At 40.6% G+C, this 288,358-nt stretch overlaps 2 protein-coding genes across 5 annotated transcripts; one reads left to right on the top strand and one right to left on the bottom strand.

The window, feature by feature from the left end:
- Positions 1 to 61,829: 61,829 nt before the first annotated feature.
- Positions 61,830 to 87,429, bottom strand: EMB (embigin). Its single transcript, XM_063320975.1, has 11 exons — positions 86,946 to 87,429; positions 81,848 to 81,934; positions 79,555 to 79,644; positions 78,141 to 78,224; positions 75,742 to 75,916; positions 74,432 to 74,520; positions 70,777 to 70,904; positions 69,345 to 69,627; positions 68,544 to 68,577; positions 66,456 to 66,528; positions 61,830 to 65,220 (listed from the first exon to the last, which is right to left on the bottom strand). Exons 1-10 carry the CDS (start codon positions 87,082 to 87,084, stop codon positions 66,471 to 66,473), a joined length of 1,167 nt encoding a protein of 388 aa, XP_063177045.1. The 5' UTR covers positions 87,085 to 87,429; the 3' UTR covers positions 61,830 to 65,220; positions 66,456 to 66,470.
- A 31,352-nt stretch (positions 87,430 to 118,781) lies between these two features.
- On the top strand, positions 118,782 to 243,493 carry PARP8 (poly(ADP-ribose) polymerase family member 8). Of its 4 annotated transcripts, XR_010069032.1 has the most exons (28): positions 118,782 to 119,233; positions 119,982 to 120,036; positions 172,583 to 172,620; positions 177,358 to 177,447; positions 178,772 to 178,842; positions 181,308 to 181,385; positions 186,643 to 186,737; positions 190,254 to 190,314; positions 191,368 to 191,458; positions 194,953 to 195,019; positions 196,759 to 196,884; positions 199,008 to 199,572; positions 201,883 to 201,936; positions 202,040 to 202,135; positions 217,744 to 217,836; positions 224,568 to 224,693; positions 226,228 to 226,293; positions 227,642 to 227,709; positions 228,069 to 228,117; positions 228,925 to 229,037; positions 229,204 to 229,276; positions 231,220 to 231,289; positions 233,140 to 233,216; positions 234,148 to 234,217; positions 236,161 to 236,245; positions 236,883 to 239,096; positions 239,711 to 239,758; positions 240,638 to 243,493. XR_010069032.1 is itself a non-coding variant. In XM_063319701.1 (26 exons), the coding sequence occupies exons 1-26, from the start codon at positions 119,143 to 119,145 to the stop codon at positions 236,983 to 236,985; spliced, it is 2,571 nt and encodes an 856-aa protein (XP_063175771.1). In that variant the 5' UTR covers positions 118,782 to 119,142; the 3' UTR covers positions 236,986 to 243,493. The 4 variants fall into 4 exon arrangements, 1 of the variants encoding a protein (XP_063175771.1); XR_010069033.1 differs by lacking the exon at positions 239,711 to 239,758; XR_010069031.1 differs by having other exon boundaries at positions 236,883 to 239,758; positions 240,638 to 243,492.
- The last annotated feature ends 44,865 nt before the right edge of the window (positions 243,494 to 288,358 follow it).

Genomic DNA, 288,358 nt, shown 5'->3' with positions numbered 1-288,358 from the left:
TATCAATATTACATTTCATAGGCTATTGCAGAACTGTATTCTCTTTAATATGCAATCCATTTTTTTCCCAGCATAAATATATTTTCAATGCAACAAGCAACAAGCTATTCACTTATCATGAAACTATGGAAGCACTAAGTGTTTGCATACCATTTGTAAAAAAAAAAAAAAAAAAAAGAAAGAATGCAATTGATGCAATTAGAATCAATTTTCTTTTTAATGAGAGAAAAATATAGCACTCATTTCCAGGACATTACATATGGTGAGAGAATTTAGAACTCCATCATCTTCAGCTATGCTGTCTTCTCATGATTTGTGAGATATAGAACAAAATATTCACTCTGTTCTAGCATAAATGTGTCCACCTGTAACAGCGGTGCTATGCAAAGATCTAGTTCATAGAGTAATATTCACACATTGCAATCTCAGTTTTTTCCCAAAAAACATGAGCAACGCAATCCTCCTGGCTATGCAGAAAAGCTTCCATGTGCAAGCCCAGTGTACTTAATTTATATAGCCTGGATACTTTACTTGGGAAAGGGTGAGCATAATCCTCCTTCTCCACCTCCTCAGGAACCAGAGTGGGACAGAGAGCACCAGATCTGTACTGCTCTGCGTGTCACTTCAGCACGCCTTAGGAGAGACCTTTGTGTGTACACAGCTGCTCCCACCTCTAAGCAGACCAAAAATGAATAAATCCCACAACACAGTAATGGGAACTGCCAGCTTTCATAAATGCTTCTTCCAGAGCAGAGTGTTCTTGCTGCTTCTGAGAATGGAGAGGACAAAGAGGACCTGTTCTCTTTAGGGACCTGCAGACCCTACACCCTTGATGGCCTTGAATCGCATATGGAAAATGGGATGACGCCTTCTGCCATAGGGTGGTTTAAGCCTAGAAAGATTTATTCAGTACTATATTATTGAGCTCTCTAGATTGCTGAAAAACAGCAAAGAGTAACTAGTACGCAATGACTACACAGAAAAGTGAGTGAAAGATGCAGTAGGTTACCTGGGATGTTACCTTGCAAGGTAATGACCAACAATCTGCAGGATGTTTGACGTCCCTGTTGCCCAAGCGGTGTTCATATAACATCAAGATGTGAAGCCTTGTTAAAGATGTGAAGTTCTTGCTAGGACTGGGACCCTACCAAGCTTGAGTAGAGCTTCCAGTTATATCAGTTTTGGACTAGCTTCACTAACTGACTTGATGCTGTAATTCACTTGAGCTAAATGGCTAATTTGCAAGGCTTAGAATGTGCTACAATAGCATGATTATGAAGGCTTAAGTTCGTCTTTCACACAAAAAATGCAAACAGGTACAAGCATGTATTAAAAATGTTTTACCATTACGTTTTGTAAATACTTCTGAAAATACTGTGTGAGTATGGGTAGGCTTCCTATAAAACTTGCAGAATGCTGAGTGATGATGAGTCTTTATATCACTAAAAAAGCCTTGTCTTTTCAAGAACTTAGAAATACTCTGCAATGCATATGTGCAAAACTTCAAAAGAAATTTATTTAATCAGCACCTCATGGGATAACAGGTAAGGAATTTTATATGCAGATAAAAGTGCAGTTTCCTTTAGGAATTACGATGTATTGCTGATGAATACCAAGATTCTGAGAGAGCTCATCAAACCTCCTTTCCTGTAGTTCTCAGATTCACTGAATGAGTTTCAATTGGCTGTCTTGCTGCAAAGCCCATGTGTCTAAGGTAAAGCACACATGAAAGACGAGATCATTCCCCAGCCTCCATTTGAGTGTACCCATTCACACCTGAAACATAATAGTCTTGCCTTGTCCAGGTTATCCCATAATGTGTTTTGGTATTCATTAGTTTTGCACTACTGCAGTTAGTACATCAGCTCTTCTAACCAGTTAGCTCCAAATAAATCCAAGTGTTTATCATTCTTCCTATCTTATTTCTGTAGCTGGGGAGCGCAGCGCTGACAGCCTTCCTGAAATCAGAGCATTGTTTTTTTAAATCATAAGAACAAAGCTTTCAGAGAAGCGGGTACAAGACAGTCTCGGTAGGGATTGAATTGTTGGTAGCATCGAGGTACTTGATCTGTTTCTGAAGTTCACGTGTCTCAGCAGAGACCTGGCAGTGCTGTTGCTGTGGGTGTCTTGCAGCACTGCTGCTGAGGGAATACCTGCCAGCACACACGTGATCTTTGGCCCGCTTGGACCAAAACCACTTCTTTAGCCTAAGCAAAGGACTCAATATGTAATATTTACTCCCTGACATATTGTAGGCATGTTTGGGGTCATTTTCTCAGGTTCTTTCTGAAGTAGACCTGTCTAGTTCACCATAGACATGCTGATAACATTTTTAGCATACAGTATTTATAGACAATTACCAAGAACGCACAATGCTACTTTTTAATCTTATGTTCTGCCAAGAGGCCAAGAAAACTGAGTCTTTGGGGTTATCTCATGCTGTTGCCAGGTATGGATCAGAGGCAAAGTGTCAGCACTCCTTTGTCAAGAGTCTCAGAGGTGAACGTAGGAAGAGAAACGTGAAGAATTAGATACTGCTTATGACCAGGAGCTTAAATTTCTTTGATCAGCTCTCTGCAGCTGCTAATATAGAATCATAGAATAATAGAATCGCTGAGGTTGAAAGGGACCTTTAAGATCATCAAGTCCAACCATTAACGTACCCTGACAAAAACCACTTCTAAACCATGTCCCTAAGTGCCCCATCTACCCTTTTTTTAAACACCTCCAGGGATGGTGAATCCACCACCTCCCTGGGCAGCCTATTCCAATGTTTAATAACCCTTTCAGTGAAAAAATGTTTCCTAATATCCAATCTAAACCTCCCCTGACATAACTTGAACCCGTTTTCTCTTGTCCTATCACTTGTCACCAGGGAGAGGAGGTCAGCCCCCATCCCTCTACAATCTCCTTTCAGGTAGTTGTAGAGGGTGATAAGGTCTCCCCTCAGCCTCCTCTTCTCCAGGCTAAACAACCCCAGCTCCCTCAGTCGTTCTTCATAAGGTTTGTCCTCCAGGCCCCTCACCAGCTTTGTAGCCCTTCTCTGGACACACTCCAACACCTCAATGTCCTTCTTGAAGTGAGGGGCCCAACACTGAACGCAGTACTCGAGGTGGGGCCTCACCAGTGCCGAGTACAGGGGAACAATCACTTCCCTAGTCCAGCTCACCACACTGTTCCTGATACAGGCTAGGATGCTGTTGGCCTTCTTGGCCACCTGGGCACACTGCTGGCTCATATTCAGCCAGCTGTCCACCAACACCCCCAGGTCCTTTTCTGCCAGGCTGCTTTCGAGCCACTCTGCCCCAATCCTGTAGCGCTGCGTGGAGTTGTTGTGACCCAAGTGTAGGACCCGGCACTTGGCCTTGTTGAACCTCATGCCATTTGCCTCAGCTCATCGCTTTGCACTTGCAAATTAAATACAGAATTACACTCTGTTATTCCAGCATGTGTGATGTGTAGGTCTCCCAGGTCTTCCTGAAAGTTGGTCTGATCTGTTAAAGATGACCAATAACTTTGTCTAGCCAATGGAAGCATATCAGCCAGGACTACTTCAGTTTTAATATTTGTTAGGATTGTGCTCGTACTAATTGGAATAACATCAACATTGTTACACTCATTCTTAGCTTTATTTATTGACTATTTAAATTTTCATGAAGGAATCACCTATATTCTTTGGCAGCTTCTGGGATACATAACGAAAAGCCTTAGGCTGGATGTAACCTTTTCAAGTTCTGCCTTTCAAATAAATCCATCATGAATTCACTTTCCTTTTCTTTTAAAGAAATCAAGGGGGAGCTGTTAGACCTGAGCCGATTTCCCTACTACAAAATACACGAAGTTCAGAACAAAATGAGCTTGTAGGGTCCTACTGATCTTGTTGGATCAAGCTGCATGTACATAATTTTCTTCAGGGTAGGCTTGGACAGCACTACTAAGTCTCAGATCACAAAATTACTTTCTACTGCAAATGGACATAGAACTCCTCACAATTTTCTGTTGCAATTCCTTCAAGACTACACAAATTCTGCCTGTATTAGAAAGAGCAGCTGGCAAAACAATCTGCACTCTGAAGACTAAAGATTCCCCAAGCATCTACACATACTGCAAAGACCTAACTCTAGGTCCTGAAGCATTTAAGTATGTGATGTGGATTTTGCTGTTCTTCTTGTAAACAAAAAACGTGTCCCAAACAACCCACAGTATTGCTTTTTGGAGGAGGAAGGACTGATGCTGGTGGTGAAAGTTCTACTTGGCTCAGCCTAAATAATGGTCTTTAGTCTTGGACTAAATAAACCTTACCCTATTTTTAGCAATAAAAAGCTTCCAATGCTATTTCTATGTATGCTAAGAGACATATTTGTCCTAAAAGGACTCAGTCTCAGTGTTGTGCAAGGTGCAAAAAGTATGAAAGAAAATCTTATTTCCAAGCCCTTACAGCTACAAAGCCAGATACAAACAGGAAAAATAAAATTCTCTGGTGATCTTGATGAGGAGGTAGCAAGTCCAAGGAAGATCACTTGGTCTGAAATTGTTAACTGGAAGTACAGATGGAAAAGGAGTTTGAAACTTTTGACTGCAGTGCCTCTGAGTAGCCCCTTTGCCTGACACTGCTGGAAACTTTCAACAGCCCAAATGAGTTGAAACTGTCTTCTAATTTTTTATTATTTAATGGATATTCTTAAAATTAAGAAACATGGGGGGGGTTTAACAGTGAAGAGTTCTATGTGAGCAAATATATTTGTTTGCAATGGTGCTCTAGGAGGTCTCTTCCAACCTCAGAATAGCTGAGGTTGGAAGAGACCTCTGGAGGTTAACAAGTCCAGCTCCCTGCTTAAAGCAGGGTCAACTAGAGCAGGCCACTCAGGTTGCGTTGCCATTTGTTTTGTTCACTCCGTTTTGGTCTTTTTTCAAGAAAAGAAAAAGTAAAGACTTTACATAGCAGTACTTCTAATGAAACCAAAGCCTTGTAAAAAGGATGTATCAGTGAGAGGAGAATGAGTGCCTTATTAATGAATTCTGTGTCTCTTGCATTTCAGTATACTTGCTTATGTTCACTAGATGACTTTAAGTAACTTTATTTTGGAGTCATCCTATAATGAATAGCATAAATTCTGTACTGTTGGTGTGAATAACAGTATCAACACTTACTTTGGTAAACAGTTTTTTCACATAACCTTTGCTTTGGAATTGCTAAATATACAGCCTAGAAGTTCAAGTGCCTATTTGAGGTTAACTTGAAACCAAGCTGAGGTTGTTAAGGTTCATATGTAAAGTAAATAAAAGCGATCCTGGCCATCTGATACTACCTGTTGTTTTCCTTGTAGCTTCTGGCATAAACAAGGGCACTTAGACACATGATACCCTTTCTGTTCTCTTTCCTGAGACTTCTCAGGTCACTGATATTGCTGTCTATAACAATGCGATGAAATATTGGTAGGATGGGGATTTTAAATGTCCTTCATTGTACTCTTCCCATCTTAAATGTGAAGACATCTTACGGATCAATTTCCTCTCTTCTTTATGATTATACAGGTTCTATTTCTTTGTGCATGTACTACTGGGGGAAAAAAAAAACAACCATCAATTCCCAATATGAAAAAGCAACGGCTGTATTTATAGCTGCCTTAGTACATCTTAACAGTAAGAAACAAATGCAGTTTAATCATCCAGGTCTCTGGAACTGAGAAACTGTTTTTAATATTTTCCTGTGTTAGATTTTGAATTTTAAGCTTAGGTAATGTACAAAACAATAGAAATTTTCAAATAGCTAATAAGGCTTGAAGATTTTATTGCTCTTTGAAAGGTGAAAGTATTTTATACAATTAATAGAGGATGTGAAACATACTGTACAGGATCTATTTTTTTTTTAAGAAAATCAAATACAGTGGCAGCATGCATAAATTTATTTGCTCAATAACTTTTCTTTCACAATCTTATTTATCTGTATAGGACTGCACTAGGTTAACTGAAGGTAGAGTTTGGTTTCTTTTTTTTTTTTTTTTCTTTTTTCCCAGGTTTTATAACATACTTTTCAACACCTTGGATTATCTGCTCAATTGATTAAAAAAACAGTGGTTATAAACAGCTCTGGTTCATATTTTCTGTTATTTAAAGACTCTCTTTTAACATCTATTGGTTGTTGCTCTCTAAAATTTTAGGCAATCTCTTAACATTTATTATTGCATGATCCTTTGTAGTATTTCAGTATGTTCAGCCCGTAGGGTGTGTATGGATACACAAACAAGCCTCCTTCTGTGAGGGTGTGTATGTAAGTAGTATCTACCTGTATACCTGTACTATATCAATATTTCTATCATATCATAGATGATGGAATCATAAAAACCTAGAAACGTTTAAGATCATCGAGCCCAACCATTAGCCTAGCACTGCCAAGTTACCATTAGACCATGTCGCAAAGCACCACTTCTACACAACTTTAAAATACCTCCAGAGGTGGTGACTCCACCACTTCCCTGGGTGGCCTGGGCCAATGCTTGGCAACCCCTTCCATGAAGAAATGTTTTTAATATCCAATCTAAACCTCCCCTGGTGCAACTTGAAACCATTTCCTCCTGTTATATCACCTGTTACTTGGGAGAAGGGACCAACACCCACCTTGCTACAACCTCCTTTCAGGTAGTTGTAGAAAGTGATAAGGTCTCCTCTCAGCCTCCTCTTCTCCAGGCTGAACAAGCCCAGTTCCCTCAGCCACTCCTCATAAAACTTGTGCTCTAGGCCCTTCACTAGCTTTGTTGCTCTTCTTTGGACACAATCCAGCACCTCAATGTCTTTTTTGCAGTGAGGGGCCCAAAACTCATCACAGTATTCATGGCGTAGCCTCACCGGTGCCAAGTACAGGTGAACAATCACTTCCCTAGTCCTGCTGGCCACGCTGTTTCTGATACAAACCAGGATGCTGTTCGCCTTCTCGGCTGCCTGGGCACACTGCTGGCTCATATTCAGCCGGCTGTCGACCAACACCACCAGCTCCTTTTCTGACAGGCAGTTTTCCAGCCAGTCTTCCTCATGCCTGTAGCGCTGCATGGGGTTGTTGTTTTGATCCAAGTGCAGGACCCAGCAATTTTTTTACCCAGTGAAGCCTGCATCCATCCAAACCATGAGCGGCCAGTTTCTTCAGGAGAATGCTGTGGGAAATGGTGTCAAAGGCTGTATTTAAGTCCAGGTAAACAATATGCACAGCCTTTCTCTCATCCGCTGAGTGGGTCATCTTGTCTCAGAAGGAGATGAGGTTAGTCAAGCAGGACCTGCCTTTCATAAACAGGTGCTGACTGGGCCTGATCACCTGGTTGTCCTGTAAGTGCTGTGATCACTCAAGATGATCTGCTCCATAACTTTCTCCAGCACCAGATCCTCCTTCTGGCCCTTCTTGTATATAGGCATCACGTTTGCTAACCCGTGGTCAACTAGGACCTCCCCAGTTAGCCAGGACTCCTGATAAATCATGAAAGTTGCTTGGTGAGCATTTTCATCAGCTCCCTTAGTACCCTTGGGTGGATCCCACCCAGCCCCATAGACTTGTGTGTGTTTACGTGGTGTATCAGAACACTAACATTTCCCCTTGGATTATGGGGGCTCTTCTGCTCCTCGTCTCTGTGTTCTAGCTCCCTGAAAACGATTGATCTTACTGTTAAAGACCAGAGGCAAAGAAGGCTTTAAGTACATCACCTTTTCCTCATCCTTTTTCACTATGTTTCGGCCTACACCCAATAAAGGATGGAGATTCTTCTTAGCCCTCCTTTTGTTGTTAATGTATTCATGGAAACATTTTTTATTGTCTTTTATGGCAATAACCAGATTAAGTTCTAGTTCAGCTTTAGCTCTTCTAATTTTCTCCCTGCAAAACCTCATGACATCCTTGTAGTCCTCCTGAGTTGCCTACCCCTTCTTCCAAAGGTCATAAACTTTTTTTTTTCCAGAATTCCAGCTAAAGCTCTCTCTTCAGCCAGGCTGGTCTTCTTCCTCACCAGCTCGTCTTTTGGCATATGGGGTGGCCTGCTCCTGCACATTTAAGATTTCCTTCTTGAAGAATGTCCAGCCTTCCTGGATTCCTTTGTCCTTTAAGACTGCCTCCCTCCCTAGGAACTCTGTGAATCAGACCCCTAAACAGGCCAAAGTCTGCCCTCCAGAAGTCCAAGTGGCAGTTCTGCTGAGGCCCCCTCCTGGCCCCCTCCTTATTTCAGTGAGAATCAAAAATTTTATCATTTCATGATCACTGCCCAATATAGCCTCCAACCATCACATCACGAACAAGTCCTTCTCTGTTCGTAAACAACATGTGCAGCAGGCTTCCTCACCAACTGTGGCAGGAAGTTATCTTCCATACACGCCAGGAATCTCCTCAACTGTTTCCTCTCCGCTGTATTGTATTTCCAGCAGACATCTGATAAGTTGAAGTCCCTGTCCTGGTTTCAGCTGAGACAGAGTTAATTTTCTTTCTAGTGGTTGCTGTGCTTTCAGATTTGGTATGAAAGGAATGTCAATAACACATATTGGTTTAGTTGTTGCTAAGTGATGTTGATACTAATCAAGGACTTTTTTCAGCTTCCCATATGTCGTGGTTTAGCCTCAGACGGCAACAAAGAACCACGTGCCGCTCGCTCGGGCCTTCCTAATACAGGAAGAATCAGACGAAAAAGGCAAGACTCTTGGGTTGAGACAAAGGCAGTTTAACAGAACAGCAAAGGGAACAAGCAAACAACAACACTAACACGGACAGAGGAATATACAAACACGATTACGGAACTGCCGCTCCCCGCCCGGACCCGGGACACCCCAGCTCGCTCCAAGCGGTGACTTCCTGCCCCCTCCCCCGGCAGCTCCGGGCGGGCACGGCTCACATGGGATGGAATACCAGGAAAAATTAACCCTATCCCCGCCGGAACCAGGACACCATAGAAGCTGGGGAGGAGCATAGACAGAACAATGGAATGGCCAATGGAATATTCCATAGCATAGACATCATGCTCAGTATATAAATGGGGGTTGGCTGAGGTAGGGGGAACTGCGATCTCTGCTCAGGTCAGGCTGGGCAACCAATGCACCAGGTGGTGTGAGAGACTTGTGTCTTGTATATTCTTTTACCATTATTGTTATTTTCTGTTATTGTTCTATTACACTGTCTTTATCTCAAGCCAGAAGTGGTTTTTTTCCCTTTCCCCTACTTTTCTCACTCTTCTCCCTACCCTTCTGGGGTGGAGAAGGGCGGTGAGTGAGAGGCTGCGTGGCCCTAGTTGCTGACTGGGATTAAACCATGACAGCTCCCAATGAGAAAAAGAGCTAGCAATTGTGAAACTTTTCCCAGCTGCTTACAGAATATTTCATCTGCCATTTCATCCTCGTTGGGCGGTCTATAACAGACTCCCACCATGATAGCTGCCTTGTTGACCTTTTGCCTGATTCTTACCCGTAAACTGTCGACCTTTTCATCACCGTCATCAAGGTCTAGACAGTCAAAACTCTCCCTAAAATACAGGGCTACCCCCCCACCTCTCCTTCCTTGCTTATTCCTTCTGAAGAGTTTATAGCCATCCGTTGCAACACTCCAGCTGCGTGAGTCATCCCACCATGTTTCTGTAATTGTAATTATATCATAGTTTTCTAGATGCTTCCAACTCCTCCTGTTTGTTGTCCATGCTGCATGCATTGGTGTTCATGTACTTCAGTTGAGCTGTTGATGCTGTCACCCTTTTGGTGGGAGAAGTCCTAATTCCCATGTGACTGCTCTCAGGTGCTTCTGTGGTTTCTAATACATCAACAGCCCTTGCATCTTTGCTGCCATGTGGATCTCCATCTGCTGCCTCCACTGAGATGGCTAAGGTGCTGTGTGCATTAGTATAGAGACATTTCAAATGTCCTCCAGTGTTCTCAGTATATCGTGGAGCAGACTGAAGGACGTTGCAAGCACACCGTCCCTCAAACATTGGCATGCTGCCCCGTGGTTTATCATTAGTGTGGCTGGTTTTATCACTTTCCCCCCTGCAAATCTAGTTTAAAGCTCTTTCAATGAGCCCTGCTAACTCTTGTACAAAGATCCTTTTCCCTTTGAGAAAGGTGTACCCCATTTGTCACCTGCAGGTCTGGTGTTGTGTAGACCAACTCATGATTGAAAACCCAAAATCCCGCCAGCGACACCAGTCTCAGAGCCAGGTATTGATCTGCTGGGTCTTCCTGTTTCTTCCATTGTCATTCCCTGCAACTGGAAGGACCACTTACACTTCTGATCCCTTAACCAGTCATCCCGAGGTCCTGAAGTCTCTTTTGATCGACCATGGATTTCTTATTGTAACTTCATTGCTGCCTACATGAAAAATCAATAATGGATAATAAGCTGAGGGCTGTACCAGGGCAGAAAGCTTTCTCATAACATCTTTTACTCAGGCTCTAGGGAGGCAGCAGACTTCTCTAAGAAGTGGGTCCACTTGGCAGATTGGGCCTTATGTTTCCCTCAGAAAAGAGTCTCCTATGACAGTGACCCATCTTTTTTGCTTAATGGAAGTGCTTTTGATGTGGGGCATAGGCCATTTTAACCTTGCCGACACCTCCAACCTATATGGACCATCATCCTTGTTATTGTTTGGTTCCACATACAGAGCCTTGTACCTATTGTACCAAGAAATCTGGGAAGTTGAGGTAGTCACAGAGGAGATGCACCTGCTGCACCAGGCAGGAACTTGTTGCCATTGTCCCCTATCCCTTAAGTCACTACGTTCTGCTGGAGGGAAAGACGATAGGAAATCCTCCATATCATAGAATCAAAGAATTGTCTAGGTTTGAAGCGATGTTTAACATCATCAAGTCCAACCATCAACCTAACACTGCCAAAACCAACACTAAAACATGTCTCTAAGCACCACATCTACACATATCTATCGTGTGTCATACAATCATAGATTCATAGAATAGTTTGGATTGGAAGGGACCTTTAAAGGTCATCTAGTCCAATCCCCTGAAATGAGCTTGTCTGCCTGTTGGGCCTGTTCCAGGGACAGTAGGGTGTGGTTCCAGTAGTCAATCTCTTTCTCAGACGCCCCAATAATTCTCAAACTACTCATCTCCTCCTAGAGTTCTGGGACCAAGTGGAGGAGTTCCTCCACCTGGGCTCACCTCCCACAGGCGTGTTTGCTACGGCCAGCCAGTACTGGCATAAGAGCAGGACACAGCCTGCAGCCTGGCACATCAGTGGCAGCACCTCCCCATTGAAGCTCTGTCTGGGAAGCCGTGCCAGTTGAGAAGTTTAGAGAGGACGTGGCCTTCTGCGGGGTAGGTACCATTGCTCCCTGACAGACCAGGCAGAGCTACAGAGCCCAGCCATGCGAACTGTGGTGCTGCACCCTATCTGCCCATCCTGCTCACTCGCGTTCCTCAAGGCATTGTTTTGCAGTGAGGGAACTTGGCTGCCATTGCTCCTGGCCCTGCCTAGGTCTCCTCAGCCCCTCTTGCCGGAGCTGTGGGTGCCTGGCCGGTCTCTCAGCTCCCTGGAGGTTCCCCTGGTTGAGGAATCCTCCCAGTACACCATGCTAGAGTGCGCCACTGCTCGCTTTGGCGACTGACTCAAAATAATAATGGCACTAGCCTAATTCCTTATACGGTAAGGCCAATTGTTATAGCTGATACCTGCTCCTCAGCTGCGAAGCCTGAGGAATGAGAGGTTAGAAACTGAGTAACGAACTGAGAATTCAGGAACTTCTGGAGGGTAACAGACATTTGGCTGAAGAGTTAGGTAGAACATACCAAGTCTGTAATTACCCCGCTTCCTTTTCTTTTAGAGGGGAAAGATATACTCAAAAAAGATCTGCCCTTTGCTGAAGATAGACTGAAGTGATTTTTGGCCTAATTAATGAGAACTTCTAGTTTCTGTGTAAAGGTTATTTCTGTGTATTCCTTGGACATATTTGCATAGATCACCCTTTCTTAAAAAGAAAGGAGGTAACCAAACTTAACTCTTTGAAGAAAAGCAGCTTTGTAAAACTGATTTTGCAGAACTTGAGGCTGGTATCTCTCCAATTTTTTCAGAGAAGCTTGAAAGTTTAATGTTGATATAATTACTCTGTTATAAAACCATGAAAAAAAAAAGAAAGAAAACAGTGTTGAGGATAATGGTGGGAGGGGAGGGGGGAACAGGCTTTGCAGCATTGAATTTGCTCTCTGTGGAGGATTTGTCAGGTAGAACCAATCTGGTTTTGAACTCTTACATTTTGAAAGCCTCCAAAGTACTGGTGTGTAAGAAAAACTATCTTCTCTGATAAAAAGAGAAAATCCCCACCTTAGAGAGTAAGATTATAGAAGCTATTTTTGAGCATTGTGTAGTTTTATATATCTTACTGAAATTTATCAGTAGTAGTGTGGAATGAGAGATTTCCTGAGAAAATCCTAAAATATTAACTGTGTTAAGTAAAGAACAATATGAAGTTTTGCCTTGTTGCACAGTGTGGTTTTTTTTCCTAGATAGGACAATTTAAGTACAAATATTTGATTTTTCAACTCTTTTGTGATTAAAAGACAAATGAGACACTCTGGGGAAAAAAAGCCCCAAACCACTAAAAGATACAGATATGATAAATCATATTAGGCATGATGAACATTGCAGGTGGATGGATGTGTTGTACAACACTTCCGAGGGCTGATTGGTCTGTTCCTTACATAACAAAACAACATGAAAATTCATGATATTTGAGAAAAATCCTTTGTATCGAGGTACCTAGAGAAGTTATCTTTGGAAATCTTGAAAAGGAATTCCAAGCAATTAATGAAAAAATGCTGAAGATAATGTTGAACCTTTTAACTAAAGTCTCTAATACCTTGACAGATACAGCAAGGTGGGAAAACTGGGTAAATCTACATAAGGAAGTCGACAAATATTATATATTTGAAGCAATGTCATTTATCTGCTGTTCCTTCACCCTGTCTTCCAAATCAGTAAATAAAACTTCCTTCTGGTATCCACAGATGGGAAAAGAAATAAAATAGTTCTGTGAACACTGATCTCAAGTAAGCCCTGCTTCTTATGGATTAAAGGTTAACAAGTGTGAGGTCTGAACAAAGCTTTTTCTACAACTGGGGCAGCACCTAAGCTTTTAATCCTATTTAGGTTATCTGATATTAGATGAGCAATCAACTGATCAGTTTTCCCTCTGTGGGAGTACTGGAAGACTGGTTTTCAGAGAATTTTTTTGAGTTCATTACTTTCTTCATTAGCTGAACTTGTCCAGAGTATTCAAAGGTTATCAAACGATCTTGGGTACACATTTCCACAAAATTCTATTTCTTAGGAAGCCAGAATAGTAACTTCAAAGAGTAATTAGCCCAGTGAACTCGTCACAATACTCTTGGGTGCTGAGAAACACCGCCCAAAAGAGCTCTATTTACACACTAGAGTTATTCTAGCTGAATTTATATTGGTATATATAGTAGTTTACATAAAACAGTTGCTGCATGCTTATTTGGATTGGCAAACTAAACTAATAGTGTTGGTTATAGGACATTGCAATTAATTGACCAAGACTCAACCTACACAAAATTAAAATGTTTTTTAAAAGACGATCTGTTGGATAGTTCACAGTCTAGGCTGTCTTCAGAGCATGTGATCTTTGACAAATAATTTCCATTATGTTGGTGATAAATTCTGAATTCCTCAGATTCAAAACACTTACCTAGAGAAGGAAGAATATCCAAAAATTACATTTTTATTAAATGTACCAATTTTCACAGAAAAGTTCAATAGGAAGCAATTTTTATACTTAGGTTAACAAGTCCTCTGGATCTAAGCTTAAAGGTGGTGAATGAAGTAGCTGCAGATTTTTTTTAATTATGTTTACAGTTTTTCTTCAGTTGTCCTATGGGCTTTGAGGAAATATACTTGATGCTATGGGGAAGTCTTGAGAAATCACCTGATAGAATCTAGAATGATATGTCAAAGGATGGACTTAAACAGTGCTTAGAAAAGTTGACATGGATTTGGGAGTCATGATTGTCAAAATGAAGACTGAAACCCTGAGAATTATGCTAGCAATGAAGTAAGTGTAAGGAGCCTGGATCCTGTGTGTCTGTATGCACTGAGATGAAACAGTTCATATTAAAAAAACGTGGCTATATCTCTCTCTGACAGCCTTTCAACAGTACAAGCGTCAGAACGTAAACCTACAGCCAGGGAGGTGGAGATTTAATATTTTATTTCTTGCCGGTCTTTTGCTTCCTTCCTTCTTCCTAATTCCTTTTAAAGGGTTTCTCTATTTTTTAAAGTAGGGTGTTATAAGTAAAGATCATAAGTTTGGATTGTTCCTGGGGAAACCTGAGTGTTTCTGAATCTGCGAGTGCTGTCGAATGAGAGAAAAGGCCAGGTTTGTCAGCTGCTTGACTGACAGAGTAGTGTGCGTAGCAGGTTTTTTGAGCATCCTCTTTCAACAAGAATTACATGGTGCAAAGGGGTAAATCTGGAACTGACTTGAAGGACATAACATGCCACAAGTCCCTCTATAATGGTAGCTAGAAACCAGCCTTTTTTTCTTTCTACAGCTCTTGAATTACAGTTAAGAACTGCCTTCTTGCCCCAGTTTTCTATACCTGTGGATCGTCTGTGTACCTTGATAATTACCACTATTCCTACTTACCTTATTGCTTTGCTAAAAGGCAGTGGAGCAAGGGAAGGGAAACTGCCTCAAGTCAGCATGGCCATGAAAAAAATTTTAGTTATTCTTCCTTAAATGGATTACTGGTTATATAAAATAGTATATGTGGATAATAAAATTTTGGAGGACTGAAGCCTACCTGTTTGTAGCCACCAATTTTGATGTCTGTCAGTTTTAAGGAGCTGGCAGAGGTACAGTGACATTTAGAGCAGTCAGGCTGTTGGAGCACCTTGGTGTCAGCTGGTGATCTTGCCCTCCTTATCAGGCTGCTTCGGTCACTAAGTCAAAGCCAGGCCTTGATCTGCTTGCTAGAATAATTTTGTTGCTGATCTATGTCAGATTTTCTGACATCTTGAAATACACCACTGAAGTTTTGTAGGTATAAAACCCAGATGTATTAAAAGAAAAAAAAAAAAAACACAACACCAAACAAACATAATTCAGTAAGATATTATTTTCAGCACACTAGAAAATGCTGCTGACAGTAACCCCAAACTAGAAATGTATTTGCAGTTGGCATGATGTATTTTGCAGTGCATTTCAAATGTAAGTGGTGTCCTTGATGATTTTTGCTGCTTTCTTCATAGTTTTTAATATTTTTTGCTATTTCCAAGAATAACTAGAAAGGTAAACTTAAAGATAATGATGAATTGCCTCTTCTTTATTCCATTCTCAGCCTTCGAAATGTTAAGGAGTGAAAAATTTACTAATAAAATTAAAGATGCTCTAGGAGGCCATGTATTGGAACATCTGCAGCATTTTTGCAGAAACCTTTCTATAACAGGGTCTTTCTGTCTCTTTCTGAACACATGCATCTGTGGTTTTTACATTCAGGGTTAGAAATATTTCTATAGAGAAGTTAGCGTGCTGGAAACTGAGACTGTGGCAGATCAGCTTTCAATTTTAAAGAAATTGAGGCTGCAACTAAGAGTACAGTAGAACATGCTTGGGACTTTACTAAGCCCTCTCGCAGATGCTGTAGGAAGTACTATGTGATTTTTCCTTAAATTCTAATGAGCTTATCTATTCTGATTACATGGCAAATGATTGAATTGCTCAAAAGTGCTTAAAAATATTGTCCTGAGCTCAGTTATAGAGAATGCTGATGGGACCAATACTTTGACCCAATGTAAAAAACAAAAATCAAACTGTTGAAATTTAGGTCTAATTTTATTATAAAGTATTTTTCTAGGATTTCTGCAATGAAATAATAACCGTTGCAAATAAAGGTAACTTATTCATTGCAAGGAGGTAGCACGCCCACTGGAAGACTGAACACTAAGAAAACCAAACTTTTTTGAGGAAATAGGTGGAAGTAAATGCCACCTTTAATTGAAAGAACTAAATACTCAGCTACAGAATACTTTGTTGATAAGACATCATATTGGGATTTTGACTTCATAGAAAATCTGTTATATAATTCTTAAAATTTTTTATAAAACTGAGTTTAAAAAAACATTTCACGTTAAAATATCTGATGAAGTTAAATGACTAATTTGTTTTCATATTTACTTTTTGGTATTATATAGAAGAATCTTTTTTTGAAAGGATGCCTGAAATTCAAGTGGAGACAGATTTTCAGCTGTAGACTTTTGATGGCTTTATGGTTCAGATAGTCAAGCAACAGTACTGAACCTTTTGCACTCTTTTCCTCTGCCTTTTTTTCTTAAACTGTGCTAAATGTGGAAAAAAAAAACCAAAACCAAAAAAACCCCACCAAACCTGTATAATACAGATGGCTGGTTCTAATTTCACTTCTCAATCTAATATTCTCATTTACCTGCTGATTTTCAAATACCTGGGATCAGCTGCTGGATTTTATATATTTTTTAAAAGTATAATCTGTTTTCTGGCTTATTAGCACAGGAAGCTAACGTAGTTTGAATTTCATGCCTGCTCAGAAAAAGAGCACTTACAGATTAAAAAAAATAAATGTTATGCTGAAAAGAAAAGAAAAAAAGAGAGAAGAAGAGAGAACTGTGTGTTGGGCTGGACACTGGTCCCTGTCCTGATCGTACTGAACCATTCCAGAGAGCTGACTCAGGTATCTTGTTCCTCTTCGTCAGACAATAAAGTGTTGCTCTAGTAGATCCTGGTGCACATCTCACATCTCCAGACATAAGGTACTTGACGGCGGCTTTATCCAGGATGTTACAGTGCTTTGCACCAACCTGCAAGGCTTTTGTAGCAATGTGAGAAATCACTCATTTTATTGTCAGGTGGCAGATCTTCAGGTTGATTTGATGCTTTGTTACTTAACCTGCAGCTCTGAGAGAGTCATTTCTGGGTCTATAACAGTGCCGTTGTAGAAACAGTCTCACAAAGGTGGTGCAAAGAGGAAATGTTTTGCCAAGTGAAATCACAGAATCATAGAATAATTTAGGTTGGAAAAGACCTTTAAGGTCATCAAGTCTATGACTCTAAAACTCTGAATTCAGAGTGCAACAGATTTCTTTAGAATAGGTTTCCATTTGAATCTAATCTTCACTAGAAGATTGCATTTGAATCTAATCTACTTCTAACGTGTGTGGGAGTGGAAACTACATTAGGAAACCATGGATATGAAGAAAATTTCATTTCTGATTTTAATTTGTTAGATTCTGAAACCTTACCTATCTATTCCTTTCCACACTAACACCTATCATGTTCATCTTGGGTAGAACAGAAGCTTTGATAAGATATCATTAAAAGCTATAATAGCATTTGCTCACGTTTATTCATGTGCATACAACCAGTTCCTCAGCCCCTAAGGTTTTCCGTGTCAGACCTGACATTTATGGATGACAAGTCTCCACTTTTTAATTGTCAGCTTTCTCCAGTACTTTTGTTTTCTCTTAGGAATGCTTGTATTTAGTGACTTCACTTTTGCTGTCTGCCCTGCATTTTTTAATGCAGAAAATACGGAAGGATTTTATCTGTTTACTCGAAAAAGAAAAAAATAATATAAATCATGATACTAGGAACTTCAGTAATGTTTTAAATTATTTAATCTAATATGCTATTGGCAATTTTCATTTAGTGTGGATCTTGCTCTGGCAATTGTCGGTCACTTCAAAAACAGAGGGTTCAATATCTGTTTACTCTTGTGGCTTAATAATGACAAAAGTGGACATCATTCATGTACTCCAGTGCTATCTCTGTGATGATGTGAACAGATAGCCTCACATCTGTGATGATGTGAATAGATAGCACCCTCTGTGTGTTCTGTCTTGCAAGGTAATTGGTTATTCACAGGGGAGTGCTAGGGTACACTACCCAAAGGTCTCACAGAGACAAAAGTTCTCCTGAAGCCGGTGCATTAGACTGGATGTATGCTGCAGCTGCAGTGTTTGGTGCCTTCTAAGACGATGCTGCATGAAAGCTGTGACGCTTCTTTGATGCTTAGTTCAAAATTTCATTTTCATAAGTATTTCTGCTCTGGGACAATAACACTTGGTTAGCCTGTCAGCCAAGACCCAATTTTCATGACATTATCTCTCTGAACATTGCTCCAGACTGTTGCAGAAGATGCCAGAGAGGCTTTGTTTGTAAGCACAGGCTGTGAGAGCCTGGGTAAAAATACATTTATAGACTGGTAAGAGAGTTTTTCAAGCACTTAGGGAAATGCCTGACTCTGGATGTACATATTGCACTAAAGGTACTGTGTGGAAAAAATGTTTTGGCTTTAAACAAATATGTATGAGCTACTTAAATACAACACAGCTGAAAAATGAGGGATTCTGTACACTGATGGTGTTAGAAGATCAGGTTATCCTATACCAGTGCAATAATAAAGGAAGAGCAAATCAAGGTGGGTAGAATAGAGGATGGGAAAAGATTTTGCTAAAAAGTTTTGTGAAGACACAAAAGGAGTCAAAAATATTCCCCTAACAAAACAAACAAACAAACAACAAAAAAACCCTATTAAAAGTGTCGAGTCTGTCCCCAAAAAACTGTGGTGCTACATAAAGACGAAGTATACTAGTGTCAAGTTACTGATGTACCACTCCAGCCAAGGCAGTTTAAGGTCATTAGTCACCAGAGTCTGCCCACTGGGTCGTGTAACTACTGGGGCTCCTCGGAAGAGACTGTGCCGTCACTGGCTAGTGCTTTTGAGAGCACAGGATAAGACAAGCAGAAAAGAAACAGGAGAATGGGAGGGGAGCTGGGGCCAAAATGCAACAAAATGGGGGAAGGGTCCTGCTTACCAAGACAAACACAAAATGTGATTGTTGCTTTTCTGTTCTGTCTCCTTATTAGTGTTTTAAAACATCATGATTACAATTTCAGCTCTAATAAAACCTGGCTATGTAGTTGTCATGGGTACAACTGTTTTGTTTCCTGAAAAAATGTGTCTAGGATGCAGAGCCTTCATCTGGCCAAAAGTATGTGGAAACTGTGAGAAAAAAATGAGAAACTCCACCTTCCTTCAGAGCAATCTTGAAAACTTTGCAGAGGGCAGTATAAAACAAATATAAGAAGGGGAAAAGAAAATACAGGAAGAAGGAAGATTTTAGTATGGCAAAGACTGGGATATTGCTAAGGAGCACCAGAAGCAGGCACAGACCTTCAGGTCTGAGAGAAAGATGGGACAATGTAGAGTTGTCTGTGGCTCAGGAAGCCAAAAAAAAAAACAAACCTGAGAAAAAAGCCTGAAGGAAACAACACACCCTACAAGTCAACAGTGGATTGAAGGGAGAAAAATCTTTGGTCCTTTTTACTTCTCTTGGAATATTCTGTTCATAACATCTGCTAAGATAAAATCTGCCTATTGAGTGTAAACATTGTTGGTTTTGTTTGGGTTTTTTTTGTCCTTTTGAGCTGCTCAGATTATTTTGGAAAGGCCTGTAACATTCATCTTCAACCAAGACCCAGTTTAAGGTTTTAGCAGTCTTCAGTAATCTTCGTGTGCTTTAAAAAAGGATACGGTTAGATCTGCCTCAATGCTCCAGCCTGGACTTCTGTCATCACTCTCATGCCAAGAAAATTTAGTGAAAAACAATAAATGACCCTCAAAGACAGGAGGAGGGGAGAAAACATTCTATTCTTGCTTTCCCAATATCTCTGAACCTTTTCTGTCACTATGAGGAACATTACAAGAACCACCTCAAGACTTTCTAATCCCACTTCTTGAGTCAGAGTATATTGCCTGTTTCATAATAAGCTGCTTCTGACCTGAGATGTGGCTTTGTGTTTGTACAAAATGTCTTTTTCGCTTCAGACTTGGCAAGATTTCAGGCCAACAGTACAGGCACTGAGAATCTAGTCCTATGCGTGACCTTGTTTGAGAAGCTTGATTAACCTCCGTTTCCACAGTTACACTGCCAATAAGGCAAGTGGAGTCCTGAGAATAAAAGCATAACACTCCAATAACTGCACAGGGCACAAATCAGAGTATAAAGCTCTCTTCCCTTCTGCCAAAAGAATGTAATCTTTAGTATGCTGTGATGACTTGCATACATTTGAAGCTTGCTTTATAACTGTCAGAGGAAGACACGTGATGGGCCAAGGTTCACGTTCAGTTTTGTGAAAATATACAATTGTTCCTAAGGTGATCAGTTAGAGAAGTGTAAGAGACTGATCCCAGGCTGCAGTGTTACCAAGATTAGAAATAGTGCATTAATTAAACAGTAAGGCTTTTTATAGGGCTATAACTGAATTGAAGGTTACATAAACTACAGCAACAGCAACACACCTGCGCAAGTACAGAGCAAAAGGGAGCGCATGCAGCCATCCCTAATAGAGCTGACTCTTGTGTTCGGCTCATAAAGGCCATAACATAGATCAGCTATCAGATAGAAAGGCAACAGATAAAAGCTTCTGAAATTTCATTGTTCTTAAGTGACAATAGGAGGATAATGCCAAGAAATCCAGGGTTGGGTTAGCAGAAAGGAAAATGGCTTCTATGGAAATGTAGTGATAAGGTCAGTTTGAAGCCTTTGGTGGGTGCAAAGGAAAATGACCCAGGAGGGCAATAAGGACGGAATTCAGATTCCCTGGAAACATGACGAACCTATGAACTAGATGTATATGCTGTTGCTATGCATGAAATTGCAAGATTTTTAGGTGCTTTCTGTCTCAAAACCCTCTTAGGGTTATTTGTTTATAAAAATTTACCAACATGGAAAAAATAGATCAAAATAAAATTTATTCCACTCATCATTGGAAACAGCGGAAATATAAGACTGTTCTCTATTGAGAATTGGGAAGGCAAGCTATTCCGAAGTCTGTACTTTGAGTTCAAAATGTTAAGTAATACTGGTCCTTTTTCTTGAATTCAAGAAAATATATCATCAGGATACTGAGGCTGAACGAAACTGTGGTCTCACAGATATGGACCTCTTCAGGTTGACCAGCTGTTCTAGATGTCTTTCTGCATTGCATGTAAAAATGTAGTTTTTTTGGCATCAGACACAAAGAACTCATAGTCAGAGCAGAAACATGTATGAATGTATTTAATTTGTGTGGAAATACTCAAAGCAGGGTTTGATTGTGAAGCTGTGTGTATTCACACAGTGTAAGTGTAATTCACGTTGTGCAAATGCAATCACCCAAGCCTACCTTATCAAAAAAACGCCACAGAGTTGAAACAAACAAGATTTTCAAAGGTGGTGTTCTAAATTTGGGATTCTTTTTAAAATAAGAAAACAAAAGGGGGAGGCAAGGGGGGAACCTTTCATACTACACTGGAGTTTTTGAAAATAAGATGTGGAGGTTTTCCCCAGACAATTTCAAAGTAGTAAAACAGGGAGAGACAATGACTTTTTGGAAATAATTTTTCTAAAGTTGTAATATGGATGGGATATTGATGAATCGAATGCATGGCTTGAATATCATGTTCTGCCAGTACGGCATTGCCTTTTAGTGGCATTCATAGGTGGCCCTCATGGTACACATTTACCACAGGCTTATTAAGAACAGAAGTTCTGCAGAAATATCCAGGGAGGGCAGGAAAGCAGGAAAGGGTTGTGTGGGAGTGGTTTTGTGTTCTGTGTGAAATGGGTAGAAGAAATCAGGCTTGTCGCCAGTAGTTATTATGCATATTTTTATAAAATCTCAAATTTGAAGCAGCTGTTGGGCATGAATACACCAGTGTGAGCTTTCTTTTCACTGACCTAGTCTATTGGTAAGTGTCAAAAGGCAGCAGAGTGAAGCTGACTGAATAGTTTTCTTGCCTGATTTTGTTTGTCTGTCCCAGCTAACCAACCATACGAAAGCTAAAAACCAGTCATTTTTCTAAAAGCACTTAGTTTTAGGATTCAGAAATCCGTGCAAAAAATTCTGGAACAGTTGAATTTCTGTGAACAGAAAATAAGTTGAGGTTTATGTTCTGTTATTGTTGCAATTAAACATACTGCCTGGAGTGATTAAACTTGGAATTTAATGCAGAGTATTCAACAGCAGGAAACTGGAGTAACTTTGGTCAGTGTGAACCATTGGTTAATAGTATACACTACATTTTTAGCATTAATTATTGTAACTATTATACTTGCTATGGAAATTTAGAAATGTTTTTCTTGTAGTGACAAGCATCACAGATAGATGTTAAATTTAATAAACAGTCTATTTATCTGGATATGTACCTAAGTAAACTTTTTCTAGAATTTTAATCTCTTGATTTGCAACAGCATATATTCACTGTGAATGTTTTACATGTAACCGTTAGAATGCTGTGAAATATTAAATGCAATATTCACATAATTGATAGAAACAGGGAAACAAAAAATATTTTCGTCTCAGTTTTTCTCTCATCATATGTATATAATCAGGAAAAAATATATTCTATAGAATATGCAAATAATGAGCATTAATAACTTGCTATTTATAGAGGGTTGATACATGAAAAGCTTTAAGTATCGTGGTTATGAAGACTATCATCACCCATTGTAAAAGGCCGATATAATATATTCCCCAAATCTGTATAATAATGTAATATGGCATAAATAGGACCTTCATTCTCTATTTTCTCCCAACAATTTAAAGTGCTTCATCATCATAACGATTTTGCCGAGAAGATGATTTGCTGACAGACAGGAGAAAGTATGGCTGGGTTGGGTCTGTTTTGTGAAGAAATGCATTTGCCACCTGGAAAAGACGGTCTTGCTTTCTCCTTCTGGCTTGAGACACACACCTAGCCTATGATTTCAAAATCTTCCTACTACCTTTAGTCTGTGAACTTCTGTTAGCATTCATCCATGCAGCTGGTGTGCGAGTGTGTTGGAATTCTGGCTGAACCGAGTCAGGTACTTGATGGCATCTTTCCTATCACCTGGCAATATACAGACGTTTCCTCTGAATGTATGGAGGATTTCTGTACTGCTTGTCATTTGATCATCTTTGTGCATAACTCTTCTCCTTTGCCTATGTGCATGTATTGTGAAATATTTTATTGTATTTCTGGCAGCTATTATTCATGAAGCAACCCTATGTCATGGTACTACAAAGAGCAGTCCTACTCTGGACAGCGGGTCTGAGGCAACTCGTCTGTAATGTATTACTGTCTGATGCACAGTGTCAGCGTACTTTGCACCTTCCAAATTGCATTGTAGAAACAACTGCTTTTCTTTGAACGCTTTCTCAGGCATTCTTTGAGTATTATCTGATTACCTTACAAGCGCTGATAGTTTTTTCTTCCTAATCTGCCAGAAACAGGGTCATACACTTGGGTTGGGACAATTCTCATTATCAATACAGGCTGGGGGATGATGTGATAGAGAGCAGACCTGTGGAAAAGGACTTGGGAGTACTGGTGGATGAAAAGCTGGACATGAATCAACAATGTATGCTTGCAGCCCAGAAGGCCAGTCACATCCTGGGCTGCATCAAAAGAATCGTGGCCAGCAGGTCGAGGGAGGTGATTCTGCCCCTCTACTCTGCTCTGCTGAGACCCCACCTGGAGTACTGTGTCCAGCTCTGGAGTCCTTAGCACAGGAAGGACATGGACCTGTTGGAATGGAGAGGCCATGGAGAGCCATGAAGATGATCCGGGGGCTGGAGCACGTCTGCTATGAGGACAGGCTGAGAGAGTTGGGGTTGTTCAGCCTGGAGAAGAGAAGGCTTGGGGGACACCTTACAGCAGCCTTCCAGTACCTGAAGAGGGGCTACAAGAAAGCTGGGGAGGGGCTGTTTGCAAGGGCATGTAGCGATAGGATGAGGGGCAGTGGTTTTAAACTAGAGCAGGGCAGGTTTAGATTAGACATTAAGGAGAAGTTCTTTACAATGAGGGCGGTCAGACACTGGCCCAGGTTGCCCAGAGAGGTGGGGGGGGCCCCATCCCTGGAGACATTCAAGGCCAGGCTGGATGAAGCTCTGAGCAACCTGATCTAGTTGAAGATGTCCCTGCTTACTGCAGGGGAATTGGACTAGATGGCCTTTAAAGGTCCCTTCCAACCCAACACATTCTATGATTCTATGATTCTACGATCCTTTGATTGTGAAGTATCATTTATTTCCATTTTACGGAAGGACAAATAAAGGTTAAAGTGAATTAATTGCCAATAACCATGCCATAGAATATCTCTGGGGTTCTCCTGAGGTGAGGAAATGCCAAGGCGGCAGCGGAGAGACTGGCCAGGAGCCGGCAGCTCTGGCGGAAGACGCTGAAGAGGCCGGGGCCTTGCCAGAGCAATGGCGGGATATTTGTACATGGCGTAACAGGAACCAGCAGACAATGTCTGAGGGGACCTGTTCCAGAGCCAGTCCAGCCCGCAGCAGTGTGGCAGGTCTCGGCGCACAGGGGGGTTTTCCTGAGGCAGGGAAATTCCAGGGCAGTGGAGAGACACAACAGGAGCCGGCAGCTCTGGCAGGAGCTGCAGACGAGGCCTCCACCCCTGTAAAAAGAACCCCAGGCAGCGCGAGCGACCAGAGCCAGTAAAAGGGGTGTGGGGCGGCAGTTTGCCTGGCAGGTCCAGCAGGGAGGGCGTAGTCACCCCACCAGCTCAAGAGGTGAGTTCAATTGATGGCTGACACCCTCTCAGAAGGAGCTTCTCTATGGTATCCGCCTGGCAGAAAGCGGTGTCCTCTGCACTCGCCAGAATGGACGTGGCAACCCAGACAGATCTCCCACAGAAACATGCAGCCATCCTGCTCTTGGGCTGCAGGGAGCGCCAGAGCCTTTCACTGGTAGCAGGTAGTAGTGAGAACCGTTAGAGGTAACGGGCACGAACCTGAGCATAGGCAGTTCCATCTCACCATGAGGAGGAACTTCTTTACTTTGAGGGTGGCAGAGCACTGGAACAGGCTGCCCAGAGAGGTGGTGGAGTCTCCTTCTCTGAAGACATTCAAAACCCACCTGGACGCGTTCCTGTGCAACCTGCTCTAGGTGACCCTACTCTGGCAGGGGGTTGGACTAGATAATCTCCAGAGGTCCCTTCCAACCCTATCATTCTGTGATTCTGTGTAACAGCTGTGTGAGGTCTGATCAAGTGGATGATCTGCTCAGCCTGGTGGCAGAGCTATGAGAGGAAGCTAAGGAGTCTGAGAAAGAGATAGACTGGTGGAACTGTACTCTTCCCTCCCTGAGACAGAAACAGGAACAGCCACCAGAAAAAAGCCAAGATCAAGGGGATCCTGTACCCTCCCCTGCCAGGTAGAAGGCAGTAGCTTAAAGGAAAGGAGTGAATGCGTGAATGGAGGCAAGTCCATGCTCGGGACACCAGGCAAACCCCCTCCTTGCCCCACTCACCTTCCCAGGTCCTTCTGTACAACAGGTACAAGGCTCTGGGTGTGCAAGGCCAGTGAATGGATGATGTGGATGATGGTCCAGAGGTGTTGCCAAGGTCAGAAAGGCCTACCCCCTGTAACAAGACCACCTCCACAAGGAAAAAAGACAGGTTATAGTTGCCTGCAACTCCTTTCTGAGGGTGCAACATGCTAGCCAGACCCTCCTCTTAGGGAAGTCTGCTGCCTCCCTGGGGCCCAGGTTAAGGACATCACTAGGAAACTTCCTAGCCTTGTAAAGCCCTCAGACTACCATCCATTACTGCTCTGCCGAGTGGGTGGCAAAGAAGCACAATGTGCAGTCCGAAGGCATCAAAAAAAACTTCAGGGTCCTGGGATGGTTGGTAAAGGGATGTGGAGCACAGGTTATTTTTCTCTCTCTACTTCCAGTGGTGGGCAGCAACACTGGAAAAAAAAGATGATCCCAGTCTGTTAATACATGGCTCCATGGCTGGTGTCACTGACACAATTTTGAGTTTTTTAATAATGGCCTTATAATTTTAATAAATAACCATTTAATAATGTTTTTTTAATAATGGGCCTTTTAATAAAGCCCATGGCTCTGGGCTTGCTGGTATCAGATGGGATTCATCTTTCTCAAAGGGGAAAGAAGGTCTTTTCTCACAAGTTAGCAGGGCTCATTGGCAGCGCTTTAAACTAGACTTGAAGGGGGAGGGAGATAATGTCAGATTTGCCCATGACAAGCTGTGGGATGACACACCAAGGTTAGAGAGATGGGGTGCTAGCGAGGGCCCTCAGACTGCTGCTCTGAGACATGCTGGGTACACTGCAGCACACTTGAAGCCTTACAGAGATGATCCAGGGGCTCCTGAGGTAATCTAAGCCAATACGGAAACACCAGTGAAATACCTCAAAGGAATTAAGGGGTGTTCCTCTAAGAAGGTGACACAGCCAACAGCCCAGCTGAAGGGCCTCTACGCCAATGCATGCAGCAAGGGCAACGAACAGGAGGAGCTGGAAGACACCATGCTGCTAGAAAGCTACAACCTAGTTGCCATTGCTGGAACTTAGTGGGACAAATCCCATGACTGGCATGTGGCTGTAGATGGCTACAGGCTGTTCAGAAGGGACAGGCGAGGGAGAAGGGGCAGAGGCATTGTCTTCTACATCAATAAACGTATAGAGTGTGAAAAGCTGTTTTGAAAAACAGCCATGAGGAGGTTGAAAGCTTATGGGTGAGAATTAGACGCTGAGGCAACAAAGCAAACCTTGCGGTTGGTATCTACTACAGGCTGCCCGATAAAGGGGAGCCTATTACTCCAGCTGCAGGAGGTATTGCGCTTGCAGGCTCTTGTCCTGCTGGGGGACTTCAACCACCCTGACATCTGCTGGAAAAGTAGCACGGCAAGCTGTGGGCAATCCAGGAGACTCCTGGAATACATCGAAGATAACTTCTTAAGTAAGGTAATAGACACCAGATGGGATGCAATACTGGAACTGCTGGTCATCAACACAACTGAGCTAATTGGTGACGTCAAGATTGGAGGCAGCCTGGACTGCAGTGATCATGAACTGGTGGAGTTTACAGTTCTGAGGGATACTGGTCAGGTGAAGAGTAAAGTCAGGACCTTGAATTTTAGGAAAGCAAAATTCCAGCTGTTGAAGGAGTCAGACAATAGCACCCCCTGGGAAAGTGCCCTCAGGGACAAGGGAACAGAACAGAGCTGGCAGATCTTTAAGAATGCTTTCCATAGAGCGCAAGAGCTCTTGATCCCCACATGTAAGAGATCAGGAAAGGAAGGCAAGAGACTCGTATGGCTGTGTTGAGACCTGCTGGTCAAACTAAAAGGCAAGAAGGAAATGCCCCAGCAGTGGAAGCAGGGACAGGTATCCTGGGAAAGGTATAGAGATGCTGCCTGGTTGTGTAGGGATGTGGTCAGGAAGTCAAAGGCTTAGCTGCAGCTGAACTTGACAAGGGATGCAAAGAATAATAAGAAGAGCTTCTAGAGGTATGTCAGCCAGAAAAGGAAGGTCAAAGAAAGCATACCATCTACTGATGAGCAAGACTGGTAACAATGGACGAAGAGAAGGCTGAGGTACTCAACAACTTTTTTGCCTCAGTCTTCACTGGCAATCTCTCTTCCCACACCACTCGAGTGGATGGACTGCAAGAGAGAGACTGGGGGAGAAAAGTCCCTCTCACTGTAAAAGAAGATCAGGTTCATGACCACCTGAGGAACCTGAACATACAGAATTCTCTGGGACCTGATGAGATGCATCCCAGAATCCTGAAGGAATTGGCTGATGTAGCTGCCAAGCCACTTTCCATGATAGCTAAAAGTCAGGTGAAGTCCCCAGTGACTGGAAAAAGGGAAGCATTGCAGTCATTTTTTTCAAACAGGGTAGAAAGGAGGACTCTGTGAAGTACCAACCTGTCAGCCTCACCTCTGTGCCTGGGAAGATCATGGAACAGATCCTCCTAGAAGCTATGCTAAGGCACATGGAGGACACAGAAGTGATTTGAGACAGCCAACATGGCTTCACCAAGGGCAAGTTCTGCCTGACCAATGTTGTGGCCTTCTATCATGGAGTGCTTACATCAGTGGGTAAGGGAAGAGCTACACATGTTGTCTACTGGACTTCTGGAGGGCCTTTGACATGGTGCCCCACAACATGGGGGATTTGATGGGTGGATTGCTCGGTGGATGAGGAACTGGTTGGATGGTCACATCCAGAGGGTATGTCCAAATGTCTGAAGTCCAGGTCAATGTCCAAATGGAGATTGGTGACAAGTGGTGTCCCTCAGGGGTCTGTATTGGGACCAGTAGTGTTCAATATCTTCATCAATGACATAGGCAGTGGGATCGAATGCACCCTCAGCAGGTGTGCAGACAACACCAAGCTGAGTGGTGCAGTTGACATGCCTGAGGGACATGATGACATCCAGAGGGACCTGGACAAGCTCAATAAGTGGGCCCATGTGAACCTCATGACAACAAGGCCAAGTGCAAGGTCCTGCACCTGGGTCAGCGCAACCCCCAGTATCAATCCAGGCTGGAGGATGAAAAGATTGAGAGTAGCCCTGCTGAGAAGGAGTTGGGGATACTGGTGGATGAAAAGCTGGACATGAGCCAACAATGTGTGCTCACAGCCCAGAAAGCCAACTGTATCCTGGTCTGTTCAGCCTGGAGAAGAGGAGGATCCAGGGATACCTTATTGTGGCCTTTCAATACCCAAAGGGGGCTTATGAGAAAGATGGGGACAAACTTTTTAGCAAGGCCTGCTGCGATAGGATGAGGGGTAATGGTTTTAAACTAAAAGAGGGCAGATTCAGGCTAGAAATAAGGAAGAAATTTTTTACACTGGGGGTGGTGACAGGTTGCCCAGAGAGGTGGTAGATGCCCCATCCCTGGAAACATTCAAGGTCAGGTTGGATGGTGCTCTGAGCAACCCGCTGTAGTAGATGTCCCTGCTGATTGCAGGATGACTAGTTGGACTAAATGACCTTTAAAGGTCCCATCCAACTCAAACTGTTCTACAATTCTATTCTGTAATTCTGCCTCTGAAAATCAGTGGATGATTCTAGATCTGCCAAATCTCAGCCAAGTGCCCTAGTCATCTCCTTTTCCAGGACAACTCTGAGAAATGATTGTAGAGTTTTCAATGTTATGGAAAAGTCACTTTTGTGTTTTGTGGGAAATAAGAAAAAGAGAGCCTTTCACTTTTTAAAAATACTAAGAAAGTTCTCACAAAAACAACTTTAGATCCTAGTGTGAATGGCTTTGGAGATTCCAAGAAACTCAATAGTTTATCTACAAATTGCCAGGTGCCTGTGCTCAAATAGCAACATCTGAGAAATCTGGCCTAAGTCTGGCCTCTCACATTCAACAATGCTATGAGGTTGATGTGCCTCTGTATTCTTCTATTGACCTCCCCAAAGAGAATGAAAAGGCATAGAAACTCAAAGACAGTTTTTATTAGATCATAAATTAAGTTCATTAGCTTTTGTTATAGAGAAATATGAAGAAAATTCAAAGTGCGTAAATGAGAACAGAAATCAAAAGAAGTTATAAATAACTTCCCTACTGCCCGTTGTGTCCTTGCGGGGCAAGTGCTTGCATTCGAGCAAGGTTTCAAACAACTCAGTGGCTTTCTGTCTTTTTCCAAGTTCTGCTCACTTCTTTCTGGTTGTGGGAAGATTCTTCCCATGAGGTCTGGCTGTCTGCACCCTGCTCAGCAGTTCATAGGTTCTGCATGAGTTGCAGGCTCGCAGGACCTTGCTGATGCTCTTGCTCCTCTTCTGCTGTTCTGTCACTCTCTGGGAAAGACCCATTTCCCTCCCTCCTTTAGGGGACTCCCAAAATGGCAAACTGTCTAGTGAATGGCTGATGTTAGTTCTAAGGGCACTGAAGATCATCATTATCACTGTCTTCATTCATAGTGGTAGCTCTAATGGACAGACTTATAAATAACACTTTTCAGAGTCATTTACTTTCTGAATGGGATCAAAATAGAACAGTCCCTTGCAGTGCAAAACACAAACCCATGAGGTCTGTTTCTCAAACCCAATTCCCCCACACATTAGGCCTGTGAAAAAATTATGCTTTGCTTGAATAGCAGCCTGCTCTTGGATTGCTACTGAAATCCAGGATGCTTGAGGTTTAGAGCTTTGCTTCCCTAACAGGGATCAAGCCAAGGTAAAGGGGGTCAAAAAAAGGGACTCCCAGGAGTGATTCCCAGGAGTGATTTTTGGGAACCAGTGACAGGGTTTGAGTTGGAGGAGCTGGGACTGCTGTTGTAGAGAAGAGTCACAGAAAGGCTCAGACTGGTGTGACTGGAGGATGATGGGGGCTGTTTGGGTGTGGAGGCACCAGCAGAAAGGACCCAGCAGGGACAGCACCATCAGCCGGACGGTGGTTACAGCACCTGGATTAGCAGGTCTTCAGGACCTGCAGCCTCATGGCTGCTGCTCAAAGGGCACCAGCCCTGGTGCTTGGAAGGGATGGCTGGGAGAATAGAATTGATGCCTGCTCTCTGGCAGCACTTAGGTTAAATAGCGTGACTGCTCCCTCCAGGGAATTCTCCTACCTTGTTGGGACAACACTGGAAAAGTATTGCCTGCAATGGGATATTCATAGAATCATAGAATAATAGAACGGTTCGGGTTGGAAGGGACCTTAAAGATCATTGAGATCCAACCCCCTACCATGGGATAGGGACACCTCCCACTAGACCAGGCTGCTCAAGGCCTCATCCAGCCTGGCCTGGAACACTTCCAGGGATGGGGCATCCACAGCTTCTCTGGGCAACTTGTTCCAGTGCCTCACCACCCTTACAGTAAAGAATTTCTTCATGATGTCTAATCTATGCTCTTTCAGTTTGAAACCGTTACCTCTCATCCTATCATTACACTCCCTGTTAAAGAGTCCCTCCCCATCTTTCCTCTAGACCCAGTTTAGGTACTGGAAGGCCGCTATAAGGTCTCCTCAGAGCCTTTTCTTCTCCAGACTGAACAACCCAAACTCTCTCAGCCTGTCCTCATAGCAGACGTGCTCCAGCCCTCTGATCATCTTCATGGCTCTCCTCTGGACCCGTTCCAACAGGTCCATGTCCTCCTTCTGCTGAGGACTCCAGAGTTGGACACAGTACTCCATGTGGGGTCTCAACAGAGCAGAGTAGAGGGGCAGAATCACCTCCCTTGACCTGCTGGCCACGCTTCTTTTGCTGCAGTCCAGGACACAATTGGCTTTCTGGGCTGCAAGTGTGCATTGCTGGCTCATGTTGAGCTTCTCATCCACCAGCACCCCCAAGTCCTTCTCCTCAGGGCTGCTCTCAAGCCATTCTCCACCCAACCTGTATTTGTGCCTGGGACTGCCATGACCCAGGTGCAGGACCTTGCATTTGGCCTGGTTGAACTTCATGAGGTTCACACAGGCCCACCTCTCAAGCCTGTCCAGGTCCCTCTGGGTGACATCCCTTCCCTTCAGCGTGTCGACCGTGCCACACAGCTTGGTGTCATTGGCAAACTTGTTGAGAGTGCACTCAATCCCACTGTCCATGTCTCTGACAAAGATGTTGAACAGCACTGGTCCCAGTACTGACCACTGAGGAACACTACTCATCACTGGTCTCCACGTGGACATTGAGCCGTTGACCACAACCCTTTGAGTGTGGCAATCTAGCCAGTTCCTTATCCACCAAGTGGTCCATCCATCAGATCCATGCTTTTCCAATTTAATGACCAGGATGTTGTGCAGGACAGTGTCAAACGCTTTGCATAAGTCCAGGTAGATAACGTCAGTTGCTCTCCCCTTATCTACCAATGCTGTGGCAACATCGTAGAAGGCCATCAAATTTGTTAGGCACAATTTGCCTTTGGTGAAGCCATGTTGGCTGTCACCAATCACCTCCTTATTTTCTATGTGCCTTAGCAGAGATTCCAGGAGGATCTGCTCCATGATCTTGCCAGGCACAGAGGTGGGACTGACCGGTCTGTATTTCCCTGGGTCTTCCTTTTTTCCTTTTGAAAATGGAGTTATGTTTCCCCTTTTCCAGTCAGCGGGAACTTCACCAGACTGCCACGACTTTTCAAATACAATGGAAAGCAGCTTGGCGACTTCATCTGCCAGCTCCCTCAGGACCCATGGACGATTTCATCTGGTCCCATGGACTTAATGCACCTTCAGGTTCCTCAGATGGTCTCGAACCTGATCTTCTCCTACAGTGGGCGGTTCTTCAGTCTGATAGACCCTGCCTTTGCATTCTGCAACTTGGGCGGTGTTGTTGGAGCCCTTGTCGGTGAAGACACAGGCGAAAAAGTCATTCAGTACCTCAGCCTTCTCAATATCCTGGGTGACCAGATCTCCTGTTTTCTTCCAGAGAGGGCCCAGATCTTCCCTAGTCTTACCTTTACCCCTGATGTACTTATAGAAGTGTCTCTTGTTGTCCTTGATGTCCCTAGCCAGATTTAATTCTATCTGGGCTTTAGCTTGCCTAATCTGGTTCCTGGCCACTCACACAGTTTCTCTGTATCCCACCCAGTCAACCGGTGCTTGCTTCCACTCTCTGTAGGCCTCCTTTTTGTTTTTGAGCTTGTCCAGGAGCTCTTTGTTAATCCATGCAGGCCTCCTGGTATTTTTGCCTGACTTCTTCTTTCTTGGAATCACCGCTCCTGTGCTTGGAGGAGGTGATCCTTGAACACTAACCAACTTTCTTGGCCCCCTCTTCCCTTCAGTACTTTTTCCCATGTTACCCTGCCAAGCAGGTCCCTCAAGAGACCAACGTCTGCTCTCTTGAAGTCCAGGGTAGTGAGCTTTCTGCGTGCCCTCCTTGCTGCCCAAAGGATCTTGTATTTTACCATTTCATGATCACTGCAGCTGAGGCTACCTCGAGCTTCACACTCACCACCAGCCCCTCCTTGTTAGTAAGGATAAGGTCCAGCAAAGTTCCTCTCCTTGTCGGCTGTGGGACCTCTCCATGGCCATGTTCCTCTGGAAGCAGGCAGGAGACCCTGTCCTCTTCCTCCTCGTCATCTGCTGGTAGCACCTGCAGAACACGATCGAAAGGCCAGCTGCAGAATGGACACAGAGCTCTCCTTGCAGCCCACGCTGGATGCAGCCAAAGCAGAAGTGATGGAAGCACAAGGTCATGCAGGATGTGTTGTTCACTGCTCCTATGCAGATGGGGCATGGGTCATCTTCTGATGCCTCCAACTGCCTTGCCCGCTGCAGCTGGCTCCCACTTGCCATCACGGCAGAGCTGCTCTCCTCCGGAGCTTCCTCAACATACAATACCATGTCCGGCACAGACAGACATGCAATGTGCCTGATCTTTCCTCTCACAGGTGGTACCTGAAGACAGGGAAGACAGAGAAACTCACTGGGAGTCTTCAGCAGGGACCACATTCCTGGGACAACTACTGAGTGGGACCCCCAGCACCCCAGGGCTGGGCAGTGGGGAGAGGAGCACGGGAATGGGTGACCTCAGCTCAGTGCCCAGAACTGCTGCGCTCCCCAAAGTCAAGACTCAAGCCAAAGCCCACGGTCCTTGTTGAGTCTGCATGCCATGTGTGTGTACCCACAGGACCCCTGAACACAGTGTACTGGGACAGTGACGGGGGCTGCTAAAGAGCAGTGAGGTCACAGACAGTCTCAGGTGCTCTGCAGTGACATCACAGGTGTCTCTGGGGCTGCCCCTCAGCCACTGCCCAGTGAGGATGACAAACGTCTTAAGGGTGAAAACTCTGCTTCACAGGATGTTTGACATCTTCATGTGGCCTTGCCTTGTGGTGGGGCAGGGGTTTTACCTCAAGCTTTTCAAGTCCTGTGATGAGAGGCTGGTGCCCCTGAGAACAAGGGCCCAGCAATGGGCAGCCCAGCAATGCAGGTGGGGAACCCTGGTGACCTCCTTGTGGCAAAGAGAGTGCTCTGACTCTGTTCCTCCAAGGGCTTTCAGGGGAGAAGGACTCACCCTTTGACAGCACTGGGAAAGCTCCAGAGATGACCGAATCATTGACATTGTCAGGGACCTTTGAAGATCATCTGGCTCAAACACCTTGCTCAAGCAGGACCACATAGAACCACTTGCCCACAACCATGTCCAGTTTTGAGGATCTTCAAGGATGGAGACTTCACAGCCTCCCTGGGCATAATGGGTTCCTGTGCCTATTAACCCTCACAGAGAAAAAAGTTTTCCTTATGTTCAGGAGGGACCTCCTGTGTTTCAGTTTTTGCCAATTACCTGTCAGTGGACACTACTGGAAAGAGCTTGCTTCTGTCATCTTTGCACCCTCCCTTCAGCTCAATGAGATCTGCCCAAGATTTCTCCAGGCTGAACAGTTCCAGCTCTCTCAGCCTTTCCTCTTATGGGAGGTGTTCCAGTCCCTTCATCATCTTAGTGTCCTTCTGACTCCATCTCCAATATGTTCATCTCTTACATTGGGGATCCCAGAACTGGACGTGCTGCTCCGGAGGTGGCCTCAGCAACGTTTGAGAGAGGGGAAAGATCCCTTCCCTGAACCTGCTGGCAACAGTCTTCCTAATCTTCCCATCTACAAGAAGGGTTGGAAGGAGGATCTGGGGAACTACAGGCTTGTCAACCTGACCTTGGTACCAGGAAAGATCATGGAGAGGTTCATCTTGAGTGAGCTCTCAGGGCAAGTGCAGGGCAGCCAAAGGATCAGGGCCAGCCAGCATGGGTTTAGGAAAGGAAGGTCCTGTTTAACAAGCCTGATCTCTTTCTATGACCACGCGATCCGCCTTCTGGATGCAGGGCAGGCTGTGGACGTTGTCTATCTGGACTTTGGTAAGGCCTATGACACCGTCCCCCACAGCATTCTCCTGGAGAAGCTGGTGAATCATGGCATAGACAAGTGTACTATTCACTGGGTAAAAAACTTGCTGGATGGCCATGCCCAGAGAGTTGTGATTAATGGAGTGAAATCTTCTTGGCAGCCGTTCACCAGTGGTGTCCCTCAGGGCTCAGTTTTGGGGCCAGTTTTGTTTAATATCTTTATCAATGATCTGGATGAGGGGATTGAGTGCACCCTCAGTAAGTTTGCAGATGACACCAAACTAGGTGGGAGTGTTGATCTGCTTGAGGGTAGGAAGGGAGGGACCTTCCTGTAGGACCTTCCCCCTACAGAGGGACCTGGGCAGGCTGGATCGATGGGCCAAGGACAATTGTATGAGGTTTAATAAGGCCAAGTGCCAGGTCCTGCATTTCGGTCACAACAACCTCAAGCAACACTACAGGCTTGGGGAAGAGTGGCTGGAAAACTGCCTGGCAGAAAAGGACCTGGGAGTGTTAGTGGACGGACAGCTTAACATGAGCCAGCAGTGTGCCCAGCTGGCCAAGAAGGCCAACAGCATTCTGGCTTGTATCAGGAATAGCGTGGCCAGCAGGAGCAGGGAAGTGATGGTGCCTCTGTACTCGGCACTGGTGAGGCCCCACCTCGAGTACTGTGTTCAGTTCTGGGCCCCTCTGTACAAGAGGGACATTGAAGTGCTGGAGCATGTCCAGAGGAGAGCTGCCAGGCTGGTGAGGGGTCTGGAGACCAGGTCATATGAGGAGAGGCTGAGGGAGCTGGGCATGTTTAGTTTGGAGAAGAGGAGGCTGAGGGGAGACCTCATTGCCCTCTACAACTACCTGAAAGGAGGGTGTAGAGAGGTGGGTGTTGGCCTCTTCTCCCAAGTGAATAATGACAGGACCAGAGGAAATGGTGTGAAGTTGTGGCAGGGGAGGTTTAGATTAGATATTAGGAAGAATTACTTTACTGAAAGAGTGGTCAGGCGCTGGAACAGCCTGCCCAGGGAGGTGGTTGGGTCACCAACTCTAGAGGTATTTAAGAAACGTGTAGATTTGGCACTTCAGGGCATGCTCTAGTGACAGAGATTGTAGGGGTTTTTTTTGTGTGTGTATGGTTGGACTCAATGATCTCAAAGGTCCTTTCCAACTATGAAGATTCTATGATTGTAACTTAGGGCAAGCAGTACTTGAGGTCGTTACTTAAGAACTCTAGCCGTTACTTAACAACTCTAAGAGAAAAGAGAAACCAAGGGATAGAGAAAGGAAAAGATGGAGAAAAAGGCAGAGATAAAGAGATCAGTGGTCCTGGTTCCAGCGTCTTTTTTAGGGAATCTTCCCAGGCATAATCTTCTTCTTTCTGGGGAAAAATCTTCCCAGGTACAGTCTTCTTTCTTGGGAAAAGTCTTCCCAGGCATGATCTTCATTTGTTTCTTCTTCTTTGTTCCCTCTCCAGGAGCACTTGTTTTCCCCTTTCATGTTTGCTTAATTAGCACAGTCCACCCCCCTTGCCAAGGACAACCTCATCTCAGGTTTCTCCCTTCTCCCAGGTGATGTGTAGCATGATTTGGGTGGAGAGATGAGTGCCACAGTCATACATGTTTAGCACGATCTCTATAATCTTCATTAGCATATGCAGGGTATGCGCTTTCATATGCATTTCCTGGATAATGAAGGAAAGGTCACTTATTGGACACAATGGCCTCGAGAACAGAGAACTGGCAAGCTCACCACATGAGTGGCAGAACTATTTTTTCTTCACAAGACAGTTCTGCCACACTTTCAGGCACCTTAACTGATAAGGTGTTAGCCTTACCGGTTCTTTGAAAGCCAGGCCTGCATTATTTATTTCCTTGCAAATGCTTGAGGCATTCCATTGAAGGCTTGGAGGACCTTCTGCCTCTTGTCAGGAAATTTACAGTCCATCTCTTATACCATCCCAGGATGTCTCGGGGAAGGCACAAAGGTGGGAGGAATAAGATGGGCCCAGCTGGATGGGAGAGGAAGCAGTACGGGAAGAAGTCTTCTCAACAATGTCTTTTCATAAAGCTTGGATCAGAACAACCTTCAGATATGTTATGGGTTCTGTATTTGCTGTGATAGCATCTTTAGATTATAATGATAGGATAACTGAGATAGGAAGGGATCTTTCACAGTCATTTAGTCCAACCTTTGCTTAAAGCAAGACTTACTTCTGCATCTTACTATGTATGTTACTCAGGGCCTTGTTCATCTGAGTTTTGACTGTCTCCAATGATGGACTGTCCTTAGTCTTTCTTCTCTCTTTTTTACTAAGTTTCCTTTATCTGTCCTGGGCTGCATCAAAAGAAGAGTGGCTAGCAGGTCGAGGGATGTGATTCTAAACCTCCACTCCACTCTGGTGAGACCCCACCTGCTGTATTGCATCCATCTCTGCAGCCCTCAGCACAGGTTGTTCAGCCTGGAGAAGAGGAGGCTCCAGGGAGACCTTATTGTGGCCTTTCAATACTCAAAGGGAGCTTATGAGAAAGATGGGGAAAAACTTTTTAGCAAGGCCTGTTGCGAAAGGATGAGGGGTAAGGTTTTAAACTAAAAGAGGTCAGATTCAGACTAGAAATAAGGAAGAAATTTCTTACATTGAGGGTGGTGAAATACTGGAACAGGTTGCCCAGAGAGGTGGTAGATGCTCCATCCCTGGAAACGTTCAAGGTCAGGATGGATAGGGCTCTGAGCAACTTGCTCTAGTTGAAGAAGTCCCTGCTTATTGCAGGGAGTTTGCACTAGATGACCTTTAAAGGTCCCTGCCAACCCAAACTATTCTGTGATTCTGTGATACTCTTATTTCTCTACCATTGTATGTCATAATTACAAATAAGAATGGCTATAAATCCATATTGGTGAGTGATGTTAATTATCTAATTATTTGTATGTGCTTAGGTCTTAATTAATGATAAGGATCTGAAATTGCATTTTCTCAGGTTATTAATTGCAGTACCTCAAGGCTAACAATAATTTAATCAGAGATTGTAGAGACTTAATGAAAATATCAGAAGTGTGAGAATCAAAGGTATAGACCATTTGGAAGGAATGTAAAGTGCAGACTGAAAAAGCAAATATGTCATTTCAGAGCCTGAGAATTTTCTCACATCATTCTTTAAATTGTCCAAGTCTGGTTATTTTAAACAGAAACCAAAACAAAAAAACAAACCAAACCTAACAAACAAACAAAAAAATCCAAACGTAACAATGCCTAGAAATTCAATGACAATTAGTGCTGATGAATGAGTAACTCCTTAATATCGTACTCAAATGGGACATTCTCTCCTTATAGCACAAATTCTCCAGAAACTTGTCTGTTATCGTTGATTTTTGTGTATGGACTCAGGAGGTGGTAGAAATGATACAGCACAGTAAATGCTTATACTATAGTAACGAATAGTAACACCAAAAACTTATTTTTGCTTCACCTTTTCCATTTCTTCAGAAAACTTTTAAGCTTTTTTTGACTGCACCTAAGTGCCTATACCATAGGGATATCCTCCATTTATAAATCATGTTGTATGGTTACTGGGATTAAATATAGGAAGTAACATATTTAAGATCTATACAGTTGTTTCTAGATCCACTGCCTTCTGAAACTGACAGATCTAAAAGAAGACATTTGTAGAAAAACTACTAACGGTAATTTCTAAAGACACCTCAAACATACTAAAGGATTTCCTCTTATTTATTTTATGTCTGAAATAAATAGTGGTACAAGGCACATGGTTTATAAGGAGATGAAGCTTTGTAGTAGAAAGAACTACAAAATCTTGCAAAGGAAGCAATCCTCTAGTAATGGTAAGTGTCTTCAATATCGGCATATGGGGTACACTGGCACATCACCCCATTTTTACCTGGAACACAGTGCATTGTACTGATGATTAAAGCACAGCAGAGCACATATATCTATCAGGAAGGTTAAAATTGAAAATAGGTCATGTGACATTTAAGGGAACGTGAAGTAATTTCTTGTGGATCTTACGATAGGCCCTAATATATTTGAACCACCTGAAACCATTTCAAAGGCAATAAAAGAATGCATAAACATTTTATATCTACCTTCAGTAGAGTTATTACAAATAATGAGACTGCTGTGCATGATTTAGCAATGATATAAAGCCCGCAGCACTCTATATTCTGCATGCAAAATGACTGAGGATAACGTAGTAGTTTCCTTTTTTAATCTTTTTACTTGTCTCGCTTTGCGAGAGTAAGAAGCATAAATTAGACAGACAGATAGTGAAGACTTACTGCCCCCAGGCGTCTGTATGAGGATTCATTTGATTAGGAGGCAGCAATATCCCTCAAGGAAACATCTTCCTTTTTCTGTCAGAGAAACTGGATTCTAGCCTTCTATCTTAGGTATCCAAAGACTTTCACTTTGTTTTAGGATGTACAGTATCATTGCGAGAGTTAGAAATAGTTGAAATCATGTCTCGGGCACTGACCAAGTTCCTGAGTTGATTTTTATCTCAAGAAATAGTTTGTTTCTGTTCTAATTGGGAATGTCCAAACTTTGAATACATAATCTGCATATATCTATGTGAATATATAATCTGTGCTCTCTGGAAGCCTCATGCAAAGGTAGATTTTAATGCCAGCTGCACTTCACTACCTCAGGACTACTCCCCTGTCATCTGGAGGCACATCTGCTGTATCCAGACCCAGCGTGACAGCAGTCTGTCCCACCTTGTGTGGTATCTTAAAGGTCCATAAATTGAAGTGCCTTTACCTGTGCTCATGCTCATAGGCTCCACTAATTACTCAAATAACACAAGCTTGTGCTGTGCGGTGTCGAGGGTCTCTGCCAGTCCCACCTTGCCATCTTGATAAAAGAGCAGTAAAGCACTTTCTTAAATTAATATACATGTATATTTATTAAAGATTGCAAAAGCATACATGAGTAATGCTATTCCAGATTACTTTAGGACAAGTTCTTTGTGATGCTCACAGGACAGCCCAGCTGGCACAGGACTTGAATGGAAAGGCATAGTTTGCAGGAAGCTGTGATATATCAGGTGGCATTCTTCCCTTGAGATATACAAAACCCAAAATGCTCACCAGCATAAGACAGGGACCCATACGTAATTCACTGTTTTTTGGGTGATAGATTAATCTACGCTCTTTAACACTTGAGGTTACTAAAGATTTAGATATTTTAAGGTTGGGTAACTGTTAAATCATGTTTTCTAACCTATGAGAATGTGTTACTCTGACTATGATCCTGTTCGCAAAATTTATAGTACTTGTCATAATGACCTGACCAAATTACATATGGAGTGTTTACACTCTATTTAGCAATTTATTGGCAGTTTCAAATGGGTACAATAGTCTTAGTTAATTATTTAACTAAACTATTAAGAAGTCTTTCATAAGAGCTGTGCTATATTCATTCTAGAGGTATTTCCACTTAAAGAATCCTTAAATCTATCCTGTATAGGGCTAATTTGAGATTTCCCTGGGATGAAAGGTACTGCCTATACTGAAGATTTTATTCCCTAGTATCTCTAAATCTAAATAAGAAATGATACATACATATTTAATTCTAGATGAGAAAAGCGAAGGCAGTAAGGTTAGTAGAGGATAAATCCCTACTCCTAAATTTTTAAAACGAGAGAAACAAAAAGAAACTCTATATTGACTAAATACAGTATTACAGCTCTGACGCCTTTATTTGCCAGCACTTTTCTGCTTTCATCATCCAATTCAGGACTTCTGTAGCTCTTTTTAAGTGCATGAAATTAAAGCTCTAGCATTAAAAATAGAACCCAACAGATTATACAAGTCCCTTTTATGAAGTTCACAGAATCATGGAATGATTAAGGTTGGAAGAGACCTCTGGAGATCATCTTGACCAACCCCCTGCTCAAGCAGGGCCACCTAGAGCCACTTGCCCAGACCATGTCCAGACAGCTTTGGAGGGTCTTCAAGGATGGAGACTCCACAGTCTCCCTGGGTAACTTCTTCCTGTGCTCATTCACCCTCACACAAAAAAGTGTTTGCTAATGTTCAGGAGGACACTCCTGTGTTTGTGCCCATTACCTCCTGCCATGTCAGTGGACACCACTGGGAAAAGTCTGGCTCAGTTGACTTTGCACTCTCTCTTCAGATATTTGTACAGCTTAATGAGATCTCCCCTGAGCCTTCTTTTCTCTAGACTGAACAGTCCCAGCTCTCTCAGCCTTTCCTTGTACAGGAGATGTTTCAGTCCCATCATCATCTTAGTGGCCCTTCTCTGGATGCTCTCTCCAGTAATTCCATCTCTTGTATTGAGGATCCCAGAACCGGACATGCTGCTCCAGAGGCGGCCTTACCAGTGCTGAGGAGAGGGGAAGGATCACCTCCCTTGATGTGTGGTTAAGACTCCACCTAATGCAGCCCAGGTTACCAGTGGCCACCTTTGCCACAAGGGCACATTGCTGGCTCATACTCAACTTCATGTCCACAGGGCTCCCTGAGTACTTATCTGCAAAGCTGCCTTCCAGCTGTTAGGACCCTAGCACATACTGGTACCTGGGGTTGTTCTTCCTCAGATGTAGGACTTTGCATGATCTTTTGTTGAATTTCTTGGTGTTCCTGTCAGCCCATTTCTCCAGCCTGTCAAGGTCCCTCTGGATAGCACAACAACCCCCTGTTGTATCAGCTACTTCTCCCATTTTTGTATCATCAGCAAACTTGTTGAGGGCACACTTCGCACCATCGTCCAGATTATTAATGAAGATATTGAATAGCATTGGACGCAGGATGTACCCCTACAGTACCCTGCTAGTTACTGTCCCCCAACTAGACTTCATGCCACTGATCAGAATCCCCTGGGACCATCTATTCAGTTTTCAGTTCACCTTGCTGCCTGCTTCCCTAGCCCATACTTCAGCAGCTTCTCTGTGAGGATTTTATAGGGACAGTGTTAAAAGACTTAATGAAGTCTAGGTAGTCAAGTGGGCAATATCCACTGCTCTCCACATATATGTGTTGTTAAGTTGGTCAAGCATGACTTCTTCTTTGTGAATCCGTGCTGACTAGTCCTGATCAGCTTCCAGCTCTTCATGTGCCTGGAAATGGCTTCCAGGATTTGCTATTTCATCACCTTCCAAAGTGTTCCCAGGAGTTGTTTAAGTAAGCATAACCTAAAGATTGGTGTATGTCTGGGTGCAGATATGAAATTTGTGTACAATAGCTAAATTCCACCATAATTTAAATGTGGGGAAATTGTGCTGAAAGTAAAAGCCCCAGTCCCTAGCAGGTAGTCAAAAGTGCTGTCACACTTTTTAGTAAAAAAAAAACAAAACCCAATTGTTTATGTCTAATAATCTTGCCTTACTAGATGAATAACTCCCAAATGGGCTTTCTTCTAAGGATTCCAGCATTGCTTAAATGGGTGTAGACAGACACGTGCTGGGTGTGCACAGGAGCAGCCATTTGGAATGTGGTTTGTTAAAGACAATAGGTGCTGTCTGGAGGCTGGTGGGGAACAGCAGATCAACCATTCTTGGACGGCCTCACAGGAGTCAGTGACAGTTCCTGTGGATGAAAGGCAGTGAAGGGATCTTCTGACAGCAATTCAGCTGGCCTTTGCCCATTCGGCCTTCCCCTGTCAGCTCTTCATTTTGTGGATTTTTTCACGTTTTTGTGAGCTCTGTGGTATAGAGGGAATTTAACTGTAGAGTGATATTAGGGATCAGTGACAGATCTTTCCATGATTCATTACAGACACTGGAAAGAAGACAACATGCTTGCAGAAAGATTTGTGATCTCTCACACATTCCACTGTTATTCTGCCGTATATTGTACAGAAGGAACTGCATCGGAAGACTAAGACAGTCGCTCACTCCTTGTTTTTCCTTCATATATCTGTATATTGTATACCTTCAGGATATTGTACTTAGGAATAGGGATTTAAGTCTTATCACAGTATGTAACAAATTAAATTGAGTCATTCACCCTCCCTATCTTTCCACCAGGAATTTTGGAAAATGCCCAGTCCACAGGGTATCAGGATATGCATTTTTTTTTGTCCTCTGTACAGAGGCAATGAGTTTTTACATTTTGCATGCATCAGACTAGACAGAGAGAGTAAAACAGCACATTTTTGCTGACTGAACTAGAGATTTGCTGGTGATTTGTGTGTGTGTGTGTGCACTCACATGTGAAGTCTCCAATACTTGTACCTGCAAAAGTTAAAATTTCTTCTCTGGGTTTTGGCAATTGGTTTGAGATGTTTAGCAATCTTGCAGTCAGAATTACATAATGTAATGATGGTTTCAAATGATGGTTGAAATGGTTTACATAAGATGGCTATTAAAAAAGTCTTATTCCAATGATACAGAACAGAATATATAGATAGATGTAAACATATATCAGATTGCCCTCTGCGCGTAAATAGACTAGTCAGTTAAAAAAAAAGGGAATTAGGAACGTAACAGATCAATGTGCCTGTAAGAGAGTTTTTGTGCTTACAAAATACATGATTTTGACTTGATTTTTTGTTTAGCACAATTGTGTTCACAATAAATGCTTCTCTTTCTAAGTTTGCCACCAGTACCAATTGCTTGTTACAATATCTAATATTTTAGCATGGCTTTGTGACATTTTTTCACTTACTTTAAAAGAACTTGAAAATATTAGTATCTTTAGTTAAAATGGTTGTGAGCTAAACAGAAATATCGCTGAGAACTATGTGAATTTGTGACCAAGCTTTCTTAGTATTAGATGAATATCTCAGAATACTCTTGAGAATACGTGAGACCATTTTTTAAACACAGTCATACTTCCTTATTTCTCTTGAATACATGTAACCTGGTTTATTCAGAGTTGACCTTTGACTTTTCCAGACCTTTTTTGTCACCTGATCTGAAGTCTTTCCTCCTCTTTCTTACTTTCAAGATCCCAATTTTTTTAGTCCCTATGTGCGCACCCTCATACTTTATCATACAAACTTTATGTTACTTCATTTCTAAAGATCACTCAGTTCTTCTGTATTCCAGAAATATTTGAAGTTATGCTATCTTTCTAGACAAAATCTTCCACCTTTACAGTCTATTTCTGTATGGCTGATTCTAGCAGAAATTTCATCCTATTTACCTTTGAGCATTAACCTATCCAGTGTACATCATGTTCTTTTTATCACAAGCTATTAATGTGATTATTACAAATTAATTTTGTCTTGTCTCCTATCAGAAAAACCTGTTCAATATAATTTGCATTATGTGCCACAATTTTGTCTCTGAATAAATTAAGTCACTGCTTATACCTAGACAATTTACCTATTGCTTATGATAGAGAAACTATGGAAGGGAAACTCTTTACTTACTATGAAACAATTTATTTTCTTGTGATTTATCTAAACTTCTTTCTGAAGTGGCCCTCTCATTTCATTTGTTCATGTAAGATTATAATTCAAGAGTCTTTGCAAGGACTTTTAACCATCAGTAATCTTCCTCTAAGATTTCTTACCGCATCACCTTATAATTCCTAACAAAAGATTATGCAACACGAGAGTCCTATTAAAAAATTTAGTTCTGCAGAACCACCAGACATATTCCTAGTACATTCTAGCTGCTTCTCTGAAAACAGACAAAAAGTATGACTCAGTTTCTACAGCTCATCAGCTTTTAATTAGATCTTTGAGTTGAAGTAGTTGCTTCTGCTTTTGAGCTTGAGTCACACAGTAGTTCTAAAAGAGATACAGAAAAACTAAAAATGTCTAAACAATTTACTGTCCTAGTTGAAGAACTATAAGGAAAGAGAATCTGAAAATTAGCCTTTTGTTTGTTTGTTTCTGCAAGACCATCAAAGTATTGTCTCTCCAATAAAGCATATTATGCTAACCTTCATATCAAAATGAATTTTTTTAAAAAATTGGAAAATAAAATGAAAAAGAAGACTAAAGGACTATGTTTAAATTCCTTATTATATACCTTCTCTACTATCAATCAGTGCAAGAACTATGTGGTGTCCTAATGACTCAGTAGGTGTATATAAAGAGCGAGCTCTGACATAATCCCTTCTAGGAAGGAAAGACCTCCCTCCTGTTGAGATAAACTTGACAAGAAACAAAATACACCATAGACACAACAGTTTTCAGCTTATTTACTATTTTTTGCTCACCACAAATGATCAAGAAAATTATGATGCATTAGGCCCTTTATTGCTCTTAATAAGGTTATTTTTACTTTTACTCCATGCCTGCCTTGGTTTAGCATATTTTGGTTTAGGAAAGCAAGAGAAAAATGGTAAAAGTAAATCACTATTTAGCAAACTCATATGACTCATTCAAAATTAATTGAGGCCCCAAAGAGCCCAAAACCCTGTAACAAAAAGGTATTTCTTTCTCAAAAGAAATAATTTTTTGAGAGAACCAGGCAGGCAAGTAACCAGAGAAGATACAACATGTATAGCTTTTTGTGTTAGTATTTTTTTTTCCTTTGAGAAAGCAGTAAATCCTAGCTCAACAGCAAATCCTGAAGGGACCAAAGAAGAAACAAGATGAAGACTGGGTAGCAATTCCCCAGGATACATTCCCAGTGTTTCGTAACTAAAGGTCTGTTTGATTCACATGTTGTGTCTTCATGGATTTTTATTGACTAAATATTTATTCAGTTGTTACAGATCCTGCATAAGGTTTTAGCATCTACAACATCTTTCATCAAGAAATTTGAAAGCTTGACTACAATTACACAATGACTCTAATTTTGATACTGGAAGAAACTATGAATAGTTCTGCATTTGCCTGCTTTGTGCCACTCACAATTCAAGTTTCACATACAAGGCTCCATCAAATCCTTCTTACAGTCACTTCTGGACTGAAGAACCCTAGTGTAAACACTCTCCTTTGTTAGAAATCCAGGAATGGGTATACCAGGGACAAATAAGTAGACTAAAACTCTCCAGCCTGTGGAGACCATATTGTGGGATGGTGAAATCATGACAGAAAATGAATAAGGAATGACTGTACATTTTATTTTCCAATGTACACGCTGGGAAACATTGAATGAAGCTATTGTGAAAAGGATGAAAACAAACCAAAGGAGGTGGTCTTTTGCATAACGTTACGTTAAACTGTGGGATTTTACTGCCACGAGCTGCCGTGGACAGTGAAATTTTGCATGGATTCAAAAAGCTTATGAATAAAACAATGGGGAGAAAATCCCCTGCAAGCTATGAATACAGACACATTGTGTTCAGTCAGTAAGCCCTAGACCTCCATGTTTTTGAAGGTTACAAAAGCATTTGGAAAAAAATACTGTATGCTCATTCTGTTCTAATTTTCCTCCTTAGGCTTCTACTACGGTCAGCTATTAGAGCATGTATAATGGGTTAGATGGACCCCTGATTTATGCAGGCCTTTGGATCAGCACTCTGATGATTTTAATTTGGCATCATTTTAGCTTCTTCTGGCTTTACTTTCTGTAAGCTCTTGCCAAAATTAAGAAAACGTGAAAACTCAGATTAGCATCATAGTCTTTTATCAGGAACATCTAGAGTGACGATTGCCTTCTAAAGATTGCAGAATTGTTTTGGTCTGTGACCCATAAAGTGGGCATAGTCTTCCAGCTGATGGGGGAGCTGCCAGCACAGTTAATTTGAGGTCTTTTAACTGAAAAAACCCTTTAGCAACATGTGCTCCCCTCTCTGCCAGGTCACTTGCCTGTGAAGCGTGGATGCTGACAGTAATATCTTTGAAACCAAACTGCCCTTCGGAATTACTGCAGCAAACGTTGTTGTTTCTTATAATGAAATTTTCCACACTAGAAAGTCTCATCTGGCAAATACAGCTCAAATGCAACTTGCTGTTAGTGATTATTTCTCCCAAGATTTTAAAATTAATGGTGTGCGTTTTATTTATAGGTTTAGCAAGAACTAGAATGCGTACAAATGCAAATACAGATGCTGGTTTCTCAATATACAGAAAAGTCCCTTTTTCTTTCAAAATGACATTCATAAAATACTATGAAGCCATCACATAGATTTGGACATATTATGTCTTCGTAAAACTGCAATTTGTAAGGTGATTCCTCCAGTGCAGGTATTAAGTATAACTCAGGAAGATAACATTGTTAAGCATTGTTTCATTGTCCATTTTAAATTAGATATCTGATGCTGTAACTATAGTCGGCACTCTGACTGTAGTAGATCCAGACCAGAGAGGAGCGGATGACAATGCCCAAATTGTCACATGCCAATGTCTGAAAGCTTGAAGAAAACAAACATCAATATTTTAATATAAGGGTGCATTTAAAAACTTGTTTACATAAATACCATTAAAATCTTTGAATTACCTGTTACAGTCTTTTATGCTAGCACAGTTTAAGAGTCTGCGATTCCCACGTCTGTCAAGATATTCCCTTAGAGGTTATTGCCTCTGAAAAGTCTGTCATTTAAAAAGTCAAGGCCATGGATGTGACTATTTTTTTTTCATGCTGTTAACCTCATTAATGAGAAAAGGAAGTGGTAGAAAACTATCATGACTGGGGACTGATTTGGTGCAACAAAGCTGACCTTCTAGCCAGCTACTATCAAGAGGGGTTCCAACCCCTTTGTGTGGGCTGCACCCTTATTCCCCTGATTTTAACCAACTGTCTGACTCTCAAATGCACTAGTCTCCAAACTTTTTTGATGGTGGACCCCATCAGTAAAAAATTTTTGAGCACATCCCCTGATACATGTATGTATGTATGTATATATATATACATTTACTACTGTATTAATACACTATGTACACTATAAAGCATGCACAAAAATAGAGATTAGAGAGGATGAGACTAAGAGGAAATAAACACTTATTTTGAAATAAATTTTTAAAAACTTTTTAATTAAGATTATAAAAAATATTTTATTCACAAAACTCAATGGACTTGCCTATGCACGCACCCCACTTTGGAGACCATGCCTTATGAGTCAGTTCACAGAGAGACTTTTAGAAAACTGCCCTTGCAAAACAAGTGATTGATTATTTTTTTTTTTTGCTGGATGAACTCTCTGAACGGGCTGGCTGAGAGCTCAGAAAAGCACCAGTGGGATAGGAAGGGTCATGCCAGAATCCCAGAGGTGTGACCATGCCATTTGTGGTAGCTAGGTCACCGCAGCCAGAGCACCAGCCTGCACCCTACCTAACTGCAGGGACTAAGCCCAGAGTTTTAGGCTCTCTTCCCATTTTCTTCTTATTTGCAAATTCACTCTAGTTAACTCTTCTCAGGAAAAATTTAATTCCCCAAGGACAGCACCCTTTGTCAGCCTTAGTCCTTGAACCTTGGCAGAAGCACGTCTTGCAGATTTGCAGGCACTCAAAAAACTGGGATTCACATTGAGAATGATACGGTATATCTTTATGTCCTGATCTCCCTAAGAAACAAAGCTGTGTATCACAGACAAGGTTTAAAAGCATAACATTAATTTTTTCTATTAAGGTAAAGGTTAAGAACATCATTCCTCATTATAAGGCTAGAGTATACAGAGACTCCTTTCACTGGTTTCTGTCACCTTTCTTTGCACCTTCCTGCATAGAGAAGTGTATCATCATTCAAGCCAGAACTCCTCTTTTCCTTCTACCTATACTTTTATGAGCCTTCCACCTGGCCACAGGGACAGAGTCAGAGCCACAGGACATGGGCTGATGAGCAGGAAAGGGCTTCTCCTCATGGTTGCACTTCTGTTGTGTCTCAGCATGCCCCCACCACCACATACACAGTAGCACTTCCAGGTGTCACTACTTCTGCTGGATTTGTTACAAAGGTGCAGTCAGCAGTCTGAGCCTACCTGGAAGCTTAGACCTACAGGCACTGCATGTTGCAATGTCTCCTTTTTAGCACTGACATTACATCCCTCAAAGAAATTCACAGGAAAATTCATCACGCTGAGTTAGGAACCACTTGCACCACATAGGTCATATTAAGCTTTCTACTAGGAAATACTGAGGACAGTGGTATTTGGAAACCTGCTGTTACCGTATTCAAAATGCGTAACTGCAAGAACTGTCAGTGAGATGAACTCAGACATACATATAAACTAAGCTCATCTGTTTAATTTCGGCAGAAGCAAATTGGAAAAAGGAACCTCTGTCTTTGGAAATTGACACTGTCCACAACCTAATTCTACTTCCTGACCTGTAACAAGACATATCTGTTCTTACGGCCTTATCTACACTGAAACAATATAAACTTTCCCATGGAGACAAAACTCCAGTTTTGAAGGACTAGAAAAGATAATGTCAAAATGGAAGTACAAACATCTTAAAAACAGACAGACAATTTCATCTGTAAACTTAGAAAATTTCTACCTGCACCCTTTTTTATGAAATTAATTTCTGTCTTCTGATCTTGCTACTTCAGTTCTGCAGTCAGAAAATAATGTCCTTGTTCCGATATTTCAACTTCCCGTCTTTGTTCGTTCTTTCCAGATTCATCTGTTTGGATTGAGAAAGCTATCAATCATGCAGCTTAATCCATGTATGCTACTCCTTGCAGCTGTCAGTGCTAACCGAAGTGAGTCTCATGCATATTAATGTTGTAATTTTATTAAAGCTTTTGAACAAATAATATGATACCTGGTGGGACACTGAGGAAGAGAATATAAGACATCAGGACTAATAAGTGAGAGTGGTGTCTACTACAGAATGGTGGTGAAAGTCCTTTAATCATTGTCCAATTTCTATTTCCTCATAGAGAAAAAACAGTACAAAAAAAAACCCCACTCAAGCCTGTGAGTAACTTCAGCTTCTCTTCAATAAATCATTACCAATTTGATATTTCCCTGTTTAATTGCTGATGCACCATATAAAATATTAATTACTGTTCCTGCATATTAGGCTGGACAGCTGTGAGTCCCTTAAAAACACACTGCTGTAAGACTCGGGTCATTTTGAAAAGGTGTCTCTGGGGACATGGAGGAGTTTTCCTAAACTGCTGGTGAATTGGAGAAGACAGTAGGCAGCAGAGTGATTTCATTGGTTAAGTCAGCAGAGAGAGGTGGCTTGCAGGCTGCACTCCAATATCTACGCTGCCTTCAGGTCTGTCAGCTAAAATTAATGATTCGCTGCAAACTAGAAAGGACTGTTTTCTGTGAGCTGCTAGGGGATAAAACAGCTTTGCAAGGTCACATTTTGTGCACGCTGTGTTCCTCATTAACCTCCGCCTGGCCTAATCATCAGTGAAAAACAAAATCCCAGTGTAGACATACGATAAAAGGCAGTAATAACTGATTAGATCTGGGAGACCAACAGGAGGTAAGTGAGCTTACTCTACAAACAACATATTTAGCTAGACAAGACTTTGGCAGGCAAACCTGGGTTTTAGTAGAATAAAAGGAAGCAAAATAAAAATATATTCCACAGCTAACAACAAAATATGGTCCTATAATATTCACTTTATAACATGCATTTCTTTTTTTAAAACACATATTCCGTATGTATTTTAGCTTGTTTTCTTAATTTTCCACTGTCCATCAATATTAGCTATACATAAAAGTTTTCTTTATCTAAAATGATAGTCATATAAATTGTCTAAATTGTTAAGACAACCACTTCTGTTGTGTTAATTTTATGTGGGTTTGACCATTGAGATTGCTGAAAGAGAGTTTGTAATTGGAGGAAAGAGAGGAAAAAGAGCAGAGCCTTTAGATTATTTGCCAGAAGAGAGTATATTTTGACCTTTAGCCAGGACAGTTGTCCCAAACTGAGTCAAAAGCTGTATTCAAAAAAAGCATCACGCTGTGTCTTCATTTCTTTCAGAAACTTAAATTTGGTGCAAAATTTTTTCAAATAAGAAAAGAATTGTGTTTCTCTCAAGGGACTGAGAGAAGCTCATAAAGCAAACTTTAAAAAAATTCCATAAACGTTTTACAACTAAAGATATTGCAGACTAAAAGAAAAAGCTTGAATAAAGCTAAAATAACCAAGATTTATTTCAAATAATAACACATGCTTAGCCAACGAACTAGAACACTTACATAGTTCACACGATAGACATTGGTATAATGTGGTACACTAGTTGTCAGCAAATTATGCCAGGCACTGTACACACAGTAACACAGTCTGTCTTCCAGTGAGCTTAGAGAGCTGCGGAGCGGCCAGGTTTTGGCAGCCCCTTGGAGCTGCTGTCTTTCTCGGAAAGGAAGAAGCTCCCGAGAGTTCCTCAGGAGTGTGTGGCTTTCTCGTTTTACAGTCTCCCTGGCGGAATGCTGTGGGGTCAAAATACATTTTGATTATGCTAATATTTTTCAGACTTCACCTACCATACCTTAGGAAATAGATACACTAAACTAAGCTTGAGGTATTATATGGTTCTCTCCAGAAAAAAATCATAAGAACCTGATATTTAATATACTGCATAAAGACAATGCTTTCCTTGTATATTTTCCACACCTTTTAACATTTCCATAAAGCATTAGACATTAGGGAGAAGTTCTTTACAATGAGGGTGGTGAGACACTGGAACAGGTTGCCCAGAGAGGTGGTGGAGGCCCCATCCCTGGAGACATTCAAGGCCAGGCTGGATGAGGCTCTGAGCAACCTGATCTAGTTGAAGATGTCCCTGCTCACTGCAGGGGGGTTGGACTAGATGGCCTTTAAAGGTCCCTTCCAACCCAACACATTCTATCATTCTATGATTACTTAAGATAAATAGCGAATTACAAGAGCTCTCTGATATTCTTTTAATATAGGTATGAGCCAGAGAAAGAATTTGACACTTTCTTTAACACACTGGACGGGAGCATGCGTACTCAAAATAAGTTTATTGTTGTTCCTAAATTGAAATATAGGGAGCCATTTTGTTGTTAGTTATCATAAAGAGCAAAAGCATATCAAGTAGCAGTTTTTCTGCATATATTGTACAGTATATGCTACACATTTCTGCTTTTATAGAATGAGTATGCTTTGCCTAATGCTTTGTTAGCTCCATTCTGGAAGGTCATGTCTGTTATATTAGCACAGCACATCATGAACTAGCATGGCTAGTGACAGTGTGTTATAATGTTGGAATAACACAGTGCTGGTATTCACAATGATTCTAATCGGATCTGACAGGGACAGTGTGTGAAGGCGGTGCAGAAGGTGACTATCTAAAAACCGCTACTCCCCAGAATATTTGCAAGGGAGTTTGCTCAGATCTGGTACTTGCAGTTTCCTGCTGAGTACCCATGTTCCTTTTGGATAAAATCCGTGTTGCTGGAAAAGTTGTGGAAGCATGTAGAGCCTTGCCAGGGAAAAAGAGGTGTGCACCTTTTATGACTGATGTAAGTTGATGTTTCAAGCCTTGCATCCTTGTCCTTCCTTGTTTAAAAGGGCCAGCGAAGAAAAGATGGTTCTGATTCATCACAGTGCTAACGTCCAGCATCTTACTGTGATGCCAAACGAGAAGTCCTTTAACTCAGGCTGCTTTATAGACAGAGGGCAACTTCAAGGCTATCTTAAATTTGAATTGCCACTGGAAGCATTTCTCTCTGTCTCTCCATAAAATGCAGAGGGAGTAAGGTGAAAAGATGGCTAAGTGGGGAGGCTGAGTTAAGTGCCTGGTCAGGAAAGAAAACTTCTGGTCTGAGCACACTCTGCCGCTGTTGTGCTTCTCTAACATCCCACTCGCTTCTCAGTGGCATTGCTGTCTTTGGTCACACGCTTCCCCGACATCTGTTAGCTGCCAAGAGCAACACTGTCTCTTGTCTTTTACAACAAAATAAAATGATCCAGGAATTTAAGGGACTGAATTCTTTGTACAGAAAGCAAGCACTATATCTCCTGTGATGTGTGTGTGTGCGTGTGCGCGCGCAAAGTCAACAGCAGTCTCTGAACGCTTGCAGAACGAAAACTAAGTACTAAAATGGTATAGAAAATTGGGCTTACTATGTAATTCTCAGGTCAGAAAATGAAAGAGAAAACTATCAGAACCGAAAACGATGGGCACGCTTGCAGTGTGAGTGCCATTTCGCCTTCGCTGTCAGAGGCCCGTCTGTGTGCAGGCGGTGGGTGGCCCTGCGCTGGGGGCATCCCGGTGCTGGGGGCAGCGGTGCTCTGGAGTCGCTGGGGCCAAACACCGCGGGGCACCGCAGGCCGACACCGGCTCGCCCTCAGCCTGAAAGGGCTGCAAACGACGGTGGGAAAGTGACACCTTCCGGCCAAAGAAGAGATTTGCACAAACACTTTCCTAGCTGGGGTGGTGCAGAGGTGGCTACGGAGTAATTATTGCCTCTTCTGCAGTCTCCGTTTGCTTTTAAAATATTAATACGTAATTGCTTTCCACTGATATCATTGAGCTGCCTAATGCTGGCAATCTTAATGGTGTACTGCTGCTCTTTGGACACTGATGTTTTAGAACTGGGCTGAACTAAATGAATGTACTCTTGAGAAGGGAAAAACACCCTTTTCAACCATTTTTACTTTAAAAAAAACCAACAAAACCACAAAACAACAACACAAACAAAAACACAAAAAAAATCCCACAAAACCAAAAAAAACCCTAAACTCCTAACAAATATTCAATACCTAAGGGAATGAAGAGAGTAATATATCTCTAGTGACGCATGGTAACAGTATCTTCATTACCTTCTTCTAATGCTGTGTGGCAACCAAATAAGTGCTCAGTGACACAGAGACTGAACTTCTCACACAATGTGGGTTTTCATAGATTATGACAGCGATGGCAAATTCCAACACCCAATTTCTTTCACTGTCTGAAAATGGATGGAAAAGTTAGGCTGCTGGGTGTCTGAAGTGTGCCAGGATACTCTAGTTCAGACAACCTTTATATTATTCTTTCTACATACTGAATTTACCGTAAGTCTTTAGAAAGTCACCATAAGATTTCCTTGATTGAAGGGTTACCTATCAGTATAGACACCGATGTATAGAATTGGTGGTGAAAGCAGAGGGAATAGAATAACCGTGGTTTTTGTTGGTTGACTCAGCTGATGTGTCAGTTCTGTACCTTTAGATCAACTGAGACTTTATGAACTGCTGAAAAGACTTGCTCTCAAAAATGGCCTGGCACTTAATAACTTGGGCAAATTGTTGATTTTCTTTAGAGTACTTGGCCTTAAGGTGTGACACCAGAAAAAGGGAAAACGAAATTGATCAGCACCTCATTTTTTCACAAGTAGGGTGGTTGGGGATGTCAGTGATTAAAAAAATCACCCCAAAAGGAAAAGAAAACCATTCCATTTTACTAGTATATTGATAAGCAAATAACAAACCTTGTTTATGCTCCTAGTTAGGTATGTTGATGCTTTGCCATTGCCCTTAATTTAGGCAAGGTGTGCTTTATATACCTTTCCCCTTGAGGATCTTAATTTATTCACCAAACCACTGTACAGAAATCTCACTTCTCCTTATAGGATTTTTTTCAAATGCTGTGTTAATATTGACTGCTTCCAGAAATATTTTCTGCTGTAGTCTTCTCAGCAACAATCTCTATCTGCTCTCTTTCACTAAGATCACTGTACCACGTCTCATCCTAGGCTGTGTTTTTGTTTGTTTCTCTGGTTCCTTCCATTCAGTGATAAAGATGATGATGAGCAAGTCTTTAAGTGACATTAGATGGTTTCAGTGAGAAATTGGGTGGCAGTATATGTGCAAGTGAAATTTCATCAGCTTTTTCTTCACCATTATTATTGTTACAGTAATAACAAAGAAGCAGCGTTTTTACTTCAGTTACCAGGTTTTGATAAACAGGATGTAGGTTTTCCTTCATCGGTATTTCTCCTTTAGTTTTCCAACACTTTAAATGATTTCCTGACAAATTCACATCAAGTGCCATATCATATTTCTTGACTGGCTTCACCCTGTCAAAGTAACTTCTCAGCTGGTCCCTGCAGTTTGGGAGTGCACAGTTTGCAGCACTCAGCATTGTGCCACCTCTTCAGAGGTTGGGAGTCACCTGTTACTCAGATTCAGGCTCGCAGGGGCAAGGCGTGAGAAGAGAAAGACCTGCTTCTATTTACAAGTGAATTTTTGTGGGCTTTTTTGGCAATTGCAGAAATAGTTCTTCTCTGATTTATGCAAAACAACAATACTTTTTTTTTCTGGATAAATATATTCAAACATAGGTTACCATGGCCATTGAAATCATTGGATTGACAAACGAATCTCTAGAGTTACACCACCCAGCTCCAAGCCTGAATTTATCTTTTGATGCCCAAGATCGAGTAAGCAACTGATGACCAAACACATATTGCACCACTGCCTCAGGTGCCTTTTCTGTGATCTAATTATCATCAGATAGGAAAATCCACTTACATCTTCAAAGCACTGTGCAACGTGAGGTAATTTACTTTTATGCATAATTTTGTTAAAGGAAATTACAATCTTGTATTCCCATCTGCAGAGCACAGAATTATGAGAATTTTATTTTCCTTGATTCCCTCCCACATATATAGATGATAATCTAGCTCTTTTCCGTGCAACTGACTGGCAGGAAGGTACTTGGGAAATACGGCATTGCAAGATGGACCACAGATCGATCTCCCAGTTGGGCCCTAAACTTAAAGCAGAAGATCATATTTAATCTTCTGCTAAGGTTTGTAGAAGAAAGATGAAAAAGCAAGTAACAGGCTTAAATCCACTATATCTATGCTTCATCTTGGATGAAAAGTGTTTAGTTGTAGAAATCCCCCAAATCTTGAAAACTATCAGTAGCAAATACAGATTATTTGAAAAACTGTAAAATCCCAAACGAAGCACGTTTGTCTTACCTATTGCCAAATATTGAATGACTTATGCCTGAAAGAATGATAAATTTCATGGTCAGTGTTTTCAGGGGGAGGAATATTCATTGTATTTCTTAAATACTTGTTCTCATTACTTAGACCACTGGGGTTTTGACTGCTGCTAGAAATTCAGAATCAATTAACTTGGACAGCAAGAAGCTTTGTTAGTTTATGAGTTATATGGGAAGGAAGAGATTTTGTGGTCTGCTTCAGGGCCAGCGTTGCAAAGGAGGCTCGTCACTGTAAGATGCTGGTGTACTGGGTCTGGCCGGGAGGGAGTTAATGTCCTCCATAGCAGCCCGTATAGTGCTGTGCTTCAGAATTTTGGCTGAAGTGTCAATACACAGCAGTATTTTGGCCACTGCTGAACGGCGCCTGCACAGCGCCAAGGCTTTCTCTTCCCTGCTCTGCTCCCCCAGGGAGTACACTTGGGGTGGACAAGACCTTGGGAGGTCACCTAGGCAGGACAGCTGACCCAAACTGACCAAAGGAATGTTCCATCCATACAGCATCCTTCTCACCCATGAAAGCTCAGGGAAAGGAGGAGGAAGGGGGGGACACTTGTGGTTATGGCATTTGTCTTCCCAAGCAGCTGTTAGACACGCTGGTCCCTGCTTCCCAGGAAGCCTTTGGACATCTGCCTGCCAATGGCAGGTCGCGAATGAATTCCTCTTTCCGCTTTGCTTGCACACACAGCTTTTGCTTCCCCTATTAACAGTATCGCTGACTTGATTTGAGAGTCTTTTTGCCTGCCTTCCATTTCCTCCCGGTCTCACCGGGGAGCGGAGTGAGTGGGCAGCTGTGTGGCTGGGTGTTTGGTTGTTGGCCAGGGTCAAACCACCCCCGCAGCTGGCTACCTACCAACATGAGAAGCATAGACTTCGGGGCCACGTACCCCTAATACAGCCCTTCTAACATAGGAAAGATAATTGAAGAAAAGAAGACCAATAGCATTTTAACCGTCTCTTCTGAAATATTTAGTGTACCACTTACCTTCGCATGAAAAACCCACTGAAATCATAGAGCAAATATGGCTAAAGACTCATACTTACACTAGTAAAAACACTGGTGGCTCAATCAAGTACATAAATGATTGCTAGATGGTGTTTTTCATAGGGAAAAATTAAAAAATGAGCAAAGTGTACCTCAGTTTTGCTTGATCTCAAGTCTTTTTTAGTCCTATGCAGTGATAAAACACAATCTTGAAACAAACAAATCAGTATTATGCAGTTATTCTAGAATTATTGCAGTATTAATGCATAAGTGAGAGAACAACCAAAAATTCAGCATGTTTCTGCTCGCAGCCCTTAGCAGATGGCCAGGAAAGGGTGTGACAGAACAGCAGGCAAACAGTGATATGCTTCAGGGATATCTGCCACGATTTGAACCATCCTTGGATCAGACCGTCCTTGAGACAAAGGCTGTAATCAGTACTTCTTACTGGCAGACTTTTCATTTGTGAATTTACATAATTACTTTTTAATCTTTGATATTCACAATATGCTGCAGCAGTTAGTTCTCAGTTTAATGACATCTCATGGGAAAATTACAACCTAACAACAACTAGCTGTTGTTTTGCTTTTATCCACTTCTGTTATCTGCCACTTAATCTTGTTTAAAATGTTATTCTTCCACAATTATGAGAACTCATTTTCAGATTCATAGTTAGGAACTATCAGCAAACTTCCTCATCTGACTAAGCACCCTATTTGCTTTTATTAACCTGTTGAAAAACATGGATCTTAGCATTGATCCCTCCTTACACTGTGAAAGCTGAACATTATGCATGTTTCTTCGTTTTTTGTTAAAACAGCTATTGGTCTACAATAGGCCTGTTGCTTTTCCCCCTGCTCTTTTCAGACATCACTGGTATAGTACCTTGTCAAAACATTTTTGAAGGCCAGGTACATCATTTCACTCTTTCCACAAGTTTATTGATTCCTTCAAATAACTCCTACAGATTTGTGTGGTGACACTACTCCCATGCTGACTCTTCCTCGTTATATCATTTATACTTGTATCTGCTAATGTATTTACTGCTGATTCTTTACTGATGTATCAACCAATTTACACATGAAGACTTAGACATCTATCAATCACCTGAAAGATTTCCTTCCAGACGTTTTCCAAACTTTAATAATGAACAGAGCAGGCTCTGATCTGGAGGACAGGTTTTCCTGTATCTGCCGCGTATGTCTCTTGGAGAGAGATGCGCTGCTTAGATGCCTTACCTGGTTTATTCCTTTTTGCACTCCTGAGCTTGCCTGGTACCAGGGAGGAGCACTTTTCTAAAGGCAGTGTGCTTGAATTCACCACCTATGTCAGCTTTTGCCACCTATCTCCCTAGGAATTCATCAAACACCTTACGCTTCTTTGGCACACATCTTTGTCCATGCCCGTTCTCTCAGGCTCTTCTTCTTGACATCCTGTCACTTCTGCCCTTCTGCCCACTTAACGATGTCCTAAGGTCCGCCTTCATTTTCCTCTCTTCTCCTGAAGGTTATGCTCTCTTGCTTGCCTTACCTATCTGCTGAGAGGATGGCCAGCAGCATGGTTCAGCTGTAGCATGGTTTATCCGTGCTGTGATGGATCAACATCACAGAGTATACTTTCCATACACGTTTTTTTAGAAGAGGGGTCACTACAAGGACAAGATCAAAGGCACATTATTCAGCTTTCATACAGGGTATCTGTGATCTTGCAGAAGCGTACATAAAGTCTCTAGATTTGAAGGAAAAGTCAAACAATCCACTGCCGTTTTGTTTGGTTTTCTGTCACTCAACGTACATATTGCAGGCATGATCTTAGAAAAGGACATTAGGATGTGCAAAGAGCTTTTCCTAATGAACTGTGTAACTGTCACCTAGTGTATGTTGTAACTGTACATCTAGGATGTGGCAGAAAAATTATTAGCCTCATTGTCTAAGTCTGATATCTATTTCATCCAGCAGTAAACCATCACATGTCTTCTGCGGTAAAATTTTGCACAGAAGTGATGGCTGCACAGTACCTAATAGAGAACTTTTCCTTCTCTATAAAGCCACAATTCTTCCCATTATCCCCCCATTTTCTAGGACCTTTTTCTTTGTATGCAGGCTTTCCTTTGCTCTAAAGTAGACAGATAACTTGACATAATGTCTATGCTCCTGTTGAATGAACAATGAGCATGTCATCCTTTACTAGGTCTGATGTACTCCATTACCAATACAAGCTGAAATAGCAGATGTCATTCCTTCTAAAATGTGAGTTTGGAGAAACCTTGTTCTCCCTTCTCTGCACACACTTTTGTTACTTAATACCAATGCCAGAAAACAGCCAAGCAATGTAAAACTCTTCCAAAGGTGTGTAAGTCTAAAGGGTTACTGGAAGCAACTTGGAATATTCATTAGTCCATATGCCTGCATTGGCAAGAACTGAGGCTTGGTAGAAGTGAAAATCACCTGAACTGCTTCCAGCCATAGTATTTTATTTCTTCATGATGGCAGTTCCTTCTGTCCAGCCTGACATAATAAACATCGATCAGGAAGCTAGTTTCCCCAAGTTAACTGATCTGACAGTAATGCTTTTATTTACTTCTCCAAAAGCAGGCTGTGTCAAATTGCATCATATTTTCTCAGTAATATCTATACATATTTGGATGGAAAAAGGCCAGTAAAAACTTTAACATACACTCTACTTTTCTGAATTGGCGGTTATATCTTCTGGCATTTCTTTCTTCAAAGCATTTTCCCGATTGTTTTTTGTAGTTCTTTTCCTTCTTTTCTGCATCATTAAAGTTAATGGTCGCAGAGATTTGCATGGACACTTGCTGAGCAGGACCACTGCACCTCAACCTAGAACCATGCCAAGTCCCAGCTGTGCAATTGCTCGCAATGGTTGAGCTACGTGGCAAATTGACATTAGCTCATCAAGAGAACTACATCACCATAAAAACAAAGTCTTTCCTGAGCTTCAAAGAATACCTGCATGACCTCATTGCTTCTGATGGTCTTAGTGGGAGCTGAGAATAATGGTGTAGATACCCATCTATCAAGTAGTTTATAAGCTAATGTATTTTAAAATGTTGGACATGATTATCGCCCCTTTATTCACAGGAACAGTAAATTAAAGGGATGAAACAACAGTTGTTAAACAACACGGAAAGGCCACTGCTACTTTATTTGCACTGTGAAGATGATTTTCTTCTAATCCACTGTATCTGTTTGAGCTGTCGACTCTTTTTTTTTTTTAAACAGTGTTGTTCTATTTCTCTTTATGGTTTTCAGAAGTATGCATGCATTTAGAAGATTCTATGACCATCAACAGCAAAGGATATAAATACTCTTACTCCTCTCTTTTGGAAGAACTGCAAACTTTGCCTCACTCTGCTATTACTCTCTCTCTTTTCTATATACTGCCTTTTAAATTTCTACTGCAAATTTTTTTAAAAGACAAGAGAGAAGTATATGGTATTACAAACATGTGGCTTTGCTCTTTTATTCTATTCCAGTAAGCTGTCCTGCAGGTTATCCTGTATGCACATCCTACATCTGCTTAGGATGGGACTGTTTATTGGTAGCAGTTAGCTTTAACCTGTGACATTTTTGCCTAGATTGGTACTTCCGTACAAGAGGGTCCAAGTGGCAAAAATACAGCTAATGGTACCCTGTCCTCTCCCGAAGGTCTGCCTAGCTATCTTACTATCTTGTGCTAGGGGGAAACATATGATCACAAACATTCAAAACTGCCAAAATGTGTACTGAGTATACATTTGCTGCTGTGTAGTTCATTTTAATTATGTAATCTCATTGGAGCTCTTCAGGCACATAGGGCAATAAGCAAGGATGAGATGTGTTTTTTACCACAGTAGAGACAGCATTAGTATGTACTAAGAAAACGTCATATTACATCTGTTTGTGATCACAGTAGAAGGCAGCCTAATGAAAGATTCTTAGGTCTCCTTTAAAATTTGTATATATTTCTATTTCCAAGCCAAGTGTGGAGATTTGTCTTCATGGGAAGACTAATACCATTTTAAATATGTTTTGACACCTTGTGCTTTATGAAAAATTAACACTGTCTCAGAGTCTGGGATTTACCCTGGTAGATTTCAGATCCCACTTAGACTGTTGTCTTCTATTGGAAGAGAAGAACAACAGAGGCAACAGATTCCTAACTTAGATGTCCAAATGAGAAGGGAAGAATCTAGGCCAGATGCCGTATGTGCATTTAGAAAAGAATTACTCGGACATCACTTTGTCTTTGGCAATTTCTACCTAGAATGTTACAGATGGGGGTAAAGACAGTTGGGTACTCAAGCAAATGAGCAGTTTAGGTCTAAAATAATATCTATGGGAATAGAGAAAGAAAAAGAGACACAGTCTGATTTTGTTTCTCTAAGACACCAGGCATAAATTCACTCTCCACTTTATGGATTTTTCACGGTTAAATTTATTGGAATTATTTTAAGTACAATATTATCAATTCACACTACTCACAACTACTCTCCTTGTTATTAGATATATATCAAACATACAGTGGCTACACATCTTACTGCTCAAGCAAAACAATGAAACTGTTGAGTGACCACAGAGTATAAAATCAGAATGTAAAACAAGACAAGCGTGATAAAAGCATTAGGCACAGTAGTCTTTCACTAGAAAAATAGATTTTGCTGTAAAGTTTCCTCTGAAACTTTTAAGAAATATATTGCAAAAGAGAAAAAGTGAACTTCAGTCTGGTAAACAAATTTTTTCCTTCAAGGCACTGTTACATAACCTTTAATGTCAATTTGAAAATAATTCAGGAAGTCAGTTGATAGAAATACTATAATAATAAAAAAGAACAAGAAAATCTTTATTTGTTCAATGAAAGGCTGAATAGAAGAACAAATCAGATGAAATTTCTGTATGGCAGAAAAACAATTCTTGAACAAACAATACAAGTCTGAGGTCTTATAAAAGTCAACTACAACAATGAACTCATTAAACAACAGTAAATTTAGACAATCTATTTTAGTAACAAGTTGTAAAGTGTGTAACAGGTTATTTTTCATAAAGAATTTTTTAATGCATTACACATGCATGTTCTGGCATAAGAAAGTAACAAGACTGCAAAACTATTTAAAACCTGTGCAGAAAGACTGTCAAAGGATGTAACTTCCAATTCTCTTACAAACAATATCACTTAGCTCTGTGTTTTCACCTGTGCAAGTGCCTGGCAATGGCAGATTGATTTCAGTCACTGGACAGAACTTCCTACACAAATGGCACAGCTAAAAAAACCCACTCTCTCTCCTACAGATTCACACTCTATCTTCATGTACGCATCTAATTGCAAGTCATCTTCTGCTGTCTGTCCCTCAGAACCCCTATGGAATATCTGGAGGTTCTTCCTATGTCCCTGCAACCATTCTGAACTGGTTTCTTTCTCACTCCTGCCCCTTCGTATTTTTGGGAGGTCCAAGCTAGAACTGCAACATAATGTGCCTAATTGTGGTCAGCCAGCATATGCTCTGTAGCTCCAGCATATGCTCTGTAGCTCAACCCTTAAGATCACTCAATGGAAACACTCCCCCTACAGAGAAGACACCAATCAGTTTCTTCCTAATTTTAATCACTCAGCAGCATTGAAAAGTTGTGATGGTTAAATTAAAGGCAGAATACAAACCTCATTTTCTTTGGCTGAAAAACAGTTAAGAGGCATACAGATGCTGATGTCGGTATCAATATCAATACTGATGGGTTTTTCCTCTCTTCCTCAGGACTGTGTATGTCAAATGACCTATAGCTAATCACTTATTATCTTCACCCACAATTGGGTAATTCTTAGGTCTCTAATCTAAGGAAATAATCATACAGTTCTATTTGAGCTCATAGTTCGGAAACTCTTCTAGTATTTGTCATGCTTCACTAGAAATCTGGTCTCACAGCTGCTTGTCTACTGCAGACCTATGGAAAGGAGGAATTTGCAGTGACCAGTTTGGAGCATTGGGAAACAGCCTTTCAGGATTCTTTTGCAGACTTTCATCTTTTCCTATGAAACGGATAGGGCTTTTGTTGGTATAGAAACCAATAACATATCACTTCTTGCAAGAAAACAAGGATCTGATCTTTGGAAGACAAGATTGGCCAAACAAATGTAACAGACTTAGCCTGCCCATATGTCCATTATTACAGAATAATGTTTGTTATTAAAACTAATTTTGTGAATCCTTACACTTAGCTCTAATTGCTGTTTGAAGGAAATATCTTCAGAGTTGTTTTGGTTCTCCTTTGGTATCTCTTGGCTTGCATAAAGTAAAAAGTCATTGCCTAGTTTTGTTTTTTTTTTTTTTTTTTAAGTTGCCCAATTTTTTTTCTATTGAGGGCTATGTTTGCATAATAAAACAGATAAACAAAGCAACACATTAGGAATGTTTGAACATATACAACATGTATTTCTCAAAAAACCTACGTTTCTAGATTTCCAGAGCTTCCTATGTGGTATCTGGACTCGAAAAGTAGTGTTTATGCCTTTGAAGTTATGACCATTTATTATGCCAATTATTTAATATTTATTATTTAGTACTATTTATTATTCCCCTCTGCAGAGAAACCCAAGAAGGTTTGAACCTCGGCAGACACATAGTGAATAAAGCCATTTACCAAGAGAAAACAGCTACTTGCCAACCTAAAAATAAACACCAAACACATTGCAGACATGGCATGCAGAACATGTTTGGTCAAGACAAAACTACAGATACAGCAGCCAGTTTGACCAAACTCTAATACAGTCCTGACAGGAGGAACACATCATAGGTCTAAAATCCATGCTCAATCCAGGTTTTCCAGTTCCTGCCTGCCTTCAGCACAGCCCTTGTTTGCTAACACCAAAAAAGTATCTATTCATGTAAGTCTCCTATGTTGGCTAAGACTTCATACCACAATTTTAGATCAGGTAGGAATGCTAAGTGAAGGTAGATACAAGTTGTTACCACTTCTGTTTAAAAGGTGGGCTTTTTTCCAGCTAGTACCTAGCCTTGTTTTGGTTGCAAAATATATTAATTCTACTTTATTCAGAAAATGATTCTTAGATCTATAGGCAAGCTTACTTTTTTACTACCAAATTTCCTACAAAAAAAGTCTATTTTCTAAAAAAATAAAATGATGTTTCAAACAATTAGTATACAGCAGTAAGTCTTTTTAAACTGCAAACATTTACGTGCTAAACCAAATAACATTCATATAAAAACCTGTAAATGAGTTCTACTTTTTCTAGTGCATAGAAACTCCAAGGCAAAATACAATAAACACAGTATATTAGCAAGGGAAATCTTTATCAGTGGTCAGCCCTTACAGTCAATCACTTAATGCTTATATACTTTCCAAATAAAAAAACCCAAACAAAACAGTGGGCTTCAACTTGTAGTTATTAAAGCTGCAAAATAAATAATGAAAACCAGAAAAAGCACAGATCAGATGGATTTTGTTCCTCATCCCCAACAAAACAGCCAATGATAGGCTTCTGATATTTGTAAACCCGTAAGAACAGTAAAATAGAAAAAAATAAAAGGAGGGAATTAAATTGATTTTAACTTCTATTTTTCTGTATGTCCTTATTTAAGTTAAAAGAGAAATGACAAGTTTGAGGAAATTCTGTTTAGATGTTTTTTCCTTTGACTTCCCTAGGTAACTTACAAATGTTGTCTGTTCTTTTGTACATTTTTTGTTGAGATAATAAGTTCTTTGAATACTTTACTTTTCCCTTCCTTAAAAAGGAGGTTTTTCTTATTTTTCTTTTGGACTAGTAAGCAAAGGCTGAATGCATAATGTAACTAAACGGTATATTTAGAATTATGGCAACTACAATATTGCTTTAGAAGAGCTAAGTCATAACAGCAGTGTCACAATTTATGTATAAGAGAATAGTAGTATTCACGTTGCTTTATCCTATTAGCCTGAGAATTTTAGCTGCTCAAGACCTTCTCTGTGCTGAGAGGAGTTTAAGCCACAATACAGTAGGCTGCAAGAAGTAAAGTACCAACTAGACAGAATGTATAAGAACCATACAGATATATTTTTGAAGTTTCTATGTTTTGTATAAATTATAATCACATAAATTGTTTTGCAGCCCTCAGATCCTGCAGTAATTTGTGCAAGCATAAGGAATTATCTCAGTTATATTATGATATGGTACTGTATCCCCTTTGTTTCTTTTATCTACTCTGAAATACTGCTGAAATCTCATCAGTACAGTATTTAAGTGTTTAGTCTGTTTAGAATTACAGTACAGTAGCACAGACATATGGCCGGATATCTTAAGAAAATTCATATCTTAAGTATTCAGAATATACCTGTATTCCTTTTTCATTTAAATGAAGCTAACAAAAGTTTGAATGAAGACATTTTACTGTTCAAAGCAAATTGCAAAACAGTTAATGTTTCATTTAAATCATGATAAAGATTTCCCTTTCACTGTTTCTTTGGTAAAAATGTCTGTATCACATTCATTTAATCTACTCGTAAAAGGCATTTTCTTTGGTGGAAATACTTTCTCTTACAAGTCCAGCTTTATAACATGTAGATAACAGGACCATTCTATACTACCTGCTCATTCAGTGAATGCAAGGTTAGTTTCAGTTTAGGACATAAAAATCAAATAGCTCAGTCCTAAAACAACTGGAAGTCTGATGACATAAAAACCACCTTTTAGCAGCAAAATGACAAACAGCGTTACAGGCAGCAAAGGTCTAAATGCAGTGTATTAGAATGCATTCTGATCTGTGTAAAATGAGCAGTTTCACAGCTATTTTAAAAGCATCTTACTTCTCCTAAGCATAGAGGAGTTTACTTAGAAGCACAGTGGATGTTTAAAATGCATAGCCCCATACATCTTCTATAGCTTTGTGATGATTTCCACTTCAGTCGGCTTAAGTTTCCTGAATTAAAAGAGAATAAACACATTTCCTTATAACATGAATTCTGTTATTTTTCTGCTTAATATTTTCCCCACTTCATACTTTCCCATGTCTGTTTGAAAATAAACTTCATTCCAATTTATATTTTCCAATTTTTTGTCAGTGGTCTAATTTACAAATCTGAATCCTTAGTGATTCACTGAGGGTCATGTGCCAGAAGAACTTTACAAGAATAGAACCTTAGATCCAATATCGGATAAATCCTTGGGAACTTAAGTCACAGTGATCAACAATAAGATGACAGAGCAGAGAATATACTCTTGTAAAATATTTTTTCTTGATTGTTTTCTGGTTTGTTACTCTCTTTATATGAGCTTTACCTGACACTTCTCTTTCTGTTCTTTAAAGCAAAGGGTATGGAAACAATGTTCCTTCAGCTAGATGGCTTTTGATGAAGAAAAACAGTAACAGCAGTGACATGAATGCAAAGTCACTCACACCTCTCATCTTGAGAGGAGAGACCAGGGTGCCAGATGCAGAGGGTGAAGAGCAAGGGGAAATAGCTAGAGTGTGTAGGATTGGTCCTCAGCTGACAGGCCATCCTCTGACAAGCATTTCCAGCTGGCATAAGTAGAAGCAATTAGACTGTAAAGAGGGCAGAGAATCAGGGAAGTTCATTATATAGCTTCCACAGGGCTACATATCCTCTGCTTGCTTCTGCTACCACTAATCCCTTCAGTCACCATCTATTAAGCTGTCTTCTTTCCTAGACTCCTGTAATCCTTTGTTTCATATCTCTGGTACTGTCGCATTTCCACTTGCTATTACACTTGCATTCTTCCTCCATAAACTCACTCAACACCCAAAATACAGCCTGAAAGAGCAGGATTTCAGATACATTATCAATCCTAATGCATCTCAGCACCTACCCTGGTGTTCACAGGAATGTTTCACAACCAGGAGCCAAGCAATTAAGGAGGTTAATCTTGGTCTGATTTTAAGGACTGCATGGGTAAACTGAGCTATTAAATCACAATGATGGTCACGGCATTGAATTAAAAGGTTTTAGGCTCACTCTCTTGCTGATATTACATCATGAATGACCATATATTGTTTTATCTAAACAATGGTTTTATTACTATGTTGTTTCCACAAAAAAAAAAACACAGATGGAGATGGTACAGTGGATTTCTTTGTTCTTGTATTAGGCTGCTCAGGAAAAGAGTAAACAGTGGTCTGTTTCATCTCTTACTTACCTTTTGGGAACAAGATTAAGTTTTCCTTTGCCTAGTGCTACTGTTTTCCAGACCATTGCTTTCTTCCGATTTACTGTAAGAAAGAGAGGTTAAAATCCAAACCTCAACTTTTACATATAGGGTCAGCAGTCATGCTAGTCCCACAATCCAATCACAAAGTACATCCAAAGTGTATTTCGTTTACTCTTCTAGCATGTGAAGTTACAAGAAAAAAGAGAAGATTAAACAAAATTTAAAGAAACAAAGTAACTCCTCAAGTCGTTCAGCCAAGTAGTGAAGGCTCAACTCAAACCCCCTCAAAAATCCCACAAAATTCTGGGCAGAAGTCATAACAGTGATAGTATTCCCAGAAATGATTGCTATACTATCATTTCATTCAATGTATAGGATTTATATATAAAGTGAATGCTCAAATAATATACAAGCAAGACACAGCTCAACATCCTCAGAACATGGGCTGAAACAGTCATATGATTGCTCTTTCTGGAGTACCAACCGCTAGTTGTATGGCGGTGGTCACAATCAGACAAGAATTAATGATTCTCTTGCTAAAAAAGATTATATTTCTAAATACTGGCCTCCCACCTAATGCACTGTTGGATATGGCATTTTAATTATAGCCTCATCAACCAAGTTCAGCTGTATAATTAGTCATCACTTGACATAACAGACCAGAAAATTCCTTTGGAGCCATTCTCTCCGGTACACAAATCTATCTTCTACACAGTCAGTAATTGAAATAACTTTCCATTATTAAAATTAGGCAAGTAGTACATGGTTTAACATATTTTCCTTATATGTGTTTATCTAAGATAGAACTCCAAAGTAAAAAAATCAAGCAACTGATCAAAACCACATCCCACATCTCATCAAGCATGAAAACATTATTTTAGTCCACTATACTGTTACCATCCTATTGTAATAGTTTCAGCATGTTTATGAGAAGCAGGGCTGTGCGACAAAGGCAATTATTCAATTTTCAACCCAAGACAGATCCCCAAACACTCAGTAGCAGAACAACACACTATATTCCCAAGACATATCCCCACTTTATAGTCTAATTGAATTATAGCTTTAAAGCTCTTTAGACAAGGGGAAAAGCACCAAAATATGTTTTCATCTAGCACTGGGAAAAGGAATGCAAAAGTGAATACAACACAGGGAAACAAAGAAGGTCACTGCAGCAAGAAATTCAAAAAGGGAAAGACAGTGCTACTCAGAGGGGAAAAGAGGTGGATAGGCACAGGATGAGAGAAGGGACTGAGGGGAAAGAAAACTGGAATAGATTGGATGCATCTAAAGAGAAGATGCTAGGCTGCATCTTAAAACAAAAGGAAAGCTAATAGGCCAACGCAACTGGGCTTCAAAGGATGAGCAGAGGGAGAGAACTGTGGCTTATTTCCACAAGCAAGCTTTTAGAAATGCATAATCCTAAACAGGGGTAGCCACCATGGGAGCACTGACCCTCCAGCAGCAGAGCAGCGACAGAAGTGCCTACACCTGCTCCTTTGGCTCCAGTAGTGCAGCCGTTCCTGTGCCCAGGAGCCCAAGCCACCAGCACAGTAAAGGGCCCTCACACAGAGGTTGGAGTTACCACCAAAACAGCCAACAATACCAGGTCCCAACACCCCAGCAGCTACAGGCTTACCTAGGACAGTCAGGGCTTTGACCACGTGCAAGTGAGAGAAATGTATGTTTTGGGGGGCAAAAAAAAGAAAAAAATTGAAAGCCTCTTCTGTAAAATTTCCACCTGAAAGGTGTTTTCCTCACAGTTAGAGCCTTTTAGAATGAATTTATAATGAGGACACATGGTGCTCCCACCAAAAAGTGAAATATCTTCCAAACACCAGAATCAGAAAACAGCATTCTGCACACTCTGGAATTAGGAAGTTTTAAGGAAATAATCTGTACTTTCACATTCATCATAATCCCTTACCAACTGGGACAACAACAAGGTATAATTTTATACCTTGTAATACGCACATTTATACCTTGTAATATACACATTGTAATACGCAAAAGAGCAAATATTTAGCTCTATATATAGTTATATATATATATATAAAAGAATAAAAATTCTTTACTTACAGTTGCTCAACTTGGTCAAATTCTTTTTCATCTTCTGCACAACAGAAAAAGAATTATATAAGGTCTCAATTTAACAAACACTAGTTCTGTTTATTATTTCCTCCATGTATAAGCCAAACAAAATTTTATTATTTCATTTTATTAGTTTTCTTAAATTTGTAAATTAAATCATTTTGTTCCTCTATTCAATGGAATTACCCACAAATTTGTCAAAAAGCTTACTTTGATTAAGTTTTATTAATCTGATTTTAATACAGATCATGTTATAGAATATATATAAAAAAATACATATATGTATACATGTATTTTTCTATAATACAGACATAAATATATATTTTATATATAACTTTTGTTCCATCTTGCACATCTAGTTTGGCTCACTTACTTGTGCCTTAGGTTCAGCAACCAACATAAATACATTCTGTTTTAATGCATTTTTCCTTCTTGCTCAATTTCTTGACAAAAGTTTCGCCCACCAAGATGACTAACAGTTGCTTCCACTTCTAAGCATTCCCCAAATAGGTATAGCCTCTAAATTCCTTTGTTTTGTAAGGAAAAAATACGGACTATATCAAACCCCTCATAGAAAAGTATTGCTTACTGAAAGCATTTTGTACCTGAAGTCAAGGCTCATGAAAGAGATTTAAAAATCTAAAATAACGCAGTGTTCTAGAAGAAAGTATTTTATCAGAAAAAATACAGATGTAAAAATCACACTGAACTTCATCTATGAAGTTCATACCTTTCTATCTTTGGCTGCAATTTCAATGGAAAGCTAGAAGAGACTGAAAAAATACTTACCCGCATGTTTCTCTTTCTTTTTTGAATAGATCTCATAAAGGAAAACAACAGTTACTAAAATAACAGCTTCAGCCACAATTGCTAGAAAGGGTTTGAGAGGCACCATGAAGGACAGAACTTTAAGCATCAGCTTTCCTTTACTTTTCCCTAGTTCAAAAGCAGCTTCACACCAATATACACCATCATCTTCCTTGGTGAGCTTCAATATCTTCAGGTGGGTTACGTTGGCAGATATTTTATTAATTGCATACTTGTCTGCCAGCAAAGAGTCATTAAGGGCAATCTGAAAATAAAAAATACACAGAATCACACACAGATGAAAGTCTTATTAATGCAATGAAAATGCATTCAATCAAATTATCTATATTACCAGACAGTTCTGCAGTGAGAGATGTAAACCAAGTTAAGAACAAGTAGCATTCGTGAAGCACGTTTAGTTTTCCTCCAAGGGAAGGATTTATCTTAGCTGGCATCCCTGGTTTCCTTTACATTCAGTGGAGGAAAATATGCACTTTTAGTGAGCAAGCTGTCTGACTTTTTTTAGTTTATTTAAGATCAGATGAAAGATAGCCTTGATTCTCTTGACTCTCCACTGACAAAGGCAGCCTTCGGTGTCAGGATCTAGTGTCCAGGTTTCACCACAGCAGAAAGCATACATTTTCAAGGAAGCTGAGCTAGGAATGCTGCTTCACTGGAAAAATATGTTGATAGTCTTACAAGTAAGTCAGTGCTACCCTCCAGCAGCACAGAGGAGACTGGTCTGTTTATCTCCTCTCCATTGACAGTGCTTCCCCAGAAAAAGGCTAGAACAAAGTGGCTGTGCTTCCCAAGGCTAAGTGGCATCCTGAAAGGTGGGTATGCGAAGGAGGAAAACTGCTGAGTGAGGTTTTTCCTCACAGCTTTTAAGGCAGGAGCTGAAGTGAGAAGAGATTTCAGCTCCGTCAGAATCAAATGACACAGCCGTCTTCGCTACAGGATGACCTCCTTCAGGACTCCATGGAGGTCATACAGGCTGGGAAATACAGAACTACTTGTAGCTGGAGGAGGAGGAGAACAGAGATGCTCCTGTTCTCCCTCAAGCTCCAATACCTTGCATGTCTTTAAAAGTGTCCTGCTAAGATAAGATTTTTTTTGATATCAAGTAGTTAAGATTTGAGCAATATAACCAAAACAAGTACCTCAAGACTTGTCTTGTTTGTTTTACTCTTATCTCAGCTGTAAGAGTATGGCAGGGACTTTTTGGAGAAGAAACATCACACAAACCAGAACAAAAACTACATCCCAGTAATAATGATTACTTTAAATATAAGATTTTTTTTGCATGTACAGAGATTTACATTAACTTTAATAGGAATACAATTTGTACAGCCTAATGTGTCTCTACTTGGTTTTTGCAACATGGTTTTGTTTGGCCAACAGATGGAAACCTTACCTGCTCACTTCCATTGGTCATATACCAGGTCCAAGCAATGGGAGTATAGCCAGAACTTTTACAAATCATTACAGCTGTATCTCCTTCATAACTGACTATGGGTTTTTCTTTTCCTTCAATTGTTGGTACTAAGAAACAAGTAGGAAAAAGTTCACCAAGTGAGATCTACAGGTTTTAATTACAGTATTACAAAAGATAAAACATATTTAGGTACGTGTTTATAGTAGTCCATTCATTTCCTTTTCCTGTAAACACAGATATTCTATCATTCATGACATGACCTAAATGAAGAGTCATTTCAGGATGATATTCCACATGCAGAATTTGTGCAGAAGACTGCAGGAATCCTGTTTCAAGTTGCTATATGATCTTCAGTTGCCGATTAATACTGAAAACCAAGTGATAATCAAACTGATTTCTACACCCTTGCTCATTTCCTCTTTCCCATCCTTGACAGCTGTGAGCTACATGCGTCAGTTCTAGTACACTAGAAAGAAACATAATTTTTCTGCAATTTCACTTAATCTGCAAAAAGTGATAGAAATCTATTCCAGCCATAATGCTACCGCATAGTGCCATCTGACAAGTTGGACATGCAGAGAACTTTTTTTTTGTAATTATGACAAAACTGTAGATTGAGGGAACTTTGAAGTTACAAACATTTTCTAAGCCAAAGAAATGACTTGTGAGTGCATGTCAGTAAAATACACTTTTGGCCCAATCTTGCTAAGGACGAAGCATGGCCACAAAGCACATGACCTCAGATTAGATCTACTTGTCCTAGCCATTTTAACTGCAGATGCCCCACAGCCTTCCAAGAGCAAAAGCCAAAAAAAGGCTGTTGAATATGTTGAGGCATCCCACAGGTATAGTTAGACCTGAGCAAATGATATATCATGATGGAGTACGTATTTCCCCTTCCCCCTTCTTCCCATCTTTGTTAAAATGTTTACCAGCATTTTTCCCCTCAGATCCATTTATTAAAGTTTTACTTCGAGTTTCATTGCTGCATCTTGTAAGTACATACCCAATACATCTTCTAAATTATATCGGTCACACAAGACTAAACAGGACAAGAATTTGCTTTCAGCAGTTATGATGGAACAATTTCTTATAAACTAAGATTGTTCTTGTTCCCTCCCCTTCTTGACCGGCTGAGCAAAAATTAATTGTCCTAAAGAGTTCACTTCTCATGAGTATTCAAACTTAAAAATTTCCATTTCAGAAATATGTATGAAACCAATTTGTTAATAAGAACATTGCTTACAACCTCAAAATTTTCTGCACCATACATTAATCCATCCTCATTACTAGTGAAGTCTTCTCACTCCATACGTATTTGTTTTAATCATTAAACACTATTCTTTTAAAGAGTAGTGGCAGAGTATCTTTACTACTGTCAATAAAAGGGACAACTTTACTAATAACTGCTGCCACCTCCTTTGCAATTTATAGAAGACAAAACCAAAAGCAGACTGGGAAAAAAGAATGGAACACGTGAAAACAAATAAAAAACCTTATACACAACACAACAGGTTTATGTGGCAGTCAAAAAGATTTAGCCATGCTGATCAGCGGCAAAGCACAGCTACAGGCATACCAGCAATACATGTGACCACACTAGCCATGATTAAGGACATGAATATCCACCATGAGTTCTGGGATCTGGCTCTAACAGACTGGTTAATCCTTGAATCTGTGCAAGGAAGTAATATGCTTTGTCCCAGGTATTTTTGCAGGTAGATCACCCAGAATTTGGTGAAAAAAAAAAAACCTGCTGCTGCACAGAAAAAACACACCATTTAGGAAATGAACAGAGAGATAACTACACCAACATTTATACCAGTCAGATTTCCACACTGGTTTAAAGACCGGAGTTGTTTCATAATGCATACACCTGGACAGCTGCTTAAGGATCCCTTAAAGGCCTAACACAAATTAGTCTATTCTACCCTTTAATATAGCTATTACAACACTTCGCACCATTTAAAAATGCCCATGAATGGTCTCCCTGTTTCATGCTTTGAACGTCCTATACATATCTCATTGTTTTCTGCAGACCTGCGTAAAAGCTTAACTTCTCAATCTGCAGGGTTATGCCAAGCCAGGATGGGGGAAGGGAAGGAGAGGCAACACATCCAATAATGCTGAACTGCCTAGTGGAAAAGCTATTGCAGTTAGTTACAGCAGTGATGACTTTAGCCAGAGTCTATACCAACACATTACTCATATTTCAGTTTGAGAATTGTTCTCTCTGCATTATCGACTGGAAGATTCAAGGACTTCTCTTTCCTATTTCCTTCACTCTTGCATTAATCTTGGAAAGTGTCAAGCCAGTACTTTTTATGGCATCAGAAGTGGCAGCATTCAACCATTGTGAAGCAGTTCTCCCATCTTCTTGTGATAAATCAACCAACTGTTCTGGAAAAGATTACTTCCCTGTTGAGTCATTCCTGTCCTTACTAAAATAGTTATTGTATACTTTCAAAACAATAATGTCTCCTTCTACTTTTTAATCTAAACAGACTTGGGTAGCCATTCAACTACACCTTACCCACATGTTGACAAGAAAAATATATAATAATTTTTAGAGATTAAAAGGTCTCAATAAGCTACAATTTTTGTCCTTCTTCAGTATTGCAAGCTAGTCTCCCCTGGCTGAAGGTCTGAAAGCAGATATCAACATTAGTATTCAAGATTTGAACATACACAAGAGAATTTCTTCAAGTGATATGACCAGATACCCCGCTGAACAAAGGCACCTTACAGCACTGAGTTAAAGCCCTGCTGGTTAGTTCAGCTGAGGTTAGCGTAGTTATTTGAAGAGTCACGGTTTTTAGGAGCCTGTGTTCAGGAAGAATCTTCCTTATATATCAGTCTGTGGAGCTTTCACAGATCAAATGCTTGCCTTCCTCCTTGTAAAATTTGGACAGTGCAAACAGAGAAGGGAATAGCTCCCATTAGAGATGAGGGTTCTCAGCAGCTTGTATTTATTTCATTTCCACATGTCTTCTATTCAACTGGACTTCACCTACTATTGTCAGGGGTAACATTATTGGAGAAGAGAATACAAAACAGAAGGGCACTCATACTGCCCAATGATTTTAATATAAGTTCTGTCCTTACATTATATAGATCAAAAGATGCATTAAAGCAATAATTTGGTGTTTCAGAAATACAACTGAATTTGTTCAAAAACCTGCCTCCATTCTGCCAATCATTGCTTTTCTTGTAACACCAAATCTCAGGCCAAACTTTCAAGTCATTAGCTCTGCTTTTTGAAGAATTTATCTGAGATACCATCCTCTCCTCCCACCTCCTAGAAAGTGATGAGTATTCACCACTGCTGTACAAATGGAGAGGGATGGGGAATCAGTTACTCATTTAGAAAAAAAAGATAGGCTTACATGCTCTTTTGGTTGTTAGCAAGTTCTAAAAAGGCTTTTAGTTTTTGCTTCAAAGTTCTTCCCTCCATGCTACAGAAATGCCTTTGATAGTGATTCTCACTTAGCTTGACCATATGAGTCATTGCTTATCAAATTAAGTTGCAATTTCCATACTATGCAGAAACCAGAGTAATACAGGATTTCAATGGTCAAAGGAAGCAAAATTTAAAATAAATTAAAATTAAATAAATCTAAATTAATACAATTACCTTGTAAATGAAACATAGCGCTGATTTCTTCTTCACCTTTCAGAGTACAACTGTAACTTCCCAAATTACTGTTATCCAAGATCCTCAATCTTAAAAAAAAAGATATTTCAGCAATTTGCTTTGTAGCTTGTATTTGCTTTTGTCCTACAACTATCAGTGACTGCTAATTAACATTCTAAAGAAATAAGTAGAGATCAGTAAGAGGAGCAGAAAACATACATTGCTGAAACACTAAGATCCAGGTTTAGTGCAATGTAGAACAGTATGACATCTTTAAGAAAAGTAAAGCACACCTGGGAACGTAAATATCATTTATCATCCTTGCTACTCACAGAAGATCATCTTTAAGCAGTATGATCTACAGGTTACTGAATTAGGCATGGGTTCACCATGTGAACTAAACAGCACATGTTATGTAGGACTTCAGAAGGGATTATTTAAATGGTTTGTTCTTTCTAAAGCCAGTCAATCGACGGCTAGCATAGCTTCAACACAGAACAGTTTTTTAAAGAGCTGCCATCTAATGAAGTCCAGCATCTTCTCTGCTGGCAAACTATACGTTTCACAGGCACTTTGAAAAAGATTTACATGGTTGCGTTTGTGTACATGGAGTAGCAGAAAAATGGCAGTACATTCTCGTCATGTTCTATCATACAAATTTTAAATAAATATTATTGATGTTAAGAAACCAAAGCAATACAGAAATCAAGTGGAGGCTACCTGGTTAAAATTAACCCATTCACAGATTTTTAAAGTCTAACAATATATTGTATCAACTGAAAAAAGTTTTCTACAATATTTCTTGAGTCTCTGTAGAGGTTTGAAAGAGTTAAGCAAACCTTTAAAATAATCCAAAACATCTTTACTGTAAAGCTAATTTCTTTGCTCTCTTGTGCTAATTATGAAGAAAAAACATGGCCGTTGATGCCTTTTAGATTTCTGCAAAGCAGCACTGAGGTGTAAAAGAGAATGTGGAAAAAGGGAATGAAGGTATTTTACCATTCTCAGACTGAGATTACTACTTTACTTACTGAACAGAGTTTTGGACTTAAAAAATTGTGCCCTTATTCTATATCTGTATTGAAGAAAGTTTGTTTTCCCAACACTGGAGGAAGAACAGCAACTCTTCATCCAGGCTCAAGGTAATTGCAACCTTTTTCCTTTCCTGCAGTTTCAATGTTGATTATGGGCAAATATTAATACCTGCATTTGGCTCTTTTCTAATATATGCATGGCTAGTACTGGGCAGTGTATATGCATGTGATAACTCACGACAACCTCCAAGTAAAATTGTAAGTAATGCTACTTACTGGATGCTCCAACTGTTTTCAGTTTTATTGATGTGTCTGATTGTTTCATTTCCTCTCTTCCAAATCACTTGAAGACTTTTCAAATGAGAATATTTATTGTCCAATCTGCATGAAAGTTCAATTCTAGTTGCACTGTCCAAAGTGACATTTTTTTCTATGGAAGTACCAGAAACACCTAAAAGAAGTTAAAAAAAGCTGTTTAAGAAAAACATACTTCGTTCTGTGGGAAGAAGAAATTCAAAGATTGTGTTTTACATATGCTGGATTACAGGTAGATACAGAGGGCTGCTGTTATACTTTCCAGGGTGTAAAACTGCAAACTCAGACCAGTGTTTGACAGTAATTTTTTTAAGCCATAACTGAGTTATGATATACATCCATTACAAAAATGACAGTCATTCCATTCTGTAGGTAAACTTCCTAGGGGGCTCTAATATAGAAACATAGATATTCATTTTACTGAAAGCAAGGTAGACTTATACATAATTTAACCCAAACCAAAATATATTAAGAACTTAGCTCTCACCAGGGGGCACAATGTCTGTTCTCAATCTAAACTTTCTTTCTGACTCCACATTTAGTATTAAAAAAGAAATCAGGATTTATTGGATTAAAAATATTAGAAGTATATACAAAGTTATATCAATATAATAGCAAAAAGTTAGACTTGTAAATATCTATAAGCATCCAAGTTTTAGCCAGCTGATGATTTTCATGATACTATGAGATCATAAGTAGTGTCCTGTTGCTAGTGAAGTTGTTGATAAAATCCACAATCTTAACATTGTTGGAACTGGCCTTTCATGCTACAGCTACTTAATTTGGCACCAAATCATCTTCAAACCCATTTATCACCGCCTTTGCCTTCCTAGTGGCAAGCCAGTAGAATTACAATGTGAAAACATTCCAATACAGTAGAAAAACCTAATACTTTCTTTGCTTTTAACAAGCTCTATGAGCAGAAAATGAGCACATCCAAGAAACAGAGCTTCAACAGCAGACAACTTCTCTGATCCATACAAACAGATAAAAAAACCTGACTTTGTACCCATTAGCACTGAGATTTTATTTCATAATTGTTTTTTCTTTCATGCCTTCCAGACACAACTGTTGTTAGTCCATCTGATTACTCCATGAAAATTTACTCCAGGCCTCACCTCAATCTTAGACCTACCCTGTAGTACTTGATGGTCAAAAAAATACATCTGTATTTCACAGCTCAAATGCTTTCAGAGAGGTACAGCTCACTGACTTAGTAATTCAAGTCATACCTAGGAAGCAGCAAAGTCTGGCTGAAGTGGAAGCACCAGATACCCCCATAGATATTTGAACTTTACTGGGTCTGGCAGAGACATTTACAGCCTGCAGAACAGTGTGCCCAGAACTCCAAGTCCCAGCCAAAATAATATAGATCTGCTGAACTGGAGTTAAACTTAGAGGTGCAACACCTCAGTCTTTCATAGCACAGCAAAGTCAGTTACTGCAACTCATTTATTAGAGCCATTACACTCAATAAATAAGCCAAGCATAACTAACCTTGTTGAGATTGTTTATGATCAAAGTAATTTTGCAAATGGAATTGTTTCACAGTAGCAAGTTTTACAGTCAGATTAATTGCACTGGCTGAAAATAGAATTCATACTTTTTGAGACTATTTTAAAAACAAACACTTTAGATGAGTGGAACATGAAAATCCTACACTGTTGAAGATTAACAACTAGCAAGACTGATATCTGGGGCATCTCTGCAAGAGTACATGTACCAGAACAAGAAATAGATATTACCTTAAGTTTCCTGATAGAAAAAAAAATACAGCATAAATGCTTGGCAATTATGTCCTGAAGATATTGTACCTGTATTTTGCAAAGGAGTTCTAACTGCTCTCCTCCAATTGAGAGCTATTTTGATTAGATCGGTTTTTCCAGTTCTCCAAGAAATTAGTTATAAATGATTATTTGGCAACTGGGAACTTCACATCTACTTTAGGAAGAGGCTTCTCTTGCCTTTTCTCCATGATCTAAACCCTGTAATGCTGCAAAACTGACTAACACCTGCTGGTTAACAAGTACCCTAGCTCACATGGTCTCTCCAAGTAGATTCACTACTGCAAAGAAACTGTCACTTGAATTTATTGGGGGGAAACAGATAGCTATGGGTTGTTTTAATAAAAAAGTAAGAATCACATTGTCCACTGCAAAATAGTTATTAGAACACAATAATTAACAGTGCAATAAACTTATTCATCTTCCCTGTTACTAAGCTCATTACATGCTTGCTGTGAGCATCTTAACTTTATCAGGAAGTTGGCATCCTAGATACTTAAACAACTCATATAAAAGACTGTGTGCAGTCACAGGCATTCAATATAACATAACCGGAAGAGAAAATAACACACTTACCTGGTAGAAGTACCTCATACTCCACAAAAGTAACATTAGACACACTCTCTTTGGTTGCCTGCTTCAACTCTTGTGACTCAAGATCTGGTGGGGGAAGCAAAGTGATATGTTATGATCTTAATAAAGGTAATCATATAACTGAGTGTCAATACAGTATTGCAATAATTTCTTATAGTAATCCTAGGGAGGGGAAAAAGGACCTTGCCAAATGCTGACTACTGTGGCGATCCTTTCATGTACCTTGTGTGTTAACAGCCAAAACCTTGAAGCAGCAGTGTTGTGTAGTCACTGTTATAGTAATTATGTCATTTTAAAAGACTGTTTCTACCTTTAATATAATGTTGTAACTGTAAATGTCAATTATCTAAAGAGCTCATAACTATACATCTCACAGCCTGATTCAAAGTGTCACACACAGCTTAGAGGTAGGTCCTAGAACTGTACAGGACTACATCAATGTTTAAGGAGAGCTTGGAAAAGTAGTAATTTCTAGAAAAAGAAACAGAAGGAAAGAACACTGCCATTCCCAAGGCCACTACAATTTGACAACACAGCCAGAAAGCTGGAGGTAGACTACCTAATCTAAATGCAGCTATAATGAATACAGAGGCAAGAACGCCCTGTGCAACATGACCTGCAACATGGTCAGAGTCCCTCACCACTTCACAAAACTCGTATTATACCGCAGGGAATTTTCTTCCATACATAAAAAATATCAATATTGACCATCACAAAACTCGTATTATACTGCAGGGAATTTTCTTCCATACATAAAAAAATATCAATATTGACCATCACCTGCCTGACTAAAATATACTCCTTTCTTTCTGTGATGGAAAACTGCATTTAAAAGACTTAATATGGCCAGCAAAATCCCTTTTCTGTAGAGGTACAGATAGCCTACTACTCAGGTACTACCTTTATAAAGCTCTACAAAACTTGATACAGCTATCAGGCAGGCCATTAAGCATAAACAGTCTGTTTACACCACTATACTTGTTCTCATGCTCTGTGCATTTCAAGAATAGAGCAAGAAAGCAATTAATGAGCTACAGCTTTAACAACAGAGATAGCCCAGCTAAGGAAGCATCACCCTGCCACATCTACACACATAACTGTTTCATTAGTATTGTACCACCTGCATAAAAGTTCCTACTACACTGAAGCACATCATGGGAAAAGATATTAGAAATTATGCTTAAAGGGAAGGTCAATTCAATACAGTTATAGCAATTCTCATTTTTTTCAGTTTCCACAGTTACTTTCCATACAGCTTTAAATATCAAACTTTTGTCACAGTAATTATCAATTAATATAAATGCTCTATGACCCCTTGATTAAAAGATAAAGGTAGAACCTTAGGGTAACTCAAATTTAGGAATTTGAGTAGAAGACAACATGTGATTGCTTTTACCAAGTGTAGATACATTATGTCCAAGTGTCAAAAGATCTGAAGGGCTCCCCTGAGTTTGCCAGTTGACAGTTTGTGTAGTTATCATGGGCTCTGAAAGGTGAAAAAACAAACCTGTTACAAAAGTTAGTTTTCCTTCAATTTAGCGATGAGACAAAAGAAATAGAGGTTTCCTACCCCCTGCTCCACAGCAGATAAAATACACCACTTGTTTTGGATGCTTGCAAAGTAATTTTATTGTCAGTTACTATTAATGCATCTCAGAAATACATAAATAGTAATTATGGATTGAATCTGCCAAATCATACAGCATTATATAAGAAACTTATTCTAGTTTTTGTAGAAGGAAAGGGGCTTCATTATCTCTCCTGTCCATGGGTTGAGAAGGTTCCCACTCACAATTGGGAAAATAGAAAAAACTGGTCTACAGCTTCAGCCTTCTCACTGAGAGAAGCACTGGGTGGCAGAGTTGATCACTGTGCAGTAGAGATAGTCATCTCTGAAAGCCTAGATCTTCTCAGAATTACTCCTTCTCTTTTCCTGCATAAAATACTGAACTTTACCTCAAAGTACTTAAACACATCCCTCTCGACTACACTTTAGAGAATCTGGCTGTGCTGAAGGAGGTCCCTGCTAGTAGTTTGCCTCAAAAGGTCTCTAAGCAAGCATAAACCAAGGTACCGCATGCCTTCCAAGTTGCTGGCCTGTTCTGTAAAGCAGTGTTTATCAACATGTCAGCTCACAACACAAGGAATGCCACACCACAGGCAATCAGGCTTTTGCCTAACTTGTTCCATCTGCATTTTCATACCTTCCCTCATGCTTCAATCAGTTTAACAATAAACCTGTATATTAAGGTGGACAATGTGGAAAAAATAGAGCTTCAGGCTAGTTTGTTTGGGGGTTATTGACAGTAGACTGTTGTCAATCTCAGCTACTAGTCCAAAATGGCTTTGTAAGCAAAAAAAAAAAAACCAACCCCTGAAGCTGTCTCCTAGACTAGATAGTAAGTCCCATTCCTCTAGACGAGAGCACAAGCAAGCCTTGATCTTTGCTGATGGAGAAACAATCTCCTCCAAGTATTTACCCCTAAATAAGATGAGAAGGCTGAAAGAGTTCTGGGGAATCCACCTCTGTCTGTGTGTGCAAACACCTTGACAGCATGCCAAGGTTGTCACGGATCACCTGAGTTTATGTCAGTCTAGTACACACATCACCTGGTTCATTACTGAAATCCCTCATGATGATAGATTCAGAAGGCACCAGTGCCAGTTCATATGGTAGTTATCCACCCACAAAAAAGGAAAGAGTCAACTCTTAAAATGTCTTGTGCACTAATAGGATCCTCATACTGACTTTCTTCTTCAATTCACAAATCAAATGAAAATAGTTCAGGTGAGGTCACGTTATAAAAAACACTTACACATTTTAGTTCATATGCATTTGTATATTTATATATGAAAAGAGTTACTGAATCTATTACTTATTGCACTTCCTCTAGTTCTCACACACATTGTGCTAAAAAGCTGTAAAGATGAGCACCAGATAAATAGCGCTCTCATCCCCCAAGAACAAAACTGTAGATGGAATAACTTGTCAGAACTTGCTTGAGTTCCTGTATAAATATAACTTAGTCCACATCTGACTTGCATTTATCAACATAAACTTTGGTACGCTGCAGAATTCCTGCTGCTCTGACCTTTATGGAGAAAGGAGAGGTGGGATCAACAATCATCGCTTTCTTCTCTTGCCTGGAACTTATTCTCTGCTCCCCATCAAATCCACAATTGAAGCCCAAAATATGGTGAATAAAGTGTGGGGACAACAGAAGGTTTTGACACATCCATAATTAAAAACAGACAGATTAAGCTAGCAGGCTTCATTGATGCAAGGGCGTTATTTTACCTCTCACTAATACAAGAGCATAAGGAGGAGTCCTCACATAGACAAATTATCAAGTATAAGTGCTATAACAGAACCTCCCATGATGGTTCTAGTTTGGGAGTTGTCCCATGTCCACGGTCGCTGCCTGTTTCTATGGCTTATAGGCATAAGGGCAATAGATCACGCAACTGGCAGTTGGATAGCTTTTTTCACAGTCCTTGAGATGCTTAAAACACTTAAGCTCTTGCAGTGGCTTTGAAAGACCTAGATGATATATTTATTTTTGTTCCTTATGAAAAGTCACAATCTTATTTCAAAAGACTTCAGTATGAAAATGTAAACTCCATGTGATAACTTAGTATCCCTAGGAAAAAGTATTACAGCTTTGTGTGTACTGAAATAAAATAATTACCAGCAGATGATTCATTAAGTCCACCTTGCATCTTAGTCAAAAAGTTTGCCTGAGGCTGACTGGTATCTTCTGTTGTCATAGCTGAATCTAAAAAGAAAAAAGGTTTAAAGAAACTTTATTCTCTCTCAGTTGAGCTGAGTTAGAAGGATCTAGTTCACAAAAAGAAAATCAAACAGAACCTCCTCAGCCTACTACTGCTGGTTTTTTTTTCCCCCCAAATTCTGAGCATATACAGCCAAAATGTGCAAGAAATACTTTTCTTCAGTTCTTTAGCTTACTTTAGGCAAGAAACTATTAAAGAACAGAGGCAGTATTTGTTTGACCTGTAATTTCTATGTACATATCTTTTCCTGTAGTTAGTCTGTAGTCAGGCAAAGCCATTCTTCAGAATATTCCAGCAGACCAATAAACTTTATAACCTGTACTCAAATCCTGTCTTGTTTGCGGTGTTAGACCACCTCAGCTTATGACACTGACACTAGCTGATTATTTTTAAACATAGATTAGCAGATTCACTAATAGAAAAGGACCACACTACACCCTTACATGTCTACCCTGTTTTGCAATACAGTGAACAACCTCCTTTCCTTGTACTATCACCTTGGTGAGCAAAACAAAAGGCATCTGTGTCAACCATAGACTTCACCCAGTAATAATAATAACTATTTACATCTTCCTGAACACCACTACAAATTTGATTCTGCTCCTATAATACATTTTTTGTAAGAGCCAGGTGAGACTAGGCTTCTGCTTTATGTTCCTGACTGGAGAAAGGACAGCAGGGAAAGAGGCAGAAGATTTGCTTAGTTTGAGTATGTTGCTGTGTCACTCTTCTATTAAGAATTCAAGGTCCCTAGATGTTTTATAACAATGGAGATGTTTGCTCCTTCCTTTCTGTTCCCATGTTTGGGTGGCAGAATTAGTTAGTGTAAACTAAACACTGTGTCTTCACATGCTTAGGTATTCCAGGACATAATCTACTCCCACAGTAGCAGGATGCACTCTTCTCTACCTCAAATTCAGAGCAATTTCACATTAGTAGCTTTTAAGACATTTGGCCAGTAGTAACACAGGGGGGGAAAAAAGGACACGCATTTTGCGGCTGTAATAAAGTTTGGGGCGAGTGTGTGGATTATTACAAGATGGCAGAAAGCACAGATGAACAGTCAAAATCTACGTCATACTTTAAGCATGTTCAAACTTGTTGAGAACTGTGTGCCTTCAGCAGAAGGTAAAGTCAGCACTCTGCCAGTACAAGTGAACAACACTACAAACAGTCCTGCCTCATTTCAGCACTATGGGCACAGATAACCTGGACTCTCCAATCAGCACCTCCAGCACACAGGCACTCCAGACTATGCCGGAGTCATGCCCAGCTTGCACCATCTGCTTTCTCAATGAAACCATCATACTTCAACCAGTTTGGACCAAGAGTAAAACGTGGTAGTCAAAGGATATGATTACAAAATTAAGCATTAGTGGTTCTTAAGAACAGGCTCTTCATTTTTCATACTGGTCCACTGGTTCCACAGGCAAATGTTCCCTTGCAGCCCTTCACCCAACCAAAGAACTTAAGAAACCTGCTCTGAGTACCTGCTGGCTTATGACCCAGTAATACGACTGAGTCTTATTCTCTGATTGACAGAGGTGCTGAGAGCAGGGAGAGTTATTATGCTGCTGATATCCATGGTAAGGTTGAAGAGAGGTCCATGAATTTTTACACCTGCAGCATCTTGAGGATGTCATGGATCACCTGACTGTGTCAGCTTAGTAGATGCATCACCTGCACAGTAATTAAAATCCCCAAAGATGATAAATTTAGAAGGTGCCAGTGCCAAGCTGAACAGCAGCTCTGTTATCTCTCTGCAAGGAAGGCAGATAACCTGCAACATGGTTTGCATACTAATAGGGTCCTCATCTTGTCTTTCTTCCTTGATTCGCATACCAAGTGAAAGCAGCCAAGTAGTGTTATTTTAGTCACCACTGCTTCCTCGTCTCAGGTCTTATCTGTCCATATGTCAAACTACATAGCACAGAGATAACATTGCAACCCTTTTCTCTCAGATACACCTGATGAATAGCATCAGAGATCAAGACGATCCAGCACCACATAATTAGTGTCATCAAGCCAGGTCATGATGTAAGCAAGTCAAGTGGACTTACGTCTCAAACTATTGAGTCATGGCTGCATGCCTTAGCCTGTAATTGATTTGCATTAGATTTAATCAATAGTGTGGTAGCTTACTGAGTTCTTGTTGCCCTGATCCTTATGTAGAAAGGAGTAGGTGAGAGTATGAGGTCATTAATTTATTTTTCTACCTTACCTCTGCTCCCTCTGGCAGCCAATATTTGGGAGATGAAGTGTGGATGTACCGTACTTATCATCAGAGCAATTTTAGGCTTTAAAATCTATTCACGCTCTTTTTCAGCCAGAAAAGTGGCTGAATAGGAAAAGGCTGAGATACAATTTGGTTTAATTTAACATCATTAATTTAATAATTAGTGTCAATTAATTTAATATCAATTTTATACTCTATGCAAGCACACAAGCATTCAGCAGTATCCAAAACCAGCCACCAGAACCTCCTAATGCTGCTATAAAAGAGAAAAGGTGCAGACTGAGCCACATGATCCACACGAAGGACTTCCAAATGCCCTGACAGAAGCCCCTCCCTCAGGGCAAGCCATAAAAACTCAACCTGGAAGCAAAGTCTGTAAGAAAAGAGATGTATCCTCTACTCATATAACTCCTTGGTATCTTTAGGGGCAGAAGCTGGGAGACAAGACGTGATGCATTTGCTTTTCCTAAAGGAACCTGGCAGTACGTCCTGCAACCAAATTACGCAGCCACAATGGTAACCAAACAAAGCAGCAAACTCTGAAGAACAATGCTATGACACTTAGTTAGAAATTAGCCTAATAAAAGCAATGGTTTAAATTTTTCAAAACAATTAACCAAGCAGTTACAAGACTAAAAGACAGAAGGAATAATAAGAACTCTCCTCAACCTACTTATCTCAAAACAAAAATCTAAGGGGCCTCCTGTGATAGCCACCTCACCAACTCGAGAAGGCTGTGCAACCCCCGCTTCCTGCGGCTCAGTCCTTGTGCACCTACCACTCCAGACGGTTGCTTTCACTGCAAACATTCCTTTTGCTTGAAGAAACGTGCTGAACCCCCACATCTCCAGAATGCACACTGATTGCGGACTTCACTAGAAGACAGTTTTAGTTCTCCTCCCTCCAAGGGAGCATGAACTTCCCTTTGGTGCACCTGTGCAGAGAGTCCCTGTGCTTGACTAGCTTTTTGCACATTTGGTTAATAACTAATGGAAGAGTTAAATACTCTGCCTCACATTTAAATCATCGTGGAAATCAGTGTGACGCCTCCTTACCTAGTTCATACAAATATAAAAGCACTTAATAGAAGCCTGAAAAACAGCAGCGTGACTTTGAACAGATAAAGGATACTAAAACAGGTGGCTCAGTTCTGATGTCTACACAAACCCAGACATGATATCCACCTCTTTAGGAAGATGGCAGCTTTATGGAAATTTTGGAAACACAAATAGGGTTTTTGTTGGTTTTTTAGTTGGGTTTCTGTTTTGGGTTGGTTTTTGTTTGGGTCTTTTTTTCAGAAGAGTATATAATTTCACTGATGGCTCTGCATAAACTTAGAATTGCTTCAACCACCATTAGGTACAGCTTTCAGCAGTAATAGTCATCAATAAATAAATACCATGTGGCTAACTTGCCATAATATGACTCACAGGTTCCTACAAATATCAGGCCATTTACAGTCACAAAACCTTTCGATCAATGAAATAAAACTGTTAGAAAGGACTTCCAAGTTCTTTCTGTGTGTATATAAATACACATATCTATTTTAAAGAAGCTTTAAGAACTATAGATCAGATTTTTCCCCTGTGTACACACATAAATACATGTATTTTAAACAAGCCTTGAGAATTTTCTGTCCTTTCACATTATGTGAAACTACTACAAATTTTACGCAAGTTATCATCACACAGGGAGCACTATTGCTCCTCTCAGTACTAGGAAGACCAACTGAGGCACGAAGAAGCATGTAACTAGTTACCTATCACCCACTGAAAATGCAGCTAAACCACTGATGGGTAATGAAAGACACAGCAATATTGTTCACACACATGTATTGGCAGAACATGCAGCCTTGGAAAGACATGCTTCAAGCACATCTTGCACTGCAAACACCAGCAATCTGGTATTTCCTTCCATTACCATCCAGTAGTACTCTGTGATGCTTCAAAAATAGGGATTAACAACAGAAATACGCTAGTTTTAGAAATAAGCTCCTATTTCCTTAGGAGTGGATGGCCTGCTGAAAGCTACTAGAGGAAGAATAGTGTCACATCTAAAGATGCAATATCCGATCCTCCAAGCAACGTTCCTCACAACCTGCTAGGCATAGTCACATTTTAGTCATGTATTTACTGATACCGTTTGTGTTTTCTTTTTTTCCCCCTCAGGACTTAAATAACGCTTTAATTGATAAGGAGAGGGCAACAAGAAAGCACTGTGCCTCCGCACCCGTGAGCGGACCGACCCCCGCCGCACCCCCCACCCCGGGCCGGCGTTAGGCCAAGGGCTGAGCATCCCCGGGTGCGGTGCGGTGCCGCGCCGCCTCCGCTGCCGGCGAGGCACCGGCCGGCGGCCGCCTCGCCCTTCGCCGGCGGGCAGCGGAGGAGGGACCCCCCCGCTTTCCAGCCAGCCTGCAAGGAACCCCAACGCCGCTGTTTGACGCTAAAGAGGAGGGAGGCCGGGGCGGCAGGCGGGGAGGAGGAGGCAGCGCCGGGGAGTTGCGACCCCGGGGAGGGTCGGTGCCGCTGAGGAGAAGAAACGCCTCAGTCATTTAAAAAAGGCAGGGCCGAGAAGCGGCCGCCTCGCCGCGCCACCGCTCCGTCCCCATGAGATGCTGCGGGGCAGGGAGGACCTTTGCTCGGCCGCAGCTCCCGGGCTGCGCCCCCGGTCCCCCTCGCCCCAGCCCACCTCGACGCTGAGGGGGGCGGCTGCAGCGTGAGGGACGCCCGGCCCAGCCCGTGAGCGGAGGGAGCGTTTACCTGTGGGGCTCCCGCCCGAGAGGCTGAGGCAGAGCAGCAGCAGCAGCCGCCCCAGGCGGTTCCCGGAGAAGGCGGCCGGCATGGTGCCCCAGGCGCCGCCGCGCTCCCACTGCCGTTCCCCCCGCCGCCGCACAGGCATCTGGCCCGGCCCAGCACCGCCCGCGGGCAGCGGCTGCTGAGGGAAGCCTCAAGCGCGCCGGAGGGGCTGTGAGGGAGAGCCGGCTGCTGCAGCCCCAAATCCACGCACAAGGCAAACGCCAGGGAAGGAGCTGCAGGCACCACTGTTCCTCCTCAGCCGGAGGACATGGCCCTGCCAGCACGGCCCCGCCGGGCTTTATGCGGCGGGAGGAAGGGCGTGGGTGAGCACCGGTGGCGAATTGGAGCGGGGCTCTCGCCGCTGGCCCGGCTGGGAGCTGATAGGGCACGTACGGAGGTTGGGGTTGTGTCTTCTTTTTGGCCGACAAGCGGCCGTTGCTGCAGGACCACTGGCACCTCGGCTCACCGGCCCGCTGGTGGGGTTTGCCCAGAGAAGGTGGCCACGGGCGGAGTGTGGGCTTGTGGCTGCCCTTTGGCTGGTGATCTTCTGGAGAGCCCAGCTTTGAGGGTCAGTGGCTCCAGGGCAGCTGGGTTATACTGTATGAGAGCTGCAGCTTGGCACATCTGTTTTTCTAAATCTGCTGGCCTGGGCGGCGGTGCCTGGGGAGCACCATTTCTGACAAGGGCTTCTCAGGACTTTCGTACTGCTTGCTGCCTTTAAAATCACAATTTAATTGATGAGGCTGTTTTAATCTGTATGTATATGTACATGTATAGTAAACCCATTCATATATATATATGCACATTTCTGTTTGTTGCTTGATAAATAACTGCATTTGGATTTTGCAGCATAAAATCTGGCAGGGTGGCATTCTCTGAAGGAAGGTCTCCATGATGGGGTACTGGCTGCTGCTTTCTTTCTATCAAGATACGGTTACTTCACCTAATGCAAAAGTTGAATTGTGTGTAAGGTTTGTATCAGTAATGCAAAAAGGTCACTGCATCTAAGCCTTTACATCATCTTAGCTCTCTCGTGCTGACAGAGCTGTAGGAGTTTATGGAGAGCAGGAATAAGTCAAATGCCCTATGTCTTGATTTTCCAGGATTGCACATGTTCATGCATGTCCTCCCACACCAGTACAGTGTCCTTCAGATTAAAATTTTACATCATGAAACCTCCCGATAAATAGACCTAATGGCAAATGACTGGGTACAACATTGTTTCGCTAAGCCCTTGCTACGCGTCTCAGGAAGACTCAGTATTCCTGCTGGCTAAATGGGACTATGTATATAGATAGGAGCCTTTTCTGCTGTTGAAAGAGCAAACGCCTTTCATATACATGGAGCAATAGGATGGAGCCTTCTGGGCTCCAGCTCTAAGGTTGTTTAGCTCACATAGAAAAGCAGGCAGTCATATGAGTAGTCAATGCACAGCGGTGCCTATACAGCTGTAAATCAACTGCTTTTGAAATTTAGCTGCATCCTGTAGTTCTGTGGTGTGGTGTGATAGACAGGCAGTACCAGTGTGCTCTAAGGAGAGGCTGAACCCCCCAAATTCTATTAATCTGACAGCCTGCTACAACTGCAGAGAGGATGGGATTCAGGGAGAGAATACAATTCAGATAAGGCTGTTTGGGAGTGGCAGAAGGTCTTCAGCTTTTAATGGGGAAAAAAAATTGGCTGGAGCTTGAAAGCTGTTTTATCTGAACCAGTTAGGCCTGAAGAGACTTGTGAGGGGGGAAGGGACATAAAAGGGTATGTCGACTACCTTTAGGTATGAAGGGGCTGGTTTGTAGCTCCAGTTAGCTCTCCCTGGAATGGGGGAAAAGAAAACCTTACGTTCACCTGATTTAGCAGTTGGGTATGCAGAACCTTTTGGTGAGGCAGATTTTAACCACCTGGAAATCATGTGGATGGGTTAGTGTGGGGCAAGTCTATGTAGAAATCTATGGCTAACCTCTGCCAGCTGGGAGGAATGGAGCTGCTAGGACAGTCCGATCTAGGACCTAGCTATTGCTTAATCAGTTCTGGCTCAGGGGAAATTGTAGAGGGTCTGACGGAGATGATTTGTTTTGAGTGACTTGACAATATGTCCTTTTTAGGACTGGCTTCTGTCTTTCCCACCAATCATCTTGGGTAGAGCATCAAATCAGTCTGAAGACATGATGAATACCTTTGCAGGATTCTTCTCAAATCTTCTTCAGGGCTTGTTGTCTGCTAATGATGCATCCCACACTTACCTGATGCTGAATGGGAAGAAAACAATTATTAAACTACTCCTGAGGGAGCTGTTGTTTATTGTATGGTATGAGGTGCAGAAGCTACAAAGCAATGGAAGGGGGAAAGGCAAAGAGGGAGCAGAATTTAGAGGAACCACTCGAGCAAAGAACCAAACAGCCCTTTAAGGGTTTCAGTGCTCCAGAGTTTGCTTTACCATAATAATATGCTCATACTAGATTATTCCCCAGGTACTACAGCTGGATTTGGTAGATCATTGAAAGTGCAGGAGTGAGAGATTTCAGAAATTACAAAGTTAGTGATAATGAACTATGAGAAAGTAGAATATTGGGGATATTAAAAAAAAATGCTGTCATATTTGCCTGCATTTGGAAACACTGACTGGTGAGTAATTAGGAATTTCAGGAAAAATACCTCTATTCAAATTTTACATACTAAGACTAACTGCTCCATCTATTAACATCGAGCATATTTTCTTCTCTCTCAAGCTAATTTTTTTTCTCTCACTTCCAGAGAGAAACTTTGACTTATTCTCACATGGTAATCACTTGGCAAATGTGACAGTCATTTTGGAACGAGGATTCACGTGTTGAACCATATTCTTACAAGAAAACTTTTATATTTAATAAAACCTTTAATACAGGGAAATTGCTGATTTATTCAGCTGGAACATATTTGCCAAAACTTTTTGTGGCAGAAGGAAAGTAAATGAAACTCTGAATATTGCTGTGATATGTTGATTATTGGCTGAAGAAAAAAAAACAGATGATAATTTGTTCTTTTACAGCTCCTTTTCTCCAACAACCAAGTCTATGTTCTCAAAGCTCAATCTTTGGCATTCATTTATTTCTGTTAATAACTAAATAATAACTAAACACAGTAAAATAATAACTAAATAATAACTGAACAGTAAACTAATAACTAAATAATAATAATGATGACTAAAACAACAGTAAAATAACCAAAGGACATACCTGATTCAGCAGTTTCCTTGGATGGAGATTTGCTTTTTATTAAATCCACTCAAACTGTGAGAAGTTAACTAACGTGTATGTGAGAAGAACTGGGAAAAGGAAGAAACTATCAAAAGGGACGGAAAATCTCTTGAGGTGGTGGTTCAGATGTGTTTCAGGGCTGGTGCTTAGCAGCTTTCAGTATCTGAAGCTGAATCATCAAGACATTATTAGACTCTACCTAGAATTTTCTAACATTCAAGGAACTTTAATGAGGGCAGATTTTTTTATGTGTGTGAAAATTTTAATTGGAAAAGCATGAAAATAAGCAGTGGGAAATAGGAGAAACAATTTAGAATTATTTCAGAAATAACTCTTGCAAGCATGGTCAGGAGATAATTTTGCGAGGCCAGGAGATACTGTGTTACTAATCTATGGACCACTACCAAAAAGATGTGCCAGAGTAGATGCTATGCAACACCTCCATGCACTCCCCATTCGACAATAACAGTCAGGTTATAATAAAATAAAAAAGTAATGCAGAATGCATATGTTTCTGAAAGCCAAAACAATACGTTGAATGCCAGTATAAGACTACAAAACGGAATTTTATTGTCTTCCTCAAACATTTATCTTTTGCTTGCTGTCTTTGAAGGATTTAACTGAACTGACCTCTTGGCTAGATTTAAAATTACAGGCCAGATTATGCAATCTGCAGACTCTGCAATGTCTGCATCCTGCTGGGTGGCTGTAAATCCCAGTATTTCCTGTCACCTCCTTGAAGGCAATTTGCAAGATTAAACATATAATCTCCATTGAGAATTCTGCCATTTATCAAATGTTTAATGCCGTGTTCTAAGATCTGCGTTGTAGATGAAACAGAAATTTGGGCTGTAGTGCTTTAGAAACATATTTCTTAAAAATCATAGGTTGCTGCCAAAACCAATTACTGAGATTGGTAATACTTACTATACAAGATACAATATCAATTGTTATTGCGTGGGGTTTGATTTTGTGCAGGGTTGCAGATTATGCAGCATGGCTCTGCTCAGAAACGGCTTTGTTCACCTGGCAAACATACCGCCATCAGAACTGGCAACCAGAAAGTCAGCCAAGTAAGATTTTTGGCAAACAGTTCTTTTTGCCTTTCTGTCCTGCCCTCCACCTCCCACCTCCCCCAAGCCTGAACAAAATTGGTATTTTCTAATGGAAAATATAATGAAAAAAAAATATTTTGTTTAAAACTCTATTTAGATTGAAACCTTATCTACAGACATCTAAAGAATTTTCTACAATCTGTTAAGTTAATGTAGAAATAAAGTTCACTGTGATGCCAAACCTTGCCACCCCGTCACAGTTTGTTTTGCAAGCTGTTGCTTCAAAATGTGCAGAAAATATTTTAAATGTCTCACACAAGACCAGACTTTGAGGGAGTTAGTATTTTTCATTACAGTAGTGCACCTGGAAAAAGAAAGCCAGCCTCTGATCTGAATACAATTTGAGAACAACTACTTTGTGTAGTTGAAATTATGCTGAGGGCACGCAGTCCCACCTACTGCTTTAACAGATGATCACCTTTGGTAAGTTTTTCATCAATTCTCCATTTTCCAGCCTTTCAAACTCTTAAAAATATTTTCTCTTTTGTTGCAAAAATAAAAAAAGTCATGAGAGGCCTTGTGTACAATAAACTATACAGGAAAGTCTCCTCCATGCTGCTACTGTGTGTGCTCAATTATTAGCAGCAATAAGTGCCTTGTTTACAGCATTTAAATTGGGCTATGTGGGGCTCCTGCTCTGGGGAAGTAATGCATGTGCTGCTCAAGATAATGGTTTTTCTATTTTTTTGTGGATGTGGTGACAGAGTGTAGAATTTGTCTCATTCAACTGACCCGTTTTATGGTTTTCCTCTGCTACGGTTGTTTTTTTTTCAGCTAGTTGACACAAAGTTAGTTTCTCTGAATTGATTTTTTTTTAACTTGGAAATATGTTCATAATGTTGAAGATAAGATCTGAAGATCAGACAGCGTAAAATAAGTAACAAGTAAAGTGGCCTAAGCCTTATTGATTATATTCGTGGTGGAGGGAAATCATTCAAGTTAAACAGCACACCAAGTATTTATTAGTCAACTTCAGTAAACTTCAGAAACTCTACCTCTAACAGCATTCTTTCACTTTCAACATTGTTTTTACTTCAGTCTTCATATATTTATTATTTTAGAAAGAAAAGAGGGCTTCAGGAAAAAAAAAAGTGGAGAAAGCTATGTAAATAAAACTGTTATTTGTAAATTCCATTACAATTGTAATTTCAAATATTCAGTTTGAGTATTTAAACAGTTTTTATTAGTCTTTTACTATTTAATTATTTTCTATCTTAAATGAAAGTTAAGGTTCTATTCTGATATCACAGGACTCCAGGAATGGAGCAGAAAAGAAAGAAGAAAAACGACTGCAAATGTTGTGATAAAATCATCGGCATTTTTACTGACTGCAGAGTCATCATAGCCAAAAGTGAAGAACTGAAGTGGGTAGAACTATGCTGCCATTTGATCACTTTATAACTTTGCGGAACACAGGTAAAGTATGCCCCTGTCCTCATCAGCACAGAGGCAGAGACCTCAGGCCGCCTGCATTGGGAATACCTGACAGTAGTGACTCTAGTGAACATGAATATTCACTCTCCTAAATCTTAAGAATCTGTGTTGGCAGAACCATGCCATCTAAGACAGTGCATGCAAATGCACCCTGGCATCTGCATGCTACAGGAATATACCCATGTTTCTTTTACCGTACTATTTCTGTAAAGAGAAAATTCAGTTTCAGGGCTTACCGCAGTGATAATTCTCATAGCTTTTAATCCACACAAACAAAACATTTATGTAACAGGTATAGAACTATTTAAATACTCTCTGAAATGATGTATACTCAGAACTGGATAGCTTAGTTCTTTAATAAAAAAAGTCTGTTTGTCCAGAGAGAGGTGGTCTTGAATATTCTTCTTTGAGTGGGAAGGAAAATACCATTCTAAAACAAAACAGCCTGTAAACATTGCTAGTTCTTTGCATGTGGAAGAGCTTCTTTCAGAAATGGATTGTTTTCCAGTCTGCAAATATCTTGTTGGAGAAGGAGGAACAGCATGTAGCAAACAAAGTTCAGACAATGGAAGGAAAGCCACCAGAACTACAATAAACTTACTTGTCTGCAATAAGAAAGACTATCAGGAGTCAGGCTTTACGTGTCTAGAATTTGTGGAGTACTTGTTTGTACAAACCCATTTTCCCTCCTTGTATTTTTCAGTCTGACTATGCATCATAATCCTACGGTTTTTCTGATGCCTAAAGCAGTGTGCACTCTGTACTTATCCATGGGAGACATTTTCATCCAGAGCTGTAAACCGCCCCATTAGAAGTGTCCAGTGGAATCTGTGAGAGAGGAACTTCTGGGCTGTAAGACAGTCATCTTATGTATCTTTTTTAGTCCTGTTGATACATAAATTTTATTTGAAACTGGTAATAATGGAGTTAAAATGTCTTTTTCAGCTTACGTGACACCAGAAGGGTTCAAAGATGAACTTCTGAAGGTGACTTTTTAACAGCAGATTTGTTCTCTGAGGCATTTCCAGAAAGGATTTATCAGGTTATATTATAACTTGGACAATGTTATCAATATTTCCAGGAAAAAAATACATATATATATATATTCTAAGTGAAAGAAGCCTAAAATATCTTAGTGTGTAGAATGTGAATTTCCAAGTGAAAAAGAATGGTAATAAGTAGTTTTTACTTTTAGGTCTGATTCAGAAATTGTTAATGTATTTCCAAATACTTCTGCAGTCAGTAAGCTGGGGGAGGATTATGCAAAGATAACTTACCCTAATTGAGTTTTACCTTTCGATAAAACAATTAAAAAAAAAAAGAGTTCCTCATGAAGAGAAGAATGTGCAGAACATATCAATAGTGACAAATCTACAAAGGTAATGTAAATTTTTTCAACAATAAGGTAAATCAGCTTATCCTGGCTGATCTATGGAGTTTATTTCAGGTTTTGTAAGCCCCATAAATGCCAGAAAAAAGCATCTTATTGTTTGTCCCAGCTTCCTTGTTTCACCTTCATTTGGTTATGAGAGTTACTGGAACTAATGGTTTTGTAGAATTTCAATGTATAGTGTAAGAATTAGCTTGTTGTAATTATTGTGTTTTGATTAATTCAGCCACAAGTTAGAGTTAGTAACACTCAGACAGCTTTCTAAAAGAAAAAATAATTTTGTTTAGTTTTTAAATAACTCAGATAAGGAGAATAAGTAATAAATTACATGTGTCATCGGTAAGACTTTAGAAAGTGTATTGCTAAGGGTTGCATAATTATTAATGGAAAAATAAGGTTTCAGAGAAAAATGTAAATCGGTCTACTGTGAGGAAGTTGGTCCATTCTGACTATTTAGATGACTTATGTTCCTCTCACTGACTTCTCATAGTGTTTGAAACAGGTCAGAGGAAAATGTGATCTCTCCACATGGACCCTTTTCCTATGCTTGACAACATTTAATGTGTTTGTCCTCACATCAGCCTTGTGGGTAATGTTAACTCCGGTAAGACACTAAGTGGGTCACCTGAGATAACCCAGGAAAAGTGTTACACTTGACTGTTCTTTTCTAGCCTTTTCTGCCCTGTGCCAGGTTCTTTTTGATTCCCCAGGATAAAGCTGAGTAGGTAGAAAACACTAGTCAGGGTGCACTGAAAAAGTCAGAGGCATTCCCTGCTGACCTGTTTTATTACTCCTCTTTCTTTTAGGAGAGAGCAAGCCATGCCCTTTGTACAGACAGCATGTTTGGTCTTGGCTTGGGAAGAATTTGAGTTGCCCTCTCTAACACACAGCACAGATTGCAAGGTGAGCATTTGAGACTGCAGACAGCTGCATGAACATGGTGATTTTGATGCAAGCAAATATTTAAGCGCTTTTACACATTGGCATTATGTTGGAAATTAGATTCCAAGTACAAATGACCTGCAAAACTGCTGTTGTGCAACAGGTTCATTATCCTCTAGGATTTCTTCAAGGGATTTGATTGTAGATCTCCAGGACTTGATGGTTACAGGTCTCCTGGACTTAGAGCTAGTGTATATCAACTAGGAAAAACACTATTTTTTAAGCTGAAGCTTTTTACAGAGGTGTCTTTTCTACACTTTACAGATAAATACAGGTTTACAGTAAAAGTGGTGTGCTCACTCCTACGTTTGAACTGCCCTGGGATATTCAAACTGGAAGTAAAATTTCAATTACAGTTTCTTACTGGTAGACACTTCTTTTAAACATGTTTGAAAGCTTCATAAAATTATTTAAAGCTTCTCATAAAGTTGCGAAAACAAAGCTTATTAATTCTAAATTACTTAAAGGCTTTTTTCTTCCCTTGATAATACACCCTTGAGGATGATGGTGCCTCACTATTACAATGCGTGAAGCCAGGGGCAGCGCAGGTGTTAATTACATTTTTTAAAGTAATCATTAAATAGTTTGTACTTCACACAAAGACCATGACCTCCATCCAGTAAGTTAATTGAACTTAGTAGTAGAAAAATAGGAGAATAAATCCGGATTGCAGAAGTCCCTGACAGAAATCTGTGACTAGAGTGGTTGGAAAATACATTATCCTCTTTTCACGTGTCTTTCTTAGTCACTGTTGTTCTTAATCTTGTTAAGTGGGGTTGCACTAGATGACCTTCAAAGATCCCTTCCAACCCAAACCATTCTATGATACTGTATGGGAATGAACAAATCTCCTGCATCATCTAGTACATACCAGGTTATCAGTGCAGTATAATTCGTCACCATTTCTACAGCTTCTCTAACCAGTTCTAAGGCAGCTCTCATGACAGTGTGCTACTTTTTCCAGCTGTTGTGTGCTGCAGAAGTTGCTCTGCCCACTGAAACTCCATGAATCACATCTTTCCTTCCTAGTATGAAAAGAAATTACTTGTGGATTTATTACTTTTTTGGCAGGTTCCCCTTTAGGCAATATATTCATTCTTGAAAACCTTTGCACTCTTCAGCAGACCTTCGAAGCATGCTCTGTGATGTTGCAGGTAGAAGCAATACAGGTGTTATTACTGAAGAAACAGAGATCCTTGCAAGGAAAGCCCATCTCTAGATGGGTTTGTAACAAGAAATATGATACGGTCCATACAACACTTAATTTAGTCTCACAAACGGACTAATTGCCTTTCTATTACTTCATTTCACACTCTTTTTTTTTGCAAAAAGATTAATCTCCTTTCACATACTTCTTGGTGTTAAGTTGATGTCAGAAGAAAGGGGGATATTTTTACTGTCCGTGTTTATCCTAAAGCACATAACTACATAACATTGTGTAACACACAAAAAAACCACACTCAAAGCTTTTCAAAAGAGGAACTTTTCAAAAGAGGAACTTTTCAAAAGAGGAACTTTTCAAAAGAGACAGGATCTTGTAGTGGCAACCTGAAGTCAACTGAAGCCGGAAGCATCACTGTTTCCAATTCTTTGTCTGTATGCCAAGTATGCAGCTTATCTGATTCATAGTATGACTGTCCACATTTAGTTCTAAACAGGCATCCTCTGTAGTTCGAAAAATTTAACTTCTGGGCTTTTAAAAAGGAAGCAAAGTATAAAAGGGAGATATCTCACAAAAGGACTGGATTTCTCTGGGAACTGGGCAAACATTTTTCCAGAAGATTCCTACTGAGAACAGCAGTGCTATCAAGTAGCACTTTTATGACTCTTGTTCAGATAAGGCCTTTGTGCAGTGTTTGCTACTTTTTCACACTTACAGCAGAAGCTAGAGAATAATGTTTATCAACTGCGTGTTTGTTTCTTGCTCTCTCGGGGTTACCTATCTGCAATAGCTTTTGACATTCTTTGTGTGTGTGCATATGAGTATTATTTGAATGAAGAAGTACAGTTATCAGTTGTATTTCTTATTGGAGAAGATGAGATAAGAAATGTGAGTACCATCTCCTTAATGCTAATTTTATATAGGGTTTTTTTCTTTATCGCTCTTCTTCCTACATAGACCTAGATGGAAAATGCTGTCTGTAGAATACAACCAGATTATGAACTACAGGCACAAAAATATGGCTAGTAGGAAACATGCATTAAGTTCTTCACACTGTCTCTGAGGCAGCAGTTTTCCTGTCAGTAGGCACTGATCAGAGAGCAGGCAGGAACGTGCTTGGGATCATACTAAACAGTAACATTTGATGCACTGTCCTATTAGGAATAGTCGAATCTTGACCAAAGTCCAGGGACTTCTGGCATGGATGAATTTGGACTTGAGTGCAGGTTTGGGTCTGTATCTGGAAGGCAGTGTAGACATATCCAAAACAAGCCATGTTTATATAAAACCAAACACACGAGGAATATGCAAATTGGGCTTAAAACAAAACAAGAAACCTTTCTCCAATGCAAAATTAACTTTTTGTGTGATAATGACAAGTCATTAGTTTCCTTTCACAGATAACAGTAATCTGCCCTGGGGCACAACTCTGCAGGAAAGAAAACCTCTTTATAGGTTCTGCCTCATTATCCCTAGGCAATTTCACTGCTGATATCGACACTTGCCAGCATGCTGGATTCAGTGACAGTAGAGAGGGTAGATGGGCGGTGGCAGCTACTTTATTTTGGGGAAGAAGGTGATCTCTGCTCAGCTGGGAGATAAATTGACTTTTATCACAGTCTACCATTAAACATATTTTTAAATCACGGTCTCTGTTTTTCAAATCACTAAGCTCTGTAAAGCTAACAAGAAGAAAAGCGCACATATCTGCAATAATTCAGTGGTGGGTTAAACTCGTGTATAACAGAAATCACTAACACATATTAAGAAAAGGCTTTCCCTTTTAAGGACAACGAAAAGTAATATCGATCTTAAAAGATGGATACAGAATCTGCCCTTCTCTGAGTTCTCACCAATTCTTGTTACAAGTATTTATCATTAGAAAATGATAAATTAGAAAAGAAAATTGGATTTGTTTTCACTTCTTTGCACTTTCTACTATGCTACTATGCTTTTTTTTTTTTTTAGGTAGGGCACATTTATGCTCTCTGGCTAGGCGAGTGCATATCTGAACCTCCGTTCTGTCTAATGAGCTAGAGGGATAACTTACTCCTGGCACGCCATCTAGTTTCTTCTGTATTTATGACTAGAAATCTTAGAGTAGAGCCAGCCCCCTTGGGGGAGCTTGATCTCACCCTGATACTCAGCGTAAATCATGAATCTCCTGAATTCCTGCTCCAGACAACAGAGGTGCAGCGCCTTGCGGCAAAGGTCCCTGCAGCCAGGCTGTTTTGGACACCAAATGCCAGCAGGTTGTAAGCTGCAGCGTGTCGATGCTAAGCGGGCACTGTGAGCCCACTTTCAAACAGCAGTTCCCTTTTTCATGTTTGACTTTGAGACTGCAGGGAAACTCCTGGGACTACAATGTCCGGTACTATTTTAAACATAGCTAAGAATCTGATAGCATTCCTCTATTACAATAAATAACATTCTTGTACTTTTTTGTGCATAGTCTCCAAAACACAGATTCCCACTGTGTTTTATTACTGCATTGGACGCTCGCACATTTAGTCCCTTTATCCTTTCGTTTTAAAGCCATATTCCTTCAAAAAATAGGTGTTCAGACTATGCTTATTTTCCTTTTTCTGAGCTTGTTATTTCTTCTATAGGTAGGACATATCTAAAGGCAAATATCCAGTTGTTTTTAAATGTGATAAAATTATCTCTATAGAGTACAATATGGTTGCACTCCATGTAGTGCAATAATGTTTTGGTATAAAAAGCTCTGAATGCAACAAGACTTTATAGTGCATTTTACAGAGCACTGAATACTTTTATGAAGGTAACAGCATTCACTCATTGCTGAGACAAGCTAGTTTTGAACTGATGACCTGTAAGATAAAAGGAAAGGTGATCATTTTCTGGAGACCCCTAAACAACTATTTAGTTTTAAATGTAAAAAATTTTCATTGATCCTTGCTAGAAGGTACCATTTGGTTGTTTAGGAGATCTTGGTTTTTTGAATAGAGGTGACAGGAGTGAGGTGAGACTGGTTGTGGTAAATCATACGGTTAGTGGAATGTCATAGTCATAACATCAGTGTTCCTAATAACTGAATTTTACTGATAGTATTGAATTGCTGAACTGCCAGTTCTCTCTGACTTGCATTATATTGTTCTGCTGAGTGTTGCATAAAATAATTAAAGCAGTGATACAGTGTACAAGACATATTAAAAATAAGAACTTTATTGTATGGGTGGTTTAAAGGAGGTGCAGAGAGTTTGTGGTCAAAACAGGGGGGAAAGGCTAGAATAATAAATGAGCTGTGTGTTTTTATAGGGGTCCTTTATCCCTAGATTTGAATGCCATTTCAATATTGATTACTTCCACAGTGAGCTCTAATAAAGAAACAGCACTGGCACTTAAGCTTACAGAGAATTTCAAAGAAGCATCAGAAATACCATGGTCATGAAGAACTAGTGCAACCATGAAGAAACAAAATAAACTTTGTTAAACAGAGTGTTTTGAACAGAAGTTTGAAAAAGAGAAAGATTTTCAACTGCTACCAAACAGCGTGTATCAGACCCCTGCTTTTTCCTCAGTCAAGAGAAACAGACATTGTAAGTATGCAGGTTTGCATCTAAGAATGTCTCATTTCCTCTGATAGCAAGCTGCAAGATAATGAATAGTGGTCATATGACTAGATCAAGAAGTGTAAATATTTTAACACGGTCGATGTGATTTTTTGCTGTTATTTCTGATAATGCTTAAATCAACTGAACATTTCAAACCATTATTCACCTCTCTCATGCCTATTATAGTAGTAGGTTGGATGGTGACAGTGTTGGGTCTGTTTCAGGCACTTAGAAATCTGAGAGGATACTGAATAGTGAATGTTGGCAAAGAGTTCTTTTTTTTGCAGTCAACACAAAATGAGGAGACGGCCTTGGAAACAATGTCTTAACTCTTCCTTGTGAACATTGAAGTGCATTATTTCAAACACTTGAATGCTACAGTTAATCCTGGCATATCTGCATACATGTTACTGAGGACATCCCTGTAATCTGGTAATTACCTAAAGCAAAGCCTTAGTTATCTAACTGTAGTTGATAATTCCAGAGTTCTAGTGCTGGTGATAAATACATTGTGAAAAATGTCAGCACAAGAGCTTTTGAGAGGTTTCATTTCTTTTAAAGAGGGGGGAAAAAATGCAACAGCATGAGTCAGGTCCTTAAAGGTTTGTTGGCACAGCACCTCAAATATCTTTAAGTGATAGATGCTTCACGTTGTAGGCAGCATCTAGCAAAACCACTGGGAAAGCTAGGGAAACCACTTTTTGCAAAAAACTTGGTTGTTGTGTATTACTACTACTTTGCATGTCTTTCCCTGTGTGTAAAGTCAGCACCTACTTACTACTGTTTTTTTCCCTTGCTGTACCTACCCAAACCTCCATGAATTCAATGTTTTCCGCGTTTCCCTTCATGGTGAGAAAAGGTGCAACTTGAGAAAGTTGCACCTCAGAGTAAGACTTGTGTCCTTTTTTTCCTGTCTTTGCTTGCACCAAGTTCTCTCTGTTTGTAATCTAAATGTTGTTCTAGATTTTGTCTCAATTGTTTATTTTGTTGGAGCAAGGAATTCATGTACTCCTGCACATGAAAATCTGCTCACCTATCGTTATGCTGAATTTAGAATATTCAGTACTACAGTCAGCAGTTTGACTATGTTTTTATGCTTGTAGTCTGTCATCATTTGTATCTTCCCAGAATTCACACTTCTCCCCTTCAACAAGGGATTGTCTTTTCTTTTCCCTATCCCTCAGGCTTGTCCTGACACTCTTCAGAGCTTTGTCCTTTTAACAGACTCCCTTCTGTCCTGGGTCCAAGAATGGAGACAATGCTTTTATTTTTGTACCTGTTTGGCATTGTTTGTGAATTTTTTTCATTGTTTCAGTAGCTATGCTTGTACAGACACATCAGAATATATTGATTTCCTTAAGGAAGAAGGTAAATCAACTCTGCTTTTGTCTCTCTAATACGGTACTTAAAGTACATAACTAGATATTGCAAGCTCATTCTCAAGGCAAGAGTTATTGATACCAACATCCCAACTAAATTGTCCTTTCTACATTTATAGTTAGAACAGTTGTAGAGATCTGTCTGTCCTAAGGATTGACCCTGACCTAAATTGGTTGATGAATGAGAAATTGTGAAATTACATCCTCTCAACATCCAGAGTGGGATAAAATCCCCATGTTGAGGCGGCACTGAGATGGGACTTGCTTTTTAACCATGGCAGGATACAGCCCCATCCCTCGTTCCCCACCCCCTCTGCAATAGCTCTTACATTTGTCTCAGTGTAATTAAAGATTAATTGGATCAAAGAGACAGACTGAAAAGGAGCATGAATCTGTGTCCGTGCGGTCAGAGCACTCGCTGGGGAGTGACTGGAAATACTCTACACGCCATTTACGTACTTTGTTCAGTAACTGTTCTTGAAACAGTGTTGGGAATCCAATTTTTCATTTCATTGCGTATTTCAAATTTTCCTTTCAAGGTGAAAGTCTTATCCAGTAGGTATCAAGCTGTGTTTTTCCTACAGTGAAAACATTTTTCAGCCCTATGGTGGGAAGCAAAAGAAGCCCCAGTGGTAGGGGAAGGTGCCGAGCCCCAGCACTGAGGTGTTCATGGTGCTCTTGGTAACTCCAGCACCTCTGGGTACAAATTTGAAAATGAGCATTTCCTCGAAAGGTCAGAGAGCAGAAGGCAACTGCAGTATGAAGCCGCAGAGGCGGTGCCCTCCTCTTCCCACCAGGTTCCTGTGTGCTCCAGGCCCGGAGGACACCAGCAGGTCCTGCCTGGCCCCCCAGCCGCCCCAGCCTGCCCGTGCCCCCCTTTCCACCCAGAGCAGGCTGCCAGTCCCTGCCTGGGCTGTGTCTTCTGTGGCCTGTCTCAGGTCCTGCCCGCAGGAGGGAAGTTAGGCCCCTGTTGCCGCTTGTCCACAGTCTCACTCCTCTTGCTCCTGACGGGGCTGCCTGGAGGGTGATGGCCGCTGTGACCAGACATCTGCCTCTTTCAGGTATGTCTTTATTTCTCATTTTGTGGAGGTGGGCGGCTGGGGTGGAGGGGCATTTCTGTGGCGGAGCCCATGAAGGTGCAGAGGTGTGAGAGGCCACCAAGGCAGGCAGCACGAGCAGGCGACGGTGCCGTTGGTGTGCTAGGCCTTGCTCCAGTCGTTACATGGGTGTTTCATCTAATGACAGTTTAATTAATAGCAGACCTTGGACCAAAGAGCAGGAAAAGGCTCTTGTGAAGTTAAATTCCTTTCATGACACTGCCAGCCCCTGCAACCCGGTTACTGAACAGGGACTCTGGGCGGCAGAGAGTTGGCCTTGAGGGCGAGGTGAGACGGGCGCTGAGGACATCCCCTGGGTGAGGGACTTGGAATAGCAGCTCTTTCTCCTGCTTATGGGAGCGTCCTACCTGCTGATCGTTAACTCTGGCTCCTGGGACTTGCTATGGGGCTGTCTCCAAGCTGTCCTGTAAGGAGCTGGTGTTGGGGGACTGGCTGTCCTCGGGGAGGGAGCTGGTTCTTAGCAGTGCTAAAAATAACGTCCCGAAACACAGAGGCACACGCAGGCATTATAGTGCAGTCTGGCCGGAGAAGCCGAGCACCTCAGTCCCATCAAAACCAAAGCAGGATGTACGGACATAGCCCATTTGAGGCACGCCTGTCACAGGCACAGCCCATGGCACCCTGTGGCATTTGGGTGTCTCCAAGGTAACATGCCAGCTAAATGGTGTTTTCAGGCTGAGTAGCTAATTCTTCTCTGAACGCCTACATGAAGGACCTCTCTCTTCCCTGGATCTAACCCAGGTTCATACTAGCTGTCGTTTGACTGTTACGTACCTCCTAAGGGTTACATTTTCTCTAAAGGACTCACATAATAATCTATTCAAAAAAAGTAATCTTTTGTTGCCTCAAGACAGGCAAACTCTTTTGTTACTGTCATTGTGAATCTCCTCAAAACTGAAGCACTTTTACATAGTTCAGTCTTTAAATGCCCTCTTTTATTCTCATTCAGGGAAGTCTAGATTTGGTAATGGTCCAGGATTTTAGCATCTCATTTTATCTAAAGAAAAAAAAGTCCAAGGAGAAGTATGGTAGGTTGTATTCCTTTAATTATGATTTTGTTTTCTGAAGTAGAGCAGCGAATTCTTGCTAACAGCATATAACTGAACGAAGTAAAATCATCCTACCTGTAACTTTAGTGGCTTAGCAATTCTTGAAATAAAAATACACCTCTATGTACAGTTTTGCTCACCCACTAGTTTTAAGCCTCAGTAAGAACTGCTTATGTTGTACAATAGTCAGCATTTTGCCTGTATTTTTATGCATGCAATTTGTCATCAGTTTGTGCCTCTTTAGGGCTTGGCAATGATTTCTTAAATAGTCTCTTCTAGTTGCAGCGTTCCTTTCAAAAATTACTACTTTCAAAAATTCCTGAGGCTCCTTGGCAGAAAGCAGAAGAAGGTATAGTGGCAGAATGATTATAAACTAAAGCAGATGGCATTTCAGTTTCGGATAATATCATGAAGTTTGCACACAATCTTAATTGTCCTGTAACGCAGTGCATTTCTTGCACTATGTTGAAACTCAAAATAATTTAAGAAGGTATTGTAAAACAACATACAAACAAATAGAATAATTCCAAACTGGGAAGACTTGGAAAGGTCAATAAATTGTCTAATATAAGCACTTTGGCTGGCTGATACCTTTGAAGATGTCTAGTCCTTTCTGATGACCATGTTTAAAATTCTCATGTAATTCAAAAGACGGTTAAGTAATTCCAAGTACTGAAACATCAAGATACAGAGAAGAGTTGAAGAGACTCATCTGCATCTCTCCAATCACTTCCTTTGGGAACTGTCAATAACATGATGAAATCAGTTTTGACCAATGCATCGTGGTCATTTAAGGGTAGATTTCTCCACCATCAAAGGTGAAATAAACTTTGTTGTGGCAAAAATTTAAACGTCTTTTCAGATCAAAGGGTAATTTCAGTAGGTTTTTTTAATGGTCTCTAGTACAGTTTCAAGACTTCTATTTCACCAGAGAAAACTGCTTATAGTTCACTTTGGAGAAGGAATAAACTATGTGCTACTGTGATACAGTAAATAACACTCGTAAACTAATTACTTACCATAATCAGCTGTATAAAAATACATCCCTAAAAAGGGATGAACAGAATGCTATTAGAGCTGAGATTCCAATTTCTGGAAGAGGCATCAAAGAATATTAATATAACTACAGAGGCAAAATTAGTGTCTTCAATGTAAAACAATAAATAAGCAAGATGTCCCTTGGTTGTTTTTAAATTTTATGCTCTTACTAGTCTCTGAACTGTCTTACCCCTTGCAGTCTTTCCTCTCCCATTTTTTCTGTCAACACATTCTTGGATTATAACTCTTTGATAAGATATATATTATAATCTATTCATTTTTTGTTCATTCTTTAACATTGCATTACTAAATTGTATGCAATATATACTGTCAACCTTATATAAAATACAGAAACAGTTATCAGTGATAAATCTTGCATGTGCTTCAAAATTGTATAAAGTGTTTATATCTGATTTTAGGCTGCCCTCCAGCATTATTAAGCGGAACAGTTATTACAACCCAGTACAGCACAGTCTGTATATACGGATGGCTGTTTATTAACCACAAGATGATAGTTTAACATAAACCCCTCCTACTTGGTTTTGCTTAAACTACAAGTGGTCATGTTTCTTCAAATACCCAGGAGTCATTTTTCTCCTTCTCAAAACAGAAAGTAGCACTATGTAGTAATGATCTAATTCAGAAAGAGGAAATCTCTCGTCCATATGAGAAAGTAAACTAGTATTTGGAAGATATGTACATGTATTTGAAGCTATATTGGGGGAGGAGGGGGCAGTTATCTCAGGTGCTTACAGATATTAAAATGTATTATTTTTTGAAAGATAATATACTTTACCAATGAAACGCTATCAAGTAAATACTAAGGTTAAACTAGAACATCAAGGTTAAACTATGACACCAATAAAAGAGAGTCAGACTCCATCTGGTCCTCCATACAGTGTCTGTAGGAGACTTTGCTTGCTTAACCTCAAAGCGCTGACTTTGACTGTAGCCAAAAAGGGTATTTGTAGCTTCTTTCTGCAACTATTCCTCCAGTGGATTTTCTACCAGCATGGTAATTGTGCAATCACATTGTCCATGCCTTTGTTTTACTGCATATTTCAGCTGTATGAACTTCATGTCTTTTGAAGAAAATCCGTCACTGCTTTTTGTTTGTCCCCCCTTATGATACTGAAGGAAATCTCTTTGCACAATGGAGTTTAAGCCTTTTGTACAACTGCTTGCAGAGCTCGCAGCCTGGCAGACAACAGGAAGGGGAACAGTGACGAGTGTAAGAAACTGAAGGTAGTCGAAGGCAGAAACAAGCAGCTAGTCTGGGGACACCTCCAGCCCACAGCAGAGGAGGAGGCTCTGCTTACCTCAAGACATCTGCAACTAGTCAGACAGTGAAAATGGGTTTCAGAACATACGCATGCACTTTAGTAGGACAGACTGCTTGCCTCCAGCTATTGAGAGAGCAGCTGAGGCCACATACAGGTGCCTCATCTCCACAATTAGCTATGCCCCAGCTCTCAGTGTTCGAATAATTTTTGTCATGTGCGATTACCTGTAGCAGTGATCAGCACACTGATGAGGAGCCAAGGGGAGCGTTTCCTGGAAGAAATATATAAAAGCATGGTTGCTTAGGAAAGAAAAAAAGAAGTATGATGGGAGGCAACTTTTAAATGAAAACTAAGCTATCCACTTTGGTTGCCCGCCTACCATATTTCCTTTGTATTAAACCGCCTCCCATTTCTCAAAGCCCTTAATCCCACCCATCTCCCAGAAAAGCCCAAAGAAAACAAAATTGCACCGATAAAATGAGCTGTCCTAAAACCCAAAGAATCTGTACAGCCAAAAGCCAATTTTTAGCTTTCAAAAAAATTGAATATACAAGGCCTCGGATGCCTAACTTAATAGTTCTGATTATACACAGTTGTAGGGCTGTGGTACACACTTGCACAATTACTTTCTCATTTGGATGTCTATTATTTGCTATAATCTCAGAGATAATTAGATATGAAGGTAGGATTTAGCAAATCCTATCACTTCAAATCCCTTTTACATTTTGTAGTATGAAGCTATGAAGCATAAACTTACTCCTTTTTTCCCAGTGATTTCTGGATGTGTATCAGAAAGTAAACGCACAGAATATTTAAAGAAACCTGCAAAAGGCCACATAAAATGCTTTATTCTTTGAAGTGACTGGGAAAAATTTGATTCCAATACACTGTTTTTACCAGTACAAAATATTTCAGGATAACCTGGGTAAACTGACTAAAAACTAAAGCTGAATACCGCAACGGACAAAGAATGAATACAAGTATATAGGTCTCCACACTCATTTCTTCCTGAAGAATTAGAAATGCTACATCACTTCCTTAAAATGTAATATGGCCATAGGACAATACATAATTTTAAAATGTGAACGAATTTAATGGGCCATATGCTAATAAAGGAAATTAGTTTCTGAAGTTGTGATCAACTGCTTATATGGAGAGTAACTATGCCTTTTTTTTTCCTGCAATATATTTTCTGAATTATATTCCTACACAGTGGTGTTTAAAATAATTTATTGGATAGTATCACCACTCCTCCCTGGGTAGGAGGACAGAAGTGAGGGATGGTCTTAACAAGGGTTGCTTCTATGGATCACGCAGTGGGGAGGCTCACCTCATCAAAAATGCTGGTGTCTGTTTAGGTAGAATGATGACATTTGTTATTCCAGGCTGTGAAGAGGCAGTTACTTGACTTGTGGCTCTGTGCCCTCATAAACTGGGACCCACAAATCTGTTCCTAGACTATCTGGAAAATGGTTTTGAGACTGCAGTTTACATTATCACGGTGAGCATTCCTTCCTGGTTATTTTGTGTCCTTACCACTTGGCAGCGTCCCCCTCTCCAGGTCCGAGCTATCCTTGTCACCTCTGTGGTAAAGAAGTAACTGAGATAACTGCATCATGTTATTTGGCCTTCTGTTTTCTAAAACTCCACTTTGTGATGAGTTATTGTGTCCTTCTCACATCAAGTGTTTCATGCAGTACAGCTCAACTGGCATTTTTTCGCACCCCTGATGTGAAGTGTCATATTCCGTACTTTAGTAGAAGGTTTACATTTTAGACTATATGATTTCTGTTCTTGTGCAAGGGGTAAGTAGACTACTTGACTATAATCAGGGTATGTGAGATCAGATTTGGACTTGGGAAACTTGTCAGAATAGCTACAACCTATCAATGGGATTAGCTGTGGTGCTGTCCCCTCTTTTGAATCAGCAGGTCACTTAACATTTTGAAATAAGCCACTTCAAGAGCTGATCTTGTTGAAAATTGCTTTTTATTTATACCCGATTTTTGGTTTCATTCCCCGCACCAGCTCAATGTGGGTTTGCACAAGCTCCAATGCTGGTCAATCAAAGGGGCTTGAAAAAAACAGCCAAAGGCAGAAGGTAAGTGGACTGTGGAAGCTTGAATTTAATCTGTGAAATTTCATCATTTTCAGTGGAGAAAAGAGGAGGGTAATGAAGGAACTACCTTGTACAATATATTGCAGTGGCTGTTGTTTACATTCAAATATAAATTCATATTTAAAGTTTCATCTGAGTTGTTTGTTGTGGGTTTTTTTATCTCTTTATCCCCTTTTGTATTTTTCCCCTGTTTGTTTGTATGCTTAAAAATCTTCTATTTTACAGCCACTTAATTGATCATATTTTGACCATTTGAGAAACATGGCCCTGGAGAACACTAATGACAATGTCAATCAAATATTTTTCTCAGATTTAAGGATTTCCAAACTCCAGAGGTGCTCAAACTATACTACATTAAACATTTCTTATACTTATTCCTTATTCCTCCTTAGGAAAGTATCAGAGTGATATATGAACAATTGTTCTTTTTATGAAGTAACAAAAATGCCCTCTAAGGGAAATCTTGAATTATTTATTCCGGTTAATTTTATGGATAGATTTTTTTTTTTCCCCAGCAGAAAATAATCTCCTCCTTCATTGAGTAATGTGGATAGTGCGTTCACTCCAGATATGGGAAAGTTGAACTCAGTTCCTTCCTCTTTGGGAGACGGATCTTATGCTTCTCTAACAGAGTGCCATAAATACTCAGCTCTCAGACAAGTGCTCTTGCTCTGCACTTGTAAAGCTGTTTCTCTTTGTCTAAACCAAAAGTACATTGAGCAAGGGCCTGGAATTCTCATGAGTGACTGTTCAAACAATGGAGCTGAACGTTCATTACTTCTCTGTTCCTATCGAGGCAAGAACAAACCCAAACCTGGCTTCTGCCAAGTATTCTAGCTAGGAGCTGGGGGAAATCTCTAGGGTGGAGTGCTCTTGTTGAAGCTGTTTGACCTTCTATAAGATACTTCAATAAATGTCGGGAGGCCAAGATGTGAGACATCAACATGAGGTCTCCTCAGGACTTGTAAGCTACAGAATAAAAGGATGTTTCTTCATAGTGCAGTCTTATGACTTCTGGTTTTTCCTCAAATGAGTGTCCCAAAATGAAACTTTTTGTTTCAGGCTGAAAAGATCAATTTTGTGTTAAATGGATCAGAACTTCTCTATGCCGTATTTCAATCACAAAAAGAGATGACAAAAATAAGTTTAGCTTGATAGAAACCAGATATGATTTTCCTTTTTCTTTGATTCAACAGCAGAAGTCCCGGTTGAAAGGACCTTAGAATGCTGAAGCCCTTTGCCCTGCCATTGTTATGACCGCATTTATCATTTCTTCATTATTTAAACACCTTTATGTGAACATCTATCAAGTACTGTATTGCTTGAAAAGTGCTCACTCTAATATTTTGAATAATTTACAATACTGTATGATATGCATTGGACTTGTGTTACACAATATTGGGTCTATCTTGACAGTCAAAAATAATTTTCTGGCTCAAACGTAAATACTGATACTGTTACCAGAATTATCATGGCTGCATATTGACATCATCCAATAAAAAAATCCTGCTGAATATTTTTTAAAACAAGAAAATATAAGGGGTGGGACTACAGCCAAATTGTAAGGGATTTGTAAATGTCTCCATGAATAATTTTTCCTACTATTTACCCAGCTCTGCTCTTGTGACTGAGCTTACTGAAATGCATAAATCAGCGCTGAGTATTTTAGGAGTCTATCCAGCTGTATTTCTCTTTTAGCATTCTCTTGTCAGTATGAAATATTGTGCCAAGAGCTATATCTGTGCAGTTTAGAGAATTTAGATAATTATGTAGGAAGATGAAAAATTAATTTAATAAGAAAATTAAAATAGGGTTTATAGTATACAACCGTCTGTAGCTGTACAAAAAAATCACCAAGACACAAGAACTAAGACAAATCTCCTTATGTAACATTTTATAACTGTTCTGCACAGCAAAACCTCATAGAGCACCTCAGTAAAACTGAAATGGCTTAAAGACAATGATGGACATATTAATAATTTATTTCGGGGCAGGGCAAATGTATAAAGAAAAGTTTGCTGAAACATTATCAACTGATTATTTTTTTTACAGGAAATTTCTTTTCAGCCTTGAAATATTTTGAAAAATTTACATGTTAGCCTCATGGTTTTCACCATTTTGAAAGAAAAAAAGGAAAGCATAAAATGTAAAATGCTATATAAAGATATAAAATAACTGAACTTTACATCTAGAAATCAGTAACAATGACCTAGATTCAATTGTGGCTGTTTTTCTATACTATTCCCACAGAGCAAGGATAGTTGTATAATTGTGTTAGTTTACACAAGTATATACTTTATGTTGTGAATGTTAGAAGAAATTGGTCTCATACCACACAAGTTTTAGTATAAACACGCTGTACGCCTTGTAAAACAACCTTATCAGTCACAAGACAGCTCATCTACATCTTTCGATGTATTTAATTAGTGCTTATGGGTGTTAGATGGGACAAAATAAATACAAAGTTCAACTGAAACAGATGGGGCTCCAACAGGATTTGTGAAATGGGTTACTTCACTGCTGGCAGCCGAAATCTCATTTCAGAGAAAAATCAAAGCAGCATTGAGGAAGAAGAGGGAAGAGAAAAAGGTCACACAGAAGATCTCAAAAACACACCTAATCCAGAAACTTTTTTTTTTTGCATGTTTTACCTCATTAATTTTGTGATTTTGAAGTAATATGGCACCCCGCACGGCTAAGGCAGAGGAATTGCCAACAAGAGGATATTTTTGTTTTACTTTCAGAATAGAACCTTGGTCGTATCGCAAGTTTTATGTACCAGAGAAGGAATTGAGAAGCTAGATAGCACTGTGAGTGCTCAAACCCATACAATATAGGTATTGCTTCATTAATGGACATATACCAACCTCCTTCCTCACAAAGGCATTTATGAATATTTTCAACAATGACAGTGAATTATTTTGGTATTCTTTTCAAGAATATATTGTATTTAAGGAAACTTGCTTTTAATATTAATTTAAATAATATTAGAAATATATAGAAATAATATTACTGGAATAGGCAAAGCTTCACTAGGCTTACAGAAAATGCCTATGCTGCATACAAACTTAAGGGTTTTAAAATCAAAGTATGGATGTGTCACAACTAAGACCTGTGTTAAAAAACTAATTAATAATTTCATTTTAATTCATACCTTGTCTTGTTCACATCACTGGGACTAGTCATACTGAAAGCTTAGATGTGATTTGCAAAATCAATGTCTTCATTATTAATCGTTAATACCCATGGACATTTTTTTTAATAAGAAGAAAGAATACTGACATGATCTCCTTTAAAAAGAAGATCAAGTGAAGTACTTAAATTTTTTTCTCTTCCAAGTAAAAGCAATCTTACTCCTTTTCTCCCAGTTATTTCTAAACTTTTTTTATTAATTTCCCTACCTTTTTCCTCCCCTTTCTCCCTTGCCTTCCCCTCGCCAGACTGTAGATTAACCTCGAACGGATCTTTTTGTTGTAAATATTGCACACTTTTTTTTTGCATTTGATACATATGTCCTTGAGGGGTGTCAGATTTTGTTTCATTGACACTGCTTATGTTTGACCCATTTCCTATTTTGTAGGCATCCAGCAGTCTCACCACTGGACCTCTGAAGCTGGTCATCTACTGAAAAGCCTTCTGAGGTTAGCACAGGGTTTTAAAAGGAAAGACATCTACTTGATACGTGGTAAGCATGATTTTGTACACAGTGCAGCAAATACATGAAAGGGAGTGGATTTGTTTCTCCAAATACTTTGGTGGTTTTGGTTTATAACTACACAGACTTTTTGCCTAACATTTTTTGAATTGTTCCAGTCTGTTTGGGTCATAGCAGAGACCGCAGATTTTTACTAGTTTAGATTATGGGTTATTTAGTTAAAAGTTACTTCTGCATTCTGGATACCTTTGGCTCACAGTGTACTTCAGTGTTAAGATAACAAGGAAACCAGGGAATGGGATGACTTGTAGTAATCATGAACATGGCTTGCATCAAATTATCTGGGTAACTAGCAAAATAAATGGTCAATGGGATGAATACTGGACACGTTTGGCTGTGTTTCGCAGCAGCTGAAGAAATAAGCAAAAGCCCACACAATGTGCTCCCTTGTAAGAGTTTAATGTTAAATACCATGTCAACTATTATTTATAAAGAAAAAAAAACCTACTCTGGCTCCTGCAGGTTACACAACTGTTTTACCAATAGGAAACAAACATAAAAGATGGCCTATAAACAGGTAAAAAGCCAAAATCCTTTTCTTAGCCATAGGGGCACTGGACAAGAGACTGTGGGAAAGTGACTAAGGAAGACACCCATATGGAGTCTGAAAGTTAGGCTGTTGTATGCAAGCTTGGGATGCTTTTGGTAAGAGTTAAATGAGACAGTTGCAAACGCTCATTAATTATTGTAAATGTCACTTTCTTTTATGTTTAGTTCCTTAAGATTAAAGAGTGCCTTTGTTTAAAGCGGCTGACTGAACATTGCATTAACCCCCGGTTCCAGTCTTCTGAAGGGAACAAATGCAGGCACCCAAGTCTAATTACATAGGTGAGGTTAAACACAGTTGGTTGTGCAGCAATAGCTGAGCAAACACTAAATGGGTTTGCTTGGGTACAGGAAACAGCGTAGTTGCAGCAGCGTGAAACCCTGTATGTGCTAATTTTCCCTCTTTTTCAGCCTCTCATTTAAAGTTTGGTCAGAGATCAAAACAGTACCCCACTGCTTGCAGAATGAGACGTGGTCTACCAATAGAATTAGTCCTCAGTTTCTAAGGGCTAATCTTGTAAGGTGCTGAGTGCTTCCCACCCTATCAATGTCAGCTAAACTAGGAGTACTTGACAATTCCTTTTAATTTGGGGTTACAAATTCTTAGTTAAGATCAGGCACAGGTTGGCTGCAATGGAGCTTGTTACAGCAGGAAAGCATTGGTACCTGATAACAGATGGTGACATGGTGAATCATATTTACTGTTGCAGAAAATGGACTAAATGGAATATTTTTAGCAGGTAAGTATTTTACAGTGAGTACTTTCTGGCATGACTATTTGCAATTAAGAAATTGCAATCTGGATATAGGCAACAGAGGAGGGTTTTTTTAAGGCTTTTTAACCATGTATGTGCTCAGCAACTGAGAAATTTGCCAGGTAATAAGTTCAGCTGCAGTAAATGACATCAGTAATACTACAGATTTCAGAAACAGTCTGCGTACCCTGGAGCCATTCACTAAACATTATTGTCTGGGACTAAATGTGAATTGGGAGAAGCAGTGCTTACGTGCTGTCCGCAGGCCGTAAATGCAGGTATTCCATAAGCATAGCTAAGCCATCTAGGTTCCCTGCGCAGTGAATAGGATCAGTAAAGCTCTCGGGAAGGGGATTTAGAATAGTTGTAAAGGGAGCACAGCCCACGGCCAAGTAAGGAATGGAACGGAGCTGAAATTCTGCCTATTGCCTGGGCTTAGGCGCTTATCTGCACCCCTGAGATAGGTGCCTCAGACTGACTGGAAAGCCATTTGTTATGCTCAGGCAGGATGGTTGTACCTTCAGCACTGATCACTGCTTGACCTTAGGGTGTAACTCTGATAAGAGATAGTTGTGGAGACAATAAGCGTGAACTTAATGTTAGCCTATGAGTATACACTCACAGCTCTCAACTTCTAGAGAAATATTCTAGCTGCTGGGCTTCAGAGTAATAGAGATGGACACCCCTGTTATTTGCCTTACTGAGCAATGCCAGTGTGCAGCCAGAAATGTCCACGTTTCATGGAAATAACGAGGAAGCTGGCAAGAGGCAACTTGCTTCAGGAGCTGGCAGGAAACACAGGGTTCCCCCTTCTGGATTTGTCTGTGACTGACATCAGAAAGTCATGGATAAAAGGTTTAGAAATATTCCTGCTTGCCTCCCCTGCAAAACTCTGATTTCTCCCATTGTCTTATAGCCCTCTTCCTTGAGCTGCTCGTGAAGTGAGCTGCCACGAGTGAGGTGGAAGAGGGAAACTGAATGGATGGCATAGACAGAAGTAAGAGTTCAAAAGAGGGAATAATAAGATGCACTAGGGGAAAAAAAAAAAAGGCCTTAGTGGTGTAAGAGTTAGTGAGGAAAGGAAAAAGGAATATGAGAAATGAGGCTAACAGGCAGAGACCAAAAGATGAGATGACATGATATTAGTGAAGGAGGCAAAACAAGAATAAGTCAAAATCATCATTAGAAAGTGTAATGCTAAGAGTTGCAATAAATTGTGGTGTCATTTGGGACTCTGACTGCATGATTTATTGACATGACTAGGAGCATTTATCATGCCAGCAGCCATAGCCTGAGCTACTGTGGGCCTCAGTGACATCTGGAAGGATGAGTACTTGGTCTTTGATGGAAAGTTAGAGGTCACTGTCATAGCAGTCCACACATCTGTGTGTAGCGCCTGTGCATCCTTTTATTTTGTTTGCAGTGACTATTGCTGCTGTTTAACATATATTTAAAAAAAAAATAAAATACAATTGCTTTGGAAATTTCAGCACTGAATTGAAAAAGTAAGCCTTGGTCCTCTGGTATATCACGTCAATGCTTTTTTTTTACCCCTCCATTGCTATCAAAAAAAAAACCAACCCCAAAAAGCAAATAAAATATGTAATGTTAAAATATGTTAGCTGAAGGTTTTTTCATCCCCTAGGCTAGATGAGATGGCTTGAAATGATTTTTAAAAACTTATGGAGGATTGGACAGGTGATAGTTTGAGCTATTGTTCCATGTTATAATCTAAGTCATTACTTAAGATTTTATCATGCAAAAATATTTAAATATTTTATTAAGAATTACGCAGTATTTTAAATCATGCGATTAATTCCATTTTAACTGTCATTCTTTTTTAAAAAACAAAGGCTTTTTACCAATGGACCAGTGCTAATACACTCCAAAAATCAGTTAAGATGCTTTATTCACCGTGAAATCCACACTTAAATCATGATAGGTCCACCATGCTAGTGGTTTTTTTTTAATCAAAATCATCACAGATTTACAGTGATGACCCAAAGAAGACAATCTATTTATAATTTCACCATGATTTAAGTGGCTTTGTATTCTAATATGGACTGCTCTGGCTAAGGATTGTGGCTACACAGAGTGGCAATGACTACTTGGATGGACAACTGAGAGCAATGCCGTAAAGGACAGCCAATTTGTTATTTGTCTGAAACTGGAACAGGCTTACAGGAAATGAACTATAAACTCAGTGTATTTACTTGAATATTGCATTGAATATTAGATTGCAACTGCTAACAATAGAGTTCTAGTGAAACTTAAAGCTTTTCTTTATGCTTTGTGTCACTTCTTTGGTGGTGGGGACAGCTAAGCATTGCTCCTACATCTCCCACAACTTAGTGCCTATGTTTTCACACTTTAATGCCACAGTGTCATTTAGAAATGATTGTGTCATTTTGAAGCAGCTTACTGGAAGGGTAGCATTGTGTTTTATGCTGCAAGCGTGGAATGGTATTGATCCTTTAAACGTTCCACCTCCCAGAGCTCACTGTCTACAGACATCAGCAAGCTTTGCTGTATCAGTGACTGACAAATAGTCCTTGAAATTGGAGAAAAGCAGAGGTTTAGTTTGTTTTGTGCTACAGTTTCGTCTGGAGCATGTAAAAGTGGATACAGGTTTTTGTTATTGTTTTGGAGGGTTGATAGAAATTTGGTGTTTTGGAGGGGTTTGGATTCTTTTCCTTATCTCTGCCCTTTTGAATGTTCTCCCATATCAGAAGTATGGGAGAGATGCCATGTCACATTGCCCTGAATTCTGTATATTCCCTATAATGGCAAGTGTGCCTACTATTATTTTTTTAAGACTTCTAATATTTGTTTATATGTAACAGGAACATGTTTAGAAAAATACATAAAGAAGATACTTTGGGACAGAATAGGGTGTCCTGATGCTTACTGAAGCATTTCTAACAGCTTTACTAATACATGGAAAGTGTGTTTTTTTCCTGGCATAAAATGAAAAAAAAATCGCTTAGGCTAAAGGAGGCAGAACCCATCTACAAGCAGAAATTGTATGACCTATGCATTTCCTCAGTAACTTTCTCCATCACACATTATTGCAACACATTCACTGTGTTGTTTCTCTTCAGATAATTGTCCCCATTACATTTTGAGCCAATCTTCTCACATAAATTTTATAATCATGTAGCTCTACGGATTTAAATTTCATTTTACCTCATTTACACCTCCATAAATGTTTTCAGGTTCTCAGGAATGCAAACACAAAAGTTACTTGTGTTTCTTTTTTACTTAATTGGGGTAATCAGGTCAGTTAATCTAACTGAGCTGAGCTGAACTTGAGACAAAACTAGAAATTGACATGGGACACTTTTTAAGGTTGAAAAAGCAATTGGAAAGACATACATTGAATTCCCTTGAGCCACGACCATTACTTCCAAGACCAGCTGTCCTATCGTTCATGGAATTACTTGTAAAGCTCTTCAGAAAGTTTCTTCAAGAGGGTGGTATAATGTCCATCATTATAGAGATTACAGCACGCATACAGATACTGTTGCAATAACACAATAATCCTACCTGGATGTCAGCATCTTGTCAATCTTTAAAAATTTAGGGATCAATTCCAAAGATTCACCTTGATTTTCCAACATTTCCATTTTTGGTATTTTAATCCATAGAATGACCTCAATATACAATCTAGCTTTTCTGCACTGAAATCAGCCATTCCTGTTGTAACAGTACTAGAGCCATCAGGTAAATCAAGGGCCAAATTGGCTAAGAATCTAGAAATTCAAGAGCCCCTTACAATAGATAACAATAAATGGGATAAATAACCAACCGTATTTCCAGACTTCTTGTTCTAGTCCATTGATGCTGCGAAACCAGATACCACCCATATTAGTTTTCTTGAAAAAACAGTGGTGTTTCTTTGTGGATGACTTTTCAATTCCCTGTTACCAAGCCTATGAAAAATAGTCTGAGGCTTGAAAAGGCAGCCAAGAATTGTGTTAATTGACATGACACTGAGAAGAACCCTGTGGTCAAAATAAGCTGTGAGCCGAATTGTCAGCATAAATATCCTGTAACTGTCTAATAACCTCCCTCCTTCCCAGTCCATGCGGGAGGGATAACAGAGACCTTCTCCTACAAGGTTCAGGACCAACACCCGACCAGAATAAATCAAGTTCTGATTACATCTTCTAACTATGATTAAGGGGAAGGCAGCAAACATGGCTGCTGACGTCCTATCCTGAATAGCAAAAAAAAAGCCCTCTAGAAAAGCGTCACTCGTTGACCAAGCTGGCGTAACTTAACAGAATGACAGTGTCTTACCATATTACACTGTATGTCTGACTACAGTGACACGTTCTGTGTCCTGCCTTGGAAAGGTCTTGCTGTGGTAGAACAGAATTTAGTGAACAGCACCGAAAAGTCGTCTGGAAACATCCCTTCAAAGATAAATTATTTTCTTAGAGACAGAGTCCTATCACGTGATGGATTTTTGTTCTCTTTAAACACTACCTGCTTTTCTTTGTTATTTCCCTTCTGGTCCTTCCTCCAGATGCAAAATCTTATCTACACAGGAATACATACAGAATATTTTTATCCTCACTTTTTTAGCTATTTCCACTTAACAACAAATAAGAAAATAATGATTTGTGTTTGTCCAGTGTTTGAACTCAACAATACATGATTAATACAGACTTGCTTAATGAAAAAACACTAAAACAACTGAGCTCCATAATGAATAATCCATGGGAGCTGTTTACAGACGGCTAAATATGTAAAAAATGAATTTTGTGCATATTCTTTCCATTTTTTTAATCAAAACTGTTCCTACTACATTCACACCCGTTTGGGGTGGGTTTTTTTGGTTGTTTTGGGTTTTGTTTTTTTTTTTCCGCTTTGCACTTTGATGAAAAATGCTTGGTTTTGCAGACCTGACCATTCTTTCCGAGTTGTGCTAGGGCTGTTCCCTGTACGGGATCAGTGCCGGCCGCCTGGCGCTGTACCGACATCCCGAGCCCCCTCCCGCAGCCCTCAGCTTCGGGAGATGGCTCTGCCGGAGACGGCGGCGACAGGGGCGCGGCAGAGACCCCCGGTGGCCGGAGAGGCTCTACAAACGCCTTCCTCCTCTTTCACCGTTCCCGCGGGCTCGCGTCCCCGTCGATGGGGCGGGGGCGGGCAGGCACGGGGGTGGGCTGCTCGGTGTCCCTGCCCGGGGACGGAACACCGCTCCCCGGCGCCCGCCCGCGGTGTCGGGCCGGGGCGCAGCCGCCGCGGGGGCGGAAGGGCGCGGAGGCCAGCGGAAGGCGGCCGGCGGCGGGGAGAGAGAGCCGGGCGGGCGCGGGGGGACGGCTGCCGGGGGAGGACGCGGCGGGACGGCGATCCCCGCCCCGGGACAAAGGGCGAGCGGAGCCCCGCTGTCCCGGCCCGGCTGGGAAGGGAAGCGCCGCTCTTCCCCGCTTCCTCCCCGGTGCCGGCCCGGGAACCGCCCCGCCGCCCAGATCACTTGCCATTTGCATTTCTCCGATGCTGGGGAGGAGGAGGAGGAGGAAGAGGAAGAGGAGGAAGCCTATGCCCAGGGCGGTGAGGGAGAGGAGGAGGCGAGAGCCGGCGGCGGGGCCAGGGCCGCCGAGCCCGCCGCCTCCCGGGCCGCCCGCACGGCTCTTGTGCATCCGCCTCTTCCTTCCCCCCGCGCCGCCTCCGCCGGGGGAGCCGGCGGGGGCCGTACGTGCCGGGCCGGCAGCGAGGGGAGGGTCTGCGGCTCGGCGTCGCTGCAGCAGCGCCGGCCCCGCCGCGCCGCCAGGGACCGGGTGCGGGCGCCGCCGGCTCCGCGTTGCTGCTGCGCGGCGATCGCCGCTGCTGGCGGGAGGGGCAGGGATGTGAGCGGTCGGGTGTCGGCTTGCCCACCCTCCCCCCTTTATTTTTTTTTTTCCCTTCCTCTCTCCTCCAAAAAAAAAAAAAAAAAAAAAAAAAGACCAAACCAGCCAGCCAACCCCAAAAAACCCAGAGGGCGTGGGGGGTGGGAGGGGGGGGTTCCCGTGTCGCCGCCGCCACCCTCCGCTGCTGGATCCGTTGTGAGGAAATTGCCATTCGCCGGCAGCGGCGGCACATCTGGGCGGGCACATCTGGGCATGCAAGATCGGCTCCCGCCGCCTTCCTCCTCCTCCGTCCTCCAGCCGGCCGAGCGGATCCCTCCGGGCCGCCGGGGAGGCTCCCGCCCGCCAGCCCCAGGGTCCATCTTTCGGACTGAATATTAAAAAAACTGGCAGCGCGGGGAGGGGGGGTGGGGTGGAAATAAAGGCTGCTTTTTTTCTTCCCCTGGGATTTATTTCATGGGGATGTGTTCAAGACAAGAGAGGATTCAGAAGGATATTGACGTTGTGATCCAAAAGTGCAAGGCGGAGAAGGACTGCCTGTTTGCAGGTGAGTTTCTCTCCCGGGCGCCAGGTTGACGGCGCGGAGGCTCTGCCGCCGCCGCCCGCCCCGCACCGGGCTGCCGCCGCCGCGGCGGCCGTGCCCTTCGCCGCTGTTCCCGGCAGCGAGGGGCCACCGCCGAGCCGGCGTGTGCCTGCCCTCGGCCCCCTTCTTCCTCCTCCTCCGGAGGGCATGTGAGGGCAGATGGGACCAGGCGCCGGCCGGGAAAGGTGGGGGGGGACGACGACACATCCCGAGTCAGGGATGGTGGCAGCGGCCACACGCAAACCCGGGCGGGTGTGGGCGAATGTGTCCGTGTGCGTGGCCCCCCCCGCTGCCTGGCGCAGCCCCTGTGCTTTTGCTCCTCGGTGCATGCCTTTATCCCCGCTCGGCCGGCGACAAGCGTCCCACCTTTCCGTGCTAGCACCCCCCTCTCCCCCCCGCCTCCCCCCGGGGTTTCGCGGTGCCGGTGCGGTGCCGGCCGCGATGGGCCGTCGCAGGAGCCCGGCTTGTGGCTGCCTGTTGCCGTTTCTGACAATGGAAATCCCTGCCGTTGCCATAGTACCAGGCACTTGTTGCGAGGGGCTGGGGCGGGGGGCGGCTGGGGGATGCTGCATTTCGTCTGATTCACGCCCGACCACCCCCCACCCCCCTTCCACCCACCCCCTTGTCGGCGACTGAATGCTGCTCTGTAAAACCTCGGTTATTTCAGCCAAAATAAAGACAAGTTGTAATAATGCATCTCTTTGTCTTTCAGATTTCAGGTATTCAGACTCCACCTTTACCTTCACCTATATTGGAGGCTCCAAAAGGTACTTTTTTTTTTTTTTTAGCAAAAAATCATTTCCTGGTGGCAGTGAGGTGCAGTGGTTCAATACAGTGGCAGGCTTCTTTTGTTTCCATTCCGTTTGCAAGGAGGATCAGTAAATCATCTGCCTTCGTGCAAACGTAAACCGAGGAGGAGGAAGTGTGGAGGGAGGTGATCAGAAAGGTGATCCTACTTGTCAGAGGCTCATTCCTCTGAGTGCTGCTCTGCACTCTTTCTCTTCTTTTCATTTTTATGGGGATATGCAGAATTTCTGCTTAGGTATAAACTTAGCAGAAGCATAGCAAAGGTGTCAACGTGATATAAAGTTAATTCATGTTAAAAAACTGCGAAAAGTTACGACTTTAATAACCAATAGGGCAAATTTCACATCAGCACCTTATTCTCTTGCATGAGAGCCATATTTAGTCCCATGACAGATGCAAGATTGTGAGCAATTGATCAAATCAGATTCCTGAGACATTAAGTGAAATGTCAGTATAGCTTATAAGGCTAAAAAATGCTGTTATTGAATGGCAGTTTAAATATTATTTCTAAGTGGTTCTGAGCTTTTGGTTATAAACTGGATTGTGCATGTACACATTTTTAATTATATTTCAGCATTTGTTGTGTTTATCTGTTTTCAGAAGGAAATACATGTAAAAGCGTGAATGCACATCCTTTTCATTTCCCTGTCTCTTCATTACCTTTTTACTTAATAAGGTGTTAACAGTATATGTTACGTCATGCTCTTATCTTTTAGCCAAATTTTATTAGACTTGGCAATAAGTCTTGGTTTGACCCCCCCCCCCCCCCCCCGCCCCAGTTCATCTGATATCTTTGGCAATTGTTTTTCTTTCCTGGGGTATGCCAGGTTAAAGTACTGTATTCCTTGCAAGGGAACCTTTCAGTGCAGACAGCACTCCCGCAGCCATCGGTTCTCCCCCGTGCATGCTCCGTGGGCTGGCTGCAGGACCAGGCTTGCAGATGTTCCACAGGCTGAGTGATTGCTTGGAAAAATGCTTTCCCAGTTTGCTACCCTGCCTCTTCCCACTAAAAGAAAAGACAACTTCTGTCCTTTTCCAGTGGAGTGGAATAGTTCACCCAGCAGCTGAGAATCAATGCATTTTTAGGTTGCTTGTAGTATACTCTTTCATTTAGGATTTTACTACAAGAAAACATACACTTCGGTCTTGTTTTAAAAGACAGTTTTGAAAGGCTTGATACAGTAAAAATTATACATCAGAAATATTATTTATCATGTAACTAAAACAATTTAATTTGAAAGTTACTTTGCTCAGCTTTCTAAACCAAATATTGCAGCAAGAGATCGGGAAGTGAAACCTGTCTATTGTTTCCATTTTCCAAGCTGAATAAAGTCAAAAGCCTGAGGGCATAACTGATGGGAAACAAACTGGTTTATAAATATTGAAACAAAACGTTGTCACTTGTACAAGGAGAGACGGAAGACGACCTTACATCCCGCAGCCTTGAATTTTACCTGGGGTCAGCATTTGCTTAGGAAACTTGACTGGAAACTAGTCTCAGGACCTTGAAAATACAAACTGAATTGCGAAACAAACATTATGCTTACAGAAAATGGTGGAAGTGCGTTATTATTTAGAGCATACTCAAATTTCACTTTCCTTTTCACATTTTAAGGACATTTAAAAAGTATCCTCTGAGATACGTGTTCCATGTTCTTTGCTTGTTTGTATTGTGATTTAGAAAGACTTTTTACAATATTCTTAGTGTAGAGTGGTGTACTGAGTGGCCAATTTACGGTAGTAAGCTCTCTTGTGAAGTACATAAAATGAAGACCCTAAGCCTTGACTATTAAGAGCCAAACTTCATTTTCTCACATGGAAGATGAGTTATTGGTTTCTTCTGGGAGAAGGTGCTGCCATACTGCACTGTGCAGCATTCGGGCAAGTCTCCAGTACAGGGTCAACAGCAGTCACTGGTATGCGGTATTGGGTTAGGAGAGCACAAGGCTATCTAAGGATCTTTTTCTTGCATTTGGCTGTGATTATTTTCTTCTTCCTGCCACTGCTGCAGCTGTGAGCTGCTTGAGTGGTGACTCCCATTTTTGACTATTGCACTCAGGACTTGTCCCTGAATTACAAAACCTCTGTTAGCTCATGATCATAGACTTGAGTATCATCCGCAGGCCTTGTCCACCTACTTCAGATATTCATCCTGATTACTTTGTTTTTCCAGCTGACAGGGATGCGGGCTTTTGAGTAATGGGCAAAGGTGCGGATGTTCACTGGGTGGATGTTCAAACCAAGAAACAGATTTAAATGAGTAAGAGTAAAAATGGTGTGTAACGAAGATTACAGCACTGTAGCACTCATTAGTCGTGCTTGGAACTAAGTCTTTTTTATGCTTTATTTCCTTTTGATGTTCCTTTAGGTCAGTGTGTATTATGGCTTTGTTTTAGCCATAGCGGTTAGATACAAGAGTGGAAGCCCTTAAAAGAAGGCAGTAAGCTTTCTGTTTGAGAAGGTGGATTTTTTGTCTTACCCTTGTCAAAAGGCAGGTGACAATACTCGCAAGTTAAACATCACTGAGCGTTGTCCTCTGCATACTGTAATTGCATCTAGTGCCTGTTAAGTCCATTTATCAGTAGTCTTATTTTATAAACTGAGAGCCAGATTCTCAATAAATCAGTTTAAGTCCATGGAAGTCAGTGTACCAATATTATTTCAGTTATGGTGAAGACCTAAGGTTTATTTGTGTTTGTTCTTTAAACTGTTAAGTTTATCTGTGTGAGATTTTTCTTCTTGGGGCCAGCTTCTCTGTCTTTATCTGATTTTCCCCTGTTGCTTGCATTGATTGCACAGCCTCTTCCTACATTAGTGCTATTCAAATATTGAGGTAGTACATAACCACGCTGCAGATCAATCCAAATAGATGGGCCTGATCCAGAGCACATTTATCATCACTTCAGTGGAGTTAACTTGTATTCCCACAGTAAAGTACCGAACCAAACCCCGAGGGCATGACGTAGCTTTTGTTCAAGTACAGAAGTTCCAGGGAAAACAACTGAAAACTATTATTTTTTTCATTCTTCATATAGACCTGTTCCAACATTTGACCTTTAGGTGATATTAAGCTATTATATTGTGTAAATAATCTATATGTAAATGATCACTGGATGGGCATAAATACGCTTCATGGAGATTGTGCATTTGCAGGATTTTTCTTGAAAAGTTAGAAGGGAATAATCTCTGTAAATACAAACATACTGTGTGAATTATCATAAATGATCTCCTATCTATGTAGTTCAGTTAAACTTTTTGGACTGTATTTCACTATACTTCTTTAAAAATAAAAAACACCACAGCGTTCACACTTCCAAACAATTAGAGTTGTTTGACACTGCAGAGGTGCTTCCTAGTTTGGGAAGGCTGTAATCAGCAATTTATTAGCGAAAGTGCATATTTGTGCATAATGTGGGCACTAAATATGGGGCAGATTATTTATCAATTTAATAATTTTTAATTTAATTGTCAGAAAGCACTAAGTAGGGTGATAGATTGCTTATAAAGTGAGGTGTTCATTTGGGCGCTGTGACTGTGCAAGATTTACTCTTCTTTAACTACATCTGGCAGAAAGTCAGAAATGGCTGGATCTTTTATGCTTTTTACTGCAGGATCTAAAAAAGGGTATTAAAGTGTGAACACGTCAAGTTATCTTTTTTTCAAAAAAAAAAAAAAATCTCGTTTCCTTTTTCCTATTTTCTGCCCCTGTATGAAACATTGCTCCTCCAGAAACCGTGCAGACTGAACAGAACTGTTGAACTGTCATCTTTCAAATAAAAATGCATGATGCCCTGAAGTTGTTTTCACTTGGTATGTCATTTGACATGGTTTACATAGAAGCAGTGCTTGGTTGTCCTGGAAAAAAAGATGTTTCCTTTTTTTTTAGTGTTTTTCTCGCCTCTCCCCCCCTCCCTTTTTTTTTTTTTTTTTCTGAGGCTAAACAAGGACATCATATCAGTCCTGAAATAAATACCTCTTCATTCAAATATGTACTTAACTTCCATTGGCAGAAAGGGATGATGACAATAAGGCTGTGCATGAGAACAGATCAGATACTGCAGCATATTGTAAAGAAACTAGATAAGACCTGTAAGAATGGAACACATTAATTTTGTCAGCAAAATTCCCATCTCATATTTGCATAGAGGACTCCTGTGTTCTGCTTTCCATACTTTAGCACAATGATTATAACAATGGCAGTTCTGAAGAAGCAAGAAAAGTTGAATTTTGGTCTGAAGTAATTGGTGTTTTTTGCTTAAAATAATGACAAATTGTTAATTTAGGCTGTTTTGATTTTGAATATTTGGCTTTTTGTTTTCTATTCAAGAGGTTACCACATAGTGCTTAATATTGTAGTATCAGAAATTTTCATGTAAACTGATGAATTAATTCCCACCTCACTGTAGCAGTGAAATATTTCACAGCTGGGGAGCTATGCCTCTGAAAGAGTAACTAAATTGCTTGTGGCTTTCTATAGCTAGAGATGAAAACCACTATCGGCAGTCATAGCACATTGTGTCCACCAGGTGTTTGAACCACTTGATGATAAATAGATACAGATAACCTTTTTTTTCCCCTGTTAGTGGTATGCCCTGTTGCTGCTTACATGAATTAAATAAAACTGCCTACATGAGAGATTCAATTTGGTGAATAATTTGGAAATTCTGATGTCACTCTCATAACGCTGAAAGTCTTCAGTACAAAAAAAGCGGTGAAGAAAAATGGTTTGGGGGTAACTGATGAGTGTTTTTATCTTAAAATTTATGTTCAGTTTATATATACTGTAGCAAAAGAGGAAGGAGAGAACTGAAAAACATTTGTTAAACCGAAACATAAAATTGTGTCCATCAGAAAATACCGAAGTGGAATAGTTTTCTGAGCATTTTCATTTTTTTCTTTCCTTTCCAAAATGATGTAATTTAAGACCAGCCTTTTTTGGATAGGTTAGTTTTAACCTAGCTGCTCTGTCGTGTTCATTGCCTGGCAGTGTTCATTGCCTGGCTATGCAAGGTTTGGGAAGAGAAGGTTGGACTGTTCCTTTTGGAAGCAGCGGTGGCTTACATAAGATGAAAAGTATCCATGAAAGTATGACTTAAGAAGATGATTTTTTTGGAATCCATTGCTCTGAATGGTTTTAGTTTAGCTGGAATCGGATTTATACAGGGCTTAGGAAGGGCTGGCACAAGCACAGTTCATCTTCTGTTGCTGATGGCTGTGCTTAACTTTGTGCTCAGGTTATTAAATATGTAATTACATTCCTAAAATATACCTCTACTACAGTAAGAGAAGGGTGAAAACTAGGTACACAGCTTGTACTTAGCCATCTGTTTATTGCTATTTCAAAATACCTTGATAGTACATCGTCTTTCAATTTTAACTTTCTTATCAAATACGGCTTAACATTTTTCCTGTGACCGCACCATTTCCTGTGACAGAAATCTGTGATATGAGACAGGAATCTAGTTTAGATATAACATGGCAAGCATTATGATTTCCATTTCTTCATTAAAGATTCTGTAGATTAAATAAGGTTGAATACAGCCTTGGGTACTTTTAAAAACAGTTTTGTGTCAGGTATTAATTAAGTTTCAGTTTTAAAATCAAAAAGCATTTTCTGTTCTGTGAATTCCTGCTACCATACCTATTCTGACTTTATACTACCTTCTAGTATTGGCAGAGTGCAGTATGTACATGAAACCTACCCATACATTCCTATAGATAGTTTTTTGATAGATACTGCAAGAATTTCAGTAGGTGTGATTTAACAAATGATTCATTCTAAAAAGAGATCTAGTACAACACCATAGTAAAAAAGTCAATGTGAAAAAATGCAACGTTGAGGGTTTGTGAAAAGCAAAATCAACACCATTCTACTCACGGTCTTTCTGAGCTTGCCTTTTTTTTGATGGTCTTGTGGCTAACAGATTCTTCTCGCCTTGCTGTTAGAAAACCAGCTCTGTCTGAAATTAACCCAGTCCCCATCATTGCATCTTGGAAAAATCACATCCTTCAGGGAGAGCATGGTCTTGTGGAGATGTGTTACTGGTCTGGTGAAGTGAGTGGCTGTCCTCTTTTAGCTGCACCCTGTACTGATACTAAGAACAATACATTCAAATTGTGAACATCTACCTTTCTGTGAGAAAAACTTGTTTTTAGGCGCTTAAATGAATGGCCTGGTTTTCAGATGTGCTGAACTCCCACACCATGTAGTGGTCTCAGTATTACTGTGCCGTTGCTTAGCACTTTTAAAAAGCATCACAATCTTTATGCAGGTGTTTTTGCTGCCATACAAATGTATGCACTGCTGTTTGAATGGTTCACCAGCACAGAGTTGCTTGAGTGCTTGAACGTCTTTACAGAAAACGTTTTCAGTAACTTCTTCTTTCTCTGCTTTCATCACATATTTTAACATATTAAGTACCTAAAAATAGACCTGTAGGCTGTCATTGTTAAAGTGTTAATGTGATAAGACAAATAAATTTGAAAGCAGAGTCCACTCTGACAAAATTAATTTAGATCACTTTTCTCTGTATTGGGACTAATGCCATTTCTGGCTTTTCCTGTTAGTCTCTAATAATTCCCCGTATTTTTCATTGCTCATAAATAAAGAGCTGGAGATACCTGTTGGCATATTTTTTCCATGGATTACTTACTGTCCAGAATATGAATTCTCATTTCAGTCAAGAGTCTAATCACTCAGAGTCAAAATACTTATTTTAAAAAGCTTCAGCACCTAGCTGGAAAGTAAATTTTAAACTGCTGGGATAGTTCACTTTAGTTACAATTAAAACTAAGAAAGGGATGAAATGTGAGTAAATCTAGAAAAACTCCAATGTATAATTCTGCCTTGGCATTAAATAAATCCCACTTAAGAGGACAGCTCTTAAGAATTAATGTCCTCCTTGCTACAGGAGGGTGCAGATTTTTACAGATGTTTCATTGAACTGGCCTCATCTGAGGAAAAGCAGCTCCTTTAAAATTGGTAAGGGTAAAATTGACTCATAAAGATAAGCCTACTATCCTGTACGGCAGTAGCTAGAAAATCTCACTGAAAGAAGAGGGACTAAACAAGGTACAGAAATAACATCTCCTTCCTCTGACAGCCTTCTGCACGCTCACACAAGATTGCATCCAGCCTGTTTCTATGGGAGGAAGGAGCCTTGCCTAAGGACTGGGAACAATTGTTACTTTTATGAGTCAGACTTCTCCTGGGAGGACCCATTATCTCCAGGGAGGTTTATGTCAGACATTGTGTTCCCCTACTGCAAGGGCCAAGCACCATCGTGCGTGCTTTTGGCACGGTGTAATCCTGTGGGACTAAGTCATGGTTCGGCACATGCTCACCTAAGGTAACAAGGCAGAAAACAGTCTTGGGGAAAGGCTGGAGGGTGAACATCTTTCTTCCTGTAGCTTGCTTGAAGGCAGGTACCTGCCCGAGCCCTCTAGAAGGCTTTGGCTTCTCCTGGCTGTTGCAGAAGACCACGGTGTGTCCTGGCAATGAGGACTGAGCTGAATCACTTTCTTCTGAGGGAGACTTCTGCAGTGCTCAGTGGGAGCCTGTCTGGAGCAAAGAATCGAGGGCAAAGAGGAAGCTCAAAGAAACTAACAAACCCTCTGGATGTCTGCTTCCAGCCTCAAGGCATTGATCAGAAAGACAAGGGACAACAGCGTGTCTCTTGTGTAATGAAATGTTCTGTTTGCCGAAAGAGAGTACAAAAAATGGTGATATACCATTTGTAGAGAGAAGTATGTAATTAAAGAATAAGTTCCTTTCAAACTGTGTAGCATTCTACATTTCATCTCATATATTACAGGTTGCCATCTTGTCATCTTGTTGCTTTAAATGAATGTTCCATTTTATGTTTATAGATAAGAATTTTTCATATTTTAAGAGCCAAGCTAGAAGGCAGGATAACTTTGCACCATTCAGCTGTCATGCTTCTACTCAATAAGGTGTTTGTGACAGACAGCATTTGCTCTCAAGTGAAAAAAAACAGCCTATGGGTTAGACGTGGTATTCCAGGTCATTAGCTTTTCTGCAAATGGTAGAATATTTTATTTTATTTTATTTTTGTGGCGTTGCTCATTCTTGCTTGTTCTTTTTCCTTAATGTTGAAAACTTGGTCTTTGATGGGGAGTTCTCACCCCGTAATAATCATACATACAGCAAAATATGAAAATAATTAGGATGCTTTTCTGTCAGATTAGTACCTGAGGTTGATAAAGGTGTTAAAACCAGGAGGCACTTCGTTGTCATAAAAGTACTTGCTGATACTCAGCTGCCTGATCTCAATTACAGCTGTATGAGTCCGAGTAATTCCTCTGATGTGATGGGGCTCGCTTGGGTCCACAGCAATACTGCTCAATTTTTTATTTGACCCTGCTTGCTCTTAGTGAATGGCAATCCAGGTCATTTTTTTCACCTGGAGGGGAGCTACGAAGACCAGAGTTCTGTTTTCTGCCATCTTTCCAGATGTATTCTCATTTTTCAGTACCTTTCTGGATGGTGGGAGAGCTGCAATTTATCCAAGGAAAAAAGCTTGCTGTCATGCATTCTTACCAAGTCGCTGGTGTTGCAGAGGGCGCAGACAGAAGGCCAGTTGTCAAAACCATGCTTTTCTTCCTCTGTCCTTTTAGCCTTAGCATCTGAAAACCTGGTTGTCACAGAGTCCTCTTTTAAGAACATAATTTGCTAGGCCACATGAAAACCTCTTTATCTTTCAGCCACTCAGTATTAAATCTTAAGCTGAGTCCCAACATGGTTTCAGAGCTTTTTGTATAGGTATAACCATTGGTCGAAATAGAAACGGTGATTTCTTAATGAGGACTATTATGTGGAAACACCTGAAAGGAATATATTGACTTTGTCCAGAAAGTGAAATCTGGCCATTGCAGTATATATTTGTGCAAAACAGTGGAAATGTTAAAAAACAACAAAAAAAATAGTTTTATTTCAGTTATTTCAGACAAAAAAATGTAACCTGCAAGTATTAAAAACTTTTGGAAAACATATATTTGGCTAATGTCTTGGTATGGCAGTTATGGACACTGTAAACAGCCTTCCCTTATAGATAGGGATTTATATAAATTAAGGTAGTCTACTGCTTTAATACAGTTCTATGAATATTACATGAAATCTTTTGTGCATGGTTGTAGCTCTAATGGCGTTACAGCTGAAAACAGCTTATTAATTCTTTTCTTTTAAGTTAGAGAATTGTTTTGCTATAAAGGCTTCTAATCATCCTATAGAACAAGGCTTGTTAGGCTTGGCATAAAATTTCAGTAGTAGGATGTTGTAGGCTTCTATGTTGAAGGAGGACTCATGTTTTGCCAGTGTGTGACAGGAAGAGTGAAACCGGATACGTTTAGGTGGCAATGAGAGGACCATAACCTCTGCAAGAATCTCCTTGGGCATATACTAGTTTTGTTAACTCAGGCCAACAGAAGTTTAAAATTAGTTTAGTATTGGTCTCTAGAGCGTGAAGTAAAGTGTCAGTCAGCCCACCAAAGGTGCAAGCTCTCTTGCCTTTAGCAGACCTATGTGCCCGTAGTTGGTTTTTTTTTCTTTTTTTTTTTTCCCCCCAAATACCTGTATAACACAAGCACAGCATCGCCTCTGGCATAGAGTCCTGCTTCTACATGTTCACTGTGCCAGATTTAGCTTTGCTGGACTTTTTACATCAAACTTCGGTGTTGGTTAAAGCTGTTCTACATTCATTACTGAAGTAAAATTACATGGATTAGCAGCCACCAGTTTAGTTCTTATTAAGGTATTTTGCTCAGTAATCTAAGGACATCTACAATTCCATGTTTTGGCTATTACATTTTTTTTTATTTGCTTTGGTATTCTCATTTAAAATGACAAATTGTGAGAAATTCTAGTGTTTATTTGATTTTAGCTATATAGAATGAATTAAAAGAAATGTATTCTCCCTGTGAACCGTACTATAAGGAGTAGATGAGTTGAAGGAGACTTCAGGCTCTTCTGTAACTGAATTTATATTTTACTGATAAGCTTTTATTTGTTTTATATTGTCCGTCTCGTGGTGAATAATTGCTTACTGTACTGTTTCTGTGTTTAAACATCAATAACTAGATATTAAAAAGCGTATGCCTTTATTTTAAGGCATGAAGAAACACATTCATCCTGTGGTTCAGCTAAAAACTGACCTTTGCCAAGGACAACAAACACACAGAGATACGAAGTGCAAATACCTTTTACATCTAGCACTGTCTGGCTTCAAGGCTGGCATGGATGTGTGGAAGACGCTGGCCTCCCAGTGTGCTAATAAGGATTAGGCATTTGCTGTCTGTGAAGAGACCAGGAGTTGAAGTTACATGAGTTGGGATAAAAATTACAAAAGCTATTGATTTCACTCGTGGAGCACATAAACCAGTCATCATTTAGGGCCAAGAAAAGCATTTACCGTGCTTACAGAGTCCTTCCTCATTTCCCCTATTCACAAGGTGTCACCAGCCAACAGCAGAGTGGGTCAAGTCTCTGGCTGCAAGGCCGTGTGAAAGGTGTCACTTCTTGTCTGGCATGGCAATTTCTAGAGTGTTTCCAGCATATTTCAGTGCATGTAACAGTTGCAGAACTTTTGACAAAAGTGCCCAGCAAATCATCATAAATTGCTAGTATTAATGAGCCTTTCACCATTCCTCTGCTTGCTTGCAGCTTATTCCCATCTGTATTTTGTCCCAGGTTATTTCTCTGTTGTACTTTATGTGATGTAACATTATTACCATATTCTCAGCTAATTTAAATTGACAAATTGCCATGGAATTCAGTAAAGTCGTGCCAACTTATAGCACTGAGGACCTGTCTATAATTATATTCATCTTGTTAAGGAAGTTTAAATAGAGCAAAGCTAAATATAAATGCAGTATGTTATCTTCATTGACTTCTAGTGGAAGAGTTTAATATATGCGTGATTAGTTATATACCAAAGTGAAATTACACATTATTTGTGTTTGAATTTTAGCCTACAAGGTAAGGACAAGTTTCATGGAAGCTGATAAAGTGAGATCTAAATTATATTCTTTGGGAATGGCTTGTATTGAAGGGGAGGGATGACAGCAAAATAAGGCAGAGATGCCTGAAGTGATAGAGACCTGAGAAGTTCTCCTGCATAGCAAACAGGTGCTCTCGGCAGTGTGGCACCCAAGTCTCGGGCTTACACGTGTGGTGCAACCCCATGAGCAAAGGCACTAGCCAAGACACCACGCTGGTCTCTTTTTGCATTTTCAGTGCTAGGGTGAGCTTGACACAGCACTTGCTTGTCTGTGTGCAACGCAGATGTTCCCACAGGATCCCTCTGGCACAAGGAAGGTCTTGTCCCACAGAAAGTACCACCTCTGCACTGCGTCTTGAGAGATCATGGTGACTTTATTCTGCAGAAGTTAAAGAAGGTTTCACACCAACCCTGACCATGCCATTTCCATTTCAGCCACGCTGATGGAGAGCGTAGGCAAATTACAGTTTTCTTTCCATTCCTTCTGGCCTTTTGTTTTCCAGAGGTGCTCTGCATACTGATTGATTCTGGCAAAAACTGCGATCTGTTGTGTTCATATTGTTGAAGACAGATGTGAAATAGTTGTTATTAAACAGCTATACTAATGCAAGTTAACAACATGAAGCAGCTATAGATAACTTATCTCCCAGTTCTCTTCAGATTATATGTATAACCTGAAGTTCTGGTTTCAGTTCTTGGGAAGTTTCACCATACTAACAACGGGTGCTCAGACTGTTAATCAGAGCAATCACACGTTTGTTGCTGTTCGTTATTCTGTTTTTGGTGTCTAATATGTGGGTGGCTAGAAAAAAAATCACTACTGAAATAATTGCAGCTGCAGCCTGAGTTGTTTGCTGATTTAGGTTTAAAAACCTCTTTTACCTGGGATGTTTTTGAGATTTCTGTTGTACCTAAGTAAGACTGAACAGAGGTGTTTAGAAAAAGCATGTATTTCAGATCTTTCACTGTAGATGCTGCACTGGTCTAGGAATGCATTTTAGCTTGAACCAATAGAAGCTGTATGGTCTTATGTGTTACAGGAAATGTTTTAAATAGAACTGCAAAGCAATGAAAAAAAAAAAGGTGTTGCTTTATACGGTTTCCCATTCTTCATTTTACAGGCTACTAGCCTACTTATTCTTTAAAAAAGATTCTTTATGGACCTCTGGGAGTCTCTCTCCAGTAACTATCTTCTAATGCTGTTCCCCCAAATATAGGAGACCTTCTGGTATTTCCATCAGTATCAATGCATGTATCATTAGATGCATTATGCTATTAATTGTTACTCCACACTTCACAGGGTGTTCAGTACTTGCTTTGGGGATCATCACAATGTTCTTTAAGTGTGTTTGTCCAGTAATATGACTGATTGAGGGTGACCTTTTGCCCTCTATGGTACCACTTGAGGGTTTCGTTTGTTGGTTTCTGCTTTGATTTATAATGATGTAAGTGACAGATCATAGAATCACAGAATGGTTTGGGTTGGAAGGGACCTTAAGGACCATCTGGTTCCAACCCCCCTGCCCTGGGCAGGGACACCTCCCACTAGACCAGGCTGCTCAAAGCCCCATCCAGCCTGGCCTTGAACACTTCCAGGGATGGAACATCCACAACCTCTCTGGGCAACCTGTTCCAATGTCTCACCACCCTCACAGGAAGGAATTTCTTCCTGATATCCAATCTAAATCTACCCTCTTTCAGTTTAAGACCATTACCCCTCATCCTATCAATACACTCCCTGATCAAGAGTCCCTCACCATCATTCCTGTAGGCCCCCTTTAGGTACTGGAAGGCCGCTATAAGGTCTCCTTGGAGCCTTCTCTTCTCCAGGCTGAACAACCCCAACTCTCTCAGCCTGTCCTCATAGCAGAGGGGCTCCAGCCCTCTGATCATCTTTGTGGCCCTCCTCTGGACCCACTCCAACAGGTCCGTGTCCTTCTTGTGCTGAGGACTCCAGAGCGGCACACACTACTCCAGGTAGGGTCTTATCAGAGCAGAGTAGAGGGGCAGAATCACCTCCCTCCACCTGCTGGCCACGCTTCTTTTGATGCAGCCCAGGATACAATTGGCTTTCTGGGCTGCAAGAGCATGTTGCCTGCTTATGTTGAGCGTCTTGTCTGCCAGCACCCCCAAGTCCCTCTTCTCAGGGCTGCTCTCAAGCCATTCTCCGCCCAACCTGTATTTGTGCCTGGGATTGCTGTGACCCAAGCGTAGCACGTTGCACTTGGCCTGGTTGAACTTAATGAGGTTGGCACAGGCCCACCTCTCAAGCCTGTCCAGGTCCCTCTGGGTGGCATCCCTTCCCTCCAGCATGTCAACTGTGCCACACAGCTTGGTGTCATTGGCAAACTTGCTGAGGGTGCTCTCAGTTCCACTGCCCACGTCTCCAACAAAGATGTTAAACAGCATTAGGTCCCAGTGAAAAACTCATCCTCTTGCAAACCTGCTGGTGGAGTTTCACGAGGGTGAGCTGGACTCCTGGGTCATTCCTGTGGTTTTTTAAGGGTCAGGCTTGAAAACCGGGTTTGCCTTTGTGCAGATCACCCACCCTGTAGGCACAGGCCCTCAGCACACAGGACCTGTATGGCTAAGGAAATCTGGTGGGGAAGTGTGCCAGTAGGTACAACTGGAGGAATGGGCCATGGGCTGTGCCCTGGACAACCCTGCAAATGGAGGGAGGATGAAATTCTTGTGCACACCCTCCCTGAAGGCTGCTTCTCCACACCTCAGTCAATGTAGCACTGGGATTTACCTCAGTGACCATCTTTGATGGGAGATGTTTGAGAGCGGGAAGAAGAGCTGCTCCCAGCGGTGCAGTGCAGTGCTGCGGCTGTGGGTCAGAGCCTGGCATCCTGCCATGGGACCAACCGTGTCTGAATGACTGCTCTCCTCCCACGTCAGGACAGGTGTGACTCCTGGCAGACTGGCAGGTAGCAGAGCTCCACAGGACCGTTTGGCGGGAGTCAGGTCAGGTAAAATTAATATTTAACTACTTCAATGAAATAATAGGTATGTGTCTGGAGGAAACCCTTCTGTTGCCAGCAGAAAGCTTATCAGGCAGATGGAAGGAATTCTGTGAGTTCAGTATCTGTGAAATTCAGATGAAGAGTTGAAGACGGATCACAGACCTTTCTCATTGCCTCCTGGAGGGCTCGGTGTCCTTCAGCTTAAGCATAAAATATTTTCTCTTGGAGAGGACCTAAGCTGAGAGTGTCTCTTTTCCAGTGCTAATTTCATACAGTAATGTAGCATGCACAAAGCTGCAGCATACGCAGCCGCTCCAGACCATATCTGATGCATGCATGCACGTTGATTTTAGACAAGTGGTGTCAGCTTTCTCTTTAGCACTTTCTCCTTTCTTCTTCCTCAGAGGTTTTGTAGCTCTGAACACATCTGAGCTCTCCATAATGAAAGCTGCATTTTTCTGTGACTCAAATAGGTGTGCGTTTTATACATGTGCATGCAAATCAGTTTTGCCTCTCCGTTTCCTGGTGAGTTGCCACAGTGGCCAGGAGGGTGGCAGGGGTTCTGCACCATTGCCTGGGGGAGCGCTAATGTGTGACCGAACGTGGCGGAGCCTCCTCGCAGGAAGAGGTTCGGCATTTCCTTTTCGGCGCTGCTGCTGTTGCGTGAAGGAGGGCTACAGCAGAGAAATCTGGAGGGAGCAGTATAAAGAAGGAGCATGGGTTGGCGTTCAGCTCTGAGTGACATCAGTGCAAAGTGGACGCCTGGCTGTATGTGGAAAGGCGTCTTTATTAGTGTGTTAAACGGCGAAGACAGAATAAGATGTTATTTGTTGCCATCTAATTTCACCTGCAATTGAAATACTTTAAAAGACAATATGCTCGATGTAAATACCTGTTTTCTCATTATCTGTTTACCTCTGTATTTTCTCTCAGAGTTGTTTATCATTTATTTTTAATGATAATGAATAATTCTGGCAAGAGGTTGAACCCGGGCGTGTTACTCACTATGATAGCGTTACTTCCTCCAGAGATACAATGCCAAGTTTTGTTTCATTTTATTTAGAAGAGCTGAGGATGGCCAATACCACACCTTATTCCAATATTTCTAAACAAAATTTTAGAAGAACTAATTTATGCATCTGACTGACATGCATTCAAAGCTCAGGTAGGTAAAACGGCTGAACTGTTCTGCCCCTAGTATTTTGAAGTTCCTTGTCAGATGCTGCCCATGGCTCTGCAGTGGCAGTACATTGATGGGACATTAGCTGCTCCTGAGTGAGAATCCTTTACGGCTCTCAGGCTTCAGTGATTTCAGTGTCTAATGATTGCAATATGCTTATGATTAACTAGATAAGACACTCTATTGAAAAATCCTTGAATTGTGAGGTGAAGGTTGAGTGGGCTGGGGTGACGTTGGGACTTCCCTGCATAGATTGTTTCTGTTTTGAAGTCAATCGGTCAGAACTGCTGAGGTTTTTATTGCTGTACTTGGTAAGTTTCAGGAGTTTATTGCATAAACATTTTCATTTTGCTGCTGATCAGTTTTTTGACTGAAATGAAATGCATAAAAGGTTTCTACATTGACCCTGTTCCTCCCCACCTCTAGACTATATAAACTGATGAGATGACATAAGCCTAACTAAAGAGAAAGAGCAGTTCAATTTCCTTTACATGGTTATATTTTTCCTTTATCATTCCATTTATTTCAGTTAGAGATTACTGAAGTAATTGAGGCAAATATTTAATGTTTGGCCAAATTTCATTTGAAAAGAATTCCATTTATAGTTCAAATTGCTTTGATGTGTTTTGCTGTTTTAATACCTGTAGCTGCAGTCATCTGCATAAAGCTGAAGCAATGATACTGTTTTTATTTACACTCAAAGAACTTAACCCTGTGTATCTGCCTGGCCATCTATCCAGCTAAAAATCCTCCTTATGTGTGTACATAATGTATATTTATTTACAGAGGCTTCAGGTACTCAGTGATTCCTTTGTTCATATTATTTGTATTAACATTGGCCATCTCACATGGTCGATGTCATGGTCAATAGTATTTTGAGAGAAGAATAACTGGTATGAGGACTATCCATTAATTAAACTTGTGAGGAATTCTTTGTCTGAGATTTCCATCAGGTTCCTCCAACACGTGACATTACCATGTTTATATTCCTCATACAAGCACATATTTGTGTTGATGATGAGAAGTTGGGTCACTGAACTTTCAGCTTTCATTACTCCATAAGCAGCTACTTCACAGTTACACTGGTAAAATGGCAAATGACCCTGCGCAGGTGTGTTGAGGAGCAGCATGGTAAAAACATTCATCTTTTAGAATAAAATCTGAGAGAACTTCACCAGACCTTTTGTTCCAAAATACAACTAAATGTTTTGTGGCAATGGTTCCCTTTTCTTCAGTAGTGTGTGATCCTGCTCTAGTTCCAGGGGGATGCTCAACTGTGAGACTCCACAGCACATCCAGCCCCACAATTAGGCTCCTCTGGCCTGAACACAGACCATAAATGTTTCTAAAAACGCCATCATTGTCCAGGCCCTTTCTCCTTTGTCATTCAGCTGCGGAGGTTTCTGAAATTTGGTCTCACGATCCCTAAATCCTTTTGTACGCCTGTGACTAATTGTGTAAGACTGCTTGGACCCCGGCAGCTTGGATGCAGGGTCCAGCGCAGAAACGTAGGTGCTTAGGGGACACGGCTGGTTAGGAACGGAGATGTCAAAAGACTTCTTAATGAGCATTCAATCTTCTGTCTCCTGGGTCAGCTAATGAGTTCCTTTTGTGAAGTGAAACTCCTCTGATGTCAGTTGACATAGCTTCATGTATTTTTCAATGGAATTTTGCTCTAAATCCATCTTTTAATACAAAGCAGTTGTGAGATTCTTGCCTCACTGTGGTGTTTTCAGTAAAATGACATTTGCAGCTCCAGCGTGCCTTCTGTGTGAGATTCGGGAGCCACTGAATTGTGAAGGGTACATCAAGCCCTTGACATCTAGGATATATTTCATCAGTAAAGAAAAATAACAGCTAATATTTTTTTTCACTGTTAAGGTCTGTGTATTGTGATCCCCAAATAAATATATCTCATTCTTACAACTTAACCTCAAGCTGCTGTGGTGCAACGGGGGTTGTAACCAGTTTCTGATCTCATACGTTCTCCTTCTGAGAACCTCTTCCTTTTAAAAAGGTTAGAGATAATAGAAGAGAAGGTCTAGCTTAGATTATCTTTCACAGATGGGTATGCACTGATGAAAAGATGTAATCCAATCATGAGTTTGTGAACCTGAACACCTGTACTGTATGAATGCATATACTTGCATTCAGATATCTGAAATAATGTTAAGGTGTTACTTAGTGGCACAGGGAAAGGTGACATACCGTTGCATCAGCATAGGCATCTGTGTATCTCACTGATGACAATGCTGTCAGGTCAATTTTGAAGCAATATGATTATGCAAGTCTTGCCCTAATGTAGCTTTGGTGCACGTCTCACAACTCAGTGAAGGCTCTTGTCTCGTTTCATTGTGAAGTCTACAAATGCAAAGGTTTAGTGACATCAGGGTGTCTCCCTGCCTTCGCTGGAGAGCTTTTGGACCTTGCAGGAATAATGCTCTTTTCACTGCCCCATGTCCAGCTTCATGCCTTCCAGCAGCTTCGCAGACTGGAAATTCATAGCTCAGCCTAGATAGACAAAACCAATCCTCAGCTGGGTGTGCTGGAGCTGCCTTGCCCCATCAGAGCCAGCACAGGTGTAGAGAAGAGGGTAACAAGGAGATGGTGGTGGAGAAACAGGGCGGTGGGGAATGGGGAGCTGAAGATGTCTGGATGCTGATAGAAAGGGTAGAGGGAGGGACAAGGAGATACACACATGCTTTGGAAGGGAAAATAGAAAGACAGGTGTGAGAGCTTGAATCAGCGAGAAAACACCGCCAGTGAGGGCATGTGAGGAAAGATCCCGTTGGGAAAAAAAAAAAAAGGAAAAAAAAAACCTCTTGAAAAAAAAAGGAGAGGATTTAAAAATATGTTATATGCTAAAGAAACATACCATTCCACATTGAAATGATTAAAATAGGCTAGGAATGAAGGGGAAGATACATTTTGTGGCTGGATTTACAGGCATAAAATAGACTACAGAAAAATAAAATAGGGTTAAAAATCAGAACAGTGTGTAACTGTGTATGTATTCAGTGCAGCTCTGTAGAATAAGGCAGGTTTTATTAGTATGTGTTATGGACAAAAGTCCATATAGACTGAAACCTTGCCTCTCTCTTGCCAGTCATCAAGTTCTTGATCTAAAGCATGAGGCCTCCAGGTCTTGCAAAGATGTGGTTTTTTCATATGGGTAAAGAACGTAGTCTTTATTAGTCTCATTCTTAGAAATTATAGGCCCATTTTAGATTTTACTCCTTTTAAAAGAGAAAACTCAAGATAGATAATCTGTTGGGGAAGCTGCCCCTAAAACACTGCAGTCTGATAAAATCATAGGACATTTTTAATAGTGCCCATGCTGTGTACCTTGATCAGATTCAAATTTGGCTTTAAATTAATTTGTGTCCCTGTAACGTATGAGTCTCATTGCAAACTGTAATAGCAATCACTGGATCTAACTCCTGGCTGAACTAGCATTTTCATTTCAGGCAAATTAAATCTGTGTTAATTATAGAATAGCTTTTGGATGTATCTGGCCTAGGTTTCTTATTAAAATACTTTACTTTTTGGCTGCAGTCTGAAAACTAAATACTTGCATATTTGCATGCATAAAGATGGAGGAGAGGTTTGTAACATCTGTCTAATTGTCAGTGGAGTTTTAAATATGGATTGCAATCCTGATTCACATAAATTTACTCATATAAAGAGGTTACGGCGGGGGATGCTCAGGTAAGGATTCAGAATGAAATCTGCAGAAGTATGTGGGGACTGTGGTAGGCAGAGTTATAGACGGGAGCTGCAGTGACATATGGGCTGTTGCTGGTCCTCTTACGTGTATTTTAAAAGGAGCTCTCGTGATATTCCTGCATCCCTGGGCTGCATCAAAAGAAGCGTGGCCAGCAGGTGGAGGGAGGTGATTCTGCCCCTCTACTCTGCTCTGATAAGACCCTACCTGGAGTAGTGTGTGCCGCTCTGGAGTCCTCAGCACAAGAAGGACACGGACCTGTTGGAGTGGGTCCAGAGGAGGGCCACAAAGATGATCAGAGGGGTGGAGCACCTCTGCTGTGAGGACAGGCTGAGAGAGTTGGGGTTGTTCAGCCTGGAGAAGAGAAGGCTCCAGGCAGACCTTATAGCAGCCTTCCAGTACCTAAAGGGGCCTACAGGAGAGATGGGGAGGGACTCTTTATTAGGGAGTGTAATGACAGGACGAGGGGTGAGGGTCTTAAACTGAAAGAGGGTAGATTTAGATTAGATATCAGGAAGAAATTCTTTCCTGTGAGGGTGGTGAGGCACTGCAACAGGCTGCCCAGGGAGGCTGTGGATGTCCCATCCCTGGAAGTGTTCAAGGCCAGGCTGGATGGGGCTTTGAGCAGCCTGGTCTAGTGGGAGGTGTCCCTGCCCAGGGCAGGGGGGCTGGAACTAGATGATCTTTAAGGTCCCTTCCAACCCGAACCATTCTGTGATTCTGTATTCCTGAAGTCAATACCTGAGACAAGACTGGACATCACTGAAAAGGTAATATGCTTGATTCTTTTCAAAGTTCCTTTTAAACTGGAGATGTACAGTCTTGTTGAGACCCACCCAAGTTAAAATAGAGAAGAGGGAGAAGAAAAGTGGATCTGGATGCATTTAAATATTTACAGAAACACTCAAATTTGGAGATGTCCGTACTGCTACAAGAAATCTAACTTCACAGCACACACCATCTGGTGCCTGTGGTGGTCAGCCCCGTGGGGCGGCTCAGCCCCCACAGCTGCTGGATCTCCCTTCCCAGTGGGAGCCTCCTGGGGGCAGCTGTCCCGGCTCTGTTCCCTCCAAAACTCAGGTCCACCCCTAGCCTACTTGCTGGTGGGGCAGAAATGGCCCTGAAGCTGTATAAGCACTGCCTACTAAAACATCCCTGTGTTATCAGCACTGTTCTGGTCACGCATCCAAAACACAGCACCATACAAGCCACTATGAAAAAAATTAACTGCATCCCAGACAAAACCAGTACAGTACCATACTTTCATACTGGTAATGCAAGAAATATCTAGCACAAACTGAAATATCTAGCACAAACTGAGAGGACGTATCTCAGTCTGCACTGACACTGGCATTTATGGGAATTTTTCTCCCTACAGGAAGAAGGAAATAAGTTGCTAATTATTTCGCAGCTCAGCAAGTCCCTTTCTCCCCTCACTAATGACATTTAAATTGTGAACAATTTCCTTTGAAATCAAAAAAGTTTGATGGAACTATAACGAAGCAAAAAAACCCCACCTCTTTTAATCTTCTTGTATCCTTTCTTTCCCACATCTCAGACTATAGCTCACTTTGATCTTAAATTGTAACAATTGCTACCTACCTGGATTTGCATAAAATCCATTAAATGTTTTAAAATGTAATTGAAGCATGTTAAACAAATATTTGTTCGTAAGATTGCTTTAATTTATATGCCTTGTGTTTCATATAGGTGTAGACATTAAATCTGCATGAAACAAAAATCTGTGGTGAAGTGAGACACCGGGGCCACTCTTCCGGGTTCAGGGAAGTTAAGTCAGGTCAAGATGTCATTCTGCATTTTATTACTCAGAGGATTTGTTTACCTGACCAAAGGTATTTTCCTCCACTGATTCACTTTAGAATAAACCTTTGAACATTGCTGTTCAACAGTCATGAGGAAAAAAAATGTCTGAGGGAGAATCTGATTTAATTCAGATCTTCCTTTTTAATTTAAGACTTACAGTAGCAATGGGAACTCAGATGTTCAGCGGACCTGAAAGAAAGACGAATGACATTTTTATGCTGTCGTGTATTTAATCCATGAGTGCTGCGACACTTTAAAATTAAAATATATGGTCCCATTAACTGTTTCTCAGTGTATACATTTCGTAAAGAAGAGTGTTTGGTGTGCACCCTCAGAGCAGCACAGGGCTGTGGGTTAGAGCCAGTCATCTGTGTACTCTCTGGAGGCAGCAGTGGGAATGTCAGCCCCCTGGCTCCCGTTCTTGGAAGAGTTTCCTCTTTTCTGGAAGAGGAATAAGATTTATGTAAAAAACTGCTGCCAATGCTGTTTCTTAACAGCATCCCTTCCAGAGTGTTTCATTAAGATCTGCTGCTGCTGAAACTGCACAGCCACTGAGGTCTGTCGGTGGTCACGTTTGCAGGCAGAGCACGAGCTCTGTGTTCTGCCGTGCAGAACTGCTCTGTCTGAACGGTGGGATGTACTGGTGACACTCCCAGTCTACTCTCTGCCGGCTTGCATAGGAAGCCCCGGTGTATAACCAAATATGCTCAGACTATCCTAACGTTCCTCCCGTTTAGCATAAGTGCCCTGATTCTGCTGTGAAAGTGACCTTTGTCTATCTCTGTGTGTGTGTGTATATATAAATATATATATATGTGTGTGTATATAAAAACTCCAATGTCTGTAGATACATAACATCTGTAGATGTTTGGCTTCTTTTTCTAAGGAACCTGAGGCTCTTGTGTACAAGGTAGCTCTTGATACTGAACACTTCTCCCTTTGCAAGAAGCATTTTGACTGCTGTGCCTTCTGCATAGAAGGCATTTTGTGTTACGAATGCTGTTTTGTGTGTGTTAGAAATGCTTTGTCTGACAGGAAAGGGTTGTCACGTATCCTAAAGATGCTCAGCGTATGAATTCAGCTGATCGCCCCTAGGGAAGTGAGATCTTCCCAGGTGATTGTTTTGACCGTGGCTTTCATGTACAGGTCTACCTGGTCACCCATGGTGTTTTTGAAAAGCGCCATTGTCTGACCAGAGTCCAATAGGTCTCCCTAGCCAGATCCTCATCTTTCAGAGAACGAAGGCATTTTTTTGGGCCATACACTTTATAACAATAGCAGCTTTTTAGAAAGAGGTCAGACTTACTAGCTTTGTCTCTTGACTGTTGTGGGTCCTCCTCCAAAATCAAAGTGGTGGTGAGGGCAGTGAGAAAAGGGTAAACCAGGAGAGGGAATTGGGTGGAAGGGCACGACAAGGAAAGCTTCAGGGCTGCTGTTACCTCTGCCCCCTCCTGTACTGTCAGTGGGAGGTGGAGTCTGGGTTGTGTAATTGTAGCTTCCACATTTCTTTGAGTTTTGTAGAGACCACCACTCTTTTTTTTTCTTTTCTTCACACGTTACCCGGGCACAGGCATGGTGTTGTTACCCTTCCAGGCTTGGGACCACGTAGCCTGCAGGTCCCAGTGCTGCTGCTGATGCCTCAGGCTCTGCACTGCTCATTAACATTTGTTTCCAGAGCTTCACCTCCAGGGTGGGTTTAGGCTTTAACTAGCAGCTGTGAAGTGAGAGGTAAAGAAAACAAGTAGAAGGGTAGGTTCAGCATGGGTTTCTTGTCTCACATTTGCGTAATTTAGCCCATATTATACTCAGAAGCTGGTGGGCTTGTGTCTTTGCTGCTGTGAAGCATCCTGTGGCCCTGGGTCAGGGTCTTCTCTGCTGGCTCTCATCTGTGTACACCACCTTCCTGGAGCCCAGGCTGACCGCCAGACTTGGGTCTTGCCTGCCTGCTGCGAGAGCCCTGCTGCCTCTTGGCCCCTCTCAGGCTTGGAGCTTCTGTCCGTGATGGCAGCATCGGAGCCTGGACTCTTTTTTTTTTGTTGCTGTGGAAGTTATTTATTTCCATGCTTAACACTTTTTTTTTTCTGAAAAAAACAGAAAAGACATTTTGTGTTGAGGTAACCGTACTTATTACTTACTAGCTCTTAATTGCTGTGGTGTGTTTTTTTTTCCCTGACAAATTGGTAGTTGTTATTGCTCTTCTTCTAGCGGAAGGAGCACAGTTCAATATGCTGTGAGAGTGAAAAGCAGCTGTTAGACATAAAAATAGAGGCAGTTCATAAAGGCAAACCAGAATTTGTGTGTTTTATATACACAGATTCACCCACGGCACTACAGACAACATTTTCAAGTTTTGCTTGTGCTGTCTCCTCTTTCTGTAAAATTTTTGTCATGCCTCCAGTTGTACATGCATCTTTTCTATATGAAAAAAATCCAGGCTTAAGATGCCCAATGGAGATACTCTTTTTTTTTTTTTTCTAGGTGCTTCTCTCTTGCATGTTGCCTTCTGCTGTCCTGGCTTTCTTTGGGGTTTTTGTGCCTGAGTGGAGACTTGGAACTTGGAGGGGGGGGATGCACCTAGCATTGTGCAGGGTTCATCTCCTCGAGCTGCAGTTGCTGCCACCTGCACGGCAAACCCTGCGCAGAATCACACAGCTCCTGTGTGTGAGGGCTGAAGGGAAGGCCGCCATACTTGTCAGGGAAGATGATACCTCTGGGCAGCAGTTTTGGAGGAGGAAACTATCAGTTTCAAAGGGATTCCTGTGTGGGTAAGAGCTCATTGTGTGTTGCCAGAAATAATGTGATGAGCACAAAATATTTTTTGAAAGGCTACTTCTTCCATATGTGTAGGTGTTCACTCAGTGACTTTACAGTAGAGATTTGGCAGAAAGGTGAGTATGTTTTAAGCACCTATTTCGTAGTATATAGTATTCAACTGTGTTGGCAAAAATCGAAAATACTATTTTTCTTTTTTTCTGGCTCTCAGCTGTCACATTCTTAATCTTCATATGGTCGGAGAACACATGATCAGCGTAGTGAGTTCAGTATGTTGCAGAAAATATTTTGTTCTTACAAAAGCAAGCCTGGAGTACGTGCCCGAAAGCCAGAAAATAGTGTCTTAACTGTCAACTCTTTTCGTACCTCAGTTTCACCAATATTGCATGGGAATAATGTTACTTTACCTTCTGGTAGTATTCTGAGATTGATTAGTTTATGGTGCTTTATCAATATTAAATCAGAACTGTCAAATTTTGCCATCATTACTGCAAGAGCAATTGCAGTTTCAGCGCTAGATGATTTCTGATCCCCCATCTGAACTCTGTGTGCTCGCCCGCTGTGGCTAGTGAGAAAATTATAAGGTAGTCCATTTACTTGCCTAGCAAACATCACCATGTTTTCTTTTTTCTTTTTTGCCTTTGCTTGTGCAACATTGACATTCATTTTTTCTTTGAACTACGTATGCAGTTGGTACTTTAAGTCTTTGTGGATATGTACCTTAGGACTTGACATTTCAGTGCTTGGCTTTTCAATGATTTACAAGAATTTACAAGGATTTACGTTCACGGTTTATGCTTGTGGCCGTGCTTGTTATTTTCCCGGGTGCTTTGACATCCCTTGATATAGGGATATAGGGACTAGATGGGGAAAACGTCTTCATAATCAAGATGGTCTCTCGTGTGTACAGCGCTCCAGTTTGGAAAACTGAAGGAAACAGATGATGCAAATTCAAGATTGAAATGGGTGAAACATTTAGGAAAGTGTGGGTGCAGAGGCTGGGCAGTTCCCGAGTTCGATTCCTCATTGTATGTAATCCAAGCAGCTGCAGGCTGCTGCCCAAAGGCAGCTTTTTCGTTGCCCCCTAAAAAGAGGCATATGTGGCTATGCTAACATCCCATCCCTTCCACCGGTGCGTTGATTTGTTGGAGAACTGATGATTATGGCTGCACAGACGTTAGGTGCAGCACAAGGGAGAGGCTACATGGGTAGCTGGATCTCGAAAGCAGTGAAGGTGGTGAGAGGAGGGGAGAGAAGGGGATGTCTCTTTTTGATGGCAGCTGCCTGTTTAGGTCCAGCTAAAAGCAGTACAAAGCTGCTCTCTTGGGGATCTCATATTTAGTTAAGTGTGAGATCTTTCAGTGCCACTATAACTTGTTGTCCTTGTGTGCACATATCTCCCCTGTCAGTCAGAACATTTCCCTCTCCCTTGGTTTTGGCTTGTTTTGCTTCATTCCCTGTATTTATACATTTGTCATCCCAGGCGTAGCTGTGTGCCATACGCATTCCGATAGAGAAAGCCGTAAGCATCTCGCCTTGTTCCCCGGTGGTCTGGTTTGGATTTCATTAGGCGTACACCTTCTGGTGTTCAGTTCCAGTGACGCCAGAGAAGAGGTGATGCACACTGTAACATTTGCTCCTTCAGACTCATGTTTTTATGCAGAGAGCACGCTGAGACAATCTCTCACTGTCTTGCAGCGGCAGGAGCAGGCACATCCTTGCTGCACGCAGAGCAGTTAAGGATTCAGGAGCAGTTCCGCTCCCACTAGGCTCTGGTTAGAGCTGACAGGTTGAGAATTAGCTATCAGAAATTTTCCTTAGCCTTAATATTAATCACTATAGGGCAGCAGCGATGGTATTATGACTTCCAACTATCTGTATCGGCCAAAGCAGGTAATTGTGGTAACTAGGCTGCGAGCCACGTCCTCACACGTAAAGACAGAACTGGGAAAGGAGCGGGTGTGTGTTAGATGTACTTTGGGGTTTGCCTCCCTAAGAATACCCTGAGAATGAGACGGGCTTTCTCAAGATGATGTATTCTGGTGACAGACCTGGCAGAAGCTTTGAATATAAAACTGAATAGATTCTGTTACACTGAATCCAAGCTGTCCACTTGGATAAGATGTATAAATCTTGATATAAGGTAAATCAATGATGTTGAGGGACAGTTCTAGACACCTTTCTTTTCATTGTTAGAAACTTTTGCCGTTTCTGACCTAACTGTAGGTAGTAAAGCAGCACCCACCCTCTTGTTCTTGCACAAATGTTTTCCTCTAAATTAAAAGGTTGCTCTTTCTTTTGGAATTTTCTCAGGGACAAGCCAAACTTATCTCAGCTTTGTTTTTTCTTGGCTTCTGTGTTTGGATCCCTCTACCTTATCATTCAGTTTGGGAACCTGGGACATGACTTCTGATTTCAGGCTGCAAAATAAACTCTTGTCTTTGTCTTTGTGCTGCAGCTTATTGCATTAGGTAGGGCCTGTTAAATCAGTAGTAAATTTACTATTAAAAAAGTAGTAAATCAGTAGTGCAGTAAAAACTGCACTTCTGACAATTATATATGATTAAAAGAAAGAGACTTCTAAATTAGAGATTCGTAAGTGAAGGCCATAGCTTCTTGTTCATGGCTGCATTTCATTTATTCTGCTCAGCTGGAAAAGACTTCAGCCATTTAAAAAGTGGCAGCCATTAACCTGTCATCTCATAAGGGAATGTTTGCATTTTCTCTTGAACCATCTGTTCTTAGTGTAAGACAATAGTATAAATGAAGGAACTCAGTGTTCCTTGGTATTGTCTAACAGTCTCGTTTGTTGACCAGGCTGTTCCATTATAACAACTTATTTACGCTACAGTTTGTTAAGTTGTAGGTTCACATATGGTAGAGGTGGAGGAAGAGCCCGTGGAGTGAAGAAGTTTCTCAGTACTTTATTGCAAGCATGTGTTGCCCTGGGTTCTGCTAATAAAAATTGTATCTGGAAAATCTACCCTAGTGACTAAGGGGATGGATATCCTTTTCTTCTATATAAAAAATGGATATGTTAGGATAAAAGTAAGGCAAATGCAAATATACATGAATACTTTGTAATTCAGATGGCTGGTTTTCTGACCTTGGTGAAGAGTCTCAATACGTGGCATATAGACATAGCTCAAAAATGGCTGTAGCAGTACTTTCTTTTCCCCTGAGGGTAAAAATAAAAGCTGCATTACTCTTTCTTTTCATTGGTGCGTATTTTGTGCTTGCACCTGATACACTAGGTATGATAAAGCTATACTTGGGTTTATATTTACAGATTACCAACTTCTGCTTTGTGTACTGAAGGACTGGCATAAGCTGGTTCTGCAGGCTTCACTAGAGCCACAGCGATGTGCGAGCTGCAGACCGGGCCCGCCGACAAGACTCAATTCACATGTGTGTGTCTTTGTGCAAGGGCGTGCCTTCGTTCCTCAATGCGTGTCTTCAAATTTTGTAGGATCTCTTCACATGGACACAGATGTATTCCACCTGGCTTTAGGTACCTACCTGGGACTGATGCTTCTGCTCCACTTGGCGGAATTGATGTGAAGAGTATATTATATGATATGACTTTCTAACTTACTTGAATTAATATTATTCTTTCTTACACCTACTGTCTCATATTTTTACCTTCTGGCTTTGGTCATTTGATTCTGTGATGTTTGACTGTGTGAAGGGTGAATGATCAAAATGAGCTATTTTTCTCCATGCATTCTCTGTTCAGCTCTTCTGTTTTCCTCAGGGAAAAGATCTATTTTCCTCTCGCTCTGCATTTTAGAGGAAGTGAGGAGTTAGAAATCTCCCTCTTTTTGTGTAAGCCTTTCAGATTCCTGTATTCAATAAATAGATGCTCTTCTCTTTGAAATCCATGACTTCTGGACTATTTTTGAAGTGGGACCATTTAGCCTGGCATGCCGCATTAAATGATGTACTGCTGTAGCTTTTGTTTCAGTTCTGCTTTGCTGTGTAATGAACATAATTTAGCATTGTTGACACAGTATAAACCTGTGTCTGAGTCGTGTCAATAATATATTTCCATGTGTAGAAAGATTCATTAAGGAAGGAATTTTAATAATGCATGGAGAAAGCAGGGGTTCTGCTAATGAACGGACTCCAAAGTAACCAAAACAGTAATTTAGCTGGGATACATTTCAATATATTTGTAAGTAGGCAAAAGGTGAAACAGTTGTGTGGAACTCCAGGAGGATCATATTAAATGGCCTTAATAGCTTTGCACTAATATTATAATTTAGTCATTATGAGGACAGTGGGATTTGGGTTCTGTGCTTTATTTTGTTACTTGACCAATATAGCCTATGTGGCAAGTCTTTTAGGGGAATAATAAATATACCTTCTATACCCTCAGCTTGTGGAGAGTCTCCTGTGCTTGCAACTAGCATTATTATTATTTTTATTATTTATTACCATTGACACGTAGATGGAAATTGTTAATTCTGTGTCCTAATAGGAATGGGGAAAAGAGGGAGAATATTAAATTAATACAAAGTCTGTGTATTCTCTAATGAGGCTTATGCATCTCACCCCCTTTAGTGCTTTTGAATAAAGACTCTATAATACTTGGAAGTATAGCCCAGGGAGGATTTTAATAGTGAAGTGCAATTTTCAGCTGAAGTTTGTTTTTCTCTCCCACCAAGAGGCAAAAAAAGTCCCTGGTGGAAGTGGTGCTGAGGTAAGCGTTAGAAGGACTGAATAAACTGAGGGCACGGAGCAGTACTGGCTAGGCCTCCCTGACGACTTATGTCAAACTTATGTTGCTACATACCTTGTTTCTCGACGGCATCGGCATCAACTAAACTGTTCCTAGTTGTATAACAGGGTTTTTTTGTACGGAAATACTGAAGGCTATTACCCTTCTTTCACTCTTTATTCTCCTATGGTATTGGTTATCGTGGTGAGGATTTGTCAGTGGTTGTCTGCAGGAGTTCTAAAAGATCATCTTAGTGCCTCCTGACACAGCATAGGATCTCTCTGCTGAGCTTTATGGCTGTCACCGTCAGGTCACCCATCCTAGCAGGATGGAAAATAATTGGACGGTCTAGGTCAGACATCTGTCTAACATATATAGGTGAACCTACATTAAAGTCAGAAAAGCCACATCATCTTATGCATTATGTATTTGCAGAGTCCTAGTATGGACATTCCCTCCCTACTTACATGCAGGATCTCGTATCTAAATCCATGACTTTTAGTCCAGTTTTGCTGCGTATTTGTGTGTTTTTCTAGTATAAGACTTTGATCGAATGTGACTGTAGCTTTGCTTGGGTAGGTACTCTCATAATATAGATTTGTGCAAGGCACAGGGAGCCTTACTCTTCCCCGAGTTAATGTTGTACAAGTAATTAATTTAAGCTGTTCATAATTAAACTCAATTAAAGTGATTTTTTTGGTAATAAATTGTCTAATTATAAAAGTTTGTAAACATCTCAGCTTAGATACTGGCCAGATATTACTTCTTGTCTTCCTTATTGTGTTATTGGCAAGGCAACGGCAAAGCTAATGAACATTACTGTTCCTGGTGACCCCTGGGCTGCTGCTCCCACGCCCTTCGGGCTTGCCTGGCCTGGCAGCTCCATGCGGCAAGGTTTAAATTGCTTATTTTGGCCAAAGACATTTTGCACTTCAGCTCCCATGGCGCTTCTGCGCCTGTTTTCCCTCTAAGGTTCCTTTTATAATCTCTTTGCAATGAAATGTGTGGTTGGTTGGTTGGTTATTTGCCTGGGGTGGTGGATCATGTGCAAGAGGGTCCAACACCGTGTTAAAATATGGGATGCTTACTCCATTCAGGCCACAAAGGACATGAGGTTCCTCAACTACAATTTCCAGGATGCACTAAGGATGTATAACAATATTTCAGTGGGAAGATGTTTACCATTTTGAGTGACAGCTCATCTGTTGGAAGCATATGCTTCTCGTGGAATTTTTTGGTTTACTGTAGGCATGATTTTCAGTGGTTAAATAAACGATCAAGAATTTTTAAACCCATTGCATTTAGCATACTAACTATAGCCCTTTTAGAGCTCTGTGCAGGCCTGGAGAGGAGAAATGGCTGGGAAGAAAAGGTGAGAAAATAAAATGCAGAAGAAAATTGGGAAGAGGAGAGGATCTGATAGGCAAATCAGGAAGAAAGACCTCTTAGGGGAGAGAGGGAATGGAGGCTTTAATGGTCTCGCCATATTAGAATCAAATGAAGTTTGTCTGTATATCAGTAAGTGATTAAAAGAACGGAACAAAGAGAAACAAAAGATTGCCTCTTCAGTAATTTTAAAGTAATGTAATTTGAAGTGCAGGAATCCTTAGCAAAAGTCATTTTAATAATTTCTTTCATAAATAAATGTGCACTTTAATATTGTAAACACAAACTATTAAAAATGCTTTGAAAATCTTAGCTTTCCACAAAATCTGCAGACTTCTGTTTTCATGGGTGACAGTGCTTTCCTAGTGTTATTTTGTATTTGAAATTTAGATTTTAGAAACTGTCAAATTAATGCCACCAGATTTTATTCGTATACTGAAAATATAGTAACATACACATTTTTAAGTTAAAAATAGCCCTGAATTTATTGTCGCTTAGTTTTTTTTTACAGGATAGAGAAGCACGTTGGCATGGAATATGAATAGTACTTTTTCAGGCTGCTCACTCCTGAGAATTAAATTAGTTGGGGATGTGGAAAACAAGTGTTCTTCTGTCTGCTGGATGAGGGTGGCAGAGGCCCTGGGTCACCCGGGCAGAGTTCGGCTGGAATTCTTCTCGCCAAGCCAAGTGTTGCACGTCATCTAAACAAACCGCTTTATAGTGGGGGAGAGGGACGAGGGTGGTTTTTTTTTTCTTTTAACCTTAAAAGTATTCTCCAAGACCCCTACAGGATTGTGTGCCATGTTTGCCATTGGGTTTCTTCTATTTTTATTCGCATGCCTTTTGTTTCCTTTCTGTTTCTCTTACTGATCATTGTGAAATACGTATCAGCAAAGATACTTCCACCAGACTTCTGACCTCGCCATATCTAAATAAAGTGCCAAGGGTGGAAAGCTTATCTCTCTGTAAAGGACGTAACAAGCTATCACAGAAAGTACCAGATTGTCATCTAGATGAGTTTGAAGTTGAGGGAAAGAGAAATAAACCTTTCTCCATTCTTGTTTGTGTGAGGGTGTAGGGCATGGATGGATTAAAAAACCCTCTGAGACAAGAATTTGCAGATCTTTCATATTTTGCCTGAGGGTTCTGTTCTGTTAAAAGAAATAAAGTATAACACATTACCTTGAAAAAGTGATGAATCTTTAACCCCCCTGAGGACAAATCTTGAGTTCTTCAGTGATATATTGCTTTGGAGGTTCTCAACTAAGGAGAGATTTGATAAGCCTGCAGATATTTTAGATGAGTTATGACTACTCATGACTAGCATGAAGTCTGAATCCTGAGTGAAGATGCTGTCCTTGGACAGTGGTCCAGTGAAACTTGAGCTCTTTGAAGTTCTAAAGATCTTCTGAAAATAGTTGCCTCTTGTTTGGTGAATGATCTGTGTTTACTTAGTGTTTCTGCACTACAGACTCAGACAGACAGGGACAGCTTATGGCTCCTGCTTATAACAGTAGAGTTACCTGGTGAATGTACTCTATTTATCGTGGTTGTATTCCTAATCCTGGGAGATACGCCGAGGGCAGTTGCTTCACTGAGGTCAATATAGGGTAGTAACTCATGCTAGCTTTTCTTGGCTTAGCACCTGCATTTGTCAAGATTTCAGAAGTGAAAAGGTTCACCAAGAGAAATAACCGTCCATACATGACAGCTGTCAGCACTTCGACTGTGTCAGTAGTTTTAAGAAAGTCATGCTTGGAAATGTAGTGAGCAGGAAACCTTAGTGCTTCTTCTGATGCACTGTTTTGCAGTTTGGGAGCACTCATGCCTCTGCTGTTTCATTTTTTTGTTTCTTCATCATATACTACAAATATTAGTGAATCCGCTTGGTGTTACCCATCTTTGGGTCTGCGGTCAGTAAAAAGTTCATGTTGGGAAATCTGGGAGATACATTTGTAGCTGCATATTTGGTATTGACCTGAGAGATGACGTGTGAAACGGCATCTTCAGATCTGCTCTCAGATGAGCAGCTGCTGGGTTGAGGAGTTCATGCACACAGAAGACTCATTATTCTGTCTGTATCTTTAGGGCCGCTTGCACAAATGCTCTCTGAAAGCCCTACTCGTTTGGGTATACCTGTGGTCGCTTGGGAACATTTTGGTCTTTGCCTGAAAGCACCTGTCCTCTCTCTTTGTACGAGCAAACCTTGATCCTTTCCCCTTATAAATATAAAATCAAAGTCAGTCTGCAAGACTGTACTATCTCTGATAGAGATCTGTGAACCATGTCAAATATTTGCTATTGGACAGGTTTAACTGGACACCTGCGTTTTCAATGGTTTTAACAGAGCATGGACCTACCGCTGTGTAATGTTTAAACCTGAATAAATAAATAAGTTTATCTAGCAAATAAGGAAAGAACACGGTAAGGAATTCCTTAGTTGTCACAGACAACCCTGTAAATTAACGCCTTTTGCAACACAGCAAAGTATTAGAGAAAATTGTCTCAAAATAAGAAGAGGCACTTGAGTTTAAATTAAAATATATTCATATTTCACTGCAAATGAGTGTAAATGTCTCCCCTTTTAAGCTAAGAACAAGGCAACTCTTGATTTACGTTTATGTACAAAGCGTAGGACATGTTGGAGCAATCTGCGTTTGGATGGCCTCCTGTACAGAGGGTTCCTCTGCCTCCTTCCCCACCCAGATAAATTTCTTTTTAATGCTTGCTGCTTCCGTGGTGGCAAGGAACAAGGTGCACTGTCCCTTCCCTCGACTGGCCTCGTCCTCTGCCCTCCGCGGCAGGCAGGGAGGCGCAGGCGGGTGAGGGCAGAATGGGTGCTCAGAGGACGGTGTGCAATGGGCCTCTCCGGCTCCTGCTGGAGGGATGCTGAGTACTAGAGGTGTATGGGAGCAGGGTGGGGCATTGGAGGGCAAGAGGTGCCCAGTCTTTCTTACCACCTCATGAGAGCTCTCTGATCCTCCTTGAAACTAGCTTCTCCTAGCCCTCTACCTTTAAAAAACCCTCAATTTTTCTGTCATCCCCTCTCAACCCACCAGAGTTTCCTTACAGCTGCTCCCAGGATGGATGCTTTGCCATCACTGGGAAAGACTCTGTGCTCGTGCTGTTGAGAAACCATGAGTCAGCTTGCTCAAGGGAAGGAGGAGGAGGCGAGGAAATCTCTTTTTATGATGAGTCTTCCCACACTTCCTGCTGTTTCTGTTTTGGGCACCCTCTTCAGAAGCTGTGGGCTGTTTTCTGCCCGCCTTCTGAATGTACGAAAGTTTTTCCTTCCCTAGGAGGATGCTGGGATCACCTACTTAGCCTGATACTAGGTGTCAGTATTCCACGCCTTTCCCCATCTAGAACAAAAGGGATGATGTACCATCTCCACTTCAAGTGTAGTGTAGTAGGGGAGCACCGGGACAGGAGAAAGCCCTTGCAAAGCTCTGTAGGGTTTGGTGAGAGTCCAGCAACGTTGCAGCTGTTTTCTGAGGCACTCCTTCCTCTGAGAGGCTGCCATTTAGTCCAGCCCTGGGCAATAAATATATTCTCATTCAGTGCATAGGGACTCTGGTCCTAACTTAACTAAAGCGTGATTGGACTCACAACACTAACAGCGAAGAGGTTTTTGCAAATAACACACCATCCATTTGAGTAGTGTATGCAATAAAAACTCCACTTCTTCCTCTCTGTTTGGAAGGTCAGATTCTGAGGGTGAACATAACAGTGCTGAAATGATTTGAATATAATATGCATCTGGATAAAAATGATGACAAAAGAGGTAACAAAACAGTGCTGTTCAGTTCACTTGCTGGAAACATCTTGTAAGTGCTTCATTTCTATTTCATGCTGGAGTTTAGAGCTGCTACAATACTGACAGGAGGAAAAAAATAGAATTGCTTCAGCTCTGTTCTCCCACCCACGGATGTTCTTTAGTGTGGAAAATGAGTCATCAAGAAAAGATATTTTTACTTTGCAACAGACATTAGAGAAACATTGATCTTCAGACAAACCCTGTGTCAATTGATTTACCAGTCAAAAGGTCTGATCCTGCTTGCATCCCCTTACACAGATCTTATTTTCTTTGGAACCGCCAAGTAGTCACAGCAAGAAGTGACCAACGTGGGCTGCCCAGAATTCACAAGCAGCTCAGACGTGGCTCCCATGTTGGCAGTTGTGTGACACGGCTGCTGTGAGGGCTGTGCCAAGCTGCTGGGCTATCCGAGTCCGTATTCGGAAGAAACTGGGGCAGATCCTCAGCGGAGATTGATTGTCCCGGGCCCTTTTGCAAGCCCAGCCTGTGGTGGCATGGTGGCTCTGCCAGGACAGGGCTCGCTCGCTGGCTTGGCCTCAGCTCTCTTGGATGTGCCCAGGGACCTTATTGCTTTTGCAGGTGGAGGCTTTGACATAGCACAGCTTTGCAAGCAGTTTTTGAGAAGTTTCCTGTCACAGGTGAAAAGTAAGAGCTGTTTTGTGAGCCAGCCTCTTCGTTTGAGAAAATTATCAGCTGGGATGGGGAGGAAGCTGCTGTTTACCATCTGAGAATTCGGATGCTAATTTACTTTTATATTTTGTATCTTGCTTTCTTTGGAGTATAAGGCTTCAGTATAGTGTCTAATAAAGATAGGCTTTTCATCTGTAGTTTTCAAAGCATTTTGCAGAAGGGGAAGAGGAAGCATGAGGTTCAAAGCCATGTAAAGGAGTTCATCAGTTGCCAGGTGCACAGCTCGTATTTCATCCTCATTTGTTTCCACTGGACTACGCTTTTGTCAGTCTCAGCTGTTCAGAGGTGCTGATGGCTCAGCTGAATGTGAAGCTGCAAACCTACAAACACAGATGAGTATTTTTTGCCCCAAACTTGTTTTCTGGCAAGCCAGTGTGACTTTGAGTTAGTATTTTACCCCAGTAGAAGGGTACATCGTTTATTACAGTTTCTACATCATGATTACACCTTTTATTTAGATTTGTTAGTATTAACTCTCAGATACCAAGCTTGCACAGGTAGAACATCTGGAAAGCTTTCTATATTGTTCCATGATAACTGATCGTTGGAAGTTTGTGAGCTGTGAGGATTATAGTTAGGATATCCATAACTGTACTTTGGTAGGTATAGAGTTCTTTCTATTTGGATATCAAATGAGGAGTCGACAATTATTTGTGTAAATCCAGCACAAAGATGGTATCTGCCAGGAGTTGCCAACCCTGGTAGCCTGACAGAGGTGAGGCTGCCACAGCTCTGTGTCCCCAAGTCCAGCTGGTAAGCAAGGTTGAGCATGTATTCCCAGTAGGCACAATATGGTCCAGCCTGGTGCTCATGAGAGGCCAGCCCACACAGCCATGCAGAGCATGGCCAGGCAAGCATACTGTTATGTCAACTCTTTTATCCCCGTGTCCCTCAGTTTTACTTTGCTTATTCCCCCCTAGACCACCTTTGCCCACCTTCGGTCTTTCCCATCATAAGTCTTGGGCAGTTGCCAAGTGCTCTTGTCCGGCACCTCATAAAGTGTCCCATGTGCCTTGTCAGGAATCCCTCAGATGTTGCGGGGAACCTCTCCCATTGAACCCCCATGTTGGGTCTCAGCCCATAACTTCCCTGGGGCCCCCTTGCTCCGTCCCGTTCCTTCCCTGGCTAGTGTGACTGCATCTGGCAATGATCACCTAACCTGACAGCAGCTGGAGTGAAGTGCTGAGTGCCTCTCTTTCCATCACAGCTGTTCAGCGCTTCCCACCATCAGCTCCACAGAGCCGCGTGCTGGCACTGGGCCTTCAGCTGTAGACCTTGTTGTCACAGGCGGCCATCATGTGTGAAAGCTGTGGAGATCTCCCTCTGCTGCCGAGTTGTACTGACTCATCAGGCCATTTCTGGATGATTTTATCTGTCTATTAATAAACCATCTTGCATTACTTTCACTTGTGCCTAGGCAGAGCTGAACTCCTTGAACCCTTGTGTCTGTTTATTTAAATTAAGTGTGATTTGAGTGCAAACTGATTCGGGCAAATTACGACTTTTTTCTCCTTTTTTTTTTTCTATATGGCTAGATCTCTTAATAGTTCATAAAGCAGGCAGTTCACTTGCATCTCTTATCCTGGATGCTCACTTACTGAAACCTCTCTTTGCCTGAGCCTTTATGGAGTTTGTAGCCACATGGAAGCTTTTTTCCCCTGTGGAAATGGATGTCAGGGTTCTCATTGGTTTTAGGAGCCGTTTGGTTGAGAAATGTTAATTGCTAAGCATTGCTAGTTCACATCGCTCTCCACATCTTCTAGGTCCCACACTTTCTGGGTTAAAACATACCGTCTCCTTGCCCCTCTCTTCCCCCGCCCTCTCCTACAGAAGAGGGGCCGGAATGTTGTTTTCAGTTCTTGCTTAAGGAAAGGAGGTTCATTTGTGGATTTGAAAGAAGAGGGTGTACAGGCAAACACAAACAACCTTTGACTTAGAATTCTGTTTTTCTGAGGGCATAAGTAAGATCCACCGAGGTCACTGGGGGGGTTGCATGACCCTGAAAAGAATAATAGATGCCTAAATTAAATAGTTTACATGCCTAGACCTCTAGTTGTCTGAATGAGCTGTACCATTTTTGTTTTCCTTTTCAGATTTAGATTTAGGCTGTAGTTTCTGCTTACACAAATACTTTGATGAAAACAAATATAGCTCACTGGAAATACATTGTGTAAGCTGTTGATGCCTGTGTTTGCCTACTTTATTAGGCACATTTACAGTATGCTGCTGCATTTCCATTTCTCTCCTGATCTAATAAAGTAAATATAGTACATCAAATGAAATTAGCTTCATTTCACACTTACTCAGTAGTGGATCCAGTGTTCTGCAGGATCTGCATTTTATTTTTAAAACAAATCAAACAAACAAAATGTTATTTCTCTGTAATTTCATTTCTTTCCAATTACCATTTTGGGAGGCAAGTGGTTTTGATGTTAGAGAGATGTAGGGTGCATTATGCTGATGTTCATTAGGTTAGAATGACATGGTAAATTCACAGAAGGTGAGGGACAACAAATTGTTTAAGAGATTGAAGTTGAATTACTGTAATTTCTCATTAAAGCTAGGATTCATTAGTGAAGTGTATCATACAAGAGCGGTTTTCTTTCTCATATTTCAATGTGATCCGTGTTGCAAAGAATGTTTTTTTAAAAAAAAAAACCAAAAAAAACCCCAGAAGAACATCTATAAACAGAGGACTTGTTCGTCTGTAAATTAAAGTCACTTAGCTGTCTCTGTGTGATTTTTTGTCCAATTTTGCTTACCAGTTTTCTGTAGCGTTGCTGTATCTGTGAGCTCTGCATTGGCTTTGCCGCTGCTGTAAAGGTTGTGGCGATGGTAGGATCGGTCCCTTTGGTAGGACTGTGCAAGAGTGCTCATGCTCAGTAAAGTCTTGTATAAATGCATTGTCCTAATTATAAGAGGTATAGCTACACCTCTTATTCCCAGTGGAATTACCTCCTGTTCTCATTGCCGCTCATACTACTTTTAGGACATAATGTTTGTAAAATTTTTAAGCTTTTAAAAAAACCAAACTGATTACTACTCATCTACTACTCAGCTACTACAACTATTTGTAGACAGTTCAGCAACTGTGAGGCCGGTAAAATCCCCTTGCCCCGGAAAGCAGCGACAATTGAATGGTCAACTGCTGTGACTACGTTTGGTGGAAGTTTGGTAAAAAATGTATAGTGGGTGATCCAAAAGTAAAACTCAAAATCTTTATTTTACTGGAAATGCGTAGCATGTGCCTTCATGTAAGTCTTTCTACTTTGTTGTTTCAAAAAGGGAAGGGGCAGGGTTTTGCAGTTTGCAGAGGAGCAAAGCTGTGTTTTCTTTACTAGTTGGAATTTCATTGCACCACATATTCATAGTTGGATACACCTAGCTAAATCAGGCAGGCAGTAGATGTAACATTTTTATTACATATATTTTATTGTATATATCTGACGACTTGAAAAAATGTAGCAAAACCTCAGTCAACTTTAAACCTTTTCTTGAGGTTGGTAATACCTGTATTTGGCAGGAGGATGTGAGAGAGTCATGTATAGCAATAGTGTTGCCAGCACTGAAGAACTTTATATGAGAAAAGGTGGTCTTCCAGCTGGTGCCTGTGGTGGAAAAGATCTCTTGTTATCTACCACTGACTATGTGTGAGCTGAAACAGTTCAGCGTTATTCCTGGGCATTTGTTTCCCACCTGTAAAACAGGAGGGCTATGAAACAGGAGGTCCCAGCACTTCTGATGGTGTTTCCACAAGTGCTGAGGCGCAGAGAGAAAGCAGTCAAGAACAAGAGCAGTAGGGATGTCCTCTGGTGGTCCACCAACTAGACAAGCTGGTGGGGGCTGTGTGGAAGAGAGGCTTATTTCTGTTTCCTTCAACTCAACCAGAGTTTTGCTGCTGAGTAACATGGGAGGAGAAATCGTGCTAAGTTGTTGTGTGGTGTTGGTTTTTTGCTTGTTTTTTTTTTAAAAAAAAAAAACCTTGAAATTTGTTTGCTTCCATCACTAACTATGTTCTTGTTGAAAGTTAATTAAAGCTGCTTGATCTGATTGAGTCATTTAGCTCAAATTTAGGTTAGAATTTCCTTTGAGCACTGAGGGCTCTATCCTGCAAAGTGCTAAGCATCCTCTGCTCCCACAGCCTTCTCGGCAGGAGCTGAGGACACAGCACGCCCTGGGAGGTGGCCGGGTCCTCGCGAGGCTGGGTCACACACAGTCTAGCGTAATTTAAAAATACGATGAAGCTTTTCAAATGTGTTTTGATTAATACATCATGGACTCTCCCACAGTAATAACTTCTGTGCCTTAATATATCACTGTAAGTACTTTGTTAAGCAGTAAAATCTTGCTATATTTTTCAGGCCCTCTGCTATGTGTGTCCTGGTGTGAAAGGAGATGGTTATTTTTCCTTTTAATTTCTCTGGTGCAAATAAGTGATACGGCTTTACTGTTCCATTTCACCCCAGGCAGTAATTTCGAACAGTTATCCCACTTCTCTTGGGCTTAATGATGCTATCAGGTGATGGAAAGTGAGTGACCTTTCAAAACGGAGTGAACTGTAATCACTCTGCCGCTGGGCTCCTGGGTTTCTGCTGGGGAGGGCAGCCTCTGCAGCAGCCCCGTAGCGCCTGGGGGGGCTGTGAAAGAAGTGGGGGTGCTTTATTGATCGCGGTGGTCGCATGACTCGTGTCGCTGGTGACTCCGATGATAAACAATCATGTGAGCAGCGTAACCCATGTCTTCTGGTAAGTTTTTCGGGGGAGATTTTTGGCGGAGATTAAAATGCCATGTGCCCAGCCACTTGGGGCAGTATGTCTGAAGGTTTTTCTTTGTGAACTCTCCTCCCTCAGGAAGAACACAAGACCCCAACCCTCAAACGAAAAAAAATAATCTTCCCTAGTGTTCATATTTATGTTATTTTGACTCTGCCTACTTTGAAGTATTCGCAGTTCAGTTGTCCAGTGGTGAGTACGTTTTATGTATCCTGACATGCCTGAGAAGACAGTTTGGATCATGGTAAAACTGGCCCAGATTTTATGATATAAATGGCTGAATCAGATTTTTTTATCTCTATATTTAGGTTCCTCAGTACAATGGCCTCAGTTAACAGGGTGACAAGCACTTGCAGCTGCATTACTGCTTCCGTTGACGCTTTCTCTGCAGCCTGGGGCGCTGCTGGCTGAACAGTTCTTCAACTTACTGCAAGTGCATGTGGTGTCAGTGAGACATCAAGAAGGAAGAGTTATTCTCTCGTGTTTGATCCATTTTTCTTTCATTTTACAGCTTAATGGGTTTTGTTCTCTTTATACCATCTCACTTTTCCTTATGTTCGTAGCTCTGTCTTTATTAAAGGCTCTGAGGAGATCTTCAGATCAAGAGCTCTGAATTAGTGAAAGATTTACTGGTTTTAATCTCATATTAGCAGAAGACTGAAGTTTTCTGGCCATTTTTACTTTCATTCTCTAGACTTATTGGAAATACTTAATAATAGAACGTCTGATTACAAAACCTACTGCTTACAGATTGTTTCCCATCTTCAGGATGCTTTTCAAATTTTGGTGACCATTGTGGTGGCCGAGTGTGCTAAACTGTACAGACGGAGCAAGGATTAAGGAAGCGATGAAGGGATGGATCATCTCTGACATTGTTTCATTGCAGTTTTGCTGGTGACTGAGACAAAGATAAACCTTCCCTTTTTTTTAAGTCAGTGAGTGTTTTGCCTATTGAATTTAATGGGGCCAGGATTTCACTGTCTATTTTGAAAAGTATGTACCAATTTTGTGTACCTTAGCATGAGTGTTACTTTACCAGTTTCTCAGAGGTACTTACATGCTGGCCTCATAAAAGTTGCTTAGGTAGCGGAATCCCTTTTAAGATACCTAGATTTTTATAGAAATCTATGATAAAATGGACATTTTTATACCTTTGTGAGTATAACGAATTATCTAAAATGGTGGATATGTACTGATGGGATTTTCAAGGGAATATAAACAGTTTAGGTGTCTAACTGACATTTCTGCACAATTATTGTTGCCTAATTATTTTTAAAGTCTGGACTGTAAGGCTTACTTTTCAAAACTGCTGATGGTTCCCACTGATTTCTGCTGGAGATGTAGAGGTTCAGTGCACATGAAAGGTAAATCAGTGTCTAGAAAGCTTTGTAGTTACTGATTGCCTTTTGAAAATGTGTGCGTTTTTTCTTGCTGGGAGGCATATAGCAAGTCACTGTAACACAGCTGGGAATAGAACTACATCTGCCTTTGCAAGAATACAGGGGCTTCCTAAGACAGTGCTTCATCTGACATGTAATTAGTTTTTTGAGAAGACAGGGATCTAATTAAGACTAGTGGAGGGATTTTTTAATTGTATCTTTACAAATTAAAATGCTATTCAGAATCTAACTACATGTTGGGGGAGGGTACTAAAATTATCTTTTGTTATTTGTTCTATAGTTTGCTTAGGATTCTCTGTAGGAATGTCCGCCAGACTATATTAAGGTATGGTTGTTTGGGTATAGTATAAAATTAATATTCCATGAGCAGTCATGCATCTAGAAGCATTCTTCGGCCCCAGGACAGCACATGTATTTAGAAATTGTTCCTTATTGGATGGGCTGTTATTAAATATACCTAAATGCCAAAAAAAAAAAAAAAATAGTGCAGTATGCCTTCTATTGCATTCTGTCATGAAGAAGAAATCAGTGTGTGTGATGTTCAGGAACAGCTAAAATTCATGAGAAGTTGGTGGAAGAACTGTTTCAGATCTTAGCCAACGCTGCCACTTCAAATAAATAAAAAGCGCTTGAACTGAAATTCCCTGCTGCTATTGTTCTGCATACTACTGAAATATAGTACAGGGGTATGCTTTGAGTTCTTCTCCATGAGTCACATTGAGAGTCATCAATGTCATATTCAACCTACAACTTCGTTCTCCGAACTACTCTCTGAGAAAGGCAAGTAAAGTTTTACTCATTCATAACTCATTGAAACTAGTAATGGGAAACATATTTGTTACTAACGTGCCAATGCAAAATGTTTCCATTAATCTTACTTAAGCTCCTGTTTTATCCTGACTTTAGATGTCTACGTGATTAGCCCTCTAACCCTTCCCTGAGAGACTAATTCACTGTATAATGGGGTTCTCCATTTCTGATTTTCAGCCAAGTTATACTTTTTCCTCTAATTTCACCTGAATATGGCTTGCCGTTTTCCTTTGCGCCATGATGTAAATATGATATCCGTCTTCATGTTTGCACTCTGGAAAACATGTCTCAGCAGTCATCGCATTTGCTGCCACGCTTGCTCATTGCTTTGCCATGCTCTCTATACCTACCTGTCTGAACCCATTTAAATTTTTTTGCTTGCTGGCCTGTTCTGCCAGATCGGTGGTTGTTTCTTGATGATTCCTGCACTCCCCTCAGTTTACTGACATCTTTCTAATGCTAAGGACACACAGGACTGAACGTTGCATTTGAAGTGTACCTGTGCCCTCAGACTGAAACTGCCATATTTGGAAAGAAAGGAAACAAATAAGAAAACCTTTTCTTGTCATCTCATGCTGAATTTTCCACGTTATTTGCTGTTCATGAGTACGTCCTGTTCATGACTGTGGTATAGCGTCAGAGACGTTACAGGTGTCCCAGTGAGGATCCAGGGGTGAGAGTTTGACCTGGTCTCGTGCTTCGTGTTGTCCCTTGCACCACTGTCATTCTTGGGTCTTTGGGGCCCAGGAGGCAGAGCCCACTGGCATTGCGGCTAGTACCTCCTTTTGAGTCTCTAACCACCGAAAACGGTCTGGTTTTGGCCATTTTAGTCCATCTTTGGACATCAGGATGAGCCAGCCCCCTCAGGTTTGCAAGCAACCCTTGCAGTTCCCCTGACTCCTCGGGGGGAGGAGTTGGGAACAGGGATCGTGGCCTTGGATTAAAATGTGTGCGGGGTGTGGGTTGGCGGTGTATCTTCACACAGCAATGTTCAGAGGTGCTGCACACCGCCTTACCAACTTGACAGGAGGCTGGGTGTACCTGTAAGCAATAGATAAATGACTGGCTGTAGGTATGCCAGTGGTCATGAATGACGTGAATGCATTGTATCAGCATGAATAAACTGGGTTGGGCAATTTCATAGGTGACATCTATTGAAAATCTTGCCCTATGGGATTTTGTTATGTTGAATGCGTGCAAGAATATGCACTTGTAGTTTAAGACTGTTCCTAAAAGCTGTAGTTTGATGTTCAAATGCAATATTTGGAAATATACTGAGTTTGCACTGATGTTACTGGAAGCTGTATGTGTGGAACTTATAGAAAAAAATAGTTCTAGTCGATAAATACAGTATTTCAGGTATACCAAGAAGTACTGGGGACTTTATTGGGGGGGGCGGGGAGAAGGGTAGGGGGAAGGGAAAAATTTCAATTCTGTGAGATATCTCAAAGAACTGAAGAGAAAGAGTATTTAAATTTGTTACTTTTTCCCTGCACAGCAGTGGCTGTTGCACACCTCATTAGATAAACAAGCAAAATGCCAACTAATTAATGAATGTGCAGAGTGGTCGAAGAAGGATGCCTGGGACTTTTCTCCAATGCCGAGCAATGCACATAAAAGAAAGGAGCCATTCCACCTGTTAGGGACACAATGAAATTAAACTAATGTGTCCAGGGATTTATATGGGCTTTTTTAAATTTTTTTTTAAATGATTGGTAAGGTGCTGGAATTATCTGCTAAAATGATTGGGTCCTATGGCAAGACGCTCTCTTCTGTTGCTTGGATCACTGTGCCTGTTCAGTTTGCAGTTTGCCTTGTGTCTGCCTTGGGATCGCGGTTGCTCCTTTTTATGTCCTTTTATTTTGAAAGATCTCAACACAGAGGCTTCTTGTAGGGGTTGGACAAGGAGTTTCTGTTCAATTGATACGAATGTAAAACTGAGTTACTAGAATTACAGCCACAAGAGCCTCAGAACAGCCTTCCAATAGGAACAATGTGGATCAAAAAATAACTTCATGGCTTTAAGATAACTCTTAACTGGCCCCATAAAGGGCATATCATGGTTGCTTCTGACGGTAGCACTCCAAAATGAAAAGAAAGAAACTGAAGAGACGAAAAATTTTCTTCCTTTTTTTTTTTTTTTTTATAAAAAAGGAAACTGTAGAATACACGTGGTGGGAGAAGATGGGCCCAGCCCTGGAAATAAGGAGCCCAAAGGCTTTGATCATACATGCTGCCCTGGCTGCAACTGAGCTGGGTCCAGAGGTTACTGTCCTGAGTTTGCTTTGCACTCTGTGTCCTGGGGAAGACTGAAATTGGATGAAGAGCGAATGGGTAGGATGGAGGGGGAATTCTAAACCAGTGGGACCAGTGGAGAGAAGGAAGAACACAGGGGTTTAAAGAGTATCCGTGTGGAGGGGAGGGAACTGGACCTGGTCAGACACAGGGTGACTGCAAGAAGAGGTGGCTTTTGTAGTTCTGGGTGGAATGGCATGATTCTGGTGTAGTCTGATTGTGGACAACCTGGCCTTGCACACGTAGCCATATTTTGATGTAACTCTTTCTAGAATGACACACAGGATGCACTTTTTTTCCCCCGAGTGTCCTTGATTTGCTTATTTCATAAGTGCTGTTTTTATTTTTAGGAGTGCCCTTGTGTTTGTTGGAGTGATGATTAATCCTGTAGACTTTGGTGCATTTACTAGAAGTTGCTGTGCCTTTTTCATTGGATGCTTTGCAAAAGGGAAATGGTTGAGCTGCAGTCTTCTGTAGCCCCTTTATTTGAATAACATGCTAAATCAAGCGGGGCTTTATGAGTAACGTTCACTATTTGATTCAGATGCACTTTGTTTGTGTGAAAGGGCCAGCAGCGCAATTATTCTTAGTGACAAATGCAAACATGTAATAACTTTGACTCAGCGCCTCTGTTCCTCCAGGTTATGTCAAGAAATGAACACAGTGCCATTTTTGACGCTTTGACACTGCTCCTCTCTCTTTGGAACAGTTCTAATTTGTCATCAATAGATGTGCCTGGGACTTTTCATATGTCATCACACACGCACATTCTCCGACATCCAGAGGAAAAGATTACTCAGAGTCACTTGTTTCTCTGTTCTGTGTAATTGCTGGTGCACCAGGGGGAGTTTTGATGTATAGTGAAAAGAGCATGTGAACGGATTTCAGTTCTTTGCAAGCACCTGGCTCTATCTGGCAGCAAAAAATAGCTGTGACTGATGCTGGGTCATCAGTTACTGGATCACAAGGGATACAAACTCATTGAATTAATGCGTTTCAGGAGGAGATTTAAGGTGGCCTGTATATCCGAAAACAAGTTGCTGAGAACCAGACACGCACATTCAAAACACTTTAAAGGGTACTTCAAAAGCTGCTTAGAAAGCCATGAAGCTTGTTTTAATCAGGAATCCATAAAATAGCATGGATGTGAAACGGTTCACAGTACAGCAAGCTGAAAATACAAAAAAAAAAAAAAGAAAAAAGTACTCACGAAAATGTGCACTCTTTGGAATACATCTTGAAATTTTCAGCAAAGCAATTAAGTACTTGTTTCTAGAAATATCAGGAGTGTGTGAGGGGCCAGAAGTCTTGTATTTTCTGTGCACCTTGTCTGTAATCTTTTTTGTCAAGTGCTAAAGTCTCCATTGGACTTCAGTGGGATTTAATTCAAGTTCTAAATTCTGTAACAGAAAAGAAAATAGATTTTAAGATAGTGAGATTATTCTTGCTGCCCTTGATTAACAGTCGCTTTTTCCGTAGCTGTACTAATATGTGCATGAAAACTTAGGTCCACCTCATTTTAATTTTTGTCTCATTGTGGAGACTTCTACTTCTCTTTTCCAGAAGATTATAAGGTTATTTTCAGTAATTGTTATTTTATTTAATGACGTCAGTTTTTATTTCACTGCTTAAAAAAAAAAGCACAAGTCCTGTGCTTCAATAATTGCTTCACTGTGCGAAAGAGCAAAAAGCCTGTATATTTATTTGAATTTTAAAAAGCCATATGCAAACTTTTACTTTCAGAACTATGTCATGTGTTGTGCTATCTTCCGTATTTCTAACTCGTGTGATTCTAATTACTGTTCGTCTGTCTGTCTGTTTGGAGATGTATGCCACTTTGTGGTTACTGTTTTACGCAACTGGAACTTTTTTCAGTTCCATTTATGCTTTTGTCACATTACTGGGATTGTATTGTAAAGGTACCATGAATCAATGGAATGCTGATTTGTATTCGCTAATAGTAGTTACTTCACTCATTAATGTGATTTGCAGTACAATAAAATGTGCATTCTATGATTATAAATCTACATTTATAAATATATTTTAAAAGTCTCCATATTTTTTACTAAAGACATCATGGATGTTAGCAATAGTTGATTACAAAATTTACCTGGTAAGAAAATTCAGAATGCTGCCATAGTTTTAGGTATATTTCTGAATATGAGGTTCAGTGTAACACTTCCTCCACTGATGTGTCCTGGGTGGGATGGAATCTTTCAAACGCTCCAGAGTGGGACAGCAAGATTATTTATTCTGGAGTGTAATTGCTTTGTTTTTTAAGAGCTCCATTGAAAGGTAATGAAGTATTTCATAGCACAGTAGTCATAGATACCAAGTGATGAAGTATTTTGCTAAGTCACTTGTTCATAAATTGTCAAAAAACCTAATATTTATCATTCACTTATGGTTGTGTCAGTTGAACATCAAAAAGAGTTTACATTAAGTTTCTTTGTCCTAGCTGTAAATAACACAGTCATAATTTTTGCATATTTTTCCATTGCTTTTATAGTTATTTTGGTTTTTTTTCTGTTCTCAGCATAGAACAAAATGGTTGCTTCCAGGCTGTGACTTTGGAAATCTTGTCTTTTGGTGGAGTCCGTTAAGCAGAAGAGATCTTTTTGGCATAGAAAAACGCTGCTTATGGCTGCTGGGTCTCTTCTGCTGTTATTTGCATGCATGTGATCTTCATACAAATTGGAAGGAAGACTTGACATTGAAGACTTTTGCAATGTGTTTAACTATTAGTTTTGAATTGTAATTCTCTTCAGAGAATTTCCTAATTCAAATAAGGTCAACCACCAAAAAAAGAAAAAGATTAATGGATTTTTTTTCTTGTTACGTATTCCAATTTTTTTGTGTAAATAGCCTACCTAGTTTTTCAGCTGGCCAATATCTAAATGCCTTCGTCTCCTACCAATTCTCAAGGCACTTGTTCAAAGGTCAGATATTTCAGGAATGCAATTTGAAAGTTTTGTTTGAATAGGATCCCACAGGAACATCATCTGAAAATCATAATTTCCGCCCTGTCTTTGTGTTATGATTTATTGCCAAGATATTACGTTTCAAATGGACCTCAGACCAGTTACTAGAAAAGAGTGGCCCATGTTCGTTGGGGAATCCTTTTGGAACCAGTTTTCTTTAATTTGAGGAAAAAGGCTGATCAGAAGTAAAATAGTATGAAAGGTCTGGCTTCAGGATCAAACTGTGGTCTTGTTGAAGTAGAAGAGGAGGCTGAAGGCTGTGAAAGTAATAGGAATCCATTGAAGAATTCGGAAGCATTTTCAAAGATAAGGAAACAAGGGAGCGACGATGAGAGTGGGAATATTTTCTATATAAGTGGACATTTATGAAATGTTTTTCTACTGTGGCACATTATGTGTAAATACGGAAGATGAGTAGTAATTTTGAGAGATGATAGCTAGAAATTGGTAAAAGAATATGATTTCAGTTGCATCTGTTCAGTTGGACAGATGTTCTTATTCCTTCTTACTGCCTTACCTAGAAGAGAGTAAAATCATCAGGTCTGTGTTCATGCTGTGCTTTTTGAAATACTACACAGGTCATTAAAAAGGCCCTTCGGCCCAAATTTTTCACCAGTATAATTTTATTTTTCATATCAAGGCGTGGTTTCACTACCTTTTCTTCAGCTCACTGACTTGTTCAGAAGTTGATCCTGGCATATAATCAATACCACAGTAGCATTTAATCTTATGTATTTGTCCATAGCTTGCTTTGCTGAGTCTTAGTATTCTTCTGGTATAAAGCTTCGTGCATTCTATTAACTTATTGGATTACTTCACTGATGAGCTAGATCTGGGATTTTGGGTAACATAAACAAAAAGTAATCTCTTCTGAATTCTGTAGCTCCAGATGCATTAAGATTAAGGAACTCCTATTTACTCTTTTCTTTTATCTTGTTATAGATTGGCATTAGACTACCATAAGATTCCACGTGACAAAAAATCTTGTTTCCTTTCTACAGCAAGTTTGCAAGCTACAACATTAGCACATGGAGCTCTGGCTCTACTAGAGACAGCTAAAACTGGAATAGGAACTAGATCACAATTTCCACACTTAATAAGGCAGTAAGTTAGCTGTTGCCATGGGACAGAGCTGGCTGAATTGTCATAACCGTTCCATGGGCATAAATCTTAGACTTGTGCCAGATGCTTCACGCTGTTCCTGCTGTGCAAAACAGCTGGAAATTCAGCTTAAAGGATTTCTTTCCTAGAGAGAAACTGCAGGTAGCATAGAGTTGAGATCACGTGAATTTGATGGGAAGATGCATCATGCGCTCCAGCGTCGCTGTTGTGGCTTCAGGACACTCTGATCCTGGGGTTTGTACCACGACAGGTAACAACTGCAGCTCAAGGCACAGGAGACAATCTTACAAATTGATGTAAAGAGGTGAAGCTGGTTCTTTCCCTTTTTATGAATGTCCTTTGTCACAGTAATTTTTGCTTTGCTGCCTTTTCCAGTTTTCATGGATTTTTTCTTTGCCCTGGACCTTAAATTTTGTGGTAATATTTTGCCTGGTAGTATAATCAGTTTGGACTCTGGGCTCCTTTTTAACTAGCTTTGAGAAATTACAGTAATGTCAAATTCAGGTGAATCTGTCCGTTCTGTATCAAACTGGGACAGATTAATCCGAAAAATAGCAGTTACATGGTGGATCCCCATCTAGTTGATGAATGAGTTCTCAAATGCAGATGGACCTTTGCAGGGTAATCTTTCTGAAGAAGGAACAAGTTCGGTTAAATCACATTGGAAAATGCTTGCAAGGAGTCCCCTGTGAGTAGAATTGTTACTAAACTAAGGCCGTGGATCTACATGTTAATATTATTTCAAGCAATAAGGAGATTACATTAAAAACTCATAAGCACTGAAACATGACAGCTCTCACTAATTTCTCATGTGGTGCTTTACTGTTTGTTAAACAACAAAAATTTTACTAGGCCGTTTCTAGTATGAAGCTTGTTCTGAGCTTAAGGGTCGAGAAACATATGTGCTGCAGGATGCCTTCTGCGGAGGGTCTAAGCTGAATAAAACAGAAATAACACCATCACCGAGGCTTTGTTTACACCCAAGAGTTTTAACTGTGTCCGTGTAGCTAAAGTAATAAAACTGAACAGGCAAGGACGATGGTTAGAATGTGTTTATGGGAATGGAAATAAATTATAGTGCTATAAGCTGTATTTATAGCAATGTAACTGCAATAGGGTCGAACAGAGGAACTGTATTGCCAGAAGGAAAAATCACATCCCTCACTGGAATAATCACGTTGTACTTCTATGTGGGGGCCAGGCCTAAATTAATTCCAGTTGCATTTCTGAGTACTTGAACGAGAAAGCTGCTTCAGTAAAGGCTTTCTTTGGCTCTGAGAGGATTTAACACCACGAGGCGTTGAACATCTGCATCTTCACTGGAGTCTGTGCTGCGTAAGGTGCTATAAGCCATCGCAGTCCCGTGTTTCTGTCTCGGCTTTAAATCTCATTGAAGTCAGTGGGAAAATGCTCGGGTGGCTGCAGGACAGGAGCCTCGTAAGAGACCTTTGTTAGCCTGGTATATCATGTTTTCTGACAAACCAGGTGCGCAATCAGTAGGAAGCAGTTTAACCTGAGTGCAGAAAAATGTGGCAAAGTGTGATCCAACGTGACAATCACAGGGGCAAGCTGGGACACAAAACCAAATTTTGTTCTGTTCAGGAGCTTCATTTCCACTTTTTTCTTCCATAGCCTGCACATAACTAGCATAAGATTACAAGCCTGAGCAAAACACCACCACCTCTCTCTGGGGGCTCAAACAAGCCATTTACTCTCCCCGAGTATGAGTTTAAATACGTCTGAGAGGAATGGGCTGTCCAAAAGGCTGTTCCCACAAGAGCCTTTTCTGGCATAATACTTCATTAATACTTCTCAGGCACACTGATCTGGGGACACTGAAGAGAGATCCCAACATGTGCTGAAAATGTGAATTTAGATGGAAGGAAGACATTTAGACATTCCTTTTTTTTTTTTTTTTTGGGGGGGGGAAGGGGCGGGACATGGGCTAGAACTAATAATGTATAGAGTTTTAGATTAAACACACCCAGCATAATAAACCAATAGTTTTGCTGAGTTGAGGACTAAGCTATGGTTTTTTAGTTCCTAATCTGAGTCAGCAGTGTTACTAATAGAAACTACTGGTTTATTTTAATTGGAAGTAAATATCCCATTTTCAGGCATTTTGTTCTTTAATCTTTGGTTCACATCTCCATTAAACGCTTTTCTCTGAAGTGACAGCTCAGGCTCATCAGATTACATTACTATTTCCATCATAACTACGATTATGGTTGGACTCGATGATCTCAAAGGTCCTTTCGAACCATGAAGATTCTATGATTCTATGATTTAATTTTGGTTTGGCAGATAGATTTTCTATTAATGCTTTTCAGATGAAGGCGACATAGATTTTTGTGGAAATTTTTTTCTGTAAGGGGACTTTTTATTACTGGGATCACAGAATAATTTTTCTTTACATGATTTTTACCTTTCCTTTCGCCTCTCTGATAATAATATTCATCTTAGTAGTGTGACCACTGCTGGATTCAGTGCGCCCTGGGTCAGACTCTGAATTTGCTTACAGTCATTACCGGATCTGATTTGAGACTATTTCTAATCTGCTTCTTCATGAACCTTTTCATTGTAGTTCCATCTCACAAGACCCAGAGCATATTTTTTTCTCACTAGTTTCCATTTAACGTCCCCACAGCTGCTGCTGACACAGGTACCACATGATGAAGAAGAAGGAAGAGAAACACACTTTCATAGAGTTTCTGCACATAGGCACATAGAGTAATTGGGGGAGAGGGTGACCTGTACAGACTACCTGGTCCACCTCCCACTGAAAGCAGAAGTTAACTTCAAAGTCAAGTCCAGCTTCAACGTTAGATTAGGTTGCTGAGAGCCTTGCACAGTTGAGTTTTGAATATCTGCACTGATGGAAATTCTGTAACTTCTTAAGCCCCTGTTCTTAGTCTTGATATGAAGAACTTTTCTTCTAGTCATGTGTGGAATTTCCTTGCTTTGCTGCAGTTTTTAAATCAGATTGAGATTTTTTTAAAATCAGAGTGTGGAGTTAAGTTCTAGAAAGATATTTCTTTTCTTGGAATAAAAGTCCACACTTGAAGATAATCCTGTATAATAATACTCAAACAAACCCCTACACAGCAGTTCTGGAGGCAGCAGAGAGATGTGCAAGCAGCCAGTCTAAAAGAGTAAGACCAAGGTACCTCTTTCGGTAGTAGAAGGAAGAAGTCATGGTTAGAAACACAGCATCTAGAAGGTGGGTTTTGATAGGAACAGGTCCTTAGTTAACTTCTTGTGGGTTTTGTTGGTGTGGGGTGGTTTTGTTCTTTTTTTTCACCACAGGGCAAAACTCTCTACACATAACTGCACTGAGATAAAACATTTTCTTATTTTGGAATATTTCGCTGTTTAATATAGGGATATTTTATGCAGTGACAGATTAAGTAGATTTAAATACCCCAGTCTTTAGGGAAAATGCTCCAAGATGAGGGGATACAGATGTTGCCTATTCGAAATGTGTGAAAAATAATTAAAAGAGAACAATCGCAAAATGTTGAATTCACCACAATGATGGGATTTAATTCTGGCTTGACTGAGGCTATCAAGAGTTGTGTGGCTAAATCTGTTGTCAGCTGTAATAAACACTCTTTCTGCTTCAGTTTATGTGAACATTTGCAGCTGTTGAAGAAACAGGCATCTTTGCCTCTTAGTCAAACAATACATAAAATGAATTATGCTAGAATAGATAATGTGCAAAAACAGGTGACAGAGCTGTGTGGTAACATTGACTTATGGAGGAAAGTGTGGGGGATCTGCTTTCTCGCATTGATTGCCCCCTCCAGTCACTGGATTGTGAAGGTGGAGCTCATTTAATGAAAGCTCTTGAGAGAGAAAAAGAAAAAAAATTTTACATGGTTCTATTTTGTAAGTCTACATGGAGGTTGTTTTCGGCGATGAAGAGTACATACTAAAGTTTACACAGAGGACTGTGCCATCCTGCCTTCATCTGTCTGCTTAACTCACTACAACAAAGGCAGGATGGCACAGCCCTCTTCATAAATTTCGGCATGTATTGTGCATCGCTGAAAATTCATTGAGTGGATCTTCCTGTCTGCGTAACTCACTACAGACGTGAACACACGCCATGTATTATTTAAATGTGCAAGTTGACACATACGATTTATAGGATTTAGAAGTGGAACGAACATGAATTATACAACAGAAAGCTTTCACCATGCTGCACAGTTGAATGTTTTTAATGCAAAATGAAAACGCACATTAACCTTAAAAAAAATCCAAAGGACCCGGTGTGTAGTTAGATACCTGAGCCCATCGTGTCCGTTTGTCCTGCCCTCAGCAGTGAATTTAGCGAAGATCTCGCTGGGCAGGAGGGAAAGCAGGCGTGGGCTGAGCTGGGGGACAGGGACCGTGTGTTTGCATGACCCTTTTCTGATGAAACGGATTCAGGTAATCCATGTAGTGAAGCTCCCCTTTAGTGTGAGCGTGGCTCAGCAAAGAGGTATGGGTATCAAATGGAATTGCTGCAACGGTTATAAATATGGGGGTTTGAAGAGAGGAAGGAGCCCCAGCCATCCAGAGCCTTTGCTGAGACCAGCAGGAACATACAGAAGAGCCCCAGCCAGTGAGAAAGGCTCCCTACCGAGTCTTGAGTCAAAAACCAGAAACCAGATGCAGGGAAAACAGGGCTTTTCTAGTTTTGTGGTGTTCAAAGAGCAACTTTTTTTTTTTTTTTTTCTAAGGATAAGTATGGATATTGTGAAATGTTACTCTAAAGTGAATATAATGCAGTCTTGATACTCTTTTTAAGAAGGTTGGAATCGGGATGTGCCAGTTTAGCAAAGTAAGCTTTCAAAATGGGCATGACACTTTTTTTTTTTTAGCTGAGCACTTCAAAAGCCATCAAAATAGCTGTTACCTTCTGTCCTGGAAACTGTCAGGAACCTATAAATAAACATAAAATAATACAGGAGCAGGAAAAAAATGTTATGCCAGCAGTTAATGTTGTTGTTACTAATTCTGTTGTTTCTTTTTTCTTTTCTTTTTGCAGTGTATCCTATTCAGTGCATGTCTCTGAGGATTACCCAGGTACAGTGCAGTGTTCTTGTCTATGACACGTATCTGCATGTTACCGCAATTTGCTGTATTCAGATGAAAATATCTGAAAGGGCGTTGATGTCTTCCAGGTGCATCCTTGTGCTAATCATTTTCCATTAGTTAGATTATTTTCACACTCATTTCTCCCTTTCAGGCGGCATTTGTCAGCTGGGTCAGGGCGTGAAAACCTGGTTCACAAGTTTACGGAGACGGGAGCTTGTGATGCTTTTCGTGTCTGGGGCCAGCGGTGGTCGCAGTGTGAAAGTGCCTGATTCCTCTTTGGCATGGTAGAGAAAGCTTGATCTTTCAAGAGGCTGAGCAGCCTGGCACGGGGCCAGCAAAGCACTTCTGCTCTAGACCTTAATGAGGCTCTTCACGTGCTTCAAGCTCAGCCTGTGGACTGTTCGCTGATGCTTCTCGGGGTCAGTGGGAGCCAAGGGTTTGTGCATGGCTATGTCTTTGGGAACGCCAGCGTGCCAAACTGTTCCCGGCTGCTCAGCCCTGCCTCGTCGTTCACACTCCGAGCTGGTCTGGGAAAAGCTTTTGTGCGGACAGTCTGGACGAGGGGATTAATTCACACGAAAGTCAACCAGGCAAGAGCAAAAGCAAGTTTTCAGCTAGTTTATGTCCCCACTTTCCTTCACAAAGAGACTGTGCAGATACCTCAGGTGGCACAGGAGTTAGCAGGAACAGGAGAGAGAGAAGGGGATGAGGGCAGGCAGGCGCTGTGCCAGTAAAGGCACAGGGTAGTACTGTTGGACTGCAGCACATTGTGTATTTTGGACCTGGGAGTATTTAATACCGTAAGTACCATAAATGATATGAAACCTTTTGGCCTTTTTTGATCTTTATCCATAACATCTCTGTAATATTTCTAAAAGAAATATTTCTTATTTCTTTTAGAATCTCTAAAGAAGTGAGGCTTTGATCTTCTTCACGGATAAGCAGTAGAGTATGTCTGTTCAAAGCACCAGGGTGTTTGAAGCAGATATAGGGGGAAATCAGCATCAGCAGTGATGCTAAATGCGATGGATTATATGAAAGAATGCTAACAACCTTTATGCGAGAGATTTTTTTTTACCAGTAAAAACTGAAGGGAAAATTGCTACTAATAATAATCTATTCAACACGTAGTAAGGGAGAAATGGACATTTATAAAATACATGGTCATACTAGTGACAAGCTAATTTACTGATTACAACATTGACCTGACAATAAATGGAGCACAAATAGTTGAAAAAAATCTGCATCATATGTTATTAACAGTTTGCTTTATTAAACGTCAGTAATGGATTTATTCATTTCAGGGATTAAGCTATTATGAAGGCACAAAACTTGCTTTCTGGGACCCCCCACCTGGAGTCAGGGGTGCAAGCTGGAGCGCTGAACCACAGCACATGAGATCTCATCTCCTGGCCAAATCCTGGCTGACAGACCTCAGACTTTCCTTACAGATGCTATTTGCAGCATGCCATGATGGCCTACGCGCCTGAGTGACTTTGGTGGCTCTAAAACCTCATGAATATTCTCTGCCATCACCCCCTATATTTTAAAGCCAGACAGAATTTGAGCACTTTACGCCGTAGCTAACTTGGTGAGGGGGGCGTAAACCAGCTGCACATGTTTACTGACCAAGGCTTTGGAAGAGCTGATTTCATTCGTGTCTTGAGCTTTTGCAGGATCTGTGTTTGCTTTGTGATGAAGAGGTGTTTAGTGTGTTAGGAATGAGAATGACTCTTTGCCATTTTACAGCTTTGATCGTAAAAATACTCGTTTTGACTTTGTGAGCCAGATTCTTTGTCCTACATCTCTAACTTAACATGACTGCTGGCTGTGGCTCTCTTCTCTAGCATGTATTTTCAGGGATGTTTCAGGGACATGTCAGGGTACAAGTCTAGGAAGTTGTGTGCTGATCTCCTCTTCCTCAACTGGAAGATGATCTTCAAGTATTGCTGCTATTTGATAGAGTTCAGAGCAACATGTGCTCATCAAATTAAATTTCTCATAGGATAAATCTTTACAGACCAAGGTTTCAGTCCATTAGTGCTTGGCTATACCAAAGTTGTGTCCTCTGGAGATAGCATGTAATACACAGTGGATCAAATTTGGAAATCAGAGAGGAGGCCGTCAGAGTCGATAAATTGCTAATACATGCAATAAATACATGAAAATAGAAGAGATTGAGTTACTGTACAAATGATGTTCCTTCGGCTAAAAGTGATACCGCCACAAGTACATTTTAGATGCTATAAGAAGAGCTTTGGGTTCTGCGTATCCTCTAGCTCCCTGCATTGCTGTTATGTATGCAGCATTGCCGCTTTGGCACTGGTAACAGTGTGTAGCTATTGCTGAATTGCTTCATAAAGCATCAAAAGATTACAAACAGCTGAGCATAAAATCATACCTATGGGAACCGTAATATGACATGACAACTTTCGATAATGGAAGGTGTTTGAAAGTTTCGTAATTATGAGCGAAAGCTAAAAATATGCTTACAAAGGCACACTGAAGAACTTAATAGGAATAGTGTTGAGACAGTAATGTCTCAAAGTTGTATACACATTGCTGAAATTGTGAAAATAGCACTGAAAATTTTAGAGGCAGGTAATAACAGTTCCAGCAAAATATCTCTGTAACTATTTTCTCATAACATTGACACAAGTGGGAAAAAATAATGCTCCTAAGGAGCAGTTATAAAATCTAACATCAATGAGTAGACTAAAGTCCCATTAATATGAGTGGATCATGACTCCTGTGAGAACCATTACAGCAGCAAGCATTTTGCTAATGAATATATGTTCGGAATGATACGCGTTGGCTGCCATAATGCTGTAGTCTTTTATCCCAGTGATTTGTGGGTTACACACGTGTTAACAGGAACATCCTTTTCTTAGACCTCATTAGACTGCAGCAGAGACGGAGACAACCAGTTTGTCAGCAAGTGGTTTCGTGCATCCCTCCACTAGGTCCAGGCACTGCGTCCTCCGCTTAGGAGAGGTGTAGTGTGTTAGAAACTGCATGTTGAAGAAAGCAAAACAAAACCAGTATCTTAACTTCAAGTTTAATTAGACTGATGGAAAGAAAGAGAAAAAAAACCCTTATGGCTGCCAAATAGAAAAGGAAAACAAAAACTTGGCAGTGAAAATCGTATTATCCAGCTGCCAAAAAAGAATGACAATGGGCATAAAAATATAATTAAAATCTATAAAAACTGTAATTGAGCAGTCCTTTTTTCCATATATGTATATCTTGGTAATTGTCTATTCTGTACAGCACATATTGTTGTTATTTCTCGCTTTTTCATACAGCAATAAGTTCAGCACATGGATTTCCTTTCTCACATCCGTATATATGGTGTTAGGTATGTTTAGAGCCAAATGGTGGCCTCTGTAAACTTTATAGCAATAAGTTGCACTCCCAAACCTGTGTGTATGAGCGCCTGTGTGTATGAGCGCCGATCGCCGGGACTGCCTGGCGGGACAGCACAGGAGTGGAAGTAGGCGAAGGTGTGGGATGGCGTCAGACTGGGTAGATGTGTGCGAATGTGGCAGAAGGGCCGGTTCCCACGCTGGGAAAGCCCCAGGCGCACGTCCCTGTGCGGCAGCGCAGCTGCGCAGCTGCACCTCGGCAAGGAAAGGGCGGCAGCGCCCGGCATCCCTCCTGATGGGGAAGAGCCTCTGTCGTACAAAGGGTCACATTACTGAGTTTACTGCTCAATTAATGTTGATACCATTAACAGTTCACTGGAACTTTCACTGTGGTGAAAGGCTTTGAGATTGCAGCAGCATGCTTAAAGTCACACCTGAGTTCCCACACTTTGCTGATGTGGGACCGGAGTGTTTGGAATTACGATATATCAAGTCCTTGTTTCAGTTACCTTATTTGTCTCTTTATCTGTGATTATCTTGTCAGCCTTTCTGCTCTACAGCATAAGTTTCAATCCAGCCCAGATCAGTAGAAAACAAAATATTCTTACTTTCATAGACTGTTCAGCAATTTATGCAAAATTAACTTCTGCAGGTATAGTACATAAAAACTTGCTGCTCCTTGTTTGTTGTTACTAAGCATTTGGTTGGGAAGCAAAAAAAGAAACCAAACCAGAAAAGCACCGCACACCCCCCTCAGCCTAATCCCTACATTTTGTAAGGTAATTTATGATAGACTTTCTATATTCATATTCATACCTAACATTTTTGTTAAGTGGGAGGCATTTTTTTTTTATTCCTGAATCAGGCACAAGAAAGGTTATCCACTGATTAGAAGATACTTCAAACAACCTTTATGTGACTAGGCAAAATGAGGCGCAGGTATTTTGCATAACGGGCTATTAACACCCAGCTCCAAATGCAGCCTTCACTCTGCACAGCAGATCTAGCTTGAATTTTGGTGTCAGGCAAAGCAAAAAGCATAGAACAAGTCTTCACTTGGGAAAAGGTTGGCTCAAACCCCCGTAAGCCTTGTGGGACAGTTCAGAGTAGTGCTTGGTGTGATTCGCAAAAGCCATGACATCAGACCCCAGGGGTTTCCTTGTATAAAATTTTCCAAATCTTCCATCCTTTTGGTATTTTTTTTTTCATTAGCAATCTCAAGAGGAAAAAAACCCACACCAGCAAGATGACAGCGCTCCGGGGAGTGGTTCCTTATGGTACCAGGGTGGGACGGACAATGCGGGAAGGGGCTGGCAGAACACAACTGGACTTCACCATCCCGGGTGTTTTTCTTTCGTAGATAACACCTACGTTTCCAGTTCTGATAACGATGAAGATGTGTTAGTTACAACAGAGCCAATTCCAGTAATTTTCCACCAAATCGCTACAGGTAATCTTATGTCCCAAGTGTTTTATCAAGTTCATGTTTTGTGAGGAAAGACAAGATGTTGCCTGCACTTGAAAGGAGATATGTTAATGTGTGCAGCTATGCCGTTTGCTGTTTTCTCACAGTCTTGCTGTAGTAAATTGTCCTACATTTTAGAGTAGAAGAAATTGAAATATTTCTTCTGGGGATCACCATGATTGTGTAGGCAGAATATATTTTATTCTTTTAATGTCTTGCAGCCTGTGCTAAAGCAATTCTCCTTGAATACAGTTAGAGGTGCTTAATACTTCCCAATTATAAGTTTTCATGCTCACTTGCTTAAAACTTCACTAAATCTTCACCACTGGGGATGAAACAGTCTATAACTACCGTTGCCTCTGGTGAATTATTTCAGGAAATTTCAAACAAAATGGTTCAGCTGTTTCACTAAGTTAGACTAGAAAAAAAAATGTATTTTTTCCCAGTTTTTGAGAACATCTCATTTGACATTATTTCCATACTTCCAAAAAGTATTTGATACGTGAAAGGGCATGCTTTTCAGAAATACAGGCACATTTATACAATATATAATCAAGATTTGTGCATACTCCATAGAGAGTTTTTAGATTTTAGCAGCCAAATTCCCTGATGATTTCAGGCTGCAGGAGAAGCTGCATAGAGCAGTCTTAAATCTGGCAGTTCTTCAGTTAGGAACACTTGACTTTGCAGTCTTTTTATTATTATTACAATGCTTTAGGGCTTTTTTTTTGCGTAACACAGAATTACTTTGAATTCCACTGGAAAACCAATATGATCTTCAGTCTCTGATCTCATTTATACTGATGTAAATCAAGAATAATTTTACTGAAGTCGGTGCAGTGTCACACAAACAAAAAATGGCCATTATAGTTCGAAGTTTAAGATAAATTTTACTTGCAAATATTTCTGTAATTTAAAAAGAAATAAAGCCTGACATTTGAAATACAATAAAAACCTATGTTTTATATAGAAGATGATCTGATTTAATTTTGCTGAGGGGTTTTGATTTTTCATTCTTTTATAAGTATACAAAATTAATGAATGACACTAAATTGTAAATCACAGATTGGGAAAAACAAATCTAGATGGACCAGCTGAGTTTCATTTCACAGTTAAAAATATTAATCTTCTGAGACGTAGGGGCTTCTTAATTTTAGACTGTTACATTGTAAACTGTTTGATGCTTTTCAGATCTGTAACTTTTTGTTCCTTATTTGTTCTACTATTGCAACTAAGTATTTCAGGTCTGCGTATGCAAAATTATTTCACATTTTTCACAGATGTTCCGTATTTTCCCTTTTCTTTTAAGAATTAAGAAAAACCAGTGATGTTAACTATTGCTTATCCATAAAATCAAAATTACAGAGGGAGAATGGAGAGGTACGTATTCCTTGTATCCATATTTTAAGAGAAGTTATTTTAAGAAACAACAGAAAATAATAAAATATGAGTGTTTACCATAAATTTCCTATCAAATGTCTGCTTACGCAAACTGTACACGTTTACATGTTTTAGAAGATAAGCATAGTTCTCTGGGTTTCATACGTGGATCAGCCAGTGAATCACTTAGTTGAGATAGCGGTGCTCCCATCCTAGGAAATACAGTTTTGATGTTTATTTCATTTTTTGTTCAACAGTGTTATAGATGCTGTCTACCCTAAACACACAGCTCTTGGAGAAGCTGATCATGATGACGTTACCTTTTAACCTACCCTTGCGCATAGGACCGCATCCCATTCATTATCTCACTGCTGCTTCCTGCGGCCCACGGCAGCCCCACTGGAGGCTCTAGACCTCTGCATGACTCTATTTGACATAAGTAGTGTCTGGAGTAGTAAGGCCTTCCATCACGGTCGCATTTGTGCTGTACCTCTGGCATGGGTCCCTGACCAGTCTCACCGAGACATTAACTCAAGCAAGAAGTGACACTAACGTGAAGTCTACAGGGCTTGACAGTGTTGTGGGCTCAAAGAGAGTATCAGATGGGCTCCAACCCCAAGCAAAAAATTGAGTGTTGTATCAAGAATTCACGTGCTTGACTTCAAAAACTTCCCTTGGTAAGGGTGGTGGCTGAGTTTCTTGACGAAGGCTTTTATAGGCTGCTTTATAGGCTCAAATTTGTATTTGAGCCTGGAAAGGTGAGATAAGCACGCACAGATATGCTAATGTGTATAGTTGGGTTTTTTAATGGATGGAACCTGATTTGATGTAAAAAGCTGCACTGGAAATACTTTGCTTCTACTGCCTCAACATTGAATTCAGTGCTTGGTAAACTTTAGAAAAATTCAAGTGCGGGAAGAATTTACCCATTTGATTAAAAGCCTGAGATATGGTTAGCTTCTATGGGACAGAATTTGAGCTTTTATTTTGTTTTTAGTTGAAATGAGGTACTTAAATATGAAAGTAGTGAAGGAAAAAAAACAACTTTAAAAAAAGGTTTCTAACACTGACCATTTCTGTTGTCTAGACAGAGGTTTGGTTAGGATAGGATGGGTTTGTGGCTATTCTAATATGAGAGTTTCATTTCTCTTTGTCTTGTGTTGAATTTTTGTTCAGTTGAGTTCTGTTTTCAGACAGACTTCCCCTTGAGCTAAGGTTATTATAAAACAAAGAAGACTAAAGTCACTTTGTTTCTTTTCAGCAAAGTAGAAGCAGAAATTATTTTTATGCCTTGTTGTAGAAAATTGCTGTGAAATTGTCTGAAATAGAATTTTTGTTCTATATATACGTACAGTGAATGGAGCACAAATTTAGAGGCAAAGGTAGGGAAATTGGATTAGAATGTCTGACCATAGAAATGGGTGATAAGGGTATATTTGACATTCGTGAATATATGGGATGTAGGGGTAACTTCTATTCTTTGACGTGTACATCTGATTTCTATTCCATTATGGCAGTTCCATGCAGGACATAAATACAAAATAAGCAGCAAGTGCATCATGTTCAGGTTGAAGTGAAGAATTGTGATTTTAACAGGTGTTCCTTAGGGGATCCTTGTCAGCATAGGGCCTAGAAATAACACAGGACTGTGGGAAAGAGAATTAGTATCTTCAAGCAATTACATAATTATAAGTAAAGGTTCCATTGGTGGGAAGCAGAGTGTAACACTTCAGCTCATGCTGAGTTGCAGTCTGTACCAGGATCAGTTCTATTTACTTGAGTGCAATTATTCACAGAGCAGCCTATTTAGAGCAGGTTTTACGTGGGTAAGCATATTACTTTCTAATCCTTGCTTTTCAAAGTCTCAGAGCAGAGCTAGTCGGAAAATTAAGTTTGAACTTTCCTGGCAACAGGCTGGTACTTGTGTTAGAAATAATAATTAAGCAGCAACGTGTCAGTTTTAAACAGAAAGGAACTTAAGAGATCCCATGCTCGGACTTTAATTATTTCCTTAATCTATTAGAATTGATTTACTAGAATAAAGTAAACTACAATTTTATTGGGTCACTGAAACACCAAATTAATTAAATCCAGAACCTGTCTTGGTGGGTAAATTATGCTTTGCTTAGCAAAAGCCCAGCGAAGTATTCCCACATAGTCTACTGAATTCCCCAGTTCCTTAAAATACCACACTGTGTCTGTAGCCAGAAAAAGTATTAATTCTCCAACGTATATTCACGTTGGTTTTATGTGCCCAGTTAGTAGGTGCTTGTTTTTTTATGATATTTCACTACTCTTAAAACAGGCCCTTAGTAATCTTCTGGAAAAATGATACTAAAAGATCACTTGATAAAGGGTGCTACGAGCTTATTTGTAAAAACATTATTCCTGTAGTTATAATTGGAACTGTAAATGTAAAATAAGCATATTGCTTGTGTCATTGTTAACTTTCCTTTTCCATTAAGGAGTCATGGCACAACAGCACAGTTGAAGAAGACTCTGAAGGAGATAATGACTCGGAGGAATTTTATTATGGAGGACAGGTAATGGAGGAAATTTTTGCACAAGTTTCAGGAAATTAAATTTGAAGGCTTCTGTTGTTCATTCCATTATAAATTTATGATAATAATTTCTTATGTTTATTCAACGTTGACTAGAATGCCATGTGTATGTCTACACTGTATTTTATAGCAGAAGCATTGAGTGTGTTATGCTGTATAATTACATCTAATTTAAAATAAGATTAGTTTGTTTATATTTGCAAAGCTGTAAGAATAGGAAAAGCAAGTACTCTTCAGAACATTTGAAAATAGAAGGCAGTTGCTTACTTCCAGGAAACAGATACTCACTTTTTAAAGCTTATCCCATTATTGATACAAATGGGAAGTCAGGCTGGATCCAAATCTGTTTCCTTCTGGAGGACTGCAATTTTGTAAAGTCAAGAGCACTGCAATTTAATGGTAAAAATGGTTATTACAAAACAATTTTGATGTAGGCAATAGTCCGTTCTTTTTCTGAGCTCTACAGTTAAATTCACCTTGAAAAATGCTGCATATTTTTAGATGAATGTACTGCTCTGTGTCTTTCCTTCTTATTCCCTCAGCAGAACTAGTTATTATTGCATTCTCTTATGTATTGGGAAATAAAATCTCATCATCTCTTTTCCTTTTGCAATGTCAATAGAGTGCTTCAAGCTCCATTCTCTTTATTACGATTTTTCTTATCTTTTTAGTCTCACTATCGCCCCAAAGGAATCATTCCTCACTTATATTATTAGACCTGTTTATTTTGATGAACATTTTAATGAGTGGTGCTTGCTATTTATGAAAGTTGCCACACGGCTGAAGCCCCCATTCCGTGGGTGCGCATTGGGTCGGTGCGGAGAGCGTGGGATGCTGATGAGCAGGACGTCGACAAGCCTCTTCTTTTGCAGAGCCAACAGTGAGGCGGGGTTTGAACACAGAATACATGTTGAGGTGTTTCACTCTAAAAAAATCCAAACAGAGCATGCCCCTAAAGGGCTATTAAAAGTGGTATTGAAACTGAAAGTGAAAGAGTGTATTTTCAGTGTCAGAAACAACTGACATGAGGGATTGACTCATGTTCACTTTAGAAATGACTGCAGCAGAATGGCTTGAGAGCAGCCCTGAGAAGAGGGACTTGGGGGTACTGGTGGACGAGAAGCTCAACATGAGCAGGCAATGTGTGCTTGCAGCCCAGAAAGCCAACCGCATCCTGGGCTGCATCAAAAGAAGCGTGGCCAGCAGGTGGAGGGAGGTGATTCTGCCCCTCTACTCCACTCTGGTGAGATCCCTCCTGGAGTAGTGTGTGCAGCTCTGGAGCCCTCAGCACAAGAAGGACGTGGACCTGTTGGAGTGGATCCAGAGGAGAGCCATGAAGATGACCTGAGGGCTGGAGCACCTCTGCTGTGAGGACAGGCTGAGAGAGTTGGGGTTGTTCAGCCTGGAGAAGAAAAGGCTCCGAGGAGACTTTATAGCAGCCTTCCAGTACCTGAAGGGGGCCTACAGGAAGGATGGGGAGGGACTCGTTATCAAGGAGTGTAATGATAGGATGAGGGGTAACAGTTTTAAATTTAAAGAGGGTAGATTTAGATTAGATATCAGGAAGAAATTCTTTCCTGTGAGGGTGGTGAGGCACTGGAACAGGTTGCCCAGAGAAGGTGGGGATGTCCCATCCCTGGAGATGTTCAAGGCCAGGCTGGATGGGGCTTTGAGCAGCCTGGTCTAGTGGGAGGTGTCCCTGCCCAGGGCAGGGGGGTTGGAACCAGGTGGTCCTTAAGGTCCCTTCCAACCCGAACCATTCTGTGATTCTGTGAATTGCCTCCCTTCAGCTGCTGGCTCTTACAGCCCCACAGAGCGCCAGGGAGGACCGTGTACACAGACTTCAATGCAGAGTGATGTCTTATTTTAATCTGCCTGAGAGGAAAAGTCTTCTGATTTTGCCCTGTGGTGGTGAGTTGCATGTACTGGCTCCATTTTTCAACTCTGCAGAAAGGGCAGTAACCTCAAGGTGAAGGAAAAGGCAGCAAACAGCTGGGGAGTGCTTATTTCTTGAACAAGCACTAGTACGTTTGGTAAAAGATGCCTTCCAGTGCACAGATGAATGAATGAATATTGATGCTGCCTATGAGATATGAACACAGAAAGCATTACATCATTTTGCAAGATGTACAAGAGCTGTGTAATAGGCAGTACTGGTTAGAATGTGGTTGGCTCGTATTTGAAGTGGAAACTACATTGCATTGTCATTTTTTTAAGGTAACACATTTAATTAAAGGAATTATAACTGGCAAAAAAGAAAACACAAGGAGATCAGCGATATAAATAAAATACCGTATCTTTGTGAAAGTCTTGAGTAGAGAATATTCAAAAAGCAAAATAAAAATAAAAAAAAAAACTAAAACAAAAAAAAAGCCAAAACAGGACATCATAGAAAGTATATTTAAAGAAAGCGAAAAAAGGAAATTTTGAATTTAAAATTTCATGGTAAAAAAGACAAAATTCTAAAGAAGACCTGTAGAATTGAAGAAAATATTGAGGACCCAGAAAATAAATAGGAAATCAGGTAAGGAGCAAAGTCCCTCTAGCGATAAAAAGAACAGTCCTTTTTCAAATAAAGTGATTGTAAGAGTTATTAAGTGGGCACCAGATGGATTTTCAGGACAAAATAGTTGGCTGTATATGTGGGGAACAAGCAAGGCAGGCTACTTCATTTGAGACAAGTGTGTGCTGTGCCCACAGAGAACGGGGATAAAAATACCGACTTTAGGAACTAGAGGGAATAGATGCCAGTGCAAACGTGTGTAATACAGTTGGGGAAGATGGAGGTCAGGGGTAATTCTTAACATTTCTAAGTGGTTACAGCTGGAAAGACAAGAGAGCAGCTGGTGATGAAACAAGGACCGTGGAAGATGGGAAATGGCATTTGATGGGCAGTGAAAACAAGCTACGACCTTTTGGTCATAAAGTAAATGTTTGTATCCGCTTCCTAGGCACCTGCTTGTAATCCTCCCTAAGGATTTAATGGATAAATACTTTAAAGTAGCTAAGTGATTCAATAGCCTAAGTCCTATTGATTTTCAATGGGATTTAGGTTTGTAAATCACTTAATCTCCTTTAAAAATGCAACCTTTTGTCATTATGTGGGACAAAATAATCTGAATCAAGTCTCAGATTAAAAACTGAAACTTTCTAAACACAGACCTTTCAGACACAGCAAAGTTATCAGATTTTTTAGCTTTTATATTCACTTTCTCTGAGACTCTTTGTTAATTCTTGCTTTGAATCTCTGTCTTCCACACTTGCGAACGAGAACAGCAGATTGAAACAGTAATACTACTGCCTTTGGCGCTCTCTCCCCCTCTCTTTTGTGCTTCAGTTACAGGACATACTTGCAAATGCAGATACACAAAGCGCTGGCAGTCTCCTCTGCATACATCACTGTGTCTGTGGCACAAATTCAGGGCTGGAAAATGCCATACTGTGGTCTTATAATTTGCCAGAACACTGCTTTGTTTCCTTTTTGAGTTCATAACCTCTTACCATCAGAAAATAGATTGGAGAAGGCATTATCTTGAGCAGTTTAGTGTTCTGTATAGTGTTCCTTTTGGACTTTAGTATTATTGGTACATAAGACTGATTAAAAAATGCAGTTTAGGACCAACAAAGGTGGCAGGTGTGCCACAGCTACAATTTGTGAAATGATTGCTGTGCTCTCCTTGGAAGCAGGACAGCAATTATTTATGCATCTTTAAAGAAATCATCTTTGAGTAATGAGCATGTGAAAAGGATTGGTTTTCTCCTAGCTGAAGTGAAAAAATAAAAATTATAGTAAAGGTTTTATTCCCGTGCTATTCTACTTGGAAAATTGTTCTGACATGCCTGCTCAAACAAGGGAGGGGTGCTTGGCTTATGGCCTTCTGGTCATGAATATCGCTGATATCCCCGATAAACGCGTGTCCATGCTGTGCTGATGAGTTCTGTGCCTAAGTCTAATCTAATTATTCTTTGCCAATTTTTACATGTAAAAAGTGATCAGCTGATTATTATTTGAAAGCTATTTAAATTCAGGTAATCAGATATAGATATCTCATATCTCCAGGTAGCAGAGCTGAAAGTGTCACAGCACTGGTCTCCTACAGATTTGGATGTACAAACAGAAGGAGGAATACTGCAGTTAGATATGGTTCTGCAATAGCAAGAATTCTCTGCAGGAATTCCTGTATAAGGAGATCTATATATATATGTGTGTGTCTGAAGGGATAAATTACAGTCTTGTGCCTTGCTCTCTGAACTTTTTAAAGGTAGAAGCCAAATCCTACTCTCATTTCTGAATCTGTTCAAATCTAGGGAGTTCATTGAGTTTTGTGGAATTATGGTCATTCTAATTGTTGTAAAGAAGTAGAATTAGGTTCACACAATCAGGAGCGTAATGCTTAATGAGAAAGTAGTAATAGTCTGTGAATAGACTGTTACAAGCCTAAAGAGGTGTTTTCGTCCTTGTAGAACATAGAAGATAGTAATTATTTTGACTTCATGCAGTCCAACCAAACCAGCTCGCAAGTTTTGCTTTATAATATAACACTAACATAACTGTTTCCATTTTTCATGTAGATTTTGAAAAAAATGGGGATGATATCTAAATACATGTTTCTTTACACCTTCTCTGGTAAAATACTTAAAATGGGAAAGCGTTCATTTTATTTTTTTTTTTTTTTTAATCTGGTAGCATTGCAGTGATGGATAGAATACAGCCACTTGGCAGACCGAAAATGTAATTTAAATGCTGAGACATTTGGCATATAGAATAGTTTCATGCTTCTCTTGTTGAGCCCAAGCCATTCTGTGGCTAATATTTTTGAGACTGTGACAATAAGCAAGAAGGAGCAAACCTTTGTCCTGCAGCAGTTGAACTGGGATGATATGACTGGGGAGATCCGGTTCTTCTCCTTCTTAACAGTTTTAAAATGCACAAGGGTCCCAGAACAAACTCCAGGACAAGACAGGACAGAGGGATGAGTCCTTTGCAGCTTCTCTTCCCACAAACAGGAGTGGGACCCTCAAAAAATTTCAACGCAGAGGTGCCTGCTTTGCAAATCTCATTGCTTAGCAGAGCTAGACCACATCAGTGCTCCAGGTTATCAACACAGTGTCCTTTCTGAGCATGGCATTAATGAATCTTTATGTAGCATATTTTGCAGGGGGAACTTTCAAGAGCTTAGGTCAGGTGCCAGTAATGAAATAAATAAAAACTCCTAGGATATTTTTTTTTCCCCGGTAGGTTAGCTATGATGGAGAACTTCACAAGCACCCACAGCTGGAGGCTGATTTGACAGCAGTGAGAGAGATCTATGGACCTAATGCAGTATCTCTCAGGTATGTCATTGACTTTTCCATGTCGCAGAACATTTTAACGTTTTGGAGATTGAGTTCTGTGTGGACCCTCCCTCACTTCCCCAAAGCACAAGCCTTTCTAGCGATTTCTGCACATTGTGTGGCAAAAGGAAGGAGCACTGCTGGCTAGCAATAATGCTGGTTTTGGGTTTTTTTGTGGTTGGGTACTGATACAACTGGCTGTGCTGAGAACAAGCCTTGGAATCCTGTTCTAAAGCATCATTGTCTTTTGCAGTTCAGTTGGTATTTGATCAGGATGTTGCATTTTGTTGAAAATTACTGTTCAGCATTACTATAAACCCTTGTTAAACTCCTTTTCTGTCATATTGTGTCTTTTGCCCTGGAGGTGAACAAGAGTAATGTTAAGAGATTTAGTAAATGTTTTGCCTGGGGAAAGATTGAAGGAACTGGATTTGTCTAGTCTGGAAAAAGAAGGGGAAGACATAATAACAGTTCTTCTTCAAAAAAGTTGTTTGTAGATAGGAGGAGTGATCAAATGTTCTCTGTTGTCATCATGAGAGAGACAATAAGAAACTAGCTGTGTTAGCAACAAAGAAGGATTTGATTAGATTTTATGAATGCTTTTTAATTGTGGGACTCTAAAGTATCCTGCAGAGGGAAGTGGTGGAACCTCCGTCAGAGGTGGATTGCGAGGTGTAATTACACAAAAATTTTGTCAGGCATATACGAGCACGCATGATTCTGCCATAGGGCATAACTGTATGATATTTTTAATACGCTTCAGGTCTTTTATAACTTCATTTTCCATCTATGCAATTTTAACAATTTCATAGAAATAACAGGTAGGCAAGATGTAACAGACCTGTCAGTTGTATTACAAAGAAAATATCAAAGTTGTCATACAAACTAAGTAATAAACTACAGAGAAGATAATAACCTTAGGCATACTTATATTGCAAGTAACAATTCCCATTAACCTCTAAACAATAAGCTCTGTTATTTTTGTCTAAGAAGAGAAAGCATGTCTACAACTATGGTGTACTACACCTTTTCAAATTAAGTGGAAATTTCATTACATTTTGAGGACCTGGGGAACTGAAATCCAAATAGTTGTATATGGGTTTAGGAAGTGAATGAGATAAATGTTTAGCTGCCAAACTGATAACTGTGAAATTGAGAGTACCTTGATAATAGGCTCCCTCAAGCTCCTAAAATTGAAACATTGTATGTAACCTTTCAAAAACTTTATTGCTTCTAATTTATTGAATCAACTGTTTCATTGGAAGCATTGTGATCTTCTTCAGCTCACTGTAGTAGAAATTGGCATATGTGGCTGCTTTTGGCATGTGGAAAACTTTAATGCTTCTTCCACTCCGCTGTAGTTGAAAATACTCATAAATTCTTGGCAATGACGAACACAGCGTTAACGATTCAATTTCATCCCTCTCCTGCAGCTCCACTTCTCTGTGGAGTGAGAAGTCTGTCTGACAGTGGCACCCACTAAGATGCATATTTCCTAGACAGATGACCCTCTTTTAGTAGTCTCTTGCTGTCACAGAATCAACTGTACATATAAACATGAAATTCCTATACCTACATGCTTTTCACCACTGCCATTTGAAATCTGTCCACCAAAGCCATGAGAAAGCCCCCTGGACCAACTGATCCAAACTCCTCAGTATCTATTTATGTTGCTTGTGCATTGATGGACGGAGGACCTCTGGGAGCTTCAAAATCAAGATGTGTTCATGGAGCCATTGCAGGCGGCAGATCATAAGCTGCATGATTTCTCTCCCCCACACCCCCCCCCCAACACCCCACCCTCCATCCCCCCCAGGCCTTTCAGCTTGGGGAAGAAAAACAACAGTCAGCATCATGTGTCTAAAATCCATTTTCTATGATGGCAATGGAGTAGGGGTAAAGGGATTTCAATGAGTATGGAAATTCCACAATTATATCTTATTTTTATGTGATCCTTTCTTCCATTAATATTTCTGTGTTTCATTACTTCAGCTACATTTCTGTTTAATATATAAAATTACACTTATTGACAGCCTTTTGAATCTCAGTCATGTGAGTAACACCAGCCTGTGTTCATAAATATTACTGAAGAGTTCATAACAATCTGTTCTTTAGATCTTCTGGAAAATTAACAAAAAAATCTGAGGCCTCTGCTGTGCAGGACAGTGGTTAAGCCATTCAGTAGGTGGAGAAATTCACTGTCTCAAAGCCAGGTCTTCAGCGAGGTGTAGGAGGTCAGGCAGCACCTGTATGTGTAGCTCTGGGTGAGCAAACCCTGGAGCAGCTGTCAAGGTGACTGTGAAGCCTCAAGGCAGCACAGTCCTGGCCAGCCATCGTCCTGCCCTGTGTGTGCCTTGTGTGGACATGTCTGACCTAGAGAGGGGCTTTGGGTTTGCCCTTCCCAGAGAGAACCATTGGGATGCTGAGGTTCAGTGGAAGGGGTTCCCTCCACCAGACTTCGCAAGAGGTCAAGGCATTTCCAGTGTGAGCTACATCCTGCCATGGGCTGAGAGCCACTTTGGTAGGAGATAGTTATATTCGTAAAAATATTTTTGTATTTCAAAATTACTGTATCAACTTATTTATGCACGACTGTCACTGTGTACTGTCTCAGTCTAGTTTAATAGAAAAGCGTGGAAGTCAATGTGAGAACAAGGATATAAATGCAGTGGAAAGAAAAAAACCTAGTGACTAGAATCTTTGAAAAATTGAGAGTGATTGCACTTTTACAGTATTGTCCAGTTAGGTAATTTAAATGAAAGGAAACCAATTTTTTATTAAGGCGTATGAATGAGTATTTTCTAGCCCTTTTTTTCAGAAGTCTTCAAGTACGTTGAGGGAGGGCAATTAGAACGAGTCAGAAAATAAGAGGCAGAAAAGTCACACTTTAAATGTAAGATTTCGGATGGTAATGAAATAATTTAAATCTGAACCCTGGGGACTCCAGCAGTACTACACATAACAGATAAAATTAGGCAGCTATTGCCTTGGGTGCATTACAGGGCAATCTTTATGTTTTGACAAACAAATGCTTGAATGTATGAAACAATCTCGCCGTTATAATATGCCACCCTCTAGGCTAAGTTGTGTTTGTCTTCAATGATTTATCTCAAGCCTCTCCTTAGGTTACTGGCCGTTAACCTGAAATACGTTTGAAAATTAACTAGGATTTTCTTTTGTCATAAATATAGGAGCAGCACGTTACCATTATTGTTTTCGTGATTTATTTGTGCAATACACAAGGCAAAAATACATAGCAGCAACGGAAAAAAAATTTGAGGGAATTAGTAGAAAAAAAGATTTAGCCTGTTTAAGCAAGATCCACTGAAAGAAAGTTCCAGTGCAGCAGACGGTCACCCACTGGGAATATTGATCCAATCTATGTAAATGTGTGTTTTATAACCATTCTCATTTTACAGACAAGATTATCCTTTATAAAATCTTCCCTGTTATAAGTACTCCTGGGCTGAGGAGTATCTTAAAGAGCTCTAATGTAATGTAGTTCTTTCCTTTCAGGGAATATGGAGCCATTGATGATGTAGATATTGATCTGCATATTGATGTTAGCTTTCTTGATGTAAGTAATCTAATCACAGAATTACATAATGAACATTAATATCCATTTAATTCTGCTACACATCAGACTCTCTAGACAACCACTGAGACTTTCCTTTTTTGGAGACTTGATCTTCACAAGTGCCTGTCGCATTATTGATTGCTACTCAGCGGAAAGGTTTTCTTTTCCTTTTATGATCACACCATTAAAATGCTTTGTAGGCTTTTATTTACTGCATGTGTATTGCCTTTCAGACATGCTTTGTGCATGGTAAATGTTTTAACTGGTATAAATGAAATACATTTCTTTTTTTGCTATCCTAGGCATTAGTTAGGTGAAGGCACTTCATAGGGCAGAAGACTTTGTCAGGGGCTCTGCTGTGTGCCTCTCGGCATCTGCAGCTGACCGGGGAGAGGCTCGAGTGGCAAAGGAGACACAGGACAGCGGTGCTGCCGGCTGGCAGCGTGGCTTCTGTAACAGCGGCGCTGTCATTAACTCCACACTTCCTCACCTCGTCTGTGCAGTAACTTCCTGTCCTCTAGATGGAGAATAAAAATTACCGCTTTTAGGGGCATCGTTAGCTTCTGCACAGATATGTCATATTCTTAGCTTAGCACAGCATAAGATGTTATAGGGCTTTTCTAAAATTTAAGAAAATCCAATCAGACCTTGAATTATTTTAATCAGTCTTAAGGAGCAAATGTTTCCTTTGCCCCGTGTTACGGGATAAGTTTCCTTTCCATCTTTATTTGCTCCTTTGCTTCTCAGCTTTGAAGCAGTATCTCTTGATAGAAGGGAAGGCGTCTGCCTGCACTGTAGGTGTAGTGTTGCATATAAAGCTGTGCTCAGTTTAAATGATCGTACTCCACAACTGGAAGCAGTCTAACGCTGCTCTTAGGGGTGTCAGCAGGCAATAGTTTGTCCTAAGTCTCGAGTTTAAAGTTGGAGTAGATACTCCACAACTGGGTAAATGGATGGATGATGTTTATAACAACCCTAAGGCAGACTGACAAAATGTGGCAGTTCGTCATGATGGCTAATAGTGTTTGTTGTTTTCTTTTTGTCTTGAACTAGGAAGAGATTGCTGTGGCCTGGGATGTAATTCGCACAGAGCCTATAATAGTGCGATTGCACTGTTCACTTACGCAGTACTTAAATGGTCCAGGTTAGTCACCCGTGTGTTCTTCACGTGCCTTGTATGGTGTCTCGGTCTGAGCCATGTACTGGGTGATAGATACTCGTTCACTGCCAAATCTTTGACCCTGCCTGTGCTTATGTCTACTGCTGAGAGCAGTCCTACTGGTATGAAATTAAGTATACATCTATTTGCGTAGCTAGGCCCTCAAAAATGACATGGGCATCTAATTTAAACGTTCATAGGTTGATTTTTGAAACTTTTTTCCCTGATATCCTTTGAAATGCAACTGCTTCCCCTAGGAACCAGGGTTAAGGAATAAAGAGCTTCAGTTTCTCATATGTGATTTCCTGATTTTGGAAATCAGGGATCATCTGTACAGATGAGATACCACTGATAAGGTATACATACACAGACCTGTGCAGTGCATTAGTATGCGCTTTTTCATGTACCTTTGAAGAATCAGGCCATGATAATTATCCTTTCAGCTTCTGATTTCTATATGATTTTTTTGTGTGTGTATGGTTGGACTTGGTGACCTCAAAGGTCCTTTCCAACCATGAAGATTCTATGATTCTATGATTCTATGACTGTATGAACTCTGGGAATCTTTAGATTTGAATGAGTTGTTAAGTGAGTAAAGCTTCCTCATGAGAGTAACAATGATCAAACTCCTGAAGAATCAGCTGATTTTGAAGATTTGGAAATATTCATATGGAAGAGTCAACTTCAGATATATTATTACAGTGGGAAGTCAGAACTAAGTTGCAGTTTGGACCATAACTTGCCCAGCTTCCAGTGCAAGCTGTCCATTCAGGCTTGTATCTGTGGGAGAATTTTGCCTCTGGAAAATGAACAGATATTTCTAGCCATAATACGTTTAGCAAAATCTGTCCCAGTGAGCTATTTTTGTAGGATATGTTGCCTGCCGGTGCTAACTATAAGCTATATTCTGTTCATTCAAATAAGCATTTCCTCAGATCAGTCTATCTTTTTTTTTTTTTTTGCTTGACTTTGGTCTTTTTGTGTGTATTTTATTGCTTCAATCTTTTCTTAAAATCTTAAAATATGTATTTGCAGGTAGCAGTGTTAGTATTCAGAATATTTCTGACGAAATGTAATTTAAAACATAAAAAAGTGCACCAAATAAGAGAAGGTGAAGCGTGAAGAGCAGCTTGCAGTAAGAAATGATCTAGTGAAATGAGGAGTAACAACAACATGTCTTCTGCACAGTTGACAAGGTTAGAATGGGAAGCTAAGTTCCCAGTCCTGCAGCTGATTGCGGGAGTGCCTGAGTACCAAGAAAGGCAAAGTCAGGGCCAGAGGCAAGTGCTTCACTGATACTGGTTTTATGAGCTCAGCTGCTGTTGCAGCCATATCTCTTTATTTAGGACAAAAACCAGACAATGATGTCCACCATCTTTTGTGTTAACAAGACCATTTCTCTGTAAATTCCTCTTCCCCTTTAAATACTTCCCCACCTGGAGTACTGCATCCAGCTCTGGAGTCCTCAGAACAAGAAGGACATCGACCTGTTGGAACGAGTCCAGCGGAGGGCCACAAAGATGATCAAAGGGCTGGAGCACCTCTGCTATGAGGACAGGCTGAGGGAGTTGGGGTTGTTCAGCCTGGAGAAGAGAAGGCTTCTGGGAGACCTTACAGCAGCCTTCCAGTGCCTGAAGGGGGCCTACAGGAGAGATGGGGAGAGGGACTCTTCATCAGGGAGTGTAATGATAGGATGAGGGGTAATGGTTTTAAACTGAAAGAGGGGAGATTTAGATTAGATATTAGGAACAAGTTCTTTCCTGTGGGGATGGTGAGACACTGGAATAGTTTGCCCAGGGAAGTTGTCAATGCCCCATCCCTGGAAGTGTTCAAGGCCAGGCTGGATGGGGCTTTGAGCAACCTGATGTAATGGGAGGTGTCCCTGCCCATGACAGGGGGTTGGAACTAGATGGTCTTTAAAGTCCCTTCCAACCTAAACCATTCTCTGATTCTGTGATTCTGTGTTGTTTTGAGACTACTGGGCCATAATGTTATGATACATCTTTTTCTCCTGTAGTACTTTCTGTTGACTGATAAACGGAAATGCAGTGTACTCCAAAGCACTCTGGGGGGTATTCATACCACCCTGTAGCTGTGTAATATCCTGATTTTAGATAGTCGTTCTTCTAGTTAATAGCTTCTCTCATTATTGTACTTGCGGGCAGTTTCTCCCACGTGTCTTAGATGAGGATGAATCAGCTTTTGGAGGTACCAGGCTGTCTCCTCTGGCCGTGGAACTTAGACAACAATTGTAGTCTAAATGTCAGATTTTAAGATTGCTGGTCTAGGTATGATGATTCTCATTGAATATATTAGCCCCCCCCCCCAATCATGTGTTCTAAATTTGTCGGTCTGAAGACATTGCTATCCCTGATCAAATCATTCATCCCTTTTGAAAAAATCATCAGTTTGTCTTTAAAAGACAGGATTATATTGGAATAATAACGTTAGAGAAAGGGTATCTACAGGGCTTTGAACTAAGTGAAATTGGATAGCCAGGTTAGATATATTTTATTTTATTTTTAAATTTAATTTATTAGAGTGAAATTAAGGGATACAATTTGACATTCTGAATAAAGTCTGGCTTTCTGAGTGATCAGGAGAATACAGATTTTAAAATACTGATTTACTTTTTATAATAAAATTTGAACCAACCCCAGATTTTTTGTTTTCATTCCTTTTTTATTTTACTGTAGTCATTACTACCTTATGTAATATGAAAGATCAGGTCTATTTGGGCTTGTCATATGTGTTGGCTGTTGTCCTGCCTTGAGGACCTGAGGCTCTCCTAACAAGTGCTGGTTTCCATCTGCCACTTCTATCTAGTAAATGTTATTAAAGGATTTTAGTAATACCAGGAGCTAATTTCCAGACTTCACCCTGCACACTTCCAGTTTTCTGACAGATGAATATGGGTATACCAATGATAGGATGGGTCTTGAGGAAAAGTCAGGGTAATTCTGGGCCACTGGAATTCGCATATCAGGTACTTAGATGACAGTTGTGGATCTTGTATTAAAATGCCTCCAGAAAGGGCATTTTTATGCCAGTTTTCTTCATAGTCACAGGAAATGTAATGTGTGTAAAGACTACTTACTTGAAAACAAATATAAGAGATGAGGCAACATGAATTACCAATCCAGATACATTTAGTCTGATACTGCTCTAGTACCTGCACAATATTTAAAAAAGAAAAAAAAGACACATTTTTGTAATTAAAATTAGTGGGAATTGGGGGAATTCAATTTCTGAATTACTCGTTTGTAAAATTACTAATTATATTGGGTGATATTCCAAAAAGGACCATTAATTTCTTAATAGGCATAGATGACATGTCCCCCTTTCACCATTTCTTCAATGGCATTGTCTATAGTAAAGGTTCAGATATAACAGGGTCCTTAAATATGACTTACATGGTCATGAGTTCTTGATTATTGCTTTAAGTTCATATATATCAACAATATCTCCTTTTTCTGTAGTGCCAACTGTGGATGTATTTCAGATCTCTACTAAGGAAAGATTTGGGCTGGGACATCAGCTGAAAAAGTAAGTCTAGAAAAGCGTAAACCCCGTTTTTTAGGAGAATATCACATTCTTTTAGTTCCTGGACCGTGCCAAGTAGGATGAAATTCACAGGTTGTCAGGTTGGTTGGATCAAACTGTTTTGAACTTGTTTTTCTTGAAATAAAAAATAACAGGATTTTCTTTTTTAAGTTCAGTTTTGACAGTTGTTGGGGAGAACCTGATCTGTGCTGCCTGCCGGGGGTTTCTGTCACTTTGCTGCCATTTAGGAAGTAAGCTACAAAAGTTCAAAAGACTGTAGCTAGGAGTTTTCAATTTCATGTTTTTGCTTAGATGGTGAAACCTCTGGAGCAGGCTTTTTGAGCATCATGCATACCCTAAGGGGGCTATGCTTTCATGGTCGCCTTTAATATTACCACAGTAATTAGGCCATTCACATTTCGAGGACAAGAGGGAAGAACAGTTGGAAAAATTAGCAGTTTCATATGTTCGTGGTACAATTCAATTTAATAAAATTTTGCCAAGTCATCTTTTCACATATGGTCGTGTATGTGTAATAAAATGACAAGAATATAGGTTTTAATATCTGACCATAACAACATAAGAATCCCTTAAGAAAAAAAGAATCTTTTGCTGTTCAGTGTTTAAAGAAATTCAGTGCACCACTTTCATAATCTTATAAATGAAGTAATGTTACTAAACTCTCTATGGTCCATGACTTTGAAAAAAAAAAATAAAAAGCTCCCCAGAGTGAACGGTCCCTTAAAATGTTTCAGTACTTAACACTGCCTCTGATTTGTGCGCCGGGCAATTACAAAGGGTTCCCATAAGACATTTTCAAGGACGTAGCTGCATAATTCACAGTTGAGCAGAAGTCAGAATACCCCTGAACCCCATGGCCCCTCATGGCTGTAGCAACAGGATATTCATCTTTGAGGATTCACTAAATTTTCAATAAAATCTGTACCAACTTCCACTTGGATTTTATCACTCAAAGACCCCCATTGCTAGATTAGTCAGAGTACTTTGGCTTGGAAGGAGCTATTGGAGGTCACCCAGTGCAGCCTCCTGCTCCAGGTAACCTCCTCTATCTTCAAAGTTAGATAAGTTCACTCCTCTAACTTGGTTAGAGTGTGAAGAGTGCCTGAAACTCTTGAGTCTCAGGCAACCTAGCTGTGAAATCTCCAGCCTTTGTGGGCAACCGATTGTATTTAACTACTTTTCTTCTGGATGTCTTCTTTTTATAGCTTTTATGTTTTTTAGCTTTCCTTGCTACAGCTGTGACCGCAGCCTTCTGCTGTCCATCTCTGGGAGCTGTCTTGCTCTGTCTTCTCTGTAAACCCTCTTTGGGTAGTTTAATATTCGACATCCCTACCTTCACATTTGTGAAGTAGGAGAACGTACTCCTACTTGAGCAGTGTGGATGCTGTACCCCATCTCTGTAGTCACTGGAGAGTCAGATGCCTACAGCTGGACGGGATGCCTTTGAATCAGTTTGTCTCTAGATCTCCATGAGAGGCATACCTGTGTAAGTCCTGCAGTAGTTGTTTACCTAGACTGTATTCTCAGTAAAAGTTCAGTGTAAATTAAGTTGTATGTGGAAAACAACCCCAACATTTTTGAGGAGCTGAGACTGCTACAGCTGCCTGTAGAGTGAGGACATCGCATCATATCACCTATGTGGTGAACAGAGAGACACCGGTATTAAAGCAAATATATCTTGGCTAGGATAAGAAAATCTTTTTTTCTTTCTTAATTTGCAGAATCATGCAGACGTTTGTTACACAACAGTGGAAGAACAGCAAAGAGAAATCTAATTGTACGCACAATAAGAAGGTGTCTGACAAAAAGGTGAAATCCCCTCTGCACATCTTTTCTACGTTGCGCAGGTAATAGCAAGGAAAATGAGCTGTTGACACCATATCCTGTTCAAAATCCACAGCAGACTTCACAAGGTGAAACGCTGACTTTTCTCCACAGAGAAGTGCTCTATTTATATCTTACCTCATGGGTTTCCAGTCCTTGCCTTGCATGACATCAAAAGTGAACTCAGTACTACTGCAGTTTCTAAGACCATTTGAAGGCAGAGCATTTCAGTGCCCTGCTGTCTGAAACAGCCATGTTTCGTCTAGAATTGAAAATAATTAATTTTACGTTATTTAACTTGTTGTATTTGTATCTTTGTAGCTTGGTAGCATTTGACTGTTACTTGAATAGCAAGAATATAGGTCATATATGCAAGTAATATATAACATATATATAATATATATTTTAAAAAATGTGGTTGTCTAGCTGTTCTTTCCACAGCTGTGTATATTTTTTATTTTTTAAAACTAGAATGGTCTTTAATGAAAGACTGATTTTTAGAGCTGCTGAGCACCCACCCCTCTCCACTGTTTGAGTACGTTAATGTTCACCACTTCTGAAATGCAAGCACAGAATTTCAAAGAAAAAAGGCATTAAAACCATAAAAAGTAGTTTGTGAATAGTTCATTTGAATTCATTATGACTTCTGCCAGTTACTCATACTCCTAAGTGTATGTAAAATCAGGCTCTGATTTTACCTCTTTCAGGGATGTGACTAGTCTAGCGTGTTTTCCTGCTTATGAAGGGTTGACAGATCACCCCTTCTGTACATTTGAAATGAATGCCTCTTTGAACATTCCTTCTTTTGATGAATTTTGCCATTCTAAATTCCATGTATAAAAAAGAGAGGGAGTAGAGCGATCATTCGCATTAGAGAAGGGAAGCATGTCAGGGATGACAAAAGACCGTCTTTCCAAAGGTAGCGTTGAGGAAGGTGGTGTTTTAAGTAGAGGAAGGTGGTGTTTTAAGTAGAAGGCTTACCCTGCCGTGCCACACGCCATGCCTAGCGCGAGCTGTAGCTTGGGGTTTGGCTTTATTCAGAAAGGGCGTGCAAAAGCCAGCCCAGTCTTTCTCCTCTTGATTTGGCTGCTGCTGGGGTCTCTGCCCAAAGGTGCCTCAGGCCACATGCAAGGACCCTCCCTCTCCCTGGAGCACCATTCCTGCCTCCTGTCTGCCGGAGGGTGGTGGTGACACAACTGCAACAGTGAGTCAGCAACCTCCACCTGCGTCTTCTACTGTCACCACTTGCTAACAGGGTGGGGAAACCTGCCAGCCTCTTCCCTTGGGGTTTCACTTCTTTTCTATTCCATCCAAGGCCAGAAAATACTCCAAAGACTGTGGTTGCTATAAAGCATAAAAAATTTATTCAGCCTACCAGTTACATGCTTTGAAAGGACAGGCAAATATATGTGAGCCTTGTAGAAATGTGACAGTTCATGTGAATGTTGTTTCATAAAAACATTTTGCTCTTTACTTCACGCATTCATAATTTAAGTCCCTCACATTCTAATTTCTAGTGTTACAGAGCTAGAATTTGTCTAAAACAGGAAAGAAGGGCATCAAATTGTCTTGCACAAAGCACCCAGGTCATTATAAGGTTTTTAAGAGTAATGTTTATTGCAGCTGAATTAAATTTGATTTACTACCTGCAAGTTTCACTGCTAATTATATCTTCCATTGATCTGAACATAGAATTTGTTATGCTGGGTCCAGAAGACAATAACTTTAATGGGATTGTGCCATGATTATTACATAGGAAAGATAGATTTTGATAATGAAAATGTGTTATAATCTCCTATGAAATATGTGGATTTCATTTCAAAGATAACTTCCTGAATAACTGGTTTGTTGTGGGACATAGGGGCCTTTAAAAGAGCTGTAAGGTTATAGCTCTAACTTCTACTTCAGCAGTTAGTTGTCTTTTTGATCAATGAGCTTGTGTGTAAATAGGAGTAAGATGTCTGTTTGGTATTGGAAAATTAGTGCTACGTACAATTGCTTATTTTTTTAATGTTGTGCTGCGTTTGTCACTAGTGAAATACGTAAGGACAGGTGACACTTAAAAATTTTTACATATGTGTGGTCTTGCTTGATTTGCACAAGATTTTGATCGTTCTCCAACTTGGTCTTCTCCTTTTTTTTTAAGGTCGCCAAGTTATCCTCCACCTGGCTGTGGTAAAAATAAATCAAAACTGAAGTCAGAACAGGATGGCATCTCCAAAACTCACAAGCTACTGAGAAGGACTTGCTCTAGCACAGTTAAGGCGGAGGATATGTGTGCCACAAAATCTCACAGAACCTTTGGCCGCTCGTTGTCGAGTGACCCGAGGGCTGAACAGACAATGGCTATTAAATCGCACAAACTGTTGAACCGATCTTGCTCTGCAGCCGTCAAGCAGGAGGAGTGCATCACTTTAAAGCCCCATAAGCTGTTAAGTAGGTCGTGTTCTGGGGATCCTCGATGTGAGCACAACAGCACCTTGAAGCCCCACAAACTTTTAAGCAGGTCCTACTCCAGTAATCTTAGAATGGAAGAATTGGATGGATTGAAGAATCACAAGTTACTCAGCAAGACTTACTCCAATGCCCCTAAATCATCCAAAATGGAGCCTTTCAAGGAGTCCACCATAGCAGAGAGCAGGAGGCTCTCTCTTACCTCAGGGCTTATTGGTATCTTAACACCATCTTCATCATCACCTTCACAAGCTGCTGTGCGTAATATTTTTTTTTATTCTGCTCATTTTCCTCCTATTATTTTCCAAACATGCTGTTAGCTTGTTATGCAAAGGCATGAATACTTAGAACATGTGTTAGTGGATATATTGGATATATTGAGCGTATTGGAAGACAAGAGTAACGGAGTCAGCTTTTTAAGGAGGATGTAAGCAACTATTCATGCACATATATTTAAGTTATAAAACCAAAATTTACTTAGGTCAAGACAGAGATTTTATGTGTCACGTTGAATACAGCTCAGTGTACCTGCTGGCCATGGGAAAAGTTCAGTCACCCACTTCCTTCCCTGCCTCCTTTCTTGCTGCAGGAAGAAGGGAGAGTGTGCGCTTCTGCGCTGCAGAATCGGCTTTGTCACACAGGTCTTTTCTCATTTCAGTTTGCTTTGTGGGGGAAGCAACCGTCCATTGGCTTGATTGGGTGCCAGGTCACCTCTCCTTCTGGTCTTTGCATCTGTGGTCATCCTCACAGGGGAAGGGACGCAGTCATGATTCAGCTCACCTCTTGTGCACTTGTGCTTTGTGAAAGGTTCAACCTTCAAACGTGCTGGTGGCAGCCAGAGGTCGGGGAAGGAATTAGGTCCATACTGCCCCCCTTTCTTTCCCCAGAGACACGATCGATTGGGAAAACAAAGGGTAGCACATATTCTTAAAATTAAGAAAGAGCGCTCAAAATTAATTCTTCTGCCTCTTAAAAGATGGCTTTTATACTTCAGAGGAAAGAGTGAGTCTGTTTGAGCTCTTTCAAGGCACCTGTCTGTTTTCTCTGTTAAATCTGTGGAGGGGCACTTAGGAGACGGCCCTCTCCACTCCCTTAGCCTGGTGGTACCTTGATGTTCTCAGCAAGAAAACGCTGATTCTCACTTGAAATGCCATACATATATTCAAAACAGTGTATTCTGCATAATGAAATTACATTGAGTGTGCTATGTCTCATGGTGAATTAGTTTAATAAGCTGTGAGCAATACTCATCAGATCTAAAAGCAGTGATATACAAAAATGATGTAAGATAATTTATATACATGCTGTGTGGTTGGTTCCTGTAACGTGCACAGCAATATTAATTTAAGGTGAGCCGACAGACTTCTTACATGTCACAGTTGAGAGATGCATTTTTTTCTGAATCAGCAGAGGATGTTTTAACATAGCAAGACTTTTCTCTCCAGAAGTTAGAAGGAAAAGTCCCATTTTTTGGGGGGGTTGATTTTGATAAGATAATGAAAAGTTGACCAAGTGGTTTCATTACTGATGTTATCAGCTGATACGGAAAAAATGCAAGCCCTGCTTGGCAGTCTTTAAAAAATACCAGTAATTTATTGCTAGAATGCATGTACTTTGAAGGAAGATCATCACACACATGGTCAGGTGCAGTTTGACTGATGTTAGCGGAAGGAAATCAACAGTCCATCTTACATGCAGGCATCAGATATATGGGTAGCCTGGGTGCCTAACTGCAATTTGAAGTCAAATGGAATATGGAAGCAATGAATTGGGACCCTAACTTCTCCTCAGTTCTCAGCTAAAGTATTTCAATCTGATACATGAATACAATTAGGAGGATTGTTTCTCAGGAGAAAAAAAGGGAAAAGTTTCCAATTAAGCAGAGAAATGAAAGGAAATAAGCCTATAAACAAAACAAACAAAAAAAAAGCTGTAAATGGAGGTGATCTGACTCTTGTTCAAAACAAGGATTGATCGGGATAGGTGTCAGCCTAGAGGGAATTTTGTACCTTACTGGCTCCTGTAATGGAAATTCCTTCTAACTGATGTTGCTGTTGTGTTGAAAGAGTAAGGCAGAAATAATTTGAGTGGGATCTGAGCATGGAGATCTGTTAGCATGGTGCTTATGGAAGTGAGATGTCAGTAAATATAAAAGGAAAAGATTTTCAGCCGTTCTGAGAGTGACATTAGTCTTTCAAGCCTAAGCAGGTAGCCCATATTTGGATAGACAATCCACAGTTAAAATGTAATGGGAGTTACCAAATGCCGGTTTATTAGAATAGAGTGAAGGCACTGGTGTTTCCATTTGAGAGTAGAGTTTTTGGGTTGCTGAGATGCAAAACCTCATCAGATTTAAGGACTAAGAAGAAATGCTAAAAATATGCCCCACACTTAGGAAACAGTAAAAGGATTGGTTAGTTGTAATGGCTGGCTTATGCAAATGAGAGTTCTTTTTAGATGCAAATATTGGTTAATTAAAATATTTGCATGCAAAAAATACAAATGTTTTATCATTTCCTTTTAATTAGTCTACCAACACTGAAGTTGCCTCAACTTTTTCCTTGCAGCAAAATTATGGTGCAAAATGCATTCCAGTACGAGACCGTGGCTTTCTTGTGCAGGTAGGGTGTCATATCTTACCCATTTATAAAACACTGTGGAACTTGAGCTGACTGTTAATTATTTTTAAGCAGATGTTGTTATTCTCATTTTCATTGTTCTCAGACTATTGAATTTGCTGAGCAGCGGATACCAGTATTGAACGAATACTGTGTAGTTTGTGACGAACCCCATGTGTTCCAGAATGGCCCTATGCTGAGGGTAAGTGGTGTGCTTGCTGGGGTAAACAATGCATTTTCTGATGCCTTAAATAGCAATGGACCATACAAACCTGTTACAAAATTATTGAATTATTATTTCAGATGTGTTCTGTCCTAATATTCTTTTAAGATGCAACAGTGTAACGCATATTAACTAGATGTTGCTGTAAATTTGAAATAAAACGTACTGCAAGCAAGGAGGTGGAAATCAGGCTCGTATAATATGATAGAAACATAAACGGGGGGATGTATTTCACTGAACACTATTGTTCTACAGTAGTGACAACCAGATAAGATAGAGGAAGTGCATTAGAGTGCTTTCCTGGTCCTCTGGCATTCTTTTAAAAGCTCAGGGTCACCTCAGTCCTTGAGCTCTTATCAAGCCATGACCAGCATATTCAGATAGACTGGTGTTAATGCCACAAGGCTGTGAAGTTCTTCTGATCTTCTTTTGCTCACTGGAATGAGCCATCCTCTGTAATGTGATAAAAAAGGCATCAGGAGGAGATGCTCAGTGTCGTGTCTGATCTAGCAGTGACCTCGTCCAGGGCCACTGTTGTGGTTCAGTATGCCCAAAGTCTGGCCAGTGAAGCAGCTCTTCCTTCCTTTCATTCCTGTGCAATGGGGAACCAGGAGTTTTGCATGCTGAAAGTTGTACCCTCACATGCTGCTGGTGGATGCATAGAGTGAAAAAGAGTAAGGCTGGTCATGAGAGACACGCTCTGCCTGGAACTACTGGATCAGTACAGCTTTGTGAAAGAGTATATTAGGAGCATAAGATTCTTACCTTTAGGACTGATCTTGCAGTTTAGAATCCTTGTTTCACCTGTCCTGAATGCCATGGAAACCTGAGTAATCTTAAAAGATTAAAGCCATGGAAAACTGTTTAATAGCAGTGTGTGAATGGTCTGACACCTGCCAATTTCTCCACAGTGTAGTGAGCAACTATACATAAGCTGAAGCAGGCATCATCTGTCATAGTTCCATGGAACTAAATTCAGGAAGGTTATTGCTTACATAGTAAAAGTCACCTCAGCGTCATCTCCCTTGACAATGGCACCGTGGTCAGGCATTGTGACTTCAAGCAGGGTATGCAAATAGGCTGCTAATAGGATTTGCAAAAGCATCTGCATATTCAGTTAACACCATTTTAAGTCATCATTAAACCTCTGTACTTTTGAAAATCCAGTCAGGTGGGGTTTTGCCTCTTCATATCTACCTTTTAAAAGCATGGTTTTCTGCCAGGTTTATCAGCAACCAAACCCTGATTAGAAGCCTGTAAAAAAAGGCATCAGTTCCTTGTTGTTCATCTTTGAATGCACTGCTATGCATATTACCAGTGACAGGATGAGATAAGATGAAGTGAGTAATGTTTGGATAGTGAGTAAAGTTTGGGTAATATAATTATTTGAATTATTGGGTTTTATCTATTGTCCATAGAACAAAGCAAACAGTAGGATTTATTCCTGTTCACATGACGAACTATTAAAAGAAAACAGAATGGAAAGCCATTTGCTCTAAATAAAAAAATCTTAGTTCTTCTTGCTTTCCCACCTTGGAGATTAAAACCCTCAGAATTACTTTTCTCTGTCTTCAGCTTAAAGAGGGGTCATTTTTGCTATCTGTTTGAGAGCTTGTCAGCGCTTCAAAACAGAGGAGAATGCAGGCATGTATTCTACTAAGCATATATTCGTCAGTGCCTTTGCGAGCAGCATAAGCTAGCAAGCTTTGCAAAAATGAAAGGGTGTCCTTACATAACCCTGGGAGAAGGAGATAGCGGGAAGAAATCTAGCATGCTCTGCGTATGCTTGAATGACTCAATAACCAATATAGAGCCATTAATGAGTTTGCAGTTCTGTAGAAGGTGAGAAAAGATCTCAGTTTGAATAGAGCAAGAGCTTGCCAAAAGGTCTTAAGGAAATTTATCCTTCACTCTACTGAGAGCTCTGGCAGAGGCAGCCTAAAGTACTCAACTGTAGGGTTTATTTATGTGCGTCAGCTGCACACACATGTACACATACACTTACATACATATATATAATGTATCTAAAGAGAATAAATCATAGAATCATAGAATCTTCATGGTTGGAAAGGACCTTTGAGAACATCGAGTACAACCATACACAGACACAAAAAAACAAACCCCTACAATCTCTGCCACTAGAGCATGCCCTGAATCGCCAAAATCGCCAAATCTATACGTTTCTTAAATACCTCTAGGGATGGTGACCCAACTACCTCCCTGGGCAGGCTGTTCCAGTGCCTGACCACTCTTTCAGTAAAGTAATTCTTCCTCATATCTAATCTAGACCTCCCCTGCCCCAACTTCACACCATTTCCTCTGGCCCTGTCATTATTCACCTGGGAGAAGAGGCCAACAACCACCTCTCTACACCCTCCTTTCAGGTAGTTGTAGAGGGCAATGAGGTCTCCCCTCAGCCTCCTCTTCTCCAAGCTAAACATGCCCAGCTCCCTCAGCCTCTCCTCATATGACCTGGTCTCCAGACCCCTCACCAGCCTGGTAGCTCTCCTCTGGAGACGCTCCAGCACTTCAATGTCCCTCTTGTACAGAGGGGCCCAGAACTGAACACAGTACTCGAGGTGGGGCCTCACCAGTGCCGAGTACAGAGGCACAATCACTTCCCTGCTCCTGCTGGCCACGCTATTCCTGATACAAGCCAGAATGCTGTTGGCCTTCTTGGCCACCTGGGCACACTGCATAAAAAATGACCCAACTGAAAGAGCGCTATATGTTTAATACTGCTGCCACAGCGGATCTCAGAAATACAGTACTTTATTAAGCAGAATGCAAGGGGCTTTCGTTTAAGGCAAGGCTACATGCAATCTGGCCTTATGTCACTTAATGGATCCCTTATGTAGTGTCCCTGGCCGTCATAAAGGGATTTAGAGCACTTGTACTTCTGATACCGCAGTAACTTCACCAGGTTTCATAATGATCAGAACCTTACTACAGTCTGCTTATATTTTTAGATTCTGTGTCTAGATCCCATTTTCTACAGATGTCTGCATCTCAAAGGCATTACTTAGCTCTGTCTGTAGCTGGTTGTATCACAAGAGATGCCACAGACTAAATCACTCTGGATGCTTCACCAGTCTCTTCCTTTAAAGACTAGCTCCCACACACAGATGCACACAGGGTCCTTTCTGCGTGTGTGCATCCTTAATGATGAGTTTCCCTTCTACCATTTGGGCCTTTTTTCCAACAACAAAGAAGGCATATGAAGTTACTGCTTGAGAAATTATTTTAAAGTGTAATTCGGCTTGATTTTCTGGTATTTAACGGGAGTTTTACGCAATTGCAAGGAACCAGTAAAGAATTTGATTTTGTATTGTCATCACATAATAATTACATTCTTTTAATACTGTAAACTCTCATATTTGAGTGTAATTTTTTGTGCTGGTTATTAATGACTTGCATAATTCAGATGTCTCATCCTGAGGACAACTGAATATAGCAAGTGAAACTGAGAGATAAACTTTTTTCTTTCTGCAGATTTACTCTACAGGCTGTTTTTATCTTAGTTATAAAGTATCTTTAAATCAGTCTCTCTCAGCACAAGCTTCCTTCTCATTATTGTGTTTCTTTTTCCTAAATAACTTTTTCTGGGAGGTGTTCTGTTTTTAATATCTATTTCAATTTACTTTGCTTTCTTAAAATCTTGACATCTTCTTTCCCATAAGATAAGAGTAACTTGATGACAAGAAGATGCATCTTTTTATATAGCGTAATTTAGACACTAGATCCACATGGCACACACGCCATTGTATGCAAGAAGTCTGTTGCAGAGCAGCTGCATAAGACAATTGCGTATGTTTGCCTTTATGCTCTTACAGTGGACACCTGTCTTGCTCCAGAGCCCATGGTACTAATCTAATAATGCAAATTTTCAGGGATCCTGTTGTACACAGGAATCTTTGGATTTTTTTAGGCTATCTTGGTCACCTATTGAGGGTAAATAAAGAGGCTACCGTAGTGACTTACTGAAGATAAATAAGGACAAAATTCTTTGATTTCTCTTGGGAATTTCTTTACAGAGCAAAGTATGGATCTTTCAGGACAACCAGTTTTCTTTTGAGCTCCAAAAGTTCCCTGAAGTACAGAAGACCAGAATTACAGATACAGTTACAGTTCCTGTGTGTATTCCACAAGTGTGTGTGTAGATAAAAACACATTAGGTAGATGGGGTAACTTCGAAATACTCACAAACCTAATGCTGTTACAAGGAACTGCAGCTGTATTACTGTGAAGGGGAAGTGCAGAGGTTCTCTGGAATGGAAGAAGTCCTAGAGAAGTACTATAACACATCATGAAGCTGTAACACTCTTGTTTTAAAGGTCCGTGGTCCATTGCTTCATTCCATCCTCTTTTAAAAAAAAAAAAACAGTGAAAAATGCAATGCTTTCCTGTACATAGTCACACCTTTCCCATATGGGATGAGGTTACATGTAATTTCTCATCATAGCATGTTTCTTTAGTATTTACTTCAAGAGCACAGTGAGATCTAATGATTATTTACGGTGCACCCAAAGTTATAAAAGCTAAATTGGATGTTTAGAAATACACACTTAAATAGAAAGCCACCGAAAACTCCAAATTCCCTGGAATCACTGCATGGCATGATTTGCAGTCTTTCTGCAAAGCACAGGGAAAATTCAGTGAATGCATAGAGCCTAAGAAGAAGAACTATTATTTAACTTCTTGCATAATATAGACCATACTATTTAATGGGTTATTCCTAATAGTGATCTGAATCCTACCTATTCCACTCTTCCTAGAAGAATTAAGAAACAGCTTTGAAATCATCACCAGGGGTTGGGACTGCAGCCTTTACATCCAAACAGCTCCCTTATCCATGTAAAGAATCACACCTGCAAGGCGACTGGTGCTGCTCGGCTCTCAGGAGCTCTGTCATCAGTCTCTTGTGAAGTAGCTCTTTGCTCAGCTTCGAACCAGTGGGAAGTACAAGGTCAGACATAGGTTTTGTGGTGAGGAGAGAGATATGTCAGACCTCGTAAACCTACTGAAAGCAGTAAGGGTCTGCTCATTTGAATCGTTAGCCTCCTGTTTAATGTCTTCGAATTGTCCTCAATAGAGAAGTTGTTTAGATGAGTGAGATGTGGACTATTATTTGCTTGTAGTTAATGGTTAGATTTTAATTGTTTCAAAAACATATTTTGAAATGCTTTTTTTCTGACATTTTCCAACAGTGTATAATTCCCATATGTGTTGTTATAATAGATAAATAGACTATCCTGATTTCTGTCAAAATACCATGTTAGACTAAACATTAGGATTAAACTTAGGAAATTTTAACAACTTCCATGAAGTCAATTCCAAAGTACTGAGATATTCTCCCACAGGGCAGGTATCTCTAGTGAGAAGCCCCTGAAACCAGAGGTTGTTTCATCCACTGTCTTTCACTGGCTTTTGAAAAACTCCCAAGGATGGAGACTCCACAACCTCTCCAGGCAACCTGTTCCAACGCTTGATAGAGCTTTAGAGAAAGCTAATTTTAGCTTTCTCTAAAAGTTCAGATAAAGTTTAGATAAAACCAGACCTCTCTGAGTCTGAGAGAATAAAAGCACTAACTGACCTCCAAAGGTACTTCTCAACCATATGATTTCGTTCATCTAGCTAAAAAATGTATTTTCCAAAGCAGATATAATAATGTACTAAAGAAAGTTCAGCGTTATTTGGTTCTATATTAAAAGGCTATTAACTTCTTTTTAATGCCATATGATATTCTTTCTGCTACTCTAGAGCTGATAATAATATTCTAGGGAAGGACTAAGTTACATTTTAATAATGCAACAGTTTTGCTGCTATAATAGTAGAGAGATACCTTGGTTTAGGAATTCAGCATGTACTTTTGTTACAAACATTTAAATATAACGAGATCATGAATCATTAACAAAAGTTATTATATTTAAGGATCTGATTAAAAGAAGTATAATAAAAGTATATTATCATGTATTATCTTATTCAAAGCATGGAGGAAAGCAAATGTCACTCCTCTTTACAAGAAGGGTGAGAAGCGGAGGACCCAGAGAATAACAGGCTGGTCACCCTCACCTCGATCCCTGGGAAGGTGATGGAGCATCTAAGCATGGAAACCATTTCCAGGCACACTAAGGACAGGAAAATCATCAGGAGTAGTCAGCATGACTTCACCAAGGGGAAGTCATGCTTGACCAACCTGATAAATTTCTGTGATGACATGACCAGTCTGGTAGATGAGGGGAAAGCTATGAATATTGTCTACCTGGACATCAGGAAGGCCTTTAGCACTGTTTGTCATAAGTTCCTCATAGAACAGCTGTTGATGCTGGGCTGGTTGAGGAGATAGAGAGGTAAAGTGAAAACTGGCTGAATGGCCAGGCCCAGAGGGTGATGATCAGCGGCACAAAGTCTAGTTGGAGGCCAGTAACTAGTGCTGTACCCCAGGGGTCAATATTGGGTCCAGTCCTGTTTAATCATCTGAATGATGGTGCAGAGTGTACCCTTAGTGAATTTGCAGATGATACAAAACTGGGATACGTGGGCAATACTCCATAGCGATGCGGTGCCATTCAGAGGGACCTCGACAGGCTGAAGAAATGCATTGACAGGAGTCTCATGCAGTTCAAGGAGAAGTACGAAGTCCTGCACCTAGGGAGGAACAACCCCAAGCATCAATATATGCTAGGGACTGCCTAGCTGGAAAGCAGCTTGGCAGAAGGGGATCTGGGGGTCCTGGCGGACACCAAGTTGAACATGAGCCAGCAATGTGCCCTTGGGGCAAGGAAGGTTAATGGTACCCTGGTCTGCATTAATCGATAGAGTTGCCAGCAGGTGGAGGTATATGATCCTTCCCCTCTACCCAGGTCTGGTGAGGCCACACTTGGAGTACCGTGTCTGGTTCTGGGCTCCCCCATACAAGAGAGAGATGGAGCTACTGGAGAGAGTCCAGCCACTAAGATGATTAAGGACTGGAGCATCTCCCTTAGGAGGAAAGGTTGAGACAGCTGGGACTGTTCAGGATGGTAAAGAGAAGACTCAGGCAGGATCTTATTAATGTCTGTAATTACCTGAAGGAAGGGTGCAAAAGGGATGGAGACAGGCTCTTTCCAGTGGTGCCCATGACAGGACAAGAGGCAATGGGCATAAACTGAAACACGGGAGGTTCCCTCTGAACATCAGAAAACACTTTCTACCTTTTTCATTTTTTCTGAGGGTGACTGAGCATGGGAGCGGGTTGCCCAGAGAGGTTGTGGAGTCTATATCCATAGAGACATTCAAAAGCCATCTGGACACAGTGCCGGGCAGCTGGCTCTGGGAGAGCCTGCTTGAGCAGATGACCTCCAGAGATCCCTTCCAACCTTAATCATTCTGTAATTCTGTGATCATATTCAGCTTTTACATAGTATAATCTGTGTGACTAATGTCTGTCTTACTGTCTATGCCTTCCTGAATTCCTCATTTACAAATACTAAAGCCATTGCTAAACTAGCATCACTGAATGGATTTTAAAGACCTTTAAAATCCAGAAAATTATACAGGACAAAAAAATCTCAGAATATATTCAATAAGGTGACAAAAAAACCCTCTCTGTATCAATAATTTTTCTTTCAGTCAAGAGATCTTTTTAGAGTGCCATCTTGTGTTGAAACCTCAGACTAAAGCCTTTTTAGAACAAAAGCAGGAAATAGTAAAAAAACTCAGCAAAACTAAATATTGAAGCTAGTATCTTTGAAATTTGTACTCTGGTATAGACATCTCTGATGTTTAAAGTTTTCCCCATAAAATATGAATAGTAAAATACTGTAAAACAGTATTTGAAATATCATTTGTTTGTATTTAGCTGTAAAAAATAAGTACAGTTTGGTCATTCTGATGTATCTGTTCTTGTATTAGTAAGCTTATATTTTTAGAAAGTTTTTCATCCCAAAGTGCTCAGTCATGATTTATTCAATATGGGTGAAATCTTGGCCTTGCTATGTTCCTGTTGACTTGAAGAGGTCTTCAGTTTCTCTGTCATTTGAATATAAGATTCTTAGTCACCACTGAAACACAGTAGCATTGATGTTCCAGAAACAGTACACCACTTAGGGTTGGGAGGTTTTTGGAATAGAATAAACATCATTGAACTATGAATAAAAGTGTAGGTGTGCAAATATGTTTAGCCAGACTGGAGTTTAGCCAAGATGCTTGAGGAATAACGCCGTGATTCTTCTTATCATTTCTCCACAATATAGGCTGGTTTTATCTCTTTATGAAAAAAGACTCTCCGGTTACAACCAGTACTTTGGTAGAATGGATTTCAATCACTTTATTTTTTAGTGAGAGAGAAAAATGGCTGCAGTATAGCTTTTCTTGTCACCAAGAGCTTACCCATATGCACCTTGCCCAGCTAGCACTCCATAGTGCTTGTCTATTTGCCATCTATTTATATATGTGGGAAGTAAAAATAAATTAAAAAAGTGTGTATAAGCTGTCCAAGAACGCAGAAAAAAGGGAAAGCAGAAATAAAATCTGGAACAGCCAAAACAAAACCAAATGGAACAAGTGACATTTTTCACTTAGCCTCAGTCTACTCTCATCTTTCTAAAGGTTTTACCTGTTCACCACTGAGGTATCTCCCATGCCTTTCAGCAGCATGTTCCACATATCACATGAATATTGTGAGATTATTCAGAGAGTTTACCTTGTAGATTTATAGTGAGATAGGGTATTAAATAAATTATTCCTACTCTCTGACAGTCTGTATACCAATATAGAGCTTATTGTAGCTTGACTTCATTGGGTTTATAGCATAGAACAGACAGAACAGACTCTTCCAGTTGGAAGAGACATACAACAATCATCTAGTCCAACGGCCTGACCAATCCAGGGCTGACCAAAGGTTGAAGTATGTCGTTAATGCCATTGTCCAAAGACCTCTTTAACACTGGCAGGCATGGGGCATCGACTACCTCTGTAGGAAACCTGTTGCAGTGTTTGACCACCTTCTTGGTAAAGAAATGCTTCCTAACGTCCTGTCTAACCCACCCGTGGTGCAGCTTTGAACCCATTCCCACGCATCCTATCACTGGATCCCAGGGAGAAGAGCTCAGCACTCCCTCTCCACATCCCCTCCTCAGGAAGCTGTAGAGAGCAATGAGGTCACCCCTCAGTCTCTTTTCCACACTAGACAAACCAAAGTCCCAAGCTGCTCCTCATAGGACAGCCCTTTCACCAGCTTTGTTGCCCTCCTCTGGATGTGTCCAAGGACCTTCACACCCTTCTTAAATTGTGGGGCCCAGAGCTGCACACAATATTCAACATGAGGCCATACCAATGCTGAATACAGCAGGATAATCACCTCTTTTGATAGGCCGGTCATGCCGTGTTTGATGCACTGCAAGATACGGTTCACCCGCTTGGCTGCCAGGGCTCACTGCTGACTCACGTGGAGCCTGCTGCCAACCAGCACTCCCAGATCCCTTTCTGCAGAGCTGGTGTGCATCCATTCCTCTCCCAAATTATACTTCTGCCCAGCTTTACTTGGTCCCAGGTGCAGAATCCGGAATTTCGACTTGTTAAATTTCATCCCATTGCTCAATGCTCCAATCTATCTAGATCCCTCTGCAAGGCCTCCTGTCCCTCAAGAGAGTAACCAGCACCTCCCAGTTTGGTATCATCAGCAGACTTGCTAATGGCGCGTTCAACTTCTCCCTCCAGATTGTTGATAAAGATATTGAACAGACCTGCCCCTAGAACTGAACCCTGAGGAACACCACCAGACAGATGTGGCCCATGTAGCCCCATTCACTACAACCTTTTGAGCTCCGCCCTTAGGCCAGTTCTTCACCCCGTGCACCATGAACCCTCTCAGCCCACAGCTGGACAACTTGTCCAGAAGGATGCTGTGAGAGACAATATCAAAAGCCTTACTAAAATCCAGAAAAACTACATCTGTCACCTTCCCTTCATCCACTAGGTGGGTGGGATATCCTTATCATAGAAGGGTGTCACATTAGTTAAATGGGGCTTTCCCTTTGTGAACCCATCTTGACTCAGCCTGACGATTGCATTGTTCTTTAAATGCTTTTCATTAGTAGCCAGTATGATCTTCTCCGTAATTTTCCAGGAAATGAGGTTGGACTAACAGGTTTGCAGTTCCCTGAAATAGTTTGACTTAATTTGAAAAATCAGGACACAGGTGTACTTCTTGGTAATTATTTCGTTTTAAAGCAATTCCTAAATCAGTGTTAGTGGGTACAGACTTAATTTGAATAAGTTTTTTTTTTAAATATATGTTTTAGTATAAAGCAAAAAGGGTTGTTAAAATACGAAGCTGAATTTTAATTTTAATGAATCTTAGGTTTTTTTAATCCACTATGAGCTAGTGCTGGATGCTTCACTCAGAAGTATAAACCATGGCAGAGTAGGCAGAGGTGCATTAAACTTGCCATTCAAAATAATACTGATAATTAATAATTAAAAATTGCTTAAATTCTGAAGCATAATGAACCTTATGTTACAGTTAAAGGTAATTCTGCATTATTTCAGTAACGATTTAAGTAAATACAGAAATCATACAGTTTTGACTCAAATATTTACCTTGTAATTCTGTGGGAGTGTGTTCTAAAGCACACATTACCTACAAATTTTTATTTTATCAATTTTTAATTGAATTGATGTGGCAATACTGTCATACTCTAGGAAAACGTAAAAGCTTTAAACTCATAAACGTGCTTTGCTCTAGTTCTCTTACAGAGAATGAGAATTTCACATATGATGTTTAAGCAGCACTGGTAGAAAGTATACAAGTGCCTCATCGGTGCCTGGCTTCCAGGTACCACTTTTACCTGTGTGTCAGATATGTAGATGCAACTGAAGGCTTCTGTAGCATTTGTTAATTCATCTGAAAGCGTGGATTAGAGATGTGAGCTATGAGAGAGCTGGAAGAGGTCCTTTCCTACAGCTCTGCATTCTGTTTCAGAATTAGTAATGTTATTCTCACTACTCCAGATATAACTGATCCTTAGGTAATACAGACTCAGGTGGTAGAGAATTAGCAACCAATCTTATTTTGCCTTTTCTTACAAATATAGCTGACATATCTAAAAATGCATAACTGACACAAACTGTAATAAACCTTAAAATCTTGAAAGCTCACTTGCAAAAGAATCCTATACCTACCAGACTTGTTTCCTCTGTCCCTACTCTCTCACCTGCTCCTTCCTTCCTTCCTTCCTTCCTTCCTTCTTTCCTTCCTTCTTTCCTCCCTTACTTCCTTCCTTCCTCCCTTCCTTCTTCTTTCTTCTGTTTCTTGCTCTTTCTCTCTCTCTCTGTATTTGTCTATCCACATTTTCAATGTTATTGCTGCTGTGTTATATGCTCATTCTTCTGGTGAGTGTAATGAAGAGGAAGAGAGAAGTTCCTCATATGGAAAAACTAACAATTACCATGGTTGAAAGCAGGAAACGGAACAGAGATTTGAAGTTACATTTCATCTCCATGCCTGTTGCTTTTGTTAGGAGAAGTGAGATGGTCGCTAATGGTTTCACCTTTACCATTTGTTACATTTGCTGTAAGTCATACTATGAGCCTTCCCTGAGCTTCTCCTTTTAGATCAAGAGTTTTCAGGTGTGTCAGTCATGTTGCAGCCTCATTAGTGTCGGTATGACATCCCTCAGGATACAGGAAGGGGTGTCACATTGCTCTTTGGAGCACAGCTGCAGCACACGTTAGAAAGTAGCAAGATAGATCAATATTGGCTATGAAACTTCAGCTTTTTCAAGTTGAATAAATGTCTGGAAAATATTTTAAGTAGTGTATGAGTCCAGGAACCATAATATATCATAGTAACTAGGTGATTTGCCTGTCTGCCATGCACAGTCACTGCTGTGAGAAGTGACACTTGTAACATGTGGAAACCCTCATTGAGCCCATTTTCATCACAGCAGCAGTCGGATAGGTGCTACTGCGCACGCAAAGAATGGGGGTCACTAAAGGAAAAGTCCAAAAACCTCAAAAGCTCAAAAAATGCTTTCTGCTTCTGTCAGTGCCTTCTGCTTCCACACGCTTGCAGTCTCAAGTTAACGGCCCAGCTCTTATTTCCTTCTGGCTTTTCCCCACTGGAATAATTATCCTTCTAAATAGTCTTTCAGCACCAATGATCTTCACTTAGCTAATAGTTTTGTGGAATTCAATGGCTTTATGTTAATTTTCTCTTTTCAAGTGAAAAATAAAGTACATGTGAGATCGCTAGCGGCTGCTTTTGTTGAAGAGAAGTTACAGCTGCCCTCTTCAGGTAGTGGAGAACAAAGTTGCCCAGCTAGTCAGCCCTGCATGCCTTCAAGGTGATGGTTGTAATCTGCAAAATTCTGTGTGCACGTTAAGATGAGGTTCACATTCAGAAATATATACTTAAGTGTATAAGCAGTATTTTGTCATGTATTTTCCGTTTGAAAACAGTGGAAACTAATAATCTAATAGAAGTACCTTAGTGGACATGGATCCGTATCAGTAAGAACTTGTCTATACTTTCATGTACGTACGCAAAAGTTCATAGAAAGTTCAGCTAGCTGAATAGTACTTGTACTTCAACCAAAACAAGAGTATCCCAAAGTGACATTGGAACAACATGGCTTTTGTAAGTGTGTTAGTGTTGTGGTTCATGTTTGTTTACTGTGGCTAGGGACATTTCTCATATTTATGACACAGAGTCAGAACAAGACTGTTCCTGTCCCAAGGGCTCACATCCTATTACAAGAGAAGACACAAGCGGACGCCATAAAGGGAAACACACTGGCAGTATGCAAAACATTAGCAGCAGTATAAGAGCAGCCTTGAATCCCAGTTTTCCCATAAAGCTTGTGATTTTCCTAAGGCTCTGTCTTCTAGAATTGATTTATTAACTTAGTTTTTGTATGTTTTCATTGGTTCTAGCATGCACAACTGCAGACAAACCAGAATATGGAGACGTGACACTGAATAGATAAGTCACCATCGTGTGACAAACAAAAGCCCTCCAAATGCTTGCTTCTTAGTTGTAAGCCAATCTTTTCATTTTGGAGGGAAAGAAAGGAATTTAAATGGTTGAACCTAACTAATGACTGCAGTAGAAGACAGTGAAACGGTGATACCAACATCTCTTGGAACACTTTACTAACACTTGTGGGAAATTTAAGTTAAAGGCTTCTGATTTGATTAAATTGGGATAAATTTCAGAAACAGGATCCAAAAGTGCTCTTAAAATGGCTGCATTTTGGGTTAGAAAGCATCCAAGGTGTATATGTGAAGGCAGGCTATTGAAGTGTCTCTATAGCTACAGGGATTGGGTTATTTTCCCCATTAGACTGCAGAGTCAAACTATTCAGTGGGCATAAAGCTTCATCAAATACATAAAATCAGAATAATTGTATAGACCCTAACAGTAATGCCTGTTCCTCTTCAGAGCTCAAATTTTGCTGTCCTGCGTCTCCTTATATCTACAGATTTCTATCCTTAAGATCTTAGCCCTGGTGTCCACCTGAGAGAAGAAAGGCCTTTCAAATGTCAAACATAAGTAAAATGACCATTTTCCTAACTTCCCCCTTCAGACGCTCAGACATTTCTGGGATCATAACACAGAGGCGGGGGGGGGGGGGGGAGAAAAAGAAAAAGGAAAAAAAAAAAAGAAAAAGAAAAAGAAAAAAAAAGCAAAGATGACAAATCCTGTGTTCTCTTTGCCATCTTTAAGTCTCAGGATAACTTACTTTGTTGAGGTTGTAAACAAAATGTCAAAAATAAGCATTTTCTTAACACTTTTCTTCATGGCAAGCATGGCTAAACTTAGATTGCTCTGCTATATCTGCTCTAATAAGGGAGTCTGTGTATAGGGTTGATTATGATAGTCAAAGTGGTGGTGCCACCATGTTTCCCGCCTAAGCCAATGATTTAACCGCCTTCTAAATGTGGAAAACCTAAGAATAATGACAACAGTAAATACTTTTTGTCTCGCGTGCCATGGCACAGCAAATTGGATCATGTTAGGCTTCGTCTGCTGCCTAATGCAATGTAACATAGCAGATAAAATAAGTCAAATGAGTGACACTCTATTAGACTTGAAAGATGATAGCTCTTGTAAAGCAACTGATGTGAGAATATGTCAATGAAGTAGATTTCAGATGTTTATTGAAGTCTTGAGTCTTTGAAACTCAGCAAATGCATATTTTAAGAGCTATGAAACAAGTGACTACAAATACAGCAGTAGGCTTATTACTGACAAAGCTGTTGCTTGAAACAGAATTCAGCTAAATGTTATGTTTTCTTTGTGTGCTCAATTCATTTTTTCATTTCTGCAACTGCTTCCTAGAGACATTGGCTTGAACTTCAAAGCATACTGCTACAAATGCTTTAGTGATTGTCATTGTAGCTAAGACTCAGAATTTTACTTACAAAAGTTCAGTAGTCCCTACCAAAGATCATTTTAAGTTTCAGTTAGCTAGGATTTAATAATGTGGATTCAAAGAAATGGTATCCAAAAAATATTTTTGGTTTTTTTCAACATTGTAACAAAAAGTTATTTTTATTCAGGTCAATTTTAAGGAACATTTTAATTTAATAAGGGACATTCTTTCTTGTATTTCTGCCAACTGTTTATCATTTTGAATGCTTATAACAATTCACTGTGTGATTCATTACTTGAGCCTTTAAAAAGTTGATCTGCTAATTATCTTTCAATAAATAAGCATGGAGTTGCAGTAAGGCTTGTAACCAATAAGGAAACCTATGAAGTCATGCCTATTCTCATTATGTAAAGCTGTGTTCTTTTTTGTTTCTGTTTTGTTTGCTATATGAAGGCAGAATGCTCAACTCCCACTCAATATGCAGTTTAAATAAGTTTTTTTATTTGATCATTGTGATGGCATTGTGAATTAAATTTTTCAAAAATATAGGCAAAAAATGGTTCAAGAGCAAGTTTTTTTACTTATTTTTTTTATATCTGAAAAAAGGGTGGAAGCACCTTTATTTATTAAAATAACATATGGCATCCCCAAATATGGTGTTTATTTTATAAAAATATAATGCATTTTCCTAAAGTTTACAAATAAATTGTTAAATTAGTTAAAAAATAAATTAAAAGTGCTTCTTCAGTAAATTTATTTTCTAGATCAGATTTTTCGTTGTTTTCTCAACAGCAGAATAACAAGCTCTGAAGAATGAACCTGCATTTACGAAGGGGGTGTGGCCCCATTAGTTTCTGGATTTATCCTCCATTAATTTTTAATTATGTAGGAGGTTTTCAGAGTCTGGTAGCATACTGTTAAGGACATTTGGGTACTATGCTGGTAATTTTGGTTTTGTAATCTACTTGGATTCCCTTCAAGTTTGGCTTCTGTGAGTACTTATGAGTTTTAGAGTTCTTCACGCTTCTTCTGCAGATTATTAAAATACTTCTCTAATGTATCCTCCTCAATAATTTACATGTACTTACAATTTGAAATTAATGTTGCTGTTAATATCTGAAGAAAAAAATTAACACTCAATGAGTTTGGGTTTTGTTGTAGGTATTACCTGATAAAACCAACAAGCCAAAACTGGAAATAAAATATAATTAACTTTCTTTCTCTGTTTAGCCCACTGTTTGTGAACGGGAGCTCTGTGTATTTGCTTTCCAAACATTAGGAGTGATGAACGAAGCTGCTGATGAAATTGCAACTGGGGCTCAGGTAGAATTATCTAAAGTTTATTTCTTGTCTGATTTGCTATACTCAGTCTTCTCAGTGTCTTCTACTATTTATTTTGATTTGTATTCCCCATGTGAGTGCTCTTTGGTAAGTATTATTTATTTGTCCACTCTTACAGCTGTAAATACACTGCTTTATGCATGGCACTTTCAAACAGTAATGAGGTGCTGCCATTGTTTTGCTACCATGTAATTAGAGTAACCCTGTTTTCTTGTTCTGTTTTATTCAATTAGGTCACCTGGGTTGTTAATAAAGACAGCCATTGTCATTTGGAGATAATTCCCATTTATTTTCACCTAATGAGCCATTACTACTCTGGTGCAATTAATAAGCTACTTCCTGTTCATGGTGTTGGGATGCAGCTATCCACTGAGCATCTGTTGTTTTGATCATTAAATAACAGTGGGAAAGTCCTTACTCATGTCGCTACATAGTTTTTTCTCTCTCTTCTCAAGGATCAGGAATTTAATATAAGCTTGCGTTCTGACTCTAAGCTCAGTTATTCATGTAGTTATAATATCATTGTTTTCTTTCCTAATTTTGTATGTACCTCAAATCAAAGTATTTTAAACTATGTTTCCAAATCACCCTTCAACCTTAGATTAAAGTAAGTACAAAAGTTGAAAGGTATTATGTTTAAGATCCTTTTAAGATCTTAAGTTAAAAGTTTACACATCTTACAGAAAAGTGCATTCCTCTCTGATTTCCTACATATATGTCACTCACTGCATTTATGTAGTAAGCAACATGGTTTTTTTGGAAGAGCAAGTGTTCAGTTCAGTTAACTTTAGCTAGCATTAGTGACTCTAGCAACTGGAAAGAAGCTATTCGACTAAGTGCCTGAATACCCACCATGGGCATATCCTCAAAGGAAGAAACTTGCAGTAATGTACATCAGCTTCCTCACTTGAGAATGCAATTGCAGGATCTGAACATCAGCTCTTCCTGTGATGTCTGAAGAACGTTAGATGGCTGTATTTGCAACGTCTAAGATACCAAATGCTGTGATGCCTGTGTAAGCTTGTCAGAAATGGAGTGAGGTGTCCTGATGAAGTCCCACCTCTTCCTCAGCCTGAAGTCCTCTGAAGACCTCAGCTATTTGTTTCTGGGGAGCTAGAATTTTATTTTTTTTAATTCAGGCACTTACATGGTACATTACACGTACATTTAAAATCACAGAATCATAGAACAGTTTGGGTTGGAAGGGACCTTTAAAGGTCATCTAGTCCAGTGCTCTGCAATGAACAGGGACGTCTTCACCTAGATCAGGTTACTCAGAGCCCCGTCCATCCTGACCTTGAACGTTTACAGGAATGGGACATCTACCCCCTCTCTGGGCAACATCTTCTAGTGCTTCACCACCCTCGTTGTAAAAGATTTCTTCTTTAGATCTAGTCTGAATCTGCCCTCTTTTAGTTTAAAACCATTACCCCTTGTCGTGTCACAACAGGCTCTGCTAAAAAGTTTGTTCCTGTCTTTCCTGTAGATCCCCTTTAAGTACTGAAAGGCTTCAATAAAGTCTCCCTGGAGCCTTCTTTTCTCCAGGCTGAACAACCCCAACTGTCTCAGGCCATTCTTTGTAGGAGAGGTTCTCTATCCCTCTGATGACTTTTGTGGCCCTTCTCTGGACTCGCTCCAACAAGTCCATGTCTTTCCTATGCTGGAGACTCCAAAGCTGGACACATTACTCCAGGCAGAGTCTCACCAGAGCAGAGGGTCAGAATCACCTCCATTGACCTGCTGGCCATGCTTCTTTTGATGCAGATCAGGATACAGTTGGCTTTCTGTGCTGCAAGCATGCATTTTTGCCTCATGTCCAGCTTTTCATCCACCAGTACCCTCAAGTCTTTCTTCGCAGGGCTACTCTCAATCCCTTCATCCCGCAGCCTGGATTGATACTGGGGGTTGCCCTGACCCAGGTGCAGGAGCTTGCACTTGGCCATGTTGACATGAGGTTCACACAGGCCCACTTCTCAAGCTTGGCCAGATCTCTCTGGATGGCAGCCTGTCCCTCAGGCATGTCAACTGCACCACTCAGCTTAGCGTTATCTGCACACTTGCTGAGGGTGCACTTGATCCCACTGTCTATGCCACTGATGAAGATTTTGAACACTACTGATCCCATTATGGACCTCTGAGGGACAGCACTTGTCACTGATCTCTGGACATTGAGCCATTGACCCCTACCCTCTGGATGCGGCCATCCAACCAGTTCATCATCCACTGAGCAGTCCCTCCATCAAGTCTGTATCTCTCCAATTTAGAGAGAAGGATATGTGTCAAAGGCCTTACAGAAGTCCAGATGGACGACATCTGTAGTTCTTCCCTTGTCCACTGATGTAGTCACTCCATCATAGAAGGCCATGAGGTTGGTCAGGTAGGACTTGCCCTTAGTGAAGCCGTGATGGACGTTTTGAATCAATTCTGTGTCCTCCATGTGCCTTAGCATAGCTTCTAGGAGGATCTGTTCCATGATCTTCCCAGGCACAGAGGTGAGGCCGACACGTCAGTTCTTCCCAGAGTCGTCCTTTCTACCATGTGTAAAAAAGGGTGCAATGTTCCTCTTTTTCCAGTCACCAGGACTTCACCTGACTGCCATGACTTTTCAACTATCATGGAGAGTGGCTTTGGCAACTACATCAGCCAGTTCCCTCAGGACTCTGGGATGCATCTCGTCAGGTCCCATAGATTTCTGTATGTTCAGGTTCCTCAGGTGGTCGCAAACATGATCTTTTCTTACAGTGGCAGATCTTCTTTGCTCCCCCAGTCCCTGCCTTGTAGTCCATCCACTCGAGAGGTGTGGAAGAGAGATTGCCAGTGAAGACTAAGGCAAAAAAGTTGTTTAGTACCTCAGCCTTCTCCTCGCTTGTTGTCACAAGTTTGCCAACAGTCTTGCTCATCAGGGGCTGTATGCTTTTTTGACCTTCTTTTTCTGGCTGACATACCTGTAGAAGCCCTTAATAATCCTTGCGTCCCTTGCCAAGTTCAGCTCCAGCTGCACCTTTGCCTTCCTGACCCCATCTCTACATAACCAGGCAGTGTCCCTGTACTCTTCCCAGGACACCTGTCCCTGCTTCCACTCCATGTGCATTTCCTTCTTGCTCTTAAGTTTGACCAGCAGGCCTCAACTCAACCATGCTGGTCTCTTGCCTTCCTTTCCTGATTTCTTACACCTGGGGTCTGAGAGATCTTGTACTTTTTGGAAAGCATCCTTAAAGATCTGCCAGCTCTGTTCTGCTCCCGCATCCTGGAGGGCAGTTTCCCAGGGAGTCCTGTTGACTAACTCCTTGAAGAGCTGGAAGTCTGCTTTTCTAAACTCAGGAAAAATTAGGTACAAACTTAGATGGTACATTACATTTAGATTGTATATTAGGTACAAACAAGTAGCTCTCACTTCTCTTTTTAAATACATCTGACAGAAGAGGTGGTCCTCATTAGCTCTCAGTCTGTGTTTTATGTAGGTATCACTGTTGCAGGCACGTGCAAATCTGCAGAGCTTTGCTGTAGAGTACTGAAGTGATTACAAGCTTAACGGTGCTTAAGTTGGATAAGAGGTTTGGTCAATTGCCCCATTGGACCTAGGTGACTAAATTTTGCTATGTTCCACTTTAGTGATAGAATCGCATCTATCTCACTACATCCGATCTGGTTGAGCTCCCTTCCTGTTTGCAGAAAGAATTCAGCACTTCTAGGGTTTGATTCATCTGAGCTATTTTTGACATTAGTTTAGGATAGTGTGAATCACAGCATAGACTATCAGCACAGTGTTTATTTTCTCCATTGATTATAAAGAGAGCCTAGGCTGACTAGTAAGAGGTAGGTGTTCGCATTGTGAATCACTACATTTTGTCAGGTGAAGCTTCCTCCAAATCATTTTGTGTAGTGAAGGAGTCTAAATATAGGTTCCCATTATTAGAAATCACATCCTGTTTTTTCCTGCTATGCTTTCCGCTAGTTTCCTAAGGTATACAACCCTACTTTGTCACTCACAATATTCTGATGGTTCTTCCTTAATGAGAAGCGATTGTACTTTATAAAACTTTCAAGCACAAACTCACCTTGGCTTATTTTAGTTATGTAGTCAAAATGCCTGAAAGTTAAAGGCCTGATTTGTTGATAGTCCAGACTCCCTGTGGAGAGTCTCTGGAGAGGGAGAGGCACTGTCTGAGAGACTGATGTCATAGGAGGGAATTGTCATCAGAAAGTGTCATCTTCTCCTTCTTGAAAATATTTTAATCCTTACTTATGTACTTCAGTACCTACTGTTAAGGAAGAGGAGTTCAGGCCCAGGTATAAGGACATTTACTAGATCCACAGTACTTTCTATTATCAAGGAACACATACGCAAGTTTGTATTATAATGTTTGTATTAAACTTGCCTCCCAGTTTAAGTTGCCCTATGTTCCATCAGCTCAAAACAATGATCTTAGGGGAAACCGAGCATTTAACTAAGCCTAATGTGTGCACTTTTCCCCCATGTCAGAGCAATATGCAGGTATCATGGTAAGAAACAAAATCAGAGTCAACAGGCAGTGTAAAGGAGGGCTTTCGGATGATGTTCTAAGAGGAATTGTACCAATTTTAAGACAAAGTCCATCATGCAAATCATAAAGAAAGACAACTTTGAGTCACTGCACTAAGAGATCTGAGGGCTCAAACAGCTCTTCCCTAGTAGTGTTTTGCAACTGGAGACTATGAAGTGTTTCTGAGAAGCAGAGTGTATGAACTTCGGCTCAATTTCATGGTAATACATTGACATGGTTGCAGGCCTGTTGCCTGACCTGGCTGTGTCTCCTTTGCAAATGCTAATGCAGGTGCCCTATTTCGAAGCATTCATCACACTTGGAGGTATTATGAACTGGAAAGTAATCAGAGCACCATGGAGGAAGGGATCATCATTTAAATAACTTCATTTTTCAATATATGTGAGATATTTAGTAACTGGAACTAACAGAGTATTTTTAAACTGATGGAGAAGATTGTTCATACATGCTAAAGGAGCAGAGGAGGAGAATGGCAACAGCATGACTCACTGCAGCGCAGTTCGTTTTCCCTTTCATCATGATTCTTATTTTCATTCTGCTTCTCTAAAGGGCCATCTTTTTTTTCTTCCTCCAAATGGTCAGACACAATGGCAAATACATAAAAACTTCTAGAACAGCTTGAGCTGTGAGATGAGATTTGATTCGTGTGGAGTTGTGGGAGGAACCAGGGGTGCCTACTAAGTACGACTCATCTCAGCTTTTCCTTTCTTTCATCAAAAAGTCTGTTTTCAGACAGGAATGTTTTCAGGAGGCACAGAAAAGACAGGGGGAAATGAGCTAATTTGCAGCTACATTTTTATGTAGCTACTTTGAATTTCATTTTGAACTGGATTTAGTTTTCACATCTGCCTTCTCTCTGGTTTGTGATTGCTGTATTCTATTTTTAATCTCTGAATTACAAATTTTGAAACAGTTATACAGAAATCTGTTGCTAAGTTGTATGTCACAGAATATTAGAATCATAGAATTGCCTAGGTTGGAAGGGACCTTTCAGATCATCTAGTCCAACCATCAACCTAACACTGACAAAAACCATCACTAAACCGTATCACTAAGTACTACGTCTACACGTCTTTTAAATACTTTCAGGGATGACGATTCTGCCAGTTCCATGGGCAGCCTGTTCCAATGCTTGATAATCCTTTCAGTATAAAAATTCTTCCTGATATCCAGTCTAAACCTCTCCCCTGGTGCAACTTGAGGCCATTTCCACTTGTCCTATCACCTGTTACTTGGGAGAAAAGACCGACCTCCCCCTCGCTACACCCTCCTTTCAGGTAGCTGCAGAGAGCAATAAGGTCTCCCCTCAGCCTCCTTTTCTCCAGGCTGAACCCCAGTTCCCTCAGCTGCTCCTCATAAGGCTTGTTCTCCAGACCCCTCACCAGCTTTCGTTGCTCTTCTCTGGACACGCTCCAGAACCTCAGTGTCTTTCCTGTAGTGAGGGGCCCAAAACGGAACACAGTACTCTGGTGAGGCCTCACCAGTGCCGAGTACAGGGGCACACATGTGCCTGTGTGTGCATATGTGAATATATACCTGTGTACACATTACATGCATGATCTTACAGTGAAGTCTTGTAAATCATAGATATTCAAAGCCACTTTGTAGTTTTGTACAACAGGATGGAAGGAAGAGGATCTCCCAGTGTGAGCTGTGCAGATGACTGTTAAATCACTGCCCTGTTCTGTCTTTTAACAGAAGCAATATTTACAGGTGTTTCTATGATTACAGTCTTCAGGGGAACAGCAGGCAGTGGTACAGATTCACAAACTTCTTCGTTCTTGAGCGACATTTTTCACTGGCATTCTACTGTACAGAAATACATAGGTCCAGCATGATTTAATTTCCCTAGAGAATTAATTCAATCCAAGAATTAGCTTATATGCGTAAGAGAAAGCAGGGCTGCAAGCAATGTATTTGATGTGATGATACATTTCAGACCAGGTACTGGTGCTACTTATGCGCATGGAATAATGTACCAGGGCTGAATCTGAAGCCTCTTGAGATCAGTGGGAAAATTTCAGTCCTAAACTGTGTCCTGTGGATAACACGGTTTGGGTTATATAGATAACAATGAAATAGGGTATTACTATAATGTGCAAAAAAAGCAAACTGGAAGATACAGTATGAAAGTACATATATTGAACAAATATTTTTCTTTATCCCTAGGTGGTTGATCTGCTAGTATCCATGTGTCGGTCTGCATTAGAGTCACCTAGGAAAGTTGTCATTTTTGAGCCATATCCTTCTGTAGTTGATCCTAATGATCCTCAGATGCTGGCCTTTAACCCCAGGGTAAGTAGCTGCCCTTCATTATGTCATAGTTTGGTTTTAGTCATGCATGAGATTTCAAAGCAAAGCCTTCTTCTGGAGGAGTCTCCTTTACTCTAAAAGATACATCTCTAGACTATAGCACAAACATGTGACTATTTTCAGAACTTTGTAGCTTTTTTAATTGTCGCTGAGAAGGTATTTGTGTATAAACTAGAAGTTGTGTTCAAAGTTATGTTGAAACCAATAAATTCTTTTAGGGTACAAGTTCTAGATGCAAAATTTTATATTCTTAGCGTCTTTCTCTCAGTGTACATTGGACACAAAGATAAAGATGGCCTTTGGGAGGTGTAGACCATGTAAACTGGGGGATTTCCAGTCTATCTTTTTATTCTTAAAGTGGTTATTGCTGTCATCTCATTTTCTCTTTGCAAGCAATTATGTCCTTAAATGTAATCTTATCAAATATTGACACAATAGTTTAGTTTTGTACAAGCATCAATTTTGAGATAAAGAATTGTGTTTGCACTACTTGCTTCTCAGCCTGGAAGTACCACCTCTCAGGGAAGCCCTCGAGAGGCCGTGAACTATTGCATATTACATCTCACTTGAGCCATCCCCAAGGGCACACATGAGAACTTTGGATGTCCTGTATTGGGATGCATTTCACATTTTCCGAACAAAGGCCAGTTAGCAGTGATTCTTCCTCTGGAAGGGGCAAGCATGTACTGTAGCATGTGGGAAGAAAGACTTGCCAGGAGGTGCTTGGAAAGGGGCTGACAAGGAGACAGCTAGTCTGGTGGCTGGGCAAGGCAGGAGTTTGAAGCAGACGAGGGAATACGAAAGAGGGTCATAGCGAAAGAGGAATGGAGAGAGCCCGTGGGCTGGCAAGGCGCACACTGCCTCCTCCCAGCTTCTTGCCAGCATAGGCAAAGTGAATGCCATTGGGCAGAAGTTGGCAAGACCTAAAGGTGGGGAACAGTGAAGCTTGTGAAGGCAATGTGACATGCGGAGATGGTGAAGCATGGACTCTTAAGCACATCTATGCAGAAAATGTGCAGCTGTCTGGTAGTGGTTCCCATCAGAAGATAGGCAAGGATCATAGTGAGGCAGAGGAACAACTGAAGGATCTCTGACATTTTATAGAGCTGTTTGCAAAGTAAACACGTCTGTTTATTTAGCATTTGATTTAAAATCTGGTTGGTCACTGCATTATTTAACTTAATGACATGTTATCCAAATAATTGTCAGAATCTGTATTTAGTTAAAATATTTGTTTAAAAAGTGAGCTAATTTTTTCAGTGTGTTGGAGATTCCAATGAAATTCAAAGAAAAACCATCATGATAATACTTTTTCAGGGAATTTTCCTGGACTAGTCTGTGTGCGAGGTAGAAGGAGGCTATTGGTAAGAAACGCTTGAAAGGATTGGTTTGCTGAACATTCGTCCTAGCTTTGGTTTTATACACAAGAAATTCAGCTTTTTGTAGAGCCAAAGACTAATATTCTTTTAATTTATTTAATTTATTTAATTTATTTTCTAATTTTATGCTACATCAGAAGAAGAACTATGACCGTGTCATGAAAGCATTGGACAGTATCACTTCTATTAGAGAGATGACACAGGTGAGTTTAAAAATCTTTACCTAACTTAATCATTATTTCTAGAACTAGGAAAATGTTTCTACTGCTTGCCCGTGATGGGTGGGGAAGTCAATAGTATCATCTCTTTCCTATAGAGCTCTAATAATATTAAAATGTGTGTTAAAAATAACAAACCCAGAGTATCCATAATGGCAGTCAAATAAAAGTGATGAAGCAGAACTCAGATCTTTTGAAGTTTAAATAAGAGATAACATCAGAATGGGACACTGTAATTTGATAATCACCAACTACTGCATTTCTGGAAATATGAAAGCCAAACTGGGTCTTTCATTTCCAAAGCAAGAGAAACTGATTTTGTGACAGCATTCCGAGTGATAGCTTTATTTCTATTATAGCAAAACACTTGATGAACTAAGTATGGTTGGGGACGCGGAAGGTTGGGTCTCTTGGGATTACTACCTTATCATTTCTCAATATTCACATTGGGACAGAATCTGATAGCAATACTTACGTTTATTATTACACTTCATTTCCCAAAAGCCCAGCTGATTATAACTGATTATTGAAATCTCTCCCATGTACCTTGCTTTTCCAACTGCTATACAAATGTCAGCACACAACAGTTTATAAATCTTACTCTATATGTATTCCTAAAATACTTCTAGATTCTGGAATGAAGAATGAGGTGTATAGAGAGGAGTAAAATAAAAATTAAAAATGAAAATTCACATATTTTTGTTACTTAGGGTAATGTCTTGTAAATATTTAAAAAATCAGGTATTTCTGTTACCTGATATAATGTCTTTTAAATAGAAAAGAAAAATAACAACCATTTTGCCTTTTTTTAATAGTAAAATAATTCTTGGACTGAAGAGTTTTAAAGGGATGTTTTACACTGTGATTGAAATCAAAAATGGTTTTCAAAGGGATTATAAACTGATACAGTATTTTACTTGACCAGTTTATACCATGAAACAGTTAAAAAAAATAGAGTGGATTATCTTGGGGTATTTTGAGCAACTTAATTTTGTGAATTTCCAGTCCAATTTCTTAATCCAAGAGCTGAACATAAATAGATATCTTATGTAGTTCTCCCTGAGATCACCAATGTTTCCTATAATATACTAATTTTTATGCTAATTATATGCTTATTATTTTACTCCAGGGAAAATAATTGCTATATTAATTCTTCTTGTTGTCAAAACACATTTATAACTGTACAACACTAAATGTCAGTAAAACTGTGATTTAAGCCTAATAATGAGTCCCATGTATTCCTTTTAATAGATGAAATCATGGGCAATGTAACATATAAAATTTAACCTTACGATTTCAACTAGAAATAAAGAACATAATTACTCTTTTCTAGGCACCTTACTTGGAAATAAAGAAGCAGATGGATAAACAAGACCCGCTTGCACATCCTCTTCTACAATGGTATAAAATTGACTCACATAAGATGATAATTATTACCAAGTTTAATGAATAATCACTTCACCAGTGTAATTTGGTATAAGGTCACCCTAAGAATTAACATCAGGGTTGACATTTGCAACTGCAGGTGTTTCTGGACTGTTTCTGGACCTCATCTGGGCCCTCTGAAAACACTGGAAAGACTCCAGCTTATTTGTACAGCCTCTGATCTAATGTCCTAGTCAAGATTTGGTCTACTTCCATCTGATAGGTTCAAAGACCTGCAGCTGGGTGCTTTGTGGTGGCCATTCATAACACATTTTTAAGAAGAAAAGTTCTGTTTGGTTATAATGTCTAATACATCTAACTTTTTCTTATTTTAGGGTTATTTCTAGTAATAGATCACATATTGTGAAGCTACCGGTGAATAGGGTAAGTGTCTGCAGGTTCTTTACTATTTTCTCATTTCTCATGGCTTGTATTAGCATTTTAGGTGTGAGTCTCCTAGCCAAACGTAGGTGTCTACATTCAAAATAATCACATGGACTCCATTAATGGACAAGGGACGGAAATAGGCAGTTTCAGGTCATGACTCATAGAGTCCTGTTGTGAATATCTAAAATAGGTCAAAGGAATAGTGCTCAGAAAAAGCTTATTTGAGGTGAGTAGCTCAAATACAAGTGTCTCCCTTGTAGCCATCTGAGATTGGGTGAGAATAACTGTTTGGTTTTTTACCATATAGAGTATGAGATACAGAATTGTACAGAAAGCAGTACACACAACACGATGTACCAGGAGATCCACAATGAGTACACCTCAAAAAGAGTATAGCTCTTGAATTTTAGACGGGTGGTGCTGAAATTAATTTCTGAGTGTGTGTGCCCCTGATTAAGGATGTGGTTTTTTGCAGCCTTTCAAATCTGAACCTGAATTCAAAGCCAGGTCTGATCAGAATACCATGATGAAATTGTTCAATTTAATTACTTTAGCAGAGCCATATTAGGCTGAAATTTGTTTCAGAAACTTGCATATGTTTCATAAACTGAAAGACATTTTTACTGTTTGATTTCAGGTAAAAACTGAGGTAACGAGACCAATTTCAACTTAGTTCATGAGGTTATTTTTATACAGCCCTGTGTTGTGCGAAACAGCGTGGTATCTTAAGAACTACCATTATGGAAATAGGATGCTTTTGTGTTAATCAACTTCTTTTCATTTATGCACTGTTATATTTTACAGCAACTAAAGTTTATGCACACTCCCCACCAGTTCCTGCTTCTCAGCAGTCCACCAGCCAAAGAATCCAATTTCCGAGCTGCTAAAAATCTCTACGGAAGTACTTTTGCGTTTCAGTAAGTACATGTATTTGTATTAATCAAAGGTTATCAAAATGCCATCCTATTTTTTTGTTCTTGCCATTTGAGGTTTACAGCTGTGAATTTATTGTTTTAAAGGATTACTGGTTTCATTTTGCATTTTACCCCGTGGATTTTAATGCTTGCTCTTTCATTTTTTCAGTGGTTCACACATTGAAAATTGGCATTCCATCCTGAGGAACGGCTTAGTTGTTGCTTCCAATACAAGGCTGCAGGTAAATAGTAGACTAAGTTGACTTCAGCTAACCTGTGTGTGCTTGATTACATACTAGCTTAGGCAAGTTTTCAGGGGGTGTGGTTCTGGTAGTCATATAGGTGGAAAAAAGGGATGATTCTATGATTCTATGATTTCAAATACTGTCTTGTTTCATGGAAAAAGTACTTTTCCGATGCCATTAAAATAAAATAATACGTCTGCTAAAATGGCTAGAAAATCCCATTGCCGGAATCAGTGTTTCAGTTTTACATTGCAGAGCAGCACCTCCAGGAGGTTTATCTCGGTACTGCTTAAAAGCAGTCTTGGGATTAAAATTTGGTGCTACATAAACTATCTCCATATTACAGGATCCAAAAGCCTACTAGATTTACAGGAACTGGGTTTGCAGCATCTTAACTTCTCTTCTGGTTTCCTTGAGAATGGAAAGATGAGTGTACTGGCCAGGAGGGAGCTATTCCAAACCTTGGTTCGTTTTCTCAGACTGAATGATCTGGAGACCACTATTGCAGAACGAAGTAGGCAGTACCAAAGCGACTGGGGAGCTGTAACTCAGAGTATTTTAGCATCGTGGCTTTGACAGCTCTTCCCCAGAGCTGAATCCATGGTACCTTGGAGGAGGATCCCAGGGTGTTGACTAAGGATCAGGGTACAGAAGGCACTGAAAAAAAAAGGAAATGGAAATCTCTGCTGTTCCTCTTAGTGGTTTGAGTGGTTTTATTAGTATCTTTGGAAGATAATTCCCCAGGAAAGCAGGATTTACATACCAAAATTCACCAAAGTAAACCCCTTTGTTTATGCTTACTTTTTTGTTGAGGGTTGAGATACTGGAAGTAGGAGGAAGCAGTAAAGCCCTATTTTATACAAGTCGTCATTTTTAATTCTCTTATACACCTAAGGCATATCCTGAGCCCAGTTCATCCTGTTTAAATTAGTACCAGTCAGGAAAAATATGTACTCACCAAGGATTGTATACAACGTTGTGGGATCTGGAGGAGTGAAAGCATGTTTGCACATTCCTGTGAGAGCTCTGGCACATTGCAGAGACAATGTAAATGTCACTGGGCCACAGGAAAGAAATAAGGATGAGCATGACTCTGAAGCCCAGTGGTCATAACATCTACCTGGGTAGGATATACTCTGGGTTCTCATTTGTGCTCCAGCAACTACTTGGTATGTATTTCTTTAAAGGCTTTTCCACATAAAGCAGTTGGTCCCTGGTGGAGAAGTGAAGCCCATACTTCCCCCTTTCCAGACAAGAAAATGACTGCAGGGCTAATAAAAAGTGCTCACTTCTGTTGTTTAGCCCAAGCTTCATGACATGGAACAGTGATATTGGTGAAGAAGAGTCTTCCCTTTCCTCTGTTCTTTTCAGACAGCTGGTGGCTTTGTGGCTAAAGCTCAGTTCTGCAGTGATGTAATGTGCGTGTCTGAATTGGCTCAGGCAAAAGCTAGATTGTAAGCCATTCCTCCAGTACTCAGGCTGAGATAGTCACTAAATTTTTCTATAGCGTATGACCAGTGTGATCACCATCTCTTCATTTCTTACCTTAAAGAAAGTGAAAGCAGCTGTTTCTGCTGTTGATTCACGGAGGTTGGCTCAGGCTGCGCTTCCTGCACACGTGCTGAGGCTGCGCAGCCTTACTAAGGCTGAGGTGTATTTGGCCATGTACAGAAGCACCTTCTGTAGGCATCCGCCATAGTAATGTTAGATTTAAAAACTGAAGATGCTATTTTATATATAAATCTGATGTAAAATTATGTTTGGGCATTTGGACATAGTTTCCAGAATATACTTAAAGACTTCTTGGAACACTACTTATTACCAGGCAATAAATTCATGCAGTAGGGCAGATGCTTATCTACATTATGACCTATGCCTATCATTGTTATTGTGTCCAGATAACCAAATTAATGTTAAACAATCACTGCGCTCTTTTTCAGCTCCATGGTGCAATGTTTGGAAGTGGAATCTACCTTAGTCCATTGTCAAGCATATCATTTGGTTACTCAGGTGATATTTATAAATCACTCTAAAGTTGGAGAAACATACGGGGGTATCTTAGTCTACTGCTTTTCTTACCAGCTTCACTGTTGACAACACTGTATTAAATTTTATCTTTGTTGATCAAGATTTAATTTATTCAAAAAAGAGAAAATATAAATTCCCTTATTAAGTACCTGTCCTTATTTTCCAGTGTGCTGAGTATCTTGAAACTCTGCTTGAAGTAAATAGTTGCTAATGCTGGATGCTGTGTGTAATGGAGCAGGTCTTGATTATGCAGTGGAAATGCAACCTTATGTTTGTGATTTTTTGTCAATATCTGCCTAAATCCATCCAACATTATCTACGGATCCATGGGCTTTTACAACCTGATCCGACGAAACAAATATTCATCAATAGACATGTTCAACTCTGTATATTTAAGAGTATTCCCAAAATCACCATGTCAGGATTACACAGAAAGTACAGAACAGCGTGTTTATTTTAGCGTAAGAAGGGGAGGGAACTTAAATTGTCCCACTAGCAAATCCAAAAGTGAGTTGTGCAGATTTCTCCATATAAGAATTAAATCCTAAATAGAAACATAATAGAAACAAGATATACCTACATGTACATTAAGAAACTTAAGAGATTTTTTACTTTTTCCTTTAGGTATGCTGTATTTACCATTTCCTCAGATATAAAAGTGCTGGTATAGTTGAATGTGTATTTGTGTGCATGTAGATAATTCTGAGAGTTTTTGTTATGCTTTCTGATTTTCAGTATTTTTAGTTAATGTCACAATTCATCTTAAATGCTCAGCATTTTTTACTACTATTTATTTAATTTCAATATCAATAATCTCCACATGCACTTTTAGCTTTTCAGAGATTACACGAGTATGGAAGCTTTTCAGGACTGACTAAAAGTGCAGGTTGCAGTATCATTATCTAACAAAATGCCCTTCTTTTTGGACAACACTGCTTTGTCAACTCCAGTGTGTTTTTTCTCATCTCTCTGACTTTCTTGGTCCCTTCCATACAGTCTCCTCTAGAAAGGAGGCTACGTTCCTATGAAATATGTAATACTTGATGCCAGTAAAAACCATGGAGTCCTACACTCGCTGTTCCTTCAAAGAGTTAAACTTCCCCATAATTCAGTCTGTGTTTGTGAACTGCCAAGAAATACGAACGAGATAGTGGAAAGGCAAGGAAGCCTGCAGTAGCATACAATACGGGAATTTTACGTAAACCAACATGAGGAATATGAGAGAGACCTGAGGCACAAACATGGTGTTTAGATTTCTGAGGTGGAAATTGAACCCAGTGTGGCTGACAAATAATTTAATACTGTTACATGTAGTAAATTAATTAAACCAAGGTAGGCTTTAAAACTTTAAAAAAATTAACTACTCCTAAAAATTAATTAGACCTTTAATGATTCTAAATAAAGTGTTAAAGATTGATATCTAAAGTTCTTTCTCTCATGATTTTACTATCCCACACACAGTAAATCAGACTGTGTTACTTCAGCCTGAGTAGAGTCACTTAGACTCAAGACATGCTGACATGCAACTCTGTTAAGCAACCACCTAAGAGCGTTCCTGAGCTGAATTCAGTGGCATTTAAGCTTATGTTTATTTGTCTTTGGACCTGCTTAATGCTAACTTGACTTTCCTGAGGTCTTTGCCATACATACAGATGCACTGGTCATTTGCAGGTTTAAATTGAGATACTCTATGACAAAGTTAACAAGCTTTTTGGGTGCAATGCAAAGGACTGTGATTCCCACTGTGCTACCTGTTTCATTCTCCATATGTAACTTTGCTTACTATGGTATTTATATGCCAGGGTATCTTAAATGATTTTTAATATTCTTAGGGATGAATAAGAAGCAGCAGAAGGTGTCAGCTAAAGATGAACCAGCCTCAGGCAGTAAGAGCAGTAGTACATCACAGGTATAGTACATCAGTCATCTCTATAAGATTTATGATTTTATGTTTGGGAACTTGATAGCTGAAAAGCAGGTAGTATTCCCTCTGTGAAAGCTAACGGTTTTATTTTATTGAATGAAATCAACAACTTCAGAGACCGAAAACATCGAATACAACTGCTTTTCGTAACAATTTATGGAGTACACTGCAGGTCTCATGCCCTTTTTTTACAAGCAGAATAATCTAGGAAGAGAATGAAAATGAAAGACCGGTTGCATTATGACTTTTAGCAAGCCCTTGCTTTCTGAGTTCTAGACTTGCGGAATAATGATGCAAAAAGAACTGAGAGTGCTTATTTCTGGAAAATGAATATCATTTCATATATAGCAGTTTTTCTTTTTCATGGTTTTTACATGTTAAAGCATTACAATACTTTATGTAAAGCAAACTCATAGCATTTATGTGTGCAGCTAAGTTATGAGAAAGAAATCTTACATCTGTCTCCATAGTTAACACGTAGAAACTGCAGAATAATCTGGCTTCAGAGAGAGACTGGTATATAACAGCAGAAACTGTCAGAAATGGGAAGGCCAGTAAAATATCAGGGTAGTGTCCAAAGAATTGGTGATCATGTTCACCTTTTTTTTTTTTTTGGCTACAATTTGTTTATTGGTAACACTGATATTTCTAATAATATTATTCATTCTGTAAAAATTGGGAACTTTTCTTTCTGGATAAAGGAGTTTAAATCCCTCCTACAATAATCCAAGCAAATAGTATAAATGTTTTTAGGTTTTCTATTAAATTTAGAAATAAAATAGATTTTTTTTAGAAAGACTGCCCCTATCTTTGTTTACTAATAAAGCACTGAAAATAGCAGCCCTCTCCTTCGTTACTTCTTTGCTCAGTTTGTCTTACTGCACTAATTACGTTTTCTCATGTTTTTACATCTCAGTCACAGAAGAAAGGACAACAGTCACAATTTTTGCAAAGCCGTAACTTAAAATGCATAGCCTTATGTGAAGGTAAGCTGAAAGCCCTTGAAAAAAGTGTTTTAGTCATAGATACTGTGTTACTGGATGCAAATCAGTGAGACCTTTAGTTCCAGTATTGGTTGGTTTTAGGTAAAGAGACTACTGGTAGGCATACGAGTACTTGTGTAATAGCTGACCTTTATATTTCAGTTCAGAACATTTCCCTCGTCGAACAAAACCTGTAACACATGCTTGATTGATCATCTGATGTGTCTTTGAAATGTGACTGTATTCCTGAGCCATCAAGATAATCTTTATTTGAAGATAGCCTTTATTTGAAACACTGATTTCTTGCAAGCTCTTTACAAATGCATTAAACACCTAAAAGTCAGAAAAAAACAGCTTTCCTATTGAATTTCCAAATGATTTTTCACTGTTCAAGCAAGTATACTCTTCATCTGGTAGCTAGTCTGTTCTCTCTGACTGTTTCAGAAATCTTGTGAAGTTAAAATCCAGTGCATATGAGTACAGTCATTCTTGAAAGATTTAGCTAGTCTTCTAATAACTAATGAAACATCGGAAAGGTTTGAGACCAAAGAATTATGAAATTTGAATGAGAATTGTACCAGAAATTTAGTGTCATTGGCCAAAAAAAAAAGAGATTATATGAAACTCAGTTTGCCCTTCATTTGGAGCATTTGTTTATTTTTAAAAGTAACAATTAAGACAGACAGTAGAATTTAGTTCAAAATGGAAGCTTTAAGCTATGTATGCTACTTCTGTATATATATTTATATATATATACTTGAGACTGTTCAAGTGAAATATTTAATGTGATTGAAGAGATGCCAGTCGACATGAAAATGCAATTTGATCTGGACAGAAAAATACACAAATTTCATTCTAAAACTTTCAGAAAAAGATATGAAATGAATCTAGGGTTTACTAGAATTTACTTGGCCTTTAATGCCTGAAGTTCCTAAATATAAATCACATCTTTCACAGGGACTTTTTCATCCATGTAATTTTTTCTTCATGCTTATTAATGGATTATTGATTTTATAAAGGTGAATTTAAAATATTTAGTATATTTTACTTCATGTTCACTTCATTTTTCTGTGGAAAGAAGTGTTATGGGGAGATGGTTAATATAGATTTTAGATAAAATTAATTACAGGATATAAATATTTGTTAAAAATTACAATTCATGGAAGAAATGGTATGAAAATTGAATATGCATTTACTCATGGTAGTAATAGAATAGAACAGAACAGAACTAGGTGATCTTTAAGGTCCCTTCTAATCTGAAACATTCTATGATTCTATGAATAGAATAGAATAGAATAGAATAGAATAGAATAGAATAGAATAGAATAGAATAGAATAGAATAGAATAGAATAGACTATTTCAGTTGGAAGACACCTACAACAATCATCTAGTCCAACTGCCTGACGAATTCAGGGCTGACCAAAGGTTAAAGCATGTTATTAAGGGCATTATCCAAATGCCTCTTAAACACTGACAGGCTTGCGGCATTGACCACCTCTCTAGGAAGCCTGTTGCAGTGTTTGACCACCCTCTTGGTAAAGAAATGCTCCCTAATGTCCACTCTGAACCTCCCCTCATGCAGCTTTGAACCATTCCCACGCATCCTACGTTACTGTTTTCTAAACATCCTCCTTAGCAGCCCTGTGGCCATTTAAAATCAGTTTTTGATAAATATACTTTTCATTTTTCATTGCAACTAACAACTGGCTCCCATAAGACAAGTATCTGTGTTTTCTGGAAAACGTAACATATTTTGGAAACAAGAATGAAGTTCATCTCCCTGTTTGTACTAGAAGCGAACTCAGTCAGCGCCACACCACAGACATGCAGTGGAAAACAACACATTCACAGAAGACTGTTTGAAGTGTATAAAAAAGCAAATATTTTAAAGCGTTATTTTCCAGGCATGATTTCATCACTATGAAACTTACACTTTCCCTCATAGTGATAACCTCATCCGATCTGCACAAACATGGAGAGATATGGGTAGTTCCCAATACGGATCATGTGTGTACAAGATTTTTCTTTGTGTGAGTACAAAGCTTCTCTTGACATTCAACTTCTTTTCATCCTAGACCTTTTTCCCCATGTTCGCTCCAACAGTTGAAACTGAAGTAGATAATAGACGTTTCTTCCTAATTCCTTTCAGTGCTACTTCATTTTTTTATCTTTCTCTGTACTTACTTTTGTTAGGAAATGTATGGGTAAGCAAGTGACAAAGGTTTAGTAGATGTTTTGTTACAGGATAAATTAATGGAGAGTTACTGATTTTTCCCACTGTATAGCATTACCTCATGTTACAGTAAGTCTATCCATGTATCATAAAATATCATATCTATTTGGCCGTATGTTTTAAGATGGGGAATTCATTGAAGGCTTCCTGTCTATGATGTGAGCATTTCCCCTCTCACCTATGGCTTGTCCCCTTGGGGTCCTAGCAGCTTATTCAGCCTCGGAGTTTCAATGACAATGGCAGCTTTACCACACTTTGCTCTCTAGAATTTAGGATCTGCATGTCATGGTGAAGTGCAGGAGAGCATTTTAATAGAAACATGTTAACATATGGAATGAGCACTCTCGATTATTGAATGAAATGGAGTTTTGGATGTTTTTAGTTAGATTAATAATACACTAATTTGATTTTATTTTCTGTACCTTTTCTTTTAGTTATGAAGATGGTCAAGTGGGTGATACAAGTATAAATACACAGGAACCAAGCATTCATAAAGAGATTCTTCGAGTCATTGGCAATCAAACTGCTACTGGTTAAAAGGACCACTCTTATTTAATTGATGTGATTTGGAAGCCTTCCTCAGTCTCAAAGCTGGATTTTGAACTGAAGAAGACGTGAAAAACTAATTTATTATTATTATTCTAAGCAAATTAACCCTTTGAATACTTACTGTTTTCTTACTTAGTATTTCTTATCTCATCAAAATACCTGAGATGGTATGAATTAGCAACTGTAGGGGTGCAAAGTCTATTAATATACTACAACTAATAATAATTAAACAGGCATTTGGGTTGCTCACAATAAACAGACTTTAAAAAGGAGTTTTGTGCTGATATTTTTATATTAAACTTCAATTGGAGGTTTTAGTACTGTATACTGGTATTTTAAATTTAGAATGACTGAATTATAGGCGAGAAGATTTTATAGCGGAGCACCTGTATTATGCAGGATACTTTGCAATAAGTAAAATATTCTCATATTTAAACACAAAAACAGGTTGTCTGGAACATGTCAAGTTAAAGAGATTGGTTACTTGCAGCTATCTTTGATTCATTTTATTTTACACAAATGCAGCTAGGATTTAGAGTCAAAGGTTAAAACAACAAGACATTTTCTATTTAATGAGTGAAACAAAGCAAAAAGTAGTGAATGTGATCGTGTATATTTAGTTTTCTTTATCTTCTCTGGAAACACTGTCTTATCCATTAAGCAGCTCAGTTGCATTTTTTAATTATACGAGCCTAGCAAGCATCTGGAAATCCTGAAGCTGTTAACTTCCTTTTGTCAAACTTGGGTTTTGTATACTAGATTTTACATTTTCTTTAGATCAACAAGGTTCTTTAATGTTTTCATCTTAACTTCAGTGAAACTGCTCTGTGGTTAAATCTAGCCACATAAAAGTATGTGCTGAATTAAGACTTTTACATGATTGAGTTGATTGTTGGTACATCAGAAAATACAAACAAATGCAAAATTTTACTGATTTTCTCTTTGTGAAATATTTTTATTAATTTATTCCTGAGGGAAAACAAACCAATTCAGATCTCTCTGTCCTTTAAATTAAGAACTGTTTTTTCCAAGTGAGCATGATGGCGACAGAGGTTGGAAGGGGCCCAATCTCCAAGGCATAAAGCATATCCTGCGCCCTAGTGAGTGCCCTTGGTGCCTCACAGTGGCTATCCTGGAGCATCAGTGACACCCTTGAGTACGGAGAGCAGTTCAACTTACCTATTTGTGCAACTATTACAAGCCACCTCAGAAAGCAAAAATAGACCAAATCCTCTATTATGTTATTTTCATAATAAACATACTGAAGCACCAAGTGACAGCATAACAGAGCACGGGTGGGTTTGCTTCTTTTAAACAGAACTGCATTAGAAATGCTGTAATGGGTGATTCCTTCTTTCTAGTTCAAGCTACATTCCGTTATTACTTGCTGCAATTGAAGCGCCCTACAAGTAAAATAGTGTTACTGGGCCTAGGAGTGCATACTTGGAGGTGTATTTTAGCATTACAGACTTATCTGCTGGGGCCTTCAGTTTTTCCGGGTTCATATCTAGACTTGTAAAGTCAATCCTGTTTGCAAATCCACATTTTGCTGTTGAGATTCTGTTGAATTTCATCTCCATTTGGTGGGCCCCTAATTTGAGAATCACTACTCTAATTGTTATCTTTTGTGTTGGGACGCAGGTTAACTTCTTGAAACAAAGAGGATTCCTGAAATTTGTCTATCTGCGTAAGGACTGCCTTACGTTGTGCAGCTGCACAAAATCAGCATAATTCAGAAGTGGAGCTGAAACCCTGGAATGACCATCTCTCTGTAATTTGTCCTGCCATATGTGTCTCAATCACTATGTTTTGCATAACAAAAAGAAACTGGGAAGCAAATCCACAAAGATATCCTACATTTACTTGCTGGGCTGATAGTCCACCACTCTGGGAGGCCTCCTCAAAAAAATAGGAGAAAAGAAAGATGACCATGAGTCAGCTGGAGAAGCCAAGTAAGCAGTCATCTTCCCTGTCCCTTCAAGCTGCAGCAGGGTCACAAGTGAACCCCTTGGAGGAAGAAACCTGAAATGTAGCTATGGCAGCGAGTCAGCCTTGGGTTGCACAGTGGGGTCATGATACTGGCCATGCCCAGTGCCATCGTAAGTATAACCACCGGAAGGGGGAGGGAAAATACATCTGTACCAAATTTTAAGGCTGCTCAGAGATTTGTTTGAGATGGATGAGCAGCAGGAAGGGACAGTGTGGAGGAAAGCAGGGCTCTGAGGTATATGGGGGCCTTGCTGTTGTAAGGTGCCCACTTCAGGGAGCGGTGAGGTGATGGGCTTACGTACTGGGGAGAAGGAGGGTAGCTAAGAGTAAAAGGCAGAGTGTGACAAGCACAGATGTTACATAGCGGTGGGAGAGGGCAAAACCTCTCAGGGAGAAAGGTAGTTCTGAAGGGACAAGGGGTTTGCTGGTAGGAAAGAACAAAACAAAAAATAAAAAATGAGGAGCCACAGAATTACTAACAAGTGGCATGAGCAGCTCAGGTCCCACACACTGCATGGCAGGAAAAGGAACTGTGAGAATGAAGCTGCAGCATGGGGAAACACAGCTCACAGAGGTATGGGGCAGCTTCATGCCCAGGGACACTTGGGAAGGTGTCACGTTCTAGGGGACAGTGCAAGGACACAAGCCCAGTGACACACAAACATCAGTTGAATTAAACCACAGTTCACTTGCTGCACAGTAACTCAGTCACTTTTTTCTTTAGCCAATATATTAACGAGAAGCTTCTTCTAAGGTGTTAAATTATCTGCAGGTGAGCATTGTTTAACAAAGTACTAGTTCTCATAATTTTTAAAAGGTGAGGGTAAAGAGGGAGGTCTTTGGGGATCTGTTACTCAACAGTAAATAGCCTGTCTATAGCAAACTTCACAGCTGAAACAAAGACTTTATCACCAAGAACTGGAATGAAAAAAACTCAAGGATGAGATTTTCTTTAAAGGTTTTATCCAGGGGCAGAAGTTGCATATTGCCAAATTCTTCCAAATACTTGCATTCACAAGGATTCCAGGGAATGAAAAATAAAAAGCCAGGCCCATCTAAGCAAGGACCTTGTGTTATCCCCAAAGCCCTTGCATTTCCTTTTGTCTGTTATCATGCGCATGTATTGGTGATAGAGCAATCTTTGTATCTCCCTCTATAAAGCTGTAGGTTTTCACAGATAGCTTATAATCAAAGAAAATAGACGCCCTAGCTCTTCTATCTCTCTTGCTAGAAATGTCTATGAAGCCATACCTATCTAGCTGTGACCATGTCCAGCACAGAGCAACCGAAGGAATTCTTGGGAAAGAATTTTTAACTTGTTCCTACATCCCACAACAAATTACAAGCCCTCAAATGGGGAAACCTTGATGGGAAAATTATGTTAATAGCTTAATGTTGCACCCTAATTATGAATTGACATATTTATACTTCTGAATATTTTAAACATTGAGAAAGAAATCCAAAAAGAGGTTTTTAAACCTTTACTGAGATTCAGGCAGATATTTAGCATTCAAGGGGTTAAGCAATTTGAGTTATCTTTTGTCTGTTTTCTTCAGCAGTGCTACACTGTTTTGATAACCTGAGTCTTTGGTTGCATATTACTTACCATAAAATGGCCAGTTTGTGTAATGTTCTGCTTAATCTTTTACAGGAACTAGCCAATGACACCGGGACTGTTTATGCTTATATTTTTCCTCTGCAGCCCTTGAAAAACTGTTATTGATGATGTATAATTTTAATATTATAGCTGTTGGTACTAAAAATGCATCTGATGAATAATGCTAAGATTATGCTTTTGTTAATACAAATATAAGATCACTCCAAATGAAGACTTTGTGCTTAGATCAATTACACTTTGCTTGTAAACCACTTACTACTGTGGAAGCAATTAGCATACTTCCAACACAGATGAGTACAAAGTGCGGAAAAAAAAAAAAAAAAAAACGAAAAGGGACAACGGAATGAAAAGATTCATGATTTAAAAAGACACACCTAAAAAAAAAAACTAAACAAATATAAAAACAGTATCTAGTTACTTAAGCACTGTATTAATTTATATGGATTTCTTCTTGGCTCTAGAAAACGTAAGTCAGATAACAGAAACTATGAGCCACGACCAAGCAGGAGGTGATGCTACGGGAGCAGAAGCACGCTGTAATCTTAGCATTTTCACAGCAGATAGGTTTGGGGCCCGATCCCGCCTTGTGCTGAGCACCCATGGGAGGTGCTGGGTGTCAGCCCTCAAACAGATGTGGGTGGTTTTTGTGCTAGTCGCTCCTCGCTCTCGTGGTAAGTTTTTCAGAAGCCACTGAGGTGAAGGCCTGTGGCCATGGGGTCAGCGTGTAGACACCCACACATTGCATGGCCTGTAGGCCTGGGCAGGAGCTGGCAGGACTCATCTGCACCGTGGCTGGGTGAAACTTAGATAAGATACTAAGAAGAAATTCTTTACTGTGAGGGTGGTGAGACACTGGAACGAGTTGCCCAGAGAAGTTGTGGATGCCCCATCCCTGGAGGTGTTCAAGGCCAGGCTGGATGGGGCTTTGAGCAGCCTGGTCTAGTGGGAGGTGTCCCTGCCCAGGGCAGGGGGGTTGGATCTCAATGATCTTCAAGCGCTTCCAGCCCAAACTGTTCTACGATTCTATGGCCGGATGGCAGCCCTGGTGGCGAGGCTGAGGGGGAGAGACGGACAGCTGGGCCCAGCCTTGCCATGTATGGTTCCTCTGCCATCTGCCGGCGCTGTGGCCATGGCGCCGGCAGCATCGCGGCAGCCCCCACACTATGGCAGCCCCCACCAGGCATCCACTTTTCTCTGGGGGCACGTAGGGTCTTGCCACGCTGTATTCGCAAAACTGAGGCGTTAATCTGGTGTCCTGCGCAATTTCTTCGTTACAAACGCTACCTCAAGGTGAAAAACGAGCCTGTTGACTAAACAGAGCTGGTTCTGTTGTTTGGAGAGCGATTAAGATACATGTAGCACTGAAAGTGGTTCTGAAAGGATCTTGAGCCCAGTCAGTCAGGCCTATGATAATAATCAAATTTATTGCTTAAAGCACTCAGGAGTGCATGGACACTTGTGCTTCAGAAGGGGATAAATAAAAATGGGAAGATTTACTCAAAGCAGAGCGGCGTTCTGCGGGCGCGGTGTCATATAAAACGCGCGAGGATGTCTCCAGCAGTTTGACTCCAGACGGGGGTTTGGGACGGCCGGGTCTGGAAGCGCTGACCCCCTCTGTCTCTCCCGGGGTGGCGGTCCCGCAGCCGGGCTCACTGGCTGCAGCAGCGGCCACCAGCAGGAGCGGGGGGAACCCAGTGCCTGCAGCTGCTGTTCCCCAGTATTTTGATGGCGTGGCTCCTGCCGAGTTTCAGTCCGCCGCAGAACAGCTACGATGTAAATTACTACCCATTTCACGTTGCATTGGGGATTTGTATACATACTAGTTGTAAGACTTTTGTCAAGTAGTTTTTAGATGAACATATCTAGTGTGTGAAAAACCTGTTGAAGAATAGATTACATTAAACATTTACCAGCAAGTCAGTAAAAATAGTCGTTATATACAGACGTTCAATATAATTTAATGTTCTAAAAATAATTTTTTAGTTTACCCAGTATGTATTGTATCTTTGAATTTTAAGAAGCAGCCACTCCTTTATGTAAACATAAAATATGCCTATGTTTCTTTTAACTCTACAGCCTTTTTTTCTCCAAATAAATTTATTAAATTCTGTGCACAAAATAGTACTGCAGCCTGCTATTTAGCCTATGGTGCCTTAGAGTTACTACAAATATTTAACAAAATGTACATAATGTAAATACTGCCAGAAGATCACTAAGGCCAAATATTTTCTCTATTCACTTTTTACTGCACTTGCTTTCTATTGCTATTTAAGCCTCTTTTATCCAGCTTTGTAACAGTTATAACATTGTAGCCAATGTAAACGTTTACTTTCAATAAATCAGAATTTGTTCAACAAGTACTGTGCATTTGGGCACTATTTTGAGAGCACTGTTCAAAGTTAAAACAGTCATCTAAGAATGAAACTGCGTCTGAAGGAGATTCTTGACTTTTGCTAATCTCAATGACATCTAAAGGTTATGCCATGCTTTTAAAAAAAAAATTAGTACAATTTTCCTGCAGTGATAATTTTAAAACACTTAGATGAACAATAAAACCAGCTTTCCATGCTATGTTTATCTGAATGGGTTACACATCTGGTTCAAAATAGAGATACTGGAATTAAAGCAGTATTTTGTATGTACAATGTCATATAAAATGCATAAGGATGTATCAAGATGCATTTTATAATTGCTTTTAAAGTAGTCCTCCATTTTTGTGTAGACCTGTTTTTGTCATGAAAACACAGCAAATATATGACAAACCATGTAGTACTTTAATGTGGGTATGTTTAAAGTATAAATGCACATCTGCAGCTCATAAAATATACAGACATTTGTGGGACTGGTTATTAATTCAGTGAGTGTACTATTTTTTTTCACTGCGTATGAGCTCATTTTAATTATATGGGTGGATATTAACTTGTATCTTTTGAAAATTTTAGCTCTTGCTTTGTTAAATTTATTATTTTTTTATTGTGGATTTTGGATTGGAAAAGTCAAGGTGGTACTATTATTTTGAATGCTGTTAAATATTTTATACAAATACAACTATGCGAGAGAGGAAAAAATACATCATTGCTACTCTAAATGACTGATAATTTGCCTTTGATTGGAGTGTATAGGCTGGAGCTTGAATTCTAAACTGGCAGAGATATTCTGTATTTTGGGGACCTTAAAGTTGGAGGAAACAGTAACTTCCAGACTCGCAAAACAGGAGCTGAATCCATGGTGAAATCTCAGACTTCACTAAAACCAGTACCCACAGATAGCAGGAGGGACAGGATTTATACCACCAGCTTTGGCTTGATTGCTACTCCATTTCCAAGCCGCTGCATTCAAAGCTCTTTCAATATGCATCAATAGTCAGTTTTCCATTGAGAAAGTTTATGGCATATTGTATTCACCTGTTGAACACTTCAGTGTGGGACCTTGGAGGTTAACAATCCAAACATTAATTGACAGCAATACAAAATTATTGCAATGGACCAGAGCTGCTTTCAAGTCCACATCCTAGCCTTTATCAGGAACAGTGCGGTGAGCCGGACTAGGGAAGTGATCATCCCCCTGTACTCGGCACTGGTGAGGCCCCACCTCGAGTACTGCGTTCAGTGTTGGGCCCCTCACTTCAAGAAGGACATTGAGGTGTTGGAGCGTGTCCAGAGAAGGGGTACAAAGCTGGTGAGGGGTCTGGAGGACAAACCTTGTGAAGAACGACTGAGGGAGCTGGGGTTGTTTAGCCTGGAGAAGAGGAGGCTGAGGGGAGACCTCATCACCCTCTACAACTACCTGAAAGGAGGTTGTAGAGAGATGGGGGCTGACCTCTTCTCCCTGGTGACAAGTGACAGGACGGGAGGGAACGGGTTCAAGTTACGTTAGGGGAGGTTTAGATTGGATATTAGGAAACATTTTTTCACTGAAAGGGTTATTAAACATTGGAATAGGCTGCCCAGGGAGGTGGTGGATTCACCATCCCTGGAGGTGTTTAAAAAAAGGGTAGATGTGGTACTTGGGGACATGGTTTAGAAGTGCCTTTTGTCAGGGTAGGTTAAAGGTTGGACTCAGTGTTCTTAAAGGTCCCTTCCAACCTCAGCAATTCTATGATTCTATGATTCTATTGCCTTTTTGAAAGGAGGAAGAGCAGAAAATCTTCTAAGAAAATATGGCCATTGGAGAAAGTATGTGCTGTATTCATTAAACTAAGTTTGCATGCTTGACCAAGTACTTTTTTGTGAATTACTGTGCAATGCAGATTGCAGCAAATATTGTTTTCACAAGTCACACAGCCTGGGCCCTCTCCAAGAGGGATTTGTCCACCTGAAATACAGGGAGGCTGCTTAAATAGAGCTGCATTAAATGAATGAAGCAAAGAGTAACCAAGGGCCACAACTTTAGTATTCTCCAGCTCTCATCACAGTGCAAGCTCTTTAGTTATTAAAGAGAATTCTTAAGGAATATAACAAAGTCTTACTTCAGGGCTCATTGCCTTGCAAAAGCCTAGTGTCAAAACAGGTGAAAAAGGAACAGCACGTGAAAAGAAAAGAAACAAAAACAAAACAAAAAAACCACCAAAACCCATAGATTTTAAATTGGCATTTTTTATTAGGCCACATAATAGCTCCCTCAGGATGATTTTCTTAAATGTGGCAAACATTTTCCATTCACATTCGAGAGAGAGAAGTGTAATTCAACACACAGAAATTGAAGCCTCTGAACGGGGCATAAGACCGTTTTAGTTGCAGCACTGAATGTAGCGAGCCCCTGTTCAAGGCGTCAGCTATTGGATTTCAGCCAGTTCAAGAAAACTGGCATTTTGGAAAATGCTGAAGCAGTGGGAATAACACTAGCAGCAGGAACAGTGACTGCTGCAGAAGCGAGAGCAGCGTAAGTCTCCAGAGATCAAGTCTGGAAAAAAATACAGGAACTCCTGGCTTAAGGTTTGCTCAACAAAAGCCAGAGCTTATCATCAGCAAAGCAATTCTAATTTGTGACCTTTAAAGAGAAAGCTTTCCATTGTTTGGGAGAAATGAGAAAAAAAAATAATGTTAGTTTTCTTCAACCTGCTGTCCTGTAGCTGTATAGCCCAGTCTAATAGCATGCTTGGGGCAATGTCCCACTCTACTTACATGTAGCAGGCTTACTTACAGCACTAGTGACTTTCTTGTGACAGTAGTCAGTGACGTTCTGGGGCAGAATGAAGAATGGCTCAGTTAGTTAGCTGACAGTTCCTTGAAGCCTATCTTGTATTTTATTTACATATTCTGGTGGAGCCTGTACAGGTAAAACAGTCCAGAAAGGGAATAGGTGGCTGATACTTCCCTTCCTGGTTTTCAACTCTCAGGAGATTATTCTTCCTGTGTGAGCTGTTGAACAGTTTTGCCTACGTTTTCAGAAGAAAATCTTGTTCCCTCCATCCCTCCTTGACAAATAGCGTGAGGTTTGGGGGTATTTCTGCTCACAGTCATCTACCAAGCTTAATTCAATATGAAGAAGTTTGAGTATAAGAGGAGTCAGAGCCCAAGCTAATTTAAATGTATATACTAATGTAAGTATGTAAGTATATATTTAAATGTAAATATATTTGCAACTATATAGGAATGTAAATTAAAACAGTTCTATTTACTCAGAACTAAGGATCAGGATATTATAACATTATTTTGACAAATGCAGATTGTTACAAATAGGGTTTTTAACTACCCTACTGTTGTAGCTTTTGGTAGATCTGAGTTGCTGTCTTTTTGGCAATGACATGTTTTGCTAGAGGCTTTTAAATTCTTGCCCATGGGGAATTTCTAGGGGCCAGTCACGCCTACTCTGTACGTGTTACCACATAGCTGGTGTGTTGCTCTTTATGCAATATTCTATCTGTGTGAAATTGTATTATTCCACTATTTGGCTCTTTATTATCTTCTGCAAACTTAGATTTCATGCTTGCCATGCTAATCAATAGAACATAAATATAAAAAAGCTCAAGTCTGTTCTATGGCTGCTGAGCTGTTCCTACTTAATAACATGGGATTTCAGCTTAAAAACCATCTTGGTTTATGACTATTGTTTGTGGAGGAAATGTCGAGGTCTCCCTTACTGCCTTATTTTTTTGTATTAACCTGTCTTCAGATTCCATCAGATACTGTATGTTTTGGACCTTTGCATCTTTTTTTTTCAGCCACATCTCTTGACAATACCAGTAGCATTTGGTCCATTTTATGCCCTGGTTAAAACGGTCTTTGAGTGGCTGCTAAACAACTTGCTAAACCTGAGCTGTGGCACTTCTCTCTCTCTCTGACAGGCTGGCATATCTTTTTTGTCTAGATCTTTGTTTTGGTTTGTTTTTTTTTTAAGTCTCCAGTAGTTTCTTTCACTACCAAAAAGTTGTATAAAAAAGAGAGGGCTTGTTGGGGACATGATCATTTTGCCATTTGTTACATTCAATGACTTCATGTGCTGTGTAACTATGCTAATGTGACCTGAATTTCTGATCAATTGCAGTTCTCTGTCACTCACTCAGCTAGCCTTTAGAAAAGCATCAAATATTAGCATTAAAATACAATACTGAGGATATTTCACTTAAAATGCAAAAATGTGTCACCACGAATAATAAAAGTGTGGAAATTGCAGTCCTGCAATATGAAAAGCATGTGTACAAACTATTAACTTATACATGAGAACAAGAATGTGTGCCTGAAAGAGTATGCCAAGAAGGATGCTGTTAAAAGCTAAGGAGTTTTATATACACAATTTCGTCTCATAATTTCCTTTCGTCTAAGCAAAATTGGCACTGTAAGTTTAAAATACTCCCTACCTGTAGTTCTGACAATGCCTTTAAATAGGGTTCATGTTGGATTGATGGTCTTTCCTTCCCAGATTCTTCTTTTCCTGTGTTGTTATTATTAGTAAAGCTTACTGGGGTCTTAGTTACTTTAAGGAATGTTACTGATCTCCTAGATTAATCTACTTGAAAAATGTCCACAATTTGGTTTGAAATGGGCTTTTTCATCAATAAGGTACCATATACATTTACTTTCTTTCCACAGATATTTTTTACGTTTGTAAGCCCCAAGTCTATTTACTTCAATCAAACTTTTACTTAGAGGATTGAAAGATCTGGTGGCATGTGCATATGAGACTTATTATGAAAATTTTTTACTTGTTCCTTTGTAAGTGGGATTTCCATGGCCTGAGCAGCAGATGCTTTGGTGTAGTGCAACAATTTATGAATTGGTCCAAATGAGGAATGATTTTGATTTTGGCTTTTAGGGTATCATTGACCCACTAGATAAAGATAAAAATTCTGGCCATTCTGATCTAATTCTATTATCTGCAAATGATGTTACATTGTGTAAACTGTCCCTTTACGTTGGCTGCTCTGTGGATATTTATTCACATATATTCTTGCCAACTCCAGCATGCATGAATGCAAAGAGAAAAACAAAGCTACACTAAAGAAGTGGTTTATGGTCCATGCTGACTGGAAATTGTGTAGGAGTGTACGTGGGGTAAAATTGTGCATGGGATTGCTCTCGCAGTTTTACGAGCCGTATAGTTGCTTTTCATGCCCAGCAATGTTCTCAAGCCTGTTCAATTTGCTTTGTACAGGCACAGCCGTCCTGGTCAGACTCGAGAGGTTTGTTTGTCTAGACCTAGGTCTTTGCTCTGTAGCGGTAAAGCTATTCCTTGGTGGAAGATTACATTTCCTAAGGCACTGCTGTGCTTGCTTTTCATTTTGTAGAGTCTCCTGTGGGGGAAGAAAATGCAAAATGGCTGAAGGATGCTATTATTTTGATTTGTAGCATCATTCCTACATCCTGAGTAAGTACAAGTTATTCCGCAGCATTTAAGTCAATTATCATTCTGGCCTCTATATAAACTTCCATATCAACAATAATTACCTTTGTTTTCTTTAACTATACATACATACACATGCAGATTTCCTTTTTAATTTTGATTGGCAAGTTGTTGTTTGAATACAGGAAAGTGGGGACCATTGTTTTTATATACACAGAGACTGCCTAAACTTGCAAAGACGGCTGAGCAAGTAAAGCTCAGTCGTGAACAATGATTTATTCCCGTGCTCTGCTGAACAGAGACTACTGAATCCTGTGGGTGGTTTTATAAAAAAAATATGAGCCAGCGTCTACTGGAAAGTTAAGTCTCTGTGATCAGAACAGATTCAAAACCAAGCTTCTTGAGGTGCAAGGTTTGTGGTTTAACATATTCCATCCCACCAGCTCCAAAACAAGGATTTGATTAAATACTTGTACTTGCTCTTTTTTTCCTTTTTTTGTCTTTTTTTTTTTTTCTACCAGAAACTTTCTCTGGGCAAATAACTGTATCCAAAAACTTTTCTAACTGTAAAAGCCATTGCCAGTTAATCACAGCTGTGTCAGTTTAAAGATGTGATTTCCACAACTTAGTCCTTCAGATTTATGGTGCTCTCTATGATTTTTATTTTTCCCCCACATTATGAATGCTTCATTTCTCCTGAGGGCCATAAAAACTTGAAAGGTATAGTAGCAATATGCAACACAGACTTCCTTGCACCCTCTTGCTGGTCTGCATAAAACTTGAATTGAGGTACTCATTTCCTGCAGTGATTAATCAACATAATGTGATCACTTGATGAAAATCATGCTGTAGTACTTAGATATTTTGAAGGGGAATGTTGGGGAGCGTTTTTTTGTTTCACTGAGCCCTTTGAGCAGTAAGTGAAATTTATTCTCCCCTTCCTCTGCTGGTGTGAGCTCATCTCTGTATCTTTACTTTCGACTTGATTTCTTTAGGTCAGGATGTTGGGCCAACCACCTAAGGGCTACTTAACTGAGGAAGCAATTTTACTTACAGGATTGTTCCTACAGCGTCCATACTGGACCATACTGACGGTACGAGAAAGCCTGGGCGAGAACTGCTTTTCTGAGCTGTTTTTTAGTGGGCAGGGGTTACCTCCTGCGGGGTGCACCAGAGAGCACGCCTGGAAATTTGGTCATTAACGCAAATTCCCTCTGAACCGAGGGCTATCTTCAGTCATACTTGAGCTACAGACTCTTTCACCTTCTCCTATTTGCCCAGCTGCATTTGCCCTTGTTTCCTGGAGGTTCAAGCTGAACTATTTTTTTTAATTCAACTTCAGCAGCTCCAAAGGCTCACATAGTGTAGAGCATGCATTCCTGCTCAAGAAAGCACTTAGTTCTGTGCTCACATTTTAAACATTTTCATAAAAGTTATTTTTTCAATTCTGTTTTGGAAATATACCCTGTCATGGCCACAAAAATGATCAGACAGATGAACACCTCTCCTATGAGGACAGGCTGAGACAGCTGGGGTTGTTCTTCATGGAGAAGAGAAGGCTCCAGGGAGACCTTAGAGTGGCCTTCCAGTACCTAAAGGGAGCCTACAGGAAGGATGGGGAGAGACTTTTTAGCAGGGCCTGTTGCAATAGACAAGGGGTAATGGCTTTAAACTAAAAGAGAGTAGATTGAGACTAGATATGAGGAACAATTTTTTTTATCCTGATGGTGCTGAAACAGTGGCACAGGTTGCCCAGAGATGTTGTAGATGCCACATCCCTGGAAACATTCAAGGTCAGGTTGGATGGTGCTCTGATCTCCATCTGATGAAGTTGAAGATGTCCCTGCTTATTGCAGGGGGGTTATGCTAGATGACCTTTAAAGCTCCCTTCCAACCGAAACTATTCTGTGATTCTATGGAGAACACCTACTAGGCAAGATCACCTTGCTATGTCTATATTGCCTTTCCTGGGCAATCTCTGTGGGTTGAAAGCTCATCTCCTCACCTTTCCCTGGGTTCACTCTAGACATTATTGCCTCAGTCTCCTCTTGCTTACAGGAGTTTCACATAAAAAATGGCCATGCCACTGGGGCACAGGCCCTGGCTAAGCATCAGAAGAGCTGGCCTTTCTACCAGCTCGGTTTGCCGTATTACCAGAGAAGTCGCCAATCACATGTTTTTGTTCAAATGATTCTTCTTCAGTGTAAAAGGTATAAGCTGATAGAAAAATAAACAACATGTGTAAACTCCCTGCTGGATTTAGGAAGTGATACTTTTGACATCTAATACTGGCATTGCAGTAGCAAAGCTGTAGCAGCCTGAGCTTTCAAACACTTGTCAAACTCTCTGCTCACCTCAGCATAATCAGATCTAGATTCTCATCAGTGCTATGTGAGATGAATGCACTATACTGTTTCCTCTGCAGTCCCTTGAAATACATGTGTGCATGCTAAACTCAAGCCAGAGCCTGCCTTCTGCACATGCATACAGCAGTCCTGGAAGAGCTCAGCCTCAAAAACTCAGTCTTTTTCTACAGCCGTGCATGCAGTGTGTCATACGTAGGAGAAAATATCACTAGAAAGCTGTGCCTGTGGGGGTAGAAACATCTTTCTGAACACGATGCAGCCCTGTGTCAAAGATGCAGGAACTGACGATAGCTATTTATTCTGTATAGGAGGTAGGATTTGGGTTCTTCCGTCTGTTCCAAAAACCTCTTTTCCATTACCCTCCTCGTGTTGCAGGGCAGTAGTTCTCAACTCATAACTCATGCAAAACCATGGCACACCAAGACACAACTCAAAAAGACAGTGAGGACAGTGGCATACAACCACACATGTAACACACCCCAAAAACAACTGAAAGCACAGAGAATGCACATTCTACAACACACAAAGCTGCCTTTAGTTTGTAAAACTAATTAGCACAGTGAAAGCGAGTATTTTCTGGGGTCTGTCATTGGTCGCACGAGCAGAGAGGAGAGCTCTTCCTCATCACCACGAACAGTGCAAAACAGTCCCCGAGGAAAGCTGTCTCAAGCACGACGCTGAGGACACGTTCCTTCAGCTCCTTTCTGGGGGCTCAGGCCTGAGAGTCCCAGCTGGTATCAGCTGTCAGTAGAAAAGCTCAGGAGAGAGGGAAATTAATCTGTGAAAGATAAAACCATGATTTTATAGAATGAGAGGTGCAGAAAATTGGTAGTATGGGCAATGCATTTTCTACCTGCATACCAGTGAATGACTGGGCTCTGGGTAGTGTTCGGGTGATGCTGAAGTGTGCGTGCAATGTTATGTGCCCAATTATTTTCCATATAAACAGTGGTGCTGTCTTTATAGTTGTTCTTTTCTCATACAACTAACTCCAATGAATCATTCTCATAGGACTTTCTTTAGCCCTGCTTCTGAACTTGAGAATAAACCTGGTTACTGGAATTCCTGCAGCAGACTGGGCTATCGGGTATTTCCTAAAGCCAAAATAAGAGACAAGTCATGCCGAAGAAAGGGTGACAGATGTCCCACACAACCTGGTCTGTTCTTCCCAGTGGAGTAGATATGAAATTTAATTATCTCAATATAAGGAAGAAAACCATAGATCTAAGTCTCTTACTAGTCATAAACTATAGGGCTTTTTCATAAAAGCCAGTGCCTTTTTTGGCAACCATTAAAAAAGAAAATCAGATGTGCTCAGTTTTTCTAAAAGAGTAGATATAACACACCTACCTTCCGTACCTGTATTATAGAAACACCCGCCTGCAGCTGCCCAGCAGGCGCTTGATCTCAGGAAATGTACCACCTATTTCATGTTTCTGAATTTTAAGTAAATACTGGTTTGTATATAGATTTAAGATGTCTTCTTACTGGGTGCAGCTGCCTCCACATATTATATCGGAGCATAGTCACTCTGGTTTGACTATTAAGATCCAGCTATCATAGTCATCTTCATGCTTTCTGGCTTGTAATCCCAGTTTTTACAAACAGACCTTGTTAGACTTCCGAAATTATTCTAGGACCTGAATGTTAGCCAGCAGGGAGGGGAATAATGATGGACTATAAAGTTGAAGCTCTGGTTTTGAAGCAATTTATTTCCTTCTCCCAGAATCGACTCATGTATAACTTTAAAAGCAACTCAGCAAATTATTTGTTCCTGTCACCTGAGTAAAGTATTGTGTTTTGCTTGCTTCCTTAAGGAATGACGTATTAAAAACGTATTTTTAACTTTGATCTCTTGCACAGTTGTAATATTTGTTAACCCTGCAGGTAATGGCAAAAAAAAAAGTTAAGTCAGTAAAATGAGCATTCCCAAGTTTTATTAGATATTTTTATCTGAGGGGAAATGATGAGCTGTGCAACCATAGTAATTCTCTTCTAAATTTGCTGAGCTGCAGGATTAGATTTGATACTATTTCCTCTTCCTACTACTGTAGATTTTTGTCATTTGCCTCCATTTTTATTACTGCAATGAATTATGTAAACTGATAATTATCATTATCAGCTGTGTTGAGGCATTGAAAAGCATTATCAGATATGGCATTTCGCCACAAACTGTATGGCCAAAATCCATTTAATGTGGAAGCACTTAAGCACAGGGAGTTTCAAGGATCTATGAGCCCTAAGGTTTAGATTTTGACTTTGTAAATCTTTGATAGTGTTCATCAAGCACAAATGATTAATGCATCTTCTTGGCTGGAGAAGGATAAAATAAATTATCTGTATGAATAGGTGAATACTTAATTTTTATGTCTGTGAAATGGACAGTTCAAAAACCTGTAATGTTACTTGATCTTCCTGCAGCATTAGACTCGGAGATTTGATTCTCTTGGAATATGATATGATTCTTTTTCCGTGTTCTTTCAGTATGACAGTAAGGGTTGTCTTTTCACTGCAGTGTCATCCAGAACAGGGCTGCAAGAGGATACCGGTTAAGGTTCATGGTATGGCATATAACCTGAACATTTATATTTTATATGGCTTACACTTTAAGAGAATGCTTATTTCACAAGATTTTTGTTGTATTGTACATGGAAAGAACACTAGCAATAGTCTTCAAAAAATAAAGAAAATAAACTAGATGTATATTGGCATGCCAGCAACTGTTAAATGACTAAACATTTGTATATATTTAACCCTGGCAAAGAAGAAAAAGCTTTTCCCTGTTGAAACACTGGCCCTGAGGTCAGCATGAGTACACATGGGATGCATTTAGTAAATCTGACTTGCCAAAATGTGCTACCATCGCACAAGGTAACTGAAAAATAGTGATATACAAGATCATAGAATCATAGAATCGTTTAGGTTGGAAAAGACCCTTGGGATCATTGAGTCCAACCATCAACACCACTCGACAAAGTTCTCCCCTACACCATATCCCCCAATACCACATCTAAATGACTCTTAAACACCTTCAGGGATGGTGACTCCACCACTTCCCTGGGCAGCCTATTCCAGGGTCTAACCACTCTTTCTGTGAAGAATTTTTCCCTAATGTCCAGTCTAGACCTACCCTGTTGCAGCTTGAAGCCATTCCCTCTTGTTCTATTGCTAATTACCTGTGAGAAGAGACCAGCACCAACCTCTCTACAATGTCCTTTCAAGTAGTTGCAGAGAGCGATGAGGTCTCCCCTCAGCCTCCTCTTCCTCAAACTAAACAGTCCCAGCTCCTTCAATCGCTCCTCATAAGATTTATTCTCCAGGCCCTTCACCAGCTCCGTTGCCCTCCTCTGCACTCGCTCCAGGGCCTCCATATCTCTCTCATATTGAGGTGCCCAAAACTGGACACAATACTCAAGGTGTGGCCTCACCAGTGCTGAGTACAGGGGGACAATCACCTCCCTACTTCTGCTGGTCACACTATTTCTAATACAAGCCAGGATGCCATTGGCTTTCTTGGCCACCTGGGCACACTGCTGGCTCATATTCCACTCCCAAGCACTCTCTGGACGGTCTTTGTTCCTATGTTTCCTCTCATTTATCCTGTTCCTCTCTTTACAGGTACACAAATGAAATGATATATATTCAAAAGGAGAGAAAAACTAGACTGCTGGCAAAAGTAAAAATAATCTTTAACTGCTTGGAGCTGTTAGCCAAGGCATAAGAGTAGATATGCCTGTTCTTTTTAAACATATGCTTGTCTGGAACTATTGCAGAGACCACATATGTAGTTCAGCCTGTTTCTGAGGGCACTGATTTAGCCAGGTGCTCTAGATGGCTTATTGGCAATAAAATTAATACAAACAAAATGACTGCGGTATTTTAAAGACTTTGTATAAATAGTTGGTGGGATATCCCCAACATATCCTGTTTGTCTCTTGCCTTTCTTAATCAGAAGTGCTTGCTGCCCACTACGGTGTCTTCATTGTGGCAATGCTGTGATTGATTGTAACATCTTATTCATTAATAGATATTTCTTTTACTTACATCTTCACCATTATTAGGCAATTCACACCTATGATGTTGAATGCACTAAGAGTTACTTACAGTATTTCTAAGGGAAGTATTATCAAGGTCTTCCATTTTAGAGAAAGGGAAACTGAATCATTGAGCAATAAAATGTCCTCTGGCATGGAGTACAACATGCTGTTCCTCAGAAAGCCAGTATGTCCAGGTAAAATTTGTGATTAATGCAAAGGTGGAAGCAGCAGCAGGCTGGTAGAAAGGACACAGAAGGAACGTGAAGTGGTAAGCTCTTGATTCTGGGCATCTGGATGTCTGACACAATAAGGTTTCATTTGTGGCTGAGATTCCTGGACGCTGGCACTGTGCAATTAAGCAACATAATTAGTTCTCCTGCCTCTGGACTGAATAGCAAGGGAACTTTGGGGATCTCTACTGGGGCACAGGCATTTGGGTCACAACTGTACTCAGCACTTTACCCTTTACAAAGGAAAGGTACCAGCCAGTGTCACAAAGCAGAACAGAACTTTCTGGCAAATCACAGCAAATGAGTGCCCTTTGCTAAATCTTCAAAATGACAGTAAGGTCATCAGTTCTCATAATCACTTTGTGCCTAAATGATTCAGGTATTTAATTTAAAGAAAAGGAAGGGAAAAAAACAGAAGAAGCAGAAGAAGAAACAGAAGAACAGAAGAAGTTGTGGTCTTTTCTTTCCCCTCTTTCTTTTTGATAATGACCAAAAGAAACAATTTCATCAGAAAAACAGAGTAAAAATGTCAAATTCTGCCATGCACAGTGGATGGGCCCTGCCACCCCGGGAGCTACCTTAGGTGGCTGGCAAGTTCCTGTGTGTGAGGAGATACTAGTGGCAGCATATAGCATGACTTAGAAGTCATTGCAAAACGCCTTTTCTGGTTACGCAGATAGAGGGAAAAGGAGGTGATAAAGTTTTACCTTGAAAAATACGTGGAGAAGCAGGACATCTTAATGGAAGCCCTGCAAACACAGTAAGAGGCCATTTCTTAGACTTGTTTTTCCTGTCACCTGCACAGCAAGATCCACAGACTACCCGAGCATCATGCTCACAGCTAAACTGCCTCCGACTGCTTCTTCAGCAAGAAAAATTCTGCAGTCTGGCCAAAGATCAAGAGTGAAATTTTCAAAAGATTTTATGTCCAAGAACCTTAAATTCCATTTTAAAAAACATTTCTTCAGCTTGTTGGGTTTCAGCAGAACTGCATTTCTACACATTTTACCACTTCTGGGCACGAGCAGCCAGTTAGGTGTTAATGTACAGAATATCCGATTTCTTATTGCCCCTGAAATAAGACTGCACAGGAATGTTTGGAAGAAAAAGCAATTTTATCTGAAAGTGGCAATTCAATAAGGCTTCAGGATGTTTTGTGGTGATGTATTGCTTTCTGTGAATAAATATTAGAGACAAATAGATACACTGCCAATGCACTGCTGAGGAGTCTGTACTTCCAAACCTCTGTCTCCTGGGCAGCCAGCCAGCCCCCAGCAGCATTAGGGATCTCTGCTTCTGCAGCGCTGCTCTGTAGCACAAAATTCCCAAGGATACTTGGGGATCCCTGGGACTCTGCTAGGGCATTCTGAAAACGGAAACTCCGGAGTATCTCAGGATGCAGAGGCTCCGTGCCACAGAACCCCATGCCCAGAGCCCCAGCCCCCAGCCCTTCTACAGGATGTTGAGTTGTTCGTTAAGAGTCCTTGAAACATACCCACATCTAATGCTTTATTTCAGAATTATTTGTGTTGGATTTTCCAATCTGGTAGCAATTTTTTAATGCTTATATTTCACTGTAGGAAAGAAAATTTTTCCTCACTGAGTTTAGTGCTGAGTGAACATTCTGGCACTCAAAGTGTTTGCTTTATTTTCCCTCCCTACACTGGTCAAGTCATCTGAGGATCAGCTATACCACAGTCTTCATAAAACAGTTCACATACCTTCTTTTCATGCCCCCCAAAGCCACATTTTCTTCACATTTTGTGCCCCAAACAGGAGTGTAAGTTGATATAATGTACCACCCCCAAACTCTGAAGAGAGTAATAATTCTAGTTTGTGTTGCGTTCATTTGTAAGCAATTTTCTGGCCTGCACAGAATACATGTCTTTTTCTACTACCAACCTCTCATTTATTTTATAGATACTTTGTTTTTCTGAAAAAAGAATGTTGAGTTTACAGCTGTTTTTTCACTTCAGGTTATTTCAACACATGTTAAAAGAAAAATGTCTCTGAACAGAGCGTCTTGGGATGTTAGCCTCTGTTACCTCCTCTCGCTTAGCTATTCACATCTTGTTTTGTATTCCACCTCCTATCCTCTACCTGGTCTGTCTGTGAGAGCATCAAAAATATATGGTATTGGTGAGAACTTTTTTAAAAAATACATTGTTGGACAAAATTTCTGCAGGTGTAAAGCAGAGAGAGGCTTAGTGACATTTACAGAATTGCCTAAAAGAGTTAGGAGCATTGCAGTGAGATAAAACTGCATTTGTGAATTCTGCTCGGAAAAAAACTAGCTACTTTTGTAGTAGCCTTTAAAGCCTTATCCCTTTTCTTCCTCCAGACATGCTTACCACTATTCCTGTATGGCTCCATTTTGAAATCTGTACTGATTTCTAAAGGCTTTTGTAAACATATAGTCACTAACTCCACGTGGTCCCATAACATCAGCTGCAACATGTTTGGAAGTAGTAATTGGACAAGTAATCCTTCCAGGGGAAAACAAATCATGTCTGGTTGTAATCATCTGAACAGCTCTTATTTCCCACCCTGTGCAGTGTTCGAGATACTTCAGTAGAGAGAGGGAAGTAGATCTGCTAAAAGGCAACTCATGAATCCATCAGAGAAAGATCAAAACAATTTTGGCCCTAGTAGATGAATAGGATGCAAAACCACACTCAGTTTTTTAGCAGGTGTAACCACTGGGAATGGGGTGAAGTTACCTGTAGATTTCATGCAAAGAATATACATCTTTCTCAAAGACATCTATAAGGCTTGTTACAGGACTCACAGGGTGAAACACAATGAAATGTGCTATGCAGAAACTCAGATTAGATAGGAAGGTCTATTTTTCACAATATTAAATCTATAAAAATCTGCATTAGTCTTTCACTCTTCTTGTGAACTACTTAGAAAAGTGGTAAAAACTGGATCTCACAATTTTACTGCTACAAACCTCTGCCTAGAAGTTGTTGATAACTACTTGAATGTGCAAGAATTTGCCCACTAGGATCATTCCAAGTCCATTGACTATGAAGCAGAGTCTTTAAAGGGGTGGCAAGCACAGCAATACCAAAACAAATGAAAATATTCCCAGGCATAACAATTTGTATAGGAGTAACTTCATTTGTTTTTCACAGGAAAAATTATTCATAATGAGACAACCTTTTCCTCAAAAATGAGTAATGAGGTAAGAAATATGCTACTATTTGCAAAGAATTTTCAAAAAGAAAGAAATTGTGGGGTAATTGTGGACAATCTTCTGAGAATATCAACTCTCTACTCAGCTGTAGTTTAGAAGACAAATTAAATTATAGGAATTACTAGGAAGAAATTTCAGAGTGAAATATGGACCACCGTACTAGGGTCACCTGTGGTCTGTATACTGTTCAGACACCGAGATCTACAAATTTTATAATAGAGCTACAAATAATGCAGGGGGTTGAATATATGGCTAGATGCTCTGTATGATAAACAGGCTTTGACTCTTCAGCTTGTGGGAAAGGTGTTTTTAAGGGGAAAAGCTATGTAAAGTCATCAGCACCATAGAGAAGGTGAATAGAAATGATGCATCGTTATTTCTTACAACACAAGCAGTTCAAGGCACATAATAAAATATACAAAATCAGACATAAAAAATGAGGTGCTTTCCACATGACTCACAATGACATTGTGAAATGCGTTGCCACAGGATACTGTGGAGGCTAATAAAGTAAATAGGATTAGATAAATTAAGAGAGGATAAAACCATCAGATGATATGGTGATCCTACTTCTATCTGTAGCTCAGAAAGTCCCTGTAATTACAGGCAGAAGCCAAGGGGGTGAATCAGGAAAGAAGAACATCAAACCTCTGTATTTGCCTTGTTTCTAATACTCTTCTCTACATGGCTGCTACCGTGCATTGCTGTGGGCAGGCTACTGAGAAAACCATGGGCTTCTGTCTGGCCAGATTTTTCTTACCAGATTATACATCTGCTTTAAAATTCACCTAACACTTTCTGATGATATCAGTCTTTACAATTATTTTCCTTTCATATTTGCATGATGGCAGGAAGAAATATTTCCATTGTGGATTGTACATTTAAGGTTTTCTGTTGAGTCTGAGAAAGGAAACATTTCATAATTGCTCTGGTAAATGGATTTCTAAATCTATGTTTTAATTGTTAAATAGTTTTGGACGGATTGTAGAGAGGGAAACTTAACAGAGAATTGAAGGAAGCAGGTAGTAGCAGCCTCAAAAAATTCATCTGACCTCAGTAGAAGTGCAGGGTTAGATTGCTTTCTTTTGAAATCACGTGTGTGCACACTTTCAAAACAATTATTTTATCTGGCAGCTCAAAGGCTGATTTGGGTTTAGATTATAATATAAAAAGAAAAAATATAGTATATTTCAGAGAGAATGGATTCCTGAAGTATGATGTGGATACATCAGGTGTGCATCCACTAGGCACAAGATTCTTGGCTCCCCTATGAATGTAATTCCTTAGTTCACATTTTTTATAAAATCTTTTTACAAGAAAACAACCACTCGGTTTCCAGTTCCTGCCTGTTAGTTCACCTTCCAGCTCTAATGTAGCCAAGAGGAAACAAGATTCTGACTGATTTCCGCAGACTTTGATGTCTTCCTGCATCCTTCCGTCTCCTCTAATTCACTCCTTTCCCTTTATTTCTCTTTCCCCCTTTTCTTCCCCCCCCCTCCACTGTTTCGAAACTCAGAACGGCATATAACTCGATCAGCTGAAGATGCGGTGGCTGTAGGCATAAGGAAGCTGTAACTAGAGAAGTGTAAACACCCCTACTGGCTGCATGGCTGATAAAATTCCAGGCCTTCTGCTCAGACGCACAGAGCCTGATACTTTTTTTCCGCGTTATGTAAAAATAAAGCAATCTTTGAAATGCCTCATAAAATAATTGCTTTGAAAGGGCAGGCTCGCATGTCTTCTAAAGGCACTAATCCCACATTCACATTAAATAGTGAGATGAGATCAGGAAGTATAAAGGCTGTAATTTAATATTAATTATATAGAGTATGTCACAGTTGCACTTGAAGATAGGGATATATGTGGAGGAAAAGTTTGAAAATGAGCAGGAAATTGTTCAGAAATTTAAGCTAATATTGAAAGAGGAGTGAAAATTCCTTTTTTTAAAAAGAAGAAAGCATGAAGCACAAATTTTTATAAATTGAAAATGCCCCTGACTCTAAATCCTGGGATGACTCCACACAAAATGGATCCCAACCGATGAAAAATGAAAAGTCTAAATCAGAGAGAGGTGTGCTCCTGGATTTTCATAATGCATACTCTGAGAGAATATGCATACTCTGAGAGAATACGAAACAGCGGGGTGATTTCACAGCTCTGTGCAGTCAAAACAATGGAAAATATTGTGAGTGCTCCTAAGCAGCCGTTGCTCAGCTACTGCAAAACACCTGAGACACACTACAAAAAGTACTAGAAATTCTCATTTGAAACATGGGAGAGATCAAAGATTAAGATGGCAGAGTGCATTTGATCTCTGTAGCCTCTGTGGAACTGCTCCAAGTGCTGCCCAGGGTTTTCCATGGCAGGAAGGACTGCGGCCGCCAAGCAACTGCCTTTGCAGAAGGAGTTGGGGGAGGACTGTTGAGGTGTTTGAACAGTGCCTAGCACAATGACATGGTTGTGGAAGGCTACAACAGTAGGAGTAATAATAATAATAATAGGAGTAACAATAATAATAATAAAATAATGGTAATGTTCTTATGTTTTAGAAGTCAATCTTAAAGCCAGGAATACAAATACTTACAGTTAGTATCAAACAGTACCAACACCATTACAAATAGTATCATCTCTTTTGGGTTCTTCTCAGCACCCACTTCTGCCTTGAGGATTTAAAAAAAAATGCCAAAGCACACAGTGATAAAATAACAAATAGCTCTAATAACCCAGAATAGAAATGGTGATCTTCAATGAGCATATATCTTCCTTTGCTTCTGTAAGGGACTATCGATCATATAGGATTGGTGCAAAAACAGATATCGACTTCAACTCACATAAGGCAGATCCTGAATGGTTTCCAATAAACAATCAAGTATTACATTAGCAACTTCTTACCAGACCAGCAGAATTCTAAGGAAAAACAGCTTTGCAGTTGGTGATGACTTCAGTAGTGATACTGGAATTACCCATGAAACACCAAGAATTTGCCCTGGGTACTACTGTGGCTGATAACATCTTAATTACTAAATTGCTCCACAGTCTAGAATCCTGGGCAATGACTGTATCAGTATCATTTCTATGTCTGTTCAAACAGATGAATTTTCTTCAGATAAAAGTAGATAATCCTGATTATAAAACAAACAAACAAAAAACCCCCTCATACTTTAGAGACATTGCTCCCAATTGTTTTTTCCATGCCAGTACTCATTAGCTGCATTAATAGCTAAGCTACCTGGATTTGTTTCAGTAGCTGAAATACTTTGCATGTGTACAGGCTGTAGTATTTCTTCTGTTTTGGGGGGAGGTGGGTTGTATTTTAATTTAGCTGGGATTCTTTAAGTTCCTGTGGAAAGTAGCAATGCAACATTTCTGCAGGAAAATTTACAGTAGGAGGGAAATGCTACTAATAATGTCTCAGCATTGACTGTATTCTGTAAGCCTGTTCCCTCACTCTTTCCTGTGTAGACCTCAGCTGCAAACACTATAGACTTTTTCTTCCTTGTGACCCACCAAATCCCCACACATTTATGAACCTTGCTGTTAGTCCCTTAGAGTGAGAGGACGCTTCTTCATAAAATTAAACCACCTAACTCCATAGGTTCTCCTGCCTTCTCTATTGTTCCTATCTGGCAGTTTAGCTCTGTATTTTTAATATACATCTAAGGCAAACAAGCATAATTCTGCCAACATGAACAGCTGCTGGTACATTGTGATTCATTTTTATGATATGAGTCATTGTAAAACGCCCCATTTCTTTAGACATCATCAAACTCTACCATCAAAGACTATATGGTCTGCTTTGGTATTTATATATACACTCTTTGACTAAGTATCTACAAAACATCTTATCTCTGGCTCTGCTTACTTACCTCTGTAGCACAGTCCATGCTCTATAAATCAGGTTTCTCATTATTATGTTCTGTCGGTACCACTCACTTACACAACAAATCTGGATGTGTCTGTAATGACCTCCAGATTCTTATTGGCATTTTAGCTGCTTTGGTTCCATGGGTCAGTAATGGGTGAACACCACATGCCAATAATGGTTATCTAGCACACGGGTTTTATAATGGGCTATTCTGAAGTCTGCAGTGACAGAAATAATTTTTTTTACAGATGCTTTCAGTCACAATGTTTTTTGTTAGCACATGCTGTGTTCTTGTCTTCAACCATGTCTACAACCAGGATACACTGTTCCTAGCTGTTCTTTTGTGCCTGATGTTTAGATACAGTTTATCCTCTGCCTAATACCTTTTTGTACTATCATCTCATGTCCTGGTTTGAGGTAAAACAGGACCAATTTTCTGTTCAGTAATTTTATTTTTCAGTTAAGTCTCTTCTAACTAACTGAACTCTCTGAAATTAATGGCATATTTTTCAGACAGTTTCTACTTCTAGCAGAGATAAAATCTAATGTTGTTGGTTAATATGAAGAAACAGTACGCAGAGACGCTCCTGCTTATACTTATTGCTCTAACAACCAAGGTCAGCTAATTTCGTTATTTGCCTCGTTGGAGGGTTGGCAACAGAAAAGCATAGAGGGGTCACACCTGCAGGGAGGAGCAGACAGGACAGGGGACCCAAAACTGACTAACAGGGTATTCCATCCCATCTGCATCATGCTCAGTATAAAAGCCGAGGGATCAAAGGGTCAGTTCTCTTTCTTCAGTGGACAGCATCTGAGGAGAACTCTGCCTGTTTGTCTGCCTTTGACCCCGATCTGTGTGTTCCTGAATCCAGACCTGGAATCCAGCTCCCGTCCTTCACTGAGTCCAGCCTGGGACTTCCCCAGTGCCTGCCAATGATGTGATCATCATCCTGGGAGCTTGATACTGGGTTTATATATATTGTATATATTTCATTATTTCCATTTTTCATATTATTATCTTATCTTTTCTGTATTTTATTATTAATATTTCATTGAAGTAGTTAGTTTTCTTTTAAACTCATAAGTCTCTTTCTCTCTCATCCTTTTCTCCCTGAAGGGAGATCGTCTCCCTTCTCTGAATGGGAGAGAAGTAAAAGAGGGCATCTGTCATTTGTTTTAGCGGACATCCCAGCCCAAACCGCGATATCTCTGTAACACATTTAGTCTACTTTGTCTCCTCTTCTGTGAGATTTAGTGATGTTTTGGCACTAATGACGTTTTGTCATTAACTTTGGGCTAGGGGTAAGTTCTGTGTGTCTTGGGAAGCAACCTACATCTACATCTAATGCTGTTCTTACACATTTTAGATTCTGCCACCGGTGGAGACTTGCAGCTTTCTGGGGCTTGTTTCACAACAAGAAAAATGGTATGAGGCAATATTCTAATTTACAGGTTGGAAAAGATTGTCTGAGGAAAGAAGGGATAGACCACATGCAGAAGTCAAAGACAACTTCTCAGATGTTAAAGGCTGTGTGCATTGCCTTTGTTGTACTTTCAAATATGTTACTTGGAACATATTAACTAGTGTATTGCTAATATGCTAATAATACTGGCTGCATTTTTAGGACTAAAAGACTTTAATTATGTCATTGGAAGCCTTGCTTAAAGGATTCTGTACAAATTTCTATCCTTCTTAAATACTGATTTAATAGTAGCATCTAATGATGATGTTTAATAATTAAACAAAGCATTCATTTTGGAACATTTGCAACAGGTAAATTATTTAAACTATTTTAAGCAGATTGCTAAAAAAGTGTACCCCTTAAAAAATGAATTCTATTATCTCTGTCAACACCAGCTAAACCAACACTTACCAAACATGCACCTGTTGTACGATGAAGGGGAAGCCAACTTAGCTTTTCTGGCCTTTCTGCAATGTGAGATGTTGCTTCTGTCAATTTCTTGTATGCTTTAACATTTTGGAAGGTTATGTTGCTTTGAATGGTCACGTGTGATGTTTAAACTGGCACCTTACCAAAATTGCAGCGTGGTATTGCTGCCAGCAGTGATCTACCATCCCACCACATGGGGAAAATGAAGCGGCTTTCTGGATCATTGACAGCAGGTCATGTAAATAGAAACTCTGCTGGCTGCGGCAAGTCAGGACTTGCTGGGTATGACTATGTTCACGGCGTGCCCTGTTTGGTGTATCCATGTCGGCAAGTCTTCAGGTGATAACATATCACTCACTTCTGCTGGAAACCATCAAAATCTAACTTTGTGGGCTGCTTCAAATGTTGATTGTGTTCATGGCATTTATTTCAAACGAACCACGTAACAAGCTCTGAAATCTCCAGCTAGTGGGTCTTTTTGGTTTGACAGTTTTCATAAAAGCATCACTGAGATTTTGTGAGATTGCTTCTTAAAAAACTCAGCGTCACAGTAATAGTGTGACGACAACAAATCCTGATGTTCCTCTGTGATATTTCAGCTATTCAAGCTAGCAAAGCCATACCTGTGACCCTCTGTCGTGGTTTGGCCTCAGACGGCAACAAAGAACGACGTGCCGCTCGCTCAGGCCTTCCCGATACGGGAAGAATCAGACGAAAAAGGCAAGACTCTTGGGTTGAGACAAAGGCAGTTTAACAGCACAGCAAAGGGGACAAGCAAACAACAACAACACGGACAGAGGCATATACGAACACGATCACGATCACGGAACCGCCGCTCCCCGCCCGGACCCGGGAAGCCCCCGCCAGCTCCAAGCGGCGACTTCCTGCCCCCTCCCCCGGCAGCTCCGGGTGGGCATGGCTCACATGGCATGGAATACCAGGAAAAATTAACCCTATCCCCGCCGGAACCAGGACACCCTCTTAAACAGCATTTTCTACAACACAAATGCATTGCCTAAAGTTATTCTGGTGTCATTCATGATAGCCCTTCATTGCTCACAGTCAGAGAGAGAAGTTTCCGTAGATTGATCTCTGTTCTTGTTGAGAAAATCAGTTTCTGAAATTATGTACTGTAGTTTACTATAGTCAGAGAGACTTTAGTGAAGTTATTTACAATCCTGGTGTGCCAGTAGATAAATATAACCTATTTATTAAGTTCTATGAACTGAAAATTGACCTAACCCCTTCCTCTTTCACCATGAATTTTTCTTCACAAACGAAACCAGTTGCGAAGTCATTGTTTTTGCCCAGTGAATCCAGAAAAAAATATTAATTTATTTTGCTGGTATTCCTATCTGTTGAATGTAATCAAAAACTCTTTAGCAATTTAGAGTAGGGAAGAGAAAAAAAGTAGTAGTTTAGCCTCTTTGCAAGTTGATACACCACTGCCAATGTGTGTCTTTTTTCCACCCTTTTCACTGGTAGTGTTGGAGACATAACATTTATATCATTTTTGAAGATGACATCCACCACTCCCAAAGATCCCTCACTTCATAGTGGTGCCATGAGTGATTTTCCAAGCATCATTCCCAAGGCTTCCAATGACAAAACTATTAACTGAGAGTCTCAGTAGGGATATAAGAATGAATGTCTTCTGAAAAAGCTGGAACAAGCCAGTCAAGAGATCAGTACTAAAGACACGCCTCCTTGCATGGAGTAAGAAGGTTGTGTTTGGTCATTGAGTTGTTTGCTCATGTTAGAGCATGAAGGAAATGTTGATGTGTTCCCATGGCATAGGGAAAACTGAATTACGATTAGTGCCATCAAAACCAGGGGATTCTAAGAGCCAGGACTGGAAAGGTTTTCCTATAAATTGAGCACTCATTTTAAGAGGCAGTAAAGAGTGAGACAGTGTGGTGCCATTTGATGCCTCAAGAGGCCGCATTTAAATCTTTTATTTCAGTTTTAATTGCATTATTTCATGCATAATTTGCCTCTAAAAGGCTAAGACATTTCTAGAATAAATACTAAAATTTAGATTGCTTTGTGACAGGAAGGAAAAAAAATATTCCTATAGCTGGTTATTTATTTCTTTGTTTAGTACTTCACATAATACATCACTTTCTATCTGCATCTGCAGTATATTATAAAGTAAAAGCTTTTTTTTTTTAGAAAATGTCCTTAGTAGATGGTCCCATGTCATAAGAGACCTCCTTAAATAACAAAGATGTTGTCATCTGTCAGGTACTCTGACTACTCACAACATTATTGATCGAGATAAAAGTCTAAGACAGTTACCAGAAAGTGGAAAACTGAATCAGAGGATGGGGAAAAAAGTGAGAATTAATTTAAAATTATTAAAGTGAATCATTAGGCCTGTGCCATAAAGTATCAGTCTGGGGAACTGTGGCCTATTCAGGGTTATTCCCAGTGTCAGCTATGAAAATAGCAGAACTGATTAATGGCACCAGGTGCTGTGCTATAGTCTGGATTAGGTCTAAGGAATGGTATTTTCAGAGGACTTTTTAAAAATAATGAATTGATGTATACGTCTACATGTTACTCTGCTCTGCTAAAATTTTAACAAAAATTGGGCCAAATTCTTGATGTTGTTTTACTCCTCTTTGTCCTAGCAGGCAGAACAAAAACCCCACCTGCCACTCCTGCTGGTTGCCCTCAATGTGGAAGATGTGCCTGAAGGATGAGTCTTCGCAGAGCCATCCTGCTCCAGAGTCCTAGCTCAGTGGTGCTTGCAGAATTTTTGAATTTTTATGGCAATAAAATCTAAGTCAATTTATAGGATTTTCTCTTCCTGTCTTTTGCATATGGGTCTGCTCTGTTTTTTTCAGAAGAGCATCTCCCTGAAGAAAATGCTTTCTTCAAGGACTGTCATGTTCTCTATACCACCCGAGGACATCCAGGAAATCATGTTTCAAGAATCCCTATTCTGGTAGTGATCAACCAGATAAATTCTTAGGTTAGTGTACAATTCCTCAGGCAATTTCAGGGGAGGGCTTTATATAAGGTCATTTAATGTGAGTGACTTATAAGAGTCAAAGTAATTATTTTCTCTCCTCTGTCAATGGGAAAAAGTAAGAACCTCTATAGAATAATTTAGCCTGTCCTAAATTATGTACATTTAAGTGGAGGGGTCAGCATGTGGAGGTGCCTATTTCTTTTGCCTGATTAAGACCTGTTTCCAGGTGGGAATCAAACTGAGTTCTAGGTGGGAGTTGGATGCCTAGCTGACAAATCAAAAAGCTGAAGTTTTTACCCGAATCTATGTATCTTAACCACATAAATTAAAACAATTAAAAAGCGTCAAAAGGAGTTAGGATCCAAGTCTGCTTCACCTCTTTTGAACCCACTGTGTACCTCTGTGTGCCTAAATGTTTTTTAAACTCCACCTTTGACTTTGCAAATTTTATCTTACAATTTATTTTTGGACATGAGCTTTGCCCAAATTTTTTTAAAGCATTTCATTATCTTTCTACTGAAGATGTGACAGAGTATTAGCAGCATTTCCCCCTCCAGCTGGGTTCTGGCAGCTTCACGCCAATCTTAAATCCAGTGTCTAGTATTTCTGGCTAGCTGGCTCTAGGTTCTCAGCCAGAGGGGTCAGGCAGAGCTCAGGGCCAGCTCTTTCGGGTTACTGCGTCCTTTAGCTCGCCAACTCACAGAAATCAGTAGTTTCTATGCAGGCTGAAATAACTTTCTTATTTTCCTCCTTTTTTTTTTTGTTTAATTTCAGATTTGAAATTATGTTCAGCGTTGCTTGAAAGTTCATTGCCTTAGATACTTCATATCTATGAAATTGCTACTGAGTAATGAGAAAGTTAGAAATTATTATAAAAGCTTCAGTACTGATGTATAGTTTACCTGACAAATACTTACTGGCTCAGAAGGGCCAGAGAAAAAAACATTCAGAGAACACAGGAATAGTTACATCATAATTTTTTTTTTTTGGGGGGGTGGGGTGGGGTGGGGGTGTATGAAGCCAATAGCTTCTTCAAGAGCACCCTCTTTCTGAAAGCGCTCCCCGCTGCACAGCTGGCTGAGCTGCAGCCCACGGTAGATGTCAGGCTCGCACCACCGTGGAAACAGCGGCCTGTGTGAGATGCTCTGCCGAGTCACAATGACAGCAAGTGGTGGCAACCGCCAGGCTGGTACTCAGCGGTGCGGCAGGTCTTGTCTTTGTCTCCCTGAAAGTAAGGCAATCTTTGGGTGGGAGAGACAATCGAGACGATTTGCTCTTTGCTCTATAATCTTCTTTCAAAGTTCAGCCACTTTCTCACTTGATTGGCCCGCATATTGTACTGTCAGACTTTCTCTGGCTTCGCAATATATCAACAGTTCACTGGCACTTCTTTTTAACTAAAAAATCATTTTTGCTGGGGATATTCTACACACAAAGAGAGTGTGGGAAGTGTGCAGCCTCGTGCCCTGATTTTAATTTTCTTCCAAACATAGTAACTGAGTAGAACACACGTTTCATCTAACTTTCTATTTGCAGAATCATTAATATAATGCAACAAAGCCCCTTCTTTGAAATTCCTTTTTCTGAGTCCTGGACCATCAGCCTCCCTCACTCTCTTGACCTTCCTACACCTTCTCAACCAGAAATAGTGGCGGTTTGGGAAGATCCTGAAGAACACTCCCAACTGTGTCCAGGTCTTACCACACAAGAGCTCAATGAGTCTATCTGCATAGGTACAACTAAGCATATAACTGAGCTTTGCTAGTTCATGACCCTAGCATGAATTCAGTGATCAGACTGAAGCTAGGAATATTATTGCTTGAGAAAATCTTTTTTAAAATCAGACAACAGATAACACTGCAGATACAAAGAAAGAAATTATACATGGACTGGAGCTAAATGCTGAAATTAGGATGCCTTAATGCATTTATGCCAGAGCTCTGTATGAATGCACTATATATTATGCAGAGCAAATGTATTTTGATGTAGAAGTGGATTTATTTTGGTGAATATTTAGTATAATGTTTATCTGTGAGTTAGGCAGCCATGCTGGAAGATATCCTGTGTATACATATTTTGTTTATGAAATAGTAAGGCCTTTCAGAGTTTATTTCAATTTTTCATGTTACTTTCAGAACTAATACAGTAAAACAGAGTCTATACTTGACCAGGGCTTGAATAAGACTTTAATTTTTTAAAATGCTACATTTTTAATTAACTTCAACTTCCCCTTGTCTTTGTGCTCATTTGGTGAAGCTCACACTGTCATGACAGTGGTTGACAATAATAGATAAAGTGTTGTAGATAAGAATGAGGTTGATACATTTTACATGAAAGCCCTAAAGCAACTGGGTTTTTAAATCAACTATCTGACTGGGACTCCTTTCATTTTGCTTTTTAGCACCTCATTAGGATTACTGCAATTTTCCTGTGGTACTAAACTGCTGCCCCAGTCACAGTTCATTTTCCTCTAATGTCCAATTACTCTGTTGTCTACTGAAAATTATCATATTTTCATTCCACAATAATTGAATTAAAATATTTCATTCTAGAATATAAATCAGCAACACAGAGCAGCATCATACTGCATCCTCGGGTTCCGGCTCCATGACATCCTGGGAAGCAGCACAGCTGTCACGGCTTGCGGGGAATGCCAGGAGAGTTTGTGCCACCAGAGAACACCACGAGGCTAAAGTTGCTCTTTATCCCTTCCTTGCTTTTAAATGTCACTGAGGGGCCTATGACATTTTTAGGTTCCTTCAGCCCTAAAGCAGTAGCAGCACCTCTGCAATGTGCCCAGAAATCCTGGATGGATATCCAGGTTCCTCCGACTATGACACAGGACACTCCTTTTGGACAGGGCTCCCTTTAGGCTTAGAATTGTGGTGCCTCTCTCTGGCACGTACCCTCAGTGTACCTCTTCCTACCTGTTCAGGCGCCAAAGCACAAGGAGTTTCAGCAATCTTCAGTACCAATACCTGCGTTTTGCAAACGCTTACTAGCACACTTAGATGTAGACAGATGTGCAATCCCACCAAAATCAATGGGTTACAAAAGGTAGTGGAAGTCCTTGTGTTGATACGGAAGCACAGGAATATTTGCAGGATGAGGACAGCTATTGTATTTTTTTTTTCTTCCTTGAGGATGAATATAATTATTCCTATTTGAAATACTTTTCCTTGACATTAAAAATCATTCTAGCAGACCACTGCCCCTTGGGAGAAAGAACTTTTTAAAGGCTGGGATGAGCTAGCAAGCCAAGACCAGAGCTTACACACCTGGTTCCTGCTGCTGTAGCAGGTGTGGTGAGTCCACGGACCTCTCTGCCTTCAGGTTTCATAAACACAAAATGAACAGCTTACATTTGTGAGGTCTCTGAAGTAAATCTGAAATGAGAGCCTTTTCAAAAATACACTTAGGAGAAGCTCAATGATGAAATATTTCAATAAACAATCTTTTTAAATGGGGTTAGAAAAAAAGTGAACTAGAAAGGTGAGTCCCTCATAGGAATCTCTGCCCTTGAAGAGCTTCAATCCTTGGCTAGGCAAGGCCCTGAGAAACCTCATCGTATTTTGAAGTTATCCTGGCCTCAGGCAGGACACAGACATGTCTCACCTCCAGACATCCCTTTCAAGCCAGACTTTTATTATGATTCTGTGAATAGGGCACAGTATTTTATTTTTTGTAATAGAGCTAGACCTGACTAGATTATGCTCTGATTTTTTCACTTTTATTTTCTTCACTAAGGTCATTGCCTTCCTTTTCCCATGTTTTTCAATTAAATCTTGGACACAAATCCACCCCCCTTCACAAAGGACATACTTTCATTTGTCAATTTGCCCTTATTCCTTTAAAATGTATAATTTTCCTTACACAAACAGACATTTTCCTGTGGGACAGTAGTCTTGATGTTATGGACCCTAACTTTGGCTTGGGCAATCTCACACTCAAACTGGTAAGACAGCTCACTCAGGACTGGGATATACTGGTGCTATTGTCAAAGATCCCAGAAAAGGACCTGCATACTATGGCAAGGATTTTTCTCAGAACCCAGCAAATTTGGAATCTTATCAACTTTATTTCTCGTTGGAGTCTGATCAACTTTATTTCCTGACTAATGTGTCTGGGACGTACAGGCCAGTAAGAAAGAACTGATTTACTGACAGCAATCCACTAGGGAGGAAAATACCCCTGTTACTGGGTGCTCTCAATAATCATTACGTAGTCTGATAAGATAGTACAAAATTTTGGCACTCAGGAAGGGTAAGCCTTTCCATGTGGCACGCACATCAGATCTCCCTCAGTTCAGCTAGGAAATCAAGGTTAACTAGAGAAAAATTATACTTCATGGGAGGTTGTAGCTGTGGAGAAATGGGTTGGAACACAGTCTCTGAATCTGTGTACTTGCTTTTCTTACATACACTTTATACATATATATGACTATATATATTCTTGCCTGATATGTATATATTTATTAAGTATACTTGTTCTTTCTTGTCAAAAGTAGCTGAGACATTCATAAAAGAATGTGAGAGCATTAGTGTATCAGAATCTTAATCCTTTTTTCCGACATGTTTACTACATTACTTTTCATAACACAAATGGTAGAGGTGTTCTTTGACTATGGCTGTTACTTAAGCTTTAACCAGAGTAACACTGCTGGTTCTTAATTACAGAAAAAAATGATCAGGGGTAAGCACTAAAGTTCTGCATCCAAAGTTCATTTTTTTTACAGGATGTCAATACGCAGAAAGTATAACTTTTTCATTTTAAGGAAAGAAAACCATTTTTCTAATAAGTAGTGACTTCTTTTTGGAAACAAAACTTCTATTTGATAAAATCAGATTCCCTCATCTATTCATAGTATATATTTATCCATAGTCTAGACTGCAATTTTTTGGGGTGAATGTGTGTTCTTTTTTAAAGTAGGTTATTTTCAGCATTTATTGAATTCAGATTGTGTTGAATACTCTTCACTGGAGACATGAATTTTGATCATTTTTGTCCTCTTTTCCCTTGTCTCTTTTTAGTCTAGGTCACCATGATGGAAACAAATCCATAAGAATAGGGTGGATGATGAATAGAGCTGTTCAGTGATTGACCAAGGCAGTGGCCAAAATCCAGAGTACCAAATCAGCTCACTGCAGTGACGATTAGAACACTATAAAAATGTTGACTGATGAGCACCTTCTATTCTTAGACTCCAACACAACATGACATTTCCTCAAACTAGGGCAATTGAAATATGAGACTGTAGAGTGAACCTGATGTGTGGGGGAAGGCGCATGCTGGAGAGAAAGGAAAAGAAAGAAGTAACAAGGGGTATTGTGATTAGGCTCATGAGAACTATAGTGCATGATACAGGTAGTGTAAGTGGTTATTTTTGGGTACCCAGAGTTGAAGTTAAGTGGATGCAATCTGGACCTTAGCAGCTCCTGAACCTTCTACATAAGAGAAGAGAGAAGAAGATCTATACATGAAATACCAATGTCTGTAGTATCTAGTATAAATAACATTTTAAAAGCCACCAAATACCCAAACTCACAAAAGTCATGATTTTCCAAAGCATTATGAAGTCCCACAGTATCAAGAAGTTCAGCAATGCTTTAGCCTCAACTTGTACATTAGCACTCCCAAAAGTGCAAGTCTGGCACCTGGTTCCCTTTTGGAAGATAAACTCCGGGTCACAAGCAGATCCTGTGCCTTACCACCACTCCACTTAACCTGCTAAGTCTTTATGGCCTCCAGTATCATCTCAAATAATAATTACAGCTGCTGGGAAAAATACAGTGGATTGGATTATATAGTTAGTTATTTGCAGGCTAAATAACATCAGTAAGAGGACAGAAATACACCACGACTCTGATATCACCGATGAAGAAGAGACCTAGGAGAAATCTTTTTTGTAACCTACATACAAGCCTTTGAGGAACCAGATCTTTCCAGTGCTACTGAGCTGGCAATCTCGTTCATCTCTGTAAGCATGCTTCTGCATGTTGAATTGACACTAAGTAAAGTAACATCCCACATGAAATGAGTTGCAGACCTCTATGCCAAGGTATGGCTGAGGTATTAATTCATAGCAAATAAGTTACCACTTGAACGTTTAATTTAATCTCGCCATCACTCTGGTCTTTTCTCTTCCTTTTGGCATATAAACCTAGCCTAAAAAATAACCTGTTTTGATTAAACAGCATGTGCATTCGCTTTCTATGTTGTTTTGCCAAAGAAGAGATGCATGAGGGGAAATACAAAAACTTACATAAAAGCTGTTGCAAAGAGAAAGATCTGTAGTCTGTAACTTTTGAGTAGAGGGCAAGTGCTAGTGAGCTCTGATTGCAATAGGAAAGATTCAGAGTGGATATTATGGAAACTTTCTAACTATATAAATAGTGAAGCGCTAGACCCTGTGGAGTTTCCATCCTCAGAGGCTGTGAAAAATAAGTTAGCTAAACATCTATCAAAAATAATGGGGGTATAATTGATTTTACTGTGGGGCACATAGGTGACCAGATGACCTTTCAAGGCCTTTTCATCCCTTGGACGCTGTAATCCTATGAAGCTGCTATTTTTAGAACACACCTCATTGTTCCATTCTATCTTAGCAAGGAAAGCAATCATTTTTTTACAAATACTCTATCCACTATTAGATCAGATGTAAGAACTACAGGGAATGAAACTGATTTCTGTGCTGGAACTTCCAAGATAACTGCAAGTTAACTGCAAAAATAAATCAAATACAAGTTATCAGTGCCACAGAGACACAATGGTTATAAATGAATTAGCAAACAAGCATCAGAACCCGTGCAGTACACGTGGCACCGCTTCCAAATGCAAGGTGGATGTAGAATATTCTTTGTGGTCTGGACTGAAACCCTTTGGGACATAACCATGAAGGAAAAGGCTGTGTTTAGCTGAAATATTTGAGCTCCTGAAGACGTGGCCAGGCAGGTAGTCTCACCAACCTGTTCCACTTGTCCCTTTGGGTGAATGTACCACTCCTCCCACAGTTCAACAGTTTTTCTGATTGCTACCTGTCCTGCGATCTTTAATTATTTACATAAAGTGAAGCTGTGACATCTAATATTCCTAAAACATGGGATGGAGGTGTTTCATGTATGACTATTTTTGTGTCAAAGGAGAGGACTCATTTTTTTAACTCCTAAAGTGTGAGATCAATGCTTAAGTCACAACGCCTTTTAGACTGTCTAATTGCATGCTGGACACACAGCTGGAGCTGTTAAACTCAAGAGGCAGAAGTACACATGAAAGTCGAACATTACAAAACTGAATACGTCTCCTTTAAAGCTCTAATCCAATAGGGCTCGGTTTCCAAGCCTTTGCTAGGCAAAATTTGCCCTGTTGTACTTTGATTTATGTTTAAACAGTCAAAAGAAAGCATTTGAAATTATGATACAGAGAATGCAAGATTAGAAGTGTTCCACAAAACCTTTAACATTTGGAGAGAAAAGGTCTTTTCTGAGCCAAGATGGCTCTCAAGAAGAAAGAAATTATAGCTCTGCACTTGACTTGCTTTCTGTGAAGTACCGTCCAAGCACACACACTTAGGTATAATAATCTGCAATGCAATATACTATTTTATTTAGCAGCAAATAAAATGTGACCTCTTCATTTTAATGAAGAGAGACCTGGAAAACTTCCCATAAATGCATCTTTTCTTGTAGACAAATTCGAGGACAATACAGTACACAGCTAATCAAGTACCTTAAACAATAACTCAAAGCTCCTGGCTTTTAAATCATTCCTACTGCTCTTCTAGTGACGTTGCAAGAAAGTGCTGCCAACATCACTCCTTAGCAGATAATAAAAAATTGTTAGCCAAGGAAAACTTTGGACACAGTGGATGTAACCAACATCTCCTAAGGCAGGTGGTTTCTGAATGCAGCTGCCTATCCCATCTGTGGAAATTACTCTCTCCAGGAGGTTGGGAGATGCTGCTCGTTTTGATGGCCTTTAGAAAGCTGCCCTGCAGAAGGCTGTTCGGTTGGTCAAGAAGAAATGAAAGGACTCCAGATGTTTGAGAAATGCCTGGTCTGGTGGAGCAGATTGACAGTAACGCTATTCACAGCTCTCATGCAGGGAAAGTCTAAACAAGGCAACCATGCCAAGTACTCAGATTCTTGCAGTCAGCTTCAGATTGACGTTAAAAAAACAATTTTCAGAAAGTAACTGACAATAAGAAAGAGAGTTAAATAAACAGGAAGGCTTTGCTTTAGATCAATATTAGAGTGTCAGAACTTTTTTTCCAGTTCTTACAGTAGTCTAACAATTGTGTCATGATACCATTGGGTTTTGTGCAATTATTTTAATCCAGATTCCTACACAATAGGGAATAGTATTTCATCGATGTTGATAAGTACCAGATTCCAAAAGTTGGGAACAGCATTTCAGATAATCACCGAAAAGTGCAGATGCTTTGTCCAAATGTATGCAAAACTTTACCAACCTGTTCCCTCTCAGCCTGATAGATTAGTTAGAGAGATACTCCATTCCTTCTTTCTGTTTGAAATCTTGCACGAGCAAGACTCCTGTCCCCAGGCAGAGCTTTGAGTTCAAACTGCTTTTGGAAGAAAATGCACTTATAGAAACATAGACAAAGATAAACTCAACCTGTTCTGTATTCAAAACCCCAAATCAAAACGTCTTTCCATGTTAGAAAACACTGAGATGATCTGAATCTTAAACGTTACAGTGAACTTCTTACTCTTGTAATTGGATGACCTAAAACCTAGAGCCAAATATCCTGAGCGTCATCATGGTTCAAATCTGGATAAGAATCTTGTTTTGAGATTTATAGCTTGGTCTTCCCTCATTAAAAATAATAATAAAAAAAAGCTGAAGTGTTCAGAGTTCTCTGCAGTGTGTTGGGGCAAGGAAAGTTTGGATCAATTTCTGACTCTATGCAAATCGCCTTTTTCCCTCCTTCATTTATTTAAATCCCAATAGAGCATGACAAATTGGATCAACTGTTTGACAAGTAATCGTCTCATTGACGATCGCCCACTGATGCTTCAAAAGTCTGGCTGAAACTCAGCCATCTCTTTTATCATCTGTAGCACACAAGAATACTATGAAAGAGAGAAACTAGTGCCAAAAGGTGGGAGATGCCAGAATTTTTATGAGAAATATATAAAGTGTCAGTTCCTAATGAAAAAGCCTGCAGCTTTTAACAGAGAATAACTTTTCCATAGATGTTTTATTCTGACAAATGTATGTTATAGATGAGTTGGTGATTTCTATCAATTATACTGTCTAGTGCTTACAAACCATTCTGAGGATGATAAAATTTAGCAAATTCTGTAGGATTTTAGACTAATATAATTGCCATTCTATTAGTGGTGGTGTTGGTTTGTTTTTTTCTTTTCACAAAAAGATGGAGCAGAAATTTGGAATCCACTGGCTGGATTGGGTCTGCCAAACCCCTATGCAGGCAGGTTGCATGTCACTCAGAGTTAAGGTTCTGCTCAGGGGCAGGAAGGAAAAGGAATTTCAACTGCTCCCAGTGCACAGATGAGTGCATGGGTGGATCAGGGGCGCAAGGATTGGACGGAGCAGCCAGAGATTGGATATGCAGGATGGGGACTTCCAGAGTGAAGCCAAGCAGCAAGGGAAAGAAAAACACGGTTCTGCTTCCAGACCACCCCTGGCACTCCTCTTGCCTGTTACTGACTCACATCCAGGTCCTCATGTACTCCACTTCCGGCAGAGACGCAGGTTTAAGCGTCATCCCATGATCCCTGCAGGCTGCTTGTTCCTGCACCCACCCCACAGCTCACCAGGGCTGTGCTGCCAGGGCTCGGTTCCCTGTTTCCTCACCTGCCTCCTTTGTAACCTTGGGAAAGTCACAAAGGAAAGCGATCCTGATCCCCAGATTTAGGAGGCTAATTCTCACTCTCTCTGTTTCTTTGCATGCCCTGAAGTATGTCAGCCTTGTCAGTACAGAGCGGCTTGGTCCCATGCCAAACCCAGGAACACTAGGTGCCTTGTAATGAGCCTCACACATGCCAAGGGGATGGGTGGAGGATCAATGCGAAATGCTGATGTCAGGGGTGTTTTATGTCTAACTCAAAGGCTTCAGCACTCAGCTCTGGGATGGTCACAAGCTAAACCACTAACCCACACATTATTCATTCCGCAGTTTCTCAGAACATCACTTTGTGCGAGAACATCACTTTTGTACTTCAAAAGGGACAAAAGAAATATACTTGTCATTAAAGAAGATGTCCTTAGCATTCTCAGCAGTGAGACAAATTCTTAGAGCAGGGTAACTAGAATTTGATTACATTTCTATGGTGGCAGTTCGCATGGAGAATATAATGTTGATGCTGTTTATATCAAGTCTCAAGGTGTAAGCGAGACCAAGTTAGCTAACAGAATGTGGATTTCTAGAAGAGCAGAAAGAAAGCATTATAACTGTTTACATTTCTATTGTGGTAGAAATAATGATGGGGATCTCTGTTCTTCCAGATACTCTGGAGGTTGTCCAGGGTACACCACTTCTAAACACGCTTATCTGCTGCCTACAGCTAAACTCGGTTTAATCCTGTAGTCAAATTTTAGCAACAATCTTTTGTTTGTGTTCATAATAAGCTCTTATCTGGAATACATATGGTGCTTCAGAGCCTCTGAGTATTTTAACGTGCTGATGATAAAGATGTTTCTTAGTACCAATGTTCCCCTTAGCTAAAACTGTGCTGTTTCTCTCTTGGGTCTTTCTTGTCTAAGACACTGCAAAATATTTCTTAGGACAGTGTACAGCATTAGAATAAGTTCTTTTAGAGCAGTGGTCTCCCAAGTGGAGTGCATGCACTCCAGGGGGGTGCACAAGATGATACATTGCGGTGTGGGAAGAAAACATTAGAACCTCAGTAGTATATGTACATGACTCAAATAAATATACATATCTCTGGGGTGCGCACTCAAAAGAGTTTGGAGACTGCTGTTTCAGAGCGCTGCCTTCTTGCATTGGGGCTTTTTTATTTCCTAGATAGACTTTGACTTGGAAGTGGTACTGTACAAAGAAGTTTTTTGGAGAGTTTTACACACAGATGCACCATGTTCCAGCTCTTCAAGTTACCTTCTTCAATGATTCAATACTCATCTACCTTGCAATACATCTTTAGTGGCTGGACCCAAAGGAACAGCTTTTTTCCCTGCTTCCAGGAAAATGATTGCTTGCAAATACAACATACAGAATTAATTTGCATTAGTTGGCACAGCTAATAAGAAGAAACTGAAAGGAGTTTTTTGACACCGTGGCAACTCCATTCTAAACAGGCATGCTTAATTGTTACCCCACATTTAAGTCTGCTGAATGCAGAATTGTATTTAGCAATAGTTTATTATACGTTGTTGGATCTTCATTACTTTTGCAGGTTTTATATAATTCTTCTTGTGAGGGAAGGATTTACCTGGCCTTAAATTAGCTAACTACAAGATGTTGTAGCACTGTGAAAATCCGTGCAGGCTGAAAAACCTCCTATTTTCAAACACCAGGACAGTCAGTGTGTCCTGTGCAAGTTTAGCTAAGGGCCTGTCCATGACTGGGAGTGAAGCACAAATATTACCTATTGTCTCAGCAGGGATGCTGCCAGCTGCGCTTCTGTCTTCCTTCCTCAAGACAGATTTGCAGTAGCTGAATTTTCTCTTGGGTTTCACAAGCTCCCCCTCACACATGCCCCTGAGAAACCAAGCCTTACCTCACAGTTCTCTGCTGTTAAAACTGTCTGTGAATTAGTTACAATCTGTGGAGGTACTGTGGGCTTCCTTCTTTGCACTGCAACTGTTTTTACACAGCAGTAATCTCCATCACATGCATTTGCAGATATTTGGGATTTTAGTTATATGCAATTTCAGAGGTACATCAATGATTCTTTTGTGTGGAAACATCTAGACAACTGTTAAACTTTCCAGTGTTTTTTCTCATTTTATTCTACCAGTGTATTGTTTGTTCTGCTGGTTGAGAAGTATGGCACGGGGCACATAATCATAGAATCATAGAATCGTGGAATCATAGAACCACAGAACCATACAATGGTTCGGGTTGGAAGACACATTAAACATCACCTAGTTACAACCCCGTGCCATGGGCTGCGACAGCTCCCACTAGACCAGGCTGCTCAAAGCCCCATCCAGCCTGGCCTTGAACACCTCCAGGGATGGGGCATCCACAGCTTCCCTGGGCAACCTGTTCCACTTCCTCACCACCCTCACAGGAAAGAATTTCTTCCTAATATCTCATCTAAATTTCTTTGAGTTTAACAGAGGAGGAATATTTATACTGTTCTATAAAATTGTAATCTTCTGATGCATTGGTTTTTGTTTTGTTATTGGTTTATCTGGACAATGTGTTGATTTTATTTAGTCCTAGCTAAATTCCGTAAGGAAGCTAAAAGTACAGTTTTTCTGATATAATCACGGTGCCTGTAGGAATGCTCTTCCTGAGCAACTGCCGCATGACAGTGAACCCTATTAGTTTCTGGATCTCCCCACTTCACAGCCCTCCTTAGCTTCTGACTCTGGATTTGGAATTGCAAGAAATGCCCAGATCTACCCCAACTCTGTCAGAAAGAGAAAGCAGTAAAAAAAAGCCCGAAGAACAGAATTTCCCATAAGGTACAAGAGACTTCATATTTCAATTATAAGAATCAGTTACAGTGGTTTTCATTGAAGCTATTATTCCTGTAGTTGTGATGCTACGCATAAGGCCTAAGACCTTCACAGGTTTGTTGGACATCATTTCTTGTGTCCTGAATCGCACCAAAGCAGGTGCTTGGCTTGCCTGTGGTGGTAACTCCTGCAGTCCCCAGCCATACTCCAAGCCTGTGCAAACACAGATGGTACTTGACCCAGAAAATTTATAATGTAACAAAACGCATGTTCATAGTACTGTCCATAGATGCAAACGTAGACATGGCCATGTATTAAGCTTAGGTTTGATGTATTATCCTGAATAGGTTTGCTTCTTGTTAAAGGGAATCTTTTTCTTTTTTCCCATCTTTGCACTTTTCATGGAGAGCAGATGCTTTGGGCTTTAGTGCACACTGCTTCTTTCTAACTGGCCTGCTCCCAAGCACTCTTGATTTTTATGAAACCACATCCTTCTCAGTCTCTCCATCATGAGAGTGCTCTTGTCACTTCCCTGCTCAGCACTGGTTCGGCTGCTGCACTTAGCTCCTGCCCTCACCTGTGGAAAGGCTGCCTCTTCATGAGCTGCTCTCTCTGAGTTCTGCCCAGGCAATTGTCTCAGAAGCAGAACTGATGAGGCAGCAATGGAAGGAGGGTATGAACCCCTGTGAGGATCCTCCCACAACTCTCTCTCCCAGGAAAAAAGAGCATGGGTAAAAGTAAATGATGTAATAGGCTTTTCTGCCACAGAGTGGAAGGTGTAACTAAACCCTGGGGGACACAGACGTAATGTTGAAATGGCAAATTGTTTTGTAGATCTTTAAGACATCTTGATAAAAATTAGTGGCTGAAAAACACACGTTGCAGAGTGGAAATGTCAGTGATAAGGGGCAATCAAAGTGTAAAGAGAGAACGTGAGGCACCAGCTTGGACTTGTTGAATTAGGCAGGCGTGTGGGCCAAATAAATTTCTGATATAATCGTGTAAAGAACACCAGCCCACCAGCTACTGAACTTGTCTGGTATTTAAAGAGCGAAGAAAGACATATTAATGGTTATTAGTGATATGTCAGCATACATTTGAGAGATGCTTTTGAGAGACTCATTAATATTTGTAAATTAATGAATAAAACAAAGGTATATAATGTACAGCCTGGGAGAAAGGGGCTGTTATTTCTATTGTAGTTTTGGTAGAGGTCGCACTAATAGCCTTTACTGTTGATATTATTAATCGTGTATCTAATAATTACTAATAATCTAATCATTACTAATAGTTACTAATCTGCTTGCCTGTAATAAACATCTAACAGATAGCCTAAATGGATTATAATATACTATGTAACTTTTATAGAGTTACACACAAGACTAGTGGAGAAGGTCTTTTGTCATGGCAAGAAAAATAATTTTCACATATATATATATGTGCATACATGTGTGTATAGATATGCATATAGTTTTTCTCCCAGGGAGGTGAAGAAATGATCATCCAAACAGTTTCATAGTTTATTTTTATTTTCAACAGCTTCAATAAAAGGAAACAGAGAAGTAGCGGTGACAGAAAAAAAATTAAGGGTCTATTTGCCATTGTATTAGACTGCTGGAAAAAGACAAGTGAAATTTCTGTAGCTAATTTATTTTGTTACAGATGTTTTCTAGTTGGTACAGCCACATCCTAAGTAGGGGCAATTGCCATAGTGCCATTGACTTTCAAGCTGCTAGTCCTCAATGAGTCTAACAAATGGCTGCTAGTTAAACATTATTAGGAGTGATTCCTGCAGTGATACATTCTAAGAATCAAGGAACACACTCAGGATTTTTTAGACTTATGCAATAATAATGAAGAAACCATTCACCTCATTGTTTGGTCAGCTGGGATCCCTTGTCTTGCCTGGGGAAAGAATCTGTTACGGAGTTCCTAGTGGTCAATAAAGTTCTTAATTTAAATGGGATGATGGGGGATGTAACAGAAGGGATGCAAGAGCTATCAGTCTTCAAAGCACAGAATGCCGTTTGCTCTCAGCTTGATAACATATTGACAGGCAGTATGGCTCTGTGTGCAATTTACACACAAATCAGCCACGAATTCTGAAGTACTTTAACGTGAGAACATTTGATCCGTAAGTGCCCATGACCTGTGGATTTCTAATAGTATCTGGAAATAAATGTAAAAATTCTGACCGTGCTCTAACCCTACTTACGTGTGAATCCAACTTTTAAGATTTTAGGAAAGAGCTAATGAAAGGACACCAACATGTGCAGCTAGCAGAGGAAGGCATGGGCTAAACTTAAAGCCCACTGGATACCTGTAATGGGATTTGTGGCTAATAAGTACTTCGAAGTGTGTAACATACCATTAAGTCAGGACTGGTTGTGCCTTTTGCGTACACAGTAATGGAGGCAAGAAGTTCGGCCTTTAGTTCTGCCATAGAACAAAGCCAATCATAATTGACTATGCTAAGCTAATGATGAATAACTATACCAGTCTAATAATAGGGCAAATGCTCATCAATTTGTGCTGCAAGCGTACTTAGAAAACCGGTTGTGATCTGGGACCCACTGAAACCTGGTTGCCATCAGGATCTCCACAGTTAACACATCTGACAGGTGAGCCCTGGTTTAACTGCAGTGATCTGCCAGTTACCCACCTCGGACCCTGCTAGGAATCACCGTGTCTCCTTATCAGCTTAAATGGCTCATAAAATGGGCTTGTGTTCAGATCCTGGATTGTTGATTGCCGGGGCATTCTACCCTGGCACTCCTTTGGCCGGACAGAGTGGGATGAGCTTTATGCACAGCGAGATCCCCAGCTACAGCCTACAGCTGGCTCTACCAAAACAGGCCTGCGCAGGGAGAGACGCAAGAAGTCAAATCAACTGCTCTCAGACTAACCCAAATTCTGAAGGTACCGAAGAGGAACTTCCTTACCTTAAAAGCGAGACAGCATTTTGTTCACCCTAGGTGTTGTTAGCAACACTGAAGGCCGTCCCAACTCATCCAGCACAAGACCGAAGCAGAATCTCCTAAAGGCGGACAATTCTAATGAAAATTCAGGTCTTTTTGCTCCTCACCATACCCCAGACTCCTCAAGAGGGGACTATATGGGGTGCGGAGGAGGGTCGCGCCGATCCGCGCCGCTGCCGCGTAAGGCTGCGCGGCGGCGGCCCGCCAGGGGGCAGCAGGAGCCCGCGGTAAAAGCGCTGCCCGCTGCCGGCGGCAGGGGAAGGGGCCTCTGCCCCGGGTATAGCGCTCGCCCCAGCATGACCCCGGGGGGGCTCCGCGGCTCCCTCGGAAGGTGGGGGTACGGGGGTGCAGGAGTGTTGGGGTGCCGCTCCGGGTTTAAAGCGGGTTGAGGAGGGCGGTGGAGCCCAGTCTGCGCGTTAATCTGGTGCAATTAGCGTTATAACCCGCGCCAGCTCTTCCCGCCCGAAAGACAAAAAGCGTTATGCAAATCGCCTTCCCCTTCCCCATCCTTCCCGCTCCCCCCCCCCCCCCCCCGCTGCTGTCGGGCTCTGACGCCGTTTCCCCGGCCTGTTTTTAATGATACGGTACGCGGAGTAACTTAAAATTAATTACGAGGTTCTCGACTAAAAGGAAGGGGGGAGGCGGTGTCATTAGGCGGGTTTGGTATTCAGAGCCGTTGGCCACCTGCGCTTGGCGGCGGTGGCCGGCCAAGGGTGCTAGCCGTAGTGACCGGGACGCGGACGCTTCTGCCGCTCCGCTTTTTTTTGGGGAGGCTGCGCGGGTCGGAGAGACCGGCCAAGGTACGGTCCCCGGGCAAGCGGGCGAGGAGTGGGGGGTGGAGGGCAAGGCTGTCTGCGGGCCGGGGGGACCCCCCGGGCGGGCGTGGGCGCTGCCTCCTTCCAGGTGGAGGAGTGTTGTTTTGTGGGTTTTTTTGGGGGTGGAGTGTGCGTGTCCGTCTGTGTCTCGGGGGGGCGAAGGGGGGTTCTAGGTCTCCTGGCTGAGGCTCCCGAATTTTCCGTCTGCATACTGTACTTTTTTTTTTTTTTTTTTTTTTTTTTTTTTTTTTTTTTTTTGAGGACCTACATGGTTTCTTCCCCTGGAAGCTGGCTTGTTGCTTTCTGGCGTATACTTATCTAACCCCCACCCCCGAAGATAAATGCTTCAAAATACTGATAGGACGTGACTACAAAATGCACTGTGCTGTGGGGAGGACAGCAGGAAGGATTTGAGGGCTAGTGAAATCCTTAAAAATACAGCATCTGACATGAATGTTGTTATACAGAGTTCTGTGTAATCTAGTCGCAGGAAAAATACTATAATGGGTCTTTTTGACAAGACCTTTATCTGCATATCTCTGTCTCTCTCTCTTACATCTTTCTGTTTGTCTCCTCCATATTCTGCTTTTATTACAAGAAGTTTGTTAATTCGACATTTCAGCGTTGCTGGCTTCAGACTGCACCACTGTAGGAACTCTTTTTACAAAACTAGACTGAAAAAATTGCCCCAAATCTCCACTTAACGGCACAACTGGTATGTATAAATAAAATCTTCATTTTTTAAAGTGACGTGGATGTGGTTTACTCTGTAGCCTCAGTAATTTAAACAGCACCTATCTGCTGCAGATAGAGTTGCTATGCACGTCTCTACTAGTGAGTCTGAAAATTCGAACCCGGCTTTGATTTATTTCCTTTCTATCAGTGATTAATGCGCCGTAATTAGCTAATCTCAAAGCCATTATTTACAACTGGGGCAGACAAAGGGAAAAACTGATGATCCAGCACTTAAACCGGCTTGAAATTATGAAACGGAAAGAAATATTTAGTTCTCGGCTCGGAACTGGACAGCCCAGCCCCAGGGTTTTAATAATAGTAGTAGTAATAATAATAATAAAATCAATGTTTTAGTTAATTCATTAATGATAGCTGGTAGTTTTTTCGGCCGAAAAAGTACTCCCATCATCTCTCGAGTTAAAAAAAGTAAGCATCTGCCTGGGAGTCCTCCCTCTCCCCCTTTGTTGCTGTGTTAAGGAAGGGAACTAAACGTGCGCTGCCCCGACGCGCGGGCTGCGGGACGGGCGCGGACGAGCGGTGGGGCTCAACCCACGCGTGCCCGCGCCCCCCAGCCCCGCCCGACCCGGGCACCGGGGGACCCCGAGTGGGACGGGGCTGGCGGAGGTGAAGGGAGGCTGGGGGGCGTCCGAGGCGGCGGTGGCGGTGCCTGCCCGGGTCCGCCGGCTTCGTCAACCTTTTGCAGGAGAGTCCCGGCTCCGTTAAATCCTGAGATTTATTTTTTTTGTTCCCCCTTTCTCTTCCTTTTTGACTGTGGGAATCTGGCTTTCTAATAATATCCTAATCCCCCACCATCACCACCTCCCCGGGAAGATAGGGAAGCTTTCGTTTGATCTGAAAATGGGAGGGGAGGCGGGAAATAATACATCTATGAAAATAGCAGGGAGGGGAAGAAGCAATTCGATTTGGAAATTTAAATATTTAAAAAAAAAAAAAAAAGAAGAAGAAAAAACAGCACCCGGGGCCCTGGGAGAGGGGCAGAGCAAAGGTGCCTGGTGTGAACAGGCGCTGATTGTCCAAGAGAAGAGGTGCAAATGTTCTTTGTTCCGAGGTGCCTTGCCAGAGGCGCACGAAAATCATCATTATCGTCAAAAAATATTAGCATTTACAGGAAGGAAAAAAAAAAAAAAAGAAGAGAAAGAAAAAGCTAGCAAAGCAGAAACCTTGGGGGATGTATATAACAAGCTAAACAGCCTCCCCACCCTGTTTATCATTCCTGGGGGAAAAAAAAAATAATAAAAATCTGCAGCCTTTCCAGTTGCTACTCGCTCTCCCCCTCGCTCCCTCCCCCTCGCTCCCTCCCAAACAAACAATGAATTACAGATGATCGCCCCGTGCCCGCTGTAACGCGGCGACATGGAACAAACCGGGAGGCACCGGGCTGGGGAGGGAGGTGAAGAGCTGCAGGGACACCCAGGGCAGCGCAGGACCGGCCCCCCTCCTCCAGGGACAAAATCTCCTCCTCGCTTTTATTCTTCTTCTTCCTTCTCTTCTTGATTGAGACATAGGAGTTATGCCTGATGCTACTTAGCCCTTGGGGAAAAAAAAAAAAAAAAGAAAAAACAAACAAAACAAGCCAAAAACCGAATCCAGGCTCTAAACTCCAAAGAATTTTGCATGGGATTTTGGTTCTGAGAAATGTCCCTGTTTGTCCTAAATCCAACCACAAGGGAGGGGGGTTGGGTGGGGGGACATCTGTTTAATTTGAAGCAATAAATACGCCGGATCTGTGGCTGTTTGGGGGTTTCCATTTTTAAAGATGATTAATCCCACCTCCACAGAGCCCCCCCCCCCTTTCCAATTCGACTGTAAAGAAATGGATTAGGAATGGTATCAAGAAGGATTATTCATTTATATCAGACAGATGGAGCTGTACAGTAGGGTTTCAAAGAAACAAAGAAAATGGTTTCTAAATGGTTGTTTGGCATGAATTATTTGGTGGATTTGCAAACAAGCAAGGCGAAGCACTGTACAGCAAGATGTAGGGGAAACCCATCTGGCACCTTCCCCGTCCTTGTCTGGGGCTGGAGAGGTTTCCAGACAGGTAGCTGCGGAGGCGCTGAGCAGACCTGGCCCGAAGGGAGAGACCCTTCAGCGTCGGGCTGCTCTTCCCCCCGACAGCCGACAGCCGACAGCCGACAGCCCGCCCCAGCTGCGGGGCTCGGGAATGGGCTGGGGACTGCACCTGCCGGGGGGGTCCATGGAGGGTGGCATCTGCGCAGCCGGACCTCTGTAGGCTCTGGGGGACACGCCTGACAGCCAGGGACGTGGCGGGGTCCTGCCTGTCCCCTCCGGCACCCGACCCATCTCCCCTCGCTCCCTCCCCACCGCGCCCGCTGCACTCAGCCGCTTGCAGAGTTCAGGGCGTAGGGCGGGGGGGACGGGACGGGGGAAGAATAAAGAAGAGACAAACTTTCGGAAGTGTTTTCAGCCCGATCCTCCCCCACCCACCTCCCGCCCTCCCCCCGTGCATTTCTGTTTCTCCCGGCATTTTTCAAGTCAGCCCCGCGCTGAAATCTCTGGCCATTTCAAACAGTTTCAAACGTGATTGACACGTATGTTAATGGTTTGTTTTTGTGCAAAGCGGCTCTGCAAATTTCCAACACAAACACATTGTGTAGATCAGATGTTAGGTATAAAAATGGTTTATTGATTGAAATAATAGAAGCATTATTTTGATTTGTCCTGACATGATGGCTGATTTATAGATTCCTACCCCATTGATTTCTTCTTGTCCGGGCAGAGGGAAATGATCAAATCTCATGAAAATGCCCTTTTGTGCTAATTAGGAACCCGAGATGCACATTATATGTTAATATTTTCTCTTCCTTCCTTCCTTCCTTCCTTCCTTCCTTCCTTCCTTCCTTCCTTCCTTCCTTCCTTCCTTCCTTCCTTCCTTCCTTCCTTCCTTCCTTCCTTCCTTCCTTCCTTCCTTCCTTCCTTCCTTCCTTCCTTCCTTCCTTTTTTCTTTCTCTTTCCTTCTTTTCTCTTTCTCTCTCCCTTTCTCCCTTTCTCCTTTTCCCTCTTTCTTTCTCTTTCTCTTTCTCTTTCTCTTTCTCTTTCTCTTTCTCTTTCTCTTTCTCTTTCTCTTTCTCTTTCTCTTTCTCTTTCTCTTTCTCTTTCTCTTTCTCTTTCTCTCTCTTTCTTTCTCTTTCCCTTTCTCCCTTTCTCCCTTTCTTTCTCTCTTTCTCTCGTTCTCTCTTTTTTCTCCCTCTCTCCTTTTTCCTCTCTTTTCTCTCTCTTTCTCTCTTTCTGTCTTTTTGTCTTTCCTTTTCTCCTACTCTCTTACCCCCTCTTTCTCTTCGCCCCTTTCTCTTCCCCTCTCTTTCTCCCTCTCTCTCTCTCTTTTTCTTTCTCTCTGATGGGATTTACCAGATTTATTCTCTGCGCCATGGTCTTGGTGCGTGTATGTGTATATTTTTTATCTTTTATACATCTGTTTTCACTTTGCACTTTCAATGAGCTGTAGCAGACAATAGTGAGAGAAACATCTGAAAATGCAAGGAGACAGAGTTGCATATGTGTTTCATTTCTGCGGGTTAGTCAGAGAAAACAACAAAAGGACAGCTGGAGGGGGGGAATAAAACACACACTTACAAAGAGGATTGTGACCCTGTAAGAAGGAAAGGCGAGTACAACGAAAAAACACTGCAAAAAGTAAGGAAGAACAGTAGAAGTGAAGCAGGAAGGAGTGTCGGAAAACTGATCGAGAATAAGAATAAGAAGTTAAGAGCTAGTCCGACTGGATGTTCCCTAACCTTCTTTAAAAGGAGAGTTGGGGAAAAGGCAGCTCGGTTCGGATAAACAAACTTGGAAGGCGCACCTGCCGAAAATGTGTATATGATCTGTCTACACAGATGTGTGTGTGTTTATCCTTCTATACATTTATATAGGGGGACATAGAGCATCCCAACACTCTAATTGCAATCGTGCGTCGAAGAGGTAAGTCTCATAATTCTATCTTTTCTGAACGGAGAATCAAATCCCTTGAATAGCCCGCAGCAGGCACATTTCAGGCAGTATTAGTTTGGCTGGACTTTGTGTGTCTGTGTTTTGTTTGGTTTTATTACTTCTTTTTTTTTTTTTTGGTTGGTTGTGGAGGAGACAGGGTTCAGTGGGAGACAACCAGATGGGGAGGGAGGGCAATCCCATTGTCTGTTCACCAGAAGATCTCGTTTTGCCCTGGAAAAGGCGATCAAACGCAGCCAGGGTCCACTCAGGAAAGTAAAA

Source organism: Chroicocephalus ridibundus, chromosome Z, assembly GCF_963924245.1.
Source record: "Chroicocephalus ridibundus chromosome Z, bChrRid1.1, whole genome shotgun sequence".
NCBI lineage: Eukaryota > Metazoa > Chordata > Aves > Charadriiformes > Laridae > Chroicocephalus > Chroicocephalus ridibundus.
The sequence above is the reverse complement of the archived record's forward strand: the minus strand, read 5'-3'. Positions and strand labels throughout refer to the sequence as shown.

Coding starts and splice junctions, on each gene's coding strand:
- EMB (XM_063320975.1), bottom strand. CDS start 87,084: ATGCCTGTGCGGCGGCGGGGGGAACGGCAGTGGGAGCGCGGCGGCGCC. Junction 81,935..86,945: donor CTCGGGCGGGAGCCCCACAG/GTAAACGCTCCC, acceptor TTTTCTTTTTAG/ATTCAGCTATGACAACAGAA. Junction 69,628..70,776: donor TGACCAATGGAAGTGAGCAG/GTAAGGTTTCCA, acceptor TTTTATTTTCAG/ATTGCCCTTAATGACTCTTT.
- PARP8 (XM_063319701.1), top strand. CDS start 119,143: ATGGGGATGTGTTCAAGACAAGAGAGGATTCAGAAGGATATTGACGTT. Junction 186,738..190,253: donor CCTAATGCAGTATCTCTCAG/GTATGTCATTGA, acceptor CTTTCCTTTCAG/GGAATATGGAGCCATTGATG. Junction 217,837..224,567: donor AAATTGCAACTGGGGCTCAG/GTAGAATTATCT, acceptor CTTTATCCCTAG/GTGGTTGATCTGCTAGTATC.